The sequence below is a fragment of the Salmo trutta genome, chromosome 21 (assembly GCF_901001165.1).
Source record: "Salmo trutta chromosome 21, fSalTru1.1, whole genome shotgun sequence".
Classification (NCBI taxonomy): Eukaryota; Metazoa; Chordata; class Actinopteri; order Salmoniformes; family Salmonidae; genus Salmo; species Salmo trutta.
The window spans coordinates 50,691,949-50,979,084 of NC_042977.1; the positions used below are offsets into that span (position 1 = coordinate 50,691,949).

Consider the following 287,136-nt stretch of genomic DNA (forward strand, 5'->3'; position numbering starts at 1 on the left):
AACATTGGTCTCATTGGGAAACATTGGTCTCATTGGGAAACATTGGTCACATTGGGAAACATTGGGAAACATTGGTCTCATTGGGAAACATTGGTCTCATTGGGAAACATTGGTCACATTGGGAAACATTGGTCTCATTGGGAAACATTGGTCTCATTGGGAAACATTGGGAAACATTGGTCTCATTGGGAAACATTGGTCTCACTGGGAAACATTGATCTCTTTGGGAAATATTGGGAAACATTGGTCTCACTGGGAAACATTGGTGTCATTGGGAAACATTGGTCTCATTGGGAAACATTGGGAAACATTGGTCTCATTGGGAAACATTGGGAAACATTGGTCTCATTGGGAAACATTGGTCTCACTGGGAAACATTGGTCTCATTGGGAAACATTGGTCTCACTGGGAAACATTGGTCTCATTGGGAAATATTCAGAAACATTGGTCTCATTGGGAAACATTGGTCTCATTGGGAAACATTGGTCTCATTGGGAAACATTGGTCTCATTGGGAAACATTGGTCTCATTGGGAAACATTGGTCTCATTGGGAAACATTGGGAAACATTGGTCTCATTGGGAAACATTGGTATCATTGGGAAACATTGGTCTCATTGGGAAACATTGGTCACATTGGGAAACATTGGTCTCACTGGGAAGCATTGGTCACATTGGGAAACATTGGTCTCACTGGGAAACATTGGTCTCATTGGGAAACATTGGGAAACATTGGTCTCATTGGGAAACATTGGGAAACATTGGTCTCATTGGGAAACATTGGTCTCACTGGGAAACATTGGTCACATTGGGAAACATTGGTCTCACTGGGAAACATTGGTCTCACTGGGAAACATTGGTCTCACTGGGAAACATTGGTCTCACTGGGAAACATTGGTCTCTTTGGGAAACATTGGTCACATTGGGAAACATTGGTCACATTGGGAAACATTGGGAAACATTGGTCTCATTGGGAAACATTGGGAAACATTGGTCTCATTGGGAAACATTGGTCTCACTGGGAAACATTGGTCTCTTTGGGAAACATTGGTCACATTGGCAAACATTGGTCTCATTGGGTAACATTGGTCACATTGGGAAACATTGGTCACATTGGGAAACATTGGGAAACATTGGTCTCATTGGGTAACATTGGGAAACATTGGTCTCATTGGGAAACATTGTTCTCATTGGGAAACATTGGTCTCATTGGGTAACATTGGTCACATTGGGAAACATTGGTCACATTGGGAAACATTTGGAAACATTGGTCTCATTGGGAAACATTGGGAAACATTGGTCACATTGGGAAACATCGGTCTCACTGGGAAACATTGGTCTCTTTTGGAAACATTGGTCTCATTGGGAAACATTGGGAAACATTGGTCTCATTGGGAAACATTGGTCTCATTGGGAAACATTGGGAAACATTGGTCTCATTGGGTAACATTGGTCTCATTGGGAAACATTGGTCTCATTGGGAAACATTGGTCTCACTGGGAAACATTGGTCTCTTTGGGAAACATTGGTCACATTGGGAAACATTGGTCACATTGGGAAACATTGGGAAACATTGGTCTCATTGGGAAACATTGGGAAACATTGGTCTCATTGGGAAACATTGGGAAACATTGGTCTCTTTGGGAAACATTGGTCACATTGGGAAACATTGGTCTCACTGGGAAACATTGGTCTCATTGGGAAACATTGGTCTCACTGGGAAACATTGGTCTCATTGGGAAATATTGAGAAACATTGGTCTCATTGGGAAACATTGGTCTCATTGGGAAACATTGGTCTCATTGGGAAACATTGGTCTCATTGGGAAACATTGGGAAACATTGGTCTCATTGGGAAACATTGGTATCATTGGGAAACATTGGTCTCATTGGGAAACATTGGTCACATTGGGAAACATTGGTCTCACTGGGAAGCATTGGTCACATTGGGAAACATTGGTCTCACTGGGAAACATTGGTCTCATTGGGAAACATTGGGAAACATTGGTCTCATTGGGAAACATTGGGAAACATTGGTCTCATTGGGAAACATTGGTCTCACTGGGAAACATTGGTCACATTGGGAAACATTGGTCTCACTGGGAAACATTGGTCTCACTGGGAAACATTGGTCTCATTGGGAAACATTGGTCTCACTGGGAAACATTGGTCTCTTTGGGAAACATTGGTCACATTGGGAAACATTGGTCACATTGGGAAACATTGGGAAACATTGGTCTCATTGGGAAACATTGGGAAACATTGGTCTCATTGGGAAACATTGGGAAACATTGGTCTCATTGGGAAACATTGGGAAACATTGGGAAACATTGGTCTCTTTGGGAAACATTGGTCACATTGGGAAACATTGGTCTCATTGGGTAACATTGGTCACATTGGTCACATTGGGAAACATTGGTCTCATTGGGAAACATTGGGAAACATTGGTCTCATTGGGAAACATTGGTCTCATTGGGAAACATTGGTCTCATTGGGTAACATTGGTCACATTGGGAAACATTGGTCACATTGGGAAACATTGGGAAACATTGGTCTCATTGGGAAACATTGGGAAACATTGGTCACATTGGGAAACATTGGTCTCACTGGGAAACATTGGTCTCTTTGGGAAACATTGGTCTCATTGGGAAACATTGGTCTCATTGGGAAACATTGGGAAACATTGGTCTCATTGGGTAATATTGGTCTCATTGGGAAACATTGGTCTCATTGGGAAACATTGGGAAACATTGGTCTCATTGGGAAACATTGGTCTCATTGGGAAACATTGGTCTCATTGGGTAACATTGGTCTCATTGGGAAACATTGGTCTCATTGGGAAACATTGGTCTCATTGGGAAACATTGGGAAACATTGGTCTCATTGGGGAACATTGGTCTCTTTGGGAAACATTGGTCTCATTGGGAAACATTGGGAAACATTGGTCTCACTGGGAAACATTGGTCTCATTGGGAAACATTGGGAAACATTGGTCTCATTGGGAAACATTGGGAAACATTGGTCTCATTGGGAAACATTGGTCTCACTGGGAAACATTGGTCACATTGGGAAACATTGGTCTCACTGGGAAACATTGGTCTCACTGGGAAACATTGGTCTCATTGGGAAACATTGGTCTCACTGGGAAACATTGGTCTCTTTGGGAAACATTGGTCACATTGGGAAACATTGGTCACATTGGGAAACATTGGGAAACATTGGTCTCATTGGGAAACATTGGGAAACATTGGTCTCATTGGGAAACATTGGGAAACATTGGGAAACATTGGTCTCTTTGGGAAACATTGGTCACATTGGGAAACATTGGTCTCATTGGGTAACATTGGTCACATTGGTCACATTGGGAAACATTGGTCTCATTGGGAAACATTGGGAAACATTGGTCTCATTGGGAAACATTGGTCTCGTTGGGAAACATTGGTCTCATTGGGTAACATTGGTCACATTGGGAAACATTGGTCACATTGGGAAACATTGGGAAACATTGGTCTCATTGGGAAACATTGGGAAACATTGGTCACATTGGGAAACATTGGTCTCACTGGGAAACATTGGTCTCTTTGGGAAACATTGGTCTCATTGGGAAACATTGGTCTCATTGGGTAATATTGGTCTCATTGGGAAACATTGGTCTCATTGGGAAACATTGGGAAACATTGGTCTCATTGGGAAACATTGGTCTCATTGGGAAACATTGGTCTCATTGGGTAACATTGGTCTCATTGGGAAACATTGGTCTCATTGGGAAACATTGGTCTCATTGGGAAACATTGGGAAACATTGGTCTCATTAGGAATCATTGGTCTCATTGGGAAACATTGGGAAACATTGGTCTCATTGGGAAACATTGGTCTCTTTGGGAAACATTGGTCTCATTGGGAAACATTGGGAAACGTTGGTCTCATTGGTCTCATTGGGAAACATTGGTGTCGTTGGGAAACATTGGGAAACATTGGTCTCATTGGGAAACATTGGTCTCTTTGGGAAACATTGGTCTCATTGGGAAACATTGGTCTCATTGGGTAATATTGGTCTCATTGGGAAACATTGGTCTCATTGGGAAACATTGGGAAACATTGGTCTCATTGGGAAACATTGGTCTCATTGGGAAACATTGGTCTCATTGGGTAACATTGGTCTCATTGGGAAACATTGGTCTCATTGGGAAACATTGGTCTCATTGGGAAACATTGGGAAACATTGGTCTCATTAGGAATCATTGGGAAACATTGGTGTCGTTGGGAAACATTGGGAAACATTGGTCTCATTGGGAAACATTGGTCTCATTGGGAAACATTGGGAAACATTGGTCTCATTGGTCTCATTGGGAAACATTGGTGTCGTTGGCGTCAGTGGACTGGAGAGAGGGATGCCTGGCTGTCCAATAGGAATCCTGTTCTTCAGTATTCCACTGCTCTCTCCGTATGTTTCTCTTCCTTTGCATTACATACTTATTAAAACACACACACTGCCTCTGTATGGAACAACAGACTCCAGCTGACAACATGGAGAGAACAGGAAGTAGAAATACACTTTCTATACCAGAGACATCCAGGCTGAGTCCCATACAGTTTCTATACCAGAGACATACAGGCTGAGTCCCATACAGTTTCTATACCAGAGACATCCAGGCTGAGTCCCATACAGTTTCTATAACAGAGACATACAGGCTGAGTCCCATACAGTTTCTATACCAGAGACATACAGGCTGAGTCCCATACAGTTTCTATACCAGAGACATCCTGGCTGAGTCCCATACAGTTTCTATACCAGAGACATCCAGGCTGAGTCCCATACAGTTTAATACCAGAGACATCCAGGCTGAGTCCCATACAGTTTCTATACCAGAGACATGCAGGCTGAGTCCCATACAGTTTAATACCAGAGACATACAGGCTGAGTCCCATACAGTTTAATACCAGAGACATGCAGGCTGAGTCCCATACAGTTTCTATACCAGCGACATACAGGCTGAGTCCCATACAGTTTAATACCAGAGACATGCAGGCTGAGTCCCATACAGTTTCTATACCAGAGACATGCAGGCTGAGTCCCATACAGTTTCTATACCAGCGACATACAGGCTGAGTCCCATACAGTTTAATACCAGAGACATACAGGCTGAGTCCCATACAGTTTCTATACCAGAGACATACAGGCTGAGTCCCATACAGTTTCTATACCAGAGACATACAGGCTGAGTCCCATACAGTTTCTCTACAAGAGACATACAGGCTGAGTCCCATACAGTTTCTCTACCAGAGACATACAGGCTGAGTCCCATATAGTTTAATACCAGAGACATACAGGCTGAGTCCCATACAGTTTAATACCAGAGACATACAGGCTGAGTCCCATACAGTTTAATACCAGAGACATACAGGCTGAGTCCCATACAGTTTCTCTACCAGAGACATAGAGGCTGAGTCCCATACAGTTTAATACCAGAGACATACAGGCTGAGTCCCATACAGTTTAATACCAGAGACATGCAGGCTGAGTCCCATACAGTTTCTATACCAGAGACATACAGGCTGAGTCCCATACAGTTTCTATACCAGCGACATACAGGCTGAGTCCCATACAGTTTCTATACCAGAGACATACAGGCTGAGTCCCATACAGTTTCTATACCAGCGACATACAGGCTGAGTCCCATACAGTTTCTATACCAGCGACATACAGGCTGAGTCCCATACAGTTTCTATACCAGAGACATCCAGGCTGAGTCCCATACAGTTTAATACCAGAGACATACAGGCTGAGTCCCATACAGTTTCTATACCAGCGACATACAGGCTGAGTCCCATACAGTTTCTATACCAGCGACATACAGGCTGAGTCCCATACAGTTTCTATACCAGAGACATACAGGCTGAGTCCCATACAGTTTCTATACCAGCGACATACAGGCTGAGTCCCATACAGTTTCTCTACCAGCGACATACAGGCTGAGTCCCAAACAGTTTCTATACCAGAGACATACAGGCTGAGTCCCATACAGTTTCTATACCAGCGACATACAGGCTGAGTCCCATACAGTTTCTATACCAGCGACATACAGGCTGAGTCCCATACAGTTTCTATACCAGCGACATACAGGCTGAGTCCCATACAGTTTCTATACCAGAGACATACAGGCTGAGTCCCATACAGTTTCTCTACCAGCGACATACAGGCTGAGTCCCAAACAGTTTCTATACCAGAGACATACAGGCTGAGTCCCATACAGTTTCTATACCAGAGACATACAGGCTGAGTCCCATACAGTTTCTATACCAGAGACATACAGGCTGAGTCCCATACAGTTTCTATACCAGAGACATCCAGGCTGAGTCCCATACAGTTTCTATACCAGCGACATACAGGCTGAGTCCCATACAGTTTCTATACCAGCGACATACAGGCTGAGTCCCATACAGTTTAATACCAGAGACATCCAGGCTGAGTCCCATACAGTTTAATACCAGAGACATACAGGCTGAGTCCCATACAGTTTAATACCAGAGACATCCAGGCTGAGTCCCATACAGTTTAATACCAGAGACATCCAGGCTGAGTCCCATACAGTTTAATACCAGAGACATCCAGGCTGAGTCCCATACAGTTTAATACCAGAGACATACAGGCTGAGTCCCATACAGTTTCTATACCAGAGACATACAGGCTGAGTCCCATACAGTTTCTATACCAGAGACATACAGGCTGAGTCCCATATAGTTTCTATACCAGAGACATCCAGGCTGAGTCCCATACAGTTTCTATACCAGCGACATGCAGGCTGAGTCCCATACAGTTTCTATACCAGAGACATCCAGGCTGAGTCCCATACAGTTTCTATACCAGAGACATACAGGCTGAGTCCCATACAGTTTCTATACCAGAGACATCCAGGCTGAGTCCCATACAGTTTCTATACCAGAGACATACAGGCTGAGTCCCATACAGTTTCTATACCAGCGACATCCAGGCTGAGTCCCATACAGTTTCTATACCAGCGACATCCAGGCTGAGTCCCATACAGTTTCTATACCAGAGACATCCAGGCTGAGTCCCATACAGTTTAATACCAGAGACATCCAGGCTGAGTCCCATACAGTTTCTATACCAGAGACATCCAGGCTGAGTCCCATACAGTTTAATACCAGAGACATCCAGGCTGAGTCCCATACAGTTTCTATACCAGAGACATCCAGGCTGAGTCCCATACAGTTTAATACCAGAGACATCCAGGCTGAGTCCCATACAGTTTAATACCAGAGACATCCAGGCTGAGTCCCATACAGTTTAATACCAGAGACATACAGGCTGAGTCCCATACAGTTTAATACCAGAGACATCCAGGCTGAGTCCCATACAGTTTAATACCAGAGACATCCAGGCTGAGTCCCATACAGTTTAATACCAGAGACATACAGGCTGAGTCCCATACAGTTTAATACCAGAGACATCCAGGCTGAGTCCCATACAGTTTAATACCAGAGACATACAGGCTGAGTCCCATACAGTTTAATACCAGAGACATCCAGGCTGAGTCCCATACAGTTTAATACCAGAGACATCCAGGCTGAGTCCCATACAGTTTAATACCAGAGACATACAGGCTGAGTCCCATACAGTTTCTATACCAGAGACATCCAGGCTGAGTCCCATACAGTTTAATACCAGAGACATCCAGGCTGAGTCCCATACAGTTTAATACCAGAGACATGCAGGCTGAGTCCCTTACAGTTTAATACCAGAGACATACAGGCTGAGTCCCATACAGTTTAATACCAGAGACATACAGGCTGAGTCCCATACAGTTTAATACCAGAGACATACAGGCTGAGTCCCATACAGTTTAATACCAGAGACATCCAGGCTGAGTCCCAAAGCGTACCCTATTGCCTATGAAAGTCTACTACTTTTGACCAGGACCTTTAGGGCTTTTGCATACAAGAAGGTCACCTCCGCCGAACAGCCTAGGGTTTAATGATATCTAAATGATTGATCACAATCACCAGGGTGTAATTCTCTCCCACTGTGTGACAAAGGGGGCACCTCATCGTCACAGACAGGCTAAGAACAGTAACACAGAGGAACATCCAACTACCTCATCCCCAATATTGTTATCTATGTTCTTGCTCTTTGCACCCCAGTATCTCTACTTACACGTCTATCACTCCAGGGTTAATGCTAAATTGTAATTATTCGCCTCCATGGCCTATTTATTGTCTTACCTCTCTACTCTTCTACATTTGCACAGACTGTATATAGATTTTTTCTACTGTATTATTGACTGTATGTTTGTTTACTCCGTGTGTAACTCTGTGTTGTTGTTTGTGTCGAACTGCTTTGCTTTATCTTGGCCAGGTCGCAGTTGTAAATGAGAACTTGTTCTCAACTGGCCTACCTGGTTAAATAAAGGACTTGTTCTCAACTAGCCCACCTGGTTAAATAAAGGACTTGTTCTCAACTAGCCTACCTGGTTAAATAAAGGACTTGTTCTCAACTAGCCTACCTGGTTAAATAAAGGACTTGTTCTCAACTAGCCCACCTGGTTAAATAAAGGACTTGTTCTCAACTAGCCCACCTGGTTAAATAAAGGTGAAATATATATATATTTTTAAATAAGAGGCAAAATATCTATTTTCTTTGGACTCTCTGCTCTCTGTTATCTATCCTTTACCCCTACCTACAGTATACTGCTGTTACTGTCTATTATCTATCCTTTACCCCTACCTACAGTATACTGCTGTTACTGTCTATTATCTATCCTTTACCCCTACCTACAGTATACTGCTGTTACTGTCTATTATCTATCCTTTACCCCTACCTACAGTATACTGCTGTTACTGTCTATTATCTATCCTTTACCCCTACCTACAGTATACTGCTGTTACTGTCTATTATCTATCCTTTACCCCTACCTACAGTATACTGCTGTTACTGTCTATTATCTATCCTTTACCCCTACCTACAGTATACTGCTGTTACTGTCTATTATCTATCCTTTACCCCTACCTATATGTACAGTACATAGCTACCTCAATTACCTCGTACCCCTGCACATCCAATCAGTACTGGTACTCTCTTTGTACACTGCTCCAAAAAATAAAGGGAACACTAAAATAACACATCCTAGATCTGAATGAATGAAATAATCTTATTAAATACTTTTTTCTTTACATAGTTGAATGTGCTGACAACAAAATCACACAAAAATCATCAATGGAAATCCAATTTATCAACCCATGGAGGTCTGGATTTGGAGTCACACTCAAAATTAAAGTGGAAAACCACACTACAGGCTGATCCAACTTTGATGTAATGTCCTTAAAACAAGTCAAAATGAGGCTCAGTAGTGTGTGTGGCCTCCACGTGCCTGTATGACCTCTCTACAATGCCTGGGCATGCTCCTGATGAGGTGGCGGATTGTCTCCTGAGGGATCTCCTCCCAGACCTGGACTAAAGCATCCGCCAACTCCTGGACAGTCTGTGGTGCAACGTGGCGTTGGTGGATGGAGCGAGACATGATGTCCCAGATGTGCTCAATTGGATTCAGGTCTGGGGAACGGGCGGGCCAGTCCATAGCATCAATGCCTTCCTCTTGCAGGAACTGCTGACACACTCCAGCCACATGTGGTCTAGCATTGTCTTGCATTAGGAGGAACCCAGGGCCAACCGCACCAGCATATGGTCTCACAAGGGGTCTGAGGATCTCATCTCGGTACCTAATGGCAGTCAGGCTACTTCTGGCGAGCACATGGAGGGCTGTGCGGCCCCCCAAAGAAATGCCCCCCCACACCATGACTGACCCACCGCCAAACCGGTCATGCTGGAGGATGTTGCAGGCAGCAGAACGTTCTCTACAGCGTCTCCAGACTCTGTCACGTCTGTCACGTGCTCAGTGTGAACCTGCTTTCATCTGTGAAGAGCACAGGGCGCCAGTGGTGAATTTGCCAATCTTGGTGTTTTCTGGCAAATGCCAAACGTCCTGCACGGTGTTGGGCTGTAAGCACAACCCCCACCTGTGGACGTTGGGCCCTCATACCACCCTCATGGAGTCTGTTTCTGACCGTTTGAGCAGACACATGCACATTTGTGGCCTGCTGGAGGTCATTTTGCAGGGCTCTGGCAGTGCTCCTCCTTGCACAAAGGCGGAGGTAGCGGTCCTGCTGCTGGGTTGTTGCCCTCCTACGGCCTCCTCCACGTCTCCTGATGTACTGGCCTGTCTCCTGGTAGCTCCTCCATGCTCTGGACACTACGCTGACAGACACAGCAAACCTTCTTGCCACAGCTCACATTGATGTGCCATCCTGGATGAGCTGCACTACCTGAGCCACTTGTGTGGGTTGGAGACTCCGTCTCATGCTACCACTAGAGTGAAAGCACCGCCAGCATTCAAAACATGACCAAAACATCAGCCAGGAAGCATAGGAACTGAGAAGTGGTCTGTGGTCACCACCTGCAGAACCACTCCTTTATTGGGGGTGTCTTGCTAATTGCCTATAATTTCCACCTGTTGTCTATTCCATTTGCACAACAGCATGTGAAATTTATTGTCAATCAGTGTTGCTTCCTAAGTGAACAGTTTGATTTCACAGAAGTGTGATTGACTTGGAGTTACATTGTGTTAAGTGTTCCCTTTATTTTTTTGAGCAGTGTACATAGCCATGTTATTACCTCGTACCACTGCACATCGACCTGGTAATGGTACTCCCTGTATATAACCATGTTATTTTCTACTCCCTGTATATAACCATGTTATTTTCTACTCCCTGTATATAACCATGTTATTTTCTACTCCCTGTATATAACCATGTTATTTTCTACTCCCTGTATATAACCATGTTATTTTCTACTCCCTGTATATAACCATGTTATTTTCTACTCCCTGTATATAGCCATGTTAATTTCTACTCCCTGTATAAAGCCATGTTATTTTCTACTCCCTGTATAAAGCCATGTTATTGTCTACTCCCTGTATAAAGCCATGTTATTTTCTACTCCCTGTATAAAGCCATGTTATTTTCTACTCCCTGTATAAAGCCATGTTATTTTCTACTTCTTGTATATAGCCATGTTATTGTCTACTTCCTGTATATAGCCATGTTATTGTCTACTTCTTGTATATAGCCATGTTATTGTCTACTCCCTGTATAAAGCCATGTTATTTTCTACTTCCTGTATATAGCCATGTTATTTTCTACTTCCTGTATACAGCCATGTTAATTTGTACTCCCTGTATATAGCCATGTTATTTTCTACTTCCTGTATATAGCCATGTTAATTTGTACTCCCTGTATATAGCCATGTTATTTTCTACTCCCTGTATAAAGCCATGTTATTTTCTACCCTTTTGTCATTCATTGATCATTGTGTATTTATTCCTTGTGCCACGATTTCTATCTTGTTTATTGTATTTTTAACTCTGCGTTGTTGGAAAAGGACCTTTAAGGAAGCATTTCACTGTTGGTCCACACCTGTTGTTTATGAAGCATGTGACAAATAAAATTCATTAATTCACTCCTTCATTCATTCATTCATTCATTCATTCAACTGTTGATTCTTCAGCTGTTTCTGTCTGGGTCAGGTTGTCTGAGACTCTGTGAGACTGGTAAAGGTGGCTGTTCCCAGGGTTTGGTCTCTGAGACTCTGTGAGTCTGGTAAAGGTGGCTGTTCCCAGGGTTTGGTCTCTGAGACTCTGTGAGACTGGTAAAGGTGGCTGTTCCCAGGGTTTGGTCTCTGAGACTCTGTGAGACTGGTAAAGGTGGCTGTTCCCAGGGTTTTGTCTCTGAGACTCTGTGAGACTGGTAAAGGTGGCTGTTCCCAGGGTTTGGTCTCTGAGACTCTGTGAGACTGGTAAAGGTGGCTGTTCCCAGGGTTTGGTCTCTGAGACTCTGTGAGTCTGGTAAAGGTGGCTGTTCCCAGGGTTTGGTCTCTGAGACTCTGTGAGACTGGTAAAGGTGGCTGTTCCCAGGGTTTGGTCTCTGAGACTCTGTGAGACTAGTAAAGGTGGCTGTTCCCAGGGTTTGGTCTCTGAGACTCTGTGAGACTGGTAAAGGTGGCTGTTCCCAGGGTTTGGTCTCTGAGATTCTGTGTTAAAGGTGACTGAGTGATGGGCTCTCCTCTGGTCTGTAACCCTCCTCCTGCGATGACAGACACACACACACTGAGACACACACACTGTGAGAAACTGTGACACACACACACACATGCGCTGACAGACAAACAGACAATGGCAGGGGTATAAGTTCCCAGCGAAGCTAAGTCCTTTTGTAGCTTACTGTAATAGAATCTGCTTAGAGGAGAGATAACCTCCTGTACACGGCAGATAGAAAGGGAGAGAGAGATGTACAGGAAGATAAAGACTGTACACGGCAGATAGAGAGATGTACAGGAAGATAAAGACTGTACATGGCAGATAGAGAGATGTACAGGAAGATAAAGACTGCACAGGGCAGATAGAGAGATGTACAGGAAGATAAAGACTATACAGGGCAGATAGAGAGATGTACAGGAAGATAAAGACTATACAGGGCAGATAGAGAGATGTACAGGAAGATAAAGACTGTACACGGCAGATAGAGAGATGTACAGGAAGATAAAGACTATACACGGCAGATAGAAAGGGAGAGAGAGATGTACAGGAAGATAAAGACTGTACAAGGCAGATAGAGAGATGTACAGGAAGATAGACTGTACACGGCAGATAGAGAGATGTACAGGAAGATAAAGACTATACAGGGCAGATAGAGAGATGTACAGGAAGATAAAGACTGTACAGGGCAGATAGAGAGATGAACAGGAAGATAAAGACTATACACGGCAGATAGAAAGGGAGAGAGAGATGTACAGGAAGATAAAGACTGTACAAGGCAGATATAGAGATGTACAGGAAGATAAAGACTGGACAGATACGTCCAGTTGAAGTCGGAAGTTTACATACACTTAGGTTCGAGTCATTAAAACTTGTTTTTCAACCACTCCACAAATGTCTTGTTAACAAACTATAGTTTGGGCAAGTCGGTTAGGACATCTACTTTGTGCATAACACAAGTCATTTTTCCAACAATTGTTTACAGACAGATTATTTAATTTATAATTGTCACGTCCTGACCCTTGTAAGAGGTCATTTTCCATAGTAGAGCGGTCAGGGCGTCAACAGGGGGTTGTTTTGGGTGGTTTTGGGTTTTCTGTTTATATGTGGGGTTTTTCTAGATTTCTATTTCTATGTTTTGTTTTCTATGTTTTGGCCGGGTATGGTTTCCAATCAGAGGCAGGTGTCTTTCGTTGTCTCTGATTGGAAGCCATACTTAGGCAGCCTGTTTTTCCTTTGTGTTTTGTGGGTAGTTGTTTCCTGTTTTGTCAGTGTACCTTATGGAATTGTTGTCAGTCGTTTTATTGTTTTGGTTCGAGTGTTTTCATTAAAAGTTTAAATATGAGCGCTATACACGCTGCACCTTGGTCTACTCATTTCGACGCCTGTGACAATAATTCACTGTATCACAATTCCAGTGGGTCAGAAGTTTACATACACTAAGTTGACTGTGCCTTTAAACAGCTTGGAAAATTCCAGAAAATTATGTCATGGCTTTAGAAGCTTCTGATAGGCTAATTTATATAATTTGAGTCAATTGGAGGTGTACCTGTGGATGTATTTCAAGGTCTAACTTCAAACTCAGTGCCTCTTTGCTTGACATCATGGGAAAATCAAAAGAAATCAGCCAAGACCTCAGAAAAAAAATTGTAGACCTCCACAAGTCTGGTTCATCCTTGGGAGCAATTTCAAAACTCCTGAAGGTACCACATTCATCTGTACAAGCAATAGTACGCAAGTATAAACACCATGGGACCACGCAGCCGTCGTACCACTCAGGAAGGAGACACGTTCTGTCTCCTAGAGATGAATGTATGTACTTTGGTGTGAAAAGTGCAAATCAATCCCAGAACAACAGCAAAGGACCTTGTGAAGATGCTGGAGGAAGCAGGTACAAAAGTATCTATATCCACAGTAAAACAAGTCCTATATTGACATAACCTGAAAGGCTGCTCAGCAAGGAAGAAGCCACTGCTCCAAAACCGCCATAAAAAAGCCAAAGATCACACTTTTTGGAGAAATGTCCTCTGGTCTGATGAAACAAAAATAGAACTGTTTGGCCATAATGACCATTGTTATGCTTGGAGGAAAAAGGGGGAGTCTTGCAAGCCGAAGAACACCATCCCAACCGTGAAGCACGGGGGTGGCAGCATCATGTTGTGGGGGTGTTTTGCTGCAGGAGGGACTGGTGCACTTCACAAAATAAATGGCATCATGAGGGGGGTGAAATTATGTGGATATATTGAAGCAACATCTCAAGACATCAGTCAGGAAGTTAAAGCTTGGTCGCAAATGGGTCCTCCAAATGGACAATGACCACAAGCATACTTCCAAAGTTGTGGCAAAATGGCTTAAGGACAACAAAGTCAAGGTATTGGAGTGGCCATCACAAAGCCCTGACCTCAATCCTATAGAACATTTGTGGGCAGAACTGAAAAGGTATGTGCGAGCAAGGAGGCCTACAAACCTGACTCGGTTACACCAGCTCTGTCAGGAGGAATGGGCCAAAATTCACCCAACTTATTATGGGAAGCTTGTGGAAGGCTACCTGAAACGTTTGACCCAAGTTAAACAATTTCAAGGCAATACTACCAAATACTAATTGAGTGTATGTAAACTTCTGACCCAGTGGGAATGTGATGAAAGAAATAAAAGCTGAAATAAATCATTCTCTCTACTATTATTCTGACATTTCACATTCTTAAAATAAAGTGGTGATCCTAACTGACCTAAAACAGGGAATTTTTACTAGGATTAAATGTCAGGAATTGCGAAAAAACTGAGTTTAAATGTATTTGGCGAAGGAGTATGTAAACTTCCGACTTCAACTGTATGTGGTTTATCTTTTGTTCCATATAACGGAGATTGTAGATGTGATAGATGTCTCTAGTGAGAGACACTCTTCCACGGTCTCTAGTAAAAGCTCATGAAATAATACTTCAGTCTCTAATTCCCTAACTTCGCGTCCCTGTCCCCTGCAGTGCGAAAGTGTGTGAGGACAAGCTGCGCTATGCTGCCTACAACTGTGTTGCCATCGACACTGACATGAGTCCCTGGGAGGAGTGACCACGCCCATATAGCAGTTTTATGCCACGCCCACCTGTATTTATGCAGCATTTATAACGAGTGGGGTAAACGCCGACATTTCACATAAAAATATTCATGTAGACCGCTGATTGATTTTCACCTCTGAATACCCCTCTATGTACCCCTCTATGTACCCCTCTATATACCCCTCTATGTACCCCTCTATATACCCCTCTATGTACCCCTCTATATCCCCTCTATGTACCCCTCTATGTACCCGTCTATATACCCCTCCATATACCCTCTATGTACCCCTCCATATACCCCTCTATATACCCCTCTGAATACCCCTCTATATACCCCTCTATATACCCCCCTATATACCCCTCTATATATCCTCTATATACCCCTCTATATAGCCCTCTATATACCCTCTATATAACCCTCTATATACCCCTCTGAATACCCTCTATGTACCCCTCTATATACCCCTCTATATACCCCTCTATGTACCCCTCTATATACCCCTCTATATACCCTCTATGTACCCCTCTATATACACCTCTGAATACCCCTCTATATACCCCTCTATGTACCCCTCTATATACCCCTCTATATACCCTCTATGTACCCCTCTATATACCCCTCTATGTACCCCGCTATATACCCCTCTATATACCCTCTATGTACCCCTCTATATACACCTCTGAATACCCCTCTATGTACCCCTCTATATACCCCTCTATGTACCCCTCTATATACCCCTCTATATACCCCTCTATATACCCTCTATGTACCCCTCTATGTACCCCTCTATGTACCCTCTATGTACCCCTCTATATACCCCTCTATATACCCTCTATATACCCCTCTATATACCCCTCCATATACCCTCTATATACCCCTCTATGTACCCCTCTATATACCCTCTATATACCCCTCTATGTACCCCTCTATATACCCTCTATGTACCCCTCTATATACCCCTCTATATACCCCTCTATGTACCCCTCTATATACCCCCTCTATATACCCTCTATATACCCCTCTGAATACCCCTCTATATACCCCTCTGAATACCCCTCTATATACCCCCCTATATACCCCTCTATATATCCTCTATATACCCCTCTATATAGCCCTCTGAATACCCCTCTATATACCCCTCTGAATACCCCTCTATATACCCCTCTGAATACCCCTCTGAATACCCCTCTATATCCCCTCTATGTACCCCTCTATGTACCCGTCTATATACCCCTCCATATACCCTCTATGTACCCCTCCATATACCCCTCTATATACCCCTCTGAATACCCCTCTATATACCCCTCTATATACCCCTCTGAATACCCCTCTATGTACCCCTCTATATACCCCTCTGAATACCCCTCTATGTACCCCTCTGAATACCCCTCTATGTACCCCTCTATATACCCCTCTGAATACCCCTCTATATACCCTCTATATACCCCTCTGAATACCCCTCTATATCCCTCTGAATACCCTCTATGTACCCCTCTATGTACCCCTCTATGTACCCCTCTATATACCCCTCTATACCCCTCTATATACCCCTCTATATACCCCTCTATATACCCCTCTGAATACCCCTCTATATACCCCTCTATATACCCCTCTGAATACCCCTCTATATACCCCTCTATGTACCCCTCTATATACCCCTCTATATAACCCTCTGTACAGCCCTCTATATACCCCTCTATGTACCCCTCTATGTACCCCTCTATATAACCCTCTATATACCCCTCTGAATACCCTCTATGTACCCCTCTATATACCCCTCTATATACCCCTCTATGTACCCCTCTATATACCCCTCTATATACCCTCTATGTACCCCTCTATATACACCTCTGAATACCCCTCTATATACCCCTCTATGTACCCCTCTATATACCCTCTATGTACCCCTCTATATACCCCTCTATGTACCCCGCTATATACCCCTCTATATACCCTCTATGTACCCCTCTATATACACCTCTGAATACCCCTCTATGTACCCCTCTATGTACCCCTCTATATACACCTCTGAATACCCCTCTATGTACCCCTCTATGTACCCCTCTATGTACCCCTCTATATACCCCTCTATATACCCCTCTATATACCCTCTATGTACCCCTCTATGTACCCCTCTATGTACCCTCTATGTACCCCTCTATATACACCTCTATATACCCTCTATATACCCCTCTATATACCCCTCCATATACCCTCTATATACCCCTCTATGTACCCCTCTATATACCCTCTATATACCCCTCTATATACCCTCTATGTACCCCTCTATATACCCCTCTATATACCCCTCTATGTACCCCTCTATATACCCCCTCTATATACCCTCTATATACCCCTCTATATACCCCTCTATATACCCTCTATGTACCCCTCTATATACCCCTCTATGTACCCCTCTATGTACCCCTCTATATACCCCTCTATATACCCCTCTATATACCCCTCTGAATACCCCTCTATATAACCCTCTATATACCCTCTATATACCCCTCTATGTACCCCTCTATATAACCTCTATATACCCCTCTATATACCCCTCTATATACCCTCTATGTACCCCTCTATATACCCCTCTATGTACCCCTCTATGTACCCCTCTATATACCCCTCTATATACCCCTCTGAATACCCCTCTATATACCCCTCTATATACCCCTCTATATACCCCTCTGAATACCCCTCTATATACCCCTCTATATACCCCTCTATATACCCCTCTATATACCCTCTATGTACCCCTCTATATACCCCTCTATGTACCCCTCTATATACCCCTCTATGTACCCCTCTATGTACCCCTCTATATACCCCTCTATTTACCCCTCTATATACCCCTCTATGTACCCCTCTATATACCCCTCTATATACCCCTCTATATACCCTCTATATACCCTCTATATACCCCTCTATATACCCTCTATATACCCCTCTATATACCCCTCTATATACCCTCTATATACCCCTCTATATACCCCTCTATATACCCCTCTATATACCCTCTATATACCCCTCTATATACCCCTCAGGAGAGGAATAATAAGTAATGGCAAACTGTGTAGAATTGCAGGAAACACGTTTTAAATGTCCCCCCAGACCCCTGTCTACTGTTCGGGCCCCCAGGTCGGCAGCGTAGCCTAGTGGTTAGAGCATTGGACTTGTAACCGAAAGGTTGCTGGATCGAATCCCAGAGCTGACAAGGTACAAATCTGTCGTTCTGCCCCTGAACAAGGCAGTTAACCCACTGTTCCTAGGCTGTCATTGAAAATAAGAATTTGTTTTTAACTGACTTGCCTAGTTAAATAAAGGTTAAAATAGATTTTTTTTAAGAGATATGTACACCACAACTTCACCCTTGAATCAATGTATTTATTGCCTACTACAAGATTAGTTAACACTGTTGTTGCAGGTGAGTAGATAGATATGTATTGTCACATAACAGTGTATTAATTGTCCACTTGGACAGGTGGATATCATTCAGGCACAGGCTTGGGGACAATTCCATTTCAATTCAATTCAGTCAATTCCATTTCAATTCCATTTCAATTTCATTTCAATTCCATTTCAATTCAGTCAATTCTTGAAGATAAACTGAAATTCCAATTCTCCTCAATGATTCTATTCTCGATGAAAAAAAATAAAAGTGAATTTCAGTCTATTTCCTGAATTTAAATGGAATTGACGCCAAGCGTTTTTTTAGGTAACAACAGCACAACAGTTGACACTACATATGACACCAACAACCAATTCAATATGGTTCTCAGAAAACAAAAAAACACAATAATAAATGCATATGTTAAAGTGATTATCGCTATAATACAGAGTGCTTCTCAAATGGCACCCTATTCCCTATTTAGCGCACTACTCTTGACAACAAACAAAAAAATCCTATGGGCCCTGGTCAAAAAGAGTTCACTAGATAGGGAATAGGTTGCCATTTAGGACACACTCTCAGACTCCCTCTGGAAAAATAACTATTTAAGGATTCCAGATGGTGGTGACGTGAATATGACTCAGTGCTATTCAGTAACTCTCCATGAAAGATGAGATTTGGATATATAAAAATGTTTAGCGCCAAAATGTTGGATGCTACCAGGTGGGGTACTAGGATTAGATTATCCAAATACCTCACCCTGCACAGGATTAGATTATCCAAATACCTCACCCTGCACAGGATTAGATTATCCAAATCCCTCACCCTGCACAGGATTAGATTATCCAAATCCCTCACCCTGCACAGGATTAGATTATCCAAATCCCTCACCCTGCACAGGATTAGATTATCCAAATCCCTCACCCTGCACAGGATTAGATTATCCAAATCCCTCACCCTGCACAGGATTAGATTATCCAAATCCCTCACCCTGCACAGGATTAGATTATCCAAATCCCTCACTCTGCACAGGATTAGATTATCCAAATCCCTCACTCTGCACAGGATTAGATTTATCTAAATCCCTCACCCTGCACAGGATTAGATTATCCAAATCCCTCACCCTACACAGGATTAGATTATCCAAATCCCTCACCCTTCACAGGATTAGATTATCCAAATCCCTCACCCTTCACAGGATTAGATTATCCAAATCCCTCACCCTTCACAGGATTAGATTATCCAAATCCCTCACCCTGCACAGGATTAGATTATCCAAATCCCTCACCCTGCACAGGATTAGATTATCCAAATCCCTCACCCTGCACAGGATTAGATTATCCAAATCCCTCACCCTGCACAGGATTAGATTATCCAAATCCCTCACTCTGCACAGGATTAGATTATCCAAATCCCTCACTCTGCACAGGATTAGATTTATCTAAATCCCTCACCCTGCACAGGATTAGATTATCCAAATCCCTCACCCTACACAGGATTAGATTATCCAAATCCCTCACCCTACACAGGATTAGATTATCCAAATCCCTCACCCTTCACAGGATTAGATTATCCAAATCCCTCACCCTTCACAGGATTAGATTATCCAAATCCCTCACCCTTCACAGGATTAGATTATCCAAATCCCTCACCCTTCACAGGATTAGATTATCCAAATCCCTCACCCTACACTAGGATTAGATTATCCAAATCCCTCACCTTACACTAGGATTAGATTATCCAAATCCCTCACCCTACACAGGATTAGATTATCCAAATCCCTCACCCTGCACAGGATTAGATTATCCAAATCCCTCACCCTACACAGGATTAGATTATCCAAATCCCTCACCCTGCACAGGATTAGATTATCAGTTCAGTTATTCAATAAAATTGTCTGTTGTTTTCTTCCTGAATTGACAACAGAAATGTGACCTGGCCACGACCCTGGTGTGTGTAGATGAGTGAAGAGGTCTGGGTGCAGAGCTAGCTGAGGAGGTCTGGGTAGAGAGCTAGCTGAGGAGGTCTGGGTAGAGAGCTAGCTGAGGAGGTCTGGGTGCAGAGCTAGCTGAGGAGGTCTGGGTAGAGAGGAGGTCTGGGTGCAGAGCTAGCTGAGGAGGTCTGGGTAGAGAGCTAGCTGAGGAGGTCTGGGTACAGAGCTAGCTGAGGAGGTCTGGGTGCAGAGCTAGCTGAGGAGGTCTGGGTAGAGAGCTAGCTGAGGAGGTCTGGGTAGAGAGCTAGCTGAGGAGGTCTGGGTGCAGAGCTAGCTGAGGAGGTCTGGGTAGAGAGCTAGCTGAGGAGGTCTGGGTAGAGAGGAGGTCTGGGTGCAGAGCTAGCTGAGGAGGTCTGGGTAGAGAGCTAGCTGAGGAGGTCTGGGTGCAGAGCTAGCTGAGGAGGTCTGGGTACAGAGCTAGCTGAGGAGGTCTGGGTGCAGAGCTAGCTGAGGAGGTCTGGGTGCAGAGCTAGCTGAGGAGGTCTGGGTAGAGAGCTAGCTGAGGAGGTCTGGGTAGAGAGCTAGCTGAGGAGGTCTGGGTACAGAGGAGGTCTGGGTAGAGAGGAGGTCTGGGTGCAGAGCTAGCTGAGGAGGTCTGGGTACAGAGGAGGTCTGGGTAGAGAGGAGGTCTGGGTACAGAGGAGGTCTGGGTACAGAGGAGGTCTGGGTACAGAGCTAGCTGAGGAGGTCTGGGTAGAGAGCTAGCTGAGGAGGTCTGGGTGCAAGCCTAGCCTCTCCAACACGTCTTCGGGCATACAGAGAACAGGATTGACGTCCTTTATCTGTCCCTCTCCCAGCAGAGACAGGCCTGCTACGCCAAACAGAGTATGGAATGGGTCCACCTGAAGAAGAGAGGAGACAGAATGAGGAAGAGGACAGAAACCTACCTAGCTAAATGTAGCCATTAGCACTGGGAACTAAGATGAGTCTCCAGGTGTCAGACAAGGTTTACACATCATGTAAGGTTAGCCCCCTCCCTTCCTTCCTGCTACACCCCCCCTCCCTACCTACCTAGAAAACCCCCTCCCTTCCTTCCTGCTAAACTCCCCCCTTCCTTCCTGCTAAACTCCCCCCCCCCCCCCTCATTTTTACATTTTACATTTTAGTCATTTAGCAGACGCTCTTATCCAAAGTGACTTACAGTAGTGAATGCATACATTTCTTTTCATTTTTTTTTGTACTGGTCCCCCGTGGGAATCGAACCCACAACCCTGGCGTTGCAAACACCATGCTCTACCCACTGAGCCACAGGGAAGCGACTCCCCCCCATTCCTACCTGGTTTCCCCCCGTTCCTACCTAGTACCCCCCCCCGTTCCCACCTGGTACTCCCCCCCGTTCCCACCTGGTACTCCCCCCCGTTCCCACCTGGTACTCCCCCCATTCCCACCTGGTACTCCCCCCCGTTCACACCTGGTACTTCCCCCCGTTCCTACCTGGTACTCCCCCCGGTACTCCCCCCCGTTCCTACCTGGTACTCCCCCCCGTTCCTACCTGGTACTCCCCCCCTCCTACCTGGTACTCCCCCCGTTTCTACCTGGTACTCCCCCCGTTCCTACCTGGTACTCCCCCCCGTTCCTACCTGGTACTCCCCCCCGTTCCTACCTGGTACTCCCCCCCGCCCATACCTGGTACTCCCCCCCGCCCATACCTGGTACTCCCCCCCGCCCATACCTGGTACTCCCCCCCGCCCATACCTGGTACTCCCCCCCTCCTACCTGGTACTCCCCCCCTCCTACCTGGTACCCTCCCCCTCCTACCTGGTACTCCCCCCCTCCTACCTGCCACAATTCTGGGTTAACCGAGATGATATCATGACTCACCATGTCTCCTGGTCGGTCAGCAAAGCCCCCTGTCTCCTCATCCTGACAGGCCAGAATAAAGGACCTCAGCTTGGACTTGTCTATCCAGTGGATCCTACCAATGATCTTCAGGGAGGCCAGCACCCACCACGAGTAACACACATCAGGCAGCTAGCCGAGAGAGGTTATAATGAGACATAGTAACATACATCAGGCAGCTAGCCGAGAGAGGTTATAATGAGACATACATCAGGCAGCTAGCCGAGAGAGGTTATAATGAGACATAGTAACACACATCAGGCAGCTAGCCGAGAGAGGTTATAATGAGACATAGTAACATTCATCAGGCAGCTAGCCGAGAGAGGTTATAATGAGACATAGTAACATACATCAGGCAGCTAGCCGAGAGAGGTTATAATGAGACATAGTAACAACAAATGATGCCATAGTCAATCGTTTCAAATACCCAGCAATGAGGGTAGGGAATCTATAAGTATGTTTCACCACATTAAACTTCTGTCAGTAAGCCAGAGGCCTTGAGCTGAATCCCAAACCACAGAATTAAATAGAACTGTGAATTATATGATATTAAATGACCGAATCAACCACAAACTCCTACTTTCTCAGGGCGTCCATTGAGACCTCCCGATGGAAGCTGTCTCTCACAGAGCCACCAGCCCAGCAGGTCAGCATTCACCTGGTGTAACTGGCCTGTTATCGACAGGAACCCTGTACAACAGTAGATCTAAGAAGACAGGAGAGGGTAGGAGAGGGGAGCAGAGGGTAGGAGAGCAGAGGGTAGGAGAGCAGAGCAGAGCGGAGGGTAGGGTAGAAGAATGTAGGGTAGGAGAGGGGAGGGTAGGAGGGCAGAGGGGAGTGGAGGGTAGGAGAGGGGAGGGTAGGAGAGGGGAGGGTAGGAGAGGGGAGGGTAGGGTAGGAGAGCAGAGGGGAGGAAAGGGGAGGAGAGCGGAGCAGAGCGAAGGGTAGGGTAGGAGAGGGTAGAGGTGGGTAGGAGAGGGGAGGGTAGGGTAGGGTAGGAGAGGGTAGGGGAGGGTAGGAGTGGGGAGGGTAGGAGAGCGGAGCAGAGCGGAGGGTAGGGTAGGAGAGGGTAGGGTAGGAGAGGGTAGGGTAGGAGAGGGGAGGAGAGGGTATGAGAGCAGAGCAGAGCGGAGGGTAGGAGAGGGGAGGGTAGGAGAGCAGAGCAGAGGGGAGGGTAGGAGGGGGGAGGGTAGGAGGGCAGAGGGGAGCGGAGGGTAGGGTAGGAGGGGGTAGGGTGGGGTAGGAGAGGGGAGGGTAGGAGAGCAGAGGGGAGGGTAGGAGAGGGGAGGGTAGGAGAGGGGAGGGTAGGGTAGGAGAGCAGAGGGGAGGAAAGGGGAGGGTAGGAGAGCGGAGCAGAGCGAAGGGTAGGGTAGGAGAGGGTAGGGGAGGGTAGGAGAGGGGAGGGGAGGGTAGGAGAGGGGAGGGTAGGAGAGGGGAGGGTAGGAGAGCGGAGCAGAGCGGAGGGTAGGGTAGGAGAGGGTAGGAGAGGGTAGGGTAGGAGAGGGGAGGAGGGGAGGAGAGGGTATGAGAGCAGAGCAGAGCGGAGGGTAGGAGAGGGGAGGGTAGGAGAGCAGAGCAGAGGGGAGGGGAGGAGAGGGGAGGGGAGCAGAGCAGAGGGTAGGAGAGGGGAGGGTAGGAGAGGGGAGGAGAGGGTAGGAGAGCAGAGCGGAGGGTAGGGTAGGAGAGGGTAGGGTTGGGTAGGAGAGGGGAGGAGAGGAGAGGGGAGGAGAGGAGAGGGGAGGGTATGAGAGCAGAGCAGAGCGGAGGGTAGGAGAGGGGAGGGTAGGAGAGCAGAGCAGAGGGTAGGGTAGGAGAGGGGAGGGTAGGAAAGGGGAGGGTAGGAGAGGGTAGGAGAGCAGAGTTGAGGGTAGGGTAGGAGAGGGTAGGGTAAGGTAGGAGAGGAGAGGGGAGGGGAGGAGAGGGGAGGAGAGGGGAGGGTAGGGTATGAGAGCAGAGCAGAGGGGAGGGGAGGGTAGGAGAGGGGAGGGTAGGAGAGCAGAGCAGAGGGGAGGGTAGGAGAGGGTAGGGTAGGAGAGGGGAGGGTAGGAGAGCAGAGCAGAGCGGAGGGTAGGAGAGGGTAGGAAAGGGGAGGGTAGGAGAGCGAGGAGAGGAGTTGCCAAGGAAAATATGGGAGGGAGGAAATAAAATCATGAAATTATGGAATAACGGCTGAAATAGATTTTTCTAAATGCATGACTAACAAACTCAGCAAAAAAAGAAACGTCCCTTTTTCAGGACCCTGTCTTTCAAAGATAATTAGTAAAAATCCAAATAACTTCACAGATCTTCATTGTAAAGGGTTTAAACACTGTTTCCCATGCTTGTTCAATGAACCATAAATAATTAATGAACATGCACCTGTGGAACGGTCATTTAGGCACTAACAGCTTACAGACGGTAGGCAATTAAGATCACAGTTATGAAAACTTAGGACACTAAAGAGGCCTTTCTACTGACTCTGAAAAACACCAAAATAAAGATACCCAGGGTCCCTGCTCATCTGCGTGAACGTGCCTTAGGCATGCTGCAAGGAGGCATGAGGACTGCAGATGTAGCCAGGGCAATAAATTGCAATGTCCGTACTGTGAGACGCCTAAGACAGCGCTACAGGGAGACAGGACGGACAGCTGAGCGTCCTCGCAGTGGCAGACCACGTGTACGACACATGCACAGGATCGGTACATCCGAACATCACACCTGCAGGACAGGTACAGGATGGCAACAACAACTGCCCGAGTTACACCAGGAACGCACAATCCCTCCGTCAGTGTTCAGACTGTCTGCAATAGGCTGAGAGAGGCTGGACTGAGGGCTTGTAGGCCTGTTGTAAGGCAGGTCCTCACCAGACATCACCGGCAACAACGTCGCCTATGGGCATTAACCCACCATCGCTGGACCAGACAAGACTGGCAAAAAGTGCTCTTCACTGACGAGTCGCGGTTTTGTCTCACCAGGGGTGATGGTCGGTTTATCGTTGAAGGAATGAGCGTTACACCGAAGACCTGTATTCTGGAGCGGGATCAATATGGAGGTGGAGGGTCACAACGTCATCGGACTGAGCTTGTTGTCATTGCAGGCAATCTCAACGCTGTGCGTTACAGAGAAGACATCCTCCTCCCTCATGTGGTACCCTTCCTGCAGGCTCATCCTGACATGACCCTCCAGCATGACAATGCCACCAGCCATAGTGCTCCTTCTGAGCGTGATTTTCTGCAAGACAGGAATGTCAGTGTTCTGCCATGGCCAGCGAAGAGCCCGGATCTCAATCCCATTGAGCAGGTCTGGGACCTGTTGGATCGGCGGGTGAGGGCTAGGGCCGTTCCCCCCAGAAATGTCTGGGAACTTGCAGGTGCCTTGGTGGAAGAGTGGGGTAACATCTCACAGCAAGAACTGGCAAATCTGGTGCAGTCCATGAGGAGGAGATGCCCTGTAGTACTTAATGCAGCTGGTGGCCACACCAGATACTGACTGTTACTTTTGATTTTGACCCCCCGTTTGTTCAGGGACACATTATTCCACTTCTGTTAGTCTCATGTCTGTGGAACTTGTTCAGTTTATGTCTCAGTTGTTGAATCTTGTTATGTTCATACAAATATTTACATATGTTAAGTTTGCTGAAAACAAACGCAGTTGACAGTGAGATGACGTTTCTGTTTTTTTGCTGAGTTTAGTAGCTGAACCAATAGCTGAATCCTGCATACCTGTCCGGCATGAGACTCTGATCCTGGTCTGCAGCCAAACCCGCCATCAAAATTCATACAGGACAGAACAAACTCGACAGCCTTGTCCATGTTAATGGCGTCCAGTTTACCCTGCAGACACACAGACCAAAACAGTTAACTAACGTTGTGTACAAACTAATGATACACCAAAGCACTGTACAGAACAACGTCTATCCTCAAACAATATGATCCCTAATCTAGCAACCAAAGCCAAAATGACTGACAGTTGAGGGTGTCTTACATACAAAATAAACATTTGTTGCAATGTGCAGTAACGTTACATACAGGAAACAAACAATATGCAACGTGCTGTACATACAGGGGAAGAAAAAAATAGATATATTTGTTTCTCTCTGGCTGCACCATCGATGCCCCCTTCCTCCAGACGCTACACTGATTTCCAATCCAAACTGTCTCCCACTCCCAGCCTGTCATCCAAACTGCCTCCCACTCGCAGCCTGTCATCCAAACTGTCTCCCACTCCCAGCCTGTCATCCAAACTGTCTCCCACTCCCAGCCTGTCATCCAAACTGTCTCCCACTCCCAGCCTTTCATCCAAACTGTCTCCCACTCCCAGCCTGTCATCCAAACTGTCTCCCACTCCCAGCCTGTCATCCAAACTGTCTCCCACTCCCAGCCTGTCATCCAAACTGTCTCCCACTCCCAGCCTGTCATCCGAAAACAAAAAGACATGCAATCGCCATGTTTTTCTTTTTATGCGCTTTTGAAATAATTTTCTGTAATGAAAAACACTATACAAGTTAAATAAATGATTATAATACAAGAAGAAAAAAAACAATATGCAATGCATTCTGGTGTAAAAGTAAAGAATATAATCCGTTAGACAACATGACAGAGTTAATTTGAAGGCGTACCAGCAAGGCGAGTGTTGCGACAGCACAGAAAGAGAATCGTGTGTCTATCTCTCCTGTAGAGACATCAGATGAAGACAGGTTAGGGTTAAAAAGGTAGACTCAGCAATATGGCATCATGATAGACAGTGGGGGTGACTTCCTGCTTACAGACATCAGCAACAACAGACTGCCAGGACCGCCACTAATCAGCTCTTTTTTTGTGAACAACTTTTTATTTACTTTTGTTATTTTTTTTTCAGATGGGGGGAAGATAACCCATCCCCCCCTTCAGTCCCCATTCTCCCCCCCCTTCAGTCCCCATTCTCCCCCCCTTCAGTCCCCATTCTCCCCCCCTTCAGTCCCCATTCTCCCCCCCCCTTCAGTCCCCATTCTCCCCCCCCTTCAGTCCCCATTCTCCCCCCCTTCAGTCCCCATTCTCCCCCCCTTCAGTCCCCATTCCCCCCCCTTCAGTCCCCATTCTCCCCCCTCCTTCAGTCCCCATTCTCCCCCCATTCTCCCCCCCCCTTCAGTCCCCATTCTCCCTCCCCCCTTCAGTCCCCATTCTCCCCCCCTTCAGTCCCCATTCTCCCCCCCCTTCAGTCCCCATTCTCCCCCCCCCCTTCAGTCCCCATTCCCCCCCCCCTTCAGTCCCCATTCTCCCCCCCTTCAGTCCCCATTCTCTCCCCCCCTTCAGTCCCCATTCTCCCCCCTCCTTCAGTCCCCATTCTCCCCCCCCCTTCAGTCCCCATTCTCCCCCCCCCTTCAGTCCCCATTCTCCCTCCCCCCTTCAGTCCCCATTCTCCCTCCCCCCTTCAGTCCCCATTCTCCCTCCCCCCTTCAGTCCCCATTCCCCCCCTTCAGTCCCCATTCTCCCCCCTCCTTCAGTCCCCATTCCCCCCCCCCTTCAGTCCCCATTCTCCCTCCCCCCTTCAGTCCCCATTCTCCCTCCCCCCTTCAGTCCCCATTCTCCCCCCCCTTCAGTCCCCATTCTCCCCCCCCTTCAGTCCCCATTCCCCCCCCCCTTCAGTCCCCATTCTCCCCCCCTTTAGTCCCCATTCCCCCCCCTTCAGTCCCCATTCTCCCCCCTCCTTCAGTCCCCATTCTCCCCCCCCTTCAGTCCCCATTCTCCCCCCCCTTCAGTCCCCATTCTCCCCCCCCTTCAGTCCCCATTCTCCCCCCCCTTCAGTCCCCATTCTCCCCCCCCTTCAGTCCCCATTCTCCCTCCCCTTCAGTCCCCATTCTCCCCCCCCTTCAGTCCCCATTCCCCCCCCTTCAGTCCCCATTCTCCCCCCCTTCAGTCCCCATTCTCTCCCCCCCTTCAGTCCCCATTCTCCCCCCTCCTTCAGTCCCCATTCTCCCTCCCCCCTTCAGTCCCCATTCTCCCTCCCCCCTTCAGTCCCCATTCTCCCTCCCCCCTTCAGTCCCCATTCTCCCTCCCCCCTTCAGTCCCCATTCTCCCTCCCCCCTTCAGTCCCCATTCTCCCTCCCCCCTTCAGTCCCCATTCTCCCCCCCCCCTTCAGTCCCCATTCTCCCCCCCTTCAGTCCCCATTCTCCCTCCCCCTTCAGTCCCACAAAATGTGGAAAAAGGGAAGGGGTCTGAATACTTTCTGAATGCAGTGTACTCATTTTGACAATAGATATTCTGCCGGTCAAAGCAACTGGGATATTATTCCATCTACTGAGGTCGGATTGAATTGATTTGAGCGTTCTGTTAATGTTTCTGGCAAGGGTTTTATCTAAGGAAGGATAATATATATATATATATATATATATATATATATATATATATATATATATATACTCCCAAATAATTAAAATGGGAAAGGATTGGGATTCCATAGAGATGGAGTCCTCCATCAGGGTCTTGAGAGGCAGTAGGGATGATTCGGGTTAGATAAATTCAGCTTCATCTCAAGTTGTAAAATGTATCTATGATCTTCAATGCATCAACCACTATCATCTCGACATTGTGCAGAAACCCAGACATAAAGTAAACTCACCCCATTTGTCTCCAGCGAACGACCCATCCTCCTGCTGCAATCCTCTGACGTACTCCACCACCTTGTCCACATCCAGCACGTTCACGTTATCATACAACGAGAGGATCTGAGGGAGACAGACAACATGGAGTTTATATATGTCTGTAAGGTTATACGTCTACAGTTGTGCTTTCTAGGCATGAAATAGATTATTACTATCTGAACTTGTCCAAAAACAAATTATGTTATGTATCCATCTGTCTGACCTGTACAGCACTGAGCGTGTAGAACAGGTTGTTATTGTTAATTTAAGTAATGTGGTGTGGTATTATACCTGTACAGCACTGAGCGTGTAGAGGACATGTGGGTCGTGTCCGATGCTGGCGCTGATGCCTCCACAGTCGTGTTGACAGGACTTGATGAAGTCAGAGATCTCCTGTTGGTTCATCCTGGTCAGCTGACCCATCAAGTCCATCACTGTCAGGCCCCAGTAGATGCCTGACATCCGCAGATACTCCGACAGGGTGTACTCCTGTGTGGTGGGGAAACAGAGGATATCAATGATGTTACAAGCCAAATGAAACTAGTTCAGACAGGACAAACCGTTCAGTAAGGGAGAGGAATGGTTAAAAAAAAAAAAAATCTCACTTAAAGGGAATGTTTTCGATTATGGGGGAGGGGAGAGCTTAAGGGAGGGATAGAAGGAAGGAGAGGTTGATGCTTAGAGCTGTGTGGAGGGAGGGAACGAGGGATGAAAAGCTCAAAGCTGGGTGAAAGGAGGCAGGGTGGGAAGGAGGGATGAAAGCGGAAAGAGCGAGAGGGAGGGACAGTTAACTAGTAGATAGCTACATCAACTTCTGGCAGAGGAGAGGGAAGATACAGGGAATCACTCAACAAATGAAACAGGTTCTCTGACGTGTTCTCCTGAACAACGACACATGAACCACACAGCTAGCTAGCTAGCTACATCCTCATGTACTCTGACGACGTGTTCTCCTGAGGAAGGGAGGGGATGACACAGGATATAAATAAACAATTGGTCCCGTGTGGCTCAGTTGGTAGAGCATGGTGTTTGCAACGCCAGGGTTGTGGGTTCGATTCCCACGGGGGACAAGTACGGAAAAAGAAGAAAAAAAATGTATGAAATGTATGCCTTCACTACTGTAAGTCGCTCTGGATAAGAGCGTCTGCTAAATGACTAAAATGTAAATGAAACATAGATAGCTAACTACCTCCATGTAGTTAGAGCAGAGTTTCTCAAACATGTCTTGTTTTTATTTTTAATGTTTTCCATAACTGATCTAATCAAAAACATCCTTGTTCACCTGCCGCAGGCGGGAGTCAGTGAAATGATGTCAGCATAACATCCAATACTTACATAGTCATCCTTTTTGGAGCCGTAGGCAGCAATATAGTCTGCATGCTTGTCCAACAGTAGAGCACTGGGGGCGTCAGCCTTGATCACTACATCTTTTACTTGGGTCCCCTACAATAACAATGGGAGAAATGTAGCTGTTATTTCATAGACAGACACAGCTAGCTAGCCTAGTAAACTGACTATGGTGCTAACTAGCAACTACCAGTTTGGCAAATTTTACATTGACTGCTGTTCAGAATATAACAATCAGATTGAGAAAATAACATTGTTGTTTTTTCTTCTTCTCTTCTCTAGTAAGAGTCGTTGGATAGAGATCAGCAGCTGCTACAACATAGTTGATTTTTCTAGCGGGCCATTTTCCTCTGCTCTGGATGAAAACAATGACAGTAACGTTATTAGCTACAGTTAGCCATCATTTTTGCTAAGACTTGTTTTTTTTATCGACAGCGAATATATTTCTCACTCTATAAATACAAGCAGATAATACGAAACAAACTAAATCAGCTGTGTCCAAATTTATGGAAAATTACAACAAGAAGAATAGTGATTTTAATCATGATTCAAGTTACCATCCTTGATGTCTTCGGATCATCTGGCGGCGCAGAATTGTTGCGTCATGAGTTGTACACGTCACCGACGCGACAGACATAAAACGTTTCCACAGTCACACTCAAAATTGGCGATAAAAAAATATATTTTTGGTCTTAAAGTTTATGGTTAGGCATAAGATTAGCAGTGTGATTAAGGTTTAGTTTAAAATCTACTTTTAAAACGATAAATTGTAGAAATGGGCAAGGTTTTGTGGATATGGAACATCCCTGGGTCGCTCCTCTTTTCAGTTTGCTGCAGCTAGCGACTGGAACGAGCTGCAAAAACACTCAAACTGGACAGTTTTATCTCAATCTCTTCATTCAAAGACTCAATCATGGACACTCTTACTGACACATGTGGCTGCTTTGCGTGATGTATTGTTGTCTCTACCTTCTTGACCTTTGTCCAATAATGTTTGTACCATCTTGTTGTCTTCGGTATCTCTTGTTGTGATGTGTGTTTTGTCCTATATATTATTTGTCCCAGCCCCTGTCCCCGCAGGAGGCCTTTTGGTAGGCCGTCATTGTAACTAGTAATTTGTTCTTAACTGACTTGCCTAGTTAAATAAATGGAAGCTAGTGACAACCATGGGGCTTGTGCTGTGCTGTCAAACTTGTTTCTTTGAGTAAATAGATCTAACGCTGGGTGAACATAAAGTGGTGAAAAACATTAACAGGATTTTCCAAATCCCAATAGATAAGCTATTTCTTCTAAGACCCCTTTCTGTGTTTGCAAACATTGCCTCACAAGTTGGTGGCAAAACGATGGCGAAAAAAGTATATTTTACATGTTGCTTATGAGTGTATTTCACACTACTTTTTGATTATAATTTGATTTTAAGGCTCGTACGAATGTCTTGCTTAATATGTTTTGTGTCATCGCAAATCAACTGCATTATACTTAAAACACTTCCAAGGCAGTAAAATGGCTCTTTGGCCTGCGTTTGTTACAGCAATATATCGGGCGTTAGCTAGAATGCTAAGTGCTGCATCCAAAAATAGTTATTTTGCAAAGATCACAACCAAATATAATCAAAAGTGATTAAAGAAGAAATAAAAACGTTAATCTAGAATATGTTGAATGTACCCAGATGGAAGTGGCTTTCTTTCTGCCACCAAGAATTACGCGCATCTGTGCGTAACGTCAGTCTGTGCGAAACGTCAGTCTGTGCGAAACGTCAGCGTGTGGTGTTCTGGAAAGGGGTCTATACAGTACGTCATATAGTCAGTCTTCGTGTACAATGACTAAAGTAATAATTACAAAACAAGTTAATCAGTATACATAGTTTATTACAGTTCAACAAAGTGCTGATAAAAGTTGAGGTGGACTATCTTGAGGTTTATCATTTAGAAAACGTTTTACATGTTTCCAACTCATTTGATCGGTTATATTTTCATAAGTCACAATCTTCTTCACACACACACACAAAGCCATTTAACACTACAGCTACAGTTGAACGTTGAAACCAAACGGGCAACAAGGCATGTGGTGTGTTGTGATGTAAGGCCACATTCTGTACTGCATTCCACACTTCAGTCAAAGTATATGTCTGAAATTGCACCCTATTCCCTATGCAGTGCACTACTTTTGACCATAGGCTCTGGTCAAAAGTAGGGAACTATATAAAAGCATAGCGTGCCATATCTGATGAACCCCAAATACTTTGACATACATATTATTTATCATGTCTTGGGACAATAGAACCACCCTAATAATCCCATAACTGCTCAGCATAGTTGCGGGCTGCGATTTTTTTACATTTTTTTTTAATTCATATACTTTATATTTATTTAGGTTAGATTTTTCAGGGGATGCAGCAGCTATGCTGCCCACCCAGCATGTCACGCAAGTTCAATCCAACACATCTCCAGTACTTGACATCCTGTATTGGACCCAGGTGTGACTGCATCCTGAGTTGTATTGATCATGAAAAGGGTAGTTTGAACAGAACGGAGAAGGAAGACGACAGGTGTTCATTCAGAGAGGGACGGGATGACAGGTGTTGGGAGCTCATTTCTTGAACCTGCCGAAGTGTTCACGGGAAATGATTAACCTCTGGATCTGGGCGGTGCCTTCATAGATCTGGAATGAAACGAGCAGACATAAAATGTCTCCAATGAAGTCTATCAGTTTCTCTCTCGCCCCCCCCCCCCCATTTATATCAGTTTTTCATACATTAAAATGCCAGGAGTTTTTCCTAACCAGTTGACCGGACTAGGGAAGTGTTCAGTGGCTAAGCATTTTGCAACGGAATGATTGGTTAAGTTCATTCAGGTTGGTAATGTACCTCTGAACACAACCCAGGAAGTAGTCTAAAAAAAAGGTAGGAACAAGTTTATCCAGGTCTTGAATTCACAAAGCGTCTTAAAAAGTAGGAATGCTGATCTAGGATCAGGCCCCTTCCATCCATACAGTCTTACTCCTTATGAGCTAAAATGGGAAAACAAATTCTAGCACTCAGATGCCTTTTTGAATACGGGCCCTGGTCAGATAACTCTATGCATACAACAATAGTGGTGCAGGCTACTAATTGGTCGTTAAGCATTCTTACAGAATTTTAAAAACAGTTGATGAGGTAGAACTGCCCCCCCACCCCCCCACCTCACCTGGTAGATCTTGGCATCCCTCATTAGTTTCTCTACGGGGTATTCAGAGTTGAAGCCGTTTCCTCCAAACACCTGCACGGCGTCGCTGGCCACCTGGTTGGCGATGTCTCCGGCGAATGCCTTAGCGATAGAGGCGTAGTATGTGTTCCTCCTGCCGTTGTCGACCTCCCAGGCTGACCTCTGCCAGCCCATTCTGGCCAGCTCTACCTTCATGGCCATCTCAGCCAACAGGAACGATACCGCCTGGTGCTGTGGGGAGGAGGAGGGGAGGGAGGGGGGGAGGAGGGAGGAGGGGAGGGAGGGGGGGGGAGGAGGGGAGGGAGGGGAGGGGAGGGAGGAGGGGAGGGGGGGGGGGGGGGGGAGGGGAGGGAGGGAGGGAGGAGGGGAGGGAGGGAGGGAGGGAGGAGGGGAGGGAGGAGGGGAGGGAGGGAGGGGAGGGAGGGAGGGGAGGAGGGGGGGAGGGAGGGAGGGAGGGGAGGGGAGGGAGGAGGGGAGGGAGGAGGGAGGGGAGGGAGGGGAGGAGGGAGGGAGGGGAGGGGGGGGGGAGGGAGGAGGGGAGGGGGGGGGGGAGGGAGGAGGGGAGGGAGGGAGGGGAGGGAGGGAGGAGGAGAGGAGGGAGGGAGGGAGGGAGGGAGGGAGGAGAGGGAGGGGAGGGATGGGGGGGCAGTCAAACCTCAAGAGTATTGAGATGTGTTCAGCAGGATACAACGTTTTGGAACTTTTCAGACAGAGATATGCCATGTAGAATAAAACATCAAATCAAATGTATTTATATAGCCCTTCGTACATCAGCTGATATCTCAAAGAGCTGTACAGAAACCCAGCCTAAAACCCCAAACAGCAAGTAATGCAGGTTTAGAAGCACGGTGGCTAGGAAAAACTCCCTAGAAAGGCCAGAACCTAGGAAGAAACCTAGAGAGGAACCAGGCTATGAGGGGTGGCCAGTCCTCTTCTGGCTGTGCCGGGTGGAGATTAACAGAACATGGCCTAGATGTTCAAATGTTCATAAACGACCAGCATTGTCAAATAATAATAATCATAGTAGTTGTCGAGGGTGCAACAAGTCAGTAACACTAGAGTAAGGGTCAGATGGCCTCTGATATGTAGGATAAAGAATCCTGTCGGATATGAACTGAACATGGCCCTGTTGCCAGTTTCCCCAGACTAAGAATACTGCTGACCAAAAAAAAAAAAAGGCACTTTCAAAATGGAGACTGCAGTAGCATTATCAATGGTATGAGGCCAAAGGTCAAACCTTAGAGCACTAGGGCCAGTTTCCCAAATGAAAATACTCCTGGACTACAAAGCACTTTCAATTTCGATGAGCTCTTGTTGAGACACTGAAATCTCTTCATCTTCAGTAAAGGCAACATTCTAATACCCATAGTGATATTGCTTTGTGTATTTCTATGTGGAACAAAGTGGAAGAAAGTGATGAACCTCAGCAATGACTTTTCCAAAGGTCTTCCTCTCCAAAGCGTAGCCAGTCGCTTCATCCAGAGCTCTCTGAGCCAGACCTGTAGCGCCTGCTGCCACCTGGATACACAGAGCAACTCTCATCACTAACTCATAATATGGCAGGTAGGGTTGCAAAAATTCTGCTAACTTTCCCCACAATTCACAGGTTTTTAGGGAGGGGGGACTAACTCATAATATGGCAGGTAGGGTTGCAAAAATTCTGGTAACTTTCCCACAATTCACAGGTTTTTAGGGAGGGGGTACTAACTCATAATATGGCAGGTAGGGTTGCAAAAATTCTGGTAACTTTCCCACAATTCACAGGTTTTTAGGGGGGGGGGGGGGATATTGTGGAATCAGGTAGGGAATAAGCATGAAACCCTGGAATCCTTTAGCCAGGATTTCTGGAAAACTTTGGGATGGTTACCGGAAACTTTGCAACCCCCCCCCCCCAAAAAATAAATAAAAAAATAATAAATCGCAGTGGTGTCACAAAATGCAGCCCGCCATGTTGTCTAGGAAACCATGACTCACTGGCGGTCTGGTCTTGTCGAAGGCTCCCATGGCGATCTTGAAGCCGGCTCCTTCTCCAATCAGAACGTTCTCCTTGGGTATCCGGACGTCCTCAAAGGTGATTCCTCTGGTGTCTGAACACCGCTGACCCATGTTCAACTCCTACACACAGCAATATTACAGGTTACTATAGTAACATGTTCAACTCCTACACACAGACACACAGGTTACTATAGTAACATGTTCAACTCCTACACGCACAGCAATATTACAGGTTACTATAGTAACGTGTTCAACTCCTACACACAGACACACAGGTTACTATAGTAACGTGTTCAACTCCTACACACAGACACACAGGTTACTATAGTAACATGTTCAACTCCTACACGCACAGCAATATTACTGGTTACTATAGTAACATGTTCAACTCCTACACACAGCAATATTACAGGTTACTATAGTGACCTATAATATTGGGGTGGAAGGGTAGCCTAGTGGTTAGAGCGTTGGGCCAGTAAGCGAAAGGTTGCAAGTTCAAATCCCTGAGCTGACAAGGTACAAATCTGTTGTTTCTGCCCCTGAACAAGGCAGTTAACCCACTGTTCCTAGGTTGTCATCGTAAATAAGATTTTTGTTCTTAACTGAACTTGCCTAATTAAATAAAGGTTAAATACAATACAAGTAACATGTTAAACTCAAACACATCGATATTATAGGTTATGTTCAGACGCCAATCTCAGATCCTCTAGTTTGCAGCACACACACGTGAGTAATTTCATAAGTTCTAGCAAAACAATAGATCCAGTCACTACGACGTAGAGTTTTTTGATCGAGACAGAGTGATATAATTGAGACACTAGATCCTTACCTTCCTGCCAACTAGTATTCCGGGTGAGTCCGCGTCTACGATGAAGCCTGTGAAAGCCTTGCTGGTCGGACACTTAGGGTCGGCATCAGTACGGGCCAACAGGAAATACCTGTGAGCATTGAGAAGACTGTCTTATCACACCACATGCTGCCTGGGGGAATAAACTAAACTAAAAAGACAAACCTAATCTTTTTTTTTTATTGAAAAAAAAAAACATTTCATTCCACAAAAAAAAAGGGGGCATTAAATGTGTTCAGCATGGGGACAGATTGTCTTTATTGACAAATCACTTTAAAAATGGCGGTGTGCGTTTCTCCTCTCACCAGTTGGCTTTGCCTCCGTTGGTGATCCACATCTTTTGACCGTTAACAATGTACTCGTCTCCTTTCTTCTCCGCCCGCGTCTTCAGACCCGCCACGTCAGAGCCCGCGCCAGGCTCCGTCACCCCGTACGCCTGTCAGTCAACACAAACACCCACCCGTCAGCATTTTCTTATCAAACTACCGTAAATTCCGGACTATAAGCCGCTACTTTTTTCCCAGGCTTTGAACCTCGCGGCTTAAACAATGACGTGGCTAATATATGGATTTTTCCCGCTTTCACACATTCTGTGACGTGCTCAGTTTTTTGGCGGCATTAAGCTTTCATTAGACCAATGAAATTGCCGAACGGGTTAAGGTCAAACAACTTTTTTGTTTACTGTTTAGATTAAATTGAGCGCGCTCAAACTTCCCATCATTCTGATTACGGTAGCCATTTTGTCACCCTCATCATGGCAAAGACACGGAGAAATGCATATGATGCAGCTTTCAAGTTGAAGGTGATTGATCTGGCTGTTGGAAAAGGAAATAGAGCTGCTGCACGGGAGCTTGGTCTGGAGCAATGACTTTCTTGGTAGGCTACTGTTTACTGCTAATTTTTTATTTTTTGTTACAAGCCGTGTTTCGTTAAAGCCTATTTATTTTTGTTACAAGCCGTGTTTCGTTAAAGCCTGTGTAAAGTTCATTTGTTTCAATGTACCGGTAGGCACCTGCGGCTTATAGACATGTGCGGCTTATTTATGTTCAAAACAAATAAAAAAAATTACATTCAGTAGTGTAGGCTACACTACTGCTTTTTAAAAACGCAGACACGAAACCTTCTCTGGAGAGATGAACAGGCATTTTACGGTAAAGGATTACTGCTTCTGAAGCAAGACTGACGGCCATCACTAGGCAACCAGAACGGCCAATCAAATAATATGGACCTAGCTGCGGCAGACTTACTCTCTCCTAATAAACAAATAAATGAACTTTTAAAAGTTTGTTGAATACCCTGACTTACCAAGACGTTTAGTGGAAATAAAACACCTAGCTACAATAGCATAAACGCTACAATAGCATAAACGCTACATTAAATCAGCCATGTTTATTCTTGTCAGGGAACAAATACAACCTTTAACGCCGGAGAAGAATTATACTGTCTGAAAAGGTACGTCTAGAGATGCGGCACTTTTTAAAATAGTCTGAAAAAGTTATTGTTGCCATTGCCATGTTACTGTACCTGTAGTGCCATGTTACTAACATGTACCCCCTGCACATTGACAGTACCAGTTCACTCTGTATATAGCCTCGTTATTGTTATGTAAATATCGTGTAACTTTAGTTTATTTAGTCTATTTTCTTAACTCTAATTAAAACTGCATTGTTGTAAATAATTAAGGGCTTGTAAGTAAGCATTTCACTGTTGTATTCAGCACGTGACAAACAAAAATTTGATTTGGTAGATTGAATTTCATCGCCCGTCCCTAGCGGTCATACATTCCTAAATTATTCTGCATTGTGAATTGATGTGGATTTTTATGATAATTTTTTTAGAATCATTTCAACGGAAAACAATTTTTTTAGTGGCTGTTTAAACGTTAAGCAAAAATTGCCACATCCCTCCTCTGGATGACATCATCGTGACCTGTGTTTCTCCATCATCGTGACCTGTGTTTCTCCATCATCGTGACCTGTGTTTCTCCATCATCTGGGGCCTGTGTTTCTCCATCATCTGGGGCCTGTGTTTCTCCATCATCTGGGGCCTGTGTTTCTCCATCATCTGGGGCCTGTGTTTCTCCATCATCTGGGGCCTGTGTTTCTCCATCATCGGGGACCTGTGTTTCTCCATCATCTGGGGCCTGTGTTTCTCCATCATCTGGGGCCTGTGTTTCTCCATCATCTGGGGCCTGTGTTTCTCCATCATCGTGGCCTGTGTTTCTCCATCATCGTGGCCTGTGTTTCTCCATCATCGTGACCTGTGTTTCTCCATCATCTGGGGCCTGTGTTTCTCCATCATCGTGACCTGTGTTTCTCCATCATCGTGACCTGTGTTTCTCCATCATCGTGACCTGTGTTTCTCCATCATCGGGGCCTGTGTTTCTCCATCATCGGGGGCCTGTGTTTCTCCATCATCGGGGGCCTGTGTTTCTCCATCATCGGGGGCCTGTGTTTCTCCATCATCGGGGGCCTGTGTTTCTCCATCATCGGGGGCCTGTGTTTCTCCATCATCGGGGGCCTGTGTTTCTCCATCATCGGGGACCTGTGTTTCTCCATCATCGGGGACCTGTGTTTCTCCATCATCGGGGACCTGTGTTTCTCCATCATCGGGGACCTGTGTTTCTCCATCATCGGGGGCCTGTATTTCTCCATCATCGGGGGCCTGTGTTTCTCCATCATCGGGGACCTGTGTTTCTCCATCATCGGGGGCCTGTGTTTCTCCATCATCGGGGGTTTTCATGAAGAAGTTAAATCTGCTTCGTGTTTTGTATCCCTGGCAACGATACTGACGAGTATCGCGATGCCCTGGACCTACTATACCGTGTCCCTCCCCTTCGTCTCGCTATAAAATATGTGAGTGTTTGTGTTCTCGTTAGAACCGCTATCAAAAATCAGTCCTTCCGTTCTAAAAAAATACTGAATCTTAGGAGTCAATTCCTAGTGGAATTAAATCTTCACACTCAGAAATGAGAGAGTCTACACCGGGAGTTGTCTCTCCACCACTACGTCATCCTCATAAAACATGAACAGTTGGACAAATGGCAGAGAAAGGCAAGCGACAACAGTGAAGTACTACATGGCAATACTTTGAGAAGTTACATGACAAATTGGTAAAACGCTAACTAACATCACGAGGTTGTATTGAGGTACTGTGACAGTAGTACAGGTGCAATGCATAACCACGACTCATACGCAACACAACCATATGGATATCTGCATTTGTGAATTCACTGGGATTTGTTTTATATTTTGATCATTTTAACGGAAAACATAAAACAACTAATAAATGTTTTTTTCCAACTTGTCACATCCTTAATTCCTTCTTGTATTTCACATGAACACTTACACACATGAGAGGCTCCTCTGTCATTCTGCCCAAGTACTTCTTCTTCTGGGAATCATTACCTGCTATGATCACTGGCATTTGCTGTGAGGAAGAAACAGAAGAGATCTTTAATGCCTTCTAATAGGGTTGCAAAAATACAGTCACGTTTTTTTCTCTCTCACAATTCCATGGTTTTCCAGAATAAGCAGGAAATCTAGGAATCCTTCAACCAGGATTTCTAGAAAACCAGAGAATTTAGGGAAAGTCTGACTTTTTTACCAGCCTAAGATGAACTCTGGATGAACCAGGGTTACAAGATGAACTCTGGATGAACCAGGGTTACAAGATGAACTCTGGATGAACCAGGGTTACAAGATGAACTCTGGATGAACCAGGGTTACAAGATGAACTCTGGATGAACCAGGGTTACAAGATGAACTCTGGATGAACCAGGGTTACAAGATGAACTCTGGATGAACCAGGGTTACAAGATGAACTCTGGATGAACCAGGGTTACAAGATGAACTCTGGATGAACCAGGGTTACAAGATGAACTCTGGATGAACCAGGGTTACAAGATGAACTCTGGATGAACCAGGGTTACAAGATGAACTCTGGATGAACCAGGGTTACAAGATGAACTCTGGATGAACCAGGGTTACAAGATGAACTCTGGATGAACCAGGGTTACAAGATGAACTCTGGATGAACCAGGGTTACAAGATGAACTCTGGATGAACCAGGGTTACAAGATGAACTCTGGATGAACCAGGGTTACAAGATGAACTCTGGATGAACCAGGGTTACAAGATGAACTCTGGATGAACCAGGGTTACAAGATGACAGTACTACACACCAACAGCCACTATGAACCTCCAATTCACAGCAGGATTATTTTAAGACCTAATTAGCCATGTATCCACTATACTATGTAAAAACCTGAACACTTGGAAAATAATAAAAAAATAATAATCAACCTTGATTCAAAATCTTAGGTTTATCACTCTTTATAGTTTTTACAGCTCAACAACAATGTTGACTTACACCAAGCGAGTTGGCTTCGATAGCAGTCTGGACTCCTGTGCAACCATAAGCCAGCTCTTCTGTGATGAGGCAGGAGTCGAATATGCCCAGACCCATTCCACCACAGTCCTCTGGAATGTGAGAGTTCATCAGGCCCAGCTCCCACGCTCTCTTGATGATGGGGAAAGGATACTGTGGGATTAAAAAGGGTTAGGGTCTGTTGGTCCAATACAAACAGGTTGGGAAAGATCTGAGGGGTCTGTTGGTCCAATACAAACAGGTTGGGAAAGATCTGAGGGGTCTGTTGGTCCAATACAAACAGGTTGGGAAAGATCTGAGGGGTCTGTTGGTCCAATACAAACAGGTTGGGAAAGATCTGAGGGGTCTGTTGGTCCAATACAAACAGGTTGGGAAAGATCTGAGGGGTCTGTTGGTCCAATACAAACAGGTTGGGAAAGATCTGAGCACCAGGTTGTTTATCTTCTACTCACTTCTCCACTCCTGTCGTAGGCTGCTGCAACAGGGACAATCTCCTCCCGGGAAAACTTCCTGGCTAACTCCTGGAACTCTTTCTGCTGGTCTGTCATCTCTGTTGATAGTCAGAGGGAGGGAGGGAGGGAGGGAGGGAGAGAGAGACAGGAAGTCTATAAATACACAGGTATGCATTGACAGAGAGCCCTGTCGTAACAGCAGCTGCTGCTCACAGAGAGCCCTGTCACAGCAGCAGCTGCTCACAGAGAGCCCTGTCACAGCAGCTGCTGCTCACAGAGAGCCCTGTCACAGCAGCTGCTGCTCACAGAGAGCCCTGTCACAGCAGCTGCTGCTCACAGAGAGCCCTGTCGTAACAGCAGCCGCTGCTCACAGAGAGCCCTGTCGTAACAGCAGCCGCTGCTCACAGAGAGCCCTGTCGTAACAGCAGCCGCTGCTCACAGAGAGCCCTGTCGTAACAGCAGCCGCTGCTCACAGAGAGCCCTGTCGTAACAGCAGCCGCTGCTCACAGAGAGCCCTGTCGTAACAGCAGCCGCTGCTCACAGAGAGCCCTGTCGTAACAGCAGCCGCTGCTCACAGAGAGCCCTGTCGTAACAGCAGCCGCTGCTCACAGAGAGCCCTGTCGTAACAGCAGCCGCTGCTCACAGAGAGCCCTGTCGTAACAGCAGCCGCTGCTCACAGAGAGCCCTGTCGTAACAGCAGCCGCTGCTCACAGAGAGCCCTGTCGTAACAGCAGCCGCTGCTCACAGAGAGCCCTGTCGTAACAGCAGCCGCTGCTCACAGAGAGCCCTGTCGTAACAGCAGCCGCTGCTCACAGAGAGCCCTGTCGTAACAGCAGCCGCTGCTCACAGAGAGCCCTGTCGTAACAGCAGCCGCTGCTCACAGAGAGCCCTGTCGTAACAGCAGCCGCTGCTCACAGAGAGCCCTGTAACAGCAGCCGCTGCTCACAGAGAGCCCTGTCACAGCAGCCGCTGCTCACAGAGAGCCCTGTCACAGCAGCCGCTGCTCACAGAGAGCCCTGTCACAGCAGCCGCTGCTCACAGAGAGCCCTGTCACAGCAGCCGCTGCTCACAGAGAGCCCTGTCACAGCAGCCGCTGCTCACAGAGAGCCCTGTCACAGCAGCCGCTGCTCACAGAGAGCCCTGTCACAGCAGCCGCTGCTCACAGAGAGCCCTGTCACAGCAGCCGCTGCTCACAGAGAGCCCTGTCACAGCAGCCGCTGCTCACAGAGAGCCCTGTCACAGCAGCCTCTGCTCACAGAGAGCCCTGTCACAGCAGCCGCTGCTCACAGAGAGCCCTGTCGTAACAGCAGCCGCTGCTCACAGAGAGCCCTGTCGTAACAGCAGCCGCTGCTCACAGAGAGCCCTGTCGTAACAGCAGCCGCTGCTCACAGAGAGCCCCGTCGTAACAGCAGCCGCTGCTCACAGAGAGCCCTGTCGTAACAGCAGCCGCTGCTCACAGAGAGCCCTGTCGTAACAGCAGCCGCTGCTCACAGAGAGCCCTGTCGTAACAGCAGCCGCTGCTCACAGAGAGCCCTGTCACAGCAGCCGCTGCTCACAGAGAGCCCTGTCACAGCAGCCGCTGCTCACAGAGAGCCCTGTCACAGCAGCCGCTGCTCACAGAGAGCCCTGTCACAGCAGCCGCTGCTCACAGAGAGCCCTGTCACAGCAGCCGCTGCTCACAGAGAGCCCTGTCACAGCAGCCGCTGCTCACAGAGAGCCCTGTCACAGCAGCCGCTGCTCACAGAGAGCCCTGTCACAGCAGCCGCTGCTCACAGAGAGCCCTGTCACAGCAGCCGCTGCTCACAGAGAGCCCTGTCACAGCAGCCGCTGCTCACAGAGAGCCCTGTCACAGCAGCCGCTGCTCACAGAGAGCCCTGTCACAGCAGCCGCTGCTCACAGAGAGCCCTGTCACAGCAGCCGCTGCTCACAGAGAGCCCTGTCACAGCAGCCGCTGCTCACAGAGAGCCTGTCACAGCAGCCGCTGCTCACAGAGAGCCCTGTCACAGCAGCCGCTGCTCACAGAGAGCCCTGTCACAGCAGCCGCTGCTCACAGAGAGCCCTGTCACAGCAGCCGCTGCTCACAGAGAGCCCTGTCACAGCAGCCGCTGCTCACAGAGAGCCCTGTAACAACAACCGCTGCTCACAGAGAGCCCTGTCACAGCAGCTGCTCACAGAGAGCCCTGTCACAGCAGCTGCTCACAGAGAGCCCTGTCACAGCAGCCGCTGCTCACAGAGAGCCCTGTCACAGCAGCCGCTGCTCACAGAGAGCCCTGTCACAGCAGCCGCTGCTCACAGAGAGCCCTGTCACAGCAGCCGCTGCTCACAGAGAGCCCTGTCACAGCAGCCGCTGCTCACAGAGCCCTGTCACAGCAGCCGCTGCTCACAGAGCCCTGTCACAGCAGCCGCTGCTCACAGAGAGCCCTGTCACAGCAGCCGCTGCTCACAGAGAGCCCTGTCACAGCAGCCGCTGCTCACAGAGAGCCCTGTCACAGCAGCCGCTGCTCACAGAGAGCCCTGTCACAGCAGCCGCTGCTCACAGAGAGCCCTGTCACAGCAGCCGCTGCTCACAGAGAGCCCTGTCACAGCAGCCGCTGCTCACAGAGAGCCCTGTCACAGCAGCCGCTGCTCACAGAGAGCCCTGTAACAACAACCGCTGCTCACAGAGAGCCCTGTCACAGCAGCTGCTCACAGAGAGCCCTGTCACAGCAGCTGCTCACAGAGAGCCCTGTCACAGCAGCTGCTCACAGAGAGCCCTGTCCAGTACTCACCAAAGCAGAACCCTGTCGACGGAGCATTCTGAGAGCCGGTAGCGGCCACGGCTGCAGCACTGGTACTCTGGAGCCGCAGGACAGACTGCACGCCCCCTCTCAGAGCCTTTAGGAGAGGTGGGGCGTAGAACAAATCAACAACTACTATAACCTTATGGTTATGCAAGGACCAAGACGACACAGTGATTACGTGCCAAATGGCACCTTAATCCCCCATGTAGTGCACTACCGGGGCCCATAGGTAACAGGGTGCCATTTGGGACACACGTATAGAGACCTCATATCACTAGCTAATGAATAAAAGCATATTACTATAGGTACGTCAAATGTTACGATTTCTAATGGATTTTTAGAGGGATTATTATTATTTTTTTACTTCTGGTCTACAGTAGTTAGAAGGTGTACAAGAATGTCAACAATTGACAACATCAAGAGGTTAATTGAAATGGTTTGAATATGGGGGTTAGACGAGTCACGTCTACTAGCTAGTTTACAACACCTTTTCACAACAAAACGGCAAAGCTATAATCTATAAGAAAGCTAGCATGTACATGTGGCGCAGAAAGGAACCAATGCCTTTCACGCTAACCTTAGGCATTAATCAACGTTATAGTTAGCTAGCTAACTCAATGCTAGCTGTATTTTCTCGGCTAGCAAGACAACTGAACTACATACACAACGCTTAAAAGAAAATACATCTTCATAAAAAAAGAAAACAACGTTAAAGCATGTCAGTTATTTGTTTATTAGCTGGTATTTACCTTGTTGAAAAGCATTGCTAATGTTGCACTACAGACGTCCGCGTCGTGAAGGAAAAATATTTTTGAGTCGCCTTCATCCTACCCAACAACCCAAAAAATACACGTTTCATCCAATCAGGGCCGCGGATTCTGTCACATGACGTTACGTCAGTCGTCAGATGACCTTTCACCTAGTTTCTTACCTAAAACAAAGACCTTCTATAATATTGGCAATATACACGAGTGAGCAGACATTTATAAATATATCTCTCTCTCTCTCTGAGAGACAATGTTTCAATGTCCTCAGAGATGGAAGACAGGCGAGTTCAGGTGGGATCATAGTTATAATATAGACAAGATAAGCTCTCGTCCTGTCCTAAATTATATAACAAAGTCAAGACCAAGCAAAGTGGGAAAATACAGTTTGACACTTAACAGTTTCATGGAAAGTTACACCTTGCGTGGAATGGAAAATGACATGTTGTACAATATATACAGTACGTCACACAGCCTGATTAACGGCTCTCTGACCGTAGTATGGGCCTCGTGGATATCAGAGTAGAGGTCGATGTGTCCTCAGCCGACCGTTCATAGTACAAACTACACCGAACAATAAATATAAACGCAACATGTAAAATGTTGGTCCCATGTTTCATGAGCTGAAATAAAATATTGCAGACATTTTCCTGAAGCACAAAAAGTTTCTCTCAAATGTTGTGCACATTTTTTTTTTTTTACATCCCTTTTTAGTGAGCATTTCTCCTTTGCCAAGATAATCCATCCACCTGACAGGTGTGGCATATCAAGAAGCTGATTAAATAGCATGATCATTACACAGGTGCACCTTGTGCTGGGGGAAAATATAATGCCGGTAAAATGTGCAGTTTTGTCACACAACACAATGCAACAGATGTCTCAAGTTTTGAGGGAGTGCTCAATTGGCATGATGACCGCAGGAATGTCCACCAGAGCTGTTGCCAGATACTTTAATGTTCCTTTCTCTACCATAAGCCGCCTCCAACGTCGTGTTTGAGAATTTAGCAGTACATCCAACCGGCCTCACAACCGCAGACCACGTGTATGAAGCCATGTGGGCAAGCTGTTTGCTGAGGTAAACTCTGTGAACAGAGTTCCCCGTGATGACAATGGGATTATGCTATGGGCAGACATAAAATATGAACAACGATAACAATTTTATTTTATCAATGGCAATTGGATTGCACAAAAATATAGTGACGAAATCTTTTTTTGAGGTAGAGTATCTGTGACCAACAGATGCATATCTGTATTCCCAGTCATGTGAAATCTATAGATTAGGGCCGAATGTATTTATTTCAATTGACTGATTTCCTCATATGAACTGTAACTCTGTAAAATCAATGAAATTGTTACATGTTGCATTTATATTTTTGTTTAGTATAGAAAAGTACATTTCCTGAAGAAAATGGTGTTGCATGGATATGCATTTCAAAATGTTCCCAATGTAAGTCTATGGCACTATTGTTGCAATTCAAATGCATTTGTAGCTCATTTAAAGTAAAAATGCAATCACATTCTCAAGTAACCTAATTTAGGGTCGTCTGAACATCAACATTGGTTTGGAGTTGATAGCTTAAACACATTTTCTATGGTTTTTTTTTACCATTCAAGTCTATGGCCTGTTTTTTTCCCCCTTTGAATATTGTTATAGTTCCAAAAAGTATAAATGTTATCAGAAATCTTTTCTCCAGCAACCCGAGTTGGGGCAGTCAGCTTAAATTATAGCTTTTAGCCGTACCCTCATACTTATTCTTCTCTGCTCCTCTGGGGATGTAGAGGTGAATCCAGGCCCTGCAGTGCCTGGCTCCACTCCTACTCCCCAGGCGCTCTCTTTTGATGACTTCTGTAACCGTAATAGCCTTGGTTTCATGCATGTTAACATTAGAAGCCTCCTCCCTAAGTTTGTTTTATTCACTGCTTTAGCACACTCTGCCAACCCGGATGTCCTAGCTGTGTCTGAATCTTGGCTTAGGAAGTCCACCAAAAACGGTGAAATCTTCATCCCTAACTACAAAGTTTTCAGACAAGATAGAACGACCAAAGGGGGCGGTGTTGCAATCTACTGCAGAGATAGCCTGCAGAGTTCTGTCCTGCTATCCAGGTCTGTACCCAAACAATTTGAACTTCTACTTTTAAAAATCCACCTCTCCAAAAACAAGTCTCTCACCGTTGCCGCCTGCTATAGACCCCCCCTCGGCCCCTAGCTGTGCTCTGGACACCATATGTGAACTGATTGCCCCCCATCTATCTTCAGAGCTCGTGCTACTAGGCGACCTAAACTGGGACATGCTTAACACCCCAGCCATTCTACAATCCAAGCTTGATGCCCTCAATCTCACACAAATTATTAATGAACCCACCAGGTACAACCCCAAAGCCGCAAACACTGGCACCCTAATAGATATCATCCTAACCAATGTGCCCTCTAATTACACCTCTGCTGTTTTCAACCAAGATCTCAGCGATCACTGCCTCATTGCCTGCACCCGTAATGGGTCAGCGGTCAAACGACCTCCACTCATCACTGTCAAACGCTCCCTGAAACATTTCAACGAGCAAGTCTTTCTAATCGACCTGGCCCTGGTATCCTGGAAGGATATTGACCTCATCCCGTCAGTAGAGGATGCCTGGTTATTTTTTAAAAATGCCTTCCTCTCCATCTTAAATAAGCATGCCCCTTTCAAGAAATTTAGAACCAGGAACAGATATAGCCCTTGGTTCTCTCCAGACCTGACTGCCCTTAACCAACACAAAAATATCCTGTGGCGTTCTGCATTAGCATCGAACTGCCCCCGCGATATGCAACTTTTTAGGGAAGTTAGAAACCAATACACACAGGCAGCTAGAAACGCCAAGGCTAGCTTTTTCAAACAGAAATTTGCTTCGTGCAACTCCAACTCTAAAAAGTTCTGGGACATTGTAAAGTCCATGGAGAATAAGAACACCTCCTCCCAACTGCCCACTGCACTGAGGATAGGAAACTCTGTCACCACCGATAAGCCCGCTATAATTGAGAATTTCAATAAGCATTTTTCTACGGCTGGCCATGCTTTCCACCTAACTACCCCTACTGCATTCAACAGCACTGCACCCCCCACAGCTACTCGCCCAAGCCTCCCCCATTTCTCCTTCTCACAAATCCATTCAGCTGATGTTCTGAAAGAGCTGCAAAATATGGACCCCTACAAATCAGCTGGGCTTGATAATCTGGACCCTTTCTTTCTAAAATTATCTGCCGAAATTATTGCAACCCCTATTACTAGCCTGTTCAACCTCTCTTTCGTGTCGTCTGAGATTCCCATAGATTGGAAAGCAGCTGCTGTCATCCCCCTCTTCAAAGGAGGTGACACTCTTGACCCAAATTGCTACAGACCTATATCCATCCTACCCTGCCTTTCCAAAGTCTTCGAAAGCCAAGTCAACAAACAGATTACCGACTATTTCGAATCCCACCGCACCCTCTCCGCTATGCAATCTGGTTTCAGAGCTGGTCATGGGTGCACCTCAGCCACGCTCAAGGTCCTAAACGACATCGTAACCGCCATCGATAAGAAACAATACTGTGCTGCCGTATTCATTGACCTGGCCAAAGCTTTTGACTCTGTTAATCACCACATCCTCATCTGCAGACTTAGTAGCCTTGGTTTCTCAAACGATTGCGTCGCCTGGTTCACCAACTACTTCTCTGACAGAGTTCAGTGTGTCAAATCGGAGGGCCTACTGTCTGGACCTCTGGCAGTCTCTATGGTTGTACCACAGGGTTCAATTCTTGGGCCAACTCTTTTCTCTGTATACATAAATGATGTCGCTCTTGCTGCTGGTGAATCTCTGATCCACCTCTACGCAGACGACACCATTCTGTATACTTCTGGCCCTTCTTTGGACACTGTGTTAACAACCCTCCAGACGAGCTTCAATACCATTCAACTCTCCTTCCGTGGTCTCCAACTGCTCCTAAACACAAGTAAAACTAAATGCATGCTCTTCAACCGATCGCTGCCTGCACCTGCCCGCCCATCCAGCATAACTTCTCTGGACGGTTCAAACTTAGAATTTGTGGACAACTACAAATACCTAGGTGTCTGGTTAGACTGTAAACTCTCCTTCCAGACTCACATCAATCATCTACAATCCAAAGTGAAATCTAGAATTGGCTTCCTATTTCGCAACAAAGCATCCTTCACTCATGCTGCCAAACATACCCTCGTAAAACTGACCATCCTACCAATCCTCGACTTCGGCGATGTCATTTACAAAATAGCCTCCAATACCCTACTCAACAAGCTGAATGCAGTCTATCACAGTGCCATCCGTTTTGTCACCAAAGCCCCATATACAACCCACCACTGCGACCTGTATGCTCTCGTTGGCTGGCCTTCACTTCATAATCGTCGCCAAACACATTGGCTCCAGGTCATCTACAAGACCCTGCTAGGTAAAGTCCCCCCTTATCTCCGCTCACTGGTCACCATAGCAGCACCCACCTGTAGCACGCGCTCCAGCAGGTATATCTCTCTGGTCACCCCTAAAGCCAACTCCTCCTTTGGTCGTCTCTCCTTCCAGTTCTCTGCTGCCAATGACTGGAACGAACTACAAAAATCTCTGAAACTGGAAACACTTATCTCCCTCACTAGCTTTAAGCACCAGCTGTCAGAGCAGCTCACAGATCACTGCACCTGTACATAGCCCATCTATAATTTAGCCCAAACTACTACCTCTTCCCCTACTGTATTTATTTATTTTATTTATTTTGCTCCTTTGCACCATATTATTTATATTTTAACTTTGAACTTTCTTCAAACTACAAATCTACCATTCCAGTGTTTTTCTTGCTATACTTTATTTACTTTGCCACCATGGCATTTTTTTTGCCTTTACCTCCCTTATCTCACATCATTTGCTCACATTGTATATAGTCTTATTTTTTTCTACTGTATTTTTGACTGTATGTTGTTTACTCCATGTGTAACTCTGTGTTGTTGTATGTTGTCGAACTGCTTTGCTTTATCTTGGCCAGGTCGCAATTGTAAATGAGAACTTGTTCTCAACTTGCCTACCTGGTTAAATAAAGGTGAAATGTAAAAAAAAAAAAAAAAAAATCATTTAAGCTCTAGACGCGAACCGAAGAAATCTAAGAATATGTAAGGAATCCAGATAAATCTAAGAATATGTAAGGAATCCATATAAATCTAAGAATATGTAAGGAATCCAGATAAATCTAAGAATATGTAAGGAATCCAGATAGATCTAAGAATATGTAAGGAATCCAGATAGATCTAAGAATATGTAAGGAATCCAGATAGATCTAAGAATATGTAAGGAATCCAGATAGATCCAAGAATATGTAAGGAATCCAGATAGATCTAAGAATATGTAAGGAATCCAGATAGATCCAAGAATATGTAAGGAATCCAGATAGATCCAAGAATATGTAAGGAATCCAGATAGATCCAAGAATATGTAAGGAATCCAGATAGATCTAAGAATATGTAAGAAATCCAGAGTTGTGCATCCTTGCTGCTCTGCCATTTTCAAAGTCACATCCCCCATCATTGACTTTTCCTAAATAACGGTCATTATAATTTCAGTATCACAAAGAGTTTGTTATAAGCAGTTTGAGGATGTCACTTTTTCCCCCCTTTATGCCCTTCACCAGTTGGCTGCCATCTGACAATGGCCCATCACAACTACACTATATTGAACAAAAATAATCACAACATGCAAGAATTTCAAAGATTTTACTGAGTTATCAGAGACCAATCAGAGACCACTAATGATGACACACCAAATGATGACCACCAATCAGAGACCACTAGGATGACACACCAAATGATGACCACCAATCAGAGACCACTAATGATGACACACCAAATGATGACCACCAATCAGAGACCACTAGGATGACACACCAAATGATGACCACCAATCAGAGACCACTATGATGACACACCAAATGGGTTTGATGGATAGCAACAGCTGCATTGTGCGAATCCCAGCCTATGGAATAAAAGTGGGGCCTTTATTGCTCAATCTAATTCAGGCTGATAAAAAACATCCATAGGCCTAATGGACACATGCTCAAACTCACACACTTTTGATAGACTTAAAAGGGGCAATGTGTAGTTGCTACGTACATTTTTGGATTTAAAAATGATATTTACAGTACCAGTCAAACGTTTGGACACAACTACTCATTCCAGGGTTTTTTGTTTTGTTTTACTACATAGAATCAAAACTATGAAATAAAACATACGGAATCATGTAGTAACCAAAAAAGCATTAAACAAATCAAAATATATTTTATATTTCAGATTCTTCAAAGTAGCCACCCTTTGCCTTGATGACAGCTTTGCACACTCTTGGCATTCTCTCAACCAGATTCATGAGGTAGTCACCTGGAATGCATTTCAATTAACAGGTGTGCCTTGTTAAAAGTTAATTTGTGGAATTTCTTTCCTTCTTAATGCGTTTGAGCCAATCAGTTGTGTTGTGACAAGGTAGGGGTGGTATACAGAAGATAGCCCTATTTGGTAAAAAGTCCATATTATGGCAAAAACAGCTCAAATAAGATAAAAGATAAAACGGCAGTCCATCATTACTTTAAGACATGGTCAGTCTATCCGGAAAGTTTCAAGAACTTTGAAAGTTTCTTCAAGTGCAATCGCAAAAACCATCAAGCGCTATGATGAAACTGGCTCTCATGAGGACCACCACAGGAAAGGAAGACCCAGAGTTACCTCTGCTGCAGAGGACAAATTCATTAGAGTTTACCAGCCTCAGAAATTGCAGCCCAAATAATTGCTTCACAGAGTTCAAGTAACAGACTCATCTCAACATCAACATGTTCAGAGGAGACTGCGTGAATCAGGTCTTCATGGTTGAATTGCTGCAAAGAAACCACTACTAAAGGACACCAATAAGAAGAAGAGACTTGCTTGGGCCAAGAAACACGAGTAATGGAGATTAGACCGGTGGAAATCTGTCCTTTGGTCTGATGAGTCCACATTTTAGATTTTTGGTTCCAACTGTCGTGTCTTTGTGAGACGAAGAGTAGGTGAACAGATGATCTCTGCATCTGTGGTTCCCACCGTGAAGCATGGAGGAGGTGATGTGATGGTGCTTTGCTGGTGACACTGTGATTTATTTAGAATTCAAGGCACACTTAACCAGCATGGCTACCACAGCATTTTGCAGCGATACGCTATTCCATCTGGTTTGGGCTTAGTGGGACTATCATATATCATGCCGCCAAACTTACCCTCGTAAAACTGACTATCCTACCGATCCTCGACTTCGGCGATGTCATCTACAAAATAGCTTCCAATACTCTACTCAGCAAACTGGATGTAGTCTATCACAGTGCCATCCATTTTGTCACCAAAGCCCCATATACTACCCACCACTGTGACCTGTACGCTCTCGTTGGCTGGCCCTTGCTTCATATTCGTCGCCAAACCCACTGGCTCCAGGTCATCTATAAGACCCTGCTAGGTAAAGCTCCGCCTTATCTCAGCTCACTGGTCACCATAGCAGCACCCACCTGTAGCACGCGTTTCAGCAGGTATATCTCACTGGTCACCCCCAAAGCCAATTCCTCCTTTGGCCGTCTCTCCTTCCAGTTCTCTGCTGCCAGTGACTGGATCGAATTGCAAAAATCGCTGAAGTTGGAGACTTTTATTTCCCTCACCAACTTTAAACATCAGCTGTCTGAGCAGCTAACCGATCGCTGCAGCTGTACATAGCCCATCTGTAAATAGCCCACCCAATCTACCCACCTCATCCCCATACTGTTTTTATTTTATTTACTTTTCCACTATTTTGCACACCAGTATTTCTACTTGCACATCATCTGCTCATTTATCACTCGTGTTAATCTGCTAAATTGTAATTATTCGCTCCTATGGCCAATTTATTGCCTTACCTCCTCATGCGTTTTGCTCACACTGTAGACTTTTTCTACTGTCATTGACTTGTTTGTGTTATTGGCTTGTTTACTCCATGTGTAACTCTGTTGTTGTCTGTGTCACACTGCTTTGCTTTATCTCGCCAGGTCGCAGTTGTAAATGAGAACTTGTTCTCAACTAGCCTACCTGGTTAAATAAAGGTGCAATAAATAAATAAGGCGATCAGACTTAAATAGCTGGTACATTACAGGTTGATGCCCAATATACAGATTTGTGATCCACTGGCCACTTTAACGTTCAAAATATTTTGTATTACTCAACTCATGTATACTGTAGCTTAGCCTGCCGCTGTGACATGACTCATCCAAATACTTCTACTTCCTTAACTCCATTCCTTTAGCTGTGTATTGTTAAATATTACTGCATTGTCAGAGCTGAGAACAAGCATTTCACTACAGCTGCAATTCCATCTTCTAAACACGTGATGTGACATAATAAAAATGAGCATGCAGTTTAATCGGCTTCTTGAGATGCCATACCTGTCTGGAGGATTGATCTTGGTAAAAGGAGAAATGCTCACTAACAGCAACGTAAACAAATTAGCGCACAACATTCGAGGTCAGATTGTTGTAAATATGAAAAATGTCCGGGATATTATATTTCAGCTTGTGAAACAAAGACTTTACACAAAGCTTTTTTCCCCCCCACAGGCCTATAAGCTTAGATGTAGCATAAAATACATTAGTTAAAATCACAATTCATGACCTCAAAATGCTCTTGGCACAGCCATCATTAATCCAGATATAAAAAGGGAAGTCATCTCCTCAGTAGTCTATCTAATAACCACCAGGGGGTTCGAATGTTTATGAAAACTCGAGTAGATGGTTGAAGTGGGACTTGCAGTGAACGTCTCAAATAGAACCAAGTCCCATTTTCGCAGCTTGCTACACAGACGCCTGTTGACATGCAGAGTGGATATAATGTTTGAATAATAGGTGTGAGTAAATTTGGGCAACGCCAGCACTTTCACAACATGTCCTGTCCATGGCAAACGGTTGATTAGTTACATCTAAAAAAAAAAAAAGACCTTGAAACTTGTGGGAGTTGTGTGTTTTTATTGACATGGTATCAAACAGCTGATTTATTTGCCCTTCTTGGCTTTTATCTTCCTCAGGTAGAACTCCAGCTCCTTGCCTTCCAAAATGTAGCCATCCACCCTGCCGCACTGGCCGGGCTTGGAGGCAATGCAGGCTGGGACGTAGGGAAGGGAGAGAAAGAACAATTATTACCAAGTCAAGAAACACCAGCTAGAAATTTAACAGAAGTCCCATCAGGAAATTGACATGTGGGTATTATCGTTGAGGATTCAGATATCATGAATAAATTGACCATCACATTATAATGCAGTGTTCTTCACACTTGTTCGTTACAGCCCAGCACAACTGATGAAGTTCGGTTAATAAGGTGTTAGTGCTGGGGAGGAACGAGCCCCCAATCCCAAAAGATACAAGGAGCACAGAGGGTTTTATTCCAGCCCTGCACCATCACACCCGATTCAGACAGTTCTGACCTAGACTATAAAACATTACTAGATCCCTCACGCGTGTTTGTGCACGTCTGGAAACTAAACCTGAATATGCCATGAGTCCCAGGATGAAAACCCACAGTAACCTGGAGTATAATATATATATATATATATATAAAAAACACTACAGAATAGGAGCCCTGATCCCTGACCATAAAAACAGCACAGTTCTACCCAGTAGAAGCAGAGGCTGTAGACTCACTACAGAATAGGAGCCCTGACCTTAAAGGTCCTAGACTCACCGAGGAGTTTCCCCTGCATGAACTGCTCCTCCAGGAGAGGGCTGATCTTGCAGTTCTTCTTCCGCTCCTCAAACTTCTTCTGGATCTTCTTCGACCTCTTCTTGTTGATTACCTCTTCCTCCTCGGGAGTCTGAGACAGGAAATAAAGACGTTAATGATGAGCACCAATGGAATACTTGTACGATATCCAATACATTTAACCGCACTGTTGTTGAGTCTGCAGGAAAGCATTTCACTGAACCGTTTATACCTGCAGTGTGAATAAACAGGTCAACTAGTGCAGTTGATCCCCGGCCTGCAGATACTGTGTGACATTTCATTAAAGGAAATCAGTCAATTGAAATAAAATCATTAGGTCCTAATCTATGGATTTCACATGACTGGGAATACAGATATGCATCTGTCGGTCACAGATACCTTTAAAATAAATTGTAGTTTTGGGTGTGACCACCATTTGCCTCATGCAGCACGACACACTCGGGATGGCAGGTAGCCTAGTGGTTAGAGCGGTGGACTAGTCGTTCTGCCCCTGAACAAGGCAGTTAACCCACCGTTCCTAGGTCGTCATTGTAAATAAGAATTTGTTCTTAACTGACTTGCCTAGTTAAATTAAAAAATATTAAAAAACACCGCAGGGAGTTAATCAGGCTGTTGATTGTGGCCTGTGGAATGTTGTCCCACTCCTCTTCAATGGCTGTGTGAAGTTGCTGGATATCGGCAGAAACTGGAACACGCGGTCGTACACGTTGATCCAGAGCATCCCAAACATGCTCAATGGGTGACATGTCTGGTGAGTATGCAGGTCATGGAAGAACTGGGACATTTTTCAGCTTCCAGGAATGGCGTACAGATCCTTGCGACATGCTGCCGTGCATTATCATGCTGAAACATGAGGTGATGGTGGTGGATGAATGGCACGACGATGGGCCTCAGGATATCTCTGTGCATTCAAATTGCCATCGATAAAATGCAATTGTGTCTGTAGCTTATGCCTGCCTGCCCATACCATAACTCTACCATGGGGCACTGTACACAACGCTGACACCAGCAAACCGCTCGCCCACATGCTGTCAAAACACGGGATTCATCTGTAAAGAGCCCACTTCCCCAGCCTGCCAGTTGCCATTGAAGGTGAGTATTTGCCCACTGAAAATCGGTTACGACGGCTAACAGCAGTTAGTGCAGAAATTATTCAGTTGTGCGAAACACAATTTTATCCGTTTTTGAGTGGCTGGGCTCAGACGCCCTCGCAGCCGGATGTGGAGGTCCTCGGTTGGCGTGGTTACACGTGGTCTGTGGATGAGAGGCCGGTTGGACGTACTGCCATATTCTCTAGAATGACGTCGGAGACCCACTTATGATAGAGAAATTAAAATTAAATTCTCTGGCAACAGTTCTGGTGGACATTCCTGCAGTCAGCATGCCAATTGCACGCTCACTCAACTTGAGAAATCTGTGGCATTGTGTTGTGTGACAAAACAGCACATTTTAGAGCGGCCTTTAATTGTCCCCAGCACAAGGTGCACCTGTGTAATGCTGTTTAATCAGCTTCTTGATGTCACACCTGTGAGGTGGCTGGATTATCTTAGCTAAGGAGAAATGCTCACTAACAGATGTAAAGGATTGTGTACAAAATTTAGAAAAAAGTTGTGTGTATGGAAAGTATGGATTTATTTTAAAATGCTGGCTCATTAAAACATGAAACCAACACTTTAAATGTTGTATTTATATTTTTTGTTCAATGGGACTTGTACGTACCAGCTTGGCTCCCTTCTTGCGTCCCAGAGGAGTGGCGAAGTGGGCCTCATACCACTGCCTGTAAGGCAGGCTGTCGACGAGAACGATGCAGTTCTTCACCAAGGTCTTGGTTCTCACCAACTCGTTGTTAGAGGCGTTGTACACCACATCAATTAGTCTGGTCTTACGAGTACAGCCTGCAAAATGAACACAAGACCCGTGTCAATTACCAACACTACCACCTGTGTGTGTACTGGTAATATTACTGGGGTTATGAAACAGGGTTTGAAGTAATGTGTAGAACTAAAAACACAGAGCCATGAGAGTTTTAGTAGCGGTAAAAATGTCAATTTATACTGAACAAATAAACATGTAGGCAACGTGTTGGTGACGTTTCATGAGCTGAAATATAATCCATAACATCCTCACCCCAACCTTTAAGCTATGTGTATTCCTGCAGTTGTGTGAAATCCACAGATTAGGGCCTAATGAATTAATTTCAAACTACTGTTTATTTTTTACTCTGTAAAATATTGGAGACAGTTGCATGTTATGTTCAGTATAGTTTAACATTTCAAAAGTAGCATTATGGCCAAATGCACACATGTAGGCAGTAAAACTCAAAACACATCGCGTTTCATGGGTGAATGTAGCTTTTTGTCTTTCTCAGAGTCACGAATATCGTCACAAACATTCAGTAGCAGAACTGGACATGGATATCTTCATGGAAAGACTCACGACACCTTTATAGATTCAATTAGTGTGTACAGCTGATATCCATAGCAGAACGACCAGTATGGAAACTTACACTCAGAGCCCCATGAGAAATTACCCACGTCGACCCTAAGAGCACGGTACTTCTTGTTGCCACCGCGGGTTCTCACCGTGTGAATACGGCGAGGTCCGATCTGAGGACATGAGAAGCATTTTTACATTTTTTTAAATAGTAGAAACCAAACAAATCATGAGTGAATTCATTGCATTACATGGGGATACCCGGTGGCCACATGTCCCCCATTGTTCGGCAGAGGTGTGTCAGTGTAACTATGACAGTCCGGGTCATTGGTAGGTCCTAAAACTTTAACCAAAACGGTCAAAACAGACCTGCCTATGGTCAATTTGTAATCATCCACACCGCAATCAACCCTCATTTTACTAGCTACTGTCTACAATATCGCAAAACACGTGGTCGGCGTCTCTTTACCTTTGTGTTTGCAGGTGGACGACCCAGTTCATACTTCCTCTTCTTGTGGTAGGGCTTCCGTTTGCCGCCGGTCTTGCGGCGTTTATGCCAGTTGTCCCTAGAGATACCTGGGCCACAGAAACGAGATACAAGTGAGAAAGAAGCAAACTTGGCAACAACAAAAAAAACATTAATACCAAAAAAAGGAAGTCTTTGTGCTTGTGAGTGTCAGTTCTCCAAGGTGGTTATCCGCACAGTAATCTCGGAAACCTAATTGTCATCATATTCACTCAAAACACAAAGCTCCTCCGAATGGCGTGTACTTCCTTCTGGCTCAGTTGGTAGAGCATGGTGTTTGCAACGCCAGGGTTGTGGGTTCGATTCCCACGGGGGGCCAGTACAACAACAAAAATGCGTGAAATGAAATGTATGCATTCACTACTGTATGTCGCTCTGGATAAGAGCATCTGCTAAATGACTAAAATGTAAAAATGTGTACAACTAGTTATACTGCTAGCTCGTTAGCCTTAGCTAGCGTGATTCTGAGGAGCCATAGCCCATTAGCATAGTACTAACAAAAAGGATCCTGCTAATCACTGAACAAAGTCCAGTAGATACACATTTCTTAGTAAACATGCAACGATTTACTCGATATATCGATTCATTTGTAAAAAGGAGGTACTAAATTGAGCACGTTTTTAAAAAATATTATCCAGAGGCCTATCGCTAGCTTATAGCTAAAATCACTAGCTAAAACGAGGAAGACTTGCAAGCTAAATGTCTACCAAAACAACGCAACACAGCAATGTATATTAGGTCTAAAAGGTAGACCAAAACTAGGTAACTATTAATACAAGCGACAGTGCAATTTGAGAACTAGCTGCAAAACGCTCAATTGCAAGTGAAGTAGACTAGCCCATGAGAGCCGCCATCTTGTAACATGACATCCTTTTACATTAAATGAAGTAGAAAAATAATCATCTATGTGGATATTAGTACAATTCAACAACATTCCAGTATATATTCAAATAAAATTATAATCTGCCAAACCATTATAGTTATATTCCTGAGGTAAAACAAGTGATGGATAAGGATTGTGTCAGCGACTGGAGGATGAAAACACGTACCCATTCTCAGGCGCCGGCTAGAAAAGAGAACACGCAAAGGTTCATGGGAGAAGTTTGAAGGTGTCAAATATCGCGAGACTGTACGAGAACTATAGAAGATATCGCGAGACTGTACGAGAACTCTAGAAATGTATGAGCATAAAACTGAAATATTGATTTAACAGCCAATCTGTGTGGGATTTTTTTGTGCACCAACCAGGATAAAACATGAAAGCCCCAAAACTATTACTGTAGAGATTTATACTTCGAGTACCAGTTAAAAACTTGGACACGCCTCATTACAGAGTTGATTTTTGGATTATTTTCTACATTGTAGAATAATAGTGAAGGCATCAAAACTATGAAATAACATATCGAATCATGTTGTAACGAAGAAAAAAAAAAAGTTACAAATCTAAATATAATTTTATATTTGAGATTCTTCAAAGAAGCCACCCTTAACTTTGATGTCAGTTTTGCACACACTCGGCATTCTCTCCACCACCTTAAGTTTAACCCTAATTATTTACAAAACTAAAAGCATTGTATTTGGGACAAATCATTCACTAAACCTCAACTAAATCTTGTAATAAATAATGTGGACATTGAGCAAGTTGAGACGAATAAAATGCTTGGAGTAACCATGGTTACATACTTAACCTTTTGTTATGTGAGATATTTGGATCGCTCCAATATATTGGTATCACTCCGCGGCGGAGGGATACATCCGAGGTGAGGATTTACAGATTTACTCCAGGTGTACACCTGTGTCACGGCTGGGGTCCGCCCCTAAATATAGACCCCATGGCCGCGACACACGTTCTCTACATCATTTCTGAGTCGCCTGTAGCACCGTAGAGGATTGGAGTGATCCATATAGCTCATGTAACCTTCGTTATGTTTCACTATATTGGATCACTCCAATATATTGGTATAAACGTACCAGATTACTCGGTGCTAGAGGGACCTGGCCAGCCAGCGGCGAAGTCCCAGCGAGGGACCGAGACGTAGGGGCCGTCAATGTCCCCGGGAAGGGAAGGCGACGCCCAGGACCGCTGAGCCAACCGCAGAGGGAGGGCCCACATTTACCCGATTAGTACCTAGCAAAGGTGCAAGACGAAGCCCAGCTGGCCGCAGCACAGATATCAGCGAGGGCCACTCCTCTCAGTAGAGCCCAGGATGCAGCCACACCTCGTGTTCAATGTGCCACCACAGATTCCAGCACTGGCCTGCCAACCAGGAAGTATGCTGTCGTAATCATTTCCACATTTTCAGTGAGAGAGCCTCTGATTTGATAGCCCAGTCCCGAAGACTCTCTCACCATAGCAGACAAAAGAGCTGGTCTGTTGTTCTCACTGATCGTACAAAAAAAAAAAGACAAAAAAAAAAAATTCAAGTAATGTATGTATTCACTACTGTAAGTCGCTCTGGATAAGAGCGTCTGCTAAATGACTAAAATGTAAAAAAAAATTTAAAATGTACATAGGCAGCCAGTGTCCTTACAGGACACAGCATGGCCGGAGGGAGGCCCAGACGGATACATGGCCTGTCCATCCGCCCCACATGGCCTGCCCATCCGCCCCACGTGGCCTGTCCATCCGCCCCACATGGCCTGTCCATCCGCCCCACATGGCCTGTCCATCCACCCCACATGGCCTGTCCATCCACCCCACATGGCTTGTCCATCCACCCCACATGGCTTGTCCATCCACCCCACATGGCCTGTCCATCCACCCCACATGGCCTGTCCATCCACCCACCCCACATGGCCTGTCCATCCACCCACCCCACATGGCCTGTCCATCCACCCACCCCACATGGCCTGTCCATCCACCCACCCCACATGGCCTGTCCATCCACCCACCCCACATGGCCTGTCCATCCACCCCACATGGCCTGTCCATCCACCCCAACATGGCAGGAAGATATAGTGGCCAAATACCCTCTCAGTGTAGAGGCTGTCAAGCGCTCATCCAAGCGAGACTGCAGGTATTTGGGAGGACATAATGCAACCCACATGACTCAGGCACAACCTCAATACCAGTACACCAAGAGCAGAACAACATCCAGCGCAACTGGTATCCCGCGGTTGTACCCTTGAGTTCTGCATGGTGTTCATTACACCCTCCTGTAGTCCTAAAAATGGACCGTTGGTGCCGTTCAGTGGCCAAGCCCACAGACTGAGGCGGTGCGGCCTTGGATGCCACAGAGTTCTCCCGGCCTGAGACAGCAGGTCCGGTCTCAAGGGAAGTTGCCAAGGTGTCCCAGACAACAGTGACAGGAGAAGGCTGAACCAGGTTCGTATGGGGCCACCAGAAGCAGATGATTCTCTGCCAACCTGGTCCTGTCCAACACAGCCTGGATCAAGGGAGAATACGTAAAGCTCCAGCCCTGGCCAATCATGAGCCAGAACAAGCCCAGAGGCCCTGGTGGCTCCAACATGGAGTACCGCAGGGGACAGTGTGCATTGTCCAGGGAGGCAAACAGGTCCGCCTGCACCCTCCCAATATAAGCCACCACTGTGGTGTTGTCCGTTCTCACCAGGACATGTTTTCCCTTCAGATGTGGAAGGAGAGACTGCAGGGCCAGCAGTACCGCTCGGAGCTCTAGTGGTATAGGATGTGCCTGCCGCTCCAAGGGGGTAGCCAACAGCCGCTGGCCGACCTGCCCTTGGGTCACACCCCACCAGCCGAACTGGGAGGCGTCTGTGCAGCACATCCTCAGCATCTCCACCCCACCTGAGAGAAAGGAGTGACAGTGCCACCTCAGAGCCACTGTGTGGTCACCCGAGGCTGGTGGTGACGGTGGTGCTTCGGGTGAAGCCGGTGGGAGTTGAAACATCGTTGAAGAGGCCGGAGATGGAGCAGGTCCAGGGGGAAATCAACAACGAGGCCGCCGTCTGCAAGCCCAACAGGTGTTGGCAGGTTAGGATGGATACCATCCGCCCCTGCCGAAAGTGGTCGAGGCAAGATAAGATCGCCTGAATCCTTCTGGTGGGCAGGCGTGCTCTCATGAGGACCGAGTCCAGTTCTATGCCAATGAAGTCCACCCTCTGGGTTGGCGTCAGACGACGACTCTTGTTGTTTACAGTAATGCCCAGCCCGCCGATGTGGGTCAGGAGCATGTCTCTGACAGGACCTGGGTCCTGGTTGGGGCAGAAATCAGCCAATCGTCCAGGTAATTGAGTGTCAACAACCCTCGGGACGAGAGAGGTGCCAGGACAGAGTCCATGCACTTTGTGAAAGTGTGGGGTGCCAAGGAGAAGGTGAAGGGAAGAACCAAAGTGAATCGGAGGTACTGCCAATGAGCTGGGTGAACAGGAACATGGAAATACGCATCCCTCAGGTCCAGCATCACAAACCACTGGTACCTGGACATGGCCTGCAACACGCGGGCTGGGGACAGCATGTGGAACCTCAGTACCTTTAAGTACACATTGACGTTGCGGAGGTCCAGAATCGGTCGAAACCCGCCGTCTCTTTTTGGGACCACAAAATAGGTGGAGTAAAACCCACCTAGACGTTCTGAAGTCTCGATCCTGCGGATGGAACCCTTGTCCAGGAGTGAGGAGATCTCCAGCCGCAGGGTTTTCTTTCAGGTGGTCGACCACCGTGGTGACACGAAGGCCCCTGAAGGACGGGGGCCAGCACCGAAATTGGAGTCGGTACCCCTCGAGCATTGTGGACAACACCCATGGGGACTCTACGCACTCCTCCCACTTTGCCCTTTGACCAGGAGAAGCAGCCGAGGCCGGGAAAGGGTGTGTCAGGGTTCCTGCCGGGGCCCGCCTTTCCTCTGGCGCCCCGGGCGCATGGGTCCCTCAGTCACGTCCCTATGGCGGTGACGGTTGACAAGTTGTTGTTCCACCGCACGCTGTGCCCCTCTCCACTGTCATTCCTCAGCACGAGGCGATGGGGCAGGAGAGGGACCCCACCGTCGTTCAGGTGCAGGTGGGTGGCGGCAGTCTGTTTGCCTTGAACCTGGGGCCTGAGATGGCGGCATGAACCATCTCAGGGTCTCCCGGTCCCTACGAACCTTATCGGTATGCTCCAGAATGTCATTAACCCCTGTGCCAAAGGTCAGCCCCGGGGTGATGGGGAGAGTGGAAAATGTGCTCTGGAGAGCAGTTGGCAGACGGGATTGGGCCAGCCAGAGATGGCGCCGGGAGGTAATCACCTGCGCCATGGCCCGCTCCCCTCTGCCCACGCAGTGCAGACACGAGGTATGCAGAGCTCAAGGGGGATGCCACCATCACACCTGTCACAAAGGGAAGCCGTAAACTCAGCCAAGCCAGCAAGGCCACGGAGCAGGGGTCCAACGCCCTGGGAGAGCTTATGTCATGACCCACTTGGAGGAATAGGAACCCAGTGAGGGATAAATTACCCAGTACCTCTGCAAAAAATGGGGAAGACCCCTGTGGGGAAAAACAAGCAGACAAAACAGCAACTAGGTAATGTATTTGATATATGTGGGTTTTATTTTATTTTTTTAATCACACCAACTGCATTATTACCTAGCTGGTTTAAAATCCAAGCAGTAAAAACAGCACCATACGATGGAGTAACTCTGTTAATTAAGGAACTCCAAACTTAATGTCTCAATGTAGTGGAAGCCCACCACAATACTCTTACATTATGTAGGGCCTGTCCGGGGGTATCATCGGATGGGGCCACAGTGTCTTCTGATCCCTCCTGTCTCAGCCTCCAGTATTTATGCTGCAGTAGTTTATGTCAGTCTGTTACATCTGGAGTATTTCTCGTCTTATCCGGTGTCCTGTGTGAATTTATATATGCTCTCTCTAATTCTCTCTTTCTTTCTTTCTCTCGGAGGACCTGAGCCCTAGGACCATGCCTCAGGACTACCTGGCATGATGACTCCTTGCTGTCCCCAGTCCACCTGGCCATGCTGCTGCTCCAGTTTCAACTGTTCTGCCTGCGGCTATGGAGCCCTGACCTGTTCACCGGACGTGCTTGTTGCACCCTCGACAACTACTATGATTATTATTATTTGACCATGCTGGTCATTTATTAACATTTTAACATCTTGACCATGTTCTGTTATAATATCCACCCGGCACAGCCAGAAGAGGACTGGCCACCCCTCATAGCCTGGTTCCTCTCTAGGTTTCTTCCTAGGTTTTTTGCCTTTCTAAGGAGTTTTTCCTAGGGAGTTTTTCCTAGCCACCGTGCTTCTTTCACATGCATTGCTTGCTGTTTGGGGTTTTAGGCTGGGTTTCTGTACAGCACTTTGAGATTTCAGCTGATGTACGAAGGGCTATATAAATAAATTTGATTTGATTTCGATTAGGGGAAAGAACAAGAAAATAAAAAAAAAACTTGTAGGGCAATTAGCAGATATTAAGCAATTCACAACACACACAGAGAACAAGCCAGGATGCACACGGAGTCGTAGTGTAACGTCAACGAAACACAAGCACGACAAAACCACGGACGGAAGATACAGATTAACCGTACGCAGTGAGTGCAGCACTCAACAGGAGGGGCTGGCCATGTGGACAGCTGCAAACAACCAGCACTCAACAGGAAGGGCCGGCCATGTGGACAGCTGCAAACAACCAGCACTCAACAGGAGGGGCCGGCCATGTGGACAGCTGCAAACAACCAGCACTCAACAGGAAGGGCCGGCCATGTGGACAGCTGCAAACAACCAGCACTCAACAGGAAGGGCCGGCCATGTGGACAGCTGCAAACAACCAGCACTCAACAGGAAGGGCCGGCCATGTGGACAGCTACAAACAACCAGCACTCAACAGGAAGGGCCGGCCATGTGGATAGCTGCAAACAACCAGCACTCAACAGGAAGGGCTGGCCATGTGGACAGCTGCAAACAACCAGTGAGTATACTTCCACGCAAGGTATTACACTTACCAAGCGAACTTCATAAAAATTTGTACCTCAAACCATGCGGACGTCCGCAGAGAAAATGAAAGAACGTGTCGCGCGGCCATGGGGTCTATATATAGGGGCGGACCCCAGCCGTGAGACAGGTGTACACCTGGAGTAAATCTGTAAATCCTCACCTCGGATGTATCCCTCCGCCGCGGAGTGATACCAATATATTGGAGCGATCCAATATAGTGAAACCCTGGATTGTAAACTGTCATAGTCAAAACATATTGATGCAGTAGTAGCCAAGATAGACCTCTCCCTGTCTATAATAAAGAGCTGCTCTGCCTTCTTAACAACACTATCAACAAGGCAGGTCCTACAGGCCCTAGTTTTGTCGCACGTGGACTACTGTTCAGTCCTGTGGTCAGGTGCCACAAAAAAGGATTTAGGAAAATTGCAATTGTCTCAGAACAGGGCAGCACGGCTGACCCTTGGATGTACACAGAGAGCTAATATTAATAATATGCATGTCAATTTCTCCTGGCTGAAAGTGGAGGAGAGATTGACTTCATCACTACTTGAATGTACGGAGCTGTCTGAACTACTGGCACACAGCTCAGACACCCATGCATACCCCACAAGACATGCCACCAGAGGTCTCTTCACAGTCCTCAAGTCCAGAACAGACTATGGGAGGAGCACAGTACTACATAGAGCCATGACTACATGGAGCTCTATTCCACATCAGGTAACTGATGCCAGCAGTAAAATTAGATTTAAAAAAAAATATTTAAAAAAAAACACCTTATGGAACAGCAGGGACTGTGAAGCAACACAGACACAGGCACAGACAGATGCATACACACACAGACGATAACATACACACACACACACACACACACGATAACATACACACACACACACACATAGATTTAGTACTGTAGATGTGGTGGAGTAGGGGCCTGAGGGCACACAGTGTGTTGTGAAATCTATGAATATATTGTAATGTTTTTAAAATTGTATAAACTGCCTTAATTTTGTTGGACCCCAGGAAGAGTAGCTGCTGCCTTGGCAGGAACTAATGGGGATCCATAATAAACCCCAGGAAGAGTAGCTGCTACCTTGACAGGAACTAATGGGGATCCATAATAAACCCCAGGAAGAGTACCTGCTGCCTTGGATCCATAATACATACAAATGAGGTAGTCACCTGGAAAGTGTTTCAATTAACTGGCGTGCCTTGTTAAAAGTTTACGTGTAATTGCTTTCCTTCTTAATGCATTTGAGCCAATCAGTTGTGTTATGACAAGGTAGGGGTGATATACAGAAGATAGCCCATTTGGTAAAAGACCAAGTCCATATCATGGCAAGAACAGCTCAAACAAGCAGAGAAACGACAGTCCATAATTATTTTAAGCCATGAAGGTCAGTCAATACAGAACATTTCAAGAACTTTGAACGTTTCTTCAAGTGCAGTCGCAAAAACCCATCAAGCCCTATGATGAAACTGGCTCTCGTGACGACCGCCACAGGAAAGGAAGACCCAGAGTTACCTCTGCTGCAGAGGACAAGTTAATTAGAGATACCAGCCTCAGAAATCGCAGCTCAAATAAATGCTTCAGAGTTCAAGTGAAAGACTTGACTGGTTCATACATTGGAATATTCCCCATATTATGAAAAGTAAAACATCAGAAGTCATGTTAATTATATTTCTTCATTAGTTTATTATGTACAGTACATCTGTAATAAGTTGGCAACATTGTAGATATGGTATAATTAAGCAATAAGGCCCGAGGGGGTGTGGTATATGGCCAATATACCACAGCTTAGGGCTGTTCTTAGACACGACGCAACGCAGAGTGCCTGGACACAGCCCTTAGCCGTGGTATATTGGCCATATATCACAAAACACCCGAGGTGCCTTATTGCTATTATAAACTGGTTAACAACATAATTAGATCAGTAAAAATCTGTTTTGTCATACCCATGGTATACGGTTGGATATACCACAGCTTTCAGCCAATCAGCATTCAGGTCTCAAACCACCCAGTTTATAAATGATAATAGGCTTTGGCAGCAGCTCCAGATAGTGATGCTAATGCTGCGTTCATTACATTAGCCAAATCGGCATTCTCAATAAGTTCAAAGCACATGAATGCAAACAACTTGTTGCTCCCAGTTTACAAGTACTATGTTCGGCGTTTACCCCACTCGTTATAAATGCTGCATAAATACAGGTGGGCGTGGCATAAAACTGCTATGTGGGCGTGGTCACTCCTCCCAGGGACTCATGTCAGTGTCGATGGCAACACAGTTGTAGGCAGCATAGCGCAGCTTGTCCTCACACACTTTCGCACTGCAGGGGACAGGGACGCAAAGTCATGGAATTAGAGACTGAAATATTATTTCATGAGCTTTTACTAGAGACCGTGGAAGAGTGTCTCTCACTAGAGACATCTATCACATCTACAATCTCCGTTATATGGAACAAAAGATAAACCACATACAGTTGAAGTCAGAAGTTTACATACTCCTTCGCCAAATACATTTAAACTCAGTTTTTTCGCTATCCCTGACATTTAATCCTAGTAAAAATTCCCTGTTTTAGGTCAGTTAGGATCACCACTTTATTTTAAGAATGTGAAATGTCAGAATAATAGTAGAGAGAATTGATTTATTTGAGCTTTTATTTCTGTCATCACATTCCCAGTGGGTCAGAAGTGTACATACTCAATTAGTATTTGGTAGCATTGCCTTTAAATTGTTTAACTTGGGTCAAACGTGTCAGGTAGCCTTCCACAAGCTTCCCACAATAAGTTGGGTGAATTTTGGCCCTTTCCTCCTGACAGAGCTGGTGTAACTGAGTCAGGTTTGTAGGCCTCCTTGCTCGCACACGCTTTTTCAGTTCTGCCCACAAATTTTCTATAGGATTGAGGTCAGGGCTTTGTGATGGTCACTCCAATACCTTTGTTGTCCTTAAGCCATTTTGCCACAACTATGTAAGTATGCTTGGGGTCATTGTCCATTTGGAAGACCCATTTGCGACCAAGCTTTAACTTCCTGACTGATGTCTTGAGATGTTGCTTCAATATATCCACATAATTTTCTTCCTCATGATGCCATCTATTTTGTGAAGTGCACCCCCACAACATGATGCTGCCACCCCCGTGCTTCACAGTTGGGATGGTGTTCTTCGGCTTGCAAGCCTCCCCCTTTTTCCTCCAAACATAATGATGGTCATTATGGCCAAACAGTTCTATTTTTGTTTCATCAGACCAGAGGACATTTCTCCAAAAAGTATGATCTTTGTCCCCATGTGCAGTTGCAAACCGTAGTCTGGATTTTTTAATGGCGATTTTGGAGCAGTGGCTTCTTCCTTGTTGAGCAGCCTTTCAGGTTATGTCGATATAGGACTTGTTTTACTGTGGATATAGATACTTTTGTACCCGTTTCCTCCAGCGTCTTCACAAGGTCCTTTGCTGTTGTTCTGGGATTGATTTGCACTTTTCGCACCAAAGTACGTTCATCTCTAGGAGACAGAACGTGTCTCCTTCCTGAGCGGTATGACGGCTGCGTGGTCCCATGGTGTTTATACTTGCGTACTATTGTTTGTACAGATGAAGCTGGTACCTTCAGGCGTTTGGAAATTGCCCCCAAGGATGAACCAGACTTGTGGAAGTCTACATTTTTTCTGAGGTCTTGGCTGATTTCTTTTGATTTTCCCATGATGTCAAGCAAAGAGGCACTGAGTTTGAAGGTAGTCCTTGAAATACATCCACAGGTACACCTCCAATTGACTCAAATTATGTCAATTAGCCTATCAGAAGCTTCTAAAGCCATGGCATCATTTTCTGGAATTTTCCAAGCTGTTTAAAGGCACAGTCAACTTAGCGTATGTAAACTTCTGACCCACTGCAATTGTGATACAGTGAATTATAAGTGAAATAATCTGTCTGTAAACAATTGTTGAAAAAAAAAGCGGATGTCCTAACCGACTTGCCAAAACTATAGTTTGTTAACAAGAAATTTGTGGAGTGGTTGAAAAACGAGTTTTAATGACTCCAACCTAAGTGTATGTAAACTTCTGACTTCACCTGTACCTTTAAAATATTCTGATAACAGTAGAGAGAATTGCCATTAAAACTCACCTGGGGTAGTTGGGTAGATACAGGGTACTGGAGCAGGTAGAGGACTGTGGCAATGCATCTGTAGTCTCAGAGCTAGAGGTTAGGGAAACCAAAGCTGTTATAATGCATCTGTAGTCTCAGAGCTAGAGGTTAGGGAAACCAAAGCTGTTATAATGCATCTGTAGTCTCAGAGCTAGAGGTTAAGGAAACCAAAGCTGTTATAATGCATCTGTAGTCTCAGAGCTAGAGGTTAGGGAAACCAAAGCTGTTATAATGCATCTGTAGTCTCAGAGCTAGAGGTTAGGGAAACCAAAGCTGTTATAATGCATCTGTAGTCTCAGAGCTAGAGGTTAGGGAAACCAAAGCTGTTATAATGCATCTGTAGTCTCAGAGCTAGAAGTTAGGGAAACCAAAGCTGTTATAATGCATCTGTAGTCTCAGAGCTAGAGGTTAGGGAAACCAAAGCTGTTATAATGCATCTGTAGTCTCAGAGCTAGAGGTTAGGGAAACCAAAGCTGTTATAATGCATCTGTAGTCTCAGAGCTAGAGGTTTAGAAAACCAAAGCTGTTATAATGCATCTGTAGTCTCAGAGCTAGAGGTTAGGGAAACCAAAGCTGTTATAATGCATCTGTAGGCTCAGAGCTAGAGGTTAGGGAAACCAAAGCTGTTATAATGAATCTGTAGCCTCAGAGCTAGAGGTTAGGGAAACCAAAGCTGTTATAATGCATCTGTAGCCTCAGAGCTAGAGATTAGGGAAAGCTGTTATAATGCATCTGTAGTCTCAGAGCTAGAGGTTAGGGAAAGACGTTATAAAAAGTAATAACACCAGCATAAAAGCATTATCTTATAAGGTATTTGCTTTGGGATTGCATCCTACTAACGCACGCTAAAAGGCGTCCTGCTAACCTACGCTAAAAGGCGTCCTGCTAACCTACGCTAAAAGGCGTCCTGCTAACCTACGCTAAAAGGCGTCCTGCTAACCTACGCTAAAAGGCGTACTGCTAACCTACGCTAAAAGGCGTCCTGCTAACCTACGTTGAAAGGCGTCCTGCTAACCTACGCTAAAAGGCGTCCTGCTAACCTACGCTAAAAGGCGTCCTGCTAACCTACGCTAAAAGGCGTCCTGCTAACCTACGTTGAAAGGCGTCCTGCTAACCTACGCTAAAAGGCGTCCTGCTAACCTACGCTAAAAGGCGTCCTGCTAACCTACGCTAAAAGGCGTCCTGCTAACCTACGCTGAAAGACATCCTGCTAACCTACGCTAAAAGGCGTCCTACTAACGTACCCTTGTTTGTCAGGGAAGATGTAGATGGGAGCAGGAAGACGGCTCCTCCCGGTCACAAACCTCAGGAACCGGCTGCGGTCCTCTGGAAGAGGAAGAGGAGGGAACAGTCAGAGAGTTAGTGAGTGAACAGAGGACAGAAGATACAGAGACCAGAAAGAAGACGGTTTTAACTGACCGTTAGTGAAGTTCATGAGAGCTTCCCACAGGTACTGTACCCTGACATCAGTCTGCTCCAAGTCCTCATATCGAGCTGTAGGAGAGAGAGAGAGAGAACACTATGGTTTATTATCAACCTAATGTGGAGAGAGAGAGAGAGAGACAACCCTATGGTTTATTATCAACCTAATGTGGAGAGGGGACATAAGACGGGGCCACATTTGTGACGGTACTGAGTCTATCTGGGTCTACAGCCTGGCCTATCTTCCAACCACATCCAAGGTCTGTCTGATTACTCACTGAGTCGTTTGAGTGCCTCCACGGTGATCTCCGGGTCTCCACAGACTTTCTTCTCCACTTCCTGCCAGGTCAGCAGATCCAGGACGGCCTGAGGCACTACCTTCACCAGCCCCGCCTGCATAGCACAGATCTGGAACAGACACATGTGTGGGTTACATCTCCCTCCACACGAGACAACCCAGACCCGGCATGAGGGCCATCTGAAAACCCCCTTTCCCACCTGGTGTCTGCTCTCCTCCAGGCGTGCCTTCTGTACCAGGTGAATGAATTCCTTGCGGTCTTGGTACCGTACCACCTGATTGCAGCCGCCTGGTACCAGCTCGACCAGTCTGCCGTCACTCAGCAGGGTAGTGTACACCAATTCCTCCCCAAACTTAAAGTCAAATGTCTCCTGGTCCATGACCTCCATGGCCTCCAGCAGCTTGACCTTTAGAGAGACACAGAACAGAAGCAAACTAACATTTTAAAAACAGACGGGAAATACAATATTATCCATTGCATTGTCAGAATATTGCAACTAGCGATTGTATCGCCTATAGAAACAGAATAGATACAAGCTTCAATAAGTATGCCAAGGATGAAGCCGTCGGTGGACTGAATCCTAACTTGAGTTCTGCCATTTTTTTCACAGTTGTCTTTTACATCAATGTATGATTTACGCTCAAGTCAGTTATGTCAGATGTGACAACAGCACAGTGCTCACCAGGACAGAGTCAACAGCAGGGAAGTCTTTGCTCCAGCTGACAGCCTCCCCTGTTAACTGTTTCCACACCAGACCAGGCAGAGCCAACACCAGGAAGTCCTTTCCTCGGAGAGCGGCTCCCATCAGCTGTCCGATCCACTCAAACTTGTGGAACTCTTTGCAGGACGGGTTGGGGACATAGTGGTCTCTGGCCTCGCCTGTTCCCTGGGAGCAGAAACTAAACTGTAGGTCATGTAATACTAGCCTCCCCCCTGGTTGGTTGAAATACTAGCCCCTCCCCCCCGGTTGTAATACTAGCCTCCTCCCCTGGTTGTAATACTAGTTCTCCCCCCTGGTTGTAATATTAGCCTCCTCCCCCCCTGGTTGGTTGAAATACTAGCCCCTCCCCCCCGGTTGTAATACTTGGCCACCCCCCCCGGTTGAAATACTAGCCTCCCCCCCCGGTTGAAATACTAGCCTCCCCCCCCGGTTGAAATACTAGCCTCCCCCCCCGGTTGAAATACTAGCCTCCCTCCCCCCCGGTTGAAATACTAGCCTCCCCCCCCCCCGGTTGAAATACTAGCCTCCCCCCCCCCGGTTGAAATTACTAGCCTCCCCCCCCGGTTGAAATTACTAGCCTCCCCCCCGGTTGAAATTACAAGCCTTCCCCCCCGGTTGAAATTACAAGCCTTCCCCCCCGGTTGAAATACTAGCCTCCCCCCCCGGTTGAAATACTAGCCTCCCCCCCCGGTTGAAATACTAGCCTCCCCCCCCGGTTGAAATACTAGCCTCCCCCCCCCCCCCCCGGTTGAAATACTAGCCTCCCCCCCCCCCCCCCCGGTTGAAATACTAGCCTCCCCCCCCTCCCGGTTGAAATACTAGCCTCCCCCCCCCCCCGGTTGAAATACTAGCCTACCCCCCGGTTGAAATACTAGCCTACCCCCCGGTTGAAATACTAGCCTCCCCCCCGGTTGAAATACTAGCCTCCCCCCCGGTTGAAATACTAGCCTCCCCCCAGCCCCCGGTTGAAATACTAGCCTCCCCCCCCTCCCCGGTTGAAATACTAGCCTCCCCCCCCTCCCCGGTTGAAATACTAGCCTCCCCCCGGTTGAAATACTAGCCTCCCCCCGGTTGAAATTACTAGCCCCCCCCGGTTGAAATTACTAGCCTCCCCCCCCCCCGGTTGAAATTACTAGCCTCCCCCCCCCCCCGGTTGAAATTACTAGCCTCCCCCCCCCCCCCCCCGGTTGAAATACTAGCCTCCCCCCCCCCCCCGGTTGAAATACTAGCCTCCCCCCCCCCCCCCCCCGGTTGAAATACTAGCCCCCCCCCCCCCCCCCCCCGGTTGAAATACTAGCCCCCCCCCCCCCCCCCCGGTTGAAATACTAGCCTCCCCCCCCCCGGTTGAAATACTAGCCTCCCCCCCCCCCCCCCGGTTGAAATACTAGCCTCCCCCCCCCCCCCCCCGGTTGAAATACTAGCCTCCCCCCCCCCCCCCCCCCGGTTGAAATACTAGCCTCCCCCCCCCCCGGTTGAAATACTAGCCTCCCCCCCCCGGTTGAAATACTAGCCTCCCCCCCCCGGTTGAAATACTAGCCTCCCCCCCCCGGTTGAAATACTAGCCTCCCCCCCGGTTGAAATACTAGCCTCCCCCCCGGTTGAAATACTAGCCTCCCCCCCCGGTTGAAATACTAGCCTCCCCCCCCCCCGGTTGAAATACTAGCCTCCCCCCCCCGGTTGAAATACTAGCCCCCCCCGGTTGAAATACTAGCCCCCCCGGTTGAAATTACTAGCCTCCCCCCCGGTTGAAATACTTGCCTCCCCCCGGTTGAAATACTAGCCTCCCCCCCGGTTGAAATACTAGCCTCCCCCCCGGGTTGAAATACTAGCCTCCCCCCTGGGTTGAAATCAGTTGACACTTCTTCCAAATATCAAACATATAGCAGAGTAAGAAAAGAAAAGAAATCCTCCTATTTCAGTATTGAACCCACATTGGTAACAACGGGTCCGGGCTGGAGAGAACAGTTAGCAGGATTCATTACCTGGTTACTTGTAAAAGAGGTAGAGGTTAAGGGTTAGTTACCTGGTTAGATGTAAAAGAGGTAGCGGTTTAGGGTTAGTTACCTGGTTAGTTGTAAAAGAGGTAGCGGTTTAGGGTTAGTTACCTGGTTAGATGTAAAAGAGGTAGCGGTTTAGGGTTAGTTACCTGGTTAGTTGTAAAAGAGGTAGCGGTTTAGGGTTAGTTACCTGGTTAGATGTAAAAGAGGTAGCGGTTTAGGGTTAGTTACCTGGTTAGTTGTAAAAGAGGTAGCGGTTTAGGGTTAGTTACCTGGTTAGATGTAAAAGAGGTAGAGGTTTAGGGTTAGTTACCTGGTTAGATGTAAAAGAGGTAGCGGTTTAGGGTTAGTTACCTGGTTAGTTATAAAGGAGGTAGCGGTTTAGGGGTAGTTACCTGGTTAGATGTAAAAGAGGTAGAGGTAGTTACCTGGTTAGATGTAAAAGAGGTAGAGGTAGTTACCTGGTTAGATGTAAAAGAGGTAGCGGTTTAGGGTTAGTTACCTGGTTAGTTGTAAAAGAGGTAGCGGTTTAGGGTTAGTTACCTGGTTAGTTGTAAAAGAGGTAGCGGTTTAGGGTTAGTTACCTGGTTAGTTGTTAAAGAGGTAGAGGTAGTTACCTGGTTAGATGTAAAAGAGGTAGGGGTAGTTAACTGGTTAGTTATAAAGGAGGTAGCGGTTTAGGGTTAGTTACCTGGTTAGTTATAAAGGAGGTAGCGGTTTAGGGGTAGTTACCTGGTTAGATGTAAAAGAGGTAGAGGTAGTTACCTGGTTAGATGTAAAAGAGGTAGGGGTAGTTAACTGGTTAGTTATAAAGGAGGTAGCGGTTTAGGGGTAGTTACCTGGTTAGATGTAAAAGAGGTAGCGGATTAGGGGTAGTTACCCGGTTAGTTGTTAAAGAGGTAGAGGTTTAGGGGTAGTTACCTGGTTAGTTGTTAAAGAGGTAGCGGTAGTTACCTGGTTAGATGTCCTGTTGAAGAAGGGTAAGGGCAGGGGGCATTCTGCTGAACTGGGACACAGCTCTTCAGACATGTCTGCCAGACTGTCTCTAAAACCACCTCCTTGGTCGATGATGCCCTCTGCTATGAACTTACACTCCCACCACTGGTCGTAACGTGCTGGCCATCTGATCAACAACAACATAATCATCGCTAGTTTATTTTCCTTTCAAATCTGTTATGATAAACAGCCTTTTATTAACACATTCATTTCACCATCTTTTAGATTCAGCTTCCTGAGAACGACAGTTAAGTAAATGTGACGGTCAATAAGGATGCTGGGTAGAGAGAGAAGATCACTGTACCTGTAGTCCAAAATCTTCTCAAACTTATCGGATGGCTTCAGACCCTCGTACACCTGCATGGGTTAAAAACCAGGATGTCCAAAATCATATAGCTACAACACACACACACAAACACACACCCTCCACTACCTGTGTGAAGACAGCGTTCTTAGCAGTAGGGTCTAGTGAGGGGTTGTCTCTGTGCTCCATGGCCAGTCTACGGTTAATATAAAGCCGAGGCATAAAGTTAGGCTTGCTGGTCTCCGAGTCCTTCAGACACTGGGTGATCAGGGCCGAGCGACGCTTCGACAGCAGCAGGAATGGCTTGATACTCTAGGGGGCAGAATAGAACAACAACGGTCAATGTACTGGAGGTAATAATAATAATAAAAACTTTCTTTTTTTAAAAGGGACACTGCAAGATTTAGGTAGTTTATCTACTTACCCAGAGTTAGACCGACTCATATACTATTTTATGTCTCTGATGTGCAGTTTGGAGATAATTGAAGTTAGCTTAGCGCAATTGCTGGAAGTCTCCAGGTACAGTAGCCAGCTCCTCTCAAAAGCAAGGGAAAAAAACTTTCTACTCCAAACATGTGTGGTTGACCATTTATAGTCTCCAAATGCTATTCATAGTAAATCAACATTTTATAAAATGTGTTAATTTCACTGATAATCAAAAAGGAAAACAAATTATATCCACTTCCTCATTCTTTCCCAGTTGTCTTAAGAGATCGCAACGGTACAACCATCTCACGGAGATGCCCGTGTCCTCACAGATGCTATAAATGGGACAGTGGCGGAGATCTTGTGGGCTATACTCGGCCTTGTCTTAGGACGGTAAGTTGGTGGTTGGAGACATCCCTCTAGTGGTGTGGGGGCTGTGCTTTGGCAAAGTGGGTGGGGTTATATCCTGCCTGGTTGGCCCTGTCCGGGGGTATCATCGGATTGGGCCACAGTGTCTTCTGATCCCTCCTGTCTCAGCCTCCAATATTTATGCTGCAGTAGTTTATGTGTCGGGGGGCTAGGGTCAGTCTGTTACATCTGGAGTATTTCTCTTGTCTTATCCGGTGTCCTGTGTGAATTTAAATATGCTCTCTCTAATTCTCTCTTTCTCTCTTTCATTCTTTCTCTCGGAAGACCTGAGCCCTAGAACCATGCCTCGGAACTACCTGGCATGATGACTCCTTGCTGTCCCCAGTCCACCTGGCCATGCTGCTGCTCCAGTTTCAACTGTTCTGCCTGCGGCTATGGAACCCTGACCTGTTCACCGGACGTGCTTGTTGTTAACTCGAAATGACACAATGACAAGGTTCCAGTTTAACAAAGTTTACTATACTGTATGAACACACTACAAGGTAGCCATTACACTCACGGCTAGGTCCATCAACGAACTAACTTCCTGCGCAGGCGCACTCTTGACTGAATGATAGCCCCGTAATAACAGAAATATAGGGATACTTAAAACATGAACTTAACAATCTCCCCCTTTTCTTTAAAGACAAATTAAACATCAACAACATAATTAAATGTCCAAGTATTATTCAAGTTCCCCATTACAAATGGGTTGTGTGACAGTTTTTATTTGTATTACTCAAGCTGCCACTTTCCATTACTGAGAGCCTGTAGGAGCACAAGACCGGATGCTCCCTTTTTAGTCAGACAGTCAGCAAGCTGTTCCTTTGTGGTCGACCACAGAATCCGCTGGATTCTCTGTGCTTGAATAAGTTCCTTGATGCTGCTGATCTCAAGACGAAGTCTTTTCTCTGTGACAGACTTGGTTGACGTCAAAGCATCAACTAATGAGTAGTTGTCAGTGACACAAACTACAGGTAGAACGTGCCGTTTTGTCTCACCAGTGGTAAGCTCTGAGAACAGAGTTGCAAGAAAGATCGCATTGTCAATTCCATCCGCAAGAGCAAGTGTTTCTCCAGCAAGTGTGCTTCGGACAACCCTTCTGATCCTTTTTGACTGCCAACAGATAGGTGAGAATCTTCCTCCTTCACCCATTAACACGATTAGATGTCCACCTTGTGTGCCTCCATCTGTAAGGTTCCCTAGCGAAGCATCACTGAAGACAACTAGTTTCAAAGAGTCATCTTTTCCAAAATGCTGAAACTTTAAAGTCACTTGTTGTGATTTCAGTTTACGAACAACTTTGTTTGCCTCATGAATGGTTTGTACAGTGGCGTGTTTTGTGTTAGATGCCAAGTTGCAACCATCAAACATTACATCAGGTCTACTCTGTCTAGCAACCCATAAAATTTGTCCTCTCTTTGACCTCAATTGATCAGCTTCAATTCCACAGAGGGGAATTCCTTTGTACGGCTCTTGAAGAATCCATGTGAATGGGTTGAAGATTCTTGATACAGCTCTCCTGTTGCATCAGTATTGTCCCATCAACTGTAATAAACTCTATGCCAACATAACAAAAACTATCATGCTCCTCACGGCCGACCTGAAAAACAGATTTGAGGTGTGGAATCACAGTTGTAGCAAAGGTCTGTGAGCCACCCCAGATGAAGTCATCAACATGACAGGCAAGTACTCCAGTCACATCGCAGTCTTGATCAAGCCAATAGAAGACTGCAGGATCCACTTGTGACAGTTTTCCACCTGTATTCAGCATTGTTGCGTTGACTTTGTTGTACCAGTAGAGTGATGCATCTGCCAGTCCATACACACACTTCTTTAGTTTCCAGTGTTCCTTCGCATTTAGCTTCAGGCGGAGGTCGGATGTGAATGTCCCTTGACAGCTCTGTTCCCTGCAAAAATGCAGATTTGATGTCTATGGAATTAAGTTTCCATTTTTTCTGGCAGATCACTGACATCAGCAATCTGAGTGACTCTGAGCCGCATGTCGGTGAGTCTTTTGGGAGTTGTTTAGCAGCCAGCTCCTCTAAACCTCTAGCCACTAGACGTGCTTTAGGCACGATTCCAGTTAAGGACTCTTTAAGGGTACACACCCACCTTGTTGAGACACATGTTTGGCCAATGTCTGTAACTTCCTCAAACACTCCATTTTTCCTCCAATTACTGAGCTCATCTAGCTTAGCTGAGTCAAATGACACGTCCTTTGTTTCAAGTACATCATCATTTTGAATGTCATTCTGTTTTTCTCGATTTTCCATTGGTTCAATTCTGAGATTATCTACAAGTGACAGGTCAGCTGACCCTGTTGTACCAGAAAGTGTAACTGGTTCAGAGTACTGCAAGTTGTACCAGTTCTGGTGTTTTCCTTTGGCTTTTCCTGCTCGTCCAATGACGGTTGCTGTATGTGGAATACCACTTTCTCTGTCCATGTATTTAACAGTTTGTCCAGTTTTCAGATTGGAACATCCATGTTGTCTTAACACATGTGGCTGTTGTTGAATGTTTTCCTCATTTGAACGCTCAACAGTATTATCTGTGGCATGTTTGAAGGTCTCTGCTCCATTTCCTGTGTCAGTTTCAGTGTCCATATCATTGGATATGACATCTGGTAGGTTTGTGTCTGTTACTGTCTCCTTTTCATTAGGATGATTCTCAGCAACAGCCCCTCTATCTTGTTGATCATTTACTTTCCGCAATCTTGAGTGATGCACCCTGACAATGATGCCTCCGTGCCTCACAAATATCACCACACCATCTTGGCCAATGACTACTCCCGGTCCCTTCCACTCTTGACAGTCAACTCGTTTGTAGTACACTTTGTTTCCAGTTTCGTACTTCTCATCGGTAGGTCGTAGCTGTTTACGCAGAGCCCTGCGAATTCTTTCTGAGCACTCTGCTTCAGTGAACGCTTTTCTCGCTGCATGTAGTGCTGACAGGTGCTGTCCCACCCATGCACTCACACTGGCCCCTTCTAGTGCTGGTGGCTTGTCAACCAGTACAGAGGGAAGATTAGGGTTCTGCCCGAACACTAGTTGGTATGGACTGTAACCATGAACATTGTGCATTGAGTTTTTTGCCATCAAAGCCCAATCTAGGGCTGTGTTCCAGTCACATCCATTGTCTTGCTTCACTTTCAGCATGATCTCTGTGAGTGTTTGATTGTGTCTGTCCAGAAGTCCATTGCTCCATGGACTGTATGCAGCAGTTGTCTTTACTTCCATGTTGAATTTCTCTGCCATTTCTCTATTTCATTATTATTGAATTCTCCTCCATTGTCACTGTACCATTTCTGGGGCGGGCCATGCACACTTACCCAGGAATGCATGAGGTGCCTGACAATGTCACTGGGTTTCTTTGTATTCACAATGCTTCCAGCGCTGAAGCGTGTGAAGTGGTCGATTATGTGAAGGTACCACACACTTGGTGCTAACTCATGTAGATCTACAGCCACTGTTTCATTGTACTTGGAAGCTAGTGGCAAACCAACAGCTGGTTTGGGCTTAGGTTTACTGTATTTTTGACATGTCTCACAATTGTTAACTATCTGCTGTAGAATGGAAATACTCTCATCATCATTATTCCCTGAACTGCTGAGTAACTTCTGAAGTCTGTCAACTGTAGCATGTCCAAACTGTTTGTGGAAGCTTTAACAATACTTTGTGTTTTTCTTTCGTGTTCATGTTCTCTGTGACTGTCAGAATCTCCATGTGCTCTGTGTCCGTCCGAATCTCATTTTTGCATGGACTCTGTGTGATGTCTTTGTCTAAAATGTTTACACAATAGTGGCCTGAGGTAGTAAGTTCAAGAGTCACTGGTTGTTTAAACATCACTGCCTTGTCATTTTTTATGTCTAGTACAGCCCCTGCCTTCTTGAGGGAAGCTTTGCTTAATAGTAAGGGGATATCTGTAGGGACCACCTCTGTTTCAATGTGACACTTAGTCTGACCAATTTTTGCTGGTATCTTAACTCTCTTGGTAGAATGGACAATTCTCCCATCTCCAAATTTGAAAGCTCTGTTGCTTGGTGTGTCAATCATATTTTGTACTTCTTTCATATTTAGTTCACTAACATAGCTATCAAGCCATTTTGCACCACACACTGTGCGTGTACATGCAGTATCAATCACAGCAGATCCTAAGGATTCAACTATAAAAATCTCAGTATCAGAAGCAGATTCATTTGAAAACAGTGTAATGTTACACTGCTCTATATCTGTGTTTACATTTTCCTCTGTTAGTTTAACTTGTTCATTTGTATGAGGACAGTGTTTAACCCAATGGTAAGTGCTTTGACAAACAGCACATTTTCATCTCCTTCCATATTTGTCCAGTGGATTTGTTCCGGGAAATGGCGCCCTCTTCAGGTTGTCTTGAGAACATGACTTTTTGGCGCTTTTTCTCTGCTGCTCAGTGTAATATGCTCCGTCACTCGCTTGCATTCCATCTGTTAAAGGCGCGACAGACGTCTTTTCACCCAAAATTATTTTTAGTGCCGACTTCATTGATGCAAAAGTCAGTACAGTACAAGCAGTCAAAGCCAACTGTTTCTCCCTACCATCTAGACAGGCAGTATCGAGCAACTTGAAAGCTAACACTGCATCCGGGAGAACCATGTCGTACTTGCGCATCCTATTGTACCTTTGTTCGAAATCAATGATGTAGTCCGTCATTGCAACCGAAATATCTCTCGAAACACTGTCAAAGTTTGAATATGCCTCGTAGGCACGGTCTTTCTCTTCTTTAAGAAATACAGAATCCAGTGCTCTGATCAAAGTTCCCATACCATCATCATTGTTCAAATCCTCAACGGATATTTCCAGTGCTGTATCTCTCGCTCTTCCCTCGAGCGATAATACCACCGCAAGTGCTTGCTTTTTCGCGTCCAGATTAGTAACCCGTGTCCAGATTCCAAGTTCATTTTTCCAACTTTCGTACGACCTCTTCTCGTCGAAGCGAGGTGGCACATTGTAGTTATTAGCCATCCTCTGCTACCAATGTTAACTCGAAATGACACAATGACAAGGTTCCAGTTTAACAAAGTTTACTATACTGTATGAACACACTACAAGGTAGCCATTACACTCACGGCTAGGTCCATCAACGAACTAACTTCCTGCGCAGGCGCACTCTTGACTGAATGATAGCCCCGTAATAACAGAAATATAGGGATACTTAAAACATGAACTTAACACTTGTTGCACCCTCGACAACTACTATGATTATTATTATTTGACCATGCTGGTCATTTATGAACATTTTAACATCTTGACCATGTTCTGTTATAATATCCACCCGGCACAGCCAGAAGAGGACTGGCCACCCCTCATAGCCTGGTTCCTCTCTAGGTTTCTTCCTAGGTTTTTGGCCTTTCTAGGGAGTTTTTCCTAGGGAGTTTTTCCTAGCCACCGTGCTTCTACACCTGCATTGCTTGCTGTTTGGGGTTTTAGGCTGGGTTTCTGTACAGCACTTTGAGATATCAGCTGATGTACGAAGGGCTATATAAATAAATTTGATTTGATATACAAAATGGCATCCATGAGTTGGGTCTAACTCTGAGTAAGTAGGTAAACGGAAATCTGTCAGTGTCCCTTTAAAGATGAAAGGAAAGAGATGTTTTTGTTTTTTTACACCAGCAGATTAGACATGACATCTGTGCTGTGTTCCCTGGTCCTGGGGAGCTAGTGCAGGTCTTTGTTCCAGCCCAGCACTAGACGTACCTTGATGTGGTTGAAGGTGGCCAGGCTGTAGTCCCAGGCTGGAACCAGGTGTGGCAGGAGACTGTCCAGCAGCGAGATGAACCTGAAGACACACAAGCTGAGTCACAACACCAACTGACCAGACAGGGGAAGAGCACCATAGACCAGCATTCATCTTGTTAGAATAGGAGGCTCAGGTGCGTTTTATGAGGATCACAACAAGCTCCATGTTCACCACCAGGTAGGGTCTTACCTCTGTATAACCAGGGCCCTGCGGTAGAGGGTAGGGTCTTACCTCTGTATAACCAGGGCCCTGCGGTAGAGGGTAGGGTCTTACCTCTGTATAACCAGGGCCCTGCGGTAGAGGGTAGGGTCTTACCTCTGTATAACCAGGGCCCTGCGGTAGAGGGTAGGGTCTTACCTCTGTATAACCAGGGCCCTGCGGTAGAGGGTAGGGTCTTACCTCTGTATAACCAGGGCCCTGCGGTAGAGGGTAGGGTCTTACCTCTGTATAACCAGGGCCCTGCGGTAGAGGGTAGGGTCTTACCTCTGTATAACCAGGGCCCTGCGGTAGAGGGTAGGGTCTTACCTCTGTATAACCAGGGCCCTGCGGTAGAGGGTAGGGTCTTACCTCTGTATAACCAGGGCCCTGCGGTAGAGGGTAGGGTCTTACCTCTGTATAACCAGGGCCCTGCGGTAGAGGGTAGGGTCTTACCTCTGTATAACCAGGGCCCTGCGGTAGAGGGTAGGGTCTTACCTCTGTATAACCAGGGCCCTGCGGTAGAGGGTAGGGTCTTACCTCTGTATAACCAGGGCCCTGCGGTAGAGGGTAGGGTCTTACCTCTGTATAACCAGGGCCCTGCGGTAGAGGGTAGGGTCTTACCTCTGTATAACCAGGGCCCTGCGGTAGAGGGTAGGGTCTTACCTCTGTATAACCAGGGCCCTGCGATAAAGGACATCAGACAGGGTAGAGTCTTACCTCTGTATAACCAGGCTCCCCTCCAGACAGGGTAGAGTCTTACCTCTGTATAACCAGGGCCCTGCGATACAGGACATCAGGCAGGGTACCCTCCAGTCGAGGATAGCGTACTAAGTTAGGAGACTGAAACACGTCCGCGTTGAGCCCCAGGTCTCTCTCACACGATGACTTGATCTTCAGCCCTCTGATCCGAACGTCTATACCCTCGTCTGAGACAGGAAGACAAAAGCCAGAGACAAGTTAGGAAGAGGTTGAGTCCATTTAAAAAATGTAAAAAGTGTTATTCATTTTTAACTGGAATGTATTATTGTTCTAGTCACTGAAGAGACATGTTAACGTCCTGACAGGAAGTGGATAAGCCTGAGATTGATACAGAATTTAATTCAAGGCACAGTTCTCTATTTCCAAAGTCCAAGTTGATATCTACAGTGTGCCAACAAAAGACACTGAGCCACTCCCAGATAAGGCGACAGGGTAGAGCTAAGGTTCGTCTAGTTCGTCAGCTAGACAGGATGTGATGTCTGTCAAGGCTCTAACAACTTTGATCAGAGCCTTGTTCAGAGCGCTGATCTAGAATCAGGTCTCCTTCCCTTGTCCATATGTTATTCATTATTATTATTTCAAAAAAGGCAAAACTGATCCTATACCAGCACTCCTACTGAGATGCTTTGTCAATACAGGCCCGGAAATGATTAGTACAGTTGTGTGTATATTAAATTATTCAATGTGTAGCCACCATTCTCACCCCTGCACTCCTCGATGCGAACCTCTATGACAGACAGGTGGGCCGTCATGTCTTCCAGCACACACACCTCACCAATCAGATTGCTGAAGGAGAGATAAATAAAAAACAAAACAAAACAAAAACAAAAAAGTTACAAGTTCATGTAGCACCTCCTCTGTTTAAAAAAAAAAACTATTTTCTTCAGTTTGCTCTGCTGAATACAGCCCAGGTGTTCTTTAGAGGAACTTACTCGTCTATGGTGACATCGCTGAGCTTCTTCAGATTGTCTCCTTCTCCTCCGAACACAGTCACTCTTTTAGGCATGTAGTTGTCATCAGTTGAATCGACCGTCAAGATCAGCTTACTGCCGGACAAAACACAAAAACAATATTCAAGTTTATTCCTCAGGTCTTCCTAAGACTTGACTAAAGTCATGGTTTTGGTGGGCTAGTGGTCATCTGATGATGGACTGTCCCCAAAGGGAGTGGCCCCCCCAGGTTCCATACTGTTCTCCACCTGTCCCCAAAGGGAGTGCCCCCCCCAGGTTCCATACTGTTCTCCACCTGTCCCCAAAGGGAGTGGCCCCCCCAGGTTCCATACTGTTCTCCACCTGTCCCCAAAGGGAGTGGCCCCTCCAGGTTCCATACTGTTCTCCACCTGTCACCAAAGGGAGTGGCCCCCCCAAGGTTCCATACTGTTCTCCACCTGTCCCCAAAGGGAGTGGCCCCCCAGGTTCCATACTGTTCTCCACCTGTCCCCAAAGGGAGTGCCCCTCCAGGTTCCATACTGTTCTCCACCTGTCCCCAGGGGAGTGCCCCCCCAGGTTCCATACTGTTCTCCACCTGTCCCCAAAGGGAGTGGCCCTCCAGGTTCCATACTGTTCTCCACCTGTCCCCAAAGGGAGTGGCCCCCCAGGTTCCATACTGTTCTCCACCTGTCCCCAGGGGAGTGGCCCTCCAGGTTCCATACTGTTCTCCACCTGTCCCCAAAGGGAGTGCCCCCCCCCCAGGTTCCATACTGTTCTCTACCTGTCCCCAAAGGGAGTGGCCCTCCAGGTTCCATACTGTTCTCCACCTGTCCCCAAAGGGAGTGGCCCCCCAGGTTCCATACTGTTCTCCACCTGTCCCCAAAGGGAGTGCCCCCCCCAGGTTCCATACTGTTCTTTACCTGTCCCCAGGGGAGTGCCCCCCAAGGTTCCATACTGTTCCCACCTGTCCCCAGGGGAGTGCCCCCCCAGGTTCCATACTGTTCTCCACCTGTCCCCAAAGGGAGTGGCCCCCCAGGTTCCATACTGTTCCCACCTGTCCCCAGGGGAGTGCCCCCCCAGGTTCCATACTGTTCTCCACCTGTCCCCAAAGGGAGTGCCCCCCCAAGATTCCATACTGTTCTCTACCTGTCCCCAAAGAGAGTGGCCCCCCAGGTTCCATACTGTTCTCCACCTGTCCCCAAAGGGAGTGGCCCCCCAGGTTCCATACTGTTCTCCACCTGTCCCCAAAGGGAGTGGCCCCCCAGGTTCCATACTGTTCTCCACCTGTCCCCAAAGGGAGTGGCCCCCCAGGTTCCATACTGTTCTCCACCTGTCCCCAAAGGGAGTGGCCCCCCCAGGTTCCATACTGTTCTCCACCTGTCCCCAAAGGGAGTGGCCCCCCAGGTTCCATACTGTTCTCCACCTGTCCCCAAAGGGAGTGCCCCTCCAGGTTCCATACTGTTCTCCACCTGTCCCCAGGGGAGTGCCCCCCAAGGTTCCATACTGTTTCCCACCTGTCCCCAAAGGGAGTGTCCCCCCCAGGTTCCATACTGTTCTCCACCTGTCCCCAAAGGGAGTGGCCCTCCAGGTTCCATACTGTTCTCCACCTGTCCCCAAAGGGAGTGGCCCCCCAGGTTCCATACTGTTCTCCACCTGTCCCCAGGGGAGTGCCCCCCAAGGTTCCATACTGTTCCCACCTGTCCCCAGGGGAGTGCCCCCCCAGGTTCCATACTGTTCTCCACCTGTCCCCAAAGGGAGTGGCCCCCCAGGTTCCATACTGTTCTCTACCTGTCCCCAAAGGGAGTGCCCCCCCAAGGTTCCATACTGTCCTCTACCGGTCCCCAAAGAGAGTGGCCCCCCAGGTTCCATACTGTTCTCCACCTGTCCCCAAAGGGAGTGGCCCCCCAGGTTCCATACTGTTCTCCACCTGTCCCCAAAGGGAGTGGCCCCCCAGGTTCCATACTGTTCTCCACCTGTCCCCAAAGGGAGTGGCCCCCCCAGGTTCCATACTGTTCTCCACCTGTCCCCAAAGGGAGTGGCCCCCCAGGTTCCATACTGTTCTCCACCTGTCCCCAAAGGGAGTGCCCCTCCAGGTTCCATACTGTTCTCCACCTGTTCCCAGGGGAGTGCCCCCCAAGGTTCCATACTGTTTCCCACCTGTCCCCAAAGGGAGTGTCCCCCCCAGGTTCCATACTGTTCTCCACCTGTCCCCAAAGGGAGTGGCCCCCCAAGGTTCCATACTGTTCGCCACCTGTCCCCAAAGGGAGTGGCCCTCCAGGTTCCATACTGTTCTCCACCTGTCCCCAAAGGGAGTGGCCCCCCAGGTTCCATACTGTTCTCCACCTGTCCCCAGGGGAGTGGCCCCCCAGGTTCCATACTGTTCTCCACCTGTCCCCAAAGGGAGTGCCCCCCCCCCAGGTTCCATACTGTTCTCTACCTGTCCCCAAAGGGAGTGGCCCTCCAGGTTCCATACTGTTCTCCACCTGTCCCCAAAGGGAGTGGCCCTCCAGGTTCCATACTGTTCTCCACCTGTCCCCAAAGGGAGTGGCCCCCCAGGTTCCATACTGTTCTCCACCTGTCCCCAAAGGGAGTGGCCCCCCAGGTTCCATACTGTTCTCCACCTGTCCCCAAAGGGAGTGGCCCCCCCAGGTTCCATACTGTTCTCCACCTGTCCCCAAAGGGAGTGGCCCCCCCAGGTTCCATACTGTTCTCCACCTGTCCCCAAAGGGAGTGGCCCCCCCAGGTTCCATACTGTTCTCCACCTGTCCCCAAAGGGAGTGGCCCCCCCAGGTTCCATACTGTTCTCCACCTGTCCCCAAAGGGAGTGGCCCCCTCCAGGTTCCATACTGTTCTCCACCTGTCCCCAAAGGGAGTGGCCCTCCAGGTTCCATACTGTTCTCCACCTGTCCCCAAAGGGAGTGCCCCCCCAGGTTCCATACTGTTCTCCACCTGTCCCCAAAGGGAGTGGCCCCCAGGTTCCAAACTGTTCTCCACCTGTCCCCAAAGGGAGTGGCCCCCCAGGTTCCATACTGTTCTCCACCTGTCCCCAAAGGGAGTGGCCCTCCAGGTTCCATACTGTTCTCCACCTGTCCCCAGGGGAGTGCCCCCCAAGGTTCCATACTGTTCCCACCTGTCCCCAAAGGGAGTGGCCCCCCAGGTTCCATACTGTTCTCCACCTGTCCCCAAAGGGAGTGGCCCTCCAGGTTCCATACTGTTCTCCACCTGTCCCCAAAGGGAGTGGCCCTCCAGGTTCCATACTGTTCTCTACCTGTCCCCAAAGGGAGTGGCCCCCCAGGTTCCATACTGTTCTCCACCTGTCCCCAAAGGGAGTGGCCCCCCAGGTTCCATACTGTTCTCCACCTGTCCCCAAAGGGAGTGGCCCCCCAGGTTCCATACTGTTCTCCACCTGTCCCCAAAGGGAGTGGCCCCTCCAGGTTCCATACTGTTCTCCACCTGTCCCCAGGGGAGTGCCCCCCAAGGTTCCATACTGTTTCCCACCTGTCCCCAAAGGGAGTGGCCCCCCAAGGTTCCATACTGTTCGCCACCTGTCCCCAGGGGAGTGCCCCCCCAGGTTCCATACTGTTCTCCACCTGTCCCCAAAGGGAGTGGCCCTCCAGGTTCCATACTGTTCTCCACCTGTCCCCAAAGGGAGTGGCCCCCCAGGTTCCATACTGTTCTCCACCTGTCCCCAGGGGAGTGGCCCCCCAGGTTCCATACTGTTCTCCACCTGTCCCCAAAGGGAGTGCCCCCCCCCCCAGGTTCCATACTGTTCTCTACCTGTCCCCAAAGGGAGTGGCCCTCCAGGTTCCATACTGTTCTCCACCTGTCCCCAAAGGGAGTGGCCCTCCAGGTTCCATACTGTTCTCCACCTGTCCCCAGGGGAGTGTCCCCCCCAGGTTCCATACTGTTCTCCACCTGTCCCCAAAGGGAGTGGCCCTCCAGGTTCCATACTGTTCTCCACCTGTCCCCAGGGGAGTGCCCCCCCCAGGTTCCATACTGTTCTCCACCTGTCCCCAAAGGGAGTGGCCCTCCAGGTTCCATACTGTTCTCCACCTGTCCCCAAAGGGAGTGGCCCTCCAGGTTCCATACTGTTCTCCACCTGTCCCCAAAGGGAGTGGCCCTCCAGGTTCCATACTGTTCTCCACCTGTCCCCAGGGGAGTACCCCCCCCAGGTTCCATACTGTTCTCCACCTGTCCCCAAAGGGAGTCGCCCCCCAGGTTCCATACTGTTCTCCACCTGTCCCCAAAGGGAGTGGCCCTCCAGGTTCCATACTGTTCTCTACCTGTCCCCAGGGGAGTGCCCCCCCCAGGTTCCATACTGTTCTCCACCTGTCCCCAAAGGGAGTACCCCCTCCAGGTTCCATACTGTTCTCCACCTGTCCCCAGGGGAGTGGCCCCCCAGGTTCCATACTGTTCTCCACCTGTCCCCAAAGGGAGTGGCCCCCCCAGGTTCCATACTTTTCTCCACCTGTCCCCAAAGGGAGTGCCCCCCCAGGTTCCATACTGTTCTCCACCTGTCCCCAAAGGGAGTCGCCCCCCAGGTTCCATACTGTTCTCTACCTGTCCCCAAAGGGAGTGGCCCCCCAGGTTCCATACTGTTCTCCACCTGTCCCCAAAGGGAGTGGCCCTCCAGGTTCCATACTGTTCTCCACCTGTCCCCAAAGGGAGTGGCCCCCCAGGTTCCATACTGTTCTCCACCTGTCCCCAAAGGGAGTGCCCCCCAAGGTTCCATACTGTTCTCCACCTGTCCCCAAAGGGAGTGGCCCTCCAGGTTCCATACTGTTCTCCACCTGTCCCCAGGGGAGTGCCCCCCAAGGTTCCATACTGTTCTCCACCTGTCCCCAAAGGGAGTGCCCCCCCAGGTTCCATACTGTTCTCCACCTGTCCCCAGGGGAGTGGCCCCCCAGGTTCCATACTATTCTCCACCTGTCCCCAAAGGGAGTGGCCCCCCAGGTTCCATACTGTTCTCCACCTGTCCCCAAAGGGAGTCGCCCCCCAGGTTCCATACTGTTCTCCACCTGTCCCCAAAGGGAGTGCCCCCCCAGGTTCCATACTGTTCTCCACCTGTCCCCAAAGGGAGTGGCCCTCCAGGTTCCATACTGTTCTCCACCTGTCCCCAAAGGGAGTGGCCCCCCAGGTTCCATACTGTTCTCCACCTGTCCCCAAAGGGAGTGGCCCCCCAGGTTCCATACTGTTCTCCACCTGTCCCCAAAGGGAGTGGCCCCTCCAGGTTCCATACTGTTCTCCACCTGTCCCCAGGGGAGTGCCCCCCAAGGTTCCATACTGTTTACCACCTGTCCCCAAAGGGAGTGGCCCCCCAAGGTTCCATACTGTTCGCCACCTGTCCCCAGGGGAGTGCCCCCCCAGGTTCCATACTGTTCTCCACCTGTCCCCAAAGGGAGTGGCCCTCCAGGTTCCATACTGTTCTCCACCTGTCCCCAAAGGGAGTGGCCCCCCAGGTTCCATACTGTTCTCCACCTGTCCCCAGGGGAGTGGCCCCCCAGGTTCCATACTGTTCTCCACCTGTCCCCAAAGGGAGTGCCCCCCCCCCAGGTTCCATACTGTTCTCTACCTGTCCCCAAAGGGAGTGGCCCTCCAGGTTCCATACTGTTCTCCACCTGTCCCCAAAGGGAGTGGCCCTCCAGGTTCCATACTGTTCTCCACCTGTCCCCAGGGGAGTGTCCCCCCCAGGTTCCATACTGTTCTCCACCTGTCCCCAAAGGGAGTGGCCCTCCAGGTTCCATACTGTTCTCCACCTGTCCCCAGGGGAGTGCCCCCCCCAGGTTCCATACTGTTCTCCACCTGTCCCCAAAGGGAGTGGCCCTCCAGGTTCCATACTGTTCTCCACCTGTCCCCAAAGGGAGTGGCCCTCCAGGTTCCATACTGTTATCCACCTGTCCCCAAAGGGAGTGGCCCTCCAGGTTCCATACTGTTCTCCACCTGTCCCCAGGGGAGTACCCCCCCCAGGTTCCATACTGTTCTCCACCTGTCCCCAAAGGGAGTCGCCCCCCAGGTTCCATACTGTTCTCCACCTGTCCCCAAAGGGAGTGGCCCCCCAGGTTCCATACTGTTCTCCACCTGTCCCCAAAGGGAGTGCCCCCCAAGGTTCCATACTGTTCTCCACCTGTCCCCAAAGGGAGTGGCCCTCCAGGTTCCATACTGTTCTCCACCTGTCCCCAGGGGAGTGCCCCCCAAGGTTCCATACTGTTCTCCACCTGTCCCCAAAGGGAGTGCCCCCCCAGGTTCCATACTGTTCTCCACCTGTCCCCAAAGGGAGTCGCCCCCCAGGTTCCATACTGTTCTCTACCTGTCCCCAAAGGGAGTGGCCCCCCAGGTTCCATACTGTTCTCCACCTGTCCCCAAAGGGAGTGGCCCTCCAGGTTCCATACTGTTCTCCACCTGTCCCCAAAGGGAGTGGCCCCCCAGGTTCCATACTGTTCTCCACCTGTCCCCAAAGGGAGTGCCCCCCAAGGTTCCATACTGTTCTCCACCTGTCCCCAAAGGGAGTGGCCCTCCAGGTTCCATACTGTTCTCCACCTGTCCCCAGGGGAGTGCCCCCCAAGGTTCCATACTGTTCTCCACCTGTCCCCAAAGGGAGTGCCCCCCCAGGTTCCATACTGTTCTCCACCTGTCCCCAGGGGAGTGGCCCCCCAGGTTCCATACTATTCTCCACCTGTCCCCAAAGGGAGTGGCCCCCCAGGTTCCATACTGTTCTCCACCTGTCCCCAAAGGGAGTCGCCCCCCAGGTTCCATACTGTTCTCCACCTGTCCCCAAAGGGAGTGCCCCCCCAGGTTCCATACTGTTCTCCACCTGTCCCCAAAGGGAGTGGCCCTCCAGGTTCCATACTGTTCTCCACCTGTCCCCAAAGGGAGTGGCCCCCCAGGTTCCATACTGTTCTCCACCTGTCCCCAAAGGGAGTGGCCCCCCAGGTTCCATACTAGGCCCCATCACTATTCTCCACCTACATACATCCCAGGTTGGCCATGGCAGTGGCAGGACTGTATGACAGTACCACTTACTTGACTACGGTGCCTCTCTTCATGTGCAGTCTGATCCAGTGTTGTCCCTGCATCCCATCGCTCTCCCAGTAGGTCTCTGTGTCTCCATCTGTCAGGCAACCTGCCCCACCACTAGGGTCCTCCTGAGACACACACACACACACACACACACACACACACACACACACACGTTCATTTTGTCACCCATTTTCTGTTTTAAAATATATTTTAGTCTTAGTCCCATTTTATTATCTTCTTAAGTTATCAGTTGACTAAAACTCTGGACAATTTTAGTCTAGTTTTATTCGGCCATTTTAGTCAGTGCATTTTTCTATTAAATTATGAATATTTAGGCTAACCTCTAACTTCCATCATGTGCACATTCAGATAGCCTTGTCCAACTAGGCCTACTATCCCCTCGTATACCTTAGCTGGCAACACTGATATTGTGTCCGATTGTAACCAATGCCAGCTATAATTAACCATATAGGCTAATTGTGTCAGATTGTAACCTATGCCAATGCTTTTTAAAGGAGCTTCATGTGAAGCATACTAATGATGAGATGAAACAGGTGCAAAGGAGCTTCATGTCAAATGTCCATTAGTCTCACATGGAATTCTCATCTCCTCACATTTCCGTCGACTAAAATTTGAAATAATTTAATAATAGTTATCGTTTTATTCCAGGGCATCACGTCACTGTCCTAGTTTTAGTCAGGAAAAAAAAAAAAAAATAGGTTGTTGAGTATTTTTCCATTATATTTATTGTTGATGAAATTAACACTGACACACACACTACTCACTGAGCACACATCGATGCTGGTGACACACACACACACACACACACTACTCACTGAGCAGGATGCTGGTGACACACACACACTACTCACTGAGCACACATCGATGCTGGTGACACACACACACACACACACACTACTCACTGAGCAGGAGGACACGTCGATGCTGGTGACACACACACACACACACTACTCACTGAGCAGGAGGACACGTCGATGCTGGTGACACACACACACACACACACTACTCACTGAGCAGGAGGACACGTCGATGCTGGTGACACACACACACACACACACACACACACACACTACTCACTGAGCAGGAGGACACGTCAATGCTGGTGACACACTGTTTGACGCTGCCCAGGTTCTCATCCTCCTTTCCAATGTGGTCGTAGAAGTAATGCAGCAGATCCTCGTCATATTCAAACGTCCAGGTGGGAGGAACATACCTGGACAACAGAGAAGGCAACAGTACTGTTGGTTAGACCAGGCCACCTTAACTTCATTCCGTTTGTTGTTTTACAGAGAGAGAGAGTCCAAACTGACTCAATATCTACTGAACAGATAGCTCATCAGAGCCTGTCATCACCCATGGACCAGGGCTTGACCAGATAGCTCATCAGAGCCTGTCATCACCCACGGACCAGGGCTTGACCAGATAGCTCATCAGAGCCTGTTATCACCCACGGACCAGGGCTTGACCAGATAGCTCATCAGAGCCTGTTATCACCCACGGACCAGGGCTTGACCAGATAGCTCAGAGCCTGTCATCACCCATGGACTAGGGCTTGACCATGAGCTGGCTTCGCCTCCAAACACACTGACCTGAGCTTCTGAACAGCCGCTTCGTCAGGCTCCGCGACCTTGGGTTTCGAACCGACGTGAAGAGAACTCTCTACATCCACCACCTGTTCCCACCTGACAGAGAGCAGACCGTGTTAAACCGCTGAGCTGAAGCACCAAGCAGAGGCATTACAAGTCTTCAGGTCTCAAACAATGTTACTCACACCCTCTGTTACACACACACTCACTCACCACCTCTGTTACACACTCACACACACCACCTGTTGCACACACACACACACACACACACACACCACCTCTGTTACACACACACACACCACCTCTGTTACACACCTGTCACAGGGCTTGTGGTCATATCCGAAGAGCTGCTGGTGTCTGCCGAGTGTCTCAGGTGATTCTACAGGTACCAGTCGGTCTCCTCCCTCTGTGTGTTTACAGACCAAGACCCAGCCCTCCTCGCACTCCTGACCCACACGGTGCTCCTCCAACTGATCCTAGAAAACATTCAGAGAGAGAGACAAGCAGACACACACACACAGAGAGAGAGAGACAAGCAGACACACACACACACAGAGAGAGACAAGCAGACACACGCAGAGAGAGAGATACAAGCAGACACACGCAGAGAGAGAGAGACAAGCAGACACACGCAGAGAGAGAGAGACAAGCAGACACACGCAGAGAGAGAGAGACAAGCAGACACACGCAGAGAGAGAGAGACAAACAGACACACGCAGAGAGAGAGAGACAAACAGACACACGCAGAGAGAGAGAGACAAACAGACACACGCAGAGAGAGAGAGACAAACAGACACACGCAGAGAGAGAGAGACAAACAGACACACGCAGAGAGAGAGAGAGACAAACAGACACACACAGAGAGAGAGAGAGACAAACAGACACACACAGAGAGAGAGAGAGACAAACAGACACACACAGAGAGAGAGAGACAAGCAGACACACACAGAGAGAGAGAGACAAGCAGACACACGCAGAGAGAGAGAGACAAGCAGACACACGCAGAGAGAGAGAGACAAGCAGACACACGCAGAGAGAGAGAGACAAGCAGACACACGCAGAGAGAGAGACAAGCAGACACACGCAGAGAGAGAGACAAGCAGACACACGCAGAGAGAGAGACAAGCAGACACAAACAGAGAGAGAGAGAGACAAGCAGACACACACAGAGAGAGAGAGAGACAAGCAGACACACACAGAGAGAGAGAGAGACAAGCAGACACACACAGAGAGAGAGAGAGACAAGCAGACACACACAGAGAGAGAGAGAGACAAGCAGACACACACAGAGAGAGAGAGAGACAAGCAGACACACACAGAGAGAGAGAGAGAGAGAGAAGCAGACACACACACACACACACACAGACAAGCAGACACAGAGAGAGACAAGCAGACACACAGAGAGAGAGAGAGAGAGACAAGCAGACACAGAGGGTTAAAGGACAACTGCCTCAAAATGTGTACTGAGCAAAGGCGATCAGTCCTGCAACAAGAATGGAGACATGACTTCACTAACCAGGAAGTGTGTAAAGCAATGAATCATTCAACTCTTTCTTACCTTGTTGATTTTAACCCACAGGCCGTGGCTGTTGCAATACTCTTCCCCCGTTGTTCGAATACACGTCCCTTTCTTTGGTTCGATGTTGCATTTGCATAGCTTCTTACTGTGAAGAGCTTGATGGGGGCTCTCCCAAACTGAAACCAGGGTCTTACCGACGGATGAGTTGGCGGTGGACGTACTAGACGAAGCGGTTGAATTCGACGACGAATCTTTACATATTTTATAACATACCTCTTTTGGGACGAAACATAGACACTCGGGTAGAGCTTCGCTCTTTCTGAAACATTCAATACATTTGTTGAGAAACCGAATCCTACCCAGTAAAACGTGAGGGTTATCGCCCGGTGACATGTCTTTGCTGGGGTAACAACTCAAAGCTAAGCCAGGAAGGGCTCGTTAACTAGCTAACTATGCGTCACAGTCAACACACATTTCAATGGTGGACATCACCTGACATTTCAGGGTTTTTTTTCCCCCTTTTTCCCCCAGGATTGTCGTGGATAAGCTTCTATATTTGAACAAAAACAAAACACAAAAGCTTATTTTCTTTCTTTTTTTATATATCCACCGTCCGTTTTCAAACGAACCGGTGCCACCGCTTTAGCTAAGTGACAGCTAGCAGACACTTTCCGTAGCGCTTCAAATCGGATCTAAAGGGCGAAACGCCTATAACTTCAGCTAGCTTTCAATTCGACAAGTTACGTTACCGTGTCGGCTTCCGTAGGCTAGTAGCCTAGCAAGCTAGCTAGCTAGCTTACGCCAACGAGTTTTACAACGCTACACCAATGGCAGGAAGCTAACATTTGCTAGCCTTCTAGTTAGCTGGCTAGCTAGCTAGCTAACATGTTTACATTCCATGACAGTCAATAGCTATCGAAAAAAATGTGTACTTTTTTTATTTGACCTTTATTTTAAACAGGGTGTCCCATTGAGACCAAGAAAGCCCTGCATTTTTACAATTACACAACAAATTGCGTAGGAAATACACCAGAAAATAAACAATACAAGAGAATACAACAAAACAAATGAAACATGAAAAACAATCACACTTTTATTCCTTACATACGTATGTCAGTCTTGGCAGATTCGTTCACTACCTACAGTATATTAATTTCTGTAGATCAACTTTTAATTTATTTATTGAAATCAATCTACAATGTTATATCGATGGAATCAGGCTTCAAAGTCACTGTCACAGCTGTTTTATTGAATGGTTTTTATATTCTTTATAAATAGAATAATTAATGTTTTTCAAAATCTTTTTTTTAATAACCAGGATTACAAACAATCTAAACATGACTGTAGAAGACATTTCACACAATCATTAACACACAGGTGCATGGAAAATGCATGAATTATCCCCCAAAAAATAAACATAACCCATAAACAAGTTGCCCAGATCTTTCAACAAGAGCTCTGCTCATTGTCATTGGCTTGGATGAGTTCCACAGCCACCTTGAACTGCCCCTCCCCTCGTTCTGTCTGCAGATGAGACACCTTCAGCTGACTGTCTCTCACTAAAGACACATCCTTCACCTTCCTGTCCACATCACCACACTCATCCTTATAGACGAAGGGCATGGAGACGGCCTGACCAGATTCAAAGCTGCCCAATGAATCAATGAATTAACAAACAAATAAATGAATGAATTAAACAAATGAATGAACAAATGAATCACAGTCATTGTAGACTACCTTATGTCATATGTTGAGCCCATGAAGGTAGGTCTGAGGGTCTCAGCTGCAGTAGAGTAGGGGACAGAGAAGTATCTCTCCACCCAGAACTTGTCCTTCTCTGTTGGGGGCAGGTTCTGGTGCATGTCATCCACAGCCAGCATGGACACCTGGGAAGAAATGTGAGGGGGAGAAAGACAGCAAAATAACCAATGAAAGACAGCAGATCTATCACTGTCTTTCTGGATAAAACCCCAACAGTCCATAAGGTCAGACAATACTTTATAGCAGATGGTAAATGATTGGTTCAGGAAAATGAACTGAGATTTTTTTTTAAATAACAGAAAATACTGCAAAGGTACAAAAGCTCTGATAAGTACTTTATCACTCAGCAGTCAATGGTAATTGATGGCCTAAATTCAAATGAAGTGAGATGAACACACCTGAATATTTCGGTCAATTAGTTGGTTGGTTTCAAAGTCATCATCGTCCTCACCGAAGGGATTGATGATCAGCTCCCCCACCTAGGGAACAGAGAGAAGGAAGGACAGTCAAGGACTTCAGCATAACTAGGGCCAAGAGTTGTTCCTAACCATGTCTCAGCCAAAATAAACTCTGGGAAAGCAAAACTCTGGTCCCTTACCATAACATATCTTGACTGTACATAATGCATAATTCAAACTGCAAGCAACAACGAAAACCAATCAATCAATTAACCACCCAATCAATATTAAATAAACCAATCAATCAATATCCAATCAATCAATTAACCAACATCCAATCAATTAACTAACTAACCAATCAATTAACAAACAAATCAATACTCAATCAATACAGCAACCAATCAATATTCAATCAATCGATAAGGAACTCACCTTGATCCAGCCTGCATAGAAGAAGAACTGATAAGGAACTCACCTTGATCCAGCCTGCATAGAAGAAGAACTGATAAGGAACTCACTTTGAGCCAGCCTGCATAGAAGAAGAACTGATAAGGAACTCACCTTGAGCCAGCCTGCATAGAAGAAGAACTGATAAGGAACTCACCTTGATCCAGCCTGCATAGAAGAAGAACTGATAAGGAACTCACTTTGAGCCAGCCTGCATAGAAGAAGAACTGATAAGGAACTCACCTTGAGCCAGCCTGCATAGAAGAAGAACTGAAGCAGGGTGAAGATGGGAACATACAAGTCCAGCTGGTGACCTTTATACCCCTTCTCAGGGTTCAGGAACTGTCGACCAATCAGACAGAAGCCAAAGAACGAGTACACAGCCAGGGTCACGACCTTGTGTGGAGAAACATAATCACATCGAATTATAGAGGCAGTAGCTTGGTACTATACAGGCAGTAGTTTGGTGTTATACAGGCAGTAGTTTGGTATTATACAGGCAGTAGTTTGGTATTATACAGGCAGTAGTTTGGTGTTATACAGGCAGTAGTTTGGTATTATACAGGCAGTAGTTTGGTATTATACAGGCAGTAGTTTGGTGTTATACAGGCAGTAGTTTGGTGTTGTACAGGCAGTAGTTTGGTATTATACAGGCAGGCAGTAGTTTGGTATTATACAGGCAGTAGTTTGGTATTATACAGACAGTAGTTTGGTGTTGTACAGGCAGTAGTTTGGTATTATACAGGCAGTAGTTTGGTATTATACAGGCAGGCAGTAGTTTGGTGTTGTACAGGCAGTAGTTTGGTGTTATACAGGCAGTAGTTTGGTATTATACAGGCAGGCAGTAGTTTGGTGTTATACAGGCAGTAGTTTGGTGTTATACAGGAAGTAGTTTGGTGTTATACAGGAAGTAGTTTGGTGTTATACAGGAAGTAGTTTGATGTTATACAGCATACTAATTTGGGCCTCAGCAGTTTCTAGTAATAGCTTTGTTTTTACAGCTGAAGACACTTTCACCATTACTGACCATCACATGTAACTGAGGCGGTTAAGTGAACCAAGCTTGGCTGATAACTAACGTTGGCTGATAAATATCATTGGCAGATAAATAACGTTGGCTGATAAATATCATTGGCTGATAACTAACGTTGGCTGATAAATATCATTGGCTGATAAATATTCTTGGCTGATAAATATCATTGGCTGATAAATATTCTTGGCTGATAAATATCATTGGCTGATAAATATCATTGGCTGATAAATATTCTTGGCTGATAAATATCATTGGCTGATAAATATCATTGGCTGATAAATATCATTGGCTGATAAATATTCTTGGCTGATAAATATCATTGGCTGATAAATATTCTTGGCTGATAACTAACGTTGGCTGATAAATATCATTGGCTGATAAATATTCTTGGCTGATAAATATCATTGGCTGATAACTAACGTTGGCTGATAAATATCATTGGCTGATAACTAACGTTGGCTGATAAATATCATTGGCTGATAAATATCATTGGCTGATAAATATCATTGGCTGATAAATAACGTTGGCTGATAAATATCATTGGCTGATAAATATCATTGGCTGATAACTAACGTTGGCTGATAAATATCATTGGCTGATAAATATCATTGGCTGATAAATATCATTGGCTGATAAATAACGTTGGCTGATAAATATCATTAGCTGATAAATAACGTTGGCTGATAAATATCATTGGCTGATAACTAACGTTGGCTGATAAAGAACCTTGGCTGATAAATATCATTGGCTGATAAATATCATTGGCTGATAACTAACGTTGGCTGATAAAGAACCTTGGCTGATAAATATCATTGGCTGATAACTAACGTTGGCTGATAAAGAACCTTGGCTGATAAATAACGTTGTCTGAGACCTGACGACTTGTGTTAACTCCCCAAGCTAACCTAACTTTAGCTCAGTGGGCTAACAGTCTTGGGGTTTGAACCCAGTCTGTAACATTTACCTGTGTGTAGACCAGAGGTTTAGGGGTTAGGGGTTAGGGGTTAGGGGGTAGGGGGTAGGGTTACCTGAGTGTAGACCAGAGTTTAGGGGTTAGGGGTTAGGGGTTAGAGGTTAGAGGGTAGGGTTACCTGAGTGTAGACCAGAGGTTTAGGGGTTAAAGGGTAGGGGCAAGAGGGTTACCTGAGTGTAGACCAGAGGTTTAGGGGTTAGGGGTTAGAGGTTAGGGGTTAGGGGTTAGGGGTTAGAGGTTAGGGGTTAGAGGGTAGGGGTTAGAGGTTTAGGGGTTAGGGGTTAGAGGGTAGGGTTACCTGAGTGTAGACCAGAGGTTTAGGGGTTAAAGGTTAGCGGTTAGGGGTTAGAGGGTTACCTGAGTGTAGACCAGAGGTTTAGGGGTTAGAGGTTAGGGGTTAGAGGTTAGAGGGTAGGGTTACCTGAGTGTAGACCAGAGGTTTAGGGGTTAGGGGTTAGAGGTTAGGGGTTAGAGGTTAGGGGTTAGAGGTTAGAGGGTAGGGTTACCTGAGTGTAGACCAGAGGTTTAGGGGTTAGGGGTTAGAGGTTAGGGGTTAGAGGTTAGAGGGTAGGGTTACCTGAGTGTAGACCAGAGGTTTAGGGGTTAGGGGTTAGAGGTTAGGGGTTAGAGGTTAGGGTTACCTGAGTGTAGACCAGAGGTTTAGGGGTTAGGGGTTAGAGATTAGGGGTTAGAGGTTAGGGGTTAGAGGGTAGGGTTACCTGAGTGTAGACCAGAGGTTTAGGGGTTAGAGGTTAAGGGTTAAGGGTGAGAGGGTAGGGTTACCTGAGTGTAGACCAGAGGTTTAGGGGTAAGAGGTTAGGGGTTAGGGGTTAGAGGGTAGGGTTACCTGAGTGTAGACCAGAGGAATGCTGATCCAGTCATAGTGAAACAGCAGGCTGCACTTGCCTCTGTAGTTATTCAGCTCCTGGGGACAGAAGGACAAATAGGGCGTCATAGTTAGGACCAGGAGAGTCACCTGACCTTGTGAACTGACCACAAAGAACTCCTAGCCGTTATATCCTGATTTATACTGTTGTCTGGATGTAACTTTACTTTACAGTCAAATGAAATCCTGTGGATGGAGAAGGGTCCATGTCAGCTATAATGGGAGGGGGGGTCCTCTGGAAATTTGTATCCTTCAGAAAGTTTATAGGTCAATTCACGGGTTCGGCGTTCAGAGAAAAGCACTCACATCCATGAGCAGTCGTAGGGCGACGTCGTCTCTGACCCGGCCCTCCTGTCTGGCCCGCGATGCCAGGTTAGTAAACCACGTCAGAGGCATCCAGTACTTGTTGAAGTCAGAGTACAAACCATCCAGCTGTTGATGCTCCAGTGATGTCATAAATCCTGCGCCAGGAGACAAGAGGAACGATAGTCTGTAAATTCAGCCTAACTCAGGCAGCCCGAAATCTCATCTCTTTTGGCAATAATTTTGGGTAAAAGATTTTACATTTTGAGTCATTTAGCAGACGCTCTTATCCAGAGCGACTTACAGTAGTGAATGCATACATTTTCATTTCATTTTTTTCTCCGTACTGGGTCCCCGTGGGAATACGAACCCACAAGCCTGGCGTTGCAAACACCATGCTCTACCAACTGCTCTACCAACTGCTCTACCAACTGCTCTACCAACTGAGCTACCAACTGCTCTACCAACTGCTCTACCAACTGCTCTACCAACTGCTCTACCAACTGAGCTACCAACTGCTCTACCAACTGCTCTACCAACTGCTCTACCAACTGCTCTACCAACTGCTCTACCAACTGCTCTACCAACTGAGCTACCAACTGAGCTACCAACTGAGCTACCAACTGCTCTACCAACTGCTCTACCAACTGCTCTACCAACTGAGCTACCAACTGCTCTACCAACTGCTCTACCAACTGCTCTACCAACTGCTCTACCAACTGAGCTACCAACTGCTCTACCAACTGCTCTACCAACTGCTCTACCAACTGCTCTACCAACTGAGCTACCAACTGCTCTACCAACTGCTCTACCAACTGCTCTACCAACTGCTCTACCAACTGCTCTACCAACTGAGCTACCAACTGCTCTACCAACTGCTCTACCAACTGCTCTACCAACTGCTCTACCAACTGAGCTACACGGGACTGTGAGAATTGGGCTGCCTGTGTAAACGCAGTCATAGAGATGTGTAACCTATGCATTATCCCTGGGACGTGCACGGATGTGCGTGCGCGCGCACACACACACACACACACACACACACACACACACACACACACACACACACACACACACACACCTCCTCACCTGCATCCACCACCTGCTCCAGGGTTGGGAACCGTCTGCGTACTCTAGTGCTGATGGATCGCAGGATGAGGACAGAGGAGAGGTTAGCATATCTCATGAGTGTGCGTCGGAGCAGCCGGCCCCTCTCGTCGAGCCCGTGGACGTTCCCTGACACCGCCATCATCAGGTTATCAGGCAGGGGGAAGCTGGTGTACTGACCCCACCAACGGTTGAATGCCAGGGTTACATAGAAACCTTACAGGGGAAAATGAACGCCAGGGTTACATAGAAACCTCACAGGGGGAAATGAACGCCAGGGTTACATAGAAACCTTACAGGGGAAAATGAACGCCAGGGTTACATAGAAACCTCACAGGGGGAAATGAACGCCAGGGTTACATAGAAACCTCACAGGGGAAAATGAACGCCAGGGTTACATAGAAACCTCACAGGGGAAAATATGACACGCGCATCAAATCGGAGTTTATTCGTCGCGTACGCAGTTCAGCACGTCTTATTGCAGGTGCAGCGAAATGCTTGTATTGCTCCCTCAACGGTCAAAAAAACATGTCCGACGCGTTCTCGTAACATCCTTCACTGTTCATAACAAAACCCTGCGATATTAACGACCGCTTTCATAACTTTTTGTTTTTGTTGTTGTTGTTGTTGACGAGATTAGCAAACTTAGACATGACATGCAAACAAACAAATACTGAGCTTTTCATATTCATGAATAATGGATCAAATAATGAAAAGACAAGCGGTGTAGTTTTGAGTATTCACAAAGTGGGTGTTGGAAGAGGTGAAAACGTTTATAAATAAGGACAAGCCACCTTGTTCCCGACAACCTGGATGGTGAATTACTGAGGTCGGTAGAGGAAATACATTGGGGACTCCTGTTTGTCACATCTTCAATTTAAACCTAGAAGACGGTTGTGTTCCCTCAGACATGGAGGGAGGCGAAGGTCACTCAGCTATCCAAGAATAACAGATCACCCTTTAATGGTTCAAACAACCGACCAATCAGCCTGTTACATGGGGCTTAGCAAACTTTTGGGAGAAAAAAAAAATGGTGTTTGATAAAATACAAATTTATTTTACAGATAACAAATGAACAACACACTTGCAACATGCTTATAGGGAAGGGCACTGAACACGCTTGGCACTGACATGTGGGAGCTGTTTTGTTAGATTTCAGTGCAGCTTTTGATGGGGGGTTAGGGATGGGGTTAGGGGTGAGGGTGAGGGGTAGGGGTGGGGTGAGGGGTGGGGTGAGGGGTAGGGGTGGGGTGAGGGGTAGGGGTGGGGTGAGGGGTAGGGGTAGGGATGAGGTTAGGGGTGGAGATTAGGACATTGGTATAAAGTTGACTTACCCAGCACAAAGGACATTGGGATAAAGTTGGTAAACTGGTCACAGTAAAGGGCTACATTTTCAAACAACAACTGTTGTTTCTCAGTGAGGAAGAACCTGCAAAGGAATCATATTGAAAACATAATATATCCTATTCAAAATAACTGATTATTGATACCAAACATACACTTTTCTGGTTTGTAACTCTCTCCAATAAAGGTCCTGAACAGTTTTTCATGACATTTGATGATATTTGGATGAAACCAGATCAAAGAAAAAACATGACTGTTGTCCCCTTCCTCGTGTCAAACACTTGGATTCAGGAGGAGGGATGGAGGCGGGATGGAGGCGGGATGGGGCGGGATGGAGGCGGGATGGAGGCGGGATGGGGGCGGGATGGGGGCGGGATGGAGGCGGGATGGAGGCGGGATGGGGCGGGATGGAGGCGGGATGGAGGCGGGATGGAGGCGGGATGGGGCGGGATGGAGGCGGGATGGAGGCGGGATGGGGCGGGATGGAGGTGGGATGGAGATGGGATGGAGGCGGGATGGAGGCGGGATGGGGCGGGATGGAGGAGGGATGGAGGCGGGATGGAGGAGGGATGGAGGCGGGATGGAGGCGGGATGGAGGCGGGATGGGGGCGGGATGGAGGCGGGATGGAGGCGGGATGGAGGCGGGATGGGGCGGGATGGAGGTGGGATGGAGGCGGGATGGGGCGGGATGGGGCGGGATGGAGGCGGGATGGAGGCGGGATGGAGGCGGGATGGGGGCGGGATGGGGCGGGATGGGGCGGGATGGAGGTGGGATGGGGGCGGGATAGAGGCGGGATGGAGGCGGGATGAGGGCGGGATGGAGGCGGGATGGGGCGGGATGGGGGCGGGATGGAGGCGGGATGGAGGCGGGATGGGGCGGGATGGGGGCGGGATGGAAATGGGATGGGGGCGGGATGGAGGCGGGATGGGGCGGGATGGGGGCGGGATAGAGGCGGGATGGAGGCGGGATGGGGCGGGATGGAGGCGGGATGGGGCGGGATGGAGGCGGGATGGGGGCGGGATGGGGGCGGGGATAGAGGCGGGATGGGGCGGGATGGAGGCGGGATGGAGGCGGGATGGAGGCGAGATGGAGCAGGGTGGAGGCGGGATGGGGGCGGGATGGAGGCGGGATGGAGGCGGGATGGAGGCGGGATGGAGCAGGGTGGAGGCGGGATGGGGGCGGGATGGAGGCGGGATGGAGGCGGGATGGGGGCGGGATGGAGGCGGGATGAGGCGGGATGGAGGCGGGATGGAGGCGGGATGGAGGCGGGATGGGGGCGGGATGGAGGCGGGATGGGGGCGGGATGGGGGCGGGATAGAGGCGGGATGGAGCAGGGTGGGGGCGGGATAGAGCAGGGTGGAGGCGGGATGGAGGCGGGATGGAGGCGGGATGGAGCAGGGTGGAGGCGGGATGGGGGCGGGATGGAGCAGGGTGGAGGCGGGATGGAGGAGGGATGGGGGCGGGATGGAGGCAGAATGGAGGCGGGATGGAGGCGGGATGGGGCGGGATAATTAACAGTAATGTCTTATTCTCTTACGTCATTAATTTAAGTCCCGCCTCATGAACAGCATGGCAGAAGGCGTGTTCGCAGAGGACATGGTTTACATAGCTAGGTAGGTAGTCTACTGGTTCCAAAATTTGACTTCAGCATCTCAGTAAACATACAGCTCAAAAAAATTAAGGGAACACTAAAATAACACATCCTAGACCTGAATTAATGAAATAATCTTATTAAATATTTTTTTCTTTACATAGTTGAATGTGCTGACAACAAAATCACACAAAAATAATCAATGGAAATCCAATTTATCAACCCATGGAGGTCTGGATTTGGAGTCACACTCAAAATTAAAGTGGAAAACCACACTACAGGCTCCCCGCCTCTCAGCCAACTATCTCCCCGCCCACTCAGCCTACTAGCTCCCCGTCCACTCAGCCTACTAGCTCCCCGCCCACTCAGCCAACTAGCTCCCCGCCCACTCAGCCTACTAGCTCCCCGCCCACTCAGCCTACTAGCTCCCTGCCCACTCAGCCTACTAGCTCCCCGCCCACTCAGCCTCCTAGCTCCCCGCCCACTCAGCCTACTAGCTCCCCTCCCACTCAGCCCCGCCCACCCAGCCTACTAGCTCCCCGCCCACTCAGCCTACTAGCTCCCCGCCCATTCAGCCAACTAGCTCCCCGCCCACTCAGCCTACTAGCTCCCCGCCCACTCAGCCTACTAGCTCCCCGCATACTCAGCCTACTATCTCCCCGCCCACTCAGCCTACTATCTCGCCGCCCACTCAGCCTACTAGCTCCCCGCCCACTCAGCCTACTAGCTCCCTGCCCACTCAGCCTACTAGCTCCCCTCCCACTCAGCCTACTAGCTCCCCTCCCACTCAGCCTACTAGCTCCCCGCATACTCAGCCTACTATCTCCCCGCCCACTCAGCCTACTATCTCCCCGCCCACTCAGCCTACTATCTCCCCGCCCACTCAGCCTACTATCTCCCCGCCCACTCAGCCTACTAGCTCCCCGCATACTCAGCCTACTATCTCCCCGCCCACTCAGCCTACTATCTCCCCGCCCACTCAGCCTACTAGCTCCCCGCCCACTCAGCCTACTAGCTCCCCGCCCACTCAGCCCCGCCCACTCAGCCTACTAGCTCCCCTCCCACTCAGCCTACTAGCTCCCCTCCCACTCAGCCTACTAGCTCCCCGCATACTCAGCCTACTATCTCCCCGCCCACTCAGCCTACTATCTCCCCGCCCACTCAGCCTACTATCTCCCCCGCCCACTCAGCCTACTAGCTCCCCGCCCACTCAGCCTACTAGCTCCCCGCCCACTCAGCCCCGCCCACCCAGTCTACTAGCTCCCCGCCCACTCAGTCTACTAGCTCCCCGCCCATTCAGCCAACTAGCTCCCCACCCACTCAGCCCCGCCCACTCAGCCTACTATCTCCCCGCCCACTCAGGCTACTATCTCCCCGCCCACTCAGCCTACTAGCTCCCCGCCCACTCAGCCTACTAGCTCCCCATCCACTCAGCCTACTAGCTCCCCGCCCCCTCAGCCAACTAGCTCCCGCCCACTCAGCCAACTAGCTCCCCGTCCACTCAGCCTACTAGCTCCCCGCCCCCTCAGCCAACTAGCTCCCCGTCCACTCAGCCTACTAGCTCCCCGCCCACTCAGCCTACTATCTCCCCGCCCACTCAGCCTACTATCTCCCCGCCCACTCAGCCTACTAGCTCCCCGTCCACTCAGCCTACTAGCTCCCCGCCCCCTCAGCCTACTAGCTCCCCGCCCCCTCAGCCTACTAGCTCCCCGCCCACTCAGACTACTAGCTCCCCGCCCACTCAGACTACTATCTCCCCGTCCACTCAGCCTACTAGCTCCCCGCCCCCTCAGCCTACTAGCTCCCCGCCCACTCAGACTACTAGCTCCCCGCCCACTCAGACTACTAGCTCCCCGCCCACTCATCCTACTAGCTCCCCACCCACTCAGCCTACTAGCTCCCCGCCCACTCAGCCTACTAGCTCCCCACCCACTCAGCCTACTAGCTCCCCGCCCACTCAGCCCCGCCCACCCAGCCTACTAGCTCCCCGCCCACTCAGCCTACTAGCTCCCCACCCACTCAGCCTACTAGCTCCCCGCCCACTCAGCCCCGCCCACCCAGCCTACTAGCTCCCCGCCCATTCAGCCAACTAGCTCCCCACCCACTCAGCTTACTAGCTCCCCGCCCACTCAGCCTACTATCTCCCCGCCCACTCAGCCTACTAGCTCCCCGCCCACTCAGCCTACTAGCTCCCCGCCCACTCAGCCTACTAGCTCCCCGCCCACTCAGCCTACTAGCTCCCCGCCCACTCAGCCTACTATCTCCCCGCCCACTCAGCCTACTAGCTCCCCGCCCACTCAGCCTACTAGCTCCCCGCCCACTCAGCCTACTAGCTCCCCGCCCACTCAGCCTACTAGCTCCCCGCCCACTCAGCCTACTAGCTCCCCGCCCACTCAGCCTACTAGCTCCCCGCCCACTCAGCCAACTAGCTCCCCGCCCATTCAGTCTACTAGCTCCCCGCCCACTCAGCCTACTAGCTCCCCGCCCACTCAGCCTACTAGCTCCCCGCCCACTCAGCCTACTAGCTCCACGCCCTCTCAGCCCCGCCCACTTAGCCTACCAACTCCCCGCCCACTCAGCCTACTAGCTCCCCGCCCCTCAGCCTACTAGCTCCCCGCCCACTCAGTCTACTAGCTCCCCGCCCACTCAGCCCCGCCCACTTAGCCTACTAGCTCCCCGCCCACTCAGTCTACTAGCTCCCCGCCCACTCAGCCCCGCCCACTTAGCCTACTAGCTCCCCGCCCACTCAGCCTACTAGCTCCCCGCCCGCTCAGCCTACTAGCTCCCCGCCCACTCAGCCTACTAGCTCCCTGCCCACTCAGCCTACTAGCTCCCCGCCCACTCAGCCTACTAGCTCCCCGCCCACTCAGCCTACTAGCTCCCCGCCCACTCAGCCTACTAGCTCCCCTCCCACTCAGCCTACTAGCTCCCCGCCCACTCAGCCTACTATCTCCCCCGCCCACTCAGCCTACTAGCTCCCCGCCAACTCAGCCTACTAGCACCCCGCCCACACAGCCTACTAGCTCCCCGCCAACTCAGCCCCGCCCACTCAGCCTACTATCTCCCCGCCCACTCAGCCTACTATCTCCCCTCCCACTCAGCCTGTCTTGTCAGACTTCCTGGTAGTTTGACATGAGAGAAAAATGTATTAATAATTAAGTAATTTTTAACATTTTTATCGGGAAAAAATATTGTGGGTGATGTTTTAGTCACTCAAAAGTTTATACATAGGAATCTAGAATGACTGTTTAGGACCTTTAATACAGTGATGCTAAAGTCAAACCGACTTGCCCGAACTGTAGCTCCGCTCTGAGAAAATTAAAGGGATTCTAGTACATTCTATTCTTTCTATTTACTCCCAATAAAAGACATCGAAGGCAGCTGCTCATCGTACCTGTAGAAAACACTGAAGAAGCTGTACAGCAGACAGAACACCAGGAACTCTTTATACAGCAGCTTGTAGATGCTTCCTCTCCACCTGAAGAGCAGCTTGGAAAACCCTCCGAACTTAGCATCGGCCACCTCTAGGGTGTAGGAGACCGTCATTTGTTACGTCGTTGCGGAGAAAAGCACCTGTAAAAATAGACAGGGAAATTGCAGTTGTCCGTTACACGTAGCTGTCATAAATGTTCGATTATTTTTTAAATTTTCTTCTTATAGCTTTTTAAAGGCATTGTCCCCTCTTACCTGTAAATACTGCTGAAACACCTGTCCTCCTGTATCCAGTCACTCTGTCCTGAGAATGATCGTCCCTCTCCTCTCATTGGAAATCTCTACTGTGTGTCATTCTGTCAGAATTCATCATCATCATCATCATCGTCGTCGTCGTATGAGATAGAGGATACTGACGCCACTGTGATTTATAGGCTGGGAAACCATGTGTAAAAGAAGTGTCCTGCCGACCAACAAAAAAACAAACGTGTGAAGTCAAGTTCACCTTTGGGCCCACATGAGATAAAAAATTGAGGAAGTACAAACAAAGTATTAAAGAATGACTGGCCCCTAAGAAAAAACAACAACTAATCCCTTTGAAAAACGGTATGTGGCATCGATATGAGTCAGAAACATTTATTATAGTGTCAAAATTGACTACAAAAGTGTAAATGGGATAATTTTGGTCATAAAGTCAGTTTGTAATCTCAGTGCGTCACAATGAGTAAATTAAGGTTGGATTTAGATTACAATTATGTCAGCAAATCATTCCTCCTTTCGCCAAACTCCAAACTCCAAGCTCCAAACTCCAAGCGCAAATCGCCCCTCCTCACACTTCTCTTCCCTTCATTGAATGGGGCTCTGTTGTTGTTTCATCACGGCTGTTTGAGACTGAAAAGCTCCATAAGGATTCACCAGCTTCGGTTTCGACAATGAATGCTTCCAGCAGGATGCACAGACAACTATGGTTTGCATGCCTTGCTAAAGGACCCCACTGTGCAGAATAAGTGGTGTGTGTGTGTGTGTGTGTGTGTGTGTGTGTGTGTGTGTGTGTGTGTGTGTGTGTGTGTGTGTGTGTATGTGTGTGTGTGTGTGTGTGTGTGTGTGTGTGTGTGTGTGTGTGTGTGTGTGTGTGTGTGTGTGTGTGTTTGTGTGTGTGTGTTTGTGTGTGTGTGTGTCAGGTGCGTCGTAAAAAGTGGACCAAAACGCAGCGGGTACGTGAATGCTCATCTTCCATATTTATTTGGAAAAACGTGAAGACTTAACAAAAATAATAAACAACGACGACGAAAACAGTCCTGTAAGGCTAACACAGCTATACACGGAACAACTACCCACAAAACCCATAGAAAAAACACCCCTACTAAATAGCACCTTCAATTAGAGGCAACGAGGAACAGCTGGCTCCAATTGAAGGTCAGCCCAATTAACTAAACATAGAAATATAAGAACTAGAACGAACATAGAAATATCCTCCAGCCTCACCACCAGCCTCACCTCCAGCCTCACCACCAGCCCCACCTCCAGCCTCACCTCCAGCCTCACCTCCAGCCCCACCTCCAGCCTCACCTCCAGGCTCACCACCAGGCTCACCACCAGGCTCACCTCCAGCCTCACCTCCAGCCTCACCACCAGCCTCACCACCAGCCTCACCACCAGCCTCACCTCCAGCCCCACCTCCAGCCTCACCACCAGCCTCACCTCCAGCCTCACCTCCAGCCTCACCTCCAGCCTCACCTCCAGGCCCACCTCCAGCCTCACCTCCAGCCTCACCTCCAGCCTCACCTCCAGCCTGCTCACCAACGGTTGTCGATGGGAAGACCAGAATTAGGTAGGTTTAGTCTGACCTGTTCCAACTTCAACATAGTATCTGTTCGTATGTCAGAAACACCTGTCCTAACTGCCATTGGTAATAGAACAGTGTCAGATATTACCTGTCCTAACTGCCATTGGTAATAGAACAGTGTCAGATATTACCTGTCCTAACTGCCATTGGTAATAGAACAGTGTCAGATAACACCTGTCCTAACTGCCATTGGTAAATAGAACAGTGTCAGATATTACCTGTCCTAACTGCCATTGGTGACAGATCAGTGACTGTGTGTCAGATAAACCTGTCCTAACTGTGACTGTGTGTCAGATGCATCTATGGAGGCAGCGCCTGGTTGATTTGAAAGATGATGTCCAGACTAACAGAAAAGGTTTGACACCGTGTCTGAATTGGGAGGAACCTTGTTCTCAGCGTTAAAATGATACACAATCTATTACTTTATATCGTCTTGTGTTATTACTGAATAATAATAATAATAATAATAACAATAATGACTGCGGGAATTCACCTCTCATTAGCGGATATCGTTTCCACGGTAATATGGTGAAACGTTGAAATTAAGTCGCAAGCTACTTTTTCGCATCGTTGCAAGGTGCAGGAGAACAAGGGTCTTCTGAAGCACATTCCAGACACTGGCTCTTGCCATAACTGATTTGACAGAGAAGTATACTTGGCTAGATAAGATCTAGCCAACTACAGCTATCATCAAGCTATGCTAGCTAGCTAGCTAGCTGTCAGCTTGGCTAAAAACAAGATCAGTGCAGGCTTTAGCCTACACACCTACACACATACAACTGAATTAGCTGACTATCTAAAGATGACGAGAAGAGTCAGGAGAGTCCTCAACTTTAAAACTTCTCACCCTAGCAAAGCTATCTTAGTTAGTCTCGCTGTATTCACTACTGCCGATGTTTGTTGTGATTGAACGGCAAAGACACATCAAAGCACACCCCCCCAAAGACGACTCTCGTTTTGTCACTCGCTGACCTTAGAGTTCCTTTTTATGTCTCTATTTTGGTTTGGTCAGGGCGTGAGTTGGGGTGGGCATTCTATGTTCCCTATCTATGTTTTGTATTTCTGTGTTTTGGCCTGGTATGGCTCTCAATCAGGGACAGCTGTACATCGTTGTCGCTGATTGGGAGCCACACTTAGGTAGCCCTTTTTTCCACCTGTCTGGTGTGGGAAGTTGTTTTTGCATTGCTGTGAGTAGCCTTGCGAAACTGTTTGTTCGTTGTGTTGCTTCTTGTTTATTGTTTTTGCTGGTTCACCGTTTATATTAAAGTATGTTGAACCCAACCCACGCTGCGCCTTGCTCTCAGTCCAACGACGGACGTTTCTTTCTGTCATGGCCGTTAGCGTTCCTTAATGAGCATTAATGAATAACGAGGCCAAATCAGGAAGTGCAGTTGAGCTTTAAATGAATTTCCAAACCCTGCCATGTGAAATAAACAGACATACCCTGTGATTGACTGCATTGAGAAGATAACTCCACAGTACTCTGGGGCGGACTGGCCATGGGCCAGGTTGGGCAATTGCCAGATGGGCTGGTCAATTTTTTTTTACCAAAGTGGGTCTGTCTAAATGTAGTTTTTTGCACCAAATTATTTGGCTAATAATTAGGTCTTTAGGAAGAAAAATGGGCTTGTGCGGGTGGCCTCGAGGGAAAAAAATTGGGCCATGTGTTAGAAATGCCTGTGATGATTTCTGGTCCCACTGTTCTGGAAGACTGGTATCAGAGGAGGCTGGTGGGAGGAGCTATAGAAGGAAATGCTCTTTGTAATGGCTGGAATGGAATACATGGTATGGTATCAAACACATCAAGCACATGGAAACCACATGTTGGACTCCGTTCCATTTATTCCATTCCAGCCATTACAATGAGCCCGTCCTCCTATAAGCTCCTCCAACCAGCCTCCGCTGACTGGTAATAGCTCCACTCATCTCCTAAGACAACTAGGAGCTACCTTGCCTGGTCCCAGATCTGTTTGTGCTGTATGGTCGTTGGCATGCCATTGACTACGGGAGTTGGCAAGAAAGCACAAACAGATCTGGGACCAGGCTCGGTAGCTCTACCACCCAAATTGAACAACAAAAAATAATTGTACTACCATATCTCAGTGACAGACATGTAGCCTGTTGCCTAGCTCTTGTCCATGGTGTTACTCTAAGGCCCTGGACCAGAGCTAGATGATGTCCAACTATCTTGTCCTCTTGGTTGTTGTTGCTGGTGTTCAGCAAAATTATCTGTTTTTTGTCTCATATGAATGTCTGTGCCAAGTTTCACCAATCAGTGGACTATAAATCACTCTCTTATCTCCGGGACTGTTTTATCCTCCTCTTCTGTTTGTCCTCTGTTCCATTTCCTCTTCTGTTAATCCTCTGTTCTCTCTCTCTCTGTCTCTCTCTCTCTCTCTCTCTCTCTCTCTCTCTCTCTCTCTCTCTCTCTCTCTCTCTCTCTCTCTCTCTCTCTCTCTCTCTCTCTCTACCACATCTCTCTCTCTCTGTCTCTCTCTCTCTCTCTCCCCCATCTATCTCTCTCTCTCTGTCTCTCTTTCACTCTCTCTCTCTCTCTCTCTCCCCCATCTGTCTCTCTCTCTCTCCACCCCATCTTTCTCTCTCCTGACTGATCTACTCTTTCACTCTGGTCTTCTCTCTTCAACAGACAGACAATTTAAAACATATAGAATTAACTTTTGTTTGATCATGTTGACATTGCAACATAATTTGTTTCTAAAAGAAATCTTGTAGATAAGCATCCTTAAATATGGCATTGAGTTCCTTTTATCCCAGTTGAAAACCTTGTTTGTTATTCTGTCCTCTGGCGTATTGATAAGGTGGTTCCATAGCCTAATAATTACACCACTCTGTCTTATTTCACAGGGCTCCAACCTGGAAGCATGTCAGACTCCAACCAGGAAGCATGTCAGACTCCAACCAGAGCTCCAACCAGGAAGCATGTCAGACTCCAACCAGGAAGCATGTCAGACTCCAACCAGGGCTCCAACCAGGAAGCATGTCAGACTCCAACCAGGAAGCATGTCAGACTCCAACCAGGGCTCCAACCAGGAAGCAGGTCAGACTCCAACCAGGAAGCAGGTCAGACTCCAACCAGGAAGCATGTCAGACTCCAACCAGGGCTCCAACCAGGAAGCATGTCAGACTCCAACCAGGAAGCATGTCAGACTCCAACCAGGAAGCATGTCAGACTCCAACCAGGGCTCCAACCAGGAAGCATGTCAGACTCCAACCAGGAAGCATGTCAGACTCCAACCAGGGCTCCAACCAGGAAGCATGTCAGACTCCAACCAGGGCTCCAACCAGGAAGCATGTCAGACTCCAACCAGGGCTCCAACCAGGAAGCGTGTCAGACTCCAACCAGGAAGCATGTCAGACTCCAACCAGGGCTCAAACCAGGAAGCATGTCAGACTCCAACCAGGGCTCCAACCAGGAAGCATGTCAGACTCCAACCAGGGCTCCAACCAGGAAGCATGTCAGACTCCAACCAGGAAGCATGTCAGACTCCAACCAGGGCTCCAACCAGGAAGCATGTCAGACTCCAACCAGGAAGCATGTCAGACTCGACTACCAACAGACCAACTGAAAAACATCATCAAAAGCTGACCTATATTTAACTGGTCCGTCCATACTGTAGTCTATATTTAACTGGTCCGTCCATACTGTAGTCTATATTTAACTGGTCCGTCCATACTGTAGACTAGTCTATATTTAACTGGTCCGTCCATACTGTAGTCTATATTTAACTGGTCCGTCCATACTGTAGTCTATATTTAACTGGTCCGTCCATACTGTAGTCTATATTTAACTGGTCCGTCCATACTGCAGACTAGTCTATATTTAACTGGTCCGTCCATACTGTAGTCTATATATAACTGGTCCCTCCATACTGTAGACTAGTCTATATTTAACTGGTCCGTCCATACTGTAGTCTATATTTAACTGGTCCGTCCATACTGTAGTCTATATTTAACTGGTCCGTCCATACTGTAGTCTATATTTAACTGGTCCGTCCATACTGTAGTCTATATTTAACTGGTCCGTCCATACTGTAGTCTATATTTAACTGGTCCGTCCATACTGTAGACTAGTCTATATTTAACTGGTCCGTCCATACTGTAGTCTATATTTAACTGGTCCGTCCATACTGTAGTCTATATTTAACTGGTCTGTCCATACTGTAGTCTATATTTAACTGGTCCGTCCATACTGTAGTCTATATTTAACTGGTCCGTCCATACTGTAGACTAGTCTATATTTAACTGGTCCGTCCATACTGTAGTCTATATTTAACTGGTCCGTCCATACTGTAGACTAGTCTATATTTAACTGGTCCGTCCATACTGTAGTCTATATTTAACTGGTCCGTCCATACTGTAGTCTATATTTAACTGGTCCGTCCATACTGTAGACTAGTCTATATTTAACTGGTCCGTCCATACTGTAGTCTATATTTAACTGGTCCGTCCATACTGTAGTCTATATTTAACTGGTCCGTCCATACTGTAGTCTATATTTAACTGGTCCGTCCATACTGTAGACTATATTTAACTGGTCCGTCCATACTGTAGTCTAGTCTATATTTAACTGGTCCGTCCATACTGTAGACTAGTCTATATTTAACTGGTCCGTCCATACTGTAGTCTATATTTAACTGGTCCGTCCATACTGTAGTCTATATTTAACTGGTCCGTCCATACTGTAGTCTATATTTAACTGGTCCCTCCATACTGTAGACTAGTCTATATTTAACTGGTCCGTCCATACTGTAGACTAGTCTATATTTAACTGGTCCGTCCATAATGTAGTCTAGTCTATATTTAACTGGTCCGTCCATACTGTAGACTAGTCTATATTTAACTGGTCCGTCCATACTGTAGTCCATATTTAACTGGTCCGTCCATGCTGTAGTCTATATTTAACTGGTCCGTCCATACTGTAGTCTATATTTAACTGGTCCCTCCATCCTGAGACTAGTCTATATTTAACTGGTCCGTCCATACTGTAGTCTATATTTAACTGGTCCGTCCATACTGTAGTCTATATTTAACTGGTCCGTCCATACTGTAGTCTATATTTAACTGGTCCGTCCATACTGTAGACTAGTCTATATTTAACTGGTCCGTCCATAATGTAGTCTAGTCTATATTTAACTGGTCCGTCCATACTGTAGACTAGTCTATATTTAACTGGTCCGTCCATACTGTAGTCTATATTTAACTGGTCCGTCCATGCTGTAGTCTATATTTAACTGGTCCGTCCATACTGTAGTCTATATTTAACTGGTCCCTCCATCCTGAGACTAGTCTATATTTAACTGGTCCGTCCATACTGTAGTCTATATTTAACTGGTCCGTCCATACTGTAGTCTATATTTAACTGGTCCGTCCATACTGTAGTCTATATTTAACTGGTCCGTCCATACTGTAGACTAGTCTATATATAACTGGTCCCTCCATACTGTAGACTAGTCTATATTTAACTGGTCCGTCCATACTGTAGTCTGTATTTCACTGGTCCGTCCATACTGTAGACTAGTCTATATTTAACTGGTCCGTCCATACTGTAGTCTATATTTAACTGGTCCTTCCATACTGTAGTCTATATTTAACTGGTCCGTCCATACTGTAGACTAGTCTATATTTAACTGGTCCGTCCATACTGTAGTCTATATTTAACTGGTCCGTCCATACTGTAGACTAGTCTATATTTAACTGGTCCGTCCATACTGTAGTCTATATTTAACTGGTCCGTCCATACTGTAGTCTATCTTTAACTGGTCCCTCCATACTGTAGACTAGTCTATATTTAACTGGTCCGTCCATACTGTAGTCTATATTTAACTGGTCCGTCCATACTGTAGTCTATATTTAACTGGTCCGTCCATACTGTAGACTATATTTAACTGGTCCGTCCATACGGTAGTCTAGTCTATATTTAACTGGTCCGTCCATACTGTAGACTAGTCTATATTTAACTGGTCCGTCCATACTGTAGTCTATATTTAACTGGTCCGTCAATACTGTAGTCTATATTTAACTGGTCCGTCCATACTGTAGTCTATATTTAACTGGTCCCTCCATACTGTAGACTAGTCTATATTTAACTGGTCCGTCCATACTGTAGACTAGTCTATATTTAACTGGTCCGTCCATACTGTAGTCTAGTCTATATTTAACTGGTCCGTCCATACTGTAGTCTATATTTAACTGGTCCGTCCATACTGTAGTCTATATTTAACTGGTCCCTCCATACTGTAGACTAGTCTATATTTAACTGGTCCGTCCATACTGTAGACTAGTCTATATTTAACTGGTCCGTCCATACTGTAGTCTAGTCTATATTTAACTGGTCCGTCCATACTGTAGTCTATATTTAACTGGTCCGTCCATACTGTAGTCTATATTTAACTGGTCCGTCCATACTGTAGTCTATATTTAACTGGTCCCTCCATACTGAGTCTAGTCTATATTTAACTGGTCCGTCCATACTGTAGTCTATATTTAACTGGTCCGTCCATACTGTAGTCTATATTTAACTGGTCCGTCCATACTGTAGTCTATATTTAACTGGTCCCTCCATACTGAGACTAGTCTATATTTAACTGGTCCGTCCATACTGTAGTCTATATTTAACTGGTCCGTCCATACTGTAGTCTATATTTAACTGGTCCGTCCATACTGTAGTCTATATTTAACTGGTCCGTCCATACTGTAGTCTATATTTAACTGGTCCGTCCATACTGTAGTCTATATTTAACTGGTCCCTCCATACTGAGACTAGTCTATATTTAACTGGTCCGTCCATACTGTAGTCTATATTTAACTGGTCCGTCCATACTGTAGTCTATATTTAACTGGTCCGTCCATACTGTAGTCTATATTTAACTGGTCCGTCCATACTGTAGTCTGCATTTAACTGGTCCGTCCATACTGTAGACTAGTCTATATTTAACTGGTCCGTCCATACTGTAGTCTATATTTAACTGGTCCTTCCATACTGTAGTCTATATTTAACTGGTCCGTCCATACTGTAGTCTAGTCTATATTTAACTGGTCCGTCCATACTGTAGTCTATATTTAACTGGTCCGTCCATACTGTAGTCTATATTTAACTGGTCCGTCCATACTGTAGTCTATATTAACTGGTCCGTCCATACTGTAGTCTATATTTAACTGGTCCGTCCATACTGTAGTCTATATTTAACTGGTCCGTCCATACTGTAGTCTATATTTAACTGGTCCGTCCATACTGTAGACTAGTCTATATTTAACTGGTCCGTCCATACTGTAGTCTATATTTAACTGGTCCGTCCATACTGTAGACTAGTCTATATTTAACTGGTCCGTCCATACTGTAGTCTATATTTAACTGGTCCGTCCATACTGTAGTCTATATTTAACTGGTCCGTCCATACTGTAGTCTATATTTAACTGGTCCGTCCATACTGTAGACTAGTCTATATTTAACTGGTCCGTCCATACTGTAGTCTATATTTAACTGGTCCGTCCATACTGTAGACTAGTCTATATTTAACTGGTCCGTCCATACTGTAGTCTAGTCTATATTTAACTGGTCCGTCCATACTGTAGTCTATATTTAACTGGTCTGTCCATACTGTAGTCTATATTTAACTGGTCCGTCCATACTGTAGACTAGACTATATTTTACTATAGAATACTTATTATCTAGACCTTTTGCAAGTGCATGTTTCTTTTGTGTAACGGGCGTGGTAAGGATTGGACGAAGGTGCAGCGGGAACGTGTAAGGATTGGACGAAGGTGCAGCGGGAACGTGTAAGGATTGGACCAGGTGCAGCGGGAACGTGTAAGGATTGGACCAGGTGCAGCGGGAACGTGTAAGGATTGGACGAAGGTGCAGCGGGAACGTGTAAGGATTGGACCAGGTGCAGCGGGAACGTGTAAGGATTGGACGAAGGTGCAGCGGGAGCGTGTAAGGATTGGACGAAGGTGCAGCGGGAACGTGTAAGGATTGGACCAGGTGCAGCGGGAACGTGTAAGGATTGGACCAGGTGCAGCGGGAACGTGTAAGGATTGGACGAAGGTGCAGCGGGAACGTGTAAGGATTGGACGAAGGTGCAGCGGGAACGTGTAAGGATTGGACCAGGTGCAGCGGGAACGTGTAAGGATTGGACCAGGTGCAGCGGGAACGTGTAAGGATTGGACCAGGTGCAGCGGGAACGTGTAAGGATTGGACCAGGTGCAGCGGGAACGTGTAAGGATTGGACGAAGGTGCAGCGGGAACGTGTAAGGATTGGACGAAGGTGCAGCGGGAACGTGTAAGGATTGGACCAGGTGCAGCGGGAACGTGTAAACTCATCTTCTTTATTTTTATTAAAAGAAGGAAAAACAAAAGAAACACGAATACAAAACAACAAACGAGACTAAACATTCCTGTCAGGTGCACAGACACAGAACAGGAGACAACTACCCACAAATCCCATAGAAAAAACATCCTTATACATAGGACCTTCAATCAGAGGCAACGAGGAACCGCTGCCTCCAATTGAAGGTCAATCAACAAACCCTAAACATAGAAGTAGAAAAACTAGACTGAACATAGAAAACACTAACCTAGAACATAGACCAAAAACCCCGGAACACTCTAAACAAACACCCCCTGCCACGTCCTGACCAAACTACAATAACAAATAACCCCTTATGCTGGTCAGGACGTGGTATTTTGTTTATGGGACGGAATAAAGTGTCGACCATCTCTGACATCCTAACTTGAGAAAGTGCTTAGTTATTCTATTAAGATAAGTCACTTCCTCTGTCTTGTTGATTCAGATCAGGATGCAGTGAATATTAGCTAGTTGTTTGCATCAATATACAACAAAAAAGTATATATTTAACAGAAATATATGTCGTTATTTGGTAGCTCATTAGATGGGGCTTCGTCATGTGTGATCAATGGGTTTCTACAAGCCACGGGTCCCATTCCTGCCACAGGACGGTGCTCTAGTTGTTAAGGAAGTTGTTGGACCCACCCAGCCCATGTTTGTCATAAGCGTCGTAAGGATTGGACCAAAATGCAGCGGTTAAAGTGCTCATCTTCTTTCTTTATTAAAGAAAACACTTAAACAAAATAAACTGACAACGAGAACAGTCCAGTAAGGTGCACAGTCTATACTGGAAACAACCACCCACAAAACACAAGAGAAAACAAACCCAACTAAATATGGCCTCCAATTAGAGACAACGACAACCAGCTGACTCTAATTGGAGGTCATTGCCAAAAACCCAACATAGAAATAGAAAACTAGATAAACACATAGAAATAGATAACATAGAACATAAACCAAAAAACACCGAAACACACAAAACAAACACCCCCTGCCACGCCCTGACCAAACTACAATAACAAATAACCCCTTTTTACTGGTCAGGACGTGACAATGTTGCCTCGGGAGCGAATGAAAGCACACTCTCGCTCTACCCCACTGCGTATTCTGACAAAACAAATAAGCCAGAGAACTAGCCCGTTATAGACGACTGCGGGAAGGCTCTTAGAGACAGACTACTGCAATTTGACCGGGTTTATTCAATGGGACGGGTAATATCCGTTCTAAGGATTATAATTCTATGGTTCTAATTTCAGTCATTCTAATTCTGTCTCAGACCTCCTGTGAGAAACAGGGACAGACAGATGGGACAGCTACACTCTAGCCCTGGGTGATTGTCTACATTCTGGGTACCTGGTAATCTAAAACTATAACGCTATAATTACTGCCTCCCACGGTGGGTGAAATCAGAGCATGGTAGCATGGCTCTCTGGCTGAGGAGAGACTTCAGGTGAGGATGGATTTTTCAGGGGTCCTAGGTCACCGTGGGGACAGAGAGAGAGGCTGAGAGGCCAAGGTTCACGTGATAGAGGTCTGGATTTGGTATGTCTCCACATAGGACTACATTGCCTGGTCTCTCACCTGTGACCAGGCTTACCCTAGGATAGGTTTGATGTACATTTGATAGCCTGCTATGAACATGTCACAAGCTAATATTAGTCTCCCATCTTTGCACTGTTAGGGTCAGACACACTGATAAACGGGATTGCCAGTAGGTACTTAGCACCACTGCCCAGAGTCAGCAGTTCACACAGAGCAGTTTTACCTCTGATTTGCTTTGTTTAAATGTATTTATTTAACCTTTTATTTAACTAAGCAAGTCAGTTAAGAACAAATTCTTATTTTCAATGACGGCCTACTGGGGAACAGTGGGTTAACTGCCTTGTTCAGGGGCAGAAACAACAGATTTCTACATTGTCAGCTCGGGGATTCGATCTTGCAACCTTTCAGTTACTAGTCCAACCGCTCTAACCACTACTAGGCTACCCTGCCGCCCAAATACTCCAGGCCACAAAGTTGAGGTAACTTGTTTGGCTTCTTCTGTCTGCTGTAGCTAATGTAAGCTAACCATAGAGGTAGATAGAGGACTAATTTTTGTATCTGTGCCATTTATAGGGAGCAATAGTAATGGTGTCTTTTTGTAGGCACTAACTCTGTCATGGTTCATGGGACTATGTGGAAACCGAATTTGTTTTTTGGAAAAACACTGAAAATAAGGTCTGTGGTAAACACAATATACAATATAATCTTCATCAGCTAACCTTTTAGGGAATTTTGAAGCATTTATGTAATTAAAGTTCAAAAAGCACATAAAGGTAATGTTAACTGACTGGTATTATCATAGAACAAAACATGGAAGATATAATCCTGTGTTTACCTCAGACCTTGTGTTTATACCGAAACCCAAGTCATTTCCCCATAGGAATGGCTGAACGAACCAGAGGGAAGACATTTCCCCCATAGGAATGGCTGAACGAACCAGAGGGAAGACATTTCCCCATAGGAATGGCTGAACGAACCAGAGGAAGGTCATTTCCCCCATAGGAATGGCTGAACGAACCAGAGGAAGGTCATTTCCCCCATAGGAATGGCTGAACGAACCAGAGGAAGGTCATTTCCCCATAGGAATGGCTGAACGAACCAGAGGAAGGTCATTTCCCCATAGGAATGGCTGAACGAACCAGAGGAAGGTCATTTCCCCCATAGGAATGGCTGAACGAACCAGAGGAAAGTCATTTCCCCATAGGAATGGCTGAACGAACCAGAGGGAAGACATTTCCCCATAGGAATGGCTGAACGAACCAGAGGGAAGACATTTCCCCATAGGAATGGCTGAACGAACCAGAGGGAAGACATTTCCCCATAGGAATGGCTGAACGAACCAGAGGGAAGACATTTCCCCATAGGAATGGCTGAACGAACCAGAGGAAGGTCATTTCCCCATAGGAATGGCTGAACGAACCAGAGGAAGGTCATTTCCCCATAGGAATGGCTGAACGAACCAGAGGTAACTCGTTTCCGGTTTTGAAGCCTGGAGAGCAAAGTAGAGCCCCACCCAGACTGAAGCCTGCAGAGCAGAGCAGAACCAGGCTGAAGCCCGGCAGAGTAGAACCAAGCTGAAGCCGGCAGAGCAGAGCAGAGTAGAGCAGAACCAGGCTGAAGCCTGCAGAGTAGAGCAGAACCAGGCTGAAGCCTGCAGAGTAGAGCAGAACCAGGCTGAAGCCCTGCAGAGTAGAGCAGAACCAGGCTGAAGCCTGCAGAGTAGAGCAGAACCAGGCTGAAGCCCGGCAGAGTAGAGCAGAACCAGGCTGAAGCCAGCAGAGTAGAGCAGAACCAGGCTGAAGCCCGGCAGAGTAGAGCAGAACCAGGCTGAAGCCTGCAGAGTAGAGCAGAACCAGGCTGAAGCCCGGCAGAGTAGAGCAGAACCAGGCTAAAGCCTGCAGAGTAGAGCAGAACCAGGCTGAAGCCTGCAGAGTAGAGCAGAACCAGGCTGAAGCCCGGCAGAGTAGAGCAGAGTAGAGCAGAACCAGGCTGAAGCCCGGCAGAGTAGAGCAGAACCAGACTGAAGCCCTGTAGAGTAGAGCAGAACCAGGCTGAAGCCCGGCAGAGTAGAGCAGAGTAGAGCAGAACCAGGCTGAAGCCCGGCAGAGTAGAGCAGAGTAGAGCAGAACCAGGCTGAAGCCGGCAGAGTAGAGCAGAGTAGAGCAGAACCAGGCTGAAGCCAGCAGAGTAGAGCAGAACCAGGCTGAAGCCCGGCAGAGTAGAGCAGAACCAGGCTGAAGCCCGGCAGAGTAGAGCAGAACCAGGCTGAAGCCGGCAGAGTAGAGCAGAACCAGGCTGAAGCCGGCAGAGCAGAGCAGAGTAGAGCAGAACCAGGCTGAAGCCAGCAGAGTAGAGCAGAACCAGGCTGAAGCCCGGCAGAGTAGAGCAGAACCAGGCTGAAGCCCTGCAGAGCAGAGCAGAACCAGGCTGAAGCCCTGTAGAGTAGAGCAGAACCAGGCTGAAGCCCGGCAGAGTAGAGCAGAACCAGGCTGAAGCCCGGCAGAGTAGAGCAGAACCAGGCTGAAGCCGGCAGAGTAGAGCAGAACCAGGCTGAAGCCCGGCAGAGTAGAGCAGAACCAGGCTGAAGCCCGGCAGAGCAGAGCAGAACCAGGCCTAGATCTGAGATCTTCAACTAGCATCCTGATCAGACAGACAGACCTGGTATTTTCCAACCTGTGGTCACATTTCACTACATGACAGGACAGGAAAGGACACAATTAGCACCAGCAGTAGAATCAAACACGTTTCTCCTCTTCAGCCACGCAACGATCTTTGCATTAATTCATGGTAAAACCTTCTCACACCAAGGAGTTAAAAGTTAGACGGCATAGCAACGGTAGCTGTGATTGGTTGAATAAGATGGCACTAACTCCTTCCTCATAGCAACAGTAGCTGTGATTGGTTGAATAAGATGGCACTAACTCCTTCCTCATAGCAACAGTAGCTGTGATTGGTTGAATAAGATGGCACTAACTCCTTCCTCATAGCAACAGTAGCTGTGATTGGTTGAATAAGATGGCACTAACTCCTTCCTCATAGCAACAGTAGCTGTGATTGGTTGAATAAGATGGCACTAACTCCTTCCTCATAGCAACAGTAGCTGTGATTGGTTGTGTAGTCATAGCTGAGTCATTTTCTGTTCTAACTGAATGTCATAAGCATTAATCAAAAACATCAGTCAGTTGTGTTCCAATTAACCGGTCAGACAGGACTGAAGGTCAGTTTAGCCTCTCCTGAGAGGGAGAGGCTGCCAGGTCAGACAGGACTGAAGGCCAGTTTGGCCTCCCCTGAGAGGCAGAGGCTGCCAGGTCAGACAGGACTGAAGGCCAGTTTAGCCTCTCCTGAGAGGGAGAGCCTGCCAGGTCAGACAGGACTCGAGGTCAGTTTAGTCTCTCCTGAGAGGGAGAGGCTGCCAGGTCAGACAGGACTGAAGGCCAGTTTAGCCTCTCCCTCTCAGGGGAGGCTGCCAGGTCAGACAGGACTGAAGTTCAGTTTAGCCTCTCCTGAGAGGGAGAGGCTTCCAGGTCAGACAGGACTGAAGGCCAGTTTAGCTTCTCCTGCGAGGCAGAGGCTGCCAGGTCAGACAGGACTGAAGGCCAGTTTACCCTCTCCTGAGAGGGAGAGGCTGCCAGGTCAGACAGGACTGAAGGCCAGTTTAGCCTCTCCTGAGGGAGAGGCTGCCAGGTCAGACAGGACTGAAGGCCAGTTTAGCCTCTCCTGAAAGGGAGAGGCTGCCAGGTCAGACAGGACTGAAGGCCAGTTTAGCCTCTCCTGAGAGGGAGAGGCTGCCAGGTCAGACAGGACTGAAGACTGAGGATACTATGTCGATGGCAACAGAACACAGCTGCTTGTCTTGGCAGAAGTAGGAGGAGGGATATGCATACCGAACAGTATCTCTAAATCTGTGTTGTGATGTGATTTTCATTCATTTGATGACTGTTATGAATCTAATCCATGATTAAATTAATCATGTAACAATTAACTCATTATGAATTTGAGGCACCATGGAAAAAGTTTAACGAGTTACCATCTCCCGAATTAAACTCTAGATGATATAGAGGTGAAGTCAGAAGTTTACATACATTTAGGTTGACTGTGCCTTTAAACAGCTTGGAAAATTCCAGAAAATGATGTCATGGCTTTAGAAGCTTCTAATAGGCTAATTGACATCATTTGAGTCAATTGGAGGTGTACCTGTGGATGTATTTCAAGGCCTACCTTCAAACTCAGTGCCTCTTTGCTTGACATCATGGGAAAATCTAAAGAAATCAGCCAAGACCTCAGAAAAGAAATTGTAGACCTCCACAAGTGTGGTTCATCCTTGGGAGCACTTTCCAAATGCCTGAAGGTACCACGTTCATCTGTACAAACAATAGTACGCAAGTATAAACACCATGGGACCACGTAGCCGTCATACCACTCAGGAAGGAGACGCGTTCTGTCTCCTAGAGATGAATGTACTTTGGTTCAAAAGTGCAAATCAATTCCAGAACAACAGCAAAGGACCTTGTGAAGATGCTGGAGGAAACGGGTACAAAAGTATCTATATCCACAGTAAAACAAGTCATATATCGACATAACCTGAAAGGCAGAACTGAAAAAGTGTGTGCGAGCAAGGAGGCCTACAAACCTGACTCAGTTACACCAGCTCTGTCAGGAGGAATGGGCCAAAATTCACCCAACTTGTTGTGGGAAGCTTGTGGAAGGCTACCCGACACGTTTGACCCAAGTTAAACAATTTAAAGGCAATGCTACCAAATACTAATTGAGTGTATGTAAACTTCTGACCCACTGGGAATGTAATGAAAGAAATAAAAGCTGAAATAAATCACTCTCTACTATTATTCTGACATTTCACATTCTTAAAATAAAGTGGTGATCCTAACTGACCTAAGACAGGGAATTATTACTAGGACTAAATGTCAGAAATTGTGAAAAAAAATGAGTTTAAATGTATTTGGCGAAGGTGTATGTAAACTTCCGACTTCAACTGTATATAATCATTATCTCATATTAGTCTCATTCTGAACGTCGCAGACTTCTTGAATCCGCCTTTTCTGATTTATTCAGTCCTACGCAAATCTATTTAATTATTTATTTATTTACTAATTAACTAAATAATTACACAGAATACACATACACACTTACATGAGATAAAAGTCCCTAGTGGACTGACAAGATATGAGGGCACATTACACAGAGATGGAGAAAGGGGGGGATGGGGAAAATAGAGAGATGGAGAAAAAGAGACATTTATTGTGGATACATCCTAGAACTGTTCCCACTTTTTAATCATATACCTTGCACACGAACCACTGCTCAGTTGGGTAAGAAATGCAATGTATTTACGTGTAGATATCTTTGTTCGTCGTCTCCCTGTTGAAACCAATCAATCCTTCTATAGGAAGGGCTCGATGGGTGTAAAGGCTCTGGTTGTCCACCAGAGGTCACAATGTCTTTCTTCGTAGTTGTCTTGTTCTTGGGGTGGATTGTTGAAATAGAACAGATCCTTTTAACGTCGAAAAGGGCGTTTCCATGACACCGACACGCCGACACGCTCTTCTGACCTAATTTGGGGCGAGGCTTAGTTAATGTGTAACGGACATGAAAACTATGATGTCGTTAGAAAACTAAAATCCCATTCCTATCTGAACGAAACTAGTTTCGTCGTTCTTCATATTTCCTACATAACGTAAAGGACTTAAACCTGACATACACAGCGTGAAAGCTCTTCAAGTTACAGTATTTTTGTTTTACAGTTTTTAATGACATCACAAAATGACAAACAATTTGACATGATTATTCATTAGACCATTCTTTAATATTCCTATCTTAGAAATATTGTTGCAATATTCACTTTTTGGACGTTAAGAGTTTTTGTGCGGGCAACAGTCTCTCTAGACAAATGCATTCCATTGGTTGATACTGAAGAGCGGGAGAGGGTTCTCTATTGCATAAGATTTACGATTGGCGTGATGTGTCATAAAACTGGCCCAGCCCCAGTGCAGGGAATATTACAGCCCCAGAGTTGAGTTCAATATAAAAGGAACGTGACATGGTTCGTGTTTGTAAAGGAAAGAGTTGAGAGGAGAAACGGTGATCCAGTCCTTGACGATGTCAGCGGAGGAATAGTGAGGCTGACTGTCCAGTTCAGTTCAAACGGTGGATCATGACAGACAAAAGTTCAACTCTAACACACAATCCTGCTGTCTCATACGATGCAGGGGATTATTACAGTCCCAGGGCTCCCCAGTGGAGCTCCTCGTGTTCTGTTCTGTTGTTGTGTTCTCTGCTATTCTCTCCCTGTCCTGTTCTCTCCCTGTCCTGTCCTCTCCCTGTCCTCTCATCCCTGTCCTGTCCTGTCCTGTCCTCTCCTCTCCTCTCCTCTCCTCTCCTCTCCTCTCCCTGTCCTGTTCACACGGTGGACTGAGCTGCTCTCTGGTCCCACAGGAAGTGGAGCTCAGAGTGATGATGTCAGCCCTTCCTGAAGAGCTCAATGTGACATCACTTCCTGTTAGATGATTGTGATTCTTCAGTCAAAGAGACAATAGTTTTTCATTCTCACTGCTTATTCAGTGTCCTGACCAGATATCTCAGTCAAGGTGTAACATGCCATTCTGTCTTCCTTCTGACCAGATATCTTAGTCAAGGTGTAACATGCCATTCTGTCTTTCTCCTGACCAGATATCTTAGTCAAGGTGTAACATGCCATTCTGTCTTCCTTCTGACCAGATATCTTAGTCAAGGTGTAACATGCCATTCTGTCTTCCTTCTGACCAGATATCTTAGTCAAGGTGTAACATGCCATTCTGTCTTACTCCTGACCAGATACCTCAGTCAAGGTGTAACATACCAAGGGGGTGGTGAGCTCGGGGTTGATTTGGAATTGTAACAACACATACACTCTCTCTAGTGAACCTATGACAGGTTGACGCCCCACGTATGCTGCCTGGTCCTAGCCGTGATCAGAGTCGTGGTCGGAGTCCTCCAGGTCCATCCCAGGCACCAGACTGTAGTATTCAGTGGACTGGGTCATATAAGCCTTCTCTCTGTCTGCCGAATCCTTCATCACCTCTGTCACACTCACCGTGTCAAGCTCTGCCCGTCTGCACATACCCATCTCGGGGCCCTCTGTCTGGGACGCAGGCCAGGCCGAGATCCCCACTGTGAAGGAGGACCCAGGAGAGGGAGAAGGAAGACACTCCACAGAGCCACCTAGCTTCATCTCCACCTCCTCATAGATGTCCCTGGTGGAGCCCAGGAGGGTGGAGGAGGGTCGTAGGAGGAGCTGGCTCTTCAAAATGCTGTCCCTGCTGCTGTCCCCCACCATGGGGACGTTGCCCTCTCCTCCTCCTCCTCCTCCTCCTGCTGGGGGCTTAGAGCGGCGGTGGTGTCGGTGGCTGTTGGATGAATGGGAGTGAGAGGCCTTCTTCTTGGAAGAGCCGAACGCGGGCGCCTCCTTGCTTTTGCTCTTCTTACCGCAGCACAGGCAGAGGACCAGACCGGTGAGGATGAGGAGGGGCAGGACGATGAAAAGTGCGGTGAGACCTGGAGAGCGGCAGACGTCTCCCGGTGCCACCGACCACACGAGCCACCCCGCCAGATTCCCAGGAGATGCACATGTGATGTTACCCACGATGCCTTGCAGGCTGGTGTTGTTGTCGTTTCCCTGCCCCCCACCGGCCTCCAGCCCCTCCACCAGAGAACAGGAGCAGTCCCAGGGGTTGTTCCCCAGCTCCAGCCTCGCCAGGCCCGGCAGGGAGAGGACAGAGATGGGGAGAGAGCGCAGGAGGTTCCCACTGAGATCCAGCTCCCGGAGGTCATCAGATCCCTGGAGGAAATCCTCAGGTAGCTCCTTCAGCTGGTTCATGCCCAACTCCAGCACCTTCAGGCTGGGTAGATCTGACAGGAAATCCCCTGGGATGGTGTTCAGTCTGTTGTGACCCAGGTAGACCTCCTGGAGAGGAGAGAGTGTGGTCTCTGTGTCCTCCAAGTCGATCTGAGTGATGTTACAGTGTGACAGGTCCAAGAGCTGTAGTCTGGTCCCGTTGGTGAGCCTGGCCCAGGGAACATGGCCGAACGTGGAGCCGGAGTAGTTCAGACAGCAGGTCTCAGCGGGTAGGACAGAGGGAAACTGGGCCAAAATGGTGGCTCCTGGACACTGACATCCCTCTGAGTGGACAGACATCACAGGGAGAGTACACAACAACAGTAGAGCCCACTGAGAGAACATCGCTAGAGAGAGAGAAAGGAGAGAGAGAGAGGAGAGAAAGGAGAGAGTGAGGAGAGAGGAGAGAGGAGAGAGAGAGAGAAAGGAGAGAGGAGAGAGAGAAAGGAGAGAGAGAGAGAAAGAGAGAGAGAGAGAGAGAGACGGACAGAGAGAGAGAGAGAGAGAGAGAGACAGACAGACAGAGAGAGAGAGAGAGAGAGAGAGAGAGAGAGAGAGAGAGAGAGACAGACAGACAGAGAGAGAAGAGAGCGAGAGAGAGGAGAGAGAGAGAGAGAGGAGAGAGAGAGAGAGAGAGAGAGCGAGAGAGAGAGAGAGGAGAGAGACAGAGAGAGAGAGAGAGAGAGAGAGGAGAGACAGAGACAGAGAGAGAGAGAAGAGAGCGAGAGAGAGAGAGATAGAGGAGAGAGAGAGAGAGAGAGAGAGAGGAGAGAGAGGAAGAGAGAGAGAGAGAGAGAGAGAGAGAGAGAGAGAGAGAGAGAGAGAGAGAGAGAGAGAGAGAGAGAGGAGAGAGAGAGGAGAGAGAGAAAGGAGAGAGAGAGAGACGGACAGAGAGAGAGAGAGAGAGAGAGAGGAGAGAGAGAGATTAAAAAAACTTTATTGGATCTGTAAAGTCACTACACAATAAAAAGATGGTTAAACATCAATTAAAAACAGAACACCAAATCTTCCTCCATAGTAACTAAACACAACGACCCCTGAATACCCCATATACTCATAAACAGATCAATACCCCATATACTCATAAACAGATCAATACCCCATATACTCATAAACAGATCAGTATTGTTGACCAGTTTGTAACAGGCAAACTCAACCCTCAGCCTCGCTGCCAACATCCCCTCCAGCACGTCCACAGACCCCTGTCCACGAATACTGTTCTTTCATGTCTTCCAAATTGCTTAAAGTTAAGAGAACTACACCCCTTTGACTAAACCTGTATAAACCTGTATATACCTGTATATACCTGTATATACCTGTATAAACCTGTATAAACCTGTATAAACCTGTATAAACCTGTATATACCTGTATAAACCTGTATAAACCTGTATAAACCTGTATAAACCTGTATATACCTGTATAAACCTGTATAAACCTGTATATACCTGTATAAACCTGTATAAACCTGTATAAACCTGTATATACCTGTATATACCTGTATAAACCTGTATAAACCTGTATAAACCTGTATATACCTGTATAAACCTGTATAAACCTGTATTCAGCATTTCACTGTGAGGTCTACTACACCTGTTGTATTCAGCATTTCACTGTAAGGTCTACTACACCTGTTGTATTCAGCATTTCACTGTAAGGTCTACTACACCTGTTGTATTCAGCATTTCACTGTGAGGTCTACTACACCTGTTGTATTCAGCATTTCACTGTGAGGTCTACTACACCTGTTGTATTCAGCATTTCACTGTGAGGTCTACTACACCTGTTGTATTCAGCATTTCACTGTGAGGTCTACTACACCTGTTGTATTCAGCATTTCACTGTGAGGTCTACTACACCTGTTGTATTCAGCATTTCACTGTGAGGTCTACTACACCTGTTGTATCAGCATTTCACTGTAAGGTCTACTACACCTGTTGTATTCAGCATTTCACTGTGAGGTCTACTACACCTGTTGTATTCAGCATTTCACTGTGAGGTCTACTACACCTGTTGTATTCAGCATTTCACTGTAAGGTCTACTACACCTGTTGTATTCAGCATTTCACTGTGAGGTCTACTACACCTGTTGTATTCAGCATTTCACTGTAAGGTCTACTACACCTGTTGTATTCAGCATTTCACTGTGAGGTCTACGACACCTGTTGTATTCAGCATTTCACTGTAAGGTCTACTACACCTGTTGTATTCAGCATTTCACTGTGAGGTCTACTACACCTGTTGTATTCAGCATTTCACTGTGAGGTCTACTACACCTGTTGTATTCAGCATTTCACTGTAAGGTCTACCTACACCTGTTGTATTCAGCATTTCACTGTACGGTCTACTACACCTGTTGTATTCAGCATTTCACTGTGAGGTCTACTACACCTGTTGTATTCAGCATTTCACTCTAAGGTCTACTACACCTGTTGTATTCAGCATTTCACTGTGAGGTCTACTACACCTGTTGTATTCAGCATTTCACTGTAAGGTTTACTACACCTGTTGTATTCAGCATTTCACTGTGAGGTCTACACCTGTTGTATTCAGCATTTCACTGTGAGGTCTACTACACCTGTTGTATTCAGCATTTCACTGTAAGGTCTACTACACCTGTTGTATTCAGCATTTCACTGTAAGGTCTACTACACCTGTTGTATTCAGCATTTCACTGTGAGGTCTACTACACCTGTTGTATTCAGCATTTCACTGTGAGGTCTACTACACCTGTTGTATTCAGCATTTCACTGTGAGGTCTACTACACCTGTTGAATTCAGCATTTCACTGTAAGGTCTACTACACCTGTTGTATTCAGCATTTCACTGTAAGGTCTACTACACCTGTTGTATTCAGCATTTCACTGTAAGGTCTACTACACCTGTTATATTCAGCATTTCACTGTAAGGTCTACTACACCTGTTGTATTCAGCATTTCACTGTAAGGTCTACTACACCTGTTGTATTCAGCATTTCACTGTGAGGTCTACTACACCTGTTGTATTCAGCATTTCACTGTGAGGTCTACTACACCTGTTGTATTCAGCATTTCACTGTGAGGTCTACTACACCTGTTGTATTCAGCATTTCACTGTAAGGTCTACTACACCTGTTGTATTCAGCATTTCACTGTGAGGTCTACTACACCTGTTGTATTCAGCCTTTCACTGTAAGGTCTACTACACCTGTTGTATTCAGCATTTCACTGTGAGGTCTACTACACCTGTTGTATTCAGCATTTCACTGTGAGGTCTACTACACCTGTTGTATTCAGCATTTCACTGTAAGGTCTACTACACCTGTTGTATTCAGCATTTCACTGTGAGGTCTACTACACCTGTTGTATTCAGCATTTCACTGTGAGGTCTACTACACCTGTTGTATTCAGCATTTCACTGTGAGGTCTACTACACCTGTTGTATTCAGCATTTCACTGTGAGGTCTACTACACCTGTTGTATTCAGCATTTCACTGTGAGGTCTACTACACCTGTTGTATTCAGCATTTCACTGTGAGGTCTACTACACCTGTTGTATTCAGCATTTCACTGTGAGGTCTACTACACCTGTTGTATTCAGCATTTCACTGTGAGTTCTACTACACCTGTTGTATTCAGCATTTCACTGTAAGGTCTACTACACCTGTTGTATTCAGCATTTCACTGTGAGATCTACTACACCTGTTGTATTCAGCATTTCACTGTAAGGTCTACTACACCTGTTGAATTCAGCATTTCACTGTAAGGTCTACTACACCTGTTGTATTCGGAGCATGTGACAAATACAATTTGATTTGATTTAAAAAAACACCAAGAAAAGGAAACAAAAAGAAAACACAGACACCACTCATACAATTCCCAGCATGCACCAACACTCCTAGAATCTAGAAAGAGAGAGAGAGAGAGAGAGAATTGAGAGTGGAGAGAGAGAAAGGAGAGAGAGAGAAGAGAGAGAAAGTCTTGTCATGCTTCGTTGATTTCGAAAAAGCCTTTGACTCAATTTGGCGTGAGGGTCTGCTATACACATTGATGGAAAGCATTGTTGGGGGGAAAACATACGACATTATAAAATCCATGTACACAAACAAGTGTGCAGTTAAAATTGGCAAAAAACACACACATTTCTTTCCACAGGGCCGTGGGGTGAGACAGGGATGCAGCTTAAGCCCCACCCTCTTCAAATTGTAAATATCAACAAATTTGCGATGGCACTAGAACAGTCTGCAGCACCCGGCCTCACCCTACTAGACTCGGAAATCAAATGTCTACTGTTTGCTGATGATCTGGTGCTTCTGTCACCAACCAAGGAGGGCCTACAGCAGCACCTAGATCTTCTGTACAGATTCTGTCAGACTTGTGTCAGAATCTATGTAGAAGAATCTCAGTAAGACAAAACGAATGGTGTTCCAAAAAAGGTCCAGTTGCCAGGACCATGAATACCAAGTCGATCTAGCCACCGTTGCCCTAGAGCACACAAAAAAAACTATACATACCTTGGCCTAAACATCAACATCACAGATACCTTCCACAAGGCTGTGAACCATCTAAGAGATAAGGCAAGAAGGGCCTTCTATGCCATCAAAAGAAACATAAAACTTGACATCCCAATTAAGATTTGGCTAAAAATACTTAAATAAGTTACAGAACCCATTGCCCTCTATGGTTGTGAGGTCTGGGGTCTAAACACCAACCAAATTATGAGGAAGCATAAAGATAACTATTTGACACACTGTAGAGAATCAACCAAAAAAACAGAGAAAATTGGAATGCTATCTGGCCTTAAATAGAGAGGCAGAATACATGACCACTGTGACTGACCCAAAATTAAGAAAACCAGCCGGAGGAAGACGACACGACAGCACCCCTGTCACGCCTGCTCCCGCTCTCCCTCTCTGGTGCTCGAGGGCGCCAGTCTGCCCTTCATTACGCACCCCTGTCACGCCTGCTCCCGCTCTCCCTCTCTGGTGCTCGAGGGCGCCAGTCTGCCCTTCATTACGCACCCCTGTCACGCCTGCTCCCGCTCTCCCTCTCTGGTGCTCGAGGGCGCCAGTCTGCCCTTCATTACGCACCCCTGTCACGCCTGCTCCCGCTCTCCCTCTCTGGTGCTCGAGGGCGCCAGTCTGCCCTTCATTACGCACCCCTGTCACGCCTGCTCCCGCTCTCCCTCTCTGGTGCTCGAGGGCGCCAGTCTGCCCTTCATTACGCACCCCTGTCACGCCTGCTCCCGCTCTCCCTCTCTGGTGCTCGAGGGCGCCAGTCTGCCCTTCATTACGCACACCTGTCACCATCATTACACGCAGCGGCCATCATTGGACTCACCTGGACTCCTACCCTTTGTTGATTGCCCCGTCTATAACTGTCGGCTCCCCCGTTTGTTCCCTGTGTCTGTTCACGTCCAGATGCTGTCCTGTCCTATGTCCGTCGCCATTAAATGTTCACTCTCTGTACCACCAAGCTGTTCCTTGGTGACATACGCGGGCCCTTGGACTCTGTATGTTGCTGCTTTGTCGTCTGAATCAGACCCCTATAAGTGTTGAGCCCTGTGCCTTGACTAACTGTCACAGCCAACGATTGCTTTGAAGTTGTGCTCATACATCTCCAAGAGCTGCTGCGCTTGAGCCAGGGTCCCGGGGTCTCGGTTCATCACCTTGTATGCCACTTTTTGGTTTTTGTAAGTCCTTTAAGGAAAGCGTCGGTGGCAAGCTGATCCTGAAGCACCAAGCCAACACCAGCGATAAGCAAGAGAAACTAGGAGGTTGATTATCTTCGGCAAAGTCAGTAGATGTTTCCATCCCTTCCTCCTCACAGTCGTGGGTGGTTACTTCTGGCCAAACCTTGTCTGCACGTGCGTGACCAGCTGGTCGTAGTCCTCCCTGACGTACTCTGGGAGGGAGAACACAAAACCGGATGACGTGATCCCTCAGCCTGCCAAGTTTCTCTCCTGAGTCCCAGTAGTGTTTCTGTGCTAGACATTCAAAAGGAATTATAAACGATGACCACCCACCAGTCCTCCTTCCTCTCGAATGCTTGGTCTTCAGACCATCACCTCCACCTTATTGAAGTCAGAACTTATGGTTTTGCTGTGCACAGGCTTTGCCTCTCCTCTGTGTTTCCGTCCCCTACCTGCTGGCTGGCTAAGGAAGAGCTGGACTTGGGCCTATGGGTATTGTCAGGGGCGTGTCCAGCTATGTTGTGTTTGAAGGCCATTAGAGGATTCAGTAGCCAATGACCAGGCTCCCTTGGTGTGACTGAGTGGCTGGGGGGACTTGAGCTGTAGACATACTGGTCAATGACATGAAGTTCTGCTGCAAAGTGAGGTTGGAGGAGGAAAAAGGCCAACCTCTCTCTGTAGTACACACTGTGATTATGAAGAAAATACTTGAGTTGGAAAAGGAAAGACTCTGTATCCTAATGCACCGACAGCTTTCCTGCCACAGTGTATCAACCACAGATAGTAACAATGAGCAAGATGTTTCACCGGATGTATAAATCTGAAGCTAAAAAAAGAAAAATATCACCATTTATTAGTGGTATTTTAGATACTAATGCTCTGTTATAAGCGACTATCTGTTTTTTCTCTGTTTCCTCTCTTGTATGCTAAGCCATCTTGGAAAACAAACTATTTCTGTTGATATTCTACATTAATTCTATATTTTGTTGAAGCAGCTCTTGTACATATCAATTATTATACCTTTTTGTATGTTCTTGTGATCAAATAAAATGTATTGACAAAAAAATAAGTATTGATTTAGTTAACAAGAAGAATCCGGTTTGATACCGCTTGGCTAGGACTAAATATTCATATTATATGTATATTAATGATTTGAATGTTCTAGAAATCGTTTCATGTGAACGAAGCAGGAACATTTCTGTGTATCAGTTGTCAGGAAGTCGCCTGATGGTCGCAAAGAAATGCCCCCCCCTTGCCTCTCCTCTGTGTCCCCCCCCCTTGCCTCTCCTCTGTGTTCCCCCCCTTGCCTCTCCTCTGTTTCCCCCCCCTTGCCTCTCCTCTGTGTTCCCCCCCTTGCCTCTCCTCTGTGTTTCCCCCCCTGCCTCTCCTCTGTGTCCCCCCCTTGCCTCTCCTCTGTGTCCCCCCCTTGCCTCTCCTCTGTTCCCCCCCTTGCCTCTCCTCTGTGTTCCCCCCCCTTGCCTCTCCTCTGTGTCCCCCCCCCTGCCTCTCCTCTGTGTCCCCCCCTTGCCTCTCCTCTGTGTCCCCCCCTTGCCTCTCCTCTGTTCCCCCCCTTGCCTCTCCTCTGTGTTTCCGTCCCCCCCCCTTGCCTCTCCTCTGTTCCCCCCCCTTGCCTCTCCTCTGTGTTTCCGTCCCCCCCCCTTGCCTCTCCTCTGTGTTCCCCCCCTTGCCTCTCCTCTGTGTCCCCCCCTTGCCTCTCCTCTGTGTTCCCCCCCTTGCCTCTCCTCTGTGTCCCCCCCCTTGCCTCTCCTCTGTGTCCCCCCCTTGCCTCTCCTCTGTTCCCCCCCTTGCCTCTCCTCTGTGTTTCCGTCCCCCCCCCTTGCCTCTCCTCTGTTCCCCCCCTTGCCTCTCCTCTGTGTTTCCGTCCCCCCCCCCCCTTGCCTCTCCTCGGTGTCCCCCCCCCCTTGCCTCTCCTCGGTGTCCCCCCCCCCTTGCCTCTCCTCTGTGTTTCCGTCCCCCCCTTGCCTCTCCTCAGTGTCCCCCCCCTTGCCTCTCCTCTGTGTTTCCGTCCCCCCCTTGCCTCTCCTCGGTGTCCCCCCCCCCTTGCCTCTCCTCGGTGTCCCCCCCCCCCTTGCCTCTCCTCGGTGTCCCCCCCTTGCCTCTCCTCGGTGTCCCCCCCCACCTCTCCTCTGTGTTTCCGTCCCCCCCCCAGAAAATATGTTTTCATTACACATCACGCCTTGTTATTGTTTCCAAGCCAACCAAGGCCCTGATTGGTGAACCACTGATCCATTCACGGCTCTTTGTCTGTTGACGAGGTTAGGGATACTCCCACACCAGAGGCTGGTGGGAGGAGCTATAGGAGGACGGGATCATTGTAATGACTGGAATGGAATACATGGAATGGAGTCCAACATGTGGTTTCTTTAAATGAATTTCCAAACCCTGCCATGTGAAATAAACAGACATACCCTGTGATTGACTGCATTGAGAAGATAATTCCACAGTACTCGGGGGCGGACTGGCCATGGGCCAGGTTGGGCAATTGCCAGATAGGCTGGTCAATGTTTTTTTACCAAAGTGGGTCTGTCTAAATTGGGGTTTTTGCACAAAATTATTTGGCTAATAATTAGGTCTTTAGGAAGAAAAATGGGCTTGCGTGGTGACCTCGAGAAAAAAATTGAGCCATGTGTTAGAAATGCCCGTGATGATTTCTGGTCCCAGTTCATCCCTGACAGTACTGTTCTGGAAGACTGGTATCAGAGGAGGCTGGTGGGAGGAGCTATAGGAGGATGGCTCATTGTAATGGCTGGAATGGAATACATGGTATGGTACCAAACACATCAAACACATGGAAACCACATGTTGGACTCCGTTCCATTTATTCCATTCCAGCCATTACAATGAGCCCCGTCCTCCTATAAGCTCCTCCCACCAGCCTCCGCAGTCTCTCACACACTGCTTTTAAAATAATAATAATAATATTGTTTTCAACTTAAATATTTGACGCACTGACATAGATGATTACATTGCGCATGTTCATTTATATACAGAACCAGTCAAAAGTTTGGACACGCCTACTCTTCAAGGGTTTGTGTTTATTTTTACTATAATAGTGAAGACATCAAAACTATAAAACAACATATATGGAATCATGTAGTAACCAAAAAAGTGGGTTTAATATTTGAGATTCTTCAATGTAGCCACCCTTTGCTTTGATTACAGCTCTGCACACTCTTGGCATTCTCTCAACCAGCTTCATGATGTAGTCACATGGAATGCATTTCAATTAACAGGTGTGCCTTGTTAAAAGTTAATTTGCTGAATTTCTTTCCTTCTTAATGCGTTTCAGCCAATCAGTTGTGTTGTGACAAGGTAGGGGTGGTATACAGAAGATAGCCCTATTTGGTAAAAGACCAAGTCCATATTATGGCAAGAACAGCTCAAATAAGCAAAGAGAAACGACAGTCCATCATTACTTTAAGACATGAAAGTCAGTCAATGCGGAAAGTTTCTAAAACTTTGAGCGTTTCTTCAAGTGCAGTCGCAAAAACCATCAAGCTCTATGATGAAACTGACTCTGATGAGGACCGCCACAGGAAAGTAAGACCCAGAGTTACCTCTGCTGCAGAGGATAAGTTCATTAGAGTTACCAGCCTCAGAAATTGCAGCCCAAATAAATGCTTCACAGAGTTCAGAGACATCTCAACATCAACTGTTCAGAGGAGACTGCATGAATCAGGCCTTCATGGTCAAATTACTGCAAAGAAACCACTACTAAATGACACCAATAATAATAAGAGACTTGCTTGGGCCAAGAAACACGAGCAACTAGGTGGAAATCTGTCCTTTGAGATATAATTTGAGATATTTGGTTCTAACCGCCGTGTGAGACGCAGATTAGGTGAACGGATGGTCGTTGCGTGTGTGGATCCCACCGTGAAGCATGGAGGAGGAGGTGTGATGGTGTGGGGCTACTTCTTCCCGCTACGCCATCAAGTCAGGTATCAGTTAATCTGACTATTCTCATCATTGATTTAATCAACTTATTTCAACAATTGAAGGGCTTTCAGTATAGTTGTCTGATATTGGTGGGTCATGTTAACCTGTTTTAATGATACTCCTGAATCAGAATGATCTATTGAACCTGTTTTAATGATACAAATGTTTTATTTTATTTATTTTTTTATTTTACCGTTATTTTACCAGGTAAGTTGACTGAGAACACATTCTCATTTACAGCAACGACCTGGGGAATAGTTTCAGGGGAGAGGAGGGGGATGAATGAGCCAATTGTAAGCTGGGGATGATTAGGTGACCGTGATGGTTTGAGGGCCAGATTGGGAATTTAGCCAGGACACCAGGGTTAACACCCCTACTCTTACAATAAGTACCATGGGATCTATAGTGACCACAGAGAGCCAGGACACCGCGGTTAACACCACTACTCTTACGATAAGTACCATGGGATCTTTAATGACCTCAAAGTCAGGACACCAGTTTAACGTCCCATCCGAAAGACAGCACCCTACACAGGGCAGTGTCCCCAATCACTGCCCTGGGGCATTGGGATATTGTTTAGACCAGAGGAAAGAGTGCCTCCTACTGGCCCTCCAACACCACTTCCAGCAGCATCTGGTCTCCCATCCAGGGACTGACCAGGACCAACCCTGCTTAGCATCAGAAGCAAGCCAGCAGTTGGATGCAGGGTGGTATGCTGCTGGCAAAATGAATCAGAATGATCATGTTTATCTGTTTTAATGATACTGCTGAATCAGCATGATCATGTCAACCTGTTTTAATGATACTAATGAATCACTATGATCAATAGAACAGTTTTAATTGAGTGTACTTTTAACAGAGCTGAGATGTACTTATTGACAAAACATTTTAAAAAGGTTCTCGGATTGTTTTTTGTTAACATAGATAGAATGTTCCGCTAACCAACGGAAAACTGGACGCAAACATTACGAGGGACATTACAAGTAACATTACAAAAACGTTCTCTCTCCCTACAATTGTTAGCTGGGATGTCTGTCAGTCTTTGGCTGCTGGTACAGTATATCCAAATGGGACTTCATTGTAGTTATTTACCAACATGAGGATGTGTGTATTTGTGTACTGTATTATTCTTAGGAAAGCACTGGAGAGTTAGAGGCAGGAAGTTGATTTGTTTATGAAGAGTGAAGCATTATCCCACACACTCTCTACCAAAGATATTATCCTTTAGACCAGCAATCAGCAACTATATAGATTCAACCAGGGGGGGGAACCACCAGTTGGGGAACCATGCCGTAGACACCGAAGACTATGACAGTCACTGTTTATCTAGACTTGGGCATGCATCTCAAATGGTATCAATTGCCTGTGTGTTTTTCTGCTCTCTTGCTAACTTCTTATGAAACTGTCATGCCATGTTTGGCTTGACAATGATAGCAATTGAGATGGCAAGAATACAAAACAGATCTGGGACCAGGCTATATTGTCAACACGATTTAAGCAGTAAAAACCTTCATTGATACACATGGACCACAAGGATCAGCCTATGGGGCTTTGAAGGCTGTTCAACAGTGGATCAGCATATCTATGGAGCTTTGAAGGCTGTTCAACAGTGGATCAGCCTATCTATGGAGCTTTGAAGGCTGTTCAACAGTGGATCAGCCTATCTATGGAGCTTTGAAGGCTGTTCAACAGTGGATCAGCCTATCTATGGGGCTTTGAAGGCTGTTCAACAGTGGATCAGCCTATCTATGGGGCTTTGAAGGCTGTTCAACAGTGGATCAGCGTATATATGGGGCTTTGAAGGTTGTTCAACAGTGGATCAGCCTATCTATGGGGCTTTGAAGGCTGTTCAACAGTGGATCAGCCTATCTATGGGGCTTTGAAGGCTGTTCAACAGTGGATCAGCCTATCTATGGAGCTTTGAAGGCTGTTCAACAGTGGATCAGCCTATCTATGGGGCTTTGGAGGCTGTTCAACAGTGGATCAGCCTATCTATGGAGCTTTGAAGGCTGTTCAACAGTGGATCAGCCTATCTATGGAGCTTTGAAGGCTGTTCAACAGTGGATCAGCCTATCTATGGAGCTTTGAAGGCTGTTCAACAGTGGATCAGCCTATCTATGGTGCTTTGAATGCTGTTCAACAGCATAGATAGCAGATAGACCAGTCATTCATTCACCTCATCATTGATTGAAATGAATTGATCACCTGTTATGTCAATGAGAGGGTTGGGTTGTGGTGGACCCCTGAATGAACACGGTCTAAAACGGGCCTGTTGTTTCAATAAAACGATCAATGAACAGTTATAGTCAACGGTCGCTTCATCTACGAATTCCATTAATTCCTTGTGTTACATAGCCAATACCTAGCCAATAACTAACCAATACCTAGCCAATAACTAACCAATACCTAGCCAATACCTAGCCAATACCTAACCAATACCTAGCCAATAACTAACCAATAACTAACCTGTTAATATTGTTGTACTCGCTAAGTGTCTTAGGACTAGTTAACTGGTCTCTAACTTAAATTAATGTGTGCATTTATGTGAGAAATCAACGTTTGAGGACCGTGTTGAATCCACATGTGCCCAGGGAGACAGCACCTTACCTTGGTCCAGGGAGACAGCACCTTACCTTGGCCCAGGGAGACAGCACCTTACCTTGGTCCAGGGAGACAGCACCTTACCCTGGTCCAGGGAGACAGCACCTTACCTTGGTCCAGGGAGACAGCACCTTACCCTGGTCCAGGGAGACAGCACCTTACCTTGGTCCAGGGAGACAACACCTTACCTTGGTCCAGGGAGACAGCAACCTTACCTTGGTCCAGGGAGACAGCACCCTACCTTGGTCCAGGGAGACAGCACCTTACCTTTGCCCAGGGAGACAGCACCTTACCTTGGTCCAGGGAGACAGCACCTTACCCTGGTCCAGGGAGACAGCACCTTACCATAAGTCCAGGGAGACAGCACCTTACCTTGGTCCAGGGAGACAGCACCTTACCTTCGCCCAGGGAGACAGCACCTTACCTTGGTCCAGGGAGACAGCACCTTACCTTGGTCCAGGGAGACAGCACCTTACCTTAAGTCCAGGGAGACAGCACCTTACCTTGGTCCAGGGAGACAGCACCTTACCTTGGTCCAGGGAGACAGCAACCATACCTTAAGTCCAGGGAGACAGCACCTTACCTTGGTCCAGGGAGACAGCACCTTACCCTGGTCCAGGGAGACAGCACCCTACCTTGGCCCAGGGAGACAGCACCCTACCTTGGCCCAGGGAGACAGCACCCTACCTTGGTCCAGGGAGACAGCACCTTACATTCGCCCAGGGAGACAGCACCTTACCTTCGCCCAGGGAGACAGCACCTTACCTTGGTCCAGGGAGACAGCACCTTACCTTGGTCCAGAGAGACAGCACCTGATGTGCTTATCCTGCAGGCTCAGCCTATGAACAAGGTTGCTGCTGCCCCCTGGGGGATAGAGTGTGGAACTGCATCCTGGGTAGTGTGCTTTTCTATGTTCTAACACTAACCTTCATATCATAACACTTGTTCAAACTATTCCTAAATTGTGCTTACAGTTAGTTAATCAGTCCAACTTCAAAGCCATAGCAGACAGCCTGATGCTTATTACCCATCCGTGTGTAGCAGCCTAATGTACTATGATGTTAGTGATCCTGGTTACATCCCAAATGGCCCTGGTCCAAAGTAGTGCACTACATAGGGAATAGGGTAACACTTGGGAACGCGACCTTAGAGACTCTGGTTACTAATGGCTACAGAGTCTAAAGGTTGGAGTGATGGATACTATTTCAACATCTGTTCTGTGATGAGATTATATAACAGGAAAGCTGTGGTCTTAGATTATATAACAGGAAAGCTGGAGTCTTAGATTATATAACAGGAAAGCTGTGGTCTCAGATTATATAACAGGAAAGCTGTGGTCTTAGATTATATAACATGAAAGCTGTGGTCTTAGATTATATAACAGGAAAACTGTGGTCTTAGATTATATAACAGGAAAGCTGTGGTCTTAGATTATATAACATGAAAGCTGTGGTCTTAGATTATATAACAGGAAAGCTGTGGTCTTAGATTATATAACATGAAAGCTGTGGTCTTAGATTATATAACAGGAAAACTGTGGTCTTAGATTATATAACATGAAAGCTGTGGTCTCAGATTATATAACAGGAAAACTGTGGTCTTAGATTATATAACATGAAAGCTGGAGTCTCAGATTATATAACAGGAAAACTGGAGTCTCAGATTATATAACAGGAAAACTGTGGTCTTAGATTATATAACAGGAAAGCTGTGGTCTTAGATTATTTAACAGGAAAGCTGTGGTCTTAGATTATATAACATGAAAGCTGTGGTCTTAGATTATATAACAGGAAAGCTGGAGTCTTAGATTATATAACAGGAAAGCTGTGGTCTTAGATTATATAACAGGAAAGCTGTGGTCTTAGATTATATAACATGAAAGCTGGAGTCTTAGATTATATAACAGGAAAGCTGGAGTCTTAGATTATATAACAGGAAAGCTGTGGTCTTAGATTATATAACATGAAAGCTGTGGTCTTAGATTATATAACATGAAAGCTGTGGTCTCAGATTATATAACAGGAAAGCTGTGGTCTTAGATTATATAACAGGAAAGCTGTGGTCTTAGATTATATAACATGAAAGCTGTGGTCTTAGATTATATAACATGAAAGCTGTGGTCTCAGATTATATAACAGGAAAGCTGTGGTCTTAGATTATATAACATGAAAGCTGGAGTCTTAGATTATATAACAGGAAAGCTGGAGTCTTAGATTATATAACAGGAAAGCTGTGGTCTTAGATTATATAACAGGAAAGCTGTGGTCTTAGATTATATAACATGAAAGCTGTGGTCTTAGATTATATAACATGAAAGCTGTGGTCTCAGATTATATAACAGGAAAGCTGGAGTCTCAGATTATATAACAGGAAAGCTGTGGTCTTAGATTATATAACAGGAAAGCTGGAGTCTTAGATTATATAACAGGAAAGCTGGAGTCTCAGATTATATAACAGGAAAGCTGTGGTCTTAGATTATATAACAGGAAAGCTGTGGTCTTAGATTATATAACATGAAAGCTGTGGTCTTAGATTATATAACATGAAAGCTGTGGTCTCAGATTATATAACAGGAAAGCTGGAGTCTCAGATTATATAACAGGAAAGCTGTGGTCTTAGATTATATAACAGGAAAGCTGGAGTCTTAGATTATATAACAGGAAAGCTGGAGTCTCAGATTATATAACAGGAAAGCTGTGGTCTCAGATTATATAACAGGAAAGCTGTGGTCTTAGATTATATAACAGGAAAGCTGGAGTCTCAGATTATATAACAGGAAAGCTGTGGTCTTAGATTATATAACAGGAAAGCTGTGGTCTCAGATTATATAACAGGAAAGCTGTGGTCTCAGATTATATAACAGGAAAGCTGTGGTCTCAGATTATATAACAGGAAAGCTGTGGTCTTAGATTATATAACAGGAAAGCTGTGGTCTTAGATTATATAACAGGAAAACTGTGGTCTTAGATTATCTGAAAGGAAAGTTTAAAAATGTTTCTAAAATTTATAATTTTCACATAAAAATGTCAGACTTGATTTGCCCTAACAAAAAATGTATCAACCTCTACAAAAATCAGCATAATAATGACCACTTCCTGTATTTTAGGGTGTGTGTGGAGTGATATGTTTATTGGTGTGTGTGTGTGTGTGTTCACTGAGACAGAGGAGGAAGGTTTATTCTGAGAACTCTGGGGTGATCTCATTCTAGAACAATGTGAGCTGCTACATCCTCTCTCTCTCTCTCTCTCTCTCTCTCTCAAATTGAAGGGCTTTATTGGCATGGGAAACATATGTTTACATTGCCAAAACAAGTGAAATAAACAAGAAACAAAAGTGAGAAGAAACAAAAAAAAACATCAACAAAAAAACATCAAATGTCCAGTAAACATAACATCATAAAGGATTCACAATGACGCTTCAAATAGGATATTATCAGCTGAGTACAGTGTTTTTAACAATGTGTAAATACTTGTAGTATGAATAGCAGGGGAAGATAAGTAATCAGATGAATACAGGTTGTATTTATAGTGTTGTTGTCTCACTGGTTGCCCTTTTCTTGTGGCAACAGCTCATCCATCTTGCTGCTGTGATGGAACACTGTGGTATTTCACCCAGTAGATATGGGAGTTTATCAATGTGTGATTTGTTTTCAAATTCTTTGTGGGTCTGTGGGAAATATGTGTCGCTAATGTGGTCATACATTTGGCAGGAGGTTAGGAAGTGCATCTCAGTTCCCACCTCATATTGTAGGCAGTGTGCACATATCCTGTTTTCTCTTGAGAGCCAGGTCTGTCTATAGCGGCCTCTCAATAGCAAGGCTATGCTCACTGAGTCTGTACATCTTAAGTTTAGGTCTCTCAATAGCAAGGCTATGCTCACTGAGTCTGTACATCTTAAGTGTGGGTCTCTCAATAGCAAGGCTATGCTCACTGAGTCTGTACATCTTAAGTTTAGGTCTCAATAGCAAGGCTATGCTCACTGAGTCTGTACATCTTAAGTGTGGGTCTCTCAATAGCAAGGCTATGCTCACTGAGTCTGTACATCTTAAGTGTGGGTCTCTCAATAGCAAGGCTATGCTCACTGAGTCTGTACATCTTAAGTGTGGGTCTCTCAATAGCAAGGCTATGCTCACTGAGTCTGTACATCTTAAGTGTGGGTCTCTCAATAGCAAGGCTATGCTCACTGAGTCTGTACATCTTAAGCTTGGGTCAGTCACAGTGGTCAGGTGTTCTGCCACTGTGGACTCTCTGTTTAGCACCAGATAGCATGCTAATTTGCTCTGTTTTTTGGTTGATTATTTCCTGTGCATCAAATAGTTATCTTTCTGCTTCCTCATAATTTGGTTGGGTCTAATTGTGTTGCTGTTCTGAGGCTCTGTGGGGGTCTGTTTGTGTTTGTGAACAGAGCCTCAGAACCAGCTGGCTGAGGGGACTCTTCTCCAGGTTCATCTCTCTGTAGGTGAGGGCTCTGAGGGGACTCCAGGTTCATCTCTCTGTAGGTGATGGCTCTGAGGGGACTCCAGGTTCATCTCTCTGTAGGTGAGGGCTCTGAGGGGACTCTTCCTCAGGTTCATCTCTCTGTAGGTGAGGGCTTTGTGGTGGAATGTGTGGGCATCGCTTCCTTTCAGGCGGATGTAGAATTTTAACAGGTACTTTCTGGATGTTGATAACTAGTGGGTATAGACCTCATTCTGCTCTGCATTGTTTGGGGTTTTGCATTGCACAAAGTATATTTTTCAGAATTCTGCATGCAGTCTCAATTTGTTGTTTGCCCCATTTTGTGAATTCTTGGTTGGTGAGCGGACCCCAGACCTCACAACCATAAAGGACAATGGGTTGTATAACTGATTGAAGTAATTTTAGCCAGATCCTAATTGGGAGGTCGAGTTTTATGTTCCTATTTATGGCATAGGAAGCCCTACTTGCCTTGTCTCTTAGATCGTTTACAGCCTCCCTCTCCCTCTCTCTCTCTCTCAGCCTCCCTCTCCATCTCTCTCTCTCTCTCAGCCTCCCTCTCCATCTCTCTCTCTCTCTCAGCCTCCCTCTCCCTCTCCATCTCTCTCTCACAGCCTCCCTCTCCCTCTCCCTCTCTCTCTCACAGCCTCCCTCTCTCTCTCACAGCCTCCCTCTCTCTCTCTCTCTCTCACAGCCTCCCTCTCTCTCTCACAGCCTCCCTCTCTCTCTCACAGCCTCCCTCTCTCTCTCACAGCCTCCCTCTCTCTCTCACAGCCTCCCTCTCTCTCTCACAGCCTCCCTCTCTCTCTCACAGCCTCCCTCTCCCTCTCACATCCTCCCTCTCCCTCTCACATCCTCCCTCCCTCTCCCTCTCTCACAGCCTCCCTCTCCCTCTCACAGCCTCCCTCTCTCTCTCACAGCCTCCCTCTCTCTCTCACAGCCTCCCTCTCTCTCACAGCCTCCCTCTCTCTCACAGCCTCCCTCTCTCTCTCACAGCCTCCCTCTCTCTCACAGCCTCCCTCTCTCTCTCACAGCCTCCCTCTCTCTCACAGCCTCCCTCTCCCTCTCCCTCTCACAGCCTCCCTCTCCCTCTCTCAGCCTCCCTCTCTCCCTCTCACAGCCTCCCTCTCTCTCTCACACAGCCTCCCTCTCTCTCACAGCCTCCCTCTCTCTCTCACAGCCTCCCTCTCTCTCTCACAGCCTCCCTCTCCCTCTCTCTCACAGCCTCTCTCTCTCTCTCTCACACAGCCCCCCTCTCTCTCTCTCACAGCCTCCCTCTCTCTCTCACAGCCTCCCTCTCTCTCTCACAGCCTCCCTCTCCCTCTCTCTCACAGCCTCCCTCTCTCTCTCTCTCTCTCACACAGCCCCCCTCTCTCTCTCTCTCACAGCCTCCCTCTCTCTCACACAGCCCCCCCTCCCTCTCTCTCTCACAGCCTCCCTCTCTCTCACACAGCCCCCCCTCCCTCTCTCTCTCACAGCCTCCCTCTCTCTCTGCCTTCCTCTCACAGCCTCCCTCTCTCTCTGCCTTCCTCTCACAGCCTCCCTCTCTCTCACAGCCTCCTCTCTCTCCAGCCTCCCTCTCTCTCTCACAGCCTCCCTCTCTCTCTCTCTCTCACAGCCTCCCTCTCTCTCTCTCTCTCTCACAGCCTCCCTCTCTCTCACAGCCTCCCTCTCTCTCTGCCTTCCTCTCACAGCCTCCCTCTCTCTCTGCCTTCCTCTCACAGCCTCCCTCTCCCTCTCTCTCTCACAGCCTCCCTCTCTCTCACAGCCTCCCTCTCTCTCTCTCACAGCCTCCCTCTCTCTCTCTCACAGCCTCCCTCTCTCTCTCTCACAGCCTCCCTCTCTCTCTCTCACAGCCTCCCTCTCCCTCTCTCAGCCTCCCTCTCCCTCTCTCAGCCTCCCTCTACCTCTCTCTCTCACACAGCCTCCCTCTCCCTCTCTCACAGCCTCCCTCTCTCTCACAGCCCCCCTCTCTCTCTCTCACAGCCCCCCTCTCTCACAGCCTCCCTCTCTCTCACAGCCCCCCTCTCCCTCTCTCTCACAGCCTCCCTCTCCCTCTCTCTCTCACACAGCCTCCCTCTCTCTCACAGCCCTCTCTCTCTCTCTCTCTCTCACACAGCCTCCCTCTCTCTCACAGCCTCCCTCTCCCTCTCACAGCCTCCCTCTCTCTCACACAGCCTCCCTCTCTCTCACACAGCCTCCCTCTCTCTCTCACAGCCTCCCTCTCTCTCTCACAGCCTCCCTCTCTCTCTCACAGCCTCCCTCTCTCTCTCACAGCCTCCCTCTCTCTCTCTCTCACACAGCCTCCCTCTCTCTCTCTCTCACAGCCTCCCTCTCTCTCTCTCTCACAGCCTCCCTCTCTCTCTCTCTCACAGCCTCCCTCTCTCTCTCTCTCACAGCCTCCCTCTCTCTCTCTCTCACAGCCTCCCTCTCTCTCTCTCTCTCTCACAGCCTCCCTCTCTCTCTCTCTCTCTCTCAGCCTCCCTCTCTCTCTCTCTCTCTCTCTCTCTCTCAGCCTCCCTCTCTCTCTCTCTCGCTCTCTCTTTCTATCTGGAAGTTTCCTCCAAGATAACGGCGTTATTATATTCTGGAAATCTCTGGACTTTTTCTTCTAAACCCTTTTTGCACAAAAAATGGAAATCTCTTTTGATGGTGTTACAGTATGGTGTTACAGTATGGTGTTACAGTATGGTGTTACAGTATGGTGTTACACTATGGTCTAACAGTATGGTGTTACAGTATGGTGTTACAGTATGGTGTTACAGTATGGTGTTACAGTATGACCCCGTCTCCGGGGTTCAGCTGTGTGCCCACTGTGCCACCATCAGGACAATTTGGACACATTGCCCTAGGATGAGCTACGGCTGTACTGTTTACCACGCTTGCCAAATATCAGAACTCAACATCGAACAGATCTTGCAGAATACTTTTGAGGAATTTTTTGACCATTTCCAATGATGTTGAAACTACTTTCAACGTCTTCTTCTCCAGGACCACTGGACCGATTGGAAAATTAGGTATATATCATCTATGTAACCATGTCTTTAAATGAAACATTTTCCAGGACTCGAGCTCAAACAATATGGCCGCAATGAGCCAATGAGCTTGCATGAATGGTTTCAACAGCGCCACCTTGTGGCATAATTGAACCATACTTTACAGGTTAGCTAGACTCATATCTGCCTTAGCATATGTGACAACTTTATATCACTCTGAATCAAACAGATTAAGAGATATAATCGTGTGTCCATTATAGCGCCCCCGTGTGGTCGATCTGAATGTGCTCGCATTTGTTTAGTCTTGACCGTGTCTGGAAAACGTTCTGTTACAATATGAAAACCGACGTCTGATTTAATAGCATTTATGTGGCAGACCACGCCCGCGTGATTGTTTATTGGTCAGTAGCGGCCATGTTGTTTGAAATACTAGCCTGCACCAATTTAGCGTTGAGAGACCTTGGTCAATATGGGGCGGCAGGGTAGCCTAGTGGTTAGAGCGTTGGACTAGTAACCAGCAGGTAGCCTAGTGGTTAGAGCGTTGGACCAGTAACCAGCAGGTAGCCTAGTGGTTAGAGCGGTGGACTAGTAACCAGCAGGTAGCCTAGTGGTTAGAGCGTTGGACTAGTAACCAGCAGGTAGCCTAGTGGTTAGAGCGTTGGACTAGTAACCAGCAGGTAGCCTAGTGGTTAGAGCGTTGGACTAGTAACCAGCAGGTAGCCTAGCGGTTAGAGCGTTGGACTAGTAACCAGCAGGTAGCCTAGCGGTTAGAGCGTTGGACTAGTAACCAGCAGGTAGCCTAGTGGTTAGAGCGTTGGACCAGTAACCAGCAGGTAGCCTAGTGGTTAGAGCGTTGGACTAGTAACCAGCAGGTAGCCTAGTGGTTAGAGCGTTGGAACATTAACCAGCAGGTAGCCTAGTGGTTAGAGCGTTGGACTAGTAACCAGCAGGTAGCCTAGTGGTTAGAGCGTTGGACTAGTAACCAGCAGGTAGCCTAGTGGTTAGAGCGTTGGACTAGTAACCAGCAGGTAGCCTAGTGGTTAGAGCGTTGGACTAGTAACCAGCAGGTAGCCTAGTGGTTAGAGCGGTGGACTAGTAACCAGCAGATAGCCTAGTGGTTAGAGCGTTGGACCAGTAACCAGCAGGTAGCCTAGTGGTTAGAGCGTTGGGTCAGAAACCAGCAGGTAGCCTAGTGGTTAGAGCGTTGGACTAGTAACCAGCAGGTTGCTAGATCAAATCCCCGAGCTGACAAGGTAAAAATCGGTCGTTCTGCCCCTGAACAAGGCAGTTAACCCACTGTTCCTAGGCCATCATTGAAAATAAGAATTTGTTCTTAACTGACTTGCCTAGTTAAAGGTAAGATAAAATACATGCCATGTATCAAGTTGTGCCGTTGGTCATTCGGTGCCAAGGAAGTTCCGTTGTAAGTGTTTTTCTCAAAATGGCGGGGAAATACATCAAAGCGGACTTTATAGTTTCTGAGGCAAATGTCTTCATTGAGAGGCGAGAGACCGATGTATAAAATTTCACGACTCTAGGTCAAATGGCGTGAGGGGCGTGAGCTTTCAAATTGTGCATGTTTAACCTCTTGTTATAGCGCCACCATCTGGCCAGTTGGCGTGGGACTGCATGTGAGGGTCTGGTCTTTGGCCAGTAACCGTCATACCAGGTTACACCCTCCTAGGCCACATCATCTCACCGGGAACTTGCATTTTTTTTGTAACAACAACAAGGTTTGACCAATTCAGCTGCTGAACCTCTAATTAGACTAGATTTAATCACTCTTCATTACATTCACTGGACTCAATGTTAGAGAGACATAAATTAACAAGTGAAACTCTTCAGCTGAGTTACAAGGACATCATAACTGATTTACCAAATGGTTACCAAAAGTACTTCACAATAACTGAAGTTAGATGTTACTTTAAAAATATATATATGACAATAAACCAAAACAAACTAATTACTTGCAGATGCAGCAGTAAAAAAAAAAGATAATTCAGGGCTGAAAATAATATTACAAACCATAACACATTCATTAACTATCACAATTTACCTTCTTGTTATTCCCCATTTGTAATAAACACATGAAGTTATATGTATGTAAATGAGGGTATTATTTGTCTTACCTTTTTAACGACCTGTTGCCTTGTCTTTACTAAATGTCCATAGCCAACAACACATGGCTGTCAAGCTGTCCTCCACAGCCACTACTGTACTGTTTCCAAGTGTAAAACGTTTACAACGGCAGACACAGAAGCCAAGCCCTCCTAATCACGTCTAACTAACTAACTAACTAACTAACTAACTAACTCCTCCTCTCCTCCTCTCTCCTGGGGCTCTCCAGTAAAGGTGTGTCCCTCCCTCTCAGTACTGTACAACTCCAAACGGAATGTGGAAATTCTGCTTCCCGTGTGTGTGTGTGTGTGTGTGTGTGTGTGTGTGCGTGCGTGCGCGCGTGCGAGATTAGACACATTGACAGAGGATTAAAGAGAGCAAACTTCCCCCTTTACGCATCTCCGGTATAGTTCACGGTACACCCGCGCCCCAGTAATATTATAGGCTAGTAGTAGTGCGCGCTCTGGTGGTCGTCTTTTGCGCAACGTTACAAAGTTTTCTAACGTGAAATGTCTTTACTGCCTGTGAACACTAGATGGTAGTGTTGGAGATGCTATTACCTGCTGCTCAGTTCACATCAACAAAGCAATATATGGTCCAATTTACAGCTGGAAAAAGTCAGCTATCGCAAGAAATGAGTCCGGCACATACAAGCGATATATAGCTGTTACTGAGGGAAAATAATAAGTTATGTACAGTTTAACTTTATATTTTATTTTTATTTCACCTTTATTTAACCAGGTAGGCTAGTTGAGAACAAGTCCTTTATTTAACCAGGTGGCCAGTTGAGAACAAGTTCTCATTTACAACTGCGACCTGGCCAAGATAAAGAAAAGCAGTTCGACACAAACAACAACAGAGTTACACATGGAATAAAGAAACATACAGTCAATAATACAGTAGAAAAACAAGTCTATATACAATGTGAGCAAATGAGGTGAGATAAGGGAGGTAAAGGCAATAAATAGGCCATGGTGGCGAAGTAAATACAATATAGCAATTAAACACTGGAGTGATTGATGTGCAAGTAGAGATACTGGGGTGCAAAAGAGCAACAGGGTAAGTAATAATATGGGGATGAGGTAGTTGGGTGTGCTATTTACAGATGGGCTGTGTACAGGTACAGTGATCGGTAAGCTGCTCTGACAGCTGATGCTTAAAGTTAGTGAGGGAGATATGAGTCTCCAGCTTCAGTGATTTTTGCAGTTCGTTCCAGTCATTGGCAGCAGAGAACTGGAAGGAAAGGCGGCCAAAGGAGAAATTGGCTTTGGGGATGACCAGAGAGATATACCTGCTGGAGCGCGTTCTACGGGTGGGTGCTGCTATGGTGACCAGTGAGCTGAGATAAGGTGGGGCTTTACCAAACAAAGACTTATAGATGACCTGGAGCCAGTGGGTTTGGCGACAAATATGAAGCGAGGGCCAGCCAATGAGAGCATACAGGTCGCAGTGGTGGGTAGTATATGGGGCTTTGGTGACAAAACGGATGAAACTGTGATAGACTGCATCCAATTTGCTGAGTAGAGGGTTGGAGGCTATTTTGTAAATGACATTGCCGAAGTCGAGGATCGGCAGGATAGTCAGTTTTACCAGGGTATGTTTGGCAGCATGAGTGAAGGATGATTTGTTGCGAAATAGGAAGCCAATTCTAGATTTAACTTTGGATTGGAGATGTTTGATGTGAGTCTGGAAGGAGAGTTTACAGTCTAACCAGACACCTAGGTATTTGTAGTTGTCCACAAATTCTAAGTTAGAACCGTCCAGAGAAGTTATGCTGGACGGGCGGGCAGGTGCAGGCAGCGATCGGTTGAAGAGCATGCATTTAGTTTTACTTGCATTTAAGAGCAGTTGGAGGCCACGGAAGGAGAGTTGTATGGCATTGAAGCTCGTCTGGAGGTTAGTTAACACAGTGAGCAATGAGGCAGTAATCGCTGAGATCCTGGTTGAAGACAGCAGATGTGTATTTAGAGGGCAAACTGGTCAGGATAATATCTATGAGGGTGCCCATGGTTACGGATTTAGGGTTGTACCTGGTAGGCTCCTTGATAATTTGTGTGAGATTGAAGGCATCTAGCTTAGATTGTAGGACGGCCGGGGTGTTAAGAATATCCCAGTTTAGGTCACCTAACAGTACGAACTCTGAAGATAGATGGGGGCAATCAATTCTCATATGATGTCCAGGGCACCGCTGGGGGCAGAGGGTGGTCTATAGCAAGTGGCAACGGTGAGAGACTTGTTTCTGGAAAGGTGGATTTTTAAAAGTAGAAGCTCAAATTGTTTGGCACAGACCTGGATAGTATGACATCTCTGCAGTAGATTTCAACTCCGCCCCCTTTGGCAGTTCTATCTTGTTGGAAAATGTTGTAGTTGGGTATGGAAATTTCAGAATTGTTGGTGGCCTTCCTAAGCCAGGATTCAGACACGGCTAGGACATTCGGGTTGGCAGTTACAGAAGTCAACAAATGAGAGCGCCTGGGGAATGGGAGTGGTGCTGGGGGCTGCAGGGCCTGGGTTAACCTCTACATCACCAGAGGAACAGAGGAGGAGTAGGATAAGGGTACGGCTGAAGGCTATAAGAACTGGTCGTCTAGTGCGTTGGGAACAGAGAATAAAAGGAGCATATTTCTGGGCGTGGTAGAATAAATTCAGGGCATAATATACAGACAAGGGTATGGTAGGATGTGAATACAGTGGAGGTAAACCTAGGCATTAAACTTACACATTCTTTACTTGCTGAGGAATGTAAACATGATCTCTTTGTTTGCTAATTTTATTATTAGAAATAATACATAAAAACAATAACATGTAAAATACAATGTGAACAACACTCTTCTACTCAAAGTAAAACATAATATTACATTATTACACAGTGAACTCTACAGCGTGGACAGAGAGAAGAACATTATTACACAGTGAACTCTACAGCGTGGACAGAGAGAAGAACATTATTACACAGTGAACTCTACAGCGTGGACAGAGAGAAGAACATTATTACACAGTGAACTCTACAGCGTGGACAGAGAGAAGAACATTATTACACAGTGAACTCTACAGCGTGGACAGAGAGAAGAACATTATTACACAGTGAACTCTACAGCGTGGACAGAGAGAAGAACATTATTACACAGTGAACTCTACAGCGTGGACAGAGAGAAGAACATTATTACACAGTGAACTCTACAGCGTGGACAGAGAGAAGACCATTATTACACAGTGAACTCTACAGCGTGGACAGAGAGAAGACAACATGAATCCAACAGTGTGAATTCATGTAAAACAGCAAAAGGAGGTGACAAGAGAGACAAGAAGAAAAATAACAACCATGGTTGTTTGATAGTCTAAAGGTGCTTGAGAAAGGCCATTTGGTTTGGTCCAGTCTATATTGTCCTCCATGGTGGCAAAGCTCAGTCTAACGGAGTATCATGACAGTCGAGTAGTTTTGGCTTGGTCCATTGGTTAGTTCAGTCCAGAAGTCTTTGTTCCAGTCAAGTCGACAAAATGCTCTGCCACATCAGCTATTAAATCCCTCCATGGTGGCACAGCACAGTTTGGCTGGTACTAGTCTTGTGTTATCCAAGTCGCGTTCCTCTCTGAGCTGTTGGGATGAAAGGGCAGGAAGTCTGAAAGAGCAGGAAGTCTGAAAGGGCAGGAAGTCTGAAAGGGCAGGAAGTCTGGAGACTGGTACTGGACATCATCAGAACTGACCCAGGCAGCGGTCAAACACTCCTGGCTGGAAGACACCCTCCACCACCTCCTCCTCCACCTCCTCCTCCACCTCCACCTCCTCCTCTCCTCCACCTCTCCTCCACTTCCTACCTGACACCCACCTCCTCTCCTCCTCCTCCTCCTCCACGACACCCACCTCCTCTCCTCCACCTCCTCCTCCTACCTGACACCCACCTCCTCCTCCTCCTCCACCTCCACCTCCTACCTGACACCCACCTCCTCCTCCTCCTCCTCCACCTCCTACCTGACACCCACCTCCTCCTCCTCCTCCTCCACCTCCTACCTGACACCCACCTCCTCCTCCTCCTCCTCCTCCACCTCCTACCTGACACCCACCTCCTCCTCTCCTCCACCTTTTCCTCCTCCTCCTCTCCTCCACCTCTCCTCCACCTCCTCTCCTCCACCTCCTACCTGACACCCACCTCCTCCTCCACCTCCTCCTCTTCTCCTCCACCTCCTACCTGACACCCACCTCCTCCCCCACCTCTTCTCCTCCACCTCCTACCTGACACCCACCTCCTCCTCCACCTCCTCTACCTCCACCACCACCTCCACCTCCTCTCCTCCACCACCTCTCCTCTTCCTCCACCTCCACCTCTTCTTCCACCTCCTCCACCTCCTACCTGACACCCACCTCCTCCTCCACCTCCTCCACCTCCTACCTGACACCCACCTCCTCCTCCTCCTCCTCCACCTCCTACCTGACACCCACCTCCTCCTCTCCTCCACCTTTTCCTCCTCCTCCTCTCCTCCACCTCTCCTCCACCTCCTCTCCTCCACCTCCTACCTGACACCCACCTCCTCCTCCACCTCCTCTACCTCCACCTCCCCCACCTCCTCCTCTTCTCCTCCACCTCCTACCTGACACCCACCTCCTCCCCCACCTCCTCTTCTCCTCCACCTCCTACCTGACACCCACCTCCTCCTCCACCTCCTCTACCTCCACCACCACCTCCACCTCCTCTCCTCCACCACCTCTCCTCTTCCTCCACCTCTTCTTCCACCTCCTCCACCTCCTACCTGACACCCACCTCCTCCTCCACCTCCTCTACCACCTCCTCCTCCTCTCCACCACCACCTCTCCACCACCACCTCCTCCTCTCCTCCTCTCCTCCACCTCTCCTCTCCTCTCCTCCACCTCACCTCCTACCTGACACCCACCTACCTGACACCCACCTCCACCTATCTGACACCCTCTACCTCCTCCTCCTGAAGGTCTTGTACCATGTCAAAGCCTGGAGAAGACAGACAAGGAGGACCTGGTAGAAGAATTGACTCTATTCTTCACAGGGTCAAGTTGACTAGAATAATGTATTCAGTATAGGAGTTCTCTGGATGGTGCAGTATATTGTTGTCATGGTTCCTCCTGTCACCAGAGGGCAGCAGAGACCACCCTAGAGACTTTTATTGGACTCAGGTGTGTCTTAGTATTTTAGGATTATGTCCCTGTTAAAAAAAGGTGTGTTTTCTGTTGTCTTTGGCAGAAGATTCAGTTGTTTTCCGTGTGTGGTCCTTTCCTGAGTGAGTTTGAGACTTAGTGTTTGTTGTTTTTCAAGTTTACTGAGCTCCTGAGACTAGTTTCTCAGTAAAGTATTATGTTTATTCTTAACCACTGATTCCTCATCTGGTCTTTTCTCTGCACCTGTGTCCAACCTCACCACGTTACAGTAAATGTCTCTTACGGAGGGTGGATCAACAACATTGTAGTTACTCCACAATACTAACCTAATTGACAGAGTGAGAAGACGGAAATCTGTACAGAATACAACATTTCAAAACATGCATCCTGTTTACAATAAGGCACTAAAGTAATACTGCAAAAAAATATAGCAAAGAAATTGACTTTTTGTCCTGAATGCAACGTGTTATGTTTGGGGCAAATCCAACAACACATTACTGAGTACCACTCTCCCTATTTTCAAGCATAGTGGTGGCTGCATCATGTTATGGGTATGCTTGTCATCATTAAGGACTGGGGAGTTTTTCAGGATAAAAAAAATGGAATGAAGCTAAACACAGACCAAATCCTAGAGGAAAACCTGCTTCATTCTGCGTTTCACCAGACACTGGGAGACAAATCTACATTTCAGCAGGACAATAACCTAAACCACAAGGCCAAATCTCCACTGGAGTTGCTTACCAAGAGGACAGTGAATGTCAACTATGGGACCTTATATAGACAGGTGTGTGCCTTTCCAAATCATGTCCAATCAATTGCATTTACCACAGGTGGACTCCAATCACGTTGTAGAAACGTCTCAAAGATGATCAATGGAAACAGGATGCACCTGAGCTCAATTTCAAGTCTCAGAGCAAAGGGTCTGAATACTTATGTAAATAAGGTAAGTTTATTTTTAATACATTTTCAACCAAAAAAATAATGTTTTTGCTTTGTCATTATGGGGTATTGTGTGTAGATTGATGAGGAAAACAATTTATTTAATCCATTTTAGAATAAGGCTGTAACATAACAAAATGTGGAAAAAATGAAGGGAGTAGCTGAATACTTTCTCCTCCACTTACCTAAAGGCCTTTACTATCAAACATATTGATGACTGAGAATGTCTGTGTATGAAAGATAATCTATTCATGTTTGTTCTAGATCTAACGGTAGCCTAAACAAGGGTTCCTATGGTTAGAACCCATTACAGGGGAACCCCAGACATTTTTTAGAGAATAGATCTAAAGGGGGTGATCTGGGAAGACACCTGTAGTCACCTGGGAAGACGCCTGTAGTCACCTGGGAGGACGCCTGTAGTCACCTGGGAGGACGCCTGTAGTCACCTGGGAGGACGCCTGTAGTCACCTGGGAGGACGCCTGTAGTCACCTGGGAGGACGCCTGTAGTCACCTGGGAGGACGCCTGTAGTCACCTGGGAAGACGCCTGTAGTCACCTGGGAAGACGCCTGTAGTCACCTGGGAAGACGCCTGTAGTCACCTGGGAAGACGCCTGTAGTCACCTTGGAAGACGCCTGTAGTCACCTTGGAAGACGCCTGTAGTCACCTGGGAGGACACCTGTAGTCACCTGGGAGGACACCTGTAGTCACCTGGGAGGACACCTGTAGTCACCTGGGAGGACACCTGTAGTCACCTGGGAGGACACCTGTAGTCACCTGGGAGGACACCTGGGAAGACGCCTGTAGTCACCTGGGAAGACGCCTGTAGTCACCTGGGAAGACGCCTGTAGTCACCTGGGAAGACGCCTGTAGTCACCTGGGAGGACGCCTGTAGTCACCTGGGAGGACGCCTGTAGTCACCTGGGAGGACGCCTGTAGTCACCTGGGAGGACCTTCCTGGGAGGACGCCTGTAGTCACATGGGAGGACGCCTGTAGTCACCTGGGAAGACGCCTGTAGTCACCTGGGAGGACACCTGTAGTCACCTGGGAGGACACCTGTAGTCACCTGGGAGGACGCCTGTAGTCACCTGGGAGGACGCCTGTAGTCACCTGGGAGGACACCTGTAGTCACCTGGGAGGACACCTGTAGTCACCTGGGAGGACACCTGTAGTCACCTGGGAGGACACCTGTAGTCACCTGGGAGGACGCCTGTAGTCACCTGGGAGGACGCCTGTAGTCACCTGGGAAGACGCCTGTAGTCACCTGGGAGGACGCCTGTAGTCACCTGGGAAGACACCTGTAGTCACCTGGGAGGACACCTGTAGTCACCTGGGAGGACACCTGTAGTCACCTGGGAGGACACCTGTAAACACCTGTCACCTGGGAGATTGTTGCGACCTTTCTGCATGGTTTGTCATGTAGACCATGTAACCTAAACATACTGTAGATTGTTGACAAACTTAATGTAGGCTATTATGAAACACGCATGTGTTGAGGTGCTCCACTTAGATGTTATGAGGGTAATTAAAACATGGTACCTACATTAATGATGAAGCAGTTAGTAGTAACCTCGTGTAGTGATAACAAAATGTAAAAAAAACGTCCGTTTTTCAGTAGTTATTAAATTATTGCTAAAATGTTATGTTCGACAATGTACAGTCGTGGCCATAAGTTTTGAGAACGACACAAATATTAATTTTCAAAGTCTGCTGCCTCAGTTTGTATGATGGCAATTTGCATATACTCCAGAATGTTATGAAGAGTGATCAGATGAATTGCAATTAATTGCAAAGTCCCTCTTTGCCATGCAAATTAACTGAATCCCTCAAAAAACATTTCCACCGCATTTCAGCCCAGCCACAAAAGGACCAGCTGACATCATGTCAGTGATTCTCTCGTTAACACAGGTGTGTGTGTTGACGAGGACAAGGCTGGAGATCACTCTGTCATGCTGATTGAGTTCGAATAACAGACTGGAAGCTTCAAAAGGAGGGTGGTGCTTGGAATCATTGTTCTTCCTCTGTCAATCAAGGGCTTCACAGGCAAGGATATTGCTGCCTATAAGATTGCACCTAAATCAACCATTTATCGGATCATCAAGAACTTCAAGGAGAGCGGTTCAATTGTTGTGAAGAAGGCTTCAGGGTGCCCAAGAAAGTCCAGCAAGCGCCAGGACTGTCTCCTAAAGTTGATTCAGCTGCAGGATCGGGGCACCACCAGTACAGAGCTTGCTCAGGAATGGCAGCAGGCAGGTGTAAGTGCATCTGCACGCACAGTGAGGCGAAGACTTTTGGAGGATGGCCTGGTGTCAAGGGCAGCAAAGAAGCCACTTCTCTCCAGGAAAAACATCAGAGACAGACTGATAGTCTGCAAAAGGTACAGGGATTGGACTGCTGAGGACTGGGGTAAATTCATTTTCTCTGATGAATCCCCTATCCGATTGTTTGGAGCATCTGGAAAAAAGCTTGTCCGGAGAAGACAAGGTGAGCGCTACCATCAGTCCTGTGTCATGCCAACAGTAAAGCATCCTGAGACCATTCATGTGTGGGGTTGCTTCTCAGCCAAGGGAGTGGGCTCACTCACAATTTTGCCTAAGAACACAGCCATGAATAAAGAATGGTACCAACACATCCTCCAAGAGCAACTTCTCCCAACCATCCAGGAACAGTTTGGTGATGAACAATACCTTTTCCAGCATGATGGAGCACCTTGCCATAAGGCAAAAGTGATAACTAAGTGGCTCGGGTAACAAAACATAGATATTTTGGGTCCATGGCCAGGAAACTCCCCAGACCTTAATCCCATTGAACTTGTGGTCAATCCTCAAGAGGCGGGTGGACAAACAAAAACCCACAAATTCTGACAAACTCCAAGCATTGATTATGCAAGAATGGGCTGCCATCAGTCAGGATGTGGCCCAGAAGTTAATTGACAGCATGCCAGGGCGGATTGCAGAGGTCTTGAAAAAGAAGGGTCAACCCTGCAAATATTGACTCTTTGCATCAACTTCATGCAATTGTCAATAAAAGCCTTTGACACTTATGAAATGCTTGTAATTATACTTCAGTATTCCATAGTAACATCTGACAGATATCTAAAGACACTGAAGCAGCAAACTTTGTGGAAATTAATATTTGTGTCATTCTCAAAACATTTGGCCACGACTGTAGAATAGGAGTCACTCAGCATAGAATAAAAAAAAGAAAAAGTTATATTTGTTTATTAAAGTATTCTTCTCTTGTCGAGTTTAATATCCCTTCAAGGAATCAGACTTCCACATATTTCAGAGTTGGATTCTCTCCTGCGACACGCGCCAATAATAATCTACTACAGTAGTGGAAACATCACAGGTGGTGTTGAGGAATTACGCTGCCCTGTACCTGGCCTGGTCTGTGTGGCAGCGCCCTCTGCTGGGCAAAACACTTCTCTACAGATGTATACGCATCAACCAAAATGAGACCAAAGCATTTTTACAAAAGATTTTATTCATTCACTATGTAGTCATCGATCAAACGTGAACTCAAGTTGCTGGAGGCGACTTCCTAGATGTATGTCACAATCCCGTTCATTTGAGTTAAAGCAGAAAACAACATTCACAAGCATCTTTTGAAGCAATTTGTCAGATGGACAAAACATTATTGACAAGCTGATTACAAATAAATGTCTATTACAAACAAAAACCAACAAACAAGAACTTGGCAGCAACCTCGTTTCCTACGAACAGTAGTCTAGGCATCCAATTCGAATTTGGCACTTTCAAGATCTTTCAATAGGAAGCACAGCCACACACACACACACACACACACACACACAGCCAGCCAGCCACACACACACACACACAGCCAGCCAGACACACACAGCCAGCCAGCCAGCCAGACACACACACACACACACACACACAGCCAGCCAGCCACACACACAGCCACACAGCGAATATCAACTCCGTCACACTACCATTGTCATCAGCTAAGTGACAGATACTCCTGGGCCATGTCGCTCACGCGTTCACTCTTTATACTCCAGGAAGTGCTGCAGTCTCTTCCGATGTTCTGCTGACATCTGGACAGCGCTGGACACCAGGGACACACCAATCAGACAATCAGATCAGTGTTCGCAGGAGTAGGACAAAGATAAACTAACCTTCACAAGGGCAAAACATGATACACCTTTTCTATAGCAGTAGATGACCTGACCAAAGTCATTGTGGGACCAAAACATTAAGGTAATGTGTTGGAGCAATTGAGTGTTTGGCCTCTACTTGTGTGCTCAACTACCAGCCCCCCCCATATTACCGTATCTCTCAGGTCCGGCCCCCCCCCATATTACCGTATCTCTCAGGTCCGGCCCCCCCCCCCCCATATTACCGTATCTCTCAGGTCCGCCCCCCCCCCCTACTGCATCTCTCAGGTCCGGCCCCCCCCCCCCCCCCCATATTACTGCATCTCTCCGGTCCGGCCCCCCCCCCCCCATATTACTGCATCTCTCAGGTCCGGCCCCCCCCCCCCCCCATATTACTGCATCTCTCAGGTCCGGCCCCCCCCCCCCCCCATATTACCGCATCTCTCAGGTCCGCCCCCCCCCCCCCCCCATATTACTGCATCTCTCAGGTCCGGCCCCCCCCCCCCCCCATATTACTGCATCTCTCAGGTCCGGCCCCCCCCCCCCCATATTACTGCATCTCTCAGGTCCGGCCCCCCCCCCCATATTACTGCATCTCTCAGGTCCAGCCCCCCCCCCCCCCCCCTATTACTGTATCTCTCAGGTCCAGCCCCCCCCCCCCCCCCATATTACTGTATCTCTCAGGTCCAGCCACCCCCCCCCCCCCCCATATTACTGTATCTCTCAGGTCCAGCCACCCCCCCCCCCATATTACTGTATCTCTCAGGTCCAGCCACCCCCCCCATATTACTGTCTCTCTCAGGTCCAGCCCCCCCCCATATTACTGTATCTCAGGTCCAGCCCCCCCCCCCCCATATTACTGTATCTCTCAGGTCCAGCCCCCCCCCCCCCCATATTACTGTATCTCTCAGGTCCAGCCCCCCCCCCCCCCCCATATTACTGAATCTTTCAGGTCCAGCCCCCCCCCCCCCCCATATTACTGTATCTCTCAGGTCCAGCCCCCCCCCCCCATATTACTGAATCTCTCAGGTCCAGCCCCCCCCCCCCCCCCCCCCCATATTACTGTATCTCTCAGGTCCAGCCCCCCCCCCCCCATATTACTGTATCTCTCAGGTCCAGCCCCCCCCCCCCCCATATTACTGAATCTCTCAGGTCCAGCCCCCCCCCCCATATTACTGTATCTCTCAGGTCCAGCCCCCCCCCCCCCATATTACTGAATCTCTCAGGTCCAGCCCCCCCCCCCATATTACTGTATCTCTCAGGTCCAGCCCCCCCCCCCCATATTACTGAATCTCTCAGGTCCAGCCCCACCCCCCCCCATATTACTGTATCTCTCAGGTCCAGGACCGCATTAAAGTGGTGTTTAACTACATCTGCTATTCTTACTGGAGGTGTCCTCCGAAGGTGGTTGTGATCCTGTAGACGGCGGTCTTGAGGCTGGATCGCAGGGCGAAGCGGAGCGTCTTGTAACTGTCATCTCCCATACCACAGGAACAGTGACCTGGTTTAGAGGAGGTATGGGGTAGCTTGAAGTGACGATCCACAGCCTGGCGGACAGGGAGGGGGGTGAGGAGAGGGGGAAGGGGTGAAGAGAGAGAAGGAATTAAGGAAGGAAGACTGTTAGGCACTAAGCAGCCTTGGTATGGATGGGTTTGTGCTAACTAACATGTTGATTTCCATAATCGATCAGACTTAGTGAAACATTACAAGCCAAGGAGAGGTCAGTGGGAAGCAGCAGATACTGGACCATTACAAGCCAAGGAGAGGTCAGTGGGAAGCAGCAGATACTGGACCATTATTAGATTAAAACAACATTTATTTTAAAGTGAGAAGTATGCAGGTCTGAAGCTGTAAAATTAACTGCACATGTCTAACCTCCTGTAACACCAGCATGGTACTGGTGCGTTTCCTACCTCCTGTAACACCAGCATGGTACTGGTGCGTTTCCTACCTCCTGTAACACCAGCATGGTACTGGTGCGTTTCCTACCTCCTGTAACACCAGCATGGTACTGGTGCGTTTCCTACCTCCTGTATTCCTACCTCCTGTAACACCAGCACGGTACTGAGGATGGTAGGCAGTGTGCGTTTCCTACCTCCTGTAACACCAGCATGGTACTGGTGTATTTCCTACCTCCTGTAACACCAGCATGGTACTGGTGCGTTTCCTACCTCCTGTAACACCAGCATGGTACTGGTGCGTTTCCTACCTCCTGTAACACCAGCATGGTACTGGTGCGTTTCCTACCTCCTGTAACACCAGCATGGTACTGGTGCGTTTCCTACCTCCTGTAACACCAGCATGGTACTGGTGCGTTTCCTACCTCCTGTAACACCAGCATGGTACTGGTGCGTTTCCTACCTCCTGTAACACCAGCATGGTACTGGTGCGTTTCCTACCTCCTGTAACACCAGCATGGTACTGGTGCGTTTCCTACCTCCTGTAACACCAGCATGGTACTGGTGCGTTTCCTACCTCCTGTAACACCAGCATGGTACTGGTGCGTTTCCTACCTCCTGTAACACCAGCGTGGTACTGAGGATGGTAGACAGTGTGCGTTTCCTACCTCCTGTAACACCAGCATGGTACTGAGGATGGTAGGCAGGGTGGTCTGAACTATTCCATACTGGTCCTCAGAGAACGACGCTGCCACCAGGTGAGACAGACCTACAGTAAAGGAAGGAGGAAATTAGGCTAAAATCGAAAAATCATAACAAAATGTGAAAATCTGTTGTTTTCAGCCATTCTGATGAGTTTATGAATGAAAAGACCTTGCAGAGCCCATATGTGAAGCTGGCTGTCAGCGAACAGGGACTGGCTGGAGGCTTCTGGCAGCTGCAGGGAGAGACGACAATGAGTGAGGAAACTCAAGTTACATTACAGCTAACTGGGACGGCGTTAGCCACGGCTAACTGGGACGGCGTTAGCCACGGCTAACTGGGACGGCAGGAATCATAAGCTGTTAGCCATGGCTAACTGGGACGGCAGGAATCATAAGCTGTTAGCCATGGCTAACTGGGACGGCAGGAATCATACGCTGTTAGCCATGGCTAACTGGGACGGCAGGAATCATACGCTGTTAGCCACGGCTAACTGGGACGGCAGGAATCATACGGCGTTAGCCACGGCTAACTGGGACGGCAGGAATCATACGGCGTTAGCCACGGCTAACTGGGACGGCAGGAATCATACGGCGTTAGCCACGGCTAACTGGGACGGCAGCAATCATACGGCGTTAGCCACGGCTAACTGGGACGGCAGGAATCATACGGCGTTAGCCACGGCTAACTGGGACGGCAGCAATCATACGGCGTTAGCCACGGCTAACTGGGACAGCAGGAATCATACGTTGTTAGCCACAGCTAATAGGGACGGCAGGAAGTGATAGAGTGAATGACATCATACACTACATCTGAGAGAATGATAGCATATCGCTACTTTGACTCCAAGTATCCATTTTGTTTTTTATAAGGTATGGTTAGCTAGCGGTAGTCTGCATCAAAACTCCAGTATTTTCCATCCTACAGCTGTTCTCAATCTTCTTTTTAAATAGTGAGCCACCATGTTATTATCAAACCTCATTTTCTCATGACCTAGTCTCTCTGCAGCAGACATATAGTGTGTAATATGTTCGGAACGTTATTATTTGGCAATTTATTCACAACAAAAATCTCAGTACATATAGAATCGCAGTACATATGGTATCAGCGCCTACGTATGGTGATATGTTATGGGGAGGCCCCTGGCCAATCACAGCGGTATTAACACCACATAATGACAGCATGCTGGGACAGACAGGACAGAGGAAGGTGGAGGATATGACCGGTTTGCTTCAGTTGGAAGTGATTCAAATAACCACAACCATGAACAGCATACTATTGACCTGAATAGCTGCGCAAACGCCTCCTACCGCGGGGCTCCTACCGCGGGGCAAACGCCCCCTACCGCGGGGCCCCTACCGCGGGCCTCCTACCGCGGGCCTCCTACCGCGGGGCCAACGCCTCCTACCGCGGGGCCAACGCCTCCTACCGCGGGGCAAACGCCTCCTACCGCGGGGCAAACGCCTCCTACCGCGGGGCCAACGCCTCCTACCGCGGGGCCAACGCCTCCTACCGCGGGGCCAACGCCTCCTACCGCGGGGCAAACGCCTCCTACCGCGGGGCAAACGCCTCCTACCGCGGGGCAAACGCCTCCTACCGCGGGGCAAACGCCTCCTACCGCGGGGCAAACGCCTCCTACCGCGGGGCAAACGCCTCCTACCGCGGGGCAAACGCCTCCTACCGCGGGGCCAACGCCTCCTACCGCGGGGCCAACGCCTCCTACCGCGGGGCCAACGCCTCCTACCGCGGGACAAACGCCTCCTACCGCGGGGCAAACGCCTCCTACCGCGGGGCTAACGCTTCCTACCGCGGGGCTAACACTTCCTACTGGGTAGCTTCTGGCTCAAGGAAGTAGCTAAAGCCTTTTGACGTCATTGGGCCTTGACGCCATTGGTAATTTCAGCAATATGGAGTGTGGGAGCTTAATTAGTAGGGGAGGGTGGAGTAAATTAAGCATATTTTAAATTATTTTTTTTACATTCAGCATCATTCTGTCAAGGGAAATATAGTATTCTTTCTAACAAAGATATCTACATATATTTCAGGATGTTGTGTATCCCTGGAAATAATCAGAATTCATGTAAACAGTTTTGAAAACATATCTTCTCCACAAAGTGGTCTTTTGGCACAACCCAGATATGTTGTATGCCGGAATGATACAGCTCTTCTCTCAGTTGAATTAGACCAGGTAACTTCCAGCCTTAAGTAGATCATTTGTTAAGGATGATTTGGGGAAGAGCATGCAGTGAGCCCATGAGTTCCAGAGACGGCGCCCTAGCCCCGCAACCCAGAGACGGCGCCCTAGCCCCGCAACCCAGAGACGGCGCCCTAGCCCCGCAACCCAGAGACGGCGCCCTAGCCCCGCAACCCAGAGACGGCGCCCTAGCCCCGCAACCCAGAGACGGCGCCCTAGCCCCGCAACCCAGAGACGGCGCCCTAGCCCCGCCACCCAGAGACGGCGCCCTAGCCCCGCAACCCAGAGACGGCGCCCTAGCCCCGCAACCCAGAGACGGCGCCCTAGCCCCGCAACCCAGAGACGGCGCCCTAGCCCCGCAACCCAGAGACGGCGCCCTAGCCCCGCAACCCAGACGGCGCCCTAGCCCCGCAACCCAGACGGCGTCCTAGCCCCGCAACCCAGACGGCGTCCTAGCCCCGCAACCCAGAGACAGCGTCCTAGCAACCAGACAGGTCCTAGCCCCACAACCCAGACAGCGTCCTAGCCCCACAACCCAGACAGCGTCCTAGCCCCACAACCCAGACAGCGTCCTAGCCCCACAACCCAGACAGCGTCCTAGCCCCACAACCCAGACAGCGTCCTAGCCCCACAACCCAGACAGCGTCCTAGCCCCACAACCCAGACAGCGTCCTAGCCCCACAACCCAGACAGCGTCCTAGCCCCACAACCCAGAGACAGCGTCCTAGCCCCACAACCCAGAGACAGCGTCCTAGCCCCACAACCCAGAGACAGCGTCCTAGCCCCACAACCCAGACAGCGTCCTAGCCCCACAACCCAGACAGCGTCCTAGCCCCGCAACCCAGAGACAGCGTCCTAGCCCCGCAACCCAGAGACAGCGTGCAGGTACACACACCCTTACCTTGTTAAACAGATACATTATCAGCACCCGCTTTGCCAAGAAATGTTTAACCTGAATGGGACAATTACAAAGTTAATTAAAAAAAGGACCCGAAGTTTCATAATAGCTAAAATAATACAACATTAGTCAGTAGCTCCCAAATGGGAGAACACTTTGAGAAACAAGACAGTACCTGGTCCTTCCTGTTCTGTAGGAAGGTAACAAGGAAGGAGGGTTTGAGTTGGGCCTGGGACGGGCTGGTGGCGGGACCAGGAGATGGACTGCCGTTCAGCTGGGAGTCTAGACAGCCATAAAAACAGAGAATGGTCTGAATTCATAGGTCAATAAACATCGCTGTTGTTGACTCGTCAATATGAAAACAAATCCATGGTTCTGAAAGGTGAATGATGATATCTAAAATCACAGTTTATTGGTCACGTGTTTAGCAGAGGTTATTGCAGGTGTAGAGAAATTCTTGTGTTTTTAGCTCCGACAGTGCAGTAATATCTAACAGGCTGACTACACCGCTCGCATCGCGAGCGCTGCAAAATACATTTAGAAATCTATATTATTCAATTATTGTACCCACACCGCTCGCGCGCGCCAACGAGCGTCTGCGTTGCCAAGGGCTAAAATAGAAGTCCTTTCTATTTCTGACGCAGATCGCGCTGCAAGTCCTGCCTCTCCCATCTCCTCATTGGTTTATAGAAGCAGGTACCCACGTGCCATCTCCTCATTGGTTATAACCAGATGGGTGACTGAAAGACGAACGAGGTCAGTGGCGGTAATGCACCTAATTTATGAAAAGTTGCCAATCGCAATATAAAGTCCAGAGAAGAAAAAGCCTGGAACGAGGAGAGACGATTAGAAACGATTCAGTTGATCGTTTTAGGTCTCGATTAATTGTCGGAGTAGAGTAACGGTTTCACAACATATTCCTCAAAAACACATAAATCTAAGTAAGGAATGGATTAAGAATAATTATATACAGTCGTGGCCAAAAGTTGACACAAATATTAATTTCCACAAAGTTTGCTGCTTCAGTGTCTTTAGATATCTGTCAGATGTTACTATGGAATACTGAAGTATAATTACAAGCATTTCATAAGTGTCAAAGGCTTTTATTGACAATTACATGAAGTTGATGCAAAGAGTCAATATTTGCAGGGTTGACCCTTCTTTTTCAAGACCTCTGCAATCCGCCCTGGCATGCTGTCAATTAACTTCTGGGCCACATCCTGACTGATGGCAGCCCATTCTTGCATAATCAATGCTTGGAGTTTGTCAGAATTTGTGGGTTTTTGTTTGTCCACCCGCCTCTTGAGGATTGACCACAAGTTCTCAATGGGATTAAGGTCTGGGGAGTTTCCTGGCCATGGACCCAAAATATCAATGTTTTGTTCCCCGAGCCACTTAGTTATCACTTTTGCCTTATGGCAAGGTGCTCCATCATGCTGGAAAAGGTATTGTTCATCACCAAACTGTTCCTGGACGGTTGGGAGAAGTTGCTCTCGGAGGATGTGTTGGTACCATTCTTTATTCATGGCTGTGTTCTTAGGCAAAATTGTGAGTGAACTCACTCCCTTGGCTGAGAAGCAACACTCACACATGAATGGTCTCAGGATGCTTTACTGTTGGCATGACACAGGACTGATGGTAGCGCTCACCTTGTCTTCTCCGGACAAGCTTTTTTCCGGATGCTCCAAACAATCGGATAGGGGATTCATCAGAGAAAATGAATTTACCCCAGTCCTCAGCAGTCCAATCCCTGTACCTTTTGCAGACTATCAGTCTGTCTCTGATGTTTTTCCTGGAGAGAAGTGGCTTCTTTGCTGCCCTTGACACCAGGCCATCCTCCAAAAGTCTTCGCCTCACTGTGCGTGCAGATGCACTCACACCTGCCTGCTGCCATTCCTGAGCAAGCTCTGTACTGGTGGTGCCCCGATCCCGCAGCTGAATCAACTTTAGGAGACGGTCCTGGCGCTTGCTGGACTTTCTTGGGCGCCCTGAAGCCTTCTTCACAACAATTGAACCGCTCTCCTTGAAGTTCTTGATGATCCGATAAATGGTTGATTTAGGTGCAATCTTATAGGCAGCAATATCCTTGCCTGTGAAGCCCTTGATTGACAGAGGAAGAACAATGATTCCAAGCACCACCCTCCTTTTGAAGCTTCCAGTCTGTTATTCGAACTCAATCAGCATGACAGAGTGATCTCCAGCCTTGACCTCGTCAACACTCACACCTGTGTTAACGAGAGAATCACTGACATGATGTCAGCTGGTCCTTTTGTGGCAGGGCTGAAATGCAGTGGAAATGTTTTTTGGGGGGGGTTCAGTTCATTTGCATGGCAAAGAGGGACTTTGCAATTCATCTGATCACTCTTCATAACATTCTGGAGTATATGGAAATTGCCATCATACAAACTGAGGCAGCAGACTGAAAATGAAAATTTGTGTCATTCTCAAAACCTTTGGCCACGACTGTGTGTGTGTGTGTGTGTGTGTGTATGTATGTATCTCAGAGCGGCATTGGACTAAGATACAGTGGCATAGTACAGAAAACAGTACATACATATGAGATGAGTGATGCAATATTTACAAATAATTAAAGTGCTTAAATATGATACCACTCATACTACACACTCCATTGGCTCATAGTAATAATAGTAGTATTGCTAGTACAATACTACACTAGTCCATTAGTAAAAATCAGCCATATGTGGCCCCTGGGCTGGCCCTCACCTGTAGAAGCAGACCAGAGTTTGGGGCCCCTCCTCATGACGTGAGGGCTCTGGATGGAGCTGAAGCCGGGAGACAGGGGCCCCTGAGGCTCCAGGGGGCCAGTGAGGCGCCGCAGGGCGGGGGAGGAGAAAGGGCTGTCTCGGTCCGGGGTAAAAGGGGTGGTCAGGGGAGTTCGCAGCCCAGAGGATCGCAAGAACACTGAGCCAGGGGTTCTGATCAGGACGCTGGGCCGAGGAGTCTTCATATCGTCCATACCTACTGGAGGAGGAGAGGTCAGAAGGGTGTTTTTAAAAAGGACTAAAACACTATTAAAAAAAAGTGATCTGGCCACAACCCTGGTTCTGGGGAGATGGAGTGAGCAGGCCCAGCACTAACACCGCTGACTAATCAAGGTCTTGATGAGCAGTTGATTAGAGGACTATGTTCATCCAAGGATGTAAAACAAAAAAGTTCCACATTCCATGATTGGCTGACCACTGACCATGATTAGAGCCCTGAATGCTGATTGGCTGACCACGGTTTGACGTTGGTTCAGAATGTAAACATGATTATAAAAACTGGGTGGATCGAGCACTGAATGCCGATTGGCTGACAGGCGTGGTATATCAGACCGTATGACAACATTTATTTTTACTGCTCTAATTACGTTGGTAACTAGTTTATAATAGCAATAAGGCACCTCGGGGGTTTGTGGAATACATGGCCAATAAACCACGGCTAAGGGCTGTATCCAGGCACTCCATGTTGCGTCGTGCTTAAGAACAGCACTTAGCCGTGTTATATTGGCCATATACCACAAACCCCCGAAGTGACTTATTGCTTAAATATAGAATAATATATATATATATATACACACACACACACACACACATTTTCCCAGGTTGGTTAACCCTATTCAGAAGATTAATCAAAACATACATACATACATACATACATACATATATATATATGTATATATATACACACACACGTTTTGATTAATCTTCTGAATAGGGTTAACCAACCTGGGAAAATGTTAACATAATGCACTTGCCCTATACACAGATACCACAGTCTATTCAGTCCTTTACTTTTTACACATTATGCAACATTACAGCATTAGTATAAAATGGATTACAAAAAATATTTAAAAAATACTCTATTTACACACAACACTCCAAAATGACAAAGCAAAAACAGGTTTAAAGATTGTAGCAAATGTAGATAAATCTTGCTTATTTACATAAGTATTCAGACCCTTTGCTATGAGACTATAAATTGAGCTCAGGTGCATCCTGTTTCCATTGATCATCCTTGATGTTTCTACAACTTGATTGGAGTCCACCTGTGGTAAATTCAATTGATTGGATATGATTTGTAAAGGCACACTCATGTCTATATAAGGTCCCACAGTTGACAGTGCATGTCAGAGTAAAAACCAAGCCATGAGGTCGAAGGAATTGTCCGTAGAGCTCCAAGACAGGATTGTGTCAATTCACAGATCTGGGGAAGGGTACCAAAAATCTGCAGCATTGAAGGTCCCCAAGAACACAGTGGCCTCCATCATTCTTAAATGGAAGAAGTTTGGAACCACCAAGACTCTTCCTAGAGCTGTCTGCCCGGCCAAACTAAGCAATGGAGGAAACCTGGGACCATCCCTATGGTGAAGCATGGTAGTGGCAGCATCATGTTGTGGGGATGTTTATCAGAGGCAGGGATTGGGAGACTCGTCAGGATCGAGGGAAAGACAAACGAAGCTAAGTACAGAGAAATCGTTGATGAAAACCTGCTCCAGAGTGCTCAGGACCTCAGACTAGGGCGAAGGTTCACCTTCCCTCAGGACAAAGACCCTAAGCACATAGCCACTCCTGCGTTGTCTTGGCTTCGGGACTTGAACCCAGCCAGAGCCCGGACTTGAACCCGATCAAACATCTCTGGAGAGACCTGAAAATAGCTGTGCAGCAACGCTCCCCATCCAACCTGACAGAGCTTGAGAGGATCTGCAGAGAAGAATGGGAGAAACTCCCCAAATACAGGTGTACCAAGCTTGTAGCGTCATACCCAAGAAGACTCTAGGCTGTAATCGCTGCCAAAGGTGCTTCAACAAAGTACTGAGTAAAGGGTCTGAATACTTATGTAAAGAAAATGTAATAAAGTTAAACATTTCTAAAAACCTGTTTTTGTTGGTCACTACGGGGTACTGTGATGTCACTACGGGGTACTGTGATGTCACTACGGGGTACTGTGATGTCACTACGGGGTACTGTGATGTCACTATGGGGTACTGTGATGTCACTATGGGGTACTGTGATGTCACTATGGGGTATTGTGATGTCACTATGGGGTATTGTGATGTCACTATGGGGTATTGTGATGTCACTATGGGGTATTGTGAGTAGATTGATGAGGGGGAAAAAAAACAACAACTTCATTCCATTTTAGAATAAGGCTGTAATGACATATGGAAAAAGTCAAAGGGGTCTGAATACTTTCTGAATGCAGTGTAATGTTCTTCAGAGAGAGTGACAGAGCAGTGGTATAGCTACCGGAGCTTTCCGAGGAGGTGGTGGACCGCTTGTTGCTTCCTGTAGACTGGGACTTGGCCCGTCCGTTAGTAGCTACAGTGTCATGGTGGGTTACCAGCCGCTCAGTCAGGTCAGACAACAGAGACAGACACTCCTTACTCAGGGCCGTCCAGATGTGAGGGTGGCCGCCTGGGGAAAACAAGAGAACGACAAAGAAAAGTTACCTTCTGGGAATTACATACAGAAAGGGAAACATTTCTCTAGATTCCACATCCCCAAAGTCAAAATTGGCTATATCGTAAAAATTCCTAAACAACTCAAATTTGCAACAACAAAAAAATGTCCCAGGGTTCTACAGAGTTCAGAGGGAATTTAAGATGGTCATACCAACGATAATTTAGCATTTTAAGATCCCTGTAAGGTATAAAAATATACACACACACATATAGCTTGAGAAAAATCTGCAGAGAAGAATGGGAGAAAATCCCCAAATCCGGATGTACAAAGCCGATAGACAAATTCCAAGACAACTCAAAGCTGTAATCGCCGCCAAAAAGGTGCTTCTACAAAGTATTGAATCAAGGTTGTGAATACTTACATAAATAACATTTCTCTATTTCATTTTCAATAAACGCGCCAAAATTTCGAAAAACATGTTTTCACCTTGTCATTATGGGGAATTGCGTCTAGGAAAAAACCCTGATTTAATCCATTTTGAATTCAGGCTGTAACAACAAAAATGGGGATTAAGTCGAGGGGTAGGAATACTTTCTGAAGGCACTGTATCTATAGATTAACCAGATTTTTTTTAAATGGGGAATTTATTAAAACGAATTAGATTTCCACGGGGGCACAGAGATCGACTCGGGGGTTAATTTAAGGTTAGGCATAAGGTTAGCAGTGTGGTTAACGTTAGTCTAAAAATGTCAGAAGAGAAATTGTAGAAATGGGTGGGGTTTAGCCATTACCCTGGGACTACCGGTGGGGACATTACCCTGGGACTACCGGGGGGGAGGAGAACATTACCCTGGGACTACCGGGGGGGAGACATTACCCTGGGGACTACCGGGGGGGAGACATTACCCTGGGGACTACCGGGGGGGGGAGGAGAACATTACCCTGGGACTACTGGTGGAGAGAACATTATGCATACTGAAGAGTCAGTTGATGAGTGTAGACAGTGCTCTTATTGTTTTACTGTCAGTGATGAGACACAGGAAGTCATTCTGTAATGTGAAAGTATAAATATCCATTAGTTGTATTTATGCAGGCAGAGCAGCGGGGGTCACCTGGTTGGCTGAGACTGAACACCTCCAGACGTCTAGAAGGAGAGTGTTGAGACAGCAGAGCCAGGTCCTGGAGGGCTAGAAACTAACAGGACAGAGGTAGTAGGGTTAACCAGAGGGCTAGGATCTGACAGGACAGAGGTAGTAGGGTTAACTGGAGGGCTAGGATCTGACAGGACAGAGGTAGTAGGGTTAACCAGAGGGCTAGGATCTGACAGGACAGAGGTAGTAGGGTTAACTGGAGGGCTAGGATCTGACAGGACAGAGGTAGTAGGGTTAACCAGAGGGCTAGGATCTGACAGGACAGAGGTAGTAGGGTTAACCAGAGGGCTAGGATCTGACAGAGGTAGTAGGGTTAACCAGAGGGCTAGGATCTGACAGGACAGAGGTAGTAGGGTTAACCAGAGGGCTAGGATCTGACAGGACAGAGGTAGTAGGGTTAACCAGAGGGCTAGGATCTGACAGGACAGAGGTAGCAGGGTTAACTGGAGGGCTAGGATCTGACAGGACAGAGGTAGTAGGGTTAACCAGAGGGCTAGGATCTGACAGGACAGAGGTAGTAGGGTTAACCAGAGGGCTAGGATCTGTCAGGACAGAGGTAGTAGGGTTAACCAGAGGGCTAGGATCTGACAGGACAGAGGTAGTAGGGTTAACCGGAGGGCTAGGATCTGACAGGACAGAGGTAGCAGGGTTAACCGGAGGGCTAGGATCTGACAGGACAGAGGTAGTAGGGTTAACCAGAGGGCTAGGATCTGACAGAGGTAGTAGGGTTAACCGGGGGGCTAGGATCTGACAGAACAGCTAACTGGAGGGCTACAGAACAGAGGGTATGGTGTAAATCGCTTACCTTCAGTATCATTGGTTGCATGCCAGTGATAACTTTGGGCAGACACTGGTGAGCATCCTCTGTGAACGTGGACTGGACGGGAAAACTGTAAACCTGCAAGAAATGATCATTATCAAAAACAGACTCCTCGTGGAATGATCTTGTCTACGGTACTAAGCAGACAGGTTAGCAGACAGTCCAGCAGACAGTCCAGGACCAGACTGGTAGAGAAGCAGCCAGTCAGTCCAGGTCCAGACTGGTAGAGAAGCAGCCAGTCAGTCCAGGACATCCTCATGTTCAATATGGCAGTCTAGTAATCTGAGTAAAAGCACACTGACCAGAATAGTAAAACATAACCAACAAAGTAATTGGTCGACCACAGGCTTCCCTCTGGCCCGGCGCTTCAGAATGACCACGGCCAAGAACAACGTGTTCAAACATTCATTCCTTCCTTCCTTGTGCTGTGATGTATAGTACCAGGTGAAGGTTAGGAGGAGGGTTAGAGGTTAGGGTTAGGGTCCTGAGGAGCAGTACAGTGATGTATAGTACCAGGTGAAGGTTAGGAGGAGGGTTAGAGGTTAGGGTTAGGGTCCTGAGGAGCAGTACAGTGATGTATAGTACCAGGTGAAGGTTAGGAGGGTTAGAGGTTAGGGTTAGGGTCCTGAGGAGCAGTACAGTGATGTATAGTACCAGGTGAAGGTTAGGAGGGTTAGAGGTTAGGGTTAGGGTCCTGAGGAGCAGTACAGTGATGTATAGTACCAGGTGAAGGTTAGGAGGGTTAGAGGTTAGGGTTAGGGTCCTGAGGAGCAGTACAGTGATGTATAGTACCAGGTGAAGGTTAGGAGGAGGGTTAGAGGTTAGTGTTAGGGTCCTGAGGAGCAGTACAGTGATGTATAGTACCAGGTGAAGGTTAGGAGGGTTAGAGGTTAGGGTTAGGGTCCTGAGGAGCAGTACAGTGATGTATAGTACCAGGTGAAGGTTAGGAGGGTTAGAGGTTAGGGTTAGGGTCCTGAGGAGCAGTACAGTGATGTATAGTACCAGGTGAAGGTTAGGAGGGTTAGAGGTTAGGGTTAGGGTCCTGAGGAGCAGTACAGTGATGTATAGTACCAGGTGAAGGTTAGGAGGGTTAGAGGTTAGGGTTAGGGTCCTGAGGAGCAGTACAGTGATGTATAGTACCAGGTGAAGGTTAGGAGGGTTAGAGGTTAGGGTTAGGGTCCTGAGGAGCAGTACAGTGATGTATAGTACCAGGTGAAGGTTAGGAGGGTTAGAGGTTAGGGTTAGGGTCCTGAGGAGCAGTACAGTGATGTATAGTACCAGGTGAAGGTTAGGAGGGTTAGAGGTTAGGGTTAGGGTCCTGAGGAGCAGTACAGTGATGTATAGTACCAGGTGAAGGTTAGGAGGGTTAGAGGTTAGGGTTAGGGTCCTGAGGAGCAGTACAGTGATGTATAGTACCAGGTGAAGGTTAGGAGGGTTAGAGGTTAGGGTTAGGGTCCTGAGGAGCAGTACAGTGATGTATAGTACCAGGTGAAGGTTAGGAGGGTTAGAGGTTAGGGTCCTGAGGAGCAGTACAGTGATGTATAGTACCAGGTGAAGGTTAGGAGGGTTAGGGTCCTGAGGAGCAGTACAGTGATGTATAGTACCAGGTGAAGGTTAGGAGGAGGGTTAGAGGTTAGGGTTAGGGTCCTGAGGAGCAGTACAGTGATGTATAGTACCAGGTGAAGGTTAGGAGGAGGGTTAGAGGTTAGGGTTAGGGTCCTGAGGAGCAGTACAGTGATGTATAGTACCAGGTGAAGGTTAGGAGGAGGGTTAGAGGTTAGGGTTAGGGTCCTGAGGAGCAGAAGGTTACACTCCGATCAGACCGACAGCGTCATTGCATCAATTCTACGTAATAAAATCTGCAGTGAAACTCATTTCATTATCTAATCCAACATTTTGATTGGATGTGTGAGCGACAACAGATCAACATTCACCCTTTTTCCTACTAAATTCCTGTCAAGTCTCCTCGTACGATTTAATGTCTACGACGAGATAAATCCAATGTACGCAGCACACAGAACGCACAGCAACTGTACCCCCCCCAAAAAAATAAACGCAACGACTCTGTCGGTCTGATCGAGGAGTTACGGGGGGGGGGGGGGGGGGGGGGGGGGGGGGGGGGGGGGGTCATGGGAGTTATATGTACCTCGGTAACAAAGATCCTGAAGAGGAGAACTGTGATGTACCAGGTGAGGAGGAGGAAGGTCCCACTGATCCACAGGTGGTACAGGAGGGACAAGTCCAATAGACTGGACACACTGTCCAGGGAATGGATTGAACTGGGAGGAGGGGGGGGGGAAAGACCAGAACACTTCTGTCATCTGTTTAGTCGGTCTTGATGCATGTACCAGTCCATTCCACTGGACTGCTGACATGTCCAGTTCCCACATGGAAAATCAATGTAGGACTTAAAATACATTAGGAAAGGAATATGAGGAGGCTAAAGAGAGCAGCCTAGCAGGTGGGGGGGGGGGTCAGCAGCCTAGCAGACCAGGGGATAGACAGGGGGGGGGGGGGGGGGGGGGGGTTAGCAGCCTAGCAGACCAGGGGATAGACGGGGGGGGGGGGGGGTTAGCAGCCTAGCAGGTGGGGGAGGGGGGGGGTTAGCAGCCTAGCAGACCAGGGGATAGACAGGGGGGGGGGGGGGGGGGGGGTTAGCAGCCTAGCAGGTGGGGGGGGGTCAGCAGCCTAGCAGGTGGGGGGGTAGACGGGGGGGTCAGCAGCCTAGCAGACCAGGGGGTAGACGGGGGGGGGGTCAGCAGCCTAGCAGTCGAGGGGGTAGACGGGGGGGGGGGGGTCAGCAGCCTAGCAGGCGAGGGGGGAGAGGGGGGGGGGGGGGGGGGGTCAGCAGCCTAGCAGACGAGGGGGTGGGGGGTGGGTCAGCAGCCTAGCAGACGAGGGGGTAGACGGAGAGGGTGGACAGGGGGGGGGGGTCAGCGGGGTAGACGGGGGGGGGGGGGTAGACGGGGGCGTCTGATTTAAATAATATTATGGAGGTTAACCAGTTGATGTTGAGGTCTAGCGTTCTACAGATCCAGGCTCGTGGTGCATATCCTGAAAAGACAGACAGATAAAGACATCACTATCTGTTGACTACAGAATGGTTGGAAGACACACACAGCCATGTCTCCTTACCCATGAAGAAATACAGGACAAGGAAGTTCCTGAGACAGTAGAGAGCCTGAACAGCACTGGCCTTCACCACTAGGGGCAGCGCTCCCTTGAAGCGGAGGTACTTGTATTGCTGAAACATGAAAGCAGAGCAGTGGAGGCGGCTGAGGGGAGGAGGGCTGATAATAAGGTCTGGAAAGGAGTAAATGGAATGGTAGCAAACAAAGACGTGTTTTTTTCCCCCCCATGTGGTTGATTCCGTTCCATCGACTCCATTCCAGACCTTATTATGAGCCGTTCTCCCCTCCGCAGCTTGGAGGAGAACATGGCACTTCCTGATGTCTCATAACAACATAGTGCTATCAAAAAGGTAACAAAAACTACAATACCCAACAGTAGTAGCAGACATTGATGGGTTATGTTCAGTAGAGCCCACTGTAGGAAAACATTACGCAACTGAAAACAATATGCCACGTTGTTATTGGACAGGTTCCGGTAGCATCTGTTTCACTTTCAACATTTTGTATCTACTGAACACAACCCAGCAGTGTAACAGTCATCCGTTATCTTGTAGTTTTAGACACCGGGCGTTTCTCTGGGAAGAGGGGACAGGAGTTCTACCTACCTGGGTCCAGTTTCCCGATAGAGCTTAAGCTTACGAGTGTTAACGATGCAGCGTTCCTACAACGGACGAATATGTAGCATGCGTTTCCCCAAAACACGCAGAGAACGTTCGCCATGTTTCAATACTGATGCCAGATCAGCTCCTAGAGATATTACCACCTAATGGCTGCAATACTGACGCCAGATCAGCTCCTAGAGAGATATTAGAGATCTTAGTAGCCTACAAACAGATCTCAGCATAACACTTATTTCAAAATGAAGGAAATATATCGGCCTATAGGTCTACTGCATACATTCTTATAATGCATATTTGTAATCCTTTGCCTGTTCAATTGCAAAATTGTCACAGACAGATAAACAGCATGCAGTCGGAAAGTACTCAGACCCTTCACTTTTTCCACATTGTTAAGTTACAGCCTTATTCTAGAATGTATTACACTGTGTTCCCCTCCCCTCAGTTTACACACACAACCCCGTAATGACAAAGCAAAAACAGGTTTAAAATGTTGCAAATGTATTGAAAATACAAAACTGAAATATAACATTTACGTAAGTATTCAGACCCTTTACTCAGTACTTTGTTGAAGCACCTTTAGCAGCGATTACAGCCTTGAGTCTTCTTGGATATGACGCTACAAGCTTGGCACACCTGTATTTGGGGAGTTTCTCCCATTCTTCTCTGCAGATCCTCTCAAGCTCTGTCAGGTTGGATGGGGAACGTCGCTGCACAGCTATTTTCAGGTCTCTCCAGAGATCGGGTTCAAGTCAAGGCTCTGGTTGGGCCACTCAAGGACATTCAGAGACTTGTCCCGAAGCCACTCCTCTGTTGTCCTGAGCAGGTTTTCATCAAGGATCTCTGTACTTTGCTCCGTTCATCTTTCCCTCGATCCTGACTAGTCTCCCAGCCCCTGCTGCTGAAAAACATCGCAAAGCATGATGCTGCCACCACCACCATGCTTCACCGTAGGGATGGTGCCAGGTTTCCCCCAGACGTGACGCTTGGCAGTCAGGCCAAAGAGTTCCATTTTTGTTTCATCTGACCAGATAATCTTGTTTCTTATGGTCTGAGAGTCCTTTAGGTGCCTTTTGGTAAACTCCAAGCAGGCTGTCATGTGCCTTTTACTGAGGAGTGGTTTCCGTCTGGCCACTCTACCATAAAGGCATAACTGGTAGAGTGCTGCCGAAATGGTTGTCCTTCTGGAAGTTTCTCCCATCTCAACAGAGGAACTCTGGAGCTCTGTCAGAGTCCCCATTGGGTTCTTGGTCACCTCCCTGACCAAGGACCATCTCCCCCGATTGCTCAGTTTGGCCGGGCAGCCAGCTCTAGGAAGAGTATTGGTGGATCCAAACTTCTTCCATTTAAGGATGATGGAGGCCACAGTGTTCTTAGGGACCTTCAATGCTGCAACAAAAAAAAAGGTCTGTACCCTTCCCCAAATCTGTGCCTCGACACAATCCTGTCCTGGAGTTGTACGGACAATTCCATCGACCTCATGGCTTGGTTTTTGCTCTGACATGCACTGTTAACTGTGGGACCTTAAATAGACAGGTGTGTGCCTTTCCAAATCATGTCCAATCAATTGTATTTACCACAGGTGGACTCCAAGTTGTAGAAACATCTGAAGGATGATCAATGGAAACAGGATGCACCTGAGCTCAATGTCGAGTCTCATAGCAAAGAGTCTGAATACTAATGTAAATAAGGTATGTTTTTTTATTTGTAACAAAAATAAAAACTGTTTTCGCTTTGTTATTATGGGGTATTGTGATGTCATTATGGGGTATTGGGTGTAGATTGATGAGGACCATTTTTTATTTAATCAATTTTAGAATGAGGCTGTGTAACGTAACAAAATGTGGAAAAAGTGAAGGGGTCTGAATACTTTCTGTACTGTATATGTTTATATACGTTTAGCGGAGATCTTCTGAAGGGCAAAAAAAAAGCATCTAACGACTCAGCTGGTCTGAAGTAGTCGATTAATAACAAGCAACTTTATCAACCTAGCCAGCCAGCCAGCCAGCCAGCCAGCCCGCCAGCCCGCCCGCCAGCCCCCCAGCCAGCCCGCCAGCCAGCCAGCCCGCCAGCCAGCCCACCCGCCCGCCCGCCAGCCACCCAGCCAGCCCACCCGCCAGCCACCCAGCCAGCCCGCCAGCCCATAGAGAGAGCATTGAAGGTTTAGTAAACGACTTGAGCTGCAACAGATTTCCACAAATTGTTGCTAACCTAACTATAAACGACATAATGAAACATCTGTTCACAAAAAAATATTGTTCTCACATAGTGGTATTTAACCCTAAAAATCACAGGAATTCGTGGTTTTGGGTAGACTTTAAATTGAAGATGCTTTTTGGGACACCGGACCCAGGATAAAAACAGATAGTACGTACCTGCATGGTGTGGAAAGAAACGTAGTTCATGTTGTAGACCACTCCCACCAGGCTGTGGCTATAGCCAATGAAGGCCCCCACCAGCAGCAGCACCAGGTGGTATTCATTCAGGCACATCTCAGGACCACTACTACTGTAACCAACACAACAGATAGATATATTTGAACGGAGCTTTGCTCAATGATGAGGCATCGAAAGAAGAAAAAAGGAAAAAAGAAATCAAACCAAAAACTATTTAGCAACAAATTCAATACCTTCTAGACAATTTCCTGGACAAAATGATTCACTGTAATAGTTAAGGTGTAAACTTGGCAGAAGATAACATAAACAGTATATTTGACTTCTCAGCTTCCCTATCAAATCTAAAAATGTCAACAAAATTAACAATGACAAATGGTTTGTTGAAGAATGCAAAAACCTAAGAAAGAAAGAAACAGAGACCCAGATAACCTGAGTCTACGCCTTCACTATGGTGAATCACTAAAACAATACAGAAATACACTACGGAAAAAGAAGGAACAGCACGTCAGAAATCAGCTCAATGTAATTGAAGAAACAAAAAAGGCAAAAAGTCTTGTCATGTTTCGTTGATTTCAAAAAAGCCTACTACTCAATTTGGCATGAGGGCCTGCTATGCAAATTGATGGAAAGTGGTGTTGAGGGGGGGAACATACGACATTATAAAATCCATGTACGCAAACAAGTGTGAGGTTAAAATAGGCAAAACATCTTTCCACAGGGCCGTGGGGTGAGACGGATGCAGCTTAAGCCCCACCCTCTTCAACATGTAGATCAAAATATTGGCGAGGGCACTAGAACAGTCTGCAGCACCCGGCCTCACACTACTAGACTCGGAAATCAAATGTCAACTGTTTGCTGATGATCTGGTTCTTCTCTCCCCAACCAAGGAGGACCTACAGCAGCACCTAGATCTTCTGCACATATTCTGTCAGACCTGACAGTAAATCTCAGTAAGACACAAACAATGGTGTTCCAAAAAAAGGTCCAGTTGCCAGGACCACAAATACCATCTAGACACCGTTGCCCTAGACTAGAGCACACAAAAAACAATAAATACCTCGGCCTAAACATCAGCACCACAGGTAACTTCCACAAAGCTGTGAACGATCTGAGAGACGAGGCCAGAAGGGCCTTCTATCCCATCAAAAGGAACATAAAATTCAACATACCAATTAGGATCTGGCTAAAAATACTTGAATCAGTTATAGAACCCATTGCCCTTTATGGTTGTGAGGTCTGGGGTCCGCTCACCAACCAAGAACTCACAAAATGGGACAAACACCAAATTGAGACTCTGCATACAGAATTCTGCAAAAATATCCTCTGTGAACAACGTAAAACACCAAATAATGCATCCAGATTAGAATTAGGACGATACCCACTAATTATCAAAATCCAGAAAAGAGCCGTTAAATTCTACAACCACCTAAAAAGAAGCGATTCCCAAACCTTCCATAACAAAGCCATCACCTACAGAGAGATGAACCTGGAGAAGAGTCCCCTCAGCCAGCTGGTTCTGGGGCTCAGTTCACAAACACAAACAGACCCCACAGAGCCCCAGGACAACACAAAAAAACAGTGCAAACTAGAATGCTATTTGTCCCTAAACAGAGAGTACACAGTGGCAGAATACCTGACAGCTGTGACTGACCCAAACTTTAGGAAAGCTTAACCTCCGGTCAAACGTATGACCATATTAGTACCACATATTTCCCCCCAGAATACACACCCACAAAAAATTTGAAAATAAATTGACAAACTCCCATATCTACTGGGTGAAATAGGTAGGTAGCCTAGTGGTTAGAGCGTCGGGCCAGTCACCGAAAGGTTGCTGGATTGAATCCCTGAGCTGACAAGGTAAAAATCTGTCATTCTGCCCCTGAACAAGGCAGTTAACCCACTGTTCCCCGGTTGGCCGTCATTGTAAATAAGAATTTGTTCTTAATTGACTTGCTTGGTTAAAAAAAGTTTCAATTAAAATTAAATACCAGTGTTTCATCACAGCAGCAAGATTTGTGACCTGTTGCCACAAGAAAAGATCAACCAGTGAAGAACGAACACCATTGTAAATACAAACCATGCATATTTATTTTCCCTTTCGGAATTTAAGTATTTGCACATCATAACACTGTATATATACACACACACATATATAATGACATTAGAAATGTAATTATTCTTCTGGAACTTTTGTGAGTGTAATGTTTACTGATCATTTTTTATTTCCCTTTAGTTTATTATCTATTTCACTTGCTTTGGCAATGTTAACTTATGTTTCCCATAAAGCCCTTAAATTGAATTGAATTAAATTGAGATAAAAGGAATATTACAACTAAACTCTCAACTTATGAGGATAGTATTTTTCACTCATACAGGGGGGAAAAACAAGTATGTTTCACTAAAGTTAACTGGAGGTCAACCAACCTCAACCAAAATATTGACCAAATAAACAGCATAAAGGTGTATGCAGGAACTGGCCAACCAGGCTGGTAGTTTTACCGTGTCCAACATGTGCTACTTGTTAATGAAAAGTACAACACTTCCCTAGCCGGTAGCTAGTTTGACTCGTTCTACTAGCCCAGTCTGAAAAGTACTAGCCTGGCGCCATCTTCATTTCCATCCCTGTGTGTATACCAGGTAAACCTAAAACATGTTGTGTGGTGTCTCACCTCTCATCCTGTGTACAGGGGTGCCCCAAGGACCGGTAGCGCCCTCCAATGGTGAAGGCACAACACCAAGCTACTACAACACCCATGATGCAGTGCACCAGTGAGTGGACGAACTGACGGGGGTGGAGCACCTGACCCAGGAGGGCGATCTTGGAACAGGCGATGGATGGGACGACTGGTGGGAATCAAACAAACAATAAATAAAACAGGGTGAATGCTGGGACTGTGTTGTCCCAGGACATTGGCACCACCATAAACAGGGTGAATGCTGGGACTGTGTTGTCCCAGGACATTGGCACCTCCATAAAACAGTGAAAGCATCATTTCTATCCATTTTTTTCCTCTCCAGTAATTGTATTGTCTTGGTTCCACCCACGAACCCTGATTGACTCTCAAGAGATGCCGTGCAGCAATCCCCCTCTGGATCCTTCCACTCAGAAGTGCGATCCCCTGGGAGAAACCCTTCATAGACTGGCTCACCTGTATAATACTCCAGGTTGAAGAAGCCCACCAGCAGCACCACTCCACAGAGCAGAATGAAGGAGAAGATTGCACTGGTACTGGTTAATAGGGACAGGCATTCTGGAACGAGACATTACAATAATGAGTAGGCTGCTGAATACCTATATATACCCATCTACTGGCACTGGTCAACAAGGCCAAGCATTCTGGAACGAGACATTACAATAATGTGATTACAAGCAGTCTCCGACATAACTGTCTTAGCTGGCTACACAGCCAGAGAACGACTACAGTAAGGTAGGTTAGTCTGACTGGCTACACAGCCAGAGAACGACTACAGTAAGCTAAGTTAGTCTGACTGGCTACAGTAAGCTAATACATATTGACATTGTGTACAAGGTGAGCGTATTGGCGTATGAAAAGGTTCTTACCTGAGATCCAGAGTATCGGGTGAAAGAGACTGATTCTGCTGAGAACGACAAACAGAGCTGTGGTGGGAAGCAGCAGCAGGACAGACCACGCCATACTGGCTACCGCTCTCCAGCAAATCACCTGGAAACACCACCATTCAGACATCACATTGGGAAGTGACTCTTATGTCATAATTGTGTTGCCTGAAGAAGAAACAAAGTTAGCCTGAATAAGCCTAGCTGAGGAACGCTGAACTCTGTTCTCTAACAGCGAGGTGGAGTTGAGTTCTGATCACCGGTCACGTGACTTGCTAGCGACAACATTGAGGCACCATCAATCAATGCTTGTAAAATTATTATTTTTTTTTTTTTTTAAACGGCAATTCTGAATACGATTACCTGTAACTATGTTTGTTCTGTACAATCGCATTCCTCCCATTGGGAGCTGAAATTCATACCTGAAAAATATATATTTAAAAACATTGCGAATACAACCAGTGACTTTTTCCTCATTTGTGTTGCTCAACTCAGTGAAATGGCACATAGTCGTACAGGACAAACGGAGGTACAGGTAAGGGTTTTCAGAATAGACATTTATACAAGCGTCGACTGACGGTGCCTCAATGTTGTTGCTAGTAAATTACACTCCACCTCGATATAAGAGAACAGAGTTGAGTGTTCTTCAGTTAGAATAAACCCGTCCCTCTACTAGGGTTGCAAAGGGTCGGAAACTTCCCAGTAAATTTCCAGAATTTTCCCATGGGAAGTTAAGCGCCCGGGAATTTGGGGAATGTTGCTTAAATTCATCAAAACAAGTTACGTTCACTGTTATAAGCTTTTTTTTTGAGGGATACACATGGCAATTCTAGGTCTTGTGGTATATTTTGGTTGAACTACCCTCAATTCAATGGAATTGCAACCCTCTGTATGCACAGTGCATTCTTCCATCACATGTACAGCTGATTCTCAAGATCTGGTACACTAATGAGATGCTATTGAACCCACACTACTACACTGTCTGAGCCAAGGACTACATGCTTTCTGGTAAGTTTGATTACAATACTGGGTGGGGTGAATATATTTTATATGACATATGATTTTTTGTTAACTAGTAAATAGTAGCCTACAGCAAAGTGTGGTTAAATCATTTCTAACTTGTTAACACTTTCTGCTAGTTAGTTTTTGCTACCATGTTGGTTTTAGCTTGCTTGAGCCTGCTGAGGAGTGTTAATTCACCTGTTTCCATACATGTTTCATTTCAAAACATCTTACAAAAGAGAGTTGTTTAATCTAACTGCTTAACTATTTATCTGTACGGGTTTTTTTGTACTAATTTTATTCCTAATCTTCACAGGAAAATGCCACGGGCACCATCTGATGTGTGGAGACATTTCACTGCAGCTAATGTAGAAGGACAAGCTGTGTACATTTGCAAATACTGTGCCAAATCATGTGAACAATGCAACAAAGATGCAGAATAATTTGGCCACGTGCATAAAGTTCCCTCAGCGCTCACAACAAGTAACATCTGACTAAAGTCCCTCTACTTCTATTGGAGGTGAAAATGATGAATCAGACACCTTATCAATAGCAACAGCTCATGGTCCTCTAGGAATAAGAAGTTTTTTTGACTTAATGGAGGAACATAGAGAAATGCTGATGAATGTCTTGTTCGAGCTGTGTATGCAACTGGTTCACCTCTGATGTTCACAGGCAATGTGTATTGGAAGAGATTTCTGAATGTTCTTCACCCAGCATACACCCCTCCAACCAGTATTCTACAAGAGCACAGACACAAGGGACAACAGACACACCGGTCTCTACATTGCAGATGAGCTGAAGGAAGTCATCAATGACCTTGGACCACAGAAGGTATTTGCACTGGTGACAGACAATGCTGCGAACATGAAGGCTGCTTGCTCTAAAGTGGAGGAGTCCTACCCTCACATCACACCCATTGGCTGTGCTGCTCAAGCATTGAATCTGCTCCTCAAGGACATCATGGCACTGAAAACAATGGATACACTCTACAAGAGAGCCAAGGAAATGGTTAGGTATGTGAAGGATTATCAAGTTATAGCAGCAATCTACCTCACCAAGCAAAGTGAGAAGAATAAGAGCACCACATTAAAGCTGCCCAGCAACACCCATTGGCTTGGTGTTGTCATCATGTTTGACAGTCTCCTGGAGGGGAAGGAGTCTCTCCATGAAATGGCCATATCACAGTCTGCCGATATGGACAGCCCCATCAAGAGGATCCTCCTGGATGATGCATTTTGGGAGAGAGTGGTAAGCAGCCTGAAACTCCTGAAACCTATAGCAGTAGCCATTGCACGGATTGAGGGAGACAATGCCATCCTGTCTGATGTTCAGACTCTGCTTGCAGATGTAAGAGAAGAAATCCGTACAGCCCTGCCCACTTCACTGTTGCTCCAAGCAGAGGAAACTGCAGTTCTGAAATACATCAAAAAGCGTGAAGACTTCTGTCTGAAGCCCAAACATGCCGCAGGGTACATGTTGGACCCGAAGTATGCTGGCAAGAGCATCCTGTCTGGTGCAGAGATCAACAAGGCCTATGGTGTCATCACTACCGTGTCTCGCCACCTTGGCCTGGATGAGGGCAAGGTTTTTGGCAGTCTGGCGAAGTACACTTCCAAGCAAGGGCTTTGGGATGGAGATGCAATATGGCAGCCGTGCCAACATATCTCATCAGCCACCTGGTGGAAGGGACTTTGTGGATCTGAGGCTCTTTCCCCTGTTGCCTCCATCATCCTACCAACATCAGCCACCTCAGAGTGCAACTGGTCCTTGTTTGGGAACACACACACACACACACACACACACGCAACAGGCTGACCAATACAAAGGTGAAAAATTGGTGGCCATCCAGTCAAATGAGGCTTTTTGAGCCTGACAACGAGCCATCCTCAACAAGGTTGGAAAGGGACAGTGAAGATGAGGCCTTAGAGTCTGATGTTCAAGAGGTGGACATTGAGGAGGTCCAGGGAGAAGACATGGAAGCCTGAGAGGAAGACAACCAAAGCTTTAGTTTCTAGACTATCATTTTACAGATGTCGAAAACATTTTTGGGAGATGTGATGAATCATTGGGGATCATTCAATATTCCCTTTGTTGTTGTTCAGTGAAATCATCCCATGTGAAGGGTCAACTAATTTAATTAAAGTTAAATTCGTAACTAAATAGTTTTGTTTTTTTTCTATTGGAAGGATTTAATCATTTGCAATTATGTCTATAAGGTAAAATGTTTATGTCTCCATATGATATGGTAAATATCCAATGCAAAAATCATCTACATTTAATTGCCATTAATATTAATTTGCATACATTCCTGTTAATTCACATTAATTCCCACGGAAGGTTTCCACCTCTGAATATTCCCCAAAACATGCAACCCTAGTGGTGACACGGTCTGTGATTTATTTAGAATTCACACTTAACCAGCATGGCTACCACATCATTCTGCAGCAATACACCACCCCATCTGGTTTGGGCTTAGTGGGACTATCATTTGTTTTTCAACATGACAATGACCCAACACACCTCCAGGCTGTGTAAGGGCTATTTGACCAAGAAGGAGAGTGATGGAGTCCTGGCATCCACAATCACCCGACCTCAACACAATTTGAGATGGTTTCGGATGCAGAGTGAAGGAAAAGCAGCCAACAAGTGCTCAGCATATGTGGGAACTCCTTCAAGACTGTTGGAAAAGAATTATTGGCATTCCCTCAACCAGCTTCATGAGGAATGCTATTCCAACAGTCTTGAAGGAGTTCCCACATATGCTGAGCACTTGTTGGCTGCTTTTCCTTCACTCTGCATCCCAAACCATCTCAAATTGTGTTGAGGTCGGGTCATCAAGGCAAAGGGTGTTATTTCATAGTTTTGATGTCTTCACTATTATTCTACAATTTAGAAAATTGTCAATAATAAAGAAAAAAAAACCTTGAATGAGTAGGTGTGTCCAAACTTTTGACTGAAATTATGACCCATTCCTCAGTAGCCTATTCATGCAGGCTATTGGGAAACACAAGCACTTCTTACCTCAAAATATCCTCGCTATTTATGTTGAATAAATTAGTCTTAATTTGAACTAAGCAAGCTGCTAAATTGTTCATTTTACATCTAGGGCTATAGGGCTACCTGCTTTTATCTAAGCAAACCATGGCAAAACTGAATCACAATCATCAACCTAGATTTTAGTCTGTAGCTTATACACCTATTGAAATGACAAGTCAATCTCAGGAAATGGGCCATTTATAACAGCTTATACTATTAACATCAGGCATATAATAACAGAAATGGCCAGAAAATAGCCTAACATTAAAAAAAATTAAGTTAGTCCAAGTGGTTCTTGCTTTAGAGATTGAGATCCTCTGTCCCAACTTTCATCACTCAAACTCTCCTGTTGGATTCATCTATGTTATGGACATATGCAAAGGGGATTTATTTACAATTATAAACCTGGTTTAAGCCCTGAATGCTGACTGACTGAAAGCAGCAGTATATCAGACCATATACCATGGGCTATGAGAAAACTTTCCTTTTAATTATGTTGGTACACAGTTTATTACAGCAATAAGGCACCCCGGGGGTTTGTGGTCAATATACCACGGCTAAGAGCTGTATCCAGGCACTCAGCGTTGCGTCATGCCTAAGAACAGCCCTTAGCAGTGGTATATTGGTCATATACCAAACCCCCTTGTGCCTTATTGCTTAATCATAGCAGTCAAACGAGTTAAATCAACATCCATTGATGGGAAATGATCTGGCGAGTTTAATTAGGGTGAATTATTTTATGTCTTGCCACATATTCAGTCATGTCATAGCTTGCAATAACTATTATTTTGATTAAACACTAATTACACTTCTAATGTCGTTACAAGTTACTATGTTATTCCTTCTAATATGATCGATAACATTATGGAAAAGGGTTTATTGTATAAATATGGCAACTCCACTCTTGCTGTGAAAAGAAACTAACTATTGGGCTGGTTTTCCAGGCCTTTTGTGCGGGTTTTGAGTAATATGGATTGGGCTGGAAATAGTAGCTCGGAGCCAGACCCTCTGGTCAAAGCTGAATGCTACGTTAAACTACCAAGTTACCTAACTTAGGTGAAACTTGAACATCTAGCTAGCTTTTCTACAATTACAGACAGCCAGCAACAACTAGTGTTGTTATACTAGCAATGAAATGTTACTAGCTAACTAGTTAGTTAATAGCAAGCTAGCTACTGTAATTGGATAACAACCACAGCTAACTAGCTACTGTAATTGGATAACAACCACAGCTAACTAACTAGCTACTGTAATTGGATAACAACCACAGCTAACTAGCTACTATAATTGGATAACAACCACAGCTAACTAGCTACTGTAATTGGATAACAACCACAGCTAACTAGCTACTGTAATTGGATAACAACCACAGCTAACTAACTAGCTACTGTAATTGGATAACAACCACAGCTAACTAGCTACTATAATTGGATAACAACCACAGCTAACTAGCTACTATAATTGGATAACAACCACAGCTAACTAGCTACTGTAATTGGATAACAACCACAGCTAACTAGCTAACTGTGGTTTAGTTGTTTAAAACAGGGCAGTGCTTACCTTACGAACGAACCAACAACTTTGATCCGCTGAAAACATTTTGTTTAGATAAAGATTTTTTTTGATCCGACTTGGAAAAAACAAATAGTGTTGATAAAATGTGGCTCATGTGCTAGCTAGTCGTCAAACTCCTCGACAATATCTCATTCTTGTGCAGTTTCACATATAGCGCGGCACATGCATTCAAAGGACATGTCAGGACCCCTTTCACAGAGATTACAGCATAAAGAGACACTAAAACCGCTTCTCCAAGACAAATCCCCTTTCACAGTCTGTCCAAAGAGACTACAGCATAAAGAGAGACTAAAACTGCTTCTCCAAGACAAATCTCACAGTCTGTAAAAGCGATGTCATGGCAACGATGGCGAATTCAACTCATGCGACGCCCCCAACTGCGCATGTGCAGTACGTTATCGGGTCTCGCCGCCCCAACTGCGCATGTGCAGTCCGATCGGGGTGGCGCCGCCCCAGCTGCGCATGTGCAGTCCGTCATAGACTCTCGCCGCCGCCCCAACTGCGCATGTGCAGTCCGTCAAACTCAAAGGACGACTCCATCGATATAAAGTTGTTTTTGACGAAAATGAAAACATGTCACTTTCACGACGTTGGAGTAATAACATGTTCAACTAGTTAAGACATTGGCTCGAATCTTGGTTCTGCCTTTAGATTTCGAGAAAATGTACAATTAATTAATTTTATTTTTTTTCACTTCTCTCATTGACTTCTCAAACCCCTTAAACCCCTAGTCTGTTTGGTCCGTTTCGGGAAGCGTCCCCAGAAGGGTCGTGATGTTGCACCTCTGGGTTTAGAAACTCTGTGGTCTGTCACATAGAAATTAGGTGGCGGGCCGATGCCGAAAAAACGTAAAGTTGATCGATCCCCGTCGAGGGAGGACCTGATCTTTTGTATATAACAGTACAACATTCTTATAATGACTATAAAAATAGTTGGCACCTTAACTTGTCATAAAAAAATATATATTTCAACACCCTTTCTACTCAGGCAAATTTGCAAACTGCTAAACTTGGAACCAATAGGATCTTTCGTACATACCCCTCGTGATGAAGGCAGCCAATGGCTGTAGGATGTTAACACAGCCTCCAATGAAAACTCGAGCTGCTTCCTGTACGTGCGTGTAAGTGTGCGCAGAGACGGAAATTAGATCTGTTTTGGAGTGAAATATGCAGCGTGCAACAGGAATTGTCCCTCTGATCTGGCTGACTCACTAAACACAAATGTATCGTTTGTAAATTATGCCTGAGTGTTGGAGTGTGCCAATGGCTATCCATAAAAAACACGAAAATGGTGCCGTTTGCTTTGTTTAATATAAGGAATTTGAAATTTTTCATACTTTTACTTTGGATGCTTGAGTATTTTAAGTATTTTATCAATTACATTTTATTTTGCTACTTAAGTATATTTAGAATCAAATCCTTTTAGACTTTTACTTTAGTAGTATTTTACTGGGTAACTTTAACTTTTACTTGAGTAACTTTCTATTATAGTATCTATACTTTTACTCATGTATAACAATTGGAGACTTTTTACACCACTAGTCAACGGTGTTTCCTCTTCATGACCAGGGATGTTCTCTGTTTAGTGAGTCCTCCAGATCAGAGGCAGTAGGGATGACCAGGGATGTTCTCTGTTTAGTGAGTCCTCCAGATCAGAGGCAGTAGGGATGACCAGGGATGTTCTCTGTTTAGTGAGTCCTCCAGATCAGAGGCAGTAGGGATGACCAGGGATGTTCTCTGTTTAGTGAGTCCTCCAGATCAGAGGCAGTAGGGATGACCAGAGATGTTCTCTGTTTAGTGAGTCCTCCAGATCAGAGGCAGTAGGGATGACCAGGGATGTTCTCTGTTTAGTGAGTCCGCCAGATCAGAGGCAGTAGGGATTACCAGGGATGTTCTCTGTTTAGTGAGTCCTCCAGATCAGAGGCAGTAGGGATGACCAGGGATGTTCTCTGTTTAGTCAGTCCTCCAGATCAGAGGCAGTAGGGATGACCAGGGATGTTCTCTGTTTAGTGAGTCCTCCAGATCAGAGGCAGTAGGGATGACCAGGGATGTTCTCTGTTTAGTGAGTCCTCCAGATCAGAGGCAGTAGGGATGACCAGGGATGTTCTCTGTTTAGTGAGTTCGCCAGATCAGAGGCAGAGGCAGTAGAGATGACCAGGGATGTTCTCTTGATAAGTGTGTGAATTTGACTATTTTCTGTCCTGCTAAGCATTCAAAATGTAACGCGTACTTTCAGGTGTCAAGGAAAATGTATGGAGTGATAAAATACATTATTTTATTTAGGAATGTAGTGAAGTAAAAGTTGTAAAAAATATAAATAGTAAAGTAAATTACAGATACCCCCCCCCCAAAAAACTACTTAAGTAGTACTTGAAATCATTTTTACTTAAGTACTTTAAACCACTGCCTTAGCCAATTTATTAAAAGCTAACCAATGCTAGTTTGACTAGCCAAGCCAGCTACTGTAAATGTCAATTTGCCTGCTCAGGAGGCTCGTGTTTCATTAGCTGTCTCGCTGTCAGTAAATTACATTGTTGAATCATGTTTTGGCATAATTATATGTCTCATTTTAAGTAACTAGTTGCAGGCTTAAATAAACATTAAATCATATACTTTGCATAGAAACCCAAATAAAAGCATATAGATAGAATGATGTGTCTCGGTTATATTAGAATGGAGGTTAAAAAACTACAGTAACATTTGCGTATTAGCCAACAAATCATAACCTACACATATACCATACCTTGCAATACATTCTTCTCTAAAAACAGTTGTACAATGTGCTCTGCAAAAAGATGACCAGAGTTTGATTTCTAAACCAGATGAGTTCTCAAATAGCAGCTGCCCAATTCCATGGTGGGCATGGATAATGCTGGATGTATTGGACTATAAGGTAAAGAGAATGATAATCCAATACCATGGTGGGCATGGATAATGCTGGATGTATTGGACTATAAGGTAAAGAGAATGATAAAGATCCTGACTTTCAAAATTCTTTCCAATCAATTCATTGTTCTACTGACTATGACTGAGTGTGAGAATTGTTTAACATAATGTACATTTCATACATATACATACAAACACAAACACATTTAATGTTTCGCCATTTATTGAGTACGGGGACAAATTGTAAAGGTGTCTCAGGCAGTTTATAGAGAGAGAAGTGTTGCAGGAGGCACAATCTTTACAGTGTTGCAGATATGAGAGCTTTGCCCTCTATGCCAAAAGGCTGGAGAATGTAGAACTGGAGAATGTAGAACTGGAGAATGTAGAACTGGAGAATGTAGAACTGGAGAATGTAGAACTGGAGAATGTAGAACTGGAGAATGTAGAACTGTCATCAACCCATGCTTCAGTATTCCCCCTTCTCTCTAGGAGCATTCGTGTGCCCAGGCGACATACAGTTGAAGTCAGAAGTTTACATACACTTAGGTTGGAGTCATTAAAACTCTTTTTTCAACCACTCCACAAATGTCTTGTTAACAAACTATAGTTTTGGCAAGTCAGTTAGGACATCTACTTTGTGCATGACACAAGTCATTTTGCCAAGAACTGTTGCCAGACAGATTATTTCACTTATAATTCACTGTATCACAATTCCAGTGGGTCAGAAGTTTACATACACTAAATTGACTGCCTTTAAACAGCTTGGAAAATTCTAGAAAATGATGTAATGGCTTTAGAAGCTTCTGATAGGCTAATTGACATCATTTTAGTCAATTCGAGGTGTTCTTTGTGGATGTATTTCAAGGCCTACCTTCAAGCTCAGTGCCTCTTTGCTTGACATCATGGGAAAATCTAAAGAAATCAGCCAAGACCTTTGTAGACCTCCACAAGTCTGGTTCATCCTTGGGAGCAATTTCCAAATGCCTGAAGGTACCACGTTCATCTGTACAAACAATAGTACGCAAGTATAAACACCATGGGACCACGCAGCCGTCATACCGCTCAGGAAGGAGACGCGTTCTGTCTCCTAGAGATGAATATACTTTGGTGTGAAAAGTGAAAATCAATCCCAGAACAACAGCAAAGAACCTTGTGAAGATGCTGGAGTAAACAGGTACAAAAGTATCTATATCCACAGTGAAACGAGTCCTATATCGACATAACCTGAAAGGCTGCTCAGCAAGGAAGAAGCCACTGCTCCAAAACCGCCATAAAAAAGCCAGACTACGGTTTGCAACTGCACATGGGGAGAAAGATCGTACTTTTTGGAGAAATGTCCTCTGGTCTGATGAAACAAAAATAGAACTGTTTGGCAATAATGACCATTGTTATGTTTGGAGGAAAAAGGGGAAGCCTTTTTTCGTGAAGCACGGGAGTGGCAGCATCATGTTGTGGGGGTGCTTTGCTGCAGGAGGGACTGGTGCACTTCACAAAATAGATGGCATCATGAGGAAGGACAATGATGTGGATATATTGAAGCAACATCTCAAGACATCAGTCAGGAAGTTAAAGCTTGGTCGCAAATTGGTCTTCCAAATGGACAATGACCCCAAGCACACTTCCAAAGTTGTTACAAAATGGCTTAAGGACAGCAAAGTTAAGGTATTGGAGTGGCCATCACAAAGCCCTGACCTCAAGCCTATAGAAAATGTGTGGGCAGAACTGAAAAAGCGTGTGTGAGCAAGGAGGCCAACAAACCTGACTCGGTTACACCAGCTCTGTTAGGAGCTGGTGTATTGTGGGAAGCTTGTGGAAGGCTACCCGAAACGAAATGATGAAATACTAATTGAGTGTATGTGAACTTCTGACCCACTGGGAATGTGATGAAAGAAATTAAAGCTGTAATAAATCACTCTCTACTATTATTCTGACATTTCACATTCTTAAAATAAAGTGGTGATCCTAACTGACCTAAACACAGAGAATTTTTACTAGGATTAAATGTCAGGAATTGCGGGGGAAAAAACTGTCACGTCCTGACCAGTAATAGGGGTTATTTGTTATTATAGTTTGGTCAGGACGTGGCAGGGGGGTATTTGTTTTATGTGGTTTGGGCTATGTATTTAGGTAGAGGGGTATTTGTTTTATATGGTTCGGGGTGCGTGTGTATGTAGAGGGGTGTTAGATTTATGTGATCCGGGGTTTTTGGTTTATGTTCTTGTTTTGTATTCTAGGGTTTCTATGTTGTGTGTTTCTTTGTTGGCCTGGTATGGCTCTCAATCAGGAACAGCTGTACATCGTTGTTTCTGATTGAGAGTCATATTTAGGGAGCCTGTTTTCCACCTGTCCCTTTATGGGAGATTGTTTTTGCACTGCTGTTAGTATAGCCTGCGAAACTGTCGTTACTGTCATTCCTTGTTTATTGTTTTTTCATGTTCACCTATAAATAAAATAATGATGAGCACGCAACCCGCTGCACCTTGGTCTAATCCCTTCGACTACCGTGACAAACTGAGTTTAGTATGTGTTATAACACAAACCTTACAGTATGTGTTATAAAGCATTACAGTGTGTGTTATATAACCTTACAGTATGTTATAAAGCCTTACAGTATGTTATAAAGCCTTATGTATGTGTTATATAGCCTTACAATATGTGTTATAAAGCCTTACAGTATGTGTTATAAAGCCTTACAGTATGTGTTATAAAGCCTTATGTATGTGTTATGAAGCCTTACAGTATGTGTTATAAAGCCTTACAGTATGTGTTATAAAGCCTTACAGTATGTGTTCATTGGTTTCATAGTGAAATATAGCCTTTTTTATTTTTATTTTTTCACCTTTATTTAACCAGGTAGGCTAGTTGAGAACAAATTGTCATTTGCAACTGCGACCTGGCCAAGATAAAGCAAAGCAGTTCGACACATACAACAACACAGAGTTACACATGGAATAAACAAACATACAATCCAATAATACAGTAGGAAAATCTATATACAGCTTGTGCAAATGAGGTGAGATAAGAGAGGTAAGGCAATAAATAGGCCATGGTGTCACGTCCTGGCCAGTATATAAGGTTAATTGTTTTGTAGTTTGGTCAGGACGTGACAGAGGGTATTTGTTTTATGTGGTTCAGGGTGGTGTGTTTGTTCAAAGGGGGTGTTTGATTTAGTATTTCCGGGGTTTTGGTTTATAGTCTATGTTTAGGTATTTGTGTTTGGAATTTGTGGGTGATTGTTCTGTGTTCAGCCCTAGGCTTTGCCAGACTGTTTTGTTGTTCGTTCGTTTTCGTGGTTTGTTTGTTTTGGAGTGTTCTTTTGATTGTTAAATAAAAGTCAAAATGAGCATACACGTACCTGCTGCGTATTGGTCCTCATTCCCCGACGACAACTGTGACACATGGTGGCAAAGTAATTACAATATAGCAATTAAACACTGGAATGGTAGGATGTGCAGAAGATGAATGTGCAAGTAGAGATACTGGGGTGCAAAGGAGCAAGATAAATAAATAAATAAATACAGTATGGGGATGAGGTAGATTGGATGGGCTATTTACAGATGAGCTATGTACAGGTGCAGTGATCTGTGAGCTGCTCTGACAGCTGGTGCTTAAAGCTAGTGAGGGAGATATGAGTCTCCAGCTTCAGAGATTTTTGCAGTTCGTTCCAGTCATTGGCAGCAGAGAACTGGAAGGAGAGGCAGCCAAAGGAAGAATTGGCTTTGGGGGTGACCAGTGAAATATACCTGCTGGAGCGCGTGCTACAGGTGGGTACTGCTATGGTGACCAGCGAGCTGAGATAAGGCGGGGCTTTACCTAGCAGAGACTTGTAGATGACCTGGAGCCAGTGGGATTGGCGACGAGTATGAAGCGAGGGCCAGCCAACGAGAGCATACAGGTCGCAGTGGTGGGTAGTAAATGGGGCTTTGGTGACAAAACGGATGGCACTGTGATAGACTGCATCCAATTTGTTGAGTTGAGTGTTAGAGGCTATTTTGTAAATGACATCGCCGAAGTGGAGGATTGGTAGGATGGTCAGTTTTACGAGGGTATGTTTGGCAGCATGAGTGAAGGAGGCTTTGTTGCGAAATAGGAAGCTGATTCTAGATTTAATTTTGGATTGGAGATGCTTAATGTGAGTCTGGAAGGAGAGTTTACAGTCTAACCAGACACCTAGGTATTTGTAGTTGTCCACATATTCTAAGTCAGAACCGTCCAGAGTAGTGATGCTGGACGGGCGGGCAGGTGCGGGCAGCGATCGGTTGAAGAGCATGCATTTAGTTTTACTTGCATTTAAGAACAGTTGGAGGCCACGGAAGGAGAGTTGTATGGCATTGAAGCTCGTCTGGAGGTTAGTTAACACCGTGTCCAACGAAGGGCCAGAGGTATACAGAATGGTGTCGTCTGCATAGAGGTGGATCAGAGAATCACCAGCAGCAAGAGCGACATCATTGATGTATTCAGAGAAGAGAGTCGGCCGAGAATTGAACCCTGTGGTACCCCCATAGAGACTGCCAGAGGTCCGGGCAACAGGCCCTCCGATTTGACATACTGAACTCTATCGGAGAAGTAGTTGGTGAACCAAGCGAGGCAATCATTTGAGAAACCAAGGCTATGGATATTGGCCTCATCAGGTGAAAAATCCATGATCTGAATTGAAGGAGTATTATTTATGCTAGAGACGGTTGAGCATTCCAAGACTTTGCATTTACATGTAAAATTGTGAATGTCATGACTAACTGCCAATAAGAATGTTGTGATTGACCGAGTCGAAAGCCTTAGCCAGGTCAATGAATACGGCTGCACAGTATTTTTTCTTATCGATGGCGGTTATGATATCGTTTAGGACCTTGAGCGTGGCTGAGGTGCACCCATGACCAGCTCTGAAACCAGATTGCATAGCGGAGAAGGTACGGTGAGATCCGAAATGGTCGGTAATCTGTTTGTTAACTTGGCTTTCGAAGACCTTAGAAAGGCAGGGTAGAATAGATATAGGTCTGTAGCAGTTTGGGTCTAGAGTGTCACCCCCTTTGAAGAGGGGGATGACCGCAGCTGCTTTCCAATCTATGGGAATCTCAGATGATACGAAAGAGAGGTTGAACAGGCTAGTAATAGGGGTTGCAATAATTTCAGGCAGATCATTTTAGAAAGAGAGGGTCTAGATTGTCTAGCCCGGCTGATTTGTAGGGGTCCCGATTTTGCAGCTCTTTCAGAACATCAGCTATCTGGATTTGGGTGGGCGAGGTTTGGGCGAGTTGCTGTGGGGAGCGCAGGGCTGTTGACCGGGGTAGGGGTAGCCAGGTGGAAAGCATGGCCAGCCTTACAGTATGTGTTATAAAGCCTTACAGCATGCGTTATAAAGCCTTACAGTATGTTATAAAGCCTTACAGCATGTGTTATAAAGCCTTACAGTATGTTATAAAGCCTTACAGTATGTTATAAAGCCTTACAGTATGTGCTATAAAGCCTAACAGTATGTGTTATAAAGCCTTAGTGTGTATTAATGCCTTACAGTATGTGTTATAAGGATTTACAGTATTATAAAGCCTTAGAGCATGTGTTATAAAGCCTTACAGTATGTTATAAAGCCTTACAGCATGTGTTATAAAGCCTTACAGTATGTTATAAAGCCTTACAGCATGTGGTATAAAGCCTTACAGCATGTGTTATAAAGCCTTACAGTATGTGTTATAAAGCCTTACAGTAGGTGTTATAAAGCCTTACAGTAGGTGTTATAAAGCCTTACAGCATGTTATAAAGCCTTACAGCATGTGTTATAAAGCCTTACAGTATGTTATAAAGCCTTACAGCATGTGGTATAAAGCCTTACAGCATGTGTTATAAAGCCTTACAGTATGTGTTATAAAGCCTTACAGTAGGTGTTATAAAACCTTACAGTAGGTGTTATAAAGCCTTACAGCATGTTATAAAGCCTTACAGCATGTGTTATAAAGCCTTACAGTATGTGTTATAAAGCCTTACAGCATGCGTTATAAAGCCTTACAGTAGGTGTTATAAAGCCTTACAGCACGTTATAAAGCCTTACAGCATGTGTTATAAAGCCTTACAGCATGTTATAAAGCCTTACAGCATGTGTTATAAAGCCTTACAGTATGTTATAAAGCCTTACAGTATGTTATAAAGCCTTACAGTATGTTATAAAGCCTTACAGCATGTGTTATAAAGCCTTACAGTATGTTATAAAGCCTTACAGTATGTTATAAAGCCTTACAGTATGTGTTCATTGGTTTCATAGTGAAATAAATCCTCCTTTTCACGTTGATGATTCCCATTTCCCAGCTGGAGGCCATTTCCCAATGTATGATGGTTCCCATTTCCCAGCTGGAGGCCATTTCCCAATGTATGATGGTTCCCATTTCCCAGCTGGAGGCCATTTCCCAATGTATGATGGTTGCCATTTCCCAATGTATGATGGTTGCCGTTCCCCAGATGGTGATTCCCATTTCCCATCTGATGACCATTTCCCAATGTTGTTAAACCCCCTTGTTTATCTATTGAAGACCTTCTCTTGTGGTGTCGTGATCGTGGCGAAGGAGAAGGTTTGGTCTCAAACGCGTCGGGTGGGAGTTTCTGTGCTGAATTGATGGACATCTCTGTTTGTGCTCCCTTGTGAGACACAGGTTTCTCTCCGGGCCTCTGGGGTAGGCCTATCGCAGGGAGAGTGAGCTGCTCTCTTTGAGATCTCTTATCCTCCCAGAGTTTCAACAAACGGCGTTGATTATTCGTCATGTCCTTCAGGTTCTGCTGTAATGACCGCACCTGATATTCCAGAAGAGTTTTAGACGTGACAGCATTTGCCAGCTCCGATGTCAGATCATCAATGGTCAAACTGAGTCGACCTGTTTTCTCCACCAGGGAACTGCACTGACGCTCCTTCTCGAGCATGTCAGAGATGATGTCCTTGGTGGTTTTGCCGTTGAACTGGGGGCTCGCCTCCAGGCCCATCTCTTGACGGAGAGCCTTGATATGCTTGCGCAGCTCCTTGTTCTCCGAAGTCATGGTCTTGAATTTTTGTTTCAGCACCTCCGTTGACTTCATCCTGGACTCGTACTGTCTCAGCTTCTCCCTCATAATACTCTCTCTGTGCACCGCGTCGTCTCTCTCCTTCCTGCATTTCTCCAGGAGTTTCAACATCTCAAACTTGGAGACGTTCTCTTTTTTCTCAGCCATCCTTTATAGCTTTTTACAGACTCAAATATCACACCTAAAATTATAATCCCCTGGTGTAGGATAACAACCTATTAATCCTCTGATCTCTACTCCTGGTTTCAGGTTTCTCTACTGCAGGTCTCTCCCATGAGTTCCAATAGATCAACAAATCATTACAGAAATCGTAACATGAATATTCCTCAGGATGTAGAATGTTCCATCCATTGTTATATCCACCCTGGACATAAGCACTTGACACAATCCCCTCGTGCTAAGTCTATCAGAGAGAGAACAGAGAGAGAGAAAAAACAGAGAGGCAGGCAGGCGGCACCAGGGAAGCTCCAGCTGGGAGGACAGCAGTTCCTCTCCAGTGTAACACTAAGCTCAGGGCTAGAATGACCATTAATTAGGCCACGCCATCTCTTTGACACAGATAGTTCCAGTGTAACACTAAGCTCAGGGCTAGAATGACCGTTAATTAGGCCACGCCATCTCTTTGACACAGATAGTTTCAAGTGACACAATGTTTCTATTTTCTTAATTAAACCCAAAAACTTGAGCCCCTCTTGATTGGTAAATGCATCAACATAAGCACTTCTTGATCGGTAAATGCATCAACATAAGCCCTTTTTACTCAGTAAATGCATCAACGTACAGTGAGGGGAAAAAAGTATTTGATCCCCTGCTGATTTTGTACGTTTGCCCACTGACAAAGAAATGATCAGTCTATAATTTTAATGGTAGGTTTATATTAACAGTGAGAGACAGAATAACAACAACAAAAAATCCAGAAAAACGCTTGTCAAAAATGTTATAAATTGATTTGCATTTTAATGAGGGAAATAAGTATTTGACCCCCTCTCTATCAGAAAGATTTCTGGCTCCCAGGTGTCTTTTATACAGGTAACGAGCTGAGATTAGGAGCACACTCTTAATTAAAGGGAGTGCTCCTAATCTCAGTTTGTTACCTGTGTCATGACGTTGGCCTCTTTGAGTACAGGGAGGACAGTTGACCCCCTCCCCCCTTGCACCATCCCCCAACCTACCTCCCCCCACCCAGTCCCTGTGTGAAGGGGTTGTAAAATTCCAGAGGAGAATCTCTGGCCACATGGCCCATAGAGAGACACAGGAAATTCTTCCAACTCACAGAATTGGGGAGCCAAGCGACATTTGTGTTCTGGAGAAGGTATGGAAGACTGGTGAAGAATCCAGCTACGAACTGGTCCGCTTGGTACAATTTTGTGATACTCAGAAGAGACAATATAGCCATATTACCATAAAACTGTTTATATGATAGCCTCAGCTATGGGACTTGCATCCAACTGGTGGTATAAAATGTATTAATAAGGATAAAGCTATTTGTAATACGTTGAGATGCTGTGTACTGATGTTAATGTGATAGAATGTATTTATGTTCAAAGCTTAGATCAGTCATCGGCACGTACCCCAGGGACACAGACAGGACCAGGCGTCATGTGACAAGCCTGTTCTATGTTCACTATAAAACCCCACCCTGATTTACATTCATCAGACCAGGCCTCCACTCCATTGCGAGTTGGCCAATAGGTTTGACCATCCAATTCATCTACTGAAACTATACCACGTGGTTAACTTTTAGACTATCGATATCGACAGAATAAGAACAAGTCTTTGATATTAATTATTAGTCTGCAGCTAAGTAAATTATATCATTGAACGCGAAGACCGACGAAACATACGTTCTATGACGACATTAATGAATGTCGCTTTGAAAGATCCATCCTAACCGAGAGAGAGAGAGAGAGAGAACGCGGACAAAACTCTCCAACAGAACGACGCTCCAACAAGGATCCCGACGACACACTGAGCGTAAATATATATTGATTGCAATTGTTCCCGAATGAGTGAGCGTTCATGTGCAAAGGATTAGCATATCAATTGTTAATATTAATGAACTCTGTGTGCCTCCTCAGCTGACCTTTTTATGACCCTTTGTCTAACAGACCAGCCATGCCTGTTTAGCCCACTAGGGCACATTACTCTACCAATTCTTTGTGACGATAATTACTGTTTGTATACTTTCTGTGAATTACTTAGTTTAGTAAATAAATGATTTTAAGACAATTGATGTATGGATGATTTTAGTAAAGACTGGGTTCGTGCAGATTACAACAATTTACGACGTTTGGAATGAGACTGGACGCGAGGTAAAATACACCATTTAAACCAGAAGATAATCGGCCTATACTATAATAGAATATAATATATAATGTTATAATATAGGAAAGTTATATTAGGAAAATTATAACTTTGTAATCTGAATATTTTCCTTGGTGCCCCGATCTCCTAGTTAATTACAATTAAACGATTAATCAGTTTGATCGCGTGATAATAATTACAGGGAGTTAATGGATAAACATGTCTTCAGTTTAATGGTACCCCAAAGACACGACACCTGTATAAAAGACACCTGTCCACAGAAGCAATCAATCAATCAGATTCCAAACTCTCCACCATGGCCAAGACCAAAGAGCTCTCCAAGGATGTCAGGGACAAGATTGTAGACCTACACAAGGCTGGAATGGGCTACAAGACCATTGCCAAGTAGCTTGGTGAGAAGGTGACAACAGTTGGTGAGATTATTCGCTAAATGGAAGAAACACAAAAGAACTGTCAATATCCCTCGGCCTGGGGCTCCATGCAAGATCTCACCTCGTGGAGTTGCAATGATCATGAGAACGGTGAGGAATCAGACCAGAACTACACGAGAGGATCTTGTCAATGATCTCAAGGCAGCTGGGACCATAGTCACAATTGGTAACACACTACGCCGTGAAGGACTGAAATCCTGCAGCGACCGCGAGGTCCCTCTAGCTCAAGAAAGCACATGTACATCCCCGTCTGAAGTTTGCCAATGAACATCTGAATGATTCAGAGGACAACTGGGTGAAAGTGTTGTGGTCAGATGAGACCAAAATGGAGCTCTTTGGCATCAACTCAACTCGCCGTGTTTGGAGGAGGAGGAAGGCTGCCTATGACCCCAAGAACACCATCCCCACCATCAAACATGGAGGTGGAAACGTTATGCTTTGGGGGTTTTTTTCTGCTAAGGGGACAGGACAACTTCACCGCATAAAAGGGACGATGGACGGGGCCATATACCGTCAAATCTTGGGTGAGAACCTCCTTCCCTCAGCCATGGCATTGAAAATGGGTTGTGGATGGGTATTCCAGCATGACAATGACCCAAAACACACGGCCAAGACAACAAAGGAGTGGCTCAAGAAGAAGCACATTAAGGTCCTGGAGTGGCCTAGCCAGTCTCCAGACCGTAATCCCATAAAAAATCTGTGGAGGGAGCTGAAGGTTCGAGTTGCCAAACGTCAGCCTCGAAACCTTAATGACTTGGAGAAGATCTGCAAAGAGGAGTGGGACAAAATCCCTCCTGAGATGTGTGCAAACCTGGTGGCCAACTACAAGAAACATCTGACCTCTATGATTGCCAACAAGGGTTTTGCCACCAAGTACTAAGTCATGTTTTGCAGAGGGGTCAAATACTTATTTCCCTCATTAAAATGCAAATCATTTTCTAACATTTTTGACATGCATGTTTTTCTGGATTTTTTTGTTGTTATTCTGTCCCTCACTGTTCAAATAAACCTACCATTAAAATTATAGACTGATCATTTCTTTGTCAGTGGGAAAACGTACAAAATCAGCAGGGGATCAAATACTTTTCCCCCTCACTGTAAGCCCTTCTTGGTCAGTAAATGCGCCCTAGATTGTAGCTGTGTTTTGGTCAATAAAAATAGGAGTCATATAGTATCTATGGTAGAGTAAAATATCTGTAGTAGTGTATAGTATCTGTGGTAGTATATAGTATCTGTGGTAGTGTATAGTATCTATGGTAGAGTAAAATATCTGTAGTAGTGTATAGTATCTGTGGTAGTATATAGTATCTGTGGTAGTATATAGTATCTGTGGTAGTGTATAGCATCTGTGGTATAGTATCTGTGGTAGTATATAGTATCTGTGGTAGTATATAGTATCTGTGGTAGTATATAGTATCTGTGGTAGTGTATAGTATCTGTGGTAGTGTATAGTATCTGTAGTAGTATATAGTATCTCTGGTAGTGTATAGTATCTGTGGTAGTATATAGTATCTGTGGTAGTGTATAGTATCTGTCGTAGTGTATAGTATCTGTGGTAGTATATAGTATCTGTGGTAGTGTATAGTATCTGTGGTAGTGTATAGTATCAGTGGTATAGTATCTGTGGTAGTATATAGTATCTGTGGTAGTATATAGTATCTGTAGTAGTGTATAGTATAGGTGGTAGTATATAGTATCTGTGGTAGTGTATAGTACATGTGGTAGTGTATAGTATCTGTGGTAGTATATAGTATCTGTCGTAGTATATAGTATCTGTGGTAGTATATAGTATACGTGGTAGTATATAGTATCTGTGGTAGTATATAGTATCTGTGGTAGTATATAGTATCTGTGGTAGTGTATAGTATCTGTGGTAGTATATAGTATCTGTCATAGTATATAGTATCTGTGGTAGTATATAGTATCTGTGGTAGTATATAGTATCTGTGGTAGTATATAGTATTTGTGGTATAGTATCTGTGGTAGTATATAGTATCTGTGGTAGTATATAGTATCTGTGGTAGTATATAGTATATGTAGTAGTGTATAGTATCTGTGGTAGTATATAGTATATGTGGTAGTATATAGTATCTGTGGTAGTGTATAGCATCTGTGGTATAGTATCTGTGGTAGTATATAGTATCTGTGGTAGTATATAGTATATGTGGTAGTATATAGTATCTGTGGTAGTATATAGTATTTGTGGTAGTGTATAGTATCTGTGGTAGTGTATAGTATCTGTAGTAGTATATAGTATCTGTGGTAGTGTATAGTATCTGTGGTAGTATATAGTATCTGTGGTAGTGTATAGTATCTGTCGTAGTGTATAGTATCTGTGGTAGTATATAGTATCTGTGGTAGTGTATAGTATCTGTGGTAGTGTATAGTATCCGTGGTATAGTATCTGTGGTAGTATATAGTATCTGTGGTAGTATATAGTATCTGTGGTAGTATATAGTATCTGTAGTAGTGTATAGTATCTGTGGTAGTATATAGTATCTGTGGTAGTATATAGTATCTGTGGTAGTGTATAGCATCTGTGGTATAGTATCTGTGGTAGTATATAGTATCTGTGGTAGTATATAGTATCTGTGGTAGTATATAGTATCTGTGGTAGTGTATAGTATCTGTGGTAGTGTATAGTATCTGTAGTAGTATATAGTATCTGTGGTAGTGTATAGTATCTGTGGTAGTATATAGTATCAGTGGTAGTGTATAGTATCTGTCGTAGTGTATAGTATCTGTGGTAGTATATAGTATCTGTGGTAGTGTATAGTATCTGTGGTAGTGTATAGTATCCGTGGTATAGTATCTGTGGTAGTATATAGTATCTGTGGTAGTATATAGTATCTGTAGTAGTGTATAGTATAGGTGGTAGTATATAGTATCTGTAGTAGTATATAGTATCTGTAGTAGTGTATAGTATCGGTGGTAGTATATAGTATCTGTAGTAGTATATAGTATCTGTAGTAGTATATAGTATCTGTGGTAGTATATAGTATCTGTGGCTAGTATAGGTTATATATAATGTTTTCCATCGTATTGGAACAATGATACTGTAGATCTGGTCCCTTCCCACAATCTGTTACTGTCAGGCTGACTGATTGACATTGATTGACATTGACTAATGTCCCCGTATTAAAAACATTAAGGGACAAAAGCTCCACTTAAAATCAGCAGATGTCTAGACGTCCACTCTGTTACATTGTGTGACGAGCGGGTAGAACTGTTTTAGTGTGAGTCAAGCGCAGGAGACTGAGGTCCGTTGGAACAAACGTGATTTTAATAAATCCAAAGGCAAAATCCATATACGGCTGGGAGCGCAACAGTCTAAAAGACTAAAAGAAGCTCCGCTCAAACAGGCAGACGGGGCGCAGCCCGGCAACCCTAATGCCTATACAATAAGCCGTAAACCAACACCACCTCTACCACACGTAACAAAGAACAATCCCGCACGAATCCTAACTAAACACAGACAGACTAAATACCGCCACACTAATGACAAACACGAAACAGGCGCAATCAAAAAACAGACATAACTAACAGACACTGAAACACAGATCGGTGGCAGCTAGTAGGCCGGCGACGACGAACGCCGAGCACCGCCCGACCGAGGAGAGGCGCCACCTTCTGTGGACGTTGTGACACATTGACTCTGAGACACTGCGATTACTTTAGTCCTTCCCTCTAAATTACATTCTGTCCCTGAATGATTTAAACATTCAAATTGTACTGATATACTGGCTTACTTTAACATGGTTGTCAACAGCAGACAACTAAAAATAACCACTTTCCTGATCAGACTGTAATGAATACTAAGGGAGAAAAAGGTGTAGATTTACGTGCAGATGTTATTTAGTCGTCGCAGAAGGCAGGAATCGTGGTCAAACACAGGTAGTCAAATACAAACTACCTCGCAACCATTCAAACGGAAAGAACTGAATTACAGAAGTTTACTTACACTTCATTATCAAAAATGAAGCAAAATGGATGGAATATGTGGAAAAATGCTCCAATTTAAAAAAATTAAAATATAAATCTTCAACAAGAATTTACTGAAATTTGTTACAAATGACAGTCACCCATGATTCACCAAATTATTAGGGATGCACGATATATCGGTGAGCATATCGGAATCGGCCGATATTAGCTGAAAATGGCAACACCGGCATCGGCCCGATGTGTAGTTTAACACCGATGTGCAAAACCGATGTCAAAGCTGACGTGCTTACCTATATAACGTCGGTAGAGGACGTAATGATTCCACGAAAAATACAGCGCTACACAGAACAAAAGCTGAAAAAAAAGCGCACACTTCCAACAACTAAATTCATTATGCTACTTGCTATGGGCGTCACGACTGACATCTGGACCAGCGATGTCAGCCCCATGAGCATGCTGAGTTTCACAGCACAGTGTGTCGACCAGGATTTCCTCCTGAGGAAAGCCGTATTGCATGCACAAGAATGTGCTGGTTCTCATACCGCTGCTGCCATTTCAATGGCATTTGAGGACATGTTTGAAACTTGAAAACATGAACACACTAGCTAGCTCCATTCGAACAACTGACTGGAGAAATAAGCTCATCAACTGTGTCTGCAGCAGACGTGATACCCCTCTGTCATGGCATTTAAACTCCTGCTCAACAAAACTGCCCACACGGACCGTGGGATTAAAACTTACAAACGTACTCGAGGCTGTGAACAAGATATTCAGTGGTATTCTCTCTGAGCCTCTTTACTGTGTCTCCACCATGCTGGATGCTGGGTACAAGGACCTCTACTTCGATGGAGACAAGAAACAGGGTTTACGTGAAATGTTACATACACAGCTGGACAAGACTGAAACAGACACAGTGACAGTGTGTACGGAGGAAGACAGGCCACGGACAGACAGAGCTGAAACTTCACTGCTTGACATGTATGATGAAATCCTGGTTGAGAATGAAACGACTGAACAACGAAACAGCACAGTAAGTAAGTGAAAGAAATAGGTTTTGATTATGTTTTACTGGTAATGGGGACATACGTAAATGTCAACAAAATAACATTTTGGTCAGTATGGTGTGTCTCTGTGTGTGTGTGTGTGTGTGTCTGTGTGTGTCTGTGTGTGTGTGTAACCTTTATTTAACTAGGCAAGTCAGTTTAAAACAAATTCTTATTTACAATGGACGGCCTACCCCGGCCAAACCCGTACGAAGCTGGGCCAATTGTGCGTCGCCCTATGAGACTCCCAGTTACGGCCGGATGTGATACAGCCTGGATTCGAACCAGGGACTGTAATGACGCCTCTTGCACTAAGATGCAGTGCCTTAGACCGCAGCGTCCATGTGTGTGTGTGTGTTAACTATTTAACTGTACTAGAATGCTTAAAAGGCTGCTAAAATGTAAAATATTGGTTATCGGTATAATTCTTTTTGGGCAAAGAAAATATTGGATATTAGTATCGACCAAAAACGACATATCGGTGCATCCCTATATATTATATTTAGAAAGAGGAAGGAAAGTAATTTAAGCATATGTTTTTGTTTCAGTCTCCTCCATCTCCACTAATTGAATGGATTTTTTTTCTCTTAATAATGTAAAATTAACATCTGTACAGAAAGACTCATGTGAAGGCCAAATTACAGAGGAGGAACTTATTGATGCAATTGGGGTCTTTAAGGCTGAGAAAACTCCAGGGCTGGATGGCATACCAGTGGAGGTATAACAATTTTTATTTTATATACTCAGAGGACCGTTATTACCAACAATAAACTCTAGCAAAATGTATAGCGCATAGAATTAAAGAAGTATTATCAGACATTATTCATCCTAATCAGACAGGTTTTTTACATGGACGATACATTGGAGATAATACAAGACAAGTACTGGAAACAATAGAATACCATGAAATATCGGGGACACCAGGCCTGGTTTTCATAGCTGATTTTGAAAATGCTTTTGATAAAGTATGACTGGAGTTTATATATAAATGCCTGGAAGATTCCCATTTTGGTGAATCTCTTAGAAAATGGCTTAAAGTCATGTATAGTAACCCTAGGTGTAAAAGAGTAAATAATGGCTACTTCTCATTAAATTTTAAACTGTCAAGTGGAATAAAACAAGGTTGTCCACTATTGGCATATCTATTTATTATGACCATTGAAATGTTAGCTATTAAAATCAGATCCAACAACCATATCAAGGGATTAGAAATCCAGGGCTTAAAAACAAAGGTGTCATTGTACGCTGATGATTCATGTCTTCTTTTAAATCCACAGTTTGGATCCCTCCACAGCCTCGTAGAGGATCTAGATACTTTTTCTCCAAAAAATATATGGAAATGTCTGCTCTACCCAAAATTACAACCAACTAATTGCAGCATTACCGCAAAAATGTTAGAGGAAAGTGTAAATGGGGAAAAGTAGGGAACTTGTCTGTTGGCCATTAAAGACCATAATTGGTTAAATAAAATTGTGATAAATAAAAAAAGTATACCAGTTTCATTTAAGGACCAAAAAATGAACAGCTGTGCCAGTGTTGAGCTGAATATCAGGAGTGAGTCAAAGAACTACACTTCCCAGAGTGCACCAGCAGCAGCAAACCGTCTGCTTGTCACCTGATCAATCATTTTCACTTATTTGGAGCACCTGTGAAGGCATGGAGGGCGTCAGTCATTCAGAAGAACAAACTTCAGAGGGAAAACTCCAAGTTCACTCACAGGTTCAGTCCAAAGACGCCAATGGTAAAAGGCGGTTAATGGTTAATTCATCTTAGTTATTTAGAATGTTATTTAAATGTTTAAACTAATTTAAGTTCATTAAAATGTTTAATTAAGATGGTAACTTTTTGTTCTGTCTTTAAAGGTTTACAACCTAATTTACTGGCTAATTTACTGGCTAAATTACTGGACAGACCAATCAACTGAAGGCAAACTAAAAATAAAAAAGATTGAGTTGGAAAATTGAGTTGTCCCTGTGTCCTTTGGATGGTGAACAAGAGGAGGACTTGACAGCCATATAGATGGCAAAATAGTTGAAAAGAGTTTTCGACGTACCGATTCCATGGTACATGGTTTATGAACTGATACGCAAAATGAAGCCGGATTCAAAACTTAGAATTTTTCAATTTAAATTATTATACAAAATTCTTGCAACCAATAGAATGTTATATATATACAGTTGAAGTCGGAAGTTTACATACACTTAGGTTGGAGTCATTAAATCTCAATTTTCAACCACTCCACAAATTTCTTGTTAACAAACTATAGTTTTGGCAAGTCGGTTAGGACATCTACTATGTGCATGACACAAGTCATTTTTCCAACAACGCGTTCTGTCTCCTAGAGATGAATGTATGTACTTTGGTGCGAAAAGTGCAAATCAATCCCAGAACAGCAGCAAAGGACTTTGTGAAGATACTGGAAGAAACAGGTACAAAAGTATCTATATCCACAGTAAAACGAGTCCTATATCGACATAACCTGAAAGGCTGCTCAGCAAGGAAGAAGCCACTGCTCCAAAACCGGCATAAAAAAGCCAGACTACGGTTTGTAACTACACATGGGGACAAAGATCGTACTTTTTGGAGAAATGTCCTCTGGTCTGATAAAACATAATGACCATCGTTATGTTTGGAGGAAAAAAGGGGGACGCTTGCAAGCCTAAGAACACCATCCCAACCGTGAAGCACGGGAGTGGCAGCACCATGTTGTGGGGGTGCTTTGCTGCAGGAGGGACTGGTGCACTTCACAAAATAGATGGCATCATGAGGCAGGAAAAGTATGTGGATATATTGAAGCAACATCTCAAGACATCAGTCAGGAAGTTAAAGCTTGGTCGCAAATGGGTCTTCCAAATGGACAATGACCCCAAGCATACTTCCAAAGTTGTGGCAAAATGGCTTAAGGACAACAAAGTCAAGGTATTGGAGTGGCCATCACAAAGCCCTGACCTCAATCCAAAATAACATTTGTGGGCAGAACTGAAAAAGCATGTGCAAGCAAGGATGCCTACAATCCTGACTCAGTTACACCAGCTCTGTCAGGAGGAATGGGCCAAAATTCACCCAACTTATTGTGGGAAGCTTGTGGAAGGCTACCCAACACGTTTGACCCAAGTTAAACAATTTAAAGGCAATGCTACCAAATACTAATTGAGTGTATGTAAACTTCTGACCGACTGGGAATGTGATGAAAGAAATAAAAGCTGAAATAAATCACTCTACTATTATTCTGACATTTCACATTCTTAAAATAAAGTGGTGATCCTAACTGACATAAAACAGTACATTTTTACTAGGATTAAATGTCAGGAATTGTGAAAAACTAAGTTTAAATGTATTTGGCTAAGGAGTATGTAAACTTCCGTCTTCAACTCTTATATGGGGGATACAACCTTCCCAGCTCTGCAGATGTTGCTACGAAGAGACAGAATCATTAGATCATTTGTTTTGGTAGCTTGATTTTGGTCACAGGTCCAGGAATGGCTGAAGAACTGCAACCAACTCTGCAGATAGCACTGCTGGGGGATCTGAAACGTCATAGTCAATATGATCAATAATATAATACTATTAGCAAAAAAAAAAAAATGTTTTTATTTTTTATTTACAAGATGTAGAAATTATGAGAACATAGAACGGTTCAGAACTTTTGTGAAACATCACGGCACAGTTGAAAAAAAATATTTGGAAAAAGAAATCTAATATGGATGATGTTAAGACATAGATGGGAGGGGTTGAATGGAGCTGAAGGATGGGACTAATAACAACTAATAACAACAAGATAACAAAATGTATAACATACTGTGTCCGTAAAACCTATATAGGTTCAGAACATTTTGTGAAATAAATAGATGGGAGAGGTTGAGATTAGAGGAAGGACAGGAGTAAAAACAAACAAAATATAACTATTGTAAAATAGACTGTGTCCATGAAAATGTATATAGTATTATATAGTATGTATAAACTGCAAGTAAAGGCCTAAGCGTTGTTGTTCTCTAGTTTACTCCAATTAGAGGAGGGGTGGTAGGGTTATAAAGTAATAAAGGAAAATATATTTAAAAAAATGTGTATATACAGTACCAGTCAAAAGTTTGGTGACACCTACACATTCCAGGGTTTTTCTTTATTTGTACTATTTTCTACATTGTAGAGGGGAAAGAGAGGAGAGAGATGGAGAGAGAGAGAGGAGGTTGGGTCACAATCCTTTTCCCTTCTCCCGGACTTGTGCATTCCTTCATTTGTCGTCCAAAGAGAAGCCATGTGGATGTACAGTACCAGTCAAAGGTTTGGACACACCTACTCATTCAAGGGTTTTTCTTTCTTTTTTTACTATTTTCTACATTGTAGAATAACAGTAAAGACATCAGAACTATGAAATAACACATATGGAATCATGTAGTAACCAAACAAGTGTTAAAACAAATCAAAATATATTTTATATTTGAGATTTCAAAGTAGCCACCCTTTGCCTTGATGACAGCTTTGCACACTCTTGGCATTCTCTCAACCAGCTTCATGAGGTAGTCACCTGGAATGCATTTCAATTACCAGGTGTGCCTTGTTAAAAATGAACTTGTGTAATTTCTTTCCTTTTTAATGCATTTGAGACAATCAGTTGTGTTGTGACAAGGTAGGGGTGGTATACAGAAGATAACCATATTTGGTAAAAGACGAAGTCCATATTATGGCAAGAACAGCTCAAATAAGCAAAGAGAAACAGCTGTCCATCATTACTTTAAGACATGAAGGTCTGTCAATCCGGGGCCTTTCAAGAACTTTTAACGTGTCTTCAAGTGCAAAAACCATCAAGCACTATGATGAAACTGGCTCTCATGAGGACCGCCACAGGAAAGGAAGACCCAGAGTTACCTCTGCTGCAGAGGTTAAGTTCATTAGAGTTACCAGCCTCAGAAATTGCAGCTCAAATAAATGCTTCACAGAATTCAGAGACACATTTCAACATCAACTGTTCAGAGGAGACTGCGTGAATCAGCCTTCATGGTTGAATTGCTGCAAAGACACCACTACTAAAGGACACCAATAAGAAGAAGAGACTTGCTTGGGCCAAGAAACACGAGCAATGGACATTAGACCGGTGGAAATCTGTCCTTAGGTCTGATGAGTCCAAATTTGAGATTTTTGGTCCCAACCGCCGTGTCTTTGTGAGAGACACAGGTGAACGGATCATCTCTGCATGTGTGGATCCCACCGTGAAGCATGGAGGAGGAGGTATGATGATGTGGGGGTGCTTTGCTGGTGACACTGTCAGTGATTTATTTAGAATTCAAGGGACTCTTAACCAGCATGGCTACCACAGCATTCTGTAGCGATACGCCATCCCATCTAGTTTGCGCTTAGTGGGACTATCATTTGTTTTTCAACAGGACAATGACCCAAAACCCACCTCCAGGCTGTGTAAGGGCTATTTGACCAGGAAGGAGAGTGATGGAGTGCTGCATTAGATGATCTGGCCTCCACAATCACCTGACCTCAACCCAATTGAGATGGTTTGGGTGTCATTGTCGTGTGTGTAGGTGGCAGGGAAGTCAGGCGCAGGAGAAACCAACTTGGTGTAACTGGAGTAGTTTAATTATTATAAAACAAACTCCAAAAAAACAACGTACATAAAAATAAACATGGGTAAACATACCCGCCGCACACCTATACAAAATACAAGAACACATAACCACAAACAATCTCCGACAAGGACATGAAGGAAACAGAGGGCTAAATACACAGCATGTAATTAATGGGATTGGAACCAGGTGTGGTAGGAAGACAAGACAAAACCAATGGAAAATGAAAAATGGATCAATGATAGCTAGAAGACCGGTGACGTCGACCGCCGAGCACCACCCGAACAAGGAGGGGCATCGACTTCGGCAGAAGTCGTGACATTGGGATGAGTTACACTGCGGAGTAAAGAAAAAGCAGCCAACAAGTGCTCAGCATATGTGGGAACTCCTTCAAGACTGTTGGAAAAGCATTCCTCATGAAGCTGGTTGAGAGAATTCCAAGTGTGTAAAGCTGTCATCAAGGCAAAGGGTGGCTACTTTGAAGAATCTAAAATATATTTTGTTTTAACAATTTTTTAGTTACTACATGATTCCATATGTGTTATTTCATAGTTTTTATGTCTTCACTATTATTCTACAAATGTAGAAAATAGTAAAAATAAACACAAACCCTGGAATGAGTCGGTGTGTCCAAACTTTTGACTGGTACTGTATATATATGGGGGATTGGAAGTGATGCAGACAATTACATTACAATCTACCCCCTAAACAAATCTACCCCCTGGAACTCTAGCAGTGTATAATGAAGACAGAGGACTGGCAGTTTCTGGACCTCTAGCAGTGTATAACTAAGAGGACTGGCAGTTCCTGGACCTCTAGCAGTGTATAACTAAGAGGACTGGCAGTTCCTGGACCTCTAGCAGTGTATAACTAAGAGGACTGGCAGTTTCTGGACCTCTAGCAGTGTATAACTAAGAGGACTGGCAGTTCCTGGACCTCTAGCAGTGTATAACTAAGAGGACTGGCAGTTCCTGGACCTCTAGCAGTGTATAACTAAGAGGACTGGCAGTTCCTGGACCTCTAGCAGTGTATAACTAAGAGGACTGGCAGTTCCTGGACCTCTAGCAGTGTATAACTAAGAGGACTGGCAGTTCCTGGACCTCTAGCAGCTCTTTTCTGTACATTTAGTATATGCGATAGTAATGACTCGGTAACAATGAAAAAACATTTAATACAAAGAAGCGTCTTTCAAATGACATTTTTTGTGAACAGTGTCTTATCAATATCAAGTTGTATGTATGTATGTATGTATATATATATATATCATATATATAACAGTAAAACTATGATTAGTTAAACAAGAAGGAAGGGACTGGATCTCCCCAGTAACACTACACATGTTTAGTTCTATATCATTAAGGCAGACAGTTCAGACACCATCCCATTACAAATAACATTATGTTTTCACCACCAGTGTCCGTTTCCAGAAGTCAGCAGGCGGGTGTTCCAAATAGCACCCTATTCCCTACATAGTGTATTATAGGGGTCCTGGTCAAAAGCAGTGCACTATATAGGGATTAGGGTGCCATTTGGTAAATAAACCAGGTCTTCGGACCAGGGTCGTAGTCATTAGTAAGTACATACACATGAAAAACATTTTTTAAAACACTTTGCAACGGAAAACGCAAATATGTGTTTATTATTGTTTCAGTCCATTTTCTTCCTTTTGGTTCTTAATGAATACAATCCAGGTGTGTGTGTCGTCCTGCTGTAACACGTTACTGTGTCTTTAAGGGCTTTAACAGGAAGACCCACCCAGGCAAGGTCTGTGCAGCAGGTCGGTAACCAAGACGACACCATGACACCATCGCCACGGCAACTCGATTTTACCTAATAAAAAGGTAACAGGAGACGTTGCAATTAAAAAAATAATAACACTTGTTCCCTGTGGGAAGGAGAAATCATTTCCAGGACAGGAAGTCTGGTGTCAGATGATGTTGGGTAAAACAGGTGGTGGTAAATAAAAAAAAAAAAATGTTTTTATGCTAACTCACACATTTGTAGATAATGAGTAAAAAAAACAAAATGTCCACGACTAAAACCTTATTTAAACATGACAACTCCAACAGGATGTACATTGGCATGGAAAACCACATTCACAAGTCTTTTCACATGTGTGTAGTACAGGAAGTGCTGAGCGATTAGTGCTTTTTTGAGGTCAGTTCAGTTTCGGTTCGATTATTTAAAAAATGTATCACGTTTTTTTGATTTCGATGATTTAAAAAAAAACATGAAATGTATTATGAAATAATAACGTTCAAATTATTTGAGAGATTTTTAACGCAAATTCCAAAGCCTAAAAATAACCAACATTCAATTGCCAAAATATTTAAAATATTCCATTGTCTCTGTCACTTCCACATTGGGTAGACATCAATAGAAACATAGGAAATGACTATGAAATAATTACATATTTCAGTTGTGTATATTGCTTATTTTGATAATTTTATTATTTTTAAATCCTCAAAGTTATCATCTCTGATCAGACAGTAGCAGCCAGACCATCTAATGTTATGTCTCCCCGTACTGTACTGTCTGTAGTTATCACCTCATCTCTGATCAGACAGTAGCAGCCAGACCATCTAATGTTATGTCTCCCCATACTGTACTGTCTGCGGTCATCCTATTTAGCTAGGATGCTGTAGAGCTGTCTGACTAAATCATTTGACTAGTTCTTTAAAGTAGATAAGGGATACTTTCACAAACTGTCTCTGTCCCTCGTCGTTGTGTTGTGTACATTCCTCTCACATGCGGTCTGTGTGTGTGTGTGTGTATGTAACGTAACGTTGTAGCAGGCGTAAAAGTGTATCCATCCAGAGATGTGTATATAAATGACGAGATGCTCATGTCTCCACCCTTTAACAACGGGAGTCGTTGTCCCAAAGGTGGGAAGGCAGGCGACAAGCTTCGGTCCAAAATAACACCATAGAAACACATTGGGTTTATTTTGGCCAGAGTGAAACCTCTCGCGTGGATTATGGTCATTGTAGTTAATTACCACGTGTCTTTGCTAAACTAGGCTGAATATTTGCTATATGAAAACTACAACTCCATTCAGCCCAGCGTCCCACATAGTTCTTGACTTGATTTCTTCGATTTCTCTCATGAATGATTTGATTTCTCTCTACAGAAATGAAGCGTTGGGCTCAAACAAAAAATACCAAACTAAATGGAATTAAAGGAATCGCACCGGAGTCGGTCAATTAGTTGTTAAATAACCCCCCCCCCCAAAAGACATGTTGGTTAATCGCTCAGCACTAATTACAGGTTAGTTCAATGTATGCACACGACTAAGTCGCTTTGAACAAAAGCATCTAGTAAATGGCATATGTTATTACTATATTATATTCAACTCACGTTGGCTGCGGTGAAGGAGCCGCTAACATGTTATTATTATATAAGACCACCAGTGGAGGTATGAATGTCTACAACGTAAAATATCTTTAGTTGTACCATTTACCTCTTCATGGTCGGAGATGATTTGGTTCCATGGTTCACCACAGCATTAACAGCAGTGTGTTCAATCTCCAACGTGCTGAAGAAATAAGCCTGGATGAAAAATAAACACAGAAAATCATTTATTCTGAGTGAACCCCCTGGGTTCTGCCCCAAAATGACCCCCCCGTTCCCTTTATAGTGCACTACTTTTGACCAGGACCACCCATAGGGAATAGGGTGTCATTTTGGACACATCATCCGAGACCAACAAGCTAGATAGGAACAGAGGCTCTGGTCTAAAGTAGTGCACTATGTAGGGAATAGGGTTCCATAGGGCTCTGGTCTAAAGTAGTGCACTATATAGGGAATAGGGTGCCATAGGGCTCTGGTCTAAAGTAGTGCACTATGTAGGGAATAGGGTCCCATAGGGCTCTGGTCTAAAGTAGTGCACTATGTAGGGAATAGGGTGCCATAGGGCTCTGGTCTAAAGTAGTGCACTATGTAGGGAATAGGGTCCCATAGGGCTCTGGTCTAAAGTAGTGCACTATATAGGGAATAGGGTCCCATAGGGCTCTGGTCTAAAGAAGTGCACTATATAGGGAATAGGGTCCCATAGGGCTCTGGTCTAAAGTAGTGCACTATATAGGGAATAGGGTCCCATAGGGCTCTGGTCTAAAGTAGTGCACTATATAGGGAATAGGGTCCCATAGGGCTCTGGTCTAAAGTAGTGCACTATATAGGGAATAGGGTTCCATAGGGCTCTGGTCTAAAGTAGTGCACTATGTAGGGAATAGGGTTCCATAGGGCTCTGGTCTAAAGTAGTGCACTATGTAGGGAATAGGGTCCCATAGGGCTCTGGTCTAAAGTAGTGCACTATGTAGGGAATAGGGTGCCATAGGGCTCTGGTCTAAAGTAGTGCACTATGTAGGGAATAGGGTTCCATAGGGCTCTGGTCTAAAGTAGTGCACTATATAGGGAATAGGGTGTCATTTGGGATGAACCTCATTTCCTGTCAGTCTTTTTATTTTTATTCAGCCCTTCTGACACTCAGTCTCTCTCTCTGCAAGCAGAGGGGTCGTTCCACGAAATGGGTGCCCTTTGCCCCTAAATGATTATTTACGTCTGTCCCTCATTTTAAGCAATTCATAACATACCATACAAAATGGATAATGGACATCCACAAATGAATACCTACGTTTTACATTTACATTTTAGTCATTTAGCAGACAAACACCATGCTCTACCAACTGAGCCACACGGGACCACATACCATAGGAAACTTTACATACGGTGCCTTCGGAAAGTATTCAGACCCCTTGACTTTTCCCACATTTTGTTACGTTACAGCCTTATTCTAAAATGGATTAAATAAAAACACATTTCTTCAATCAATCTACTCCCATATGCAGCTGTCAGGTTACCGTGACAACGGTCACAACAACAAGGTCAAAGTTGAATGTCTCTTGCTCTTACCCGGCAAAAGCAACGGCTATATAAAAAGGGTGAATGCCGACAAGAAAAATGTAAAAATAGAGCTGTTTTAAGAAACAGGAAACATACTGTGAATCCTATGTGAAAGCAGTATATTGTACCATTTCACCTCGTTAAATGATTCACGGCAGGCGACATCGTTTGGGTCTTCTGAACAACATGGTGGAAAAGGAAGTAAGTCTTCTCTCTCTTTTTGGTCTATTTATAAATTGTTTTATCATCTTTATTATCGGGGCGGCAGGGTAGCCTAGTGGTTAGAGCGTTAGACTAGTAACCAGCAGGTAGCCTAGTGGTTAGAGTGGTGGACTAGTAACCAGCAGGTAGCCTAGTGGTTAGAGCGTTAGACTAGTAACCAGCAGGTAGCCTAGTGGTTAGAGCGTTGGACTAGTAACCAGCAGGTAACCTAGTGGTTAGAGCGTTGGACTAGTAACCAGCAGGTAGCCTAGTGGTTAGAGCGGTGGACTAGTAACCAGCAGGTAGCCTAGTGGTTAGAGCGGTGGACTAGTAACCAGCAGGTAGCCTAGTGGTTAGAGCGTTGGACTAGTAACCAGCAGGTAGCCTAGTGGTTAGAGCGTTGGACTAGTAACCAGCAGGTAGCCTAGTGGTTAGAGCGTTGGACTAGTAACCAGCAGGTAGCCTAGTGGTTAGAGCGTTGGACTAGTAACCAGCAGGTAGCCTAGTGGTTAGAGCGTTGGACTAGTAACCAGCAGGTAGCCTAGTGGTTAGAGCGTTGGACTAGTAACCAGCAGGTAGCCTAGTGGTTAGAGCGTTGGACTAGTAACCAGCAGGTAGCCTAGTGGTTAGAGCGTTGGACTAGTAACCAGCAGGTAGCCTAGTGGTTAGAGCGTTGGACTAGTAACCAGCAGGTAGCCTAGTGGTTAGAGCGGTGGACTAGTAACCAGCAGGTAGCCTAGTGGTTAGAGCGTTGGACTAGTAACCAGCAGGTAGCCTAGTGGTTAGAGCGGTGGACTAGTAACCAGCAGCGCAGCCTAGTGGTTAGAGCTTTGGACTAGTAACCAGCAGGTAGCCTAGTGGTTAGAGCGGTGGACTAGTAACCAGCAGGTAGCCTAGTGGTTAGAGCGGTGGACTAGTAACCAGCAGGTAGCCTAGTGGTTAGAGCGTTGGACTAGTAACCAAAAGGTTGTAAGTTCAAATCCCCGAGCTGACAAGGTACAAATCTGTTGTTTCTGCCCCTGAACAAGGCAGTTAACCCACTGTTCCTAGGCCGTCATTGTAAATAAGAATTTGTTCTTAACTGACTTGCCTAGTTAAATAAAGGTAAAATAAAAAATATAAATCTTTAACTCAAGCTCAACATGTCAACCCTGTTCACTCAATTAAAAAAGTTAGGAAAATTTGATAAAAGGTTCAATGCAGCCATTTTTTAATCCTTTTTTCTGGGTAACAATTAAGTATCTTATTGTGATTATTTTAAATTACAACGGTCAAAAATAAACAAAAATAGATTCTTAGTAAAGAGCAATTTCTTAAGCAATAATTTTGTTAAGACTGTCTGGGAGTGGTCTGAGTGGGGAGGGGAAAACTGAAAACTAGCTGTTATTGGCAGAGAGATTTGGAACTCTTTCTTATTGGTCTATTAACACATTTACCACCTGGTGATGTCACCAGGCAATCCAAAACTCCATCCCACCAAAACAGGCTGAAATGTATTTTCAAACAGCACACTAAAAGGGCATTATCATAATTTTTTAAAAACAATTTCACAGTATTTTCTGTAGGCTAAACATATCCTCCATGCAATTGAATGTTGAAAAATATATAATTTTTATTTTTAGAAGTTTGCATGTCCATTTCGTGGAACGACCCAGAGACGTGATTCTCCTGAGTAGCTGGCTGGCTGTAGTCACACGTCGAAGTGGAATTACTGTCCATTTTCCAGTCAGTCATTGTTTCTGACAAGCAACCTCCTTCACCCTCCCTCTTTTTCTTCCTGCTCTCTCTCTCTCTCTCTCTCTCTCTCTCTCTCTCTCTCTCTCTCTCTCTCTCTCTCTCTCTCTCTCTCTCTCTCTCTCTCTCTCTCTCTCTCTCTCTCTCTCTCTCTCTCTCTCTCTCTCTCTCTCTCTCTCTCTCTCCCTTCCTTCCTTCCTTCCTTCCTTCCTTCCTTCCCCTGAGGTAAACTAACTTGACTCCTTTAATCTCTTTCTCATGCGCTGTCAAGAGGGACACTCCAAAAGTGGCCGTCACGAGGGAGTGTAGCCAGGGATACTGTGGTCTTCGGTGTAGCGCTCAGGCAGTTGCCACGCTACAAGGCTCCAGTAGAATAGTGAGGAGGTAACTGAGCTCATTAAGTCATTGTGTGGGTCCCATTTGGAGATGAAACCATTGGTGCTACAGATCACAAGCCAGGTGAGGCTATCTAAACTGGGTCAGTCAAAGTCGGTGATTGTTAAATCAGGACGTTGTATTACATGACCAGGACACAACCCATCTCCGTAAAGCTGGTGTCGTGTTCACTAGGCACTAAAAAGAACAAAAAAAAAGCGGTCTGCCCAATAAGAAACACTCCATGGTGCACAACGTTTAGAAACGTTTTGCTACGCTGTGCCCTAATGAACACGACCCAGGTGTGGGTTTTCCCCGGGAATGTTTTACCTTACAACCGAACGCCAAGAGGATGTGGAGCGACACGATGGCCGCCATGATCGCTACGGCAACCCGGCGCCGGTCGTCACGGACGGCGGGCCAGAAGGTCAAGACCAGGACGGAACCAGAGAGACAGAGAGCCACAACGATGGAAAACCACCTAACGGCCTCGTACGGGATGATCCACAACACCTGTCAACAACAACAACACCTGTCAATAAGTTACATCATATTTTTTTTTTAAAGACAGGAATAAACATATCCTCAACATTTGCATTTCAACAAAGTAAACGTGACAATATTGAACCTAATAAAATATAAAGAATGCCGCATAATCAGACATAAAACAGTGTAATGTGTCATGTCTTACCACAGCGGGTATGTAGACGGCCAGGGAGTATCCGTAGACACAGACGATCTCCAGGAAGGAATAAGAAACTATGGTCATAACCCTGGAGTTCCTCCAGACAAGCAGGCCCCACAGGGCCAGGGGAACCAGCCACGCATAGCTGTAGATCGCTGTCGCCGCAATGGTCACTGGGAAATAAAAAAACACACAGACAAACAGTAGCAACAATCACATTCTTTTCTAAAACATTTACAGGAAATGACTTTTTTTTTTTGTTATGTTCAGTATCTATTTGATTGAGTCTTGGAAAGAGCAGGAGTCAGTTTGATCCTGTGTTTTGTTTTAACGTGACACTCACCTTTCCGGAACTCTGGGACGTATTTATACTGGGGTTTCCCCAGGTAAACCAGGAAGTTAGAGATGTTTCCACAGATGGCGATGACAAAAACCAGAGTAGCACAGATCCAGAAGGGACCTGGAGGACACAGAGATTGACAGACGGTATCAGTAATCTGTAGTATTTGACGATGCATCGTGGCCAGTTTCAAATGCTGCTTCCAAGTCCCTGAATCCACTTGATGAAGTTGAATTTTATTCTGCCACTTGTTGAATGCCCTCATCAAGACACAAGTGCCATTAGAAACTCGGTGTTATCCACAAGTACATAGAGTAGCCAGCCAAATAGAAAAAGTAGCCAGCCGGGTGTCCCTCTGCGTTCAAAATGTTTTACAGAAGGAGCTCTATTTTGGTGGCCTCTGGTACATTCTTATACCTTAATTCCAAACCCGAAATACACAGCGAAATGATTGAATACTTTATCGAGTTTACCTCTTACATTGAATAAAAATATGTGTTGTGGTATTGTCTAGAAAGACATTACTTTACCGTTGAAATGAGTGAAAATGTTTGAATTCAGTGTATTGTTGTTTTGTCTCGGTCTAGGACTATGCGATCAAAACTATTTAAACCTTTTTTTAACATTTATCTTGTCTTATCTTGAGATTTACATTTACATTACATTTTAGTCATTTAGCAGACGCTCTTATCCAGAGCGACTTACAGTAGTGAATGCATACATTTCATAAAAAACATTTTCCGTACTGGTCCCCCGTGAGATTAAAGTCTCATTTATAGTTTTACTGCAAGATATTAATTGCCACAATTATGTTTTCTCTTCAAATTATGTATTTTATTAAAACAGAAAAATGAATTAAATATCCTGCATTATCTTGAAAATTTTAATTAAAGGATTTATTTTTCCAGGTTTCCGTTTATACAGTTTTTTCAGGTTTTCGCTCTTTAAAAATCACACTTTTTTAAATAGAAAAACAACATAATTGGATGTTCTAAGTCCACAACAATGCTTAAACCTCATTAGGAGACTTGTTGAGACTTGTTGATTTTTGGGTGTAGTTCCCCTTTAATTCCAGTGAGCACCTAGCAAGAGGCTGTTGTTTAACAGTCGTTTTGTAGAGAACATGTGATTGTAGAGTTTGTAAAAACAAATACCCACTGAATGATGTTTGTCCCTCACGTAGTCTATTTCACTTCCTCAAAATCCCCGGAATGAATCTGAGAACTCAAGAAATCTGTAATTGATTGACGTTTTTGCCAAGAATGTGTTAGTCGCGCAATTTGACATCTAACTAAGAAAGTTTTAGTCGAGAAAAGTCGGCAAGTATGTTTTAGTCTCTGGTGAGACCTGAAAATAGCTGTGCAGCAACACTCCCCATCCAACCTGCCAGAGCTTGAGAGGATCTGCAGAGAAGAATGGGAGAAACTCCTCAGGTAGCGTCATACCCAAGAAGACTCAAGGCTGTAATCGCTGCCAAAGGTGCTTCAACAAAGTACTGAGTAAAGGGTCTGAATACTTACGTAAATGTAATATTTCCGTTTTATATTTTTAATACATTTGCAAAAATGTAAAAAAAACTGTTTTTGCTTTGTCATTATGGGGTATTGTGATGTCATTATGGGGTATTGTGATGTCATTATGGGGTATTGTGATGTCATTATGGGGTATTGTGATGTCATTATGGGGTATTGTGTGTAGATTGATGAGGAGGTAAAACGATTTCATCCATTTTAGAATAAGGCTGTAACGTAACAAAGTGTGTAAAAAAGTCAAGGGGTCTGAATTCTTTCCGAAGGCGCCGTATGAGATCGACTTTATTCAGTCAGTTCGACACCTTTTATAAACTAGTCAACACTGGCTGTTCAGTTGTAAATCAACACACAGTAAACAGCCTACTTGGCGCCACGTGGAACACGCAAAAGAAAATAAATGAATGTGTCAGAAAACAATAATTAAATCGTGGATTTTTAGTATCATCGTTACCATATGGGACGTCCATCATGCGCTCTCCCTCCTCTGTGGAAAGAAATTCAAACTGCAACCAACCACAACGCACACAAATTGTACCAGGAGGTGGGACAGACCACAGACTATGTTACCCTGGTTATCGCTGGCTTTGTAACTGAGAGGCGCCTGTCCTGTCAACAGATTGGTAGAAGATGCATATCGTTCACTGTAACGAGAGTGGGATCGACGGACTAATTAAGAAAAACCAATTAAGAAAAACTTTTAATTAAAAGTAACCCAGTTAACATAAAGTGGAAAAAGTAGACGGCTGAAAATAAGTCTGTAAGTGGCTGATTAGCCGCCAGCTGGCGCTAACGGAAAACATTAAAGGTTAGCGTAACAACGATTCAGTGGGACTAGTGGGAAGCTCACCATAAAGATCAGGGTTGTTGCGGATGTGGAGATGGACAAAATTCTTCCCTGGCCATGGCAATAACGACCCCAGGATTCTCTCTCTCACCTAGAGGAAACACATTAAAAACACAGTTATTACAACGCAGTCATAACAACACAGTCATAACAGCACAGTCATAACAGCACAGTCATAACAGTCATTACAGCACAGTCATAACAACACAGAAATTACAACACAGTCATAACAGCAGTCATTACAACACAGTCATAACAGCACAGTCATTACAACACAGTCATTACAGCATTATTACAACACAGTCATAACAGCACAGTCATAACAGCACAGTCATAACAGCACAGTCATAACAGTCATAACAACAGTCATAAAAACACAGTCATTACAACACAGTCATTACAACAGTCATTACAACACAGTCATTACAACACAGTCATTACAACAGTCATAACAACAGTCATAACAGTCATAACAGTCATAACAACACAGTCATTACAACACAGTCATTACAGCACAGTCATAACAACACAGAAATAACAACACAGTCATAACAACACAGTCATTACAACACAGTCATAACAACACAGTCATTACAACAGTCATTACAACACAGTCATAACACAGTCATAACAACACAGTCATTACAACACAGTCATTACAACACAGTCATAACACAGTCATAACAGTCATAACCCAGTCATTACAACACAGTCATTAAAACACAGTCATAACAACACTGTCATTACAACACAGTCATTACAACACAGAAATAACAACACAGTCATTTCAACACAGAAATATAATAAATACATTATTACATATCCAAGGCGGACGCCTATCCTCTGCAGGGATGGATTATTGAAAGGGCACGGGGCCCCCAACTTTTTGTTCTGTTTTTTGGGGGGTTATGGGTCACCTGGAGGTCGTGGGCCCCCTAAATAGCATATGTTTAGAATTGCAGGACAACTAAGAAAACTATATATTATTTTGTATTTAAATAAATTTAAATCTCTCAGCCTCAATGCAAAATGTTAACAATAGCACGAGACGAGCTATAAAACAGCGAATTTCTCTCTCTGACCCATGCCAACAAGTGTAGAATTGCAGGAAACTGGAACATTTTCTCTTCGCCTCATGACAAAATGTGTAGAATAGCATTATAAAACTGCAATTCTTTCTACACAAACCGTGTGTTGAAATGCAGGAAGTTAGCCGTTTACCCCAACAAAATAAACAATCAGGGTCCTGATCCAACGTAACTTAACTCGTTCTTAAATAGTCATTGCAAATGTCATTACAAAATAAATATGATGTTTTCAAAGGTCTATTTGTTTGGCCGATTCAATTCAGACGAACAGATGACGTCAGAGGAATTACCTGGTGTGTCTCTACGTCAAAGAATCTCTGATAATATTCAAAGGTCCAGAAAGCAACACTTCTCTTCTGCCCAGACAACAGCTGAAGGAAAAACAAACATGTATTTTAAAACAAATGTAACTCACATCCAGTAACAACAAAACACAATCACACAATCAGATGAATTATCAGAAACATTAAATGGGCTTTTTATACGGCATGTGCTTTATTTCCTGAACCAAAACAATATCTGGGTTGTAACTAAGTGCTTACCGATTACAGCCTATATGTTGTCAATGTTAAGTTATAACGTGGTAAACTACACTATATATACACAAAAGTATATGGACACCCCTTTCAGTCACACCCGTTGCTGACAGGTGTATAAAATCGAGCTCAAAGCCATGCAATCTCCATAGACAAACATTGGCAGTAGAATGTCCTTACTGAAGAGCTCAGTGACTTTCTACGTGGCACCGTCATAGGATGGCACCTTTCCAACAAGTCAGTTCATCATGTTTCTGCCTAGCTAGAGCTGCCCCGGTCAACTGTAAGTGGTGTTATTGTGAAGTGGAAACGGATAGGAGCAACAACAGCTCAGAAACAAAGTGGTAGGCTACACAAGGTCACAGAACAGGACCTTAGAGCGCTGAAGTGCATAAAAACAATCTGTCCTCGGTTGCAACACTCACTACAGAGCTTCAAAATGCCTCTGGAAGCAACGTCAGCACAAGAACTGTTCGTCGAGAGCTTCACGAAATGGGTTTCCATGGCTGAGCAGCCGCACACAAGCCTAAAATCACCATGCGCAATGCCAAGCATCGGCTGGAATGGTGTAAAGCTCGCCGCCATTGGACTCTGGAGGAGTGGAAACGCGTTCTCTGGAGTGATGAATCACGCTTCACCATCTGGCAGTCCGACAGACTAATCTTGGTTTGGAAGATGCCAGGAGAACTCTACCTGCCCCAATGCATAGTGCCAACTGTAAAGTTTGGTGGAGGAGGAATAATGGTCTGGGGCTGTTTTTCATGGTTCGGGCCCCTTAGTTCCAGTGAAGGGAAATCTTAACGCTACAGCATACAATGACCTTCTAGATGATTCTGTGCTTCCAACTTTGTCGCAACACTTTGGGGAAGGCCCTTTACTGTTTCAGCATGACAATGCCCCCCATGCACAAATGAGGTGCACACAGAAATGGCTTGTCGAGATCAGTGTAGAAGAACTTGACTGGCCTGCATAAAGCCCTGACCTCAACCCCATTGAAAACCTTTTGGATGAATTGGAACACCGACTGCGAACCAGACCTAATCGCCCAACATCAGTGCCCGACCTCATTAATGCTTGTGGCTGAATGGAAGCAAGTCCCAGCAGCAATGTTCCAACATCTAGAGGAAAGCCTTCCCAGAAGAGAGGAGGCTGTTATAGCAGCAATGTTCCAACATCTAGTGGAAAGCCTTCCCAGAAGAGTGGAGGCTGTTATAGCAGCAATGTTCCAACATCTAGTGGAAAGCCTTCCCAGAAGAGTGGAGGCTGTTATAGCAGCAATGTTCCAACATCTAGTGGAAAGCCTTCCCAGAAGAGAGGAGGCTGTTATAGCAGCAATGTTCCAACATCTAGTGGAAAGCCTTCCCAGAAGAGTGGAGGCTGTTATAGCAGCAATGTTCCAACATCTAGTGGAAAGCCTTCCCAGAAGAGTGGAGGCTGTTATAGCAGCAATGTTCCAACATCTAGTGGAAAGCCTTCCCAGAAGAGAGGAGGCTGTTATAGCAGCAATGTTCCAACATCTAGTGGAAAGCCTTCCCAGAAGAGTGGAGGTTGTTATAGCAGCAAAGGGGGGGACCAACTCCATATTAATGACTTCCCAGAAGAGTGGAGGCTGTTATAGCAGCAAAGGGGGGGGACCAACTCCATATTAATGCCCATGATTTTGGAATGAGATGTTCGACCAATAGGTGTCCACATACACTATATGACCAAAAGTATGTATTTTTCTGACCTCAGTCTTGTCGTCATTGGCCAATGGGTCATTGTCCTCTTCGAAGGATGTCACAGGTGCAGATCTCCTCTGTTTCTGAGGTTTGTGACTTCCTGCTGCTGTGTCCTCGATACTGATGGTAGTCGCATCTCCGTTCCCTCCCAAATGGCTCTCAGAACTGTCAAATTCTGATTCAGAATGTCAGTAAAGAGAAAGGTTATGAGATTCTGATTCAGAATGTCAGTAAAGAGAAAGGTTATGAGATTCTGATTCAGAATGTCAGTAAAGAGAAAGGTTATGAGATTCTGATTCAGAATGTCAGTAAAGAGAAAGGTTATGAGATTCTGATTCAGAATGTCAGTAAAGAGAAAGGTTATGAGATTCTGATTCAGAATGTCAGTAAAGAGAAAGGTTATGAGATTCTGATTCAGAAAAAGCCCCGCCTAATACCACCATCTAGTGGGCACAATCTGGTAATATCAGGATTTTTGAAGAAATTAATTTGTTCAAAACTATTCAAATATTGTCTCTATCTCTCTCTCTCTCTCTCTCTCTCTCTTTGGTTAATTACTCACCACATTTTACTGCTAGCTGTAGCTTATGCTTTTAGTACTAGATAAATGTTTTGATCCTTTGATTGGGTGGACAACATGTCAGTTCATGCTGCAAGAGCTCTGATAGGTTGGATGACGTCCTCCGGAAGTTGTCATAATTACTGTGTAAGTCTATGGAAGGGGGTGAGAACCATGAGCCTCCTAGGTTTTGTATTGAAGTCAATGTACCCAGAGGAGGACGGAAGCTAGCTGTCCTCCGGCTACACCATGGTGCTACCCTACAGAGTGCTGTTGAGGCTACTGTAGACCTTCACTGTAAAACAGTGTGTTTTAATCAGTTATTTGGTGACGTGAATATATTTAGTATAGTTTTATCTAAAAATTAATAACTTTTTTAATGCTTCACAATTTTTTTTTTTTAAATGAAATTCACTAAAGAGGATGGTCCTGCTCTTCCTCCTCAGTAGAGCCTCCACTGATCTGAATGGCATTATTATTATAATGTATACAGTCTATAAGACTGAGCATCAGTGGTGTCATGCTGTATCCGAATGGCATTACAGCCTATTAACACTCACCTTGAAAATTTAAGAGGAAATCGCTGTTAGCCGCCATGTAGGAGACTAATCAAGAGTCTGTGGAGACAAAGAAGATCAGTGTCAAGATACACGCTTCTCCATAGAGATCCATTACGCTGCGGGCACTGGTAACGTCACAGGGAATGTGGATAAACGTCTTCAATGGGATTCGAATGATCCATCACTCAGTAGCTTTTTCAGAGGATAAGAGGTTGACAGGTTAACAATAACATATAGGAGTATATAGTCAACGTAACTACAGTTTTATTTGTTCACTACGATTGGATGCGGATGATAAAAACGAACTCAGCACTGCTAGTTAAATCAGTGTTCGGACGGATCAACATTTACAGAATGGGTACCTGGAGGAAATTGGAATAACATGACCCTCCCCCAGTTTCAGTCAAGGGAAGGGTTTAGTATTATTTTAAGCTGGTCCAGGGGAGGGTCATGTAATATTTTGTGTTTTAAATATATATATATTTACACACACACACACACACACACACACACACACACACACACACACACACACACACACACACACACAGTACCAGTCAAAAGTTTGGACACACCTACTCATTCAAGGGTTTTTCTTTATTTTTTCTATTTTCTACATTTGTAGAATAATAGTGAAGACATCAAATCTATGTAATAGCACATATGAAATCATGTAGTAACCAAACATGTGTTAAACAAATCAAAATATATTTTAGATACTTCAAAGTAGCCACCCTTTGCCTTGATGATAGCTTTACGCACTCTTGGAATTCTCTCAACCAGCTTCATGAGGTAGTCACCTGGAATGCATTTCAATGAACAGGTATACCTTGTTTAAAGTGGAATCTATTTCAACCGGGAGAAAAAGGTACATTTGCAGACCGTAGCCGTGCTTGATGCCTACTTTACACCACAGAGAAATGTGGGGTTGGAAAGTCACAAGTTTAGACAAAGAACACAGGACCGAGACGAAACTATCGATGGCTGTGTGAATGCATTAAGAGAAACTATCGATGGCTGTATGAATGCATTATGAGAAGTGGCTACGTCATGCGAGATGCTCTGGAGTCAGACATGTTGAGGGAGCAGCTAGTGGAAAGATGTACAAAAGACTGAGAGAAATTGCTCCAGGAAGGACTAACATTACTAGGTGATCTCACCATCGCTAGAATATTTGAGGCAGCACAGGCAGAATCAAAAGTGTTTTCTGATCCTTTTGGCAAGGCTAAAGAGAGTCATGTTATTTTACTGGAGGACGTGTAAATACTAATACACAGAGAGGCAACGCACGAAATGGAAACAAAAGCTTCAACACAGCTAAATGCTTGAACTGTAGAGAAAACAGTCCATTGTGGTCCGTACTGAAAACAGTCCATTGTGGTCCGTAGAGAGAACAGTCCATTGTGGTCCGTAGAGAAAACAGTCAGTCCATTGTGGTCCGTAGAGAAAACAGTCAGTCCATTGTGGTCCGTAGAGAAAACAGTCCATTGTGGTCCGTAGAGAAAACAGTCCATTGTGGTCCATAGAGAAAACAGTCAGTCCATTGTGGTCCGTAGAGAAAACAGTCCATTGTGGTCCATAGAGAAAACAAACAGTCCATTGTGGTCCATAGAGAAAACAAACAGTCCATTGTGGTCCGTAGAGAAAACAAACAGTCCATTGTGGTCCGTAGAGAAAACAAACAGTCCATTGTGGTCCGTAGAGAAAACAGTCCATTGTGGTCCGTAGAGAAAACAAACAGTCCATTGTGGTCCGTAGAGAAAACAGTCCATTGTGGTCCGTAGAGAAAACAGTCCATTGTGGTCCGTAGAGAAAACAGTCCATTGTGGTCCGTAGAGAAAACAGTCCATTGTGGTCCGTAGAGAAAACAAACAGTCCATTGTGGTCCGTAGAGAAAACAGTCCATTGTGGTCCGTAGAGAAAACAAACAGTCCATTGTGGTCCGTAGAGAAAACAAACAGTCCATTGTGGTCCGTAGAGAAAACAGTCCATTGTGGTCCGTAGAGAAAACAAACAGTCCATTGTGGTCCGTAGAGAAAACAAACAGTCCATTGTGGTCCGTAGAGAAAACAAACAGTCCATTGTGGTCCGTAGAGAAAACAAACAGTCCATTGTGGTCCGTAGAGAAAAGAAAGACCATTGAAAAGAACAAAAGCAAGGTGATAAAAATAAATAGAGACAAAGCTAAAAGTGACAACCCAGTTAGAGCTGTGAATGAACCTGAATCCGACTCCAGTTTGTCTTTTCAATCCATCAGGAAGGAAAAGAAAAAGTCAAAGTCAATGGAAATGATCCTTGATACAGGCAGTGGAAGGAATTTCATCGGAGAAGAAATTCAAGAGAACGTTTGCAGGAATGGAACTTAGAGAGTAAGAAAATGTGCTATGCTTCTGCTCAGACTACAGTGTTTCGGTCCACTACAGTGTGTCGGTCCTGTAGGTCCACTACAGTGTGTCGGTCCACTACAGTGTGTCGGTCCTGTAGGTCCACTACAGTGTGTCGGTCCACTACAGTGTGTCGGTCCACTACAGTGTGTTGGTCCTGTAGGTCCACTACAGTGTGTAGGTCCACTACAGTGTGTCGGTCCTGTAGGTCCACTACAGTGTGTAGGTCCACTACAGTGTGTTGGTCCTGTAGGTCCACTACAGTGTGTCGGTCCACTACAGTGTGTAGGTCCACTACAGTGTGTAGGTCCACTACAGTGTGTCAGTCCACTACAGTGTGTCGGTCCTGTAGGTCCACTACAGTGTGTCGGTCCTGTAGGTCCACTACAGTGTGTCGGTCCACTACAGTGTGTCGGTCCTGTAGGTCCACTACAGTGTGTCGGTCCACTACAGTGTGTCGGTCCACTACAGTGTGTCGGTCCTGTCGGTCCACTACAGTGTGTCGGTCCTGTAGGTCCACTACAGTGTGTCGGTCCACTACAGTGTGTCGGTCCACTACAGTGTGTCGGTCCTGTAGGTCCACTACAGTGTGTTGGTCCTGTAGGTCCACTACAGTGTGTCGGTCCACTACAGTGTGTCGGTCCACTACAGTGTGTCGGTCCTGTAGGTCCACTGCAGTGTGTCGGTCCTGTAGGTCCACTACAGTGTGTCGGTCCACTACAGTGTGTCGGTCCACTACAGTGTGTCGGTCCTGTAGGTCCACTACAGTGTGTAGGTCCACTACAGTGTGTCGGTCCTGTAGGTCCACTACAGTGTGTCGGTCCACTGCAGTGTGTCGGTCCTGTAGGTCCACTACAGTGTGTCGGTCCACTACAGTGTGTAGGTCCACTACAGTGTGTCGGTCCACTACAGTGTGTCGGTCCTGTAGGTCCACTACAGTGTGTCGGTCCACTGCAGTGTGTCGGTCCTGTAGGTCCACTACAGTGTGTCGGTCCACTACAGTGTGTAGGTCCACTACAGTGTGTCGGTCCACTACAGTGTGTAGGTCCTGTAGGTCCACTACAGTGTGTCGGTCCTGTAGGTCCACTACAGTGTGTCGGTCCTGTAGGTCCACTACAGTGTGTCGGTCCACTACAGTGTGTCGGTCCTGTAGGTCCACTGCAGTGTGTCGGTCCTGTAGGTCCACTACAGTGTGTCGGTCCACTACAGTGTGTCGGTCCACTACAGTGTGTCGGTCCTGTAGGTCCACTACAGTGTGTAGGTCCACTACAGTGTGTCGGTCCTGTAGGTCCACTACAGTGTGTCGGTCCACTGCAGTGTGTCGGTCCTGTAGGTCCACTACAGTGTGTCGGTCCACTACAGTGTGTAGGTCCACTACAGTGTGTCGGTCCACTACAGTGTGTAGGTCCACTACAGTGTGTCGGTCCTGTAGGTCCACTACAGTGTGTCGGCCCACTACAGTGTGTCGGTCCACTACAGTGTGTCGGTCCTGTAGGTCCACTACAGTGTGTCGGTCCACTACAGTGTGTCGGTCCACTACAGTGTGTCGGTCCACTACAGTGTGTAGGTAGGTGACTTGAAAGCAGAGCTTTGGAATAAAAACCTCCAGACGAGCTTCAATGCCATACAACTCTCCTTCCGTGGCCTCCAACTGCTCTTAAATACAAGTAAAACTAAATGCATGCTCTTCAACCGATCGCTGTCTGCACCTGCCCGCCTGTCTAGCATCACTACTCTGGACGGTTCTAACTTAGAATTTGTGGACAACTACAAATACCTAGGTGTCTGGTTTGACTGTAAAATCTTCTTCCAGACTCACATCAAACATCTCCAATCCAAAGTTAAATCTAGAATCGGCTTCCTATTTCACAACAAAGCATCCTTCACTCATGCTGCCAAACATACCCTCGTAAAACTGACCATCCTACCGATCCTCGACTTCGGCGATGTCATTTACAAAATAGCCCCCAATACGCTTCATACTCGTTGCCAAACCCACTGGCTCCAGGTCATCTATAAGTCTTTGCTAGGTAAAGCCCCGCCTTATCTCAGCTCACTGGTCACCATAGCAACACCCACCTGTAGCACGCGCTCCAGCAGGTATATCTCACTGGTCATCCCCAAAGCCAATTCCTCCTTTGGCCGCCTCTCCTTCCAGTTCTCTGCTGCCAATGACTGGAACGAACTACAAAAATCTCTGAAACTGGAGACAGACTCTTATCTCCCTCACTAGCTTTAAGCACCAGCTGTCAGAGCAGCTCACAGATCACTGCACCTGTACATAGCCCATCTGCAAATAGCCCATCCAACCTACCTCATCCCCATACTGTATTTACTTATCTTGCTCCTTTGCACCCCAGTATCTCTACTTGCACATTCATCTTCTGCACATCAATCACTCTAGTGTCTAATTGGTATATTGTATTTACTTCGCCACCATGGCCTATTTATTGCCTTTACCTCCCTGTTCTTACCTCATTTGCTCACACTGTATATAGATTTTCTTCAACTATATTATTGACTGTATGTTTGTTTTACTCCATGTGTAACTCTGTGTTGTTATATGTTGTCGAACTGCTTTGCTTTATCTTGGCCAGGTCTCAGTTGTAAATGAGAACTTGTTCTCAACTAGCCTACCTGGTTAAATAAAGGACTTGTTCTCAACTTGCCTACCTGGTTAAATAAAGGTGAAATAAATAAATAACAATTTTGATATGGAAGCACTGAAAAATTGCAGTTATTTATGTAAAAAAAAAGAGTACTTACCTTTTGAATGTAAAAGAAAATCATATTTAATGTGTAAGCTATTGTAACAACAATGTTAGAAACGGGAATACAATTTGATTGTTAAAGTTGTGTACTTTAAATCTAACAAGGGAAGGGAGGAGGTATAGTACTATTATTGCTAGACTACCTATCTGTTATAGTGATGAAGACGTGACTAGAACGACATAATGAAAATGGCTGTAAAACCTCGGGAAGATCGAGTTGTAATTAGAGCGAGTTAAACGACTCTCCTTTTTTAATCCAACAACATCCGCGTTCCAGCGGTGGATTTGATCTGCGCACCTGAACGAGTCCCTCTCTTTAGTGAAGTGAGTTCAGAACAACTGAATGTATGCGTAGTAGAAGTAGTTTTCACATAAAAACTTTATATGTCCGAACTCAGAGGAAAATAACATGTTTACTGTGGTAGAACGTTTATTTTGATTGGCGATTGTCTGCATTTATCAGAGTGCCGTCAGTTGTAGACAATTATTAGAGGTTATCGTTCTTGTAATGCATGTAAACGTTTCAATGGAACTATTATATTAATCCGACGATAAACAATAACAGCATTATTGTGTGTATGTAACCCTACTCAGTGATGATGGCCTATTTAGAAATTAGGTAGCCTATGCTTAACTTTTGTGTTTGAGGGTATTCAAAAGTGTAACTTTTCTTTATACAATGTGTGTGGAGGGCCATCCATTTTCATTTCAGAGGCCCGATCTTCTCCATGTAACGCTTAATATAAATAACGTTCACTCCCTAATCCTAATGCATAGCTATGCCAAATACAAGCAAGGCATTGCATTTCATTAGCTTCATTGTGAATAATAACTCCAGTAACTATTAAATAACCAAATTACCATAAATATATACTTTACCCTCTCAGCAGTTTGGAAGTAAAGAAATATGTGGAAGGTAAACTCAGCTCCCTTTTCCGGTCGCATTTTCGTTTTTCTAAATAATAGTCAAATGATCTGATCTCGAAACAGTACATAAAAATCAGCGCATATTCTAATTTTATAAATATTGTATTCCTGATCATGATATGAAAGAAAATGACTGAAGGTGGAGAAATCTTCTTCATCAAAGAGAAAATACCTCCTAAAGAAACCATGGGGACTTTTATTTTGACATGAAGCAGCAGGACCGTTTCCCGGAAGTACTCGTTTCTACGACGACGACGACGAAGAAGAAGAAGCCGAAAAAGGTGTTTTCTTTGCTGTCTAGAATAGCTAACTAGCTACTATATTTATTAGATAAGCCATTCCTTCCATTTCTCTTTATACAAATCCGAAGCAAGAAGTTATTTTGGAGGTGAAATATGGGTATGTATTAGTTGATGTACACATTGCATTTGTTCTTTTTGGTAACTACTAGTGTTTTAGTGGCTTCGGCCCTCAAGCCAAGGCGTTTGTGTTAGCTACCTAGCTAGCTACAATAGGACATATTTTTTAGAAGTAACCCAAGATCGACCAGAGCCTGTTGTTTCCAATGGAAACCAACTAATTATAATGGGAAGAACAAACAAGGAGGTGGGCTGAGTCAAGGACGAGCTACTGCCATCCTATTGGCTCATTCTAGCATTTATTTGCATATTTCCGTTAGGGAACGCCTACGCTGTGAAGTGCGCGTGCGCAGTAACTCAATTCGTCCTTGAGCTCCTTGGAAATATATATTTTTTAACTTTGACAAAGCAAAAGGGTAAAGTCTACAAAACGCAGTTTGTTACAGATTCTAGTTTTGGAAACAGAAAACTGTATGGAGGTAAAATATTTTATCGATGAGAAAATTACGCCAACAGGACGCTTTACATTTGTACATCCGGTGAAAAATCTGCCTCGTTGTTCTACCTGTGACAATATAGTGTGTGATTACTGCCCACAATTTGGGTGTTCCTGTATGTAGGCATCCCTGCGTCTGCAGGAACGCCCCCCCCTCGAACATTCCGTTGCTTCCTGAATGAACACCGCTCTCGAGCACGCCATCATCATGCTTGTGCTACACTTTTGATATTATGGATTTCCCTATTGTCTATGTGCTGTGTACCGGAGTCCTCCTAGCTAGCACAGTGGCCTTCGCACCTGCCTGCTGTGTACCGGAGTCCTCCTAGCTAGCACAGTGGCCTTCGCACCTGCCTGCTGTGTTCCGGAGTCCTCCTAGCTAGCACAGTGACCTTCGCTCCTGCCTGCTGTGTACCGGAGTCCTCCTAGCTAGCACAGTGGCCTTCGCACCTGCCTGCTGTGTACCGGAGTCCTCCTAGCTAGCACAGTGGCCTTCGCACCTGCCTGCTGTGTTCCGGAGTCCTCCTAGCTAGCACAGTGGCCTTCGCACCTGCCTGCTGTGTACCGGAGTCCTCCTAGCTAGCACAGTGGCCTTCGCTCCTGCCCGCTGTGTTCCGGAGTCCTCCTAGCTAGCACAGTGGCCTTCGCTCCTGCCTGCTGTGTTCCGGAGTCCTCCTAGCTAGCACAGTGGCCTTCGCTCCCAGCTGCTGTGTACCGGAGTCCTCCTAGCTAGCACAGTGGCCTTCGCTCCTGCCTGCTGTGTTCCGGAGTCCTCCTAGCTAGCACAATGGCCTTCGCTCCTGCCTGCTGTGTACCAGAGTCCTCCTAGCTAGCACAGTGGCCTTCGCTCCTGCCTGCTGTGTACCGGAGTCCTCCTAGCTAGCACAGTGACCTTCGCTCCTGCCTGCTGTGTTCCGGAGTCCTCCTAGCTAGCACAGTGGCCTTCGCTCCTGCCTGCTGTGTTCCGGAGTCCTCCTAGCTAGCACAGTGGTCTTCGCTCCTGCCTGCTGTGTTCCTGGACTCCTCCTAGCTAGCACAGTGGCCTTCGCTCCTGCCTGCTGTGTTCCGGAGTCCTCCTAGCTAGCACAGTGGCCTTCGCTCCTGCCTGCTGTGTACCGGAGTCCTCCTAGCTAGCACAGTGGTCTTCGCTCCTGGCTGCTGTGTTCCTGGACTCCTCCTAGCTAGCACAATGGCCTTCGCTCCTGCCTGCTGTGTACCAGAGTCCTCCTAGCTAGCACAGTGGCCTTCCGATTACCGATTGTTATGAAAACTTGAAATCGGCCCTAATTAATCAGCCATTCCGATTAATCGGTCGACCTCTAGTTGACACTCATTTTTTCACATTGGCACCGCAAAGCCTGCTGGGAGCATGGCCAATTGGCAAATGCATCAATTGTTTGATTCTGTTGTCCTATGGAATGTTCACCATGCTGCTTGCTAACTGAAACCCTTTTGTCTTGAACAACACACATGTAGCTTGGCTACTGTAGCTAGCGAGAAGGGTGAAATTGCAGTCCGTATTTGGGGGCGTTCCTGCATGTGGGCATTCCTGCATCTGCAGGAACCCCTCTTCATTCTTCTATTGGTCCATTTTTAAGTTAGGACTCCGGTACGGAGGTGGGAGTACAGAAGGCGGCAGTAATGTACCATAGCGTTGGATGCCAATAGACCCCACTTAAAAAAGAAGAGGCGGGTGCGACAATGGTAGCTAGCTAGCTAGGACAGTGTATTTCGCCCCCGCCTGTCGGGCACTGTTTTCTCTCAATTCTGTTAACGTTGCATATAATCGATGCGGTGCCTGTTCATTTATCATTGAATCACAGCCTACTTCGCCAAACGGGTGATGATTTAACAAGCGCATTCACGAAAAAAGCACTGTCGTTGCACCAATGTGTATCTAACCATAAACATCAACGCCTTTCTTAAAATCAATACACAAGCATATATTTTTAAACCTGCATATTTAGTTAACATTGCCTGTTAACATTAATTTCTTTTAACTAGGGAAATTGTGTCACTTCTCTTGCCTTCTGTGCAAGCAGAGTCAGGGTCTATGCTGCCTGGCTCGTTGCAAACTGTGTGAAGACCATTTATTCCTAACAAAGACCGTAATTAATTTGCCAGAATTGTACATAATTATGACATAACATTGAAGGTTGTGTAATGTAACAGGAATATTTAGATTTAAGGATGCCACCCGTTAGATAAAATACGGAACGGTTCCGTATTTCACTGAAAGAATAAATGTTTTGTTTTCGAAATGATAGTTTCTGGATTTGACCATATTAATGACCTAAGGCTCGTATTTCTGTGTTTATTATGTTATAATTAAGTCTATGATTTGATATTTGATAGAGCAGTCTGACTGAGTGGTGGTAGGCAGCAGCAGGCTCGTAAGCATTCATTCAAACAGCACTTTACTGCGTTTGCCAGCAGCTCTTCGTTGTGCTTCAAGCATTGCGCTGTTTATGACTTCAAGCCTATCAACTCCCGAGATTAGGCTGGCAATACTGTAGTGCCTATAAGAACATCCAATAGTCAAAGGTGTATGAAATACAAATGGTATAGAGAGAAATAGTCCTATAATAACTACAACCTAAAACTTCTTACCTGGGAATATTGAAGACTCATGTTAAAAGGAACCACCAGCTTTCATATGTTCTCATGTTCTGAGCAAGGAACTTAAACGTTAGCTTTCTTACATGGCACATATTGCACTTTTACTTTCTTCTTCAACACTTTGTTTTTGCATTATATAAATCAAATTGAACGTTTCATTATTTATTTAAGACCAAATTGATTTTATGGATGTATTATTTTAAGTTAAAATAAGTGTTCATTCAGTATTGTTATAATTGTCATTATTACAAATATATATATATATATATATATAAAAATCGCCCGATTAATCGGTATTGGCTTTTTAGGTCCTCCAATAATCGGTATCGGCGTTGAAAAATCATAATCGGTCGACCTCTAGTGTCAAGCACTTGAAGCTTATGTCAATAAATTCCAGTCAATGGGAAAAGATGACTCACAGACAGATAGACATATCTCTCTCTATTCTCTAATCCCCTCTCCCTGTCTCTTCTCTCCCTCCCTCTCTCTACTTCTCTTTGCCTCCCTGTCTCTTCTCTCTCCCTCCCTCTCTCTACTTCTCTTTGCCTCAGTGTCTTTCTCTCTCCCTCCTCTTTATCATGCCCTGCTCTCCCTCTCTCTCTTTCTCCCTCCAGCTCTCTCTCTCCCTCCTCTTTATCATGCCCTGCTCTCCCTCTCTCTCTTTCTCCCTCCAGCTCTCTCTCTCCCTCCTCTTTATCATGCCCTGCTCTCCCTCTCTCTCTTTCTCCCTCCAGCTCTCTCTCTCCCTCCTCTTTATCATGCCCTGCTCCCCCTCTCTCTCTTTCTCCCTCCAGCTCTCTCTCTCCCTCCTCTTTATCATGCCCTGCTCCCCCTCTCTCTCTTTCTCCCTCCAGCTCTCTCTCTCCCTCCTCTTTATCATGCCCTGCTCTCCCTCTCTCTCTTTCTCCCTCCAGCTCTCTCTCTCCCTCCTCTTTATCATGCCCTGCTCCCCCTCTCTCTCTTTCTCCCTCCAGCTCTCTCTCTCCCTCTTCTTTATCATGCCCTGCTCCCCCTCTCTCTCTTTCTCCCTCCAGCTCTCTCTCTCCGTTCTCTGACTCTTTCTTCCCTCTCCCCCTCCCTCACTCTCCCCTTTCTCTCTCCTCCCAACTATTCTCTCTCCCTTTTTCTTTCCATCCCTCCCCCTCTTCTAATCTCTCTCTCTCTCCCTCCACTAACAGGATATTGATGCATCAATGGCATTGACACATAAGTCAAAACATTGGATTCAAGGAAAACAAGCTGGTGATACAGCTGCAATAGGTAAAGTGGTGAAAGTCTAAGGCAGACAGATGCAGGCTTTGGGTGATTGACTTCAAATTTCATATGTTTGGTCATGATGGCCCCCCGGTCACAAATATGTACAATTTGGGGAGATTCACCTATCGAAACCGCCCCTATTACCCCCCCCCCCCCCCAATTCAAATCAAATTGTATTTGTCACATGCGCCGAATACAACAGGTGTAGTAGACCTTACAGTGAAATGCTGAATACAACAGGTGTAGTAGACCTTACAGTGAAATGCTGAATACAACAGGTGTAGTAGACCTCACAGTGAAATGCTGAATACAACAGGTGTAGTAGACCTCACAGTGAAATGCTGAATACAACAGGTGTAGTAGACCTCACAGTGAAATGCTGAATACAACAGGTGTAGTAGACCTTACAGTGAAATGCTGAATACAACAGGTGTAGGTAGACCTTACAGTGAAATGCTGAATACAACAGGTGTAGTAGACCTCACAGTGAAATGCTGAATACAACAGGTGTAGTAGACCTCACAGTGAAATGCTGAATACAACAGGTGTAGTAGACCTCACAGTGAAATGCTGAATACAACAGGTGTAGTAGACCTCACAGTGAAATGCTGAATACAACAGGTGTAGTAGACCTCACAGTGAAATGCTGAATACAACAGGTGTAGTAGACCTTACAGTGAAATGCTGAATACAACAGGTGTAGGTAGACCTTACAGTGAAATGCTGAATACAACAGGTGTAGTTGAGTTGACCTTACAGTGAAATGCTTACTTACAGTTGAAGTCGGAAGTTTACATACTCCTTAGCCAAGTACATTTAAACTCAGTTTTTCACAATTCCTGACATTTAATCCTAGTAAAAATTCCCTGTTTTAGGTGTCAGGATCACCACTTTATTTTAAGAATGTGAAATGTCAGAATAATAGTTGAGAGAAGAATTTATTTCAGCTTTTATTTCTTTCATCACATTCCAGTGGGTCAGAAGTTTACATACACTCAATTAGTATTTGGTAGCATTGCCTTTAAATTGTTTAACTTGGGTCAAACGTTTCGGGTAGCCTTCCACAAGCTTCCCACAATAAGTTGGATGCATTTCGGCCCATTTCTCCTGACAGAGCTGGTGTAACTGAGTCAGGTTTGTAGGCCTCCTTGCTCGCACACGCTTTTTCAGTTCTGCCCACATTTTCTATGGGATTGAGGTCAGGGCTTTGTGATGGCCACTCCAATACCTTGACTTTGTTGTCCTTCAGCCATTTTCCCACGACTTTGGAAGTATGCTTGGGGTCATTGTTCATTTGGAAGACCAATTTCCGACCAAGCTTTAACTTCCTGACTGATGTCTTGAGATGTTGCTTCAATATATCCACATCATTTTCCTGCCTCATGAAGCCATCTATTTTGTGAAGTGCACCAGTCCCTCCTGCAGCAAAGCACTCCCAAAACATGATGCTGCCACCCCCGTGCTTCACGGTTGGAATGGTGTTCTTCGGCTTGCAAGCCTCCTCCCTTTTCCTCCAATTATAACGATGGTCATTATGGCCAAACAGTTCTATTTTTGTTTCATAAGACCAGAAGACATTTTTCCAAAAAGTACGATCTTTGTCCCCATGTGCAGTTGCAAACCGTAGTCTGGCTTTTTTATGGCAGTTTTGGAGCAGTGGCTTCGTCCTTGCTGAGCAGCCTTTCAGGTTATGTCGATTATAGGACTCGTTTCGCTGTGGCTACAGATACTTTTTGTACCTGTTTCCTCCAGCATCTTCACAAGGTCCTTTGCTGTTGTTCTGGGATTGATTTGCAATTTTCGCACCAAAGTACGTTCATCTCTAGTCGACAGATTCAATTTGATGTACAGCTTCCTGGGGACTCTTTAACAACATAGGACACAGCCGTTCATATGTGGGGCCAACTCATAAAACATATGCAACACACCACTTAGCCTGGAGATGTGTTGGGTCATTGTCCTGTTGACAAACAATTGATAGTCGCACTTAAGCGCAAACCAGATGGGATGGCGTATCGCTGCAGAATGCTGTGGTAGCCATGCTGGTTAAGTGTTCCTTGAAATCTAAATAAATCACAGACAGTGTCACCAGCAAAGCACCCCCACACCATCACACCTCCTCCTCCATGCTTCACGGTGGGAACCGCACATGCAGAGATCATCCGTTCACCTACTCTGCGTCTCACAAAGACATGGCGGTTAGAACCAAAAATCTCAAATTTGGACTCATCAGACCAAAGGACAGATTTCCATCAGTCTAATCTCCATTGCTCATGTTTCTTGGCCCAAGCAAGTCTCTTCTTCTTATTGGTGTCCTTTAGTAGTGGTTTCTTTGCAGCAATTCGACCATGAAGGCCTGATTCCATGCAGTCACATCTGAACAGTTGATGTTGAGATGTGTCTGTTACTTGAACTCTGTGAAGAATTTATTTGAGCTGCAATTTCTGAGGCTGGTAACTCTAATGAACTTATCCTCTGCAGCAGAGGTAACTCTGGGTCTTCCTTTCCTGTGGCGGTCCTCATAAGAGTCAGTTTCATCATAGAGCTTGATGGTTTTTGCGACTGCACTTGAAGAAACTTTCAAAGTTCTAGAAATTGTCCGTATTGACTGACCTTCAGGTCTTAAAGTAATGATGGACTGTCATTTATCTTTGTTTATTTGAGCTGTTCTTGCCATAATATGGACTTGGTCTTTTACCAAATAGGGCTATCTTCTGTATACCACCCCTACCTTGTCACAACACAACTGATTGGCTCAAAACGTATTAAGAAGGAAAGACATTCCAAAAATTAACTTTTAACAAGGCACACCTGTTAATTGAATTGCATTCCAGGTGACTACCTCATGAAGCTGGTTGAGAGAATGCCAAGAGTGTGCAAAGGTGTCATCAAGGCAAAGGGTGGCTACTTTGAAGATTCTCAAATATAAAATAGATTTTGATTTGTTTAACACATTTTTGGTTACTACATGATTCCATATGTGTTATTTCATAGTTTTGATGTCTTCACTATTATTCTACAATGTAGAAAATAGTAAAAAAAGAAAGAAAAACCCTTGAATGAGTAGGTGTGTCCAAACCTTTGACTGGTACTGTACATCCACATGGCTTCTCTTTGGACGACAAATGAAGGAATGCACAAGTCCGGGAGAAGGGAAAAGGATTGTGACCCAACCTCCTCTCTCTCTCTCTCCATCTCTCTCCTCTCTTTCCCCTCTCCTAACAGAATCGCCCTTTCCTCTGCTCTCCCTGGGTGTCCTGGTTCCTCCTCTCCGGATGATGTCAGCACTCATGTGGCAGGTGGTGCGCCAGGGCAACATAAATCAGTATGGGAAATTGGAGGAGTTTGTTTCCATGGTCACAGAGGCGGTTCCAGATCTCCTGTCCAACAGACAGAGATGGCTGCTGACCCTGGCTCTCAGAGGACGGGTAAGAGACTCCCTGATAGATTTGTAAGAGATTCCCAGCATGTTTTGAGAGTCTAGACTTCAGCAAGGCTCAGTGCAGAATCACTGAGTTTGCACCCCAAAATAACAAACTCAATCCAATTCAATCTGGGGTCCAGATTAGCAGCTTGCTCAGGCCAATCACCTGGGAAGGTTCTGTTTGTGATTGGAGGCTAAAAATAGGAAGTCGGACATTTACGTTTACATTTTAGTCATTTAGCAGACGCTCTTATCCAGAGCGACTTACAGTAGTGAATGCATACGTTTCATAAAAAAAAATTCCGTACTGGTCCCCCGTGGGAATTGAACCCACAACCCTGGCGTTGCAAACACCATGCTCTACCAACTGAGCCACAGGGGACATGTAAGTCTGCTTGTTACGGGTGCATGGAGATAGAAGAAATACCCACAGCTCTTGTTAGTATCACTTATGGTTTATTAAGGTTGTGTGATTGAAGGCTACGTTTGGGTTGAATTCATCTAACAGTCGGTTACTGTGTTGGTTCTTGTCTCAGGTGAGTCTACAACTATTAGGTTCTGGACATCCTGATGACCTCAAGGCTGTTCAAACCCAGCTGGATAGAATCACAGCATCTGGTCTCAAACAGGTGAGTGTTTTAATCAACTGGTGCGCAATTCAGGACAAGCCTGCTCTCTTAAACAGTAAGCAGTAAGGGCCAGTTTCCCAGACACACACTAAAAAAGCACTTTTAAATGGGATTCTCCAGGACTAGGGTCAGTCTGTGTACGAGAAATCGCCACTGTGCAGCTTCTTTATGTTTGTCTGGACCCTTATGTGTTGCAGTCAAACGATGCAGCAATTGAATTAGCTGAAGCCAACTTCCTGCAGCTGATCCAGAGCCTAGTGGAAGACCCAGATAGAAGGGAACACTTCTTCAAGGTATGATGGAGTCTAGTGGAAGACCCAGATAGAAGGGAACACTTCTTCAAGGTATGATGGAGTCTAGTGGAAGACCCAGATAGGAGGGAACACTTCTTCAAGGTATGATACTTCTCCAAGTCACACCGATACAGATCCCCAACTGATGCACTGTACATAATCAGATCAAGTTGGCTTCATGTTTAGTGCTAACCTAAATACAAGGAAGTATGCAGTTTTTAGACTATTGAAACAGGTTGTAAGTCTCTCTTGTACAATAGGTTGTGTTCCCCGTGGAGTATGGACCTAATTTTGACTCGGCGCTGCAGACTCTGGTGTGTCATTTGCTGTCTAGACTGGAGGAGCTGCTGCCTGTCCCTGACTTCAAACAGGTACGGACAGACAGACTGACTTGACACAGAGCCACAGTAAAATAGAGAAACAATAGCTATTTCTTGTTCTGAACAGTAAACTGGGTTCACTAAGGTAAAACATTTTAAGAAAATTACATATGTGTACATTTTTATCATCACAATACTGTAATTTTCACCATTTGTTCTCTCTGCTGTCTCTAGACTGCTTTGTTGATCAGTGCTGCCCCCTCTGTCTTGGAGGACTTCATGTGCAGTGTCTCCCATGCAGAGGATCTGAAGACCCTGCTACAGAACCCACAATACCACGGGAAACTCAAGCAGCCCAAGAGCGGTAAGCATCTGTCTGAGTCCCAAATGGCCCTATTCCCTTTAGCGCTCTGCTCAAAAGTAGTGTACTCTATAGGGAAGGGGGTGTCAAACTCATTCCATGGAGGGCTGAGTGTGCTGGTCTTTGTTATTTATTTTCAATTTGTGTCCAATGAACTTTGACACGCAGGTTGAGGGTAACTAATCAGTGGCCTTTAATTGATCAGTAGAGTACAAGGGAGGAGTGAAAAACTGGGCCCTCCAGGGAATAGTTTGGGCCCTCCAGGGGAATCCGCTGCCATTACACACCGTCCGTCCGGTACACCATCCCCCGTTTGACAATCTGTAGATTAAATACAACGCTCATATAACCTTAATCATCTAATAACCTATATAATAATCTCACAATTGTTTCCCATCTTCTTTCCATTGGTCCTGGTTGTCACTTGTTCAGCTCCTTCGCAGATGGAGGACCATCTCCTCTTCTCCTTATCCTTCCCTCCCTCACTGAGACTGGTCAATACCTCGCACCACAACGCCAGCCAATCCAAAGCCTTCCCTGACTGTGAGAACCCGCCCCTGCAGGTCAGAGGTAACCAGGGGACTATGACTGACAATTTGAGTGGCCAATGGGCTGAGTCCAAAACAAGTATAGATCAAAACAACATGATTGGAACAGATTCAGTAGAAAACCAAGGAGGTTCTCGAAGAACGGATAACCAGAAGGACGTGAAGGAGAAAGATGTAGGAAGGAAAGCAGTAGACACGGAGCACCAATACTGTCTGAGCGCCAATGCTGCTCCTCAAGACACGGCACCATCAGCCAGCCAACAAGCTGCCTCAGACTCCACCTCAGTCTCTGCCCAGGACGCCACCTCAACATCCACCAACACTACACAAGGGTCCTCAACATCCACCAACACTACACAAGGGTCCTCAACATCCACCAACACTACACAAGGGTCCTCAACATCCACCAACACTACACAAGGGTCCTCAACATCCACCAACACTACACAAGGGTCCTCAACATCCACCAACACTACACAAGGGTCCTCGACATCCACCTCGAGCACCATATCATCGTCAGAGCAGCCGCGGCAGCGCGTGGCCCACAGGTGTCCCCAATGTGGTCGTTGTTTCATCTACCGCTATAAGATGTTAGAGCACCAGAGACTTCACACGGGGGAGAACCCTTACAAGTGTTCCCAGTGTGGTAAGACCTTCAGAAGGTCCTCGGAGATGTCTACCCACCGTCGGACACAGTGCTCCGACGCCGCCTATGTCTGTATTAAATGTGGGAGCAGTTTTGGGTCGGTCAGAGAGAGGGTCAGCCACCGGTGTTGTGGCAGCAAAGCGGCGGCGCCGAAGTTTGAATGTCCGCAGTGTGGGAAGAACTTCAAGTGGCACAACTCGTTGAAGAAACACCTGGTAACCCACACCAGGAAGAAAGGCTTCAATTGCAGGTACATTAACATACGATTACGCTAATTAACATTACACTAATACCGTCCCAAATGGCACCCTATTCCCTATATAGTGCTTCATTCTATAAGGGAAAAGGGGGGATACCTAGTCAGTTGTACAACTGAATGTATTCAACTGAAATGTGTCTTCTGCATTTAACCCAACCCCTCTGAATCAGAGAGGAGAGTGGGGGCTGCCTTAATCGACATCCACATCTTCAGCACGCGGGGAACAGTGGGGTAACTGCCTTGCTCATTGACAGAACAACAGATTTGTACCTTTTCAGCTCAGGGATTCGATCCAGCAACCTTTCGGTTACTAGCTCTCACTGAGTATCTTACCTAGTTTTTTACAGATGACCTCATTTAGCTCTTCTCTAGCTTTGTCATCTGTGTGTTTTCTCTCCCTGTAGGCTTCTCTCCCTGTAGGCTTCTCTCCCTGTAGGCTTCTCTCCCTGTAGGCTTCTCTCCCTGTAGGCTTCTCTCCCTGTAGGCTTCTCTCCCTGTAGGCTTCTCTCCCTGTAGGCTTCTCTCCCTGTACCCTGTAGGCTTTACAGACAAACCCCACCCCTTGGCTGTGTTGGTCAATTTCTTCAACAGATTATCAGGTCTATATAATTCTGAAACATACATTAGTAATGGAAAGGAAACACAGACTCTTTGTTTAACTATTAAATCTCTCCTTTAGTAAAATACAGTTGTAGGCTGAAGTTGGTACAGAATACAGTATAACAGTATATGATAGCTCTCCCCAAGTTCTGTAAAATGTCTAAGACATCCTGTAACTCATATAGCCTCTCCCGGTCCTCCTTGCGTGAGTTTTGCTGGCAACAACATTTTAATAAATCAAACCTTTCCCCTGACAACATCAACCATCTTATCAGCAATTAAAAGCTCAGAAATGGGTTTGACTGAAACTGAAACTGAAACATCACAAGTATAGAGTCATGACAAGGTGGAGTCCAAGCATCTCCTGACAGGGGGCTGGTTTCATCAGGTCTGCGGCGGCCTCGTGTTCTCTGAAAAACCAGATAACCACGGTGAGATCCAGACAGGAGGAGTCTGAACGTAGACGCCTTCTGATAGTGTCTGAACACTCAAAACAGGTTTTAACCTCCTGAAGAGGAGACCTTACAGTTTATCATAACATCATTTATTAAAGAATACCAGCCTATTGAGTCCAGTGGTCCCATTCACACAGAACTACCCTGCGCCTTGAGCTCTTTCTCCCCTCTCTCTCCAGAAAAAAATGTTACTGAGTTACAGTTCATATAAGGAAATCAGTCAATTTAAATAAATTCATTAGGCCCTAATCTATGGATTTCACATGACTGGGCAGGAGTGCAGCCATGGGTGGGCCCCACTTGGGTGTCAGGCCCAGCCAATCAGAATTTGTTTTCCCCCTCAAAGGGGCTTTATTCCAGACAGAAATACTCCACAGTTTCATCAGCTGTCCAGGTGGCTGGTCTCAGATGATCCCACAGTTTCATCAGCTGTCTGGGTGGCTGGTCTCAGACGATCACACAGTTTCATCAGCTGTCTGGGTGGCTGGTCTCAGACGATCCCACAGTTTCATCAGCTGTCCAGGTGGCTGGTCTCAGATGATCCCACAGTTTCATCAGCTGTCCTGGTGGCTGGTCTCAGATGATCCCACAGGTGAAGAAGCCGGATGTGGAGTTCCTTGGTTGGCGTGGTTACACGTGGTCTGCGTTTGTTAGGCCGGTTGGACGTACTGACAAATTCTCTAAAATGACTTTGGAGGTGGCTTATGGTAGAGAAATGAACATTCATACCAATTGCACGCTCCCTCAACTTGAGACATCAGTGGCATTGTGTTGAGACAAAACTGCACATTTTTAGAGTGGCCTTTTTATTGTCCCCAGCACAAGGTGCACCTGTGTTATGATCATGCTGTTGATATGCCACACCTGTCAGGTGGATGAATTGTCTTGGCAAAATAGAAATTCTAAATAACGGGGGTGTAAACAAATTGTGCCTTTTTTTAAATCATCTTTTTGTGCGTATGGAACATTTCTGTGATTTTTTTATTTATTTATTTATTTCAGTTCATGAAACATTTAACATCTTGCGTTTTATATATATATTTTTTCAGTATACTTTTGACCAGGTCCCATAGGGATTTGGGCAAAAGTAGTGCACTATATAGGGAATAGTATGGCATTTGGGACGCTACCCTGTGATTCATGATTGGTGACGCTACCCTGTGATTCATGATTGGTGACTCATGTAAATAATGTTTTATATTTAATGTCCTGTAATGGAAAAGCAAATATCTTTGAAAAGACAATAACTGTGACCCAGATAGCAGCCTAGTCCCTTTATAGAGCTCTATGGGCCCTGGTCAACAGTAGTGCACTATAAAAGGGGAACAGGAAGTCATTTGGGACACACACAATAAAGGCTATCTTCTATAAAGCGCTATCCTATGTATTCTAAGGTACTGTGGTGAGGGGCCGTTCCCAGGTATAGCTGAGCTGAGGACCCACCAGAAGGTCCATGACGGAGAAGAGAAGCCCTACAAGTGTGAACAGTGTGGAAAGGGCTTCAGCTCACAGGTATTCTGTTGTATTCAGCTCACAGGTATTCTGTTGTATTCAGCTCACAGGTATTCTGTTGTATTCAGCTCACAGGTATTCTGTTGTATTCAGCTCACAGGTATTCTGTTGTATTCAGCTCACAGGTATTCTGTTGTATTCAGCTCACAGGTATTCTGTTGTATTCAGCTCACAGGTATTCTGTTGTATTCAGCTCACAGGTATTCTGTTGTATTCAGCTCACAGGTATTCTGTTGTATTCAGCTCACAGGTATTCTGTTGTATTCAGCTCACAGGTATTCTGTTGTATTCAGCTCACAGGTATTCTGTTGTATTCAGCTCACAGGTATTCTGTTGTATTCAGCTCACAGGTATTCTGTTGTATTCAGCACCCAAGTATTCTATTGTATTCAGCTTAAATATGTTTAATAACATTTATTTAGGGCTGGCTACATGGCCACGAGCAGCGCCACTCCCAAGAGAGGTCCAAGATCTGCCCCAGCTGTGGAAAGGCCTTCAGATGCAAAGGAGACCTGAAGCTGCACATGCGAACTCACACTGGCGAGAGACCGTACCAGTGCACCTACTGCGCCAAGCGGTTCTCTGTGAACGGAAACCTGACGATACACATCAGGACTCACACAGGGGAGAAACCTTTCCTCTGCTCTGACTGCGGCAAGGCCTTCTGCTCTGCAGGAGAGCTGCAGATCCACAGGAGAACACACACTGGGGAGAGACCGTACAAATGCACCGTCTGTGAGAAAGGTTTCACCATGGCTAGTCAGGTGACTCTTCACATGCGGGTACACACAGGGGAACGACCCTACGTGTGTCATGAGTGTGGAAAGGCATTTCGTCGCGGTGCGGAGCTGAAGACACACATCTTGAATCACAGTGGGGTGAGACCGTACCCCTGTCGTCTCTGTTCTAAGACCTACACCTGCCTTAGTCACCTGAAGAGACATCTGAAGACTCACGGGGACCAGGCGGTGGATATGAGCAGTGAGTTGTCTGTATCTGCTGTGTAATAAACCATTTGAAAAGGAAACACTTACCTTTAACACTGTGTTGTCAATATAAAAGGTGCATATTTTATTTTCTGACGGCTGCTTATGCTACTTATATTAACAAGTTGACTGAACTCTGTAAGGATCATCGCCATGTTTGCTTATTGCTACTATCAGGACTAAGACTGTTGCTTCTAGAACCAGACGAGTGTCGCTTCTAGAACCAGACGAGTGTCGCTTCTAGAACCAGACGAGTGTCGCTTCTAGAACCAGACGAGTGTCGCTTCTAGAACCAGACGAGTGTCGCTTCTAGAACCAGACGAGTGTCGCTTCTAGAACCAGACGAGTGTCGCTTCTAGAACCAGACGAGTGTCGCTTCTAGAACCAGACGAGTGTCGCTTCTCACATGTCAAGTAAAAATAGTTTATTTTCATCTCACATGCTAAGTTAATCCATTTCTGTTAATCTCAACATGCCTGGCCAACAGCCGGTGAAATTGCAGAGCGCGAAATTCAAATTTAAATTACTATAAATATTAAATTTTCATGAAATCACAAGTGCAATATGTCAAAATATAGCTTAACTTGTTGTTAATCTAGCCACCGTGTCAGATTTCAAAAAGGCTTTACGGCGAAAGCAAACCATGAGATTATCTGAGGACAGCACCCAGTACACAAATGCATAACAAATAATTTTCAATCAGGGAGTTGCGACACGAAAGTCAGAAATAGCGATATAATATATGCCTTACCTTTGAAGATCTTCTGTTGGCACTCCAAAAGGTCCCAGTTACCTCACAAATGATCCTTTTGTTCGATAATGTCGGTCTTTATATCCATAAAAACTCAGTTTAGCTGGCGCGCTTCAGTCAAAAATTCACTCAGTTTCCCTCCATCAAAATGCATACAAAATGAATCTCAAACGTTACTAATAAACTTATCCAAACAAGTCAAACAGCGTTTATAATCAAACCTTAGGTACCCTATTACGCAAATAAACGATAAAATTTAAGACGGAGAATCGTTATTGTCTTTACCGGAGATAAACATGCGCACTCGTCCATGCGCCTGGAAACACTACAAGCCAAAATCGGAGCCATCTAGAAATTTCTGGGTCATTTTTCCAAAAACCAGCCTGAAACTCTTTCTAAAGACTGTTGACATCTAGTGGAAGCCCTAGGAACTGCAATCGGGCACGATTTCACCCAATTATAAAAGTGCCAGCCAATGAAATCAGTGGTAGGATGAATTTTTTTGGGGGGGGATGGTTTGTCCTCGGGGTTTTGCCTGCCATATCAGTTCTGTTATACTCACAGACATTATTCTAACAGTTTTAGAAACTTTAGAGTGTTTTCTATCCAAATCTATATGCATATCCTAGCTTCTGGGCCTGAGTAGCAGGCAGTTTACTTTGGGCATGCTTTTCATCCGGACGTCAAAATACCGCCCCCTACCCTAGAGAAGTCAATCCATTTCTGTTCATCTCACATGTGTTGGTTCTGTTTTTTTGTGCTCCGTTTTATTTATTTACTTAACAAATAAGGAACACTCAAAATATGCGCTGAAATCACAACAATTTTTATCAAAATACAGCTGCAGACAGAAGTCAAAGATCAAACATCACACATACAACTGATTTTTCTCGAGTTCTGCCCCATAGGAAAAGTCCAAGTTGCTTTTATCATGCTTGTAGTCAACCCCCTGTGATGTCACTGCATACGTCATTACCTGCTACTCATCAGACCAAGCCCATGCATACACAGCTATACAAACTTGCAAGGGAGATACAATAGTTCCAGTGTTTTCTAAGGCCTCAGCAGTAAATGTCCACTCCCCCAAATTGATTTATAGAGGTATGTCTGACTTCTTATCTCTTCTACTCCCCTGCAGGGCTCTATGTTTATCTTTTGAAGTGCTTTCTCACAGACCCCATGCAATAATTCACACATTTCTCAGACCAGGCAGAGACTTAGAAAAGACTGTGGAACAATTTTTAAAACCTTAAAATGAATATAGATATTGTTAATCTGTAGTCTAGGATTTTATAAATGTAGAGATGGGGTCCCATAGCCCCTCCCCTTCTATTAATACAAGATAAGCATAATCAATTATTATAATACGTCAAACATTTGTTGCAGCCCCTATCGTGACCCCAATTTGACCCCATCACATGCCAAATTAATCCATGTCTGTTCATCTCATGTGCCAAGTTAATCAGCAATGGAAAGTGGTTTGTTGACTAATGGAACTTTTAGTTGTGAGGAGACATATGGAAGTCTCTCCCAACCCACCTTAGAGGGTATGCAATCATGTTTGACCCAATTTTTCAATAAGCACATTTTCTGCAGAAAAAACCCCCAACTCAAACTCAATTTCACACTGACTTGACCTTGGTCAAACTGTATTTTACAAAGATATAACGTATGATTGTTTTGAATAATGTTAATTGAAATGAAACTATTAAATGATTTCTTGACTATTGGCATTTCTATTAAGCTTCTTACATAAGGCTACTATAGTATAATACTATTTAACAGAGTCCAATATCAATGTAGAAAAATAAGTTATTTATCCTCAACTTCTCTGTCTCCACTCCCATTGGATTGTAAGTCGAACGCAGAGTTGGGTGTAGGTGGAAGCCTCTGTGTCCGATGAGGCGTTGGTCTTTTGAGGAGAGAGAGCCAACGGGGCATTTTGAAATCAAGAAGAGGGTTCACTGAGAGAAAGACAACGGGAGAAAAATAATTTGCATACTCCTCGACTCCGTCTCAAAACACCCATTGGATGAGAAAGCCAGAGGTCCCTCCTCTCTGACCATCTCCAATGAGTTTTGAGAAGGAGGTGAGGTGAGAGGACACAAGGAGTATGCAATTGAGATTCTCCCCATGTGACACCCCAAAAGGGACAATGGCAACCAGTGGCCAAAGCAGAAACCGAGATCAATGATCAGTTTTACAGAATTGTTTCTCATTCCATTCCTGAAGGACCCCCCCAGGGGGATTGAGAGACCCTGTTCTAGACATCAGACGGCTAGCAGGGCAGTTTTAGTACTTGTCAGTGCTGGGTTTTGTGGCAGGACTCGTTGACCATCTGTGGGTGGTCATCTCCTTCCTGTTTGGAGATAGGGACCACACTGGACACAGCTGTAGCGCCCCCTGGTGTGCTTCCACAGAATGCAGCTGTTGAAGGACCGACCTGGGGTGGAGGGGAGGACGAACGGGCTGAGTCCCAATAATCTCCTTTCTCCTGAAGTGTACACTCATTCACTACTTCCCACAAATCTAAAAGCATTGTATTGGTGGAGGCATGAGCCAGTGGGAGTTTCCACCATATCTCTGATACCAGTCATTTGCTTTCAAATCAGTGAGGAGAAGTGAACAAGTGCACACTTTGTGAAGAAGGACAGGTAATTGGGACATGACTCGAGATTTAGGGTAAATGTAGTATCATTAGGACAGTGGAAAGTAGTTTTAATTTGTGTCAAAGCATGTGCAACCTAAACAAATGGATCAAGGTTATTGACAAGGGACAAAGTGAAGGCTGAAGGCTGAACACGATTCAACATAGAGGAACAACAGCAGACAGACACACAATGAAGCCACAAGCTCACAGCCCTGTATTCATTAGTCTACACTAGACAGACCTCTCTACTAAAACCCTCCAGGCAGACCTCTCTACTAAAACCCTCCAGGCAGACCACTCTACTAAAACCCTCCAGGCAGACCACTCTACTAAAACCCTCCAGGCAGACCTCTCTACTAAAACCCTCCAGGCAGACCTCTCTATTTAAACCCTCCAGGCAGACCTCTCTACTAAAACCCTCCAGACAGACCTCTCTACTAAAACCCTCCAGACAGACTTCTCTACTAAAACCCCCCAGACAGACCTCTCTACTAAAACCCTCCAGGTAGACCTCTCTACTAAAACCCTCCAGGCAGACCTCTCTACTAAAACCCTCCAGACAGACTTCTCTACTAAAACCCTCCAGACAGACCTCTCTACTAAAACCCTCCAGGTAGACCTCTCTACTAAAACCCTCCAGGCAGACCTCTCTACTAAAACCCTCCAGACAGACTTCTCTACTAAAACCCTCCAGACAGACCTCTCTACTAAAACCCTCCAGACAGACCTCTCTACTAAAACCCTCCAGGCAGACCTCTCTACTAAAACCCTCCAGGCAGACCTCTCTACTAAAACCCTCCAGGCAGACCTCTCTACTAAAACCCTCCAGGCAGACCTCTCTACTAAAACCCTCCAGGCAGACCTCTCTACTAAAACCCTCCAGGCAGACCACTCTACTAAAACCCTCCAGACAGACCTCTCTACTAAAACCCTCCAGACAGACCTCTCTACTAAAACCCTCCAGACAGACCTCTCTACTAAAACCCTCCAGACAGAGCTCTCTATTTAAACCCTCCAGACAGACCTCTCTATTTAAACCCTCCAGACAAAGTTTCCAGTCATTGATCATTTCTGATTTTTTTCCTGTTATTTGTATATCTGAAAGGGGGAGGGGGTATCAAACATGGTCATTTAAAAGCCATCTAAAGACCAAGTCATGATTCCTGCATTTTCACAGACCCTGTAACCAAAATACAAGTACCAGGTCTGTATGAATGGTTCTCTGCAGGTACCAGGTCTGTGTGAATACATTTTTCTTTAAAGATGTTGGATAAAACATTGAATTTGGTATTACTGCTGTTAGCCAATAAAAACACATTGAATAACAGATTCACTACATGGAAAAACAGATCGTCCTCAAAAATATCTAAAAGGAAGTTTGTTCTGAAGTGTCTGTCCTGTATCTGAGAGTTAGAAGAAAGATCAGGAAACCATTTTTTAAACAAGTATTTACCCCCTTATTTTAGGCATTAAAATACACTATATATACACACAAGTATTTTGCACACCTCTTCAAATGAGTGGATTCGGCTATTTCAGCCACACCCGTTGCTGACAAGTGTATAAAATCGAGCACACAGCCATGCAATCTCCATAGACAAACAGTGGCAGTAGAATGGCCTTACTGAAGAGCTCAGTGACTTTCAACGTGGCACCGTCATAGGATGCCACCTTTCCAACAAGTCAGTTCATCAAATTTCTGCCTAGCTAGAGCTGCCCTGGTCAACTGTAAGTGCTGTTATTGTGAAGTGGAAACGTCTAGGAGCAACGATGGCTCAGCAGCGCAGTGGTAGACCAAACAAGCTCACAGAACAGGACTGCCGAATGCTGAAGCGCATAAAAATCATCTGTCCTCGGTTGCAACACTCACTACAGAGCTTCAAAATGCCTCTGGAAGCAACGTCAGCACAAGAACTGTTCATCGAGAGCTTCACGAAATGGGTTTCCATGGCTGAGCAGCCACACACAAGCCTAAAATTACCATGCACAATGCCAAGCGTCGGCTGGAGTGGTGTAAAGCTCGCCGCCATTGGACTCTGGAGCAGTGGAAACACGTTCTCTGGAGTGATGAATCACGCTTCACCATCTGGCAGTCCGACAGACTAATCTGGGTTTGGCGGATGCCAGGAGAACGCTACCTGCCCCAATGCATAGTGTCAACTGTAAAGTTTGGTGGAGGAGGAATAATGGTCTGGGGCTGTTTTTCATTGTTCGGGCCCCTTAGTTCCAGTGAAGGGAAATCTTAATGCTACAGCATACAATGACCTTCTAGACAATTCTGTGCTCTCAACATTATGGCAACAGTTTGGTGTAGGCCCTTTCCTGTTCCAGCATGACAACGCCCCTGTGCACAAAGCGAGGTCCATACAGAAGTGGTTTGTCGAGATCGGTGTGGAAGAACTTGACTGGCCTGCACAGAGTCCTGACCTCAACCCCATCCAACACCTTCGGGATGAATTGGAACGTCGACTGCGAGCCAGGCTTAATCGTCCAACATCAGTGCCAGACCTCACTAATGCTCTTATGGCTGAAAGGAAGCAAGTTCACCTGGAGAGGTCTACAAGCCACAGTGTCTCGCACCCACTGTGAAATTTGGTGGTGATGATCTGGGGGTCCTTCAGCAAGGCTGGAATCAGGCAGATTTATCTTTTATGAAGGACTCATGAATCAAGCCACGTACAAGGTTGTCCTGGAAGAAAACATGCTTCCTTCTGCTCTGACAATGTTCCCCCAACTCTGAGGATTGGTTTTTCCAACAGGACAATGCTCCATGCCACACAGCCAGGTCAGTCAAGGTGGGGATGGAGGACCACCTGATCAAGACCCTGTCATGGCCAGCCCAATCTCCAGACCTGAACCCCATTGTAGCTGGAGGACCACCAGATCCTGTCATGGCCAGCCCAATCTCCAGACCTGAACCCCATTGTAGCTGGAGGACTACCAGATCAAGATCCTGTCATGGCCAGCCCAATCTCCAGACCTGAACCCCATTGTAGCTGGAGGACCACCAGACCCTGTCATGGCCAGCCCAATCTCCAGACCTGAACCCCATTGTAGCTGGAGGACCGCCAGATCCTGTCATGGCCAGCCCAATCTCCAGACCTGAACCCCATTGTAGCTGGAGGACTACCAGATCAAGATCCTGTCATGGCCAGCCCAATCTCCAGACCTGAACCCCATTGAAAACCTCTGTAATGTGATCAAGAGGAAGATGGATGGTCACAAGCCATCAAACAAAGCCGAGCTGCTTGAATGTTTGTGCCAGGAGTGGTATAATGTCACCCAACATCAATGTGAAAGACTGGAGGAGAACATGCCAAGACGCATGAAAGCTGTGATTGAAAATCAGGGTTATTCCACCAAATATTGATTTCTGAACTCTTCCTCAGTTAAAACATTAGTGTTGTGTTGTTTAAAAATGATTATGAACTTATTTTCTTTGCTTTATTCAGGGTCTGACAACATTGCATCTTTTTTTATTATTTTGACCAGTTGTCATTTTCTGCAAATAAAAGCTCTAAATGACAATATTTTTATTTGGAACTTGGGAAGAATGTTGTCAGTAGTTTAAAGAATAAAACAAACATTTTAATTTTACCCAAACACGTACCTATAATAGTAAAACCAGAGAAACTGATAATTTGCATTGGTCTTTTAATTCTTTCCAGAGCTGTATACACCTACATTCGTTTTGTTTTTTGTTTTCAACTGGTACCTGGGACCTTCAGACAAGGCTTTTGGGCGTTCTAGAGAAAAAACAATCGACCTGTACGTGTTCCTGAGCCCTTTCCCAACAATGCAGAGGTTAAAAAGTAAGAAAACAAGCACCCACTTATGGTAACTTGTATCAGATTGCCTAATGACGATACTGCTAATTCGAAAACATGCCAGGGATGTAACAGGATGAAACTAGAGGACTGAGGACTGGCCACCCCTCATAGCCTGGTTCCTCTCTAGGTTCCTCTCTAGGTTTTGGCCTTTCTAGGGAGTTTTTCCTAGCCACCGTGCTTCTACACCTGCATTGCTTGCTGTCTGGGGTTTTAGGCTGGGTTTCTGTACAGCACTTTGAGATTTCAGCTGATGTAAGAAGGGCTTTAGAAATACATTTGATTTGAACTAGGCTATAGATTACGTGCAACTTGGGTTGCAGTCGGTTGCGTTGAAGTTGCATATGAAAAACATTGCTCCGCCTTCCTTTGCTAAATTATCCTATCATGTGTGTCCTAATGTTATGTCGTCAGTGTTTACTGCGAGTTGATTGGATAAACCGGACCAGAGTGGGCGTGGGGGGGTGGGATCATCAGAGGTTATAAAAAGCCAGCCCCTCACAGCCGTTCGCTGCTTCTCGAAATAATCAACGGTCATTCAACAAAGGCAGTGCCTGGCATCGCAACGGCGTCGAGGCTGGAGTAACACGGACAATAACGGGGTAAATTAAAATGGAGTATCTGGAATATATTATTCTCTGTCATCAAGTTTTGGGGATATCGACCGTACCCGAAATATGTTCCGAGTTTGTCAGGAGTTGAATCAACTTCAACCCTGTGGTAATCTAGCTAGCGAGGTTAGCATACCTAGCTAAAGTTACTGTTGGCGAACATGACGTGTTTTTAAAAACAACAATGGATGCTCAATGGACGTTAAAACTAGTTCAGTCTAGATACCTCTTTGGGTAATGTAGACATTTTGAATGCACTTTCACAATGCCAACAAATCTATTTAATAGGTTTTAACTTTGGTTTTAACTTTGTTTCATTTCAACTGTAACGTTAGTAAACTCAAGGGATATTTGAATGGGCTAGCCGTGTCCACTTGACTCGGTTATATCAGCTAGTGACAAATGTTTTTTACTGTCTCACAACAGGAATCCCGTTTGTAAATGACCACTTAACCATCCAACAACCATCTATGTCAAGACGACCAACGGACCACATCTAGCTGCCGTGTCTTCTGTCTCTAGCATTGGACCACAGTGACAGTGCATACCTAATCTAAATCAGTATATAGGCTAAATTAACCAAGACCGACATCCAAAAATGGTTCAGAATACCACCCCAGAAGTCACTGGCTTCCACCGCTCTTTTAATGTGAGTTACTCTTTATGTTTTGTTATTACTGCTTTTTAAAAAAGTCATTATCCAAATGTGTTTCTTAATTGAATAGAAGTATTGAAGAACCCGAACTGATTCAAAGGCTGGAGGGAACATGCGTAACATTATTGTGAACGGATGTTGCTCAGTCATTGCATATCGTCTGTGTTAATTTTAGTCCAGTTAGTCTGGATCCCAGACAATGCTATTTCAGTGACAGTTAGGTATGTATACCTTCCTGGGGAGAGTGCAGAAGTGTAACTGGTCACTCTGTGGTGTCTATCGTTTGCCTTAGCCCAATATTAGACCTCTGCTTTAATTAATTACTTAATTAATGAGACAGGGGTATTAGACAGCGGTTCCAATTACTTTTCCCCCACAAGTCCATTTTCATATCTGAAAGTTCTTGTGACCCCCAACCATGTCCAAAATAAAATGTAATTAACAGCCAATGTTTACTTTTATATTTGGGGCTATGGCAGACAATTGAAAAATATTTAAAAAATAAGTCAAATCATGGTATCAGTGATCTTCAGGTCGGAAAGTCGGCGCTCTAGAAAGAGTCCCGAGTTGGAATTCCGAGTTGGATCACCTTGCAAACAGTATATTCCCAGTTAAAGCTTGTTTGTCCTCGGAGTTCACAGTAGTCTTGAATGCAGCATTAAGGTTTAGAGTCTGCAATAGTTTGTGGTTTCATAGCTTAGCCGGCCTAGCGAATCACTGTGGGAATTATTCAAGTGCAATTGTCAAGTGAGGACTTTTCCCATGATCTACGGGTACTCAGGTTGCATTTGGAGGGGGGGGGGGAGTAGCATCAAACCGCTCTTAATAGTTTCTTGTTCACTGCTCACTGAACCCCCCCCCCGTCACAGAACCGTTTAGAAGGTAGGTTAGTCATTGGACCATCCCCCCGTCACAGAACCTTTTAGAAGGTAGGTTAGTCATTGGACCATCCCCCCCCCCCCGTCACAGAACCGTTTAGAAGGTAGGTTAGTCATTGGACCATCCCCCGTCACAGAACCGTTTAGAAGGTAGGTTAGTCATTGGACCATCCCCTGTCACAGAACCGTTTAGAAGGTAGGTTAGTCATTGGACCATCCCCCCATCACAGAACCGTTTAGAAGGTAAGTTAGTCATTGGACCATCCCCCCCTCCCCGTCACAGAACCGTTTAGAAGGTAGGTTAGTCATTGGACCATCCTCCCCGTCACAGAACCGTTTAAAAGGTAGGTTAGTCATTGGACCATCCTCCCCCATCACAGAACCGTTTAGAAGGTAGGTTAGTCATTGGACCGTTCCCACTCTCCCGTTGCTATCAAATACCCTTTTTAATAGATGAATCAGAGGTTTAATGCTTTGTCATAGATCTCTATTGCTCTTAATGACACCTCTTCTACAGGCCACTCTTGGCTATGACAACCTAAATATGTCCTGGTCGTCAGGAGAAGGATTTGTTCAGTTTTAACCTGGAGGTCAGCCAGGGTCTGACGAGGATTTTGGTTTGGACTAAATCGGTCCTTTGGCCTGTGGGGAGAAATGTTTAGTCTTTCCTGCTGCTTCAAATGGCCTTGTGATGTGAATGACTTTCCTCTAGGCTGTGTCCAACTCAAAGCTTTGTCTGTTTCTGTTCCTCCCTTAGGTCCAAAACCCTTTCAATTCTGAAGATTATACCAAAACAGACTCCAGTCTCCACGAGTCAAACTTACATTTAGATTGTCCCCCAAGACCTGGTAAGTTCCTGGCATCAAAGTCCTTTTTTGATTTGGGATTTACTGTTTCTGATTTGATTTTTAAAACACACAGGCGCGCGCGCACACACACACACACACAGAGGGGCCATCTGACGCGTAGTGACCTTGCTATGAGGGTATCATCACTGTCTGTCAAACTTCAGTCCTGATTAGATGGGTGACGTTGGCATATCATATACTACCTCTGCTGCTTTCGTCTGCCTGATAACAGAACTCCCGTCATAACTCTCCCCGGGCCCGGTTTCCCAAAACCATCTGAAGGCTAAATTCATCGTTAGTCTTCCTAGGAGCATCGTTATATCTCTGCCTTGTTTCCCAAAACCATCGCCTGCCTCAGACCGCTCATAAGAACAGCCAAGTCCGTCTCCGTGACCAACGATAACTTCAGAACAAAGTTGATTACAAATACAAAGTTGTCATATCTCTGCGCAATTGATGCAAAACGAGATGGCGGCGGGCTGTAGGCGGAGATGGCTGTAGGCGGAGATGGCTGTAGGCGGAGATGGCTGTAGGCGGAGATGGCTGTAGGCGGAGATGGCTGTAGGCGGAGATGGCTGTAGGCGGAGATGGCTGTAGGCGGAGATGGCTGTAGGCGGAGATGGCTGTAGGCTGTAGGCGGAGATGGCTGTAGGCGGAGATGGCTGTAGGCTGTAGGCGGAGATGGCTGTAGGCGGAGATGGCTGTAGGCTGTAGGCGGAGATGGCTGTAGGCGGAGATGGCTGTAGGCTGTAGGCGGAGATGGCTGTAGGCGGAGATGGCTGTAGGCGGAGATGGCTGTAGGCTGTAGGCGGAGATGGCTGTAGGCTGTAGGCGGAGATGGCTGTAGGCTGTAGGCGGAGATGGCTCTAGGCGGCTCTAGGCGGAGATGGCTGTAGGCGGAGATGGCTCTAGGCGGCTCTAGGCGGAGATGGCTGTAGGCGGAGATGGCTCTAGGCGGCTCTAGGCGGAGATGGCTCTAGGCGGAGATGGCTCTAGGCGGCGGTAGGCGGAGATGACTAGGCGGAGATGGCTCTAGGCGGCGGTAGGCGGAGATGGCTCTAGGCGGCGGTAGGCGGAGGCGGCTGTAGGCGGAGGCGGCTGTAGGCGGAGGCGGCTGTAGGCGGAGGCGGCTGTAGGCGGAGGCGGCTCTAGGCGGCGGTAGGCGGAGATGGCTCTAGGTGGAGATGGCAGTAGGCGGAGATGGCTCTAGGCGGCGGTAGGCGGAGATGGCTCTAGGCGGCTCTAGGCGGAGATGGCTCTAGGCGGCTCTAGGCGGAGGCGGCTCTAGGTGGCGGTAGGCGGAGGCGGCTCTAGGTGGCGGTAGGCGGAGGCGGCTCTAGGTGGCGGTAGGCGGAGATGGCTCTAGGCGGAGATGGCTCTAGGCGGCGGTAGGCGGAGATGGCTCTAGGCGGCGGTAGGCGGAGATGGCTCTAGGCGGCTCTAGGCGGAGATGGCTCTAGGCGGCTCTAGGCGGAGGCGGCTCTAGGTGGCGGTAGGCGGAGGCGGCTCTAGGTGGCGGTAGGCGGAGATGGCTCTAGGCGGAGATGGCTCTAGGCGGTGGTAGGCGGAGATGGCTCTAGGCGGCGGTAGGCGGAGATGGCTCTAGGCGGCGGTAGGCGGAGATGGCTCTAGGCGGCGGTAGGCGGAGATGGCTCTAGGCGGAGATGGCTCTAGGCGGAGATGGCTCGAGGCGGCTCTAGGCGGAGGCGGCTCTAGGTGGCGGTAGGCGGAGATGGCTCTAGGTGGCGGTAGGCGGAGATGGCTCTAGGCGGAGATGGCTCTAGGCGGCGGTAGGCGGAGATGGCTCTAGGCGGCGGTAGGCGGAGATGGCTCTAGGCGGCGGTAGGCGGAGATGACTCTAGGCGGGGATGGCTCTAGGCTGCGGTAGGCGGAGATGACTAGGCGGCGGTAGGCGGAGATGGCTCTAGGCGGCGGTAGGCGGAGATGACTCTAGGCTGCTGTAGGCGAGGATGGCTCTAGGCTGCGATAGGCGGAGATGGCGGTAGGCTGTAGGCGGGGATGGCTCTAGGCGGCGGAAGGCGGGGATGGCTCTAGGCGGCGGTAGGCGGAGATGGCTCTAGGCGGCGGTAGGCGGAGATGACTCTAGGCGGCGGTAGGCGCAGATGGCTCTAGGCGCAGATGGCTCTAGGCGCAGATGGCTCTAGGCGCAGATGGCTCTAGGCGCAGATGGCTCTAGGCGCAGATGGCTCTAGGCGCAGATGGCTCTAGGCGGCGGTAGGCGGAGATGACTAGGCGGAGATGGCTCTAGGCGGCGGAGGCGGCTGTAGGCGGAGGCGGCTGTAGGCGGAGGCGGCTGTAGGCGGAGGCGGCTGTAGGCGGAGGCGGCTCTAGGCGGAGGCGGCTCTAGGCGGCGGTAGGCGGAGATGGCTCTAGGTGGAGATGGCAGTAGGCGGAGATGGCTCTAGGCGGCGGTAGGCGGAGATGGCTCTAGGCGGCTCTAGGCGGAGATGGCTCTTGGCGGAGGCGGCTCTAGGCGGAGGCGGCTCTAGGCGGAGGCGGCTCTAGGCGGAGGCGGCTCTAGGTGGCGGTAGGCGGAGATGGCTCTAGGTGGCGGTAGGCGGAGATGGCTCTAGGCGGGGATGGCTCTAGGCTGCGGTAGGCGGGGATGGCTCTAGGCTGCGGTAGGCGGAGATGGCGGTAGGCTGTAGGCGGGGATGGCTCTAGGCGGCGGAAGGCGGAGATGGCTCTAGGCGGCGGCGGTAGGCGGAGATGGCTCTAGGCGGCGGTAGGCGGAGATAGCTCTAGGCGGCGGCGGTAGGCGCAGATGGCTCTAGGCGCAGATGGCTCTAGGCGCAGATGGCTCTAGGCGCAGATGGCTCTAGGCGCAGATGGCTCTAGGCGGCGGTAGGCGGAGATGGCTCTAGGCGGAGATGGCTCTAGGCGGAGATGGCTCTAGGCGGCGGTAGGAGGAGATGGGTGTCGGCGAAGATGGCTCTAGGCGGCGGTAGGCGGAGATCACTCTAGGCGGAGATGGCGGTAGGCGGAGATGGCTCTAGGCGGCGGTAGGAGGAGATCACTCTAGGCGGTGGTAGGCGGAGATGGCGGTAGGCTGTAGGCGGAGATGGCTCTAGGCTGCGGCGGTAGACGGAGATGGGCTTCTTTTTGCTCTTTGTAATTTGTCTCAATATATTTAATGACGTGTAGCCGTGTGCTCAATGATGTGCCTGGTCTGTGATTTACTGCGTTTGTATTGAGGAAGCATTAGAATAAGACACAACATTTGATGCCATTAGGTGGTAATATCTTTGTGAGCTGATCCGTCGTCAGTAAATGTGAAATGATTACAATGTTTAGGAAAGATTTTAATGGAGAAAAGCTGATCTGAGAGCAGTGTTCCGTTTCTTTTCGATCCTATAACTGCTGCAACCTGACCCACTTAGTGACCACTCTCCCCTTCTGTACCCAGGATGTGTTATTGTGCCGTCTCCATTCTGTCCTCTCTCTCTCTGCCGCTCTCGTCCAAATGACGCTCAACCAGCTGACCTGTAACTCTGGATGTATGCCATCAACTGTCCCCTCATCTCCTATCCTCCTCCCTCCTTAGACATGCCAGCCAGCCAGCCTATTAACATCCCAGATGCCAAGAAGAGGACCAAGAAGAAGAAGAGATGCAGGGTCACCGACAGTTTCACTGGACGATTCCAAGGCAAGTCACTTGAAGATTATTTATATTTCGAAAGAAATTCACAAAAGCTCTGACGGAGGCCGCGAGGCCGATACGCAAAGCTCTGACGAAGGCCGATACGCAAAGCTCTGACGAAGGCCGATACGCAAAGCTCTGACGAAGGCCGATACGCAAAGCTCTGACGAAGGCCGATACGCAAAGCTCTGACGAAGGCCGATACGCAAAGCTCTGACGAAGGCCGATACGCAAAGCTCTGACGAAGGCCGATACGCAAAGCTCTGACGAAGGCCGATACGCAAAGCTCTGACGAAGGCCGATACGCAAAGCTCTGACGAAGGCCGATACGCAAAGCTCTGACGAAGGCCGATACGCAAAGCTCTGACGAAGGCCGATACGCAAAGCTACAACAGGTGTAGTAGACCTCACAGTGAAATGCTGAATACAACAGGTGTAGTAGACCTTACAGTGAAATGCTGAATACAACAGGTGTAGTAGACCTCACAGTGAAATGCTGAATACAACAGGTGTAGTAGACCTCACAGTGAAATGCTGAATACAACAGGTGTAGTAGACCTTACAGTGAAATGCTGAATACAACAGGTGTAGTAGACCTCACAGTGAAATGCTGAATACAACAGGTGTAGTAGACCTCACAGTGAAATGCTGAATACAACAGGTGTAGTAGACCTTACAGTGAAATGCTGAATACAACAGGTGTAGTAGACCTCACAGTGAAATGCTGAATACAACAGGTGTAGTAGACCTCACAGTGAAATGCTGAATACAACAGGTGTAAACCTTACAGTGAAATGCTGAATACAACAGGTGTAAACCTCACAGTGAAATGCTGAATACAACAGGTGTAGTAGACCTCACAGTGAAATGCTGAATACAACAGGTGTAGTAGACCTTACAGTGAAATGCTGAATACAACAGGTGTAGTAGACCTTACAGTGAAATGCTGAATACAACAGGTGTAGTAGACCTCACAGTGAAATGCTGAATACAACAGGTGTAGTAGACCTCACAGTGAAATGCTGAATACAACAGGTGTAAACCTTACAGTGAAATGCTGAATACAACAGGTGTAAACCTCACAGTGAAATGCTGAATACAACAGGTGTAGTAGACCTCAGTGAAATAGTTACTTGCAAGTCCTTAACCAACAATGCCGATGTAAGAAAAATGAGTGTTAAGTTAAAAAAAAAAAAAAAAAAAATTATTAAAGAGCATTTTACTTCAATATTATTTGAATAAAAAGCATGAATTAGCGTGCACCCAGAGAAAATAAGGTGCTGACTAATGGCAAATAAACTGTAAGCTATAAAAAGTGTCTCTTTTCTGTGTATATCTCCCAGTAATTTTTTGGGTAACCACCAACGTTTCGGCGTCATTGTGCCTTCGTACCCTATAAATTACTTGGAGTTTATGTACAGTGCATTCGGAAAGTATTCAGACCCCTTGACGGTTTACACATTTTGTTACGTTACAGCCTTCTAAAATTGATTAATTTCCCTCGTCAATCTACACACAATACCCCATAATGACAAAGCAAAAAAAATGAAATATCACATTTCCATAAGTATTCAGACCTTTTACTCGGTGCTTTGAAGCGCCTTTGGCAGCGATTACAGCCTCGAGTCTTCTTGGGTATGACGCTACAAGCTTGGCGCACCTGTTTTTGGGGAGTTTCTCCCATTCTTCTCTGCAGATCTCCTCAAGCTCTGTCAAATGTTGGATCGGGTTCAAGTCTGGGCTCTGGTTGGGCAACTCAAGGACAGAGAATTGTCCGGAAGGCACTCCTGTATTGTCTTGGCTGTGTGCTTAGGGTCGTTGTCCTGTTGGAAAGTGTACCTTTGCCCCAGTCTGAGGAACTGAGCTCTCTGGAGCAGGTTTTCATCAAGGATCTCTGTACTTTGCTTCGTCAATCTTTCCCTCAAGCCTTACTGGTCTCCCAGTCCCTGCCCTTGAAAAACATCCCCACAGCATGATGCTGCCAACACCACCATGCTTCCCCGTAGGGATGGTGCCAGGTTTCCTCCAGACGTGACGCTTGGCTTTCAGGCCAAAGAGTTCAATCTTGATTTCATCAGACCAGATAATCTTGTTTCTCGTGGCCTGAGAGTCTTTACGGGCCTTTTGGCAAATTCCAAGCGGGCTGTCATGTGCCTTTTACTGAGGAGTGGCTTCTGTCTGGCCTGATTGGTGGAGTGCTGCAGAGATGGTTGTCCTTCTGGAAGGTTCTCCTATCTCCACAGAGGAACTCTGGAGCTCTGTCAGAGTGACCAGCAGGTTCTTGGTCACCTCCCTGACCAAGGCCCTTCTCCCCCGATTGCTCAGTTTTGCCGGGCGGCCAGCTCTAGGAAGAGTATTGGTGGTTCCAAACTTCTTCTATTTAAGAATGTTGGAGGCCACTGTGTTCTTGGTGACCTTCAATATTGCAGACATTTTTTGGTTTCCTTCCCCAGATCTGTGCCTTCGACACAATCCTGTCTCGGAGCTCTACGGACAATTCCTCCGACCTCATTTCTTGGTTTTTACTCTGACATGCACTGTCAACTGTGGGACCTTATATAGACAGGTGTGTGCCTTTCCAGATCATGTCAAATCAATTGAGTTTACCACAGGTGGACTCCAATCAAGTTGTAGAAACATCTCAAGGATGATCAATGGAAACAGGATGCACCTGAGCTCAATTTCGAGTCTCATAGCAAAGGGTCTGAATACTTATGTAAATAACGTTTTGTATTAGTAATAAATTATCATAAGTCATTATGGGGTATTTTGTGTAGATTGGTGGCAGAAAATTTTTTATTTCATCAATTTTTGAATAAGGCTGTAATGTAACAAAATTTGTAAGGGGTCTGAATACTTTACAAATGCAATGTACATATAGTGTGCAACGCTCCTGTATTTTTATAGCTTCCATGTTAATATTTTGTCATCAGATGTGTACGTGCTGCAGAATGAGGTGCTGGGCGAGGGGGCCTATGCTGTCGTCCGGACCTGTATCAACCTCATCACCCAGAAGGAATATGCTGTCAAGGTACTGTTCTCTGCCTCTCTCTCTGCCTCTCTCTCTGCCTCTCTCTCTGGTTATACGTGAGTCTCTGGCTGATTGAATATCAAGAAAGTGTCACATTCTATAAAACTCCCAGATATTGTGTGAACCAGGTTTCATGATCGAACCTGACGAAGTCACGGTGTGCCAAAACGTTAGTTCAGACATGAATAAAGTGTAAATGACAGAGTGCTGCTTTATTTCCCCAAGGTTGGTATCTGTGTCTACAGCACCACCATGTTAACCTCCCTGGGTAAGGTGGGACTAAAATACTGCCCCCTATCCCCAACAGGGTTAACGTTGTAGGGTGTCATTGGTTTGGATATCAACTCAAGGTTTAGACTGCTGACGGGGGCCACGTGTCGCACACTGCTCTTACCTACGTCTGGAACTTAACTGGGGGACTGGAGGCCATGTGGTAAACTGGGGGACTGGAGGCCATGTGGTAAACTGGGGGACTGGAGGCCATGTGGTAAACTGGGGGACTGGAGGCCATGTGGTAAACTGGGGGACTGGAGGCCATGTGGTAAACTGGGGGACTGGAGGCCATGTGGTAAACTGGGGGACTGGAGGCCATGTGGTAAACTGGGGGACTGGAGGCCATGTGGTAAACTGGGGGACTGGAGGCCATGTGGTAAACTGGGGGACTGGAGGCCATGTGGTAAACTGGGGGACTGGAGGCCATGTGGTAAACGGGGGGGGGGGGGAACTGGAGGCCATGTGGTAAACGGGGGGGGGGGGGGGGACTGGAGGCCATGTGGTAAACGGGGGGGGATTGGAGGCCATGTGGTAAACGGGGGGGGGGGGGGGGGGACTGGAGGCCATGTGGTAAACGGGGGGACTGGAGGCCATGTGGTAAACGGGGGGACTGGAGGCCATGTGGTAAACGGGGGGGGGGGGGACTGGGGGCCATGTGGTAAACGGGGGGGGACGGGAGGCCATGTGGTAAACGGGGGGGGGGGGGGGACTGGAGGCCATGTGGTAAACGGGGGGGGGGGGGGGGGACTGGAGGCCATGTGGTAAACGGGGGGACTGGAGGCCATGTGGTAAACGGGGGGACTGGAGGCCATGTGGTAAACGGGGGGGGGGGACTGGAGGCCATGTGGTAAACGGGGGGGGGGGGGGGGACTGGAGGCCATGTGGTAAACTGGGGGACTGGAGGCCATGTGGTAAACTGGGGGACTGGAGGCCATGTGGTAAACTGGGGGACTGGAGGCCATGTGGTAAACGGGGGGGGGGGGGACTGGAGGCCATGTGGTAAACGGGGGGGGACCGGAGGCCATGTGGTAAACGGGGGGGGACTGGAGGCCATGTGGTAAACGGGGGGGGGGGGGACTGGGGGCCATGTGGTAAACGGGGGGGCTGGAGGCCATGTGGTAAACGGGGGGACTGGAGGCCATGTGGTAAACGGGGGGGGGGGGGACTGGAGGCCATGTGGTAAACGGGGGGGGACTGGAGGCCATGTGGTAAACGGGGGGACTGGAGGCCATGTGGTAAACGGGGGGACTGGAGGCCATGTGGTAAACGGGGGGACTGGAGGCCATGTGGTAAACGGGGGGGGGGGGGGACTGGAGGCCATGTGGTAAACGGGGGGGGGGGGGGACTGGAGGCCATGTGGTAAACGGGTAAACGGGGAGACTGGAGGCCATGTGGTAAACGGGGAGACTGGAGGCCATGTGGTAAACGGGGGGACTGGAGGCCATGTGGTAAACGGGGGGACTGGAGGCCATGTGGTAAACGGGGAGACTGGAGGCCATGTGGTAAACGGGGGGACTGGAGGCCATGTGGTAAACGGGGGGGGGACTGGAGGCCATGTGGTAAACTGGGGGACTGGAGGCCATGTGGTAAACTGGGGGACTGGAGGCCATGTGGTAAACTGGGGGACTGGAGGCCATGTGGTAAACGGGGGGGGATTGGAGGCCATGTGGTAAACTGGGGGACCGGAGACCATGTGACTTTTCATTCTCTGCTACCTGGGGAAACTAGCCCTGAGTTGGGTCCCAAATGGTATCCCATTCAGTACACTACTCACTATGTCGGGAATGGGGGTTAGTTGGGATGCGACTCTAGATACTCCCTGTGTTTCATCAGCCATGTACGCAATGCACAACTTCCCTTCATTCAGACTGTCGGGTGGCGTCTGTCGGGTGGCGTCTGTCGGGTGGCGTCTGTCGGGTGATATGGGTGATGTCTGCTGGGTGATATCTAAGCCGAGTGGGAAGACTCGGTGCAGGTTTGAAGTGGTTAATTATGTTTGATTTTAGTATTTTGGCATAGCTTGTTGCTGCCTCTGTTGTGGTAGCTGTGAGATGTGGTCATCACTGTGTCCTGTAGCCAGTGTTATTTAAATGGTAGCTGTGAGGCGTGGTGTGTCCTGTAGCCAGTGTGTTATTTAAATGGTAGCTGTGAGACATTGTGTGTCCTGTAGCCAGTGTTATTTAAATGGTAGCTGTGAGGCCTGGTCATCACTGTGTCCTGTAGCCAGTGTGTTATTTAAATGGTAGCTGTGAGGCGTGGTCATCACTGCGTCCTGTAGCCAGTGTGTTATTTAAATGGTAGCTGTGAGACATTGTGTGTCCTGTAGCCAGTGTGTTAAACCCTCCAGTACAGTTGTTACTGTAGTCTATTGTCCTGCAGCAGCTGCTAACTCAGCACAAACTTCCTCTTGTGATTGTTCTGAACCTCGGGCCTTGTCTGTCAGCCAATCACAGCCAAGGGTGGAAGGAACCAGGGAGGAACCAGGGAGGAACCAGGGAGGAACCAGGGAGGAACCAGGGAGGAACCAGGGAGGATCCAGGGAGGACCAAGGGAACCAGGGAGGGGACGCAGGGAGCAGACAGGGGAACAAGGGAGCAGACAAGGGAAAAAAGGGAGCAGACAGGGGAACAAGGGAGGAGGAGACAGGGGACCCGGGGAGTAGCAGACAGGGGACCCGGGGAGGAGGGTTGTATTTATGAAAAATAAGAAGAAAAAAAAGGTCTCACACAGAGTGCCGTTTGGGAAGTTGCCAATCTGCTATATCGTTCACTACTTTTGACCCAGTCTCATAGGGCTCTGGTCAAAAGTAGTGCACTATGTAGGGAATAGGGTGCCATTTGGGACTCCGCCATGTTCTGTATGTCTCTTACTGGGCCAGGGAATTTGAAACAGGCCTTTGTCCTCATGCTGGTAGGGTTACATAAGTTGATTCACCGGACTGACTCCGTCTGGCAGTTTCTCTGTTATTATGAAATGTCCTCTACTAAAGCAGTTCAACAACATGTTCAGATCACATCCCTGACTTGTACTCTAGAGAGGAGAAAAAAACCTTTCTTCATAGTTAAAATAAAAAAACAGATGATTTTGGTCTGATCAACACCGCTCTAGCTCTGTCACCTTCTGCTGCTGTGGAAATGAGACATTGGATTTCTCAATCGATGGATTGAGACCCAGACGTAGCAAAAACATATCACTAGATTAAACTGACAGATTTTAATGGGGATTTTTTCCAATTATGCTTATTCAATTTCCGTGGCAATGAGGACATCGACCTTAGGGGGTTAAAACTTGATAACATTTGGAAAGATGAATACTTTATCACCTGTTGTGGGGACTATATCCCTTCATTTGTTTCCATTTTGTAGGTCCCTACCCCTTTATTCGACTGGTCGATTGTTTGGTTGATAGGCAGGCAGTTGGTCGACGTGTTTTTTGTCGAGAAGCGGCACCCGAGACGGCGGTCTGATTCGCGGGCGGGAGTCTGATTCGCGGGCGGGAGTCTGATTCGCGGGCGGGAGTCTGATTCGCGGGCGGGAGTCTGATTCGCGGGCGGGAGTCTGATTCGCGGGCGGGAGTCTGATTCGCGGGCGGGAGTCTGATTCGCGGGCGGGAGTCTGATTCGCGGGCGGGAGTCTGATTCGCGGGCGGTCTGAGTGGACTAATCCATTGCGGAGAATGCTGGGATCGCCCACCAGTAGTACATTGACAATTAATTACCATAATGTCTCATCTACAATGTTTGTTTAGTTACTGTAATTTCTGTTAATTCATTGAATATATTATTATTAGAGTCTTGCTGATCTCATTGTAGGAGTGGACAGGTTTGCGGACACGTTTGCGGAGCGCACAACACTTGTGAGGAAAACGTTTTGGTTTATTTCATTCCATTTACGAGTTGTCAATTTATTTAATTGTCTTTTGTTTTTCGGCGCTCCTGTCAATCTCGAGTAAGGACACGCACCTGATTACGCTTAGAACTATGCCTAGGCTACCTGGCCTGTGAATGTGGGCCTGTGAATGTGGGCCTGTGAATGTGTCCATATGGGGATCTGATACTGCTTCTGATTGTCTTAACTCATCATCACTGTGGAGCTTCTCAGTCATTTCTTCACCTCCAAAAAGCTAGTAAATTAACATTTGTTTTTACATCCATTGAGAATGACAACAGTTCCTCAATGTAGCTTATTTAAAAAGTCTTTCCAGCTCTCTCTCTCTTTCCATAACCACTCAGCATGAAAGGGGGAAAAAAGGTCATGCTCTGATCCAGTGGGACTGTCATAAAATAGACCTTCCTGATTTACTAATTATCCCTTGCTCAAATAGCCTATAGCTGTGTCTTTGTCCTGGGAATTTTGAGGGCCCAGAATATTTTATGTCAGTTTGCTAGCAAGCTTCAGGCCAGACCCAAGTGTTTCAAGTTCCTTACGGACAGGCCAAGCATAGCCAATGTGATATTTATTTTTATCCGGGTATTTTCTACCTGCGGGCTGCGATTTTTTTAATTTTTTTTTGTATATGTATTTTTATAATTTGTTTTATTTTACCCCCTTGTCCCCAATTTCGATCTTGTCTCATCACTGCAACTCCTCAACGGGCTCGGGAGGCGAAGGTCGACTCATGCGTCCTCTGAAACATGAGCCCACTAAACCCGCAACTAACGTTGTCAGAGGAAACACAGTTAAACTGGTGACCGGGGTCAGCTTGCAGGAACCCAACCCGCCACAAGGAGTCACTAGAGTAAAGCCACCCCTCGGCCAAACTGTCCCCAAATCCGGAAGACGCTGAGCCAATTGTGCGCCGCCCTATGGGGCTTCGGATCACGACCAGTTGTGCTACAGCCTGGGATCGAACCCGGGTCTGTAGTGACGCCTCTTCCACTGCGATGCAGTACCTTAGACCGCTGCACCACTCGGGAGGCCCTTATTTGTTGGGTTTATGTCGGCTATTTTTACATATTGCCAATAGAAGTTACTTTTTGATTTGTATTGTTATTTAGATAGAATTTTGATTAACCACATGATGTTGATTTTGACATATGAAAACCTTTATTATAAATTAAACTAACACAAATGTGCATATGAAAATCATAACCGGCATGCAGATCAGTAGAAATGGTAGGATAACTTGGCACTCCAAATGGAGAAGGTTGTAGACCGCTGGTGTAGCCTTTTACTGGCAACTTCAGGAACATAATGGCAGAATCTGCCAAGGCCAGCAACAGCAGCTATATTGATCTCTTGCTCCCTCTTTAGTAATTTGTCTTGATTTTTAATTAAAGCATCAGACAAAGAAGCCTAATTATAGTTGATTTTATTCAGACATGGGTTGTGTCTATACATGTGAAAATACAGTTAATATTGACCAATTGATTGGTGGAAAGAACAGACTACGCTTGGTTGACCCAGGTTGTTTGTCGGGGACAGCCTTACTCTTTGGTTTTCTACATTTGAGAAAGGGAAAGGGAGATAACTAGTCAGTTGTACAACTGAATATGTATTCCGCATTTAACCCAACCCCTCTGAATCAGAGGTGCTGGAGCAACCTTTCGGTTACTGGCCCAATCCTCCTACCTGCCGGGCTACCCACCCGCCAGGCTACCCGCCAGGCTACTCGCCGCCCCATCTGTGACGTACTTCTCTGTACAAAGACTCGTGTTATTGTTTTTGAAAAAGTCATTTCAGCTTTTCTTAACTCCCGCTGTCATTCTAAGTCTGTTTCCTCAGGCAGATGGCTGGTAGTCTGAAGAAAGGAAACGCTCCATGCTAACCCTTCTCTTCCAGTCACAGTCAGGCCCTAGAGACATCAGCTGACTGCATCTGTTTGCTTAAGTGTTGACCTGACTAGTAACTCGGTGTTACTGTTATTTGTTGATTCAATTGGAAATGGGTTAGAAGCAGGAGCCATATGGAGTGCATGGTTAGGCAACAAATGAGTTTCAGCTCGCTGCTGACTCAGGGCCCCTGTTTTGCGGACGCTGTGTGCTTGTGTGAGCGAGCAGTGGCCTAGAGTCTGTTCTACTTCCTGACGCCCTTTCAGCCCACAATAGAAGGCTTCACCCCCCCCAAACTGGCAGCAGGCAGGTCACTCACGCCGTTAATAAGCTGCACGAGGAGTCTGCAACCTTTCTCATGTGGAATGACAATTCGTCTTAGCATTTCTACCCATCTGCTTGCATCCAGGTATGGTTTTTAATACCCACACTTTCTTCTAGCATTTCATTTACATTACACCGCAGCACTGTTGAATTCTCCAATCTGATTGGTTAAAAGGGCATTCTAGGATGGACGGTAAAACCAGATAACGGTACAGTTGGGAAAGATATCGGGATATCTTGGAATCATGATGCAATAAGCATTACAGCCTGCAGGTGAAAGATTATCTTGATTTAAAAATAAATGTCCTATAAATCACATTTGCTACGCGTGGCCTGTCTGCAACGAACTAGAAACATTTGTATTAACTTGGGTCAGGCCTGAAGCCCAGAAAACTAGCAATATTGTTAAAAAAACATTCTGGGCCCTCAGTTTCCCACACCAGTGAGCTCGGGACAGACCTGGATGCAGACTATTTGCTAAAGGGATAAGAGGTCATCAAGAAGGCAGTGAGTTCGGGACAGACCCAGCTGTAGACTATTTGAAGGGATAAGAGGTCATCAGGAAGGCGGTGAGTTCGGGACAGACCCGGCTGAAGGGGTAAGAGGTCATCAGGAAGGCGGTGAGTTCGGGACAGACCCGGCTGTAGACTATTTGAAGGGGTAAGAGGTCATCAGGAAGGCGGTGAGTTCGGGACAGACCCGGCTGAAGGGGTAAGAGGTCATCAGGAAGGCGGTGAGTTCGGGACAGACCCGGCTGTAGACTATTTGAAGGGATAAGAGGTCATCAGGAAGGCGGTGAGTTCGGGACAGACCCAGCTGTAGACTATTTGAAGGGATAAGAGGTCATCAGGAAGGCGGTGAGTTCGGGACAGACACAGCTGTAGACTATTTGAAGGGGTAAGAGGTCATCAGGAAGGCGGTGAGTTCGGGACAGACCCGGCTGTAGACTATTTGAAGGGGTAAGAGGTCATCAGGAAGGCGGTGAGTTCGGGACAGACCCGGCTGAAGGGGTAAGAGGTCATCAGGAAGGCGGTGAGTTCGGGACAGACCCGGCTGAAGGGGTAAGAGGTCATCAGGAAGGCGGTGAGTTCGGGACAGACCCGGCTGTAGACTATTTGAAGGGATAAGAGGTCATCAGGAAGGCGGTGAGTTCGGGACAGACACAGCTGTAGACTATTTGAAGGGGTAAGAGGTCATCAGGAAGGCGGTGAGTTCGGGACAGACCCGGCTGTAGACTATTTGAAGGGGTAAGAGGTCATCAGGAAGGCGGTGAGTTCGGGACAGACCCGGCTGAAGGGGTAAGAGGTCATCAGGAAGGCGGTGAGTTCGGGACAGACCCGGCTGAAGGGGTAAGAGGTCATCAGGAAGGCGGTGAGTTCGGGACAGACCCGGCTGAAGGGGTAAGAGGTCATCAGGAAGGCCTGGATCAGAGCATGGTGTTTTTCCCTTTCACACTGACTGGTTATCAAAACGGAGTGAGCCTGGGAAGATGTTTTCAATACATTGAGGAACTGTTTGCTTGCTGTTTGAGGTGAGGAATACTTTACTTTGAGAAGTTCCACAGCTCATTAGTGGTGGTGCTTTAAGCCAATCAGAAATACATTCAGATTCCCAATTGGGCACATTTAGGCTATATGCACGCAGGCCAGGTAGCCCATTGGCCTAGTTCTATGCGTAATCAGGTGTGCTTTCTTAACGTTGAAAGGAGTGCTCCAAACAAAAGACAATGATTCAATTGACTAAACTTGTAATTGGAATCAAATCAAATTCTATTGGTCACATACACGTGTTTAGCAGATGTTATTGCGAGTGTAGTGAAATGCTTGTGCTTCTAGTTCCAACAGTGCAGCACTCGGCTCCTAAGTGGCGCAGTGCTCTGAGGTGTCACTACAGTCCCTGGTTCGAATCCAGGCTCTATCACATCTGGCTGTGATTGGCAGTCCCATAGGAAGGCGCACAATTGGCCCAGCGTCGTCCAGGTTTGGCCTGTGAAAGGCCAGCATTGTAAATAAGAATTTGTTCTTAACTAACTTGCTTCGTTAAATATTTTTTTTTATATAAGGTAAAATCTAACAATTTCAAAAATACCTAATACACAAATCTAAAGGAATGAAATTAACTCCAACTTGTTTCTCACAAGCATGGGTTATGTGCTCTGCAAACATTGTGTCCACTCAGACAATGAGAACGGTAACAGACTGGAATAATGTATTGAGTTCATTAATAGAAATGACCGTAACCAAACAAACATGGTAGATTAGAAATGATAGGAATTAATGATAAATGTACTGTTGGTCATATGCACTGCATTCAGAAAGTATTCAGACCCCTTGACTTTTTCAAAATGTTACGTTACGGCCTTATTCTAAAATTTATTTAAAAAAAATCCTCATCAATCTACACACTCTACCCTATAATGACAAAGTGAAAACAGGTTTTTAGAAATGTTTGCAAATGTATTAAAAAAGTCTTTTTTTTTTTAATAAGTATTCAGACCCTTTGCTATGAGACTCGACATGGAGCTCAGGTGCATCCTGTTTACATTGATCATCCTTGATGTTTCTACAACTTGATTGGAGTCCACCTGTGGTGAATTCAATTGATTGGACATGATTTGGAAAGGCACACACCTGTCTATATAAGGTCCCACAGTTGACAGTGCATGTCAGAGCAAAAACCAAGCCATGAGGTCGAAGGAATTGTCCGTAGAGCTCCGAGACAGGATTGTGTCGAGGCACAGATCTGGGGAAGGAAACCAGAAAATGGCTGCAATATTGAAGGTCCCCAAGAACACAGTGGCCTCATCATTCATAAATATAAGTTTGGAACCACCAAGACTCTTCCTAGAGCTGGCACCCTGGCCAAACTGAGCAGGGCCTTGGTCAGGGAGGTGACCAAGAACCCGATGGTCACTCTGACAGAGCTCCGGAGTTCCTCTGGAAAAAGATTCCTTGGTCTGATGAAACCACGATTGAAGACTTTGGCCTGAAAGCCAAGCGTCACGTCTGGAGGAAACCTGGCACCATCCCTACGGGGAAGAATGGCGGTGGCGGCATCATGCTGTGGGGATGTTTTTCAGCGGCAGGGACTGGGAGACTAGTCAGGGTCGAGGGAAAGATGAACAGTACAGCTGTCATCAAGGCAAAGGGTGAAGAATCTTTTTGAAGAATCTGAAATATAAAATATATTTTGATTTAACACTTTTTTGGGGGGTTTCTACATGATTCCACATTATACAAACTGGTCATCTCTGTACACCAGTTGCAAGACCCACTGGTTGATGCTTATTTATAAAACCCTCTTAGGGTTCACTCCCCCCTATCTGAGATATCTACTGCAGCCCTCATCCTCCACATCCAACACCCATTCTGCCAGTCACATTCTGTTAAAGGTCCCCAAAGCGCACACATCCCTGGGTCGCTCCTCTTTTCAGTTCGCTGCAGCCAGCGACTGGAACGAGCTGCAAAAACACTCAAACTGGACAGTTTTATCTCAATCTCTTCATTCAAAGACTCAATCATGGACACTCTTACTGACAGTTGTGGCTGCTTTGTGTGATGTATTGTTGTCTCTACCTTCTTGCCCTTTGTGCTGTTGTCTGTCCCCAATAATGTTTGTACCATGTTTTGTGCTGCTACCATGTTGTGTTGATGCCATGTGTTGATGCCATGCTATGTTGTCTTAGGTCTCTTATGTAGTGTTGTCTCTCTTGTCGTGATCTGTTGTCCTATATTTGGATTACATTTTTTATCCCAGGCCCCTGTCCCCGCATTGAAGCCTTTCGCCTCCTGGTAGACCGTCATTGTAACTAAAGAATTTGTTCTTAACTGGCATTCCTAGTTAAATTAAACATTCTAAAATGTTATTTCATAGTTTTGATGTCTTCACTATTATTCTACGATGTAGAACATAGTAAAAAATAAAGAGAAACCCTTGAATGAGTTGGTGTCTGAACTTTTGTGTGTATGTCAATACGCTGCATTTCAAACTGTCAATAATCTAAATAATTCTGGGCTTGTATTATTATTAGACCAAGGCTAAATCTAAGCTTTCCACAACCATAAGACCCACTCATTTCATTATTTTGTCAAAATAGTTTAACTTGCATTTTTTTGTTGCAATAATCATTGATCTGGCTTTTTTTGTTGTTTCAAATGGAAGTAGAAGCCATCAGAGTAGAGCATATCCTCTACTGACCAACCTCTGGTAGCAGGCAGTATAGAACATTTAACACAGGTCTCAATCACCAGCCCACCTTCTAGTTAGTAGCCGGCTAATCTTCATATCAAGTCTAGACGTTTTGGATCTATTTGCTTTGCTAAACAAGGTAGAACAGTACAGGAGGGGCTTGGTGTCTGTGGAGGGGGAAGGTGGACAGTACAGGAGGAGGGGCTTGGTGTCTGTGGAGGGGGAAGGTGGACAGTACAGGAGGAAGGGCTTGGTGTCTGTGGAGGGGGAAGGTAGACAGTACAGGAGGAGGGGCTTGGTGTCTGTGGAGGGGGAAGGTGGACAGTACAGGAGGAGGGAAGGAGACGAGACTAAGAAGACAGAACGCTAATTTCTTTTAACAATGTTTTACACGCTTGTTGAGATACAGGCATTCAAATGAATTCTATGTATCGCCCGGCCCAAGTTCTGCTGTCAGGTCAAACACACACTTCCTGGCTTTGTTAGAGATTCACCTGCATAAAGGAAGTGTGGTGACCTCGAACATGAAGTCCAGTTTCCTTCTAATGCAATGTTTTATTTTTATACCTTTATTTTAACTAGGCAAGTGAGTTAAGAACAAATTCCTATTTACAATGACGGCCTAGGAACAGTGGGTTAACTGCCTTGTTCAGGGGCAGAATGACAGATTTGTACCTTGTCAGCTCGGGGATTTGATCTAGCAACCTTTCGGTTACTAGTCCAACGCTAACCACTAGGCTACCTGCTGGTTACTAGTCCAACGCTCTAACCACTTGGCTACCTGCTGGTTACTAGTCCAACGCTAACCACTAGGCTACCTGCTGGTTACTAGTCCAACGCTCTAACCACTAGGCTACCTGCTGGTTACTAGTCCAACGCTCTAACCACTAGGCTACCTGCTGGTTACTGGTCCAACGCTCTAACCACTAGGCTACCTGCTGGTTACTGGTCCAACGCTCTAACCACTAGGCTACCTGCTGGTTAGTAGTCCAACGCTCTAACCACTAGGCTACCTGCTGGTTACTAGTCCAACACTCTAACCACTAGGCTACCTGGTGGTTACTAGTCCAACGCTCTAACCACTAGGCTACCTGCTGGTTACTAGTCCAACGCTCTAACCACTAGGCTACCTGCTGGTTACTAGTCCAACGCTCTAACCACTAGGCTACCTGCTGGTTACTAGTCCAACGCTCTAACCACTAGGCTACCTGGTGGTTACTAGTCCACCGCTCTAACCACTAGGCTACCTGCTGGTTACTAGTCCACCGCTCTAACCACTAGGCTGCGCTGCTGGTTACTAGTCCAACGCTCTAACCACTAGGCTACCTGCTGGTTACTAGTCCAACGCTCTAACCACTAGGCTACCTGCTGGTTACTAGTCCAACGCTCTAACCACTAGGCTACCTGCTGGTTACTAGTCCACCGCTCTAACCACTAGGCTGCGCTGCTGGTTACTAGTCCAACGCTCTAACCACTAGGCTACCTGCTGGTTACTAGTCCAACGCTCTAACCACTAGGCTACCTGCTGGTTACTAGTCCAACGCTCTAACCACTAGGCTACCTGCTGGTTACTAGTCCAACGCTCTAACCACTTGGCTACCTGCTGGTTACTAGTCCAACGCTAACCACTAGGCTACCTGCTGGTTACTAGTCCAACGCTCTAACCACTAGGCTACCTGCTGGTTACTGGTCCAACGCTCTAACCACTAGGCTACCTGCTGGTTACTGGTCCAACGCTCTAACCACTAGGCTACCTGCTGGTTAGTAGTCTAACGCTCTAACCACTAGGCTACCTGCTGGTTACTGGTCCAACGCTCTAACCACTAGGCTACCTGCTGGTTACTGGTCCAACGCTCTAACCACTAGGCTACCTGCTGGTTAGTAGTCTAACGCTCTAACCACTAGGCTACCTGCTGGTTACTAGTCCAACACTCTAACCACTAGGCTACCTGCTGGTTACTAGTCCAACGCTCTAACCACTAGGCTACCTGCTGGTTACTAGTCCAACGCTCTAACCACTAGGCTACCTGCTGGTTACTAGTCCAACGCTCTAACCACTAGGCTACCTGCTGGTTACTAGTCCAACGCTCTAACCACTAGGCTACCTGCTGGTTACTAGTCCAACGCTCTAACCACTAGGCTACCTGCTGGTTACTAGTCCAACGCTCTAACCACTAGGCTACCTGCTGGTTACTAGTCCAACGCTCTAACCACTAGGCTACCTGCTGGTTACTAGTCCAACGCTCTAACCACTAGGCTACCTGGTGGTTACTAGTCCACCGCTCTAACCACTAGGCTACCTGCTGGTTACTAGTCCACCACTCTAACCACTAGGCTGCGCTGCTGGTTACTAGTCCAACGCTCTAACCACTAGGCTACCTGCTGGTTACTAGTCCAACGCTCTAACCACTAGGCTACCTGCTGGTTACTAGTCCAACGCTCTAACCACTAGGCTACCTGCTGGTTACTAGTCCAACGCTCTAACCACTAGGCTACCTGCTGGTTACTAGTCCAACGCTCTAACCACTAGGCTACCTGCTGGTTACTAGTCCAACGCTCTAACCACTAGGCTACCTGCTGGTTACTAGTCCAACACTCTAACCACAACCTGAAGCTGCTGAAGTCCAGTTTCCTTCTAACGCTAAATGCAGCTGTTCAGGGAAGGCCCAGCATGTCTTCCACTGATGGATGTGTGGGGTCAGAACTTTCTGGGGCTGGTGGCATTTTCCCAGTTCATTGTGAACAAGGTGTGGTGCTTATGAGTCGGTCAAGGATTGGCTCGGAGGACTGAGAATAGTTCAACGTCTGTAACCAGTGGAACTGCCATTTTTCTGCCTGAGCCTTAAGTGATCAATAAAGTAGCAAACACAGTGATTTTAAATGGATTATTTAATTAATATTGTAATATTTTAGTTTTTTTCTGTAATTTTCCTTGTATTTCATTTTTCTATGGTCAATAGAACAGGGACCGTAGGTATGAGGGCCAGGCTAGAGCAATTCAAGAAAGTGTGTGTGTGTAACATTTTATATACATTTGAAGCTGGCATTTATTTGGGGAGAACCCTGCACTTATGATAAGACTTACTAGACACAGTAGAATGGCTCTGCTCGGCTGAAATCATTCCTTCAATAAGAGCAAATTATTCTCTATAAAAATGACTAATGAATAACATATCGTTAAATCTTGTTGATTGTCCAGATCGTCGAGAAGCGTGCGGGTCTCAGTCGAAGCCGAGTCTTCAGGGAAGTGGAGATGCTTTATCAGTGCCAGGGACACAGGTACAGCAGCCCCACTGGGACACACAGAGCAGGAGATTCACTACTGTATAGGAATAGGCATTACCTTAACACTGTTTCTAACCGGTCCTCTCCTGTCCGCAGAAACATTCTGGAGCTGGTCGAGTTCTTTGAGGAAGAAGACAAATTCTACTTGGTTTTTGAGAAACTAAGAGGAGGTTAGTGGATATAAATCTTCATTGCAAACTCTCCCATCCATAGAAAATGATGGTCCAAACTCTCCCATCCATAGAAAATGATGGTCCAAACTCTCCCATCCATAGAAAATGATGGTCCAAACTCTCCCATCCATAGAAAATGATGGTCCAAACTCTCCCATCCATAGAAAATGATGGTCCAAACTCTCCCATCCATAGAAAATGATGGTCCAAACTCTCCCATCCATAGAAAATGATGGTCCAAACTCTCCCATCCATAGAAAATGATGGTCCAAACTCTCCCATCCATAGAAAATGATGGACCAAACTCTCCCATCCATAGAAAATTATGGTCCAAACTCTCCCATCCATAGAAAATGATGGTCCAAACTCTCCCATCCATAGAAAATGATGGTCCAAACTCTCCCATCCATAGAAAATGATGGTCCAAACTCTCCCATCCATAGAAAATGATGGTCCAAACTCTCCCATCCATAGAAAATGATGGTCCAAACTCTCCCATCCATAGAAAATGATGGACCAAACTCTCCCATCCATAGAAAATGATGGACCAAACTCTCCCATCCATAGAAAATGATGGTCCAAACTCTCCCATCCATAGAAAATGATGGTCCAAACTCTCCCATCCATAGAAAATGATGGTCCAAACTCTCCCATACATAGAAAATGATGGTCCAAACTCTCCCATCCATAGAAAATGATGGACCAAACTCTCCCATCCATAGAAAATGATGGACCAAACTCTCCCATCCATAGAAAATGATGGACCAAACTCTCCCATCCATAGAAAATGATGGACCAAACTCTCCCATCCATAGAAAATGATGGACCAAACTCTCCCATCCATAGAAAATGATGGACCAAACTCTCCCATCCATAGAAAATGATGGATCAAACTCTCCCAGTTTTGGACTTACGGTCAGTCAGTATTATATCAGAAGATGCGACCGCTTGAGGCAGTGTCTTCATTAGGAGTTGACTTTTTGTTTTGCTCCATATCAACCTCTCCATCCTTTCCTCTCTCCTCCTGCAGGGTCAGTGTTGACCCACATCCACCGTAGACAACATTTTAGTGAGCAGGAGGCCAGTTATGTGGTGCAGGACATCGCCAGTGCTCTGAACTACCTCCACAACAAGGGAATGGCGCACAGGGACCTGAAGCCTGAAAACATCCTTTGTGAGCACGGAGACCGGGTGAGTCTGAGTGCACGTCGAACGCTCCTCCCACCGTCAGTCACAGGCTCCTGATGGGGACGAAGGAGAGCCCAGTCTAGAACACTAGCGGTAGAACTTTAAATCCCATCAGTCAGGCCCTGAAAACAGTGTGTGAGAGCATGGTGATTGGGTGAGTCAGTCATTCAGGCCCTGAAAACAGTGTGTGAGAGCATGGTGATTGGGTGAGTCAGTCATTCAGGCCCTGAAAACAGTGTGTGAGAGCATGGTGATTGGGTGAGTCAGTCATTCAGGCCCAGAAAACAGTGTGTGAGAGCATGGTGATTGGGTGAGTCAGTCATTCAGGCCCTGAAAACAGTGTGTGAGAGCATGGTGATTGGGTGAGTCAGTCATTCAGGCCCTGAAAACACTGGGAGAGCCTGGTGATTGGGTGAGTCAGTCATTCAGGCCCTGAAAACACTAGGAGCATGGTGATTGGGTGAGTCAGTCATTCAGGCCCTGAAAACACTGTGAGAGCCTGGTGATTGGGTGAGTCAGTCATTCAGGCCCTGAAAACAGTGTGTGAGAGCATGGTGATTGGGTGAGTCAGGGTGCACGTGACATGCACACCACACCGCCACAAGCGCTCCATAAACAGGCATAGATAATACAGGAGAGACGGAGTTCAATGAAAATTCCACTAAATGTTGATCTTTTTGCTGTTTGTTTCATTAGTCCACTGCTGATACAGTTCCTAAATGTTTTGCATGTCAACAATCAACTTTTCCAGATGTAAAACGTTCAAAATACAAAAACACAGCCAGTATTATGCGTTTTTTCACGAGCAGCGAGACTTTAAATCTGTTCACTCAGGCCTTTACCTTGATAGATACAGTTATGATAAATAGAATAATGGTTTAGTTACATCCTAATGCAGTTTAATATGCCATGATAAATAGAATAATGGTTTAGTTACATCCTAATGCAGTTAATATGCCATGGTAAATAGAATAATGGTTTAGTTACATCCTAATGCAGTTAATATGCCATGGTAAATAGAATAATGGTTTAGTTACATCCTAATGCAGTTAATATGCCATGATAAATAGAATAATGGTTTAGTTACATCCTAATGCAGTTAATATGCCATGATAAATAGAATAATGGTTTAGTTACATCCTAATGCAGTTTAATATGCCATGATAAATAGAATAATGGTTTAGTTACATCCTAATGCAGTTAATATGCCATGATAAATAGAATAATGGTTTAGTTACATCCTAATGCAGTTAATATGCCATGATAAATAGAATAATGGTTTAGTTACATCCTAATGCAGTTTAATATGCCATGATAAATAGAATAATGGTTTAGTTACATCCTAATGCAGTTAATATGCCATGATAAATAGAATAATGGTTTAGTTACATCCTAATGCAGTTAATATGCCATGATAAATAGAATAATGGTTTAGTTACATCCTAATGCAGTTTAATACGCCATGATAAGGATAACTTAAGAACGATGTAGAAAAGCTTTGCTTGGCTGCAGTTTTAGTGATTGTGTTATCTGGATACCTGACTGGCCTACTTTAGTTGATTGCTGTGGATAAATAAGAAGGTCAGTGGTCTAAATGACTAAGCTGTGTGTTTACCTGTAGATGTCACCAGTGAAGATCTGTGATTTTGACCTGGGCAGTGGCATCAGACTGAACAGTGACAGCTCTCCTATCTCTACACCTGAACTCATCACTCCGGTGAGGCCTAGTAATGTTCAGACCTTTCTGTCTCTCTGTTGATCCATTCCTCCCATCTCTCTCTGCCTCTGTCAAATACATATTTTTATTCATCACATGCTTGGTAAACAACAGGTGTAGACTAACGATGAAATGCTTGATAACAATAGGTGGAGACTAACGGTGAAATGCTTGATAACAACAGGTGGAGACTAACGGTGAAATGCTTGATAACAATAGGTGGAGACTAACGGTGAAATGCTTGATAACAATAGGTGGAGACTAACGGTGAAATGCTTGATAACAACAGGTGGAGACTAACGGTGAAATGCTTGATAACAACAGGTGGAGACTAACGGTGAAATGCTTGATAACAACAGGTGGAGACTAACGGTGAAATGCTTGATAACAACAGGTGGAGACTAACAGGTAACCTGGTACGTGTCCTTCTCAACAATACAGAGAGAAAGAAAATATAAATAAATTCCAGTACCAGGTCACCAGGTAATTGGGGGTAGATATATACACAGGGTTCCAGTACCAGGCCACCAGGTAATTGGGGGTAGATATATACACAGGGTTCCAGAACCAGGTAATTGGGGGTAGATATATACACAGGGTTCCAGAACCAGGTCACCAGGTAATTGGGGGTAGATATATACACAGGGTTCCAGAACCAGGTAATTGGGGGTAGATATATACACAGGGTTCCAGCACCAGGTCACCAGGTAATTGGGGGTAGATATATACACAGGGTTCCAGTACCAGGTCACCAGGTAATTGGGGGTAGATATATACACAGGGTTCCAGTACCAGGTCACCAGGTAATTGGGGGTAGATATATACACAGGGTTCCAGTACCAGGTCACCAGGTAATTGGGGGTAGATATATACACAGGGTTCCAGCACCAGGTCACCAGGTAATTGGGGGTAGATATATACACAGGATTCCAGTACCAGGTAATTGGGGGTAGATATATACACAGGGTTCCAGAACCAGGTCACCAGGTAATTGGGGTAGATATATACACAGGGTTCCAGAACCAGGTAATTGGGGGTAGATATATACACAGGGTTCCAGTACCAGGTCACCAGGTAATTGGGGGTAGATGTATACACAGGGTTCCAGTACCAGGTCACCAGGTAATTGGGGGTAGATATATACACAGGGTTCCAGTACCAGGTCACCAGGTAATTGGGGGTAGATATATACACAGGGTTCCAGTACCAGGTAATTGGGGGTAGATATATACACAGGGTTCCAGTACCAGGTAATTGGGGGTAGATATATACACAGGGTTCCAGTACCAGGTAATTGGGGGTAGATATATACACAGGGTTCCAGTACCAGGTAATTGGGGGTAGATATATACACAGGGTTCCAGAACCAGGTCACCAGGTAATTGGGGGTAGATATATACACAGGGTTCCAGTACCAGGTAATTGGGGGTAGATATATACACAGGGTTCCAGAACCAGGTAATTGGGGGTAGATATATACACAGGGTTCCAGTACCAGGTAATTGGGGGTAGATATATACACAGGGTTCCAGAACCAGGTCACCAGGTAATTGGGGGTAGATATATACACAGGGTTCCAGAACCAGGTAATTGGGGGTAGATGTATACACAGGGTTCCAGTACCAGGTAATTGGGGGTAGATATATACACAGGGTTCCAGAACCAGGTCACCAGGTAATTGGGGGTAGATATATACACAGGGTTCCAGAACCAGGTAATTGGGGGTAGATATATACACAGGGTTCCAGTACCAGGTAATTGGGGGTAGATATATACACAGGGTTCCAGTACCAGGTAATTGGGGGTAGATATATACACAGGGTTCCAGAACCAGGTCACCAGGTAATTGGGGGTAGATATATACACAGGGTTCCAGAACCAGGTAATTGGGGGTAGATATATACACAGGGTTCCAGTACCAGGTAATTGGGGGTAGATATATACACAGGGTTCCAGTACCAGGTAATTGGGGGGTAGATATATACACAGGGTTCCAGTACCAGGTAATTGGGGGTAGATATATACACAGGGTTCCAGTACCAGGTAATTGGGGGTAGATATATACACAGGGTTCCAGTACCAGGTAATTGGGGGTAGATATATACACAGGGTTCCAGTACCAGGTAATTGGGTGTAGATATATACACAGGGTTCCAGTACCAGGTAATTGGGGGTAGATATATACACAGGGTTCCAGCACCAGGTCACCAGGTAATTGGGGGTAGATATATACACAGGGTTCCAGTACCAGGTCACCAGGTAATTGGGGGTAGATATATACACAGGGTTCCAGTACCAGGTCACCAGGTAATTGGGGGTAGATATATACACAGGGTTCCAGAACCAGGTCACCAGGTAATCGGGGGTAGATATATACACAGGGTTCCAGTACCAGGTAATTGGGGGTAGATATATACACAGGGTTCCAGTACCAGGTAATTGGGGGTAGATATATACACAGGGTTCCAGTACCAGGTAATTGGGGGTAGATATATACACAGGGTTCCAGTACCAGGTCACCAGGTAATTGGGGGTAGATATATACACAGGGTTCCAGTACCAGGTCACCAGGTAATTGGGGGTAGATGTATACACAGGGTTCCGGTACCAGGTCCATGTTACCACGTATTTGGGGTAGATATGAGGGTGTGGTGAGACCTGGTGGGTTAGATGATACTTTTCTCATCAGTAATCTTAAAAAAAAAAACAACCGTATACTTAAAACTGGAAATCAACCAATTCTCCGTCATTAACACAATGGAATGGTGAACTGCGTTATTATCTAAATGTTGAAAGTGTGTGGGTGACAGAGATACTAAATGGTGCAGTTTGAGGCCGTGTGGCAGAGGGTGATGTGGGCGCTGGAGATGGGGGGTGTGAGCAGGTGGTTCTGGGCAGGTGTGTATGTTTTCTATTGTTTATACAAATATATATATATATCTTTTTTTTAGCTAGCCACAGCAGTCCGCTAGGTAGCTGTTTAGCTTTCAAGCTAATTTGTGGACCAGCTTGCTCCTTACCTCATTGGGTTTTCCCTCGCAGGCAGGGAGAATGTGATATGTGTTGGTATAAATTACATCTGTAGTTTTGGCTATAGTCAGTAAATGCCTCAGGAAAACTTATTTTCAAACTTGGAAACAGCTGAGTGTGTTCCAGAAAGGGAATAGATATCCTCTCAGTTCTAGTAGCAAGCCAGCACTGAAGTGACATAAATAAAACATGCAGCAGTGTTGTTTAAGTGAGTCATGTCTATATTTATCAATCAGCTCCTGCATTCTCCTCCTCTGCTACACATACATGAACATTAGCATTTTATATATACAGACAGCACAGTGACCTACAGGCTTTTTAGGTGTTCTGAAGCCTAGATTCTCCTCTACAGCAGCCCGACCCTCTGGGCCCCTAAGAATATACAATATGCTGTCCAACCATGCACTTCTGTGTGAGTCATTCTGTATCAAAATGTATCAATCAGCTTTGGCTTTCCCTGTAACGTCGCCGTATCTCTGGGCTTTCCCTGTAACATCGCCGTATCTCTGGGCTTTCCCTGTAACGTCGCCGGATCTCTGGGCTTTCCCTGTAACGTCGCCGTATCTCTAGGCTTTCCCTGTAACGTCGCCGTATCTCTAGGCTTTCCCTGTAACGTCGCCGTATCTCTGGGCTTTCCCTGTAACGTCGCCGTATCTCTAGGCTTTCCCTGTAACGTCGCCGTATCTCTAGACTTTCCCTGTAACGTCGCCGTATCTCTAGGCTTTCCCTGTAACGTCGCCGTATCTCTGGGCTTTCCCTGTAACGTCGCCGTATCTCTGGGCTTTCCCTGTAACGTCGCCGGATCTCTGGGCTTTCCCTGTAACGTCGCCGGATCTCTGGGCTTTCCCTGTAACGTCGCCGGATCTCTGGGCTTTCCCTGTAACGTCGCCGGATCTCTAGGCTTTCCCTATAACGTCGCCGGATCTCTGGGCTTTCCCTGTAACGTCGCCGGATCTCTAGGCTTTCCCTGTAACGTCGCCGGATCTCTAGGCTTTCCCTGTAACGTCGCCGGATCTCTAGGCTTTCCCTGTAACGTCGCCGGATCTCTAGGCTTTCCCTGTAACGTCGCCGGATCTCTAGGCTTTCCCTGTAACGTCGCCGTACCTCTAGGCTTTTCCTGTAACGTCGCCGTATCTCTGGGCTTTCCCTGTAACGTCTCTAATGCCCCGGGTGGACACTACACGTCTCTGACTGGGCCTCTAATATCTGGGTGGACACTACACGTCTCTGACTGGGCCTCTAATATCCGGGTGGACACTACACGTCTCTGACTGGGCCTCTAATATCCGGGTGGACACTACACATCTCTGACTGGGCCTCTAATATCCGGGTGGACACTACACATCTCTTCAAGCAGCCTCATAAATTTTTTCAGTCAGACATTCACGCTTGCCATACAGAGTTGAAATTTCTAACCAATACATTTTGAATTGAATAACATTTCTTGTGAACTTCAGAGCTGTGAAAGCATGCTACTAGTAGTCTCCTGCTGGAGAGTCTACACTTTCTGTGTGATGTGACTCATCTCACTGTCTTCTTCTCTGGCTCATTCTCATGAAATCTATTTCATAATTGGTTTTTAATCAGGTATTATGCATTTTAACACAATTTACGCAATTCTCTCAAGTCCAAAAAGTTATAAATGTCTAATATTTTGTAACATTGCTCCCATAATGAAAAGGCCTGAGTTAAACATAACACTGAAAATAACATATTTAACATTATAGTAAAATTGAATCTGACTTTTCCCCAATTTCAGCTTTTTAGTCATTTCGGTAATGAGAAGACCAGGTGGGGTAAAGGGGGTGTTGGAGAATAAGAACCTCATTCTGAAGACAACAGAGAATAAACGTTTGCTACTCTAGATGATGCATCATGGGAGAATAAAACTTTATTTAAAAACTGATTGGAGTTTTTACAGGAAGTATAAAAAGTGTTATATTAAGGAGACACCTCCACAGACACTGTACGTAATAATTATAGTTTAATGTAAACTTCAACTATTATAAAACATTTTTATCATTTATGGACAAACTACACTTACATATTTTGTGTTTTTGTTAAAATAAGTGACGTTTTATAAAGTCAATTGTATAAAATAATCTGAGAATTTGATCTGAGAATTTAATCCGTAAGTATTTTGTTCATGAGAATATGAGGTGAAAATGTTAAACTTTCAGGTAAATGTAAAATGTATTTAAATAAGACTCTTGGCCACTAGAAGTTTTAGTCCCCAGAATGCTAGTGGATTTTTGCAGATGCATCATGCTTGTGTAACTCAATTTGCTGCAGACGTGTTTAAAACCGGTTTCATGAGAATCGGCTGGCTATTGCCGATCAATTCTCAAACTTGTCATTGCACATCTCGCGCTTCAAGAGCCTTGCCGATTTTGTGCTGATTTTTTTTTTTTAAATCACGTTTGAAAATATTGGGACGGCTCAGGCTGGATCGGTAGCCCTCGGATTGCGTCTCTGTCCCGCTCGCGTTAAACTAGTGTCGTGAGGGCCACTCTCCCGGAGTAAGCAACGTCATGGGGAATTTGTCTCCCATCTCAAACTTGTCTGGGACAGCTAAATCGAGGCCAGAATTGCGTCGTGTACTCCTCTAAGTCTAGAGGTGAGGGAGGTATCTAGATTACAAACTGTTCCTTCACTATCTCCTGGGGACTTTAAGAATCTACAGTATTTCTAACCTCTGTCTAAGTCTGGTGGAGAGGGAGGTGTTTTTATCACCACGTCTAAATCAAACTGTTCCTTCCCTATCTCCTGGGGACTTTAAGAATGTTCCCAGAGAAAGCAAGCGTGCTGGAAATTATTTAAAAAAAAATTTGTCCACCAGATACCAAAAACGGTAGAATCACTCTGGCATGGGGGTTACATCTCACTAACCCTCCACCTCTTCCTCTCTTCTGTCCCTCTTTCCTCCCTTCATTTTAGCAGAATCCATATTTGTTTCTTCTGCTGTTACAAAACCAGTTCTGGGCTTCATTCCAAGGCCCCTACCCTAAATGTAGAAACCACATTTTGATTGGCTGCTCCAGCGGGAAGGAGTGGGCGTGTCAGCTGATCTGTAATGATTTTTTAAATTTTTTTACCACATGCCTGGTTCAGAAGTTGTGTTCCAAATGGCACCCTATTCACTATAGGCCATGGTCAAAAATAGTGCATTATTTAGGGTTCCCTTTGGGACGAATCCAGTCACAGGACTCTACTGATGTTTGTAGATTCTAGAGTGTAGTGTACAGGCAGGTTATTACTGTTGTGGATTCTAGAGTGTAGTGTACAGGCAGGATATTACTGTTGTGGATTCTAGAGTGTAGTGTACAGGCAGGATATTACTGTTGGACTGTTGTGGATTCTAGAGTGTTACTGTTGTGGATTCTAGAGTGTAGTGTACAGGCAGGATATTACTGTTGGACTGTTGTGGATTCTAGAGTGTTACTGTTGTGGATTCTAGAGTGTAGTGTACAGGCAGGATATTACTGTTGGACTGTTGTGGATTCTAGAGTGTTACTGTTGTGGATTCTAGAGTGTAGTGTACAGGCAGGTTATTACTGTTGTGTATTCTAGAGTGTAGTGTACAGGCAGGTTATTACTGTTGTGGATTCTAGAGTGTAGTGTACAGGCAGGTTATTACTGTTGTGGATTCTAGAGTGTAGTGTACAGGCAGGTTATTACTGTTGTGGATTCTAGAGTGTAGTGTACAGGCAGGTTATTACTGTTGTGGATTCTAGAGTGTAGTGTACAGGCAGGATATTACTGTTGGACTGTTGTGGATTCTAGTGTAGTGTACAGGCAGGATATTACTGTTGTGGATTCTAGAGTGTTACTGTTGTGGATTCTAGAGTGTAGTGTACAGGCAGGTTATTACTGTTGTGGATTCTAGAGTGTAGTGTACAGGCAGGTTATTACTGTTGGACTGTTGTGGATTCTAGAGTGTAGTGTACAGGCAGGTTATTACTGTTGTGGATTCTAGAGTGTAGTGTACAGGCAGGTTATTACTGTTGGACTGTTGTGGATTCTAGAGTGTTACTGTTGTGGATTCTAGAGTGTAGTGTACAGGCAGGTTATTACTGTTGTGGATTCTAGAGTGTAGTGTACAGGCAGGTTATTACTGTTGTGGATTCTAGAGTGTAGTGTACAGGCAGGATATTACTGTTGTGGATTCTAGAGTGTAGTGTACAGGCAGGATGTTACTGTTGGACTGTTGTGGATTCTAGAGTGTAGTGTACAGGCAGGATATTACTGTTGTGGATTCTAGAGTGTAGAGTACAGGCAGGATATTACTGTTGGACTGTTGTGGATTCTAGAGTGTAGTGTACAGGCAGGTTATTACTGTTGTGGATTCTAGAGTGTAGTGTACAGGCAGGTTATTACTGTTGTGGATTCTAGAGTGTAGTGTACAGGCAGGATATTACTGTTGGACAAAGTTGATGCCTGGAGCCAATAAAACTCAACTTATATATTGCTATTTGACTCAAGTATCTATTAAAAGGTATATATTTTTTACTGTAGGTTGCGTTAGCTAGCCCTGGTCAGCTGTACCTGCACCAAAGCTATGGTATTTTTCATCTCATTCTAGACCTATCACAGGGCTTCCAGAACTTTCTTGGCCCAAAACCCCCCACACACACACACAGAGCGCCAGGCATTCCACCATGTTCCAGCAAAGCCAAGGGAGATTAGTATAATGACAGCAGAAACAGGCTTAGTTTCTGCTGTAGTTGGGTTTTTTTAGTTGTTTGTGGTGCCTAGTTTCATGTTCTGGACCCTGGGGGTGGTAGCTAGCTAGGATGTTAGAAGAAGAATCTACTCCTCCCTTCAGCCCACTGCCAGTGGTTACTGGTTGTTGTGGGAGCTTATTCCCTCCTGATTTCCAGGAATCCTCCAACCAA

The 287,136-nt window shown here is 46.0% G+C and overlaps 10 protein-coding genes, 4 long non-coding RNA genes and 3 other non-coding genes across 37 annotated transcripts in view; 5 read left to right on the forward strand and 12 right to left on the reverse strand.

Moving 5' to 3' along the window:
• Positions 1–18,526: 18,526 nt before the first annotated feature.
• On the reverse strand, positions 18,527–31,077 carry rabggtb (Rab geranylgeranyltransferase subunit beta). 2 transcript variants are annotated; one of them, XR_003868498.1, is made up of 10 exons: positions 30,884–31,077; positions 30,315–30,422; positions 29,271–29,468; positions 28,958–29,063; positions 26,978–27,030; positions 26,082–26,192; positions 22,961–23,086; positions 22,363–22,512; positions 19,336–21,383; positions 18,527–19,302 (listed from the first exon to the last, which is right to left on the reverse strand). XR_003868498.1 is itself a non-coding variant. In XM_029706076.1 (9 exons), the coding sequence occupies exons 1-9, from the start codon at positions 30,884–30,886 to the stop codon at positions 21,243–21,245; spliced, it is 996 nt and encodes a 331-aa protein (XP_029561936.1). In that variant the 5' UTR covers positions 30,887–31,077; the 3' UTR covers positions 18,527–21,242. The 2 variants fall into 2 exon arrangements, 1 of the variants encoding a protein (XP_029561936.1); XM_029706076.1 differs by having other exon boundaries at positions 18,527–21,383.
• Positions 31,078–32,176: 1,099 nt separating this feature from the next.
• Positions 32,177–44,844, reverse strand: acadm (acyl-CoA dehydrogenase medium chain). Its single transcript, XM_029706077.1, has 11 exons — positions 44,742–44,844; positions 43,981–44,086; positions 41,213–41,310; positions 40,743–40,913; positions 39,720–39,800; positions 36,677–36,807; positions 36,354–36,462; positions 35,504–35,644; positions 34,952–35,047; positions 33,512–33,760; positions 32,177–32,987 (listed from the first exon to the last, which is right to left on the reverse strand). The coding sequence occupies exons 1-11, from the start codon at positions 44,754–44,756 to the stop codon at positions 32,916–32,918; spliced, it is 1,269 nt and encodes a 422-aa protein (XP_029561937.1). The 5' UTR covers positions 44,757–44,844; the 3' UTR covers positions 32,177–32,915.
• Positions 44,845–53,758: 8,914 nt separating this feature from the next.
• Positions 53,759–58,619, reverse strand: rps8a (ribosomal protein S8a). The gene is made up of 6 exons (XM_029706078.1): positions 58,538–58,619; positions 57,432–57,538; positions 57,036–57,135; positions 56,249–56,424; positions 54,491–54,620; positions 53,759–53,914 (listed from the first exon to the last, which is right to left on the reverse strand). The coding sequence occupies exons 1-6, from the start codon at positions 58,539–58,541 to the stop codon at positions 53,805–53,807; spliced, it is 627 nt and encodes a 208-aa protein (XP_029561938.1). The 5' UTR covers positions 58,542–58,619; the 3' UTR covers positions 53,759–53,804.
• On the reverse strand, positions 56,890–56,958 carry LOC115157805 (small nucleolar RNA SNORD38). The gene has a single exon (XR_003868560.1). It is a non-coding gene; the product is annotated as a small nucleolar RNA SNORD38 (small nucleolar RNA).
• Positions 57,257–57,363, reverse strand: LOC115157806 (small nucleolar RNA SNORD46). Its single transcript, XR_003868561.1, has one exon. It is a non-coding gene; the product is annotated as a small nucleolar RNA SNORD46 (small nucleolar RNA).
• On the reverse strand, positions 57,633–57,699 carry LOC115157803 (small nucleolar RNA SNORD55/SNORD39). The gene has a single exon (XR_003868558.1). It is a non-coding gene; the product is annotated as a small nucleolar RNA SNORD55/SNORD39 (small nucleolar RNA).
• Positions 58,620–66,069: 7,450 nt separating the features above from the next.
• Positions 66,070–93,434, reverse strand: hectd3 (HECT domain containing 3). 3 transcript variants are annotated; one of them, XM_029706080.1, is made up of 19 exons: positions 92,954–93,434; positions 91,711–91,871; positions 91,399–91,491; positions 90,887–91,022; positions 89,792–89,913; positions 82,775–82,888; positions 82,546–82,628; positions 81,844–82,009; positions 80,843–80,924; positions 74,403–74,585; positions 74,274–74,326; positions 73,928–74,096; positions 70,938–71,141; positions 70,455–70,661; positions 70,235–70,364; positions 69,954–70,028; positions 69,779–69,860; positions 68,514–68,585; positions 66,070–66,721 (listed from the first exon to the last, which is right to left on the reverse strand). In XM_029706080.1, exons 1-19 carry the CDS (start codon positions 93,305–93,307, stop codon positions 66,637–66,639), a joined length of 2,571 nt encoding a protein of 856 aa, XP_029561940.1. In that variant the 5' UTR covers positions 93,308–93,434; the 3' UTR covers positions 66,070–66,636. The 3 variants fall into 3 exon arrangements, with proteins under 3 accessions (XP_029561940.1, XP_029561939.1, XP_029561941.1); XM_029706079.1 differs by having other exon boundaries at positions 82,537–82,628; XM_029706081.1 differs by lacking the exons at positions 66,070–66,721; positions 68,514–68,585 and adding an exon at positions 69,016–69,280 and having other exon boundaries at positions 82,537–82,628.
• LOC115157652 (uncharacterized) lies at positions 73,033–73,915 on the reverse strand. The gene is made up of 2 exons (XR_003868499.1): positions 73,665–73,915; positions 73,033–73,623 (listed from the first exon to the last, which is right to left on the reverse strand). It is a non-coding gene; the product is annotated as an uncharacterized LOC115157652 (long non-coding RNA).
• Positions 93,435–93,515: 81 nt separating the features above from the next.
• On the reverse strand, positions 93,516–147,819 carry best4 (bestrophin 4). Of its 2 annotated transcripts, XM_029706082.1 has the most exons (11): positions 120,669–121,122; positions 106,446–106,653; positions 106,153–106,331; positions 101,157–101,251; positions 99,805–100,038; positions 98,719–98,873; positions 98,374–98,451; positions 95,764–95,916; positions 95,074–95,154; positions 94,652–94,800; positions 93,516–94,562 (listed from the first exon to the last, which is right to left on the reverse strand). In XM_029706082.1, the coding sequence occupies exons 3-11, from the start codon at positions 106,302–106,304 to the stop codon at positions 94,361–94,363; spliced, it is 1,299 nt and encodes a 432-aa protein (XP_029561942.1). In that variant the 5' UTR covers positions 106,305–106,331; positions 106,446–106,653; positions 120,669–121,122; the 3' UTR covers positions 93,516–94,360. The 2 variants fall into 2 exon arrangements, with proteins under 2 accessions (XP_029561942.1, XP_029561943.1); XM_029706083.1 differs by lacking the exons at positions 93,516–94,562; positions 94,652–94,800; positions 95,074–95,154; ... (6 more) ...; positions 106,446–106,653; positions 120,669–121,122 and adding exons at positions 123,218–126,179; positions 147,641–147,819.
• A 9,339-nt stretch (positions 147,820–157,158) lies between these two features.
• On the reverse strand, positions 157,159–186,578 carry ndc1 (NDC1 transmembrane nucleoporin). Of its 4 annotated transcripts, none has more exons than XM_029706087.1 (18): positions 186,204–186,578; positions 180,588–180,708; positions 180,175–180,276; positions 179,695–179,869; positions 177,005–177,134; positions 174,017–174,125; positions 173,884–173,935; positions 173,028–173,160; positions 170,867–170,959; positions 170,023–170,104; positions 168,755–168,922; positions 166,230–166,487; positions 163,681–163,787; positions 163,509–163,559; positions 160,585–160,648; positions 160,380–160,480; positions 159,200–159,360; positions 157,159–157,763 (listed from the first exon to the last, which is right to left on the reverse strand). In XM_029706087.1, exons 1-18 carry the CDS (start codon positions 186,240–186,242, stop codon positions 157,700–157,702), a joined length of 2,010 nt encoding a protein of 669 aa, XP_029561947.1. In that variant the 5' UTR covers positions 186,243–186,578; the 3' UTR covers positions 157,159–157,699. The 4 variants fall into 4 exon arrangements, with proteins under 4 accessions (XP_029561947.1, XP_029561945.1, XP_029561944.1 ...); XM_029706085.1 differs by having other exon boundaries at positions 166,230–166,484; positions 177,005–177,137; positions 186,204–186,577; XM_029706084.1 differs by having other exon boundaries at positions 177,005–177,137; positions 186,204–186,577.
• Positions 186,579–195,328: 8,750 nt separating this feature from the next.
• Positions 195,329–196,434, reverse strand: LOC115156488 (uncharacterized). The gene has a single exon (XM_029703910.1). It carries the CDS (start codon positions 196,289–196,291, stop codon positions 195,329–195,331), a length of 963 nt encoding a protein of 320 aa, XP_029559770.1. The 5' UTR covers positions 196,292–196,434.
• Positions 196,435–210,609: 14,175 nt separating this feature from the next.
• yipf1 (Yip1 domain family, member 1) lies at positions 210,610–230,650 on the reverse strand. 2 transcript variants are annotated; one of them, XM_029706091.1, is made up of 10 exons: positions 230,570–230,650; positions 224,536–224,592; positions 223,425–223,591; positions 221,450–221,530; positions 220,075–220,162; positions 217,699–217,815; positions 217,362–217,528; positions 217,001–217,183; positions 212,919–213,007; positions 210,610–211,288 (listed from the first exon to the last, which is right to left on the reverse strand). In XM_029706091.1, exons 2-10 carry the CDS (start codon positions 224,570–224,572, stop codon positions 211,285–211,287), a joined length of 933 nt encoding a protein of 310 aa, XP_029561951.1. In that variant the 5' UTR covers positions 224,573–224,592; positions 230,570–230,650; the 3' UTR covers positions 210,610–211,284. The 2 variants fall into 2 exon arrangements, with proteins under 2 accessions (XP_029561951.1, XP_029561952.1); XM_029706092.1 differs by having other exon boundaries at positions 230,552–230,645.
• On the forward strand, positions 229,992–245,468 carry LOC115157654 (zinc finger protein 436). 2 transcript variants are annotated; one of them, XM_029706090.1, is made up of 9 exons: positions 229,992–230,014; positions 238,574–238,776; positions 239,309–239,401; positions 239,599–239,694; positions 239,955–240,065; positions 240,249–240,378; positions 240,808–241,819; positions 244,278–244,395; positions 244,818–245,468. In XM_029706090.1, exons 2-9 carry the CDS (start codon positions 238,624–238,626, stop codon positions 245,400–245,402), a joined length of 2,298 nt encoding a protein of 765 aa, XP_029561950.1. In that variant the 5' UTR covers positions 229,992–230,014; positions 238,574–238,623; the 3' UTR covers positions 245,403–245,468. The 2 variants fall into 2 exon arrangements, with proteins under 2 accessions (XP_029561950.1, XP_029561949.1); XM_029706089.1 differs by lacking the exon at positions 229,992–230,014 and adding an exon at positions 230,832–231,016.
• A 7,642-nt stretch (positions 245,469–253,110) lies between these two features.
• Positions 253,111–287,136, forward strand: part of LOC115157656 (MAP kinase-interacting serine/threonine-protein kinase 2) — a 57,086-nt gene continuing 23,060 nt past the window's right edge. For all 10 annotated transcript variants that reach the window (XR_003868500.1, XR_003868501.1, XR_003868503.1 and 7 more), the window contains exons 1-9: positions 253,111–253,211; positions 253,647–253,869; positions 255,511–255,601; positions 259,167–259,268; positions 262,196–262,293; positions 276,048–276,127; positions 276,230–276,303; positions 277,337–277,497; positions 279,116–279,211. Coding sequence is in view for 1 of the 10 variants with exons in the window: in XM_029706093.1 (XP_029561953.1) it covers positions 253,819–253,869; positions 255,511–255,601; positions 259,167–259,268; positions 262,196–262,293; positions 276,048–276,127; positions 276,230–276,303; positions 277,337–277,497; positions 279,116–279,211 (753 nt within the window). In the remaining 9 variants the exon portion in view is untranslated. The remainder of the gene's footprint in view (positions 253,212–253,646; positions 253,870–255,510; positions 255,602–259,166; positions 259,269–262,195; positions 262,294–276,047; positions 276,128–276,229; positions 276,304–277,336; positions 277,498–279,115; positions 279,212–287,136) is intronic.
• Positions 268,092–269,904, forward strand: LOC115157660 (uncharacterized). The gene is made up of 2 exons (XR_003868513.1): positions 268,092–269,327; positions 269,678–269,904. It is a non-coding gene; the product is annotated as an uncharacterized LOC115157660 (long non-coding RNA).
• LOC115157659 (uncharacterized) lies at positions 281,188–281,921 on the forward strand. The gene is made up of 2 exons (XR_003868512.1): positions 281,188–281,334; positions 281,415–281,921. It is a non-coding gene; the product is annotated as an uncharacterized LOC115157659 (long non-coding RNA).
• The window catches only part of LOC115157658 (uncharacterized), a 5,176-nt gene continuing 4,055 nt past the window's right edge, over positions 286,016–287,136 (forward strand). For all 3 annotated transcript variants that reach the window (XR_003868509.1, XR_003868511.1, XR_003868510.1), the window contains exon 1: positions 286,016–287,136. This exon is cut by the window's right edge and continues 963 nt beyond it. This is a non-coding gene — a long non-coding RNA (uncharacterized LOC115157658).

Coding starts and splice junctions, on each gene's coding strand:
- rabggtb (XM_029706076.1), bottom strand. Junction 29,469..30,314: donor GCTCCAAAAAGGATGACTAT/GTAAGTATTGGA, acceptor CCCACCACACAG/GAGTACACCCTGTCGGAGTA. Junction 22,513..22,960: donor TCAATGGACGCCCTGAGAAA/GTAGGAGTTTGT, acceptor TCTCTCGGCTAG/CTGCCTGATGTGTGTTACTC.
- acadm (XM_029706077.1), bottom strand. Junction 35,645..36,353: donor GAATACTAGTTGGCAGGAAG/GTAAGGATCTAG, acceptor TGCTGTGTGTAG/GAGTTGAACATGGGTCAGCG. Junction 32,988..33,511: donor GGGATGCCAAGATCTACCAG/GTGAGGTGGGGG, acceptor GTTTCATTCCAG/ATCTATGAAGGCACCGCCCA.
- rps8a (XM_029706078.1), bottom strand. Junction 54,621..56,248: donor GCAAGAAGGGAGCCAAGCTG/GTACGTACAAGT, acceptor TTCCTGTCTCAG/ACTCCCGAGGAGGAAGAGGT. Junction 53,915..54,490: donor CATGCAGGGGAAACTCCTCG/GTGAGTCTAGGA, acceptor CCTACGTCCCAG/CCTGCATTGCCTCCAAGCCC.
- hectd3 (XM_029706079.1), bottom strand. CDS start 93,307: ATGTCACCGGGCGATAACCCTCACGTTTTACTGGGTAGGATTCGGTTT. Junction 74,586..80,842: donor CCACCTTCAACCACATCAAG/GTACGTCTAGTG, acceptor TCTGCCCCCTAG/AGTATCAAGCCATTCCTGCT. Junction 74,097..74,273: donor GAGAAGATTTTGGACTACAG/GTACAGTGATCT, acceptor GTTGTTGATCAG/ATGGCCAGCACGTTACGACC.
- best4 (XM_029706082.1), bottom strand. CDS start 106,304: ATGACGGTCTCCTACACCCTAGAGGTGGCCGATGCTAAGTTCGGAGGG. Junction 95,155..95,763: donor TCTATGCAGGCTGGCTCAAG/GTGAGTTCCTTA, acceptor TCTGTTCCCTAG/GTGGGGGAGCTGATCATCAA. Junction 94,563..94,651: donor GGCTCAACATATGACATAAG/GTAGTCTACAAT, acceptor TTCATTGGGCAG/CTTTGAATCTGGTCAGGCCG.
- ndc1 (XM_029706084.1), bottom strand. CDS start 186,242: ATGTTTTCAGCGGATCAAAGTTGTTGGTTCGTTCGTAAG. Junction 180,277..180,587: donor CCCGATACTCTGGATCTCAG/GTAAGAACCTTT, acceptor GTCTCGTTCCAG/AATGCCTGTCCCTATTAACC. Junction 174,126..177,004: donor TTTCTTTCCACACCATGCAG/GTACGTACTATC, acceptor TTCATGTTTCAG/CAATACAAGTACCTCCGCTT.
- LOC115156488 (XM_029703910.1), bottom strand. CDS start 196,291: ATGGCTGAGAAAAAAGAGAACGTCTCCAAGTTTGAGATGTTGAAACTC.
- yipf1 (XM_029706091.1), bottom strand. CDS start 224,572: ATGGCGGCTAACAGCGATTTCCTCTTAAATTTTCAAG. Junction 221,531..223,424: donor CCAATGACGACAAGACTGAG/GTCAGAAAAATA, acceptor TTTTTCCTTCAG/CTGTTGTCTGGGCAGAAGAG. Junction 220,163..221,449: donor TTGACGTAGAGACACACCAG/GTAATTCCTCTG, acceptor TGTTTCCTCTAG/GTGAGAGAGAGAATCCTGGG.
- LOC115157654 (XM_029706089.1), top strand. Junction 239,402..239,598: donor CAGCATCTGGTCTCAAACAG/GTGAGTGTTTTA, acceptor TATGTGTTGCAG/TCAAACGATGCAGCAATTGA. Junction 240,379..240,807: donor ACTCAAGCAGCCCAAGAGCG/GTAAGCATCTGT, acceptor TCACTTGTTCAG/CTCCTTCGCAGATGGAGGAC.